The 254,513-nt window shown below is 32.3% G+C and overlaps 9 protein-coding genes across 10 annotated transcripts; 5 read left to right on the forward strand and 4 right to left on the reverse strand.

The window, feature by feature from the left end:
* The first annotated feature begins 18,127 nt into the window (after positions 1 to 18,127).
* Positions 18,128 to 19,402, forward strand: LOC125072761 (ovalbumin-related protein X-like). Its single transcript, XM_047683444.1, has one exon. It carries the CDS (start codon positions 18,160 to 18,162, stop codon positions 19,333 to 19,335), a length of 1,176 nt encoding a protein of 391 aa, XP_047539400.1. The 5' UTR covers positions 18,128 to 18,159; the 3' UTR covers positions 19,336 to 19,402.
* Positions 19,403 to 20,224: 822 nt separating this feature from the next.
* Positions 20,225 to 28,213, forward strand: LOC125072627 (elastase-1-like). The gene is made up of 8 exons (XM_047683267.1): positions 20,225 to 20,334; positions 21,173 to 21,441; positions 23,279 to 23,458; positions 23,737 to 23,968; positions 24,840 to 24,949; positions 25,419 to 25,586; positions 25,963 to 26,119; positions 27,071 to 28,213. The coding sequence occupies exons 2-8, from the start codon at positions 21,190 to 21,192 to the stop codon at positions 27,292 to 27,294; spliced, it is 1,323 nt and encodes a 440-aa protein (XP_047539223.1). The 5' UTR covers positions 20,225 to 20,334; positions 21,173 to 21,189; the 3' UTR covers positions 27,295 to 28,213.
* A 1,782-nt stretch (positions 28,214 to 29,995) lies between these two features.
* LOC125072626 (chymotrypsin-like elastase family member 2A) lies at positions 29,996 to 35,637 on the reverse strand. The gene is made up of 7 exons (XM_047683266.1): positions 35,280 to 35,637; positions 34,420 to 34,596; positions 33,729 to 33,942; positions 33,181 to 33,290; positions 31,436 to 31,615; positions 31,066 to 31,222; positions 29,996 to 30,687 (listed from the first exon to the last, which is right to left on the reverse strand). The coding sequence occupies exons 1-7, from the start codon at positions 35,538 to 35,540 to the stop codon at positions 30,455 to 30,457; spliced, it is 1,332 nt and encodes a 443-aa protein (XP_047539222.1). The 5' UTR covers positions 35,541 to 35,637; the 3' UTR covers positions 29,996 to 30,454.
* A 1,838-nt stretch (positions 35,638 to 37,475) lies between these two features.
* LOC125072629 lies at positions 37,476 to 38,746 on the reverse strand. Its single transcript, XM_047683270.1, has 4 exons — positions 38,721 to 38,746; positions 38,206 to 38,498; positions 37,934 to 38,104; positions 37,476 to 37,691 (listed from the first exon to the last, which is right to left on the reverse strand). The coding sequence occupies exons 2-4, from the start codon at positions 38,452 to 38,454 to the stop codon at positions 37,647 to 37,649; spliced, it is 465 nt and encodes a 154-aa protein (XP_047539226.1). The 5' UTR covers positions 38,455 to 38,498; positions 38,721 to 38,746; the 3' UTR covers positions 37,476 to 37,646.
* A 3,831-nt stretch (positions 38,747 to 42,577) lies between these two features.
* On the forward strand, positions 42,578 to 50,637 carry LOC125072628 (elastase-1-like). 2 transcript variants are annotated; one of them, XM_047683269.1, is made up of 9 exons: positions 42,578 to 42,735; positions 43,400 to 43,462; positions 43,547 to 43,818; positions 45,115 to 45,294; positions 45,884 to 46,115; positions 47,641 to 47,750; positions 48,859 to 49,026; positions 49,408 to 49,564; positions 50,081 to 50,637. In XM_047683269.1, exons 3-9 carry the CDS (start codon positions 43,564 to 43,566, stop codon positions 50,293 to 50,295), a joined length of 1,317 nt encoding a protein of 438 aa, XP_047539225.1. In that variant the 5' UTR covers positions 42,578 to 42,735; positions 43,400 to 43,462; positions 43,547 to 43,563; the 3' UTR covers positions 50,296 to 50,637. The 2 variants fall into 2 exon arrangements, with proteins under 2 accessions (XP_047539225.1, XP_047539224.1); XM_047683268.1 differs by lacking the exon at positions 43,400 to 43,462 and having other exon boundaries at positions 42,579 to 42,735; positions 50,081 to 50,636.
* Positions 50,638 to 52,576: 1,939 nt separating this feature from the next.
* LOC125072770 (CUB and peptidase domain-containing protein 2-like) lies at positions 52,577 to 58,123 on the reverse strand. Its single transcript, XM_047683461.1, has 7 exons — positions 57,813 to 58,123; positions 55,775 to 55,993; positions 55,164 to 55,392; positions 54,635 to 54,744; positions 53,807 to 53,974; positions 53,149 to 53,305; positions 52,577 to 52,932 (listed from the first exon to the last, which is right to left on the reverse strand). Exons 1-7 carry the CDS (start codon positions 58,047 to 58,049, stop codon positions 52,700 to 52,702), a joined length of 1,353 nt encoding a protein of 450 aa, XP_047539417.1. The 5' UTR covers positions 58,050 to 58,123; the 3' UTR covers positions 52,577 to 52,699.
* Positions 58,124 to 64,317: 6,194 nt separating this feature from the next.
* On the reverse strand, positions 64,318 to 68,163 carry LOC125072771 (CUB and peptidase domain-containing protein 2-like). Its single transcript, XM_047683462.1, has 7 exons — positions 67,783 to 68,163; positions 66,861 to 67,058; positions 66,330 to 66,558; positions 66,004 to 66,113; positions 65,653 to 65,820; positions 65,230 to 65,386; positions 64,318 to 64,594 (listed from the first exon to the last, which is right to left on the reverse strand). The coding sequence occupies exons 1-7, from the start codon at positions 68,032 to 68,034 to the stop codon at positions 64,371 to 64,373; spliced, it is 1,338 nt and encodes a 445-aa protein (XP_047539418.1). The 5' UTR covers positions 68,035 to 68,163; the 3' UTR covers positions 64,318 to 64,370.
* Positions 68,164 to 69,288: 1,125 nt separating this feature from the next.
* On the forward strand, positions 69,289 to 73,437 carry LOC125072572 (chymotrypsin-like elastase family member 2A). Its single transcript, XM_047683203.1, has 7 exons — positions 69,289 to 69,364; positions 70,682 to 70,857; positions 71,219 to 71,447; positions 71,800 to 71,909; positions 72,179 to 72,346; positions 72,436 to 72,592; positions 73,208 to 73,437. The coding sequence occupies exons 1-7, from the start codon at positions 69,289 to 69,291 to the stop codon at positions 73,435 to 73,437; spliced, it is 1,146 nt and encodes a 381-aa protein (XP_047539159.1).
* A 33,503-nt stretch (positions 73,438 to 106,940) lies between these two features.
* On the forward strand, positions 106,941 to 239,515 carry LOC125072751. Its single transcript, XM_047683435.1, has 6 exons — positions 106,941 to 107,146; positions 141,521 to 141,546; positions 182,601 to 182,627; positions 211,017 to 211,077; positions 227,927 to 229,827; positions 239,175 to 239,515. Exon 5 carries the CDS (start codon positions 227,944 to 227,946, stop codon positions 229,819 to 229,821), a length of 1,878 nt encoding a protein of 625 aa, XP_047539391.1. The 5' UTR covers positions 106,941 to 107,146; positions 141,521 to 141,546; positions 182,601 to 182,627; positions 211,017 to 211,077; positions 227,927 to 227,943; the 3' UTR covers positions 229,822 to 229,827; positions 239,175 to 239,515.
* The last annotated feature ends 14,998 nt before the right edge of the window (positions 239,516 to 254,513 follow it).

Raw genomic sequence — 254,513 nt, forward strand, 5'->3', positions numbered from 1 at the left:
CTAACAATGATTCACTGAGCATAGCTCGGTCACACACGCTGAGTGACTTTGATTTTGTGTATTAATACCGCAGTTAGTGTCCACTGTCACTATCATGGCAGGTCAGTATCATATGTACGTGATTATTACGAAAAGAAACAGTTGAAACAATAGTGCAAAAACTTTCATTAAAAGTAAAACACCTAACCTTATTTCCTCCACTGGTGACGTGAGCGCTTGATCATTTTTTATCCAGAGGATCGGAATTGCAATTCAAAGGCTGCTAGCATTCTTGCCCCCATACCGCGCGGTCATTATTTGTACAGTAATTATTTTTATTTTATATTTGAATATATTTAAGGCCTTAATATTAGTAACGTCGTAATTATCAAATGTGTGATTTGTTTACACGTGATTTTTATACAATTTTTATATTAATAACCTTTCATCTATTTCCTTAATTTTATTCATAGAAATAATATTTCACATCGTAAGAGTTTATTTTGATACGTTCCATTACTAAACAAAGTATCCAACAGTAGCATTAAGCTTTGATTAGGCTATAAATGTTCAGGTTGTTTAATTGCCTCAATAAAACTAGTCAAAGAATAGTTTGTTTTATCATAGAAGTAGCAAGTTATCACTTTGAATTAAAACATTAACAATTAAAACTTAAACCAGAATATATATAAAAGACTATGCTAACCCGAACACGATATTATGACGACCTCCGTGGTCGAGTAGTTTGTATACCGCGCGGTTTTCGATTCTCAGCCGAGTTGATGTAGATAAAGTTCATTAGTTTTCTATGTTGTCTTGGGTATGGGTGTTTGTGGTACCGTCGTTACTTCTGATTTTCCATAACAAGTGGTTTAGCTACTTACATTGGGATCAGAGTAATGTATGTAATGTTGTCAAATATTTTTTTATTTATTATTATTTATATTGCACGTATTGTAATGAGGGGTTTGGGGAGGGGTCTTTGAGTCTATGTGCTTTCCTGAACCCTCAACAATGTTTATGGAAGGTAGGTATGGTTTTACTGCTGTTAAGTATACCTGGGTGTCAAATATACTAATTTATAACTTCACGTCGCCGATTCTATGCCGATCTAACTTAAATCAGACGCAACAGGATCGTTGTGTTAATAGAATAGGACATGTGAACGGTAACGACAGCGTTTCCATTCAGTTGAGTAAAGACAGAATTTGTTAGCAGAACTCGTCGTTGTAAATTGCACGTGGCTTTATTTTTGTTACACGTGGGATTATTGGACGCAATATCTTATCTATACATATAATAAAATTGGAGTATCTGTTTGTAATACTAAAATAACCCATTTTTACGGTACATATACCAAAATAATATTTTTTACAATTTTTGTCTCTGTCTGTCTTTCTGTCTGTTTGTTTCGGCTAATCTCTGGAACGGCTGAACCGATTTCGACGGGACTTTCACTGGCAAATAGTGGATGTAATAAGGAGTACCTTAGACGTTTATTTTAGAATTATATATAGAATAAAAATAAAATCACGCTACAATATCCAAATTCAAACAATGCGCACGAAGTCGCGGGCAGAGCTAGTGTAATACTAAAATATATCCGCGGTAGCGCAAAAGTTAAAACTTAAATCCAACAGCTCCGCGCAAAAAGTTTCATATTAATTTGTCTTTGTACAATATCAACAAATGTTGTATCATTCTAAAGCTCGGTTCACACAAGCAAACGCTTGTTTTATTGGAGCCGTACATTTTACTGCACGCTAAATAGACACTATCCTTTATTTCCTCCAACTTGTTAAAGGTAACGCTACACTTGTACACTGTTTTAATTATTTATTTATTTAAGTAGCTATTGGGTTTATATGAGTTGTTTCAACGTTTGTTTCGAGGTGTAACGTTTGAGTAAAACATTTCTGATTCGAAATAGATTTATCGTGACATTGGTGTGTTCCAGTTTGGTTGGGGAGTAATTATTATAATGCTTAGTGTCATAGTGAAGGCGTAAAGTTTGACCAATATACGATGTATCATTGGCTATTCTACCTTCCTACAAGGGTTTTTTTTTATATATTTAGTCGTAGTTGTGTTCACTATAGTTATGTATAATAATTTATTCCAAAATATATTTTATGATTTCTTTAATAATTAGAATGTTTATGAATTTTAGTTTAACAATATAGATTGCGCAAGTGTGGCCTCAGCTTAATATTTATATAACACTTTGGCTTCGTCTGTAGAAAATGCCTTTTTATTGTTCTTCTAAATTGGTTGTAACTCTTGTAGACTCGCCTTAAGACTAAGTAAACTTAAAGTTGCCTTGATAATACATCAATGTGTGCAAGACTTTAAATATAAGAGAAACTAATTATTTGTTTATTAAAATACTTTATTGCACACACATAAATGACGGATGACACAAGCGTTACAGGATACAAATAAATAGATAGCTATGAGCGTTATAACTAATAATGTATTATTAAAACATTTTTTTTATTAGCATGGAAATAAATTGTCTTGGTCATATAAATAAATATTAGTTAGTTAAGTATATTAATAATATATATTTACTTGGTGGTAGGGCTTTGTGCAAGCCCGCCTGGGATGATATGAGTGGGTACTCATGAAATATTCTACCGCCAAACAGCAGTACTCAGTATTGTTGTATTCCGGTTTGAAGGGTGAGTGAGCCAGTGTAACTAAAAGCACAAGGGACATAACATCTTAGTTTTTGCATTGTAAGGAATGGGTAATATTTCTTACAGCGCCATTGTCTATGGGCGATGGTGACCACTTACCATCTGGTTGTCCATTTGCTAGTCCGTAGTATATACAATTAAAAAAAATTGTTAGGCTGTACAGTACAGTCTCTTATTAAAAGAGGAAGTATGTTCTAAAAATGGTTGCCGTCCTTTGGGAAATAGCGAAATTCATGATCATTATATGATTTATAATTAAACAAAACCATTGCATTTTATTTTTCAATTTATATAAATACATAGAAACGATGTATAGTATACGCACCATACACACACACGAGTAGAGAGTACGTCCGAGAGATGCCAAGAGCTTCATGCCGTTTGCGGTCTCGGTATACGCGTCGGTCTTGCCCACAAGATGAAATATATGTTTCATATAAAAAAATAGGAAGGTATCCCGCATTAAAACAGATTCAAATGCAAGATAAACGTCTAAAATCTATACATATAATAAAATCGTAACTGATAGAAATCTGTAGATGGAAGATATTTGGGGAAAAAATATTACTTGGGTATCTTTTAAGGCAATAGATCGCATAAATATGATTTTCAGAATTTTTGTCTGTTTATCTGATCGTTTCTTACCGCTAACCTCGGAATCGGAATCGGCTTAAACGATTTGGATGCGGTTTTCACTGATGTACTGTAGTAATCTTGGTGTAACATATAGCGTTTGTTTTATTAAGACCGGCTTAAAGTCACGCGAACGGAGTCGCCGGCACCAGCTAGTACCGAAATAAAAAGCTCAAATAAAAAAACACGAATTGAATATTCATATTATCGCATTTTAGTCCAAGATGCAACAGAGAATGAATAGAACACATTTTCTTATAACAAAATCTCATGTCAAATCAACACCTTAAATATTAGTCGAGATAGAAGAACAATCTAGAAACGCACCGTAAAACACGATTATGTAATTCTATAAGGTGATAAGCGACACTCACTATAATAATTATAGCATATACAATATATATCAAAATATCATATCATAGCTATTCGGTTTTCAATATGTCAAGAGTGATATGAAATGAGTTTTTACACAATAGCACTCCAGATACGAATACTTGTATATATTTAATGTATTTTCATCATTTATATTTGTAGTGAACCGAGATGGCCCAGTGGCTAGAACGCGTGCATCTTAACCGATGATTTCGGGTTCAAACCCAGGCAGGCACCACTGAAATTTCATGTGCTTAATTTGTGTTTATAATTCATCTCGTGCTCGGCGGTGAAGGAAAACATCGTGAGGAAACCTGCATGTGTCTAATTTCAACGAAATTCTGCCACATGTGTATTCCGCTAACCCGCATTGGAGCAGAGTGGTGGAATTTGCTCCAAACCTTCTCCTCAAAGGGAGAGGAGGCCTTTATCCCAGCAGTGGGACATTTACGGGCTGCTAATGCTAAAAAATATTTGTAGTAGTGTGTGTAGTGGCAAAGAACTCATACCAAACCACCATAAATAAAAATTCTACTAGATAATATCTAAAAAGGACAGATTAAAACTACCGAAAAATATTGGGTGTATAAATTTAAAAAATATAAAAATTGAAATATTAAGATCGGCATTGCTCCAATGAGCCATTAAAGAGAATTTTCACATAATTACTAGAAAGTCTGTAGACATCGCCCAGACTGAGCATCTGCCATCGGAGCATAATTAAGCTATTTGAACCATAGTCTTGGGTAACGGTATATATACATTCGTGAGCACCAGATGCTAACAAAGTAAAGGGAAGCTTCTTTAATTGTATTATTTAATATATAGGCAAAAGTTTTAGGGTCGTTTAAGATAATTCAATCTTTGATGGTATAAAGGATAACATTGACATCTTTATCAGTCTACTCTGGATTTGTATCTCATCATATACTCTCGTAAATGTCCCACTGCTGGGATAAAGGCCTCCTCTCCCTTTGAGGAGAAGGTTATTAGCATATTCCACCACACTGCTCCAATGCGGGTTGGCGGAATTCACATGTGGCAGAATTTCGTTAAATTAGACACATGCAGGTTTCCTCACGATTTTTTCCTTCACCGCCGAGCACGAGATGAATTATAAACACAAATTAAGCACATGAAATTTCAATGGTGCCTGCCTGGGTTTGAACCCGAAATCATCGGTTAAGATGCACGCGTTCTCACCACTGGGCCATCTCGGCTCTCCAACAGCAATTCTTTGTATTGTAATTGAACCATTTTAATTACAGGCCAAAGGAACCTGGTTAACAGCTTTTTGATGTTTTAAAAAAATATATTTCAAAAGTGAACCTGATTACTTAGCATGACGCTAATTTTCTTGTCTGGCATCCTTAAAATACATTTAAAATGCTTGTAATAGCGTGATTCGTCACTTCTTAGTCTAGACATCATCATTGGGTACTTCGCTCTGAGATAAAGTATACAGAATTTATTCTTAAATTTGTTTGCCAAAAATGTACGACACATGTTACATTGGGGCCTATTTTACGAATTTGCAAGAATAAACTCATATCGTGATAAAAAAAACTAGCTATATTTAACTAGGCACTACAATTTTAAACGAATAAGTATTTATATGGCTCATTATTATAATTCGGTCTTTGATATTTATCGTTAAATCGACTCAAATCAAAATTCTTTTAGTAAGCTCATAAAAACACTTTTGAATCGTCATGGTACGGTATTGAATTAAATGTAAAAGTGACAACGAAATAATATACATATATATATATATATATATATATATATACCATATACCATTCCAACAAAACCTAACCTAACATGTAAATCCTAAGATTTACCAAGTGAATGATGGTAAAAGTTCGAATCCCAAAGTTTATGGACATTTACCATTCATAATCGGCTAATCTTAGGTTTTACTGGAAAATCTTGAGATTTACCGTAGTTCGAGCTTTTACAGTAACATATATAAATGTATATATTTCACTCAAGATAATATACACGTGTCAGATTAAGTGAGAAATAAATAAATAATTAGACGTATTGTATGTTTTAATCAATTCTGTAATAATAATATTTTAATTTAAGTTATTTTTGAATTGTATTGATAACATTGATATTAAATAAGAGGTTACTTTGACTTTTCTGTACAATATTGTGAGTCACGTGATTCATAGTGAGGCTTATATAAGTGATGGAAGCTCGGTTCAGAACACTTAGTTCGACTAAGACTTTTTACTTATCACTTTGATCCTGGACCAGCAAGGTGCTAATATTTAAGGTACGATATAATTTTGTGATATAGTATAATTGTTATTGCCTGTTAAATTATTGACGAATATATGAATTGTGTTTTTGCAATTATCAATATAGAATGTTAGTATTATATACATAAAGTTAGTATAATTTTATTTCACTAACATGATTGTATTTTTGGATATTGAAAAGGAGTAACTACTGAGTTTCTTGCCGGTTCTTCTCGGTAGAATCTACATTCCGAACCGGTGGTAACTTTTCCTTTAAATAGTTTGTTAAATGTCGATTCTAAATCGCTTGTCTACTTGAATAAAGTATATTTTGATTAAGGAAATTGGTTTTATTGTAATTAATAATTGATAAAAAAATCTAACACACGCATTCTAAAAAATGGTAAAAGTTACAAAAGTCATCTCCATACTAATATGCCTTCTTTTCTCGCAAGATTCCTTCAAGCTAACGTAAAATATTCAAATTGGAGCTGAACAGGTAATGCAGTTTTATACTTTTTTATGCCCTCTACTTTGTCTTTTCTATATTACATATTACTTGAATACGTGCGATAATGACCGTATTAGTTCTGAATAGTTCTAGGTTACGACCTAGTTATCGGAAAGTAGGTATTTGGTTATTTATGAAACTAGATCACTTTGGTTAGCTAGACTATCGTTTCATCTGAAAACCATTTCGAGTAAATATCTTGATGGTAAATCTATTAAGCAATAAGATTGTCAAATACTTATAAGACCTTGAAAATATTAAAATTTAACTCTTGTTGGAAAGGTTGGAACCAACAAATCGGCCAACAATTCCTCGGTCAATACCAATCGAACTTATAATCGATTTTTAAAATTTAAATCTTCAAGACTTCATCCCTCCAAAGTTAGACTCGAGTTTTTTGGGATAATGCCAATATGATTTGTGTGTTCTATGGACATCAATGGATGTACATCTACGGATGAACGTTGATTAATTCTTTCATTACAACAATTATGCTATTGACTTTTATTTTTAAATATGAACGGTATTTCTAGACTATATATTTATATAGACTTATAAAAATATATAGACTATATAGACTATATAGACTATATATAGAATATATTTTATGTTTTTTTACTTGTCACTAAGGTGACTGAAATATCTAATGGAAAATTTTAACCGAATGTTGATTTACATTACATATAATTATGTAATATCACGGTTCAACAGCTTGAAAAAAGATATTTAAAATAAAAATCATATTTACTATAAAAAGAGTTTGGAATAGACCGATTATTTTTTTACAGATGGACATGAAAAAAAATTGTTTAGAAAAAATCACATTTCAGGTAAATTGTAATTAGTCATACCAAAGTTTTAATTGATTGAAATTTTGGGTAATATTTTATATTTTGGTTATTATAATGACATAGATTGACTTGTGGCCAATAATAACCAATCCCATTCATTACATTAGCAGCCTGTAAATTTCCCACTGTTGGGCTAAGGCCCCCTCTCCCTTTAAGGAGAAGGTTTGGAGCATATTCCACCACGCTGGTCCAATGCGGGTCGGTGGAATACACATGTAGCAGAATTTCGTTGAAATTAGACACATGCAGGTTCCCTCACGATGTTTTCTTTCGCCGCCGACCAAATGAAAATTCAGTGGTGCCTGCCTGGGTTTGAACCCAAAATCATCAGTTAAGATGCACGCGTTCTAACCACTGGGCCATCTCGACTCTCTCATCTCGGATGTTGACTTCTAGACAATTAATAACCAATCCCATTTCAGATCCCAATCAGAATATCTATGTTATATATAATAATTACTAATTTTCGAATAAAGTTTTAAAATAAGTTATGAAACAAAGAGTTTGACATATCTTAATAATTAATTAAGATGCATATTTAAGATCGGTCCGTAAATTCATATATTCCTAAGATCTATGTTAAGATATACGCAAACTTTGTAGCCAATAATTATATATTTGTATAGTTATACACATAGAAATTGCTTTGTAATCCATATTGTGCTAGGAACACAAAGCTCTTGAAGTATTGACTGCGTTCCACAGTTCAATCCTTGTGTACACGGCTTATCCGAGTTATATTGCCAGCTTAAATGCTTCCAGCTTAAATCGGTCGATAGTTCAGGAAATGAAGGTTAGTCTATGTGTCAATTTTTATGTTAAAATTCTTATTAAATGTCATTATATAGTAATAATTGTTACAATAGTAGCGTTGGCCATTAATGAAGAATGGTATAAGACTTGAGTTTGGGGGGTAATATGTGCAGTATCCTTTCACAGGTGAGACTGTCATGATCTGGAATTACTGCGTCGGGAATGTGTAGAGTGAATTTGATAGGCGGCCTATCCCACTTGGCTAAGACAAGATCTCTCAAAACCATTCAAATAAATTTACTCTGGCTTTCGACGTTTTAAGTCCAAGACAAGTCGAAAAAAGATCAGACAATTTTTTTCCCCGATGTATCACTACCAGTATTTGCGCGAATACTGGTAGGGATACATGTATCCAATGGGATACACGGGAGAAATTGCGAATGATAGCGAATAATCAATGCGATATGACAGAGTTAACAAGAGGACCTACGGATTTACGTGTTGCAAATTATACAACTATACACATTTCCAAAATAATCTGTTAAGAAAAACTCAATGTATCTCAAGACTTATGAGGAACGTGTCTGTAGAAAAATGAAAAAAAAATAAACAAAAGAATCGGTTAGTTTTGCACCCGAACTCTCTCTAGTCACGTCGAATTGCCGTGCCATCGTCTTGTGAGAGTTCACTTAAAAGTAAGTTTGCGTGCAGACATTAACGTAGTTACACTCGACTCAGGAGACCTTTTTCATTTCCCACAATTTTCCTTACATCAACAAATTTATTTATAAATGTATATTCATTTATCGAACACAGACGTTACAAAAAAGTGTAAAAGAGTTGAAAGTGTTCAGTTAGACTTGTTTTACATTGAATATTCAAGGGTTCGTTAGCCTTTGCGACTGTGGAGTGTCCTTGGTGGGACTCGAACTAGTACTCGTTACTGCTGGAGCGTTTCTTCCAAACAATCATAACAATGGACAAAATGTGGACAGATATTTGATTTAACATTATAGAAACTCTATTCCTTTAGGCGTACATAAAAAAATGTTTTATTTAATGAAATTATAAAAAAAATTAATAGTCGCGTGATATATGACTCTAAGTCGTCAATTAAACACTTTACTTTGTGGGGACTTTTGTAAGTCTGCCTATCATTTACTATTTACATCATATATTTTACCAGACAGCATTCGTTCCCACACATAGTTTTGGTGATGTAAGCAATGTTTCAAATTTCTTACAGTGTTAATTTACATATGCGGTGGTAGCCACTTGATGGTAAGTGGCTACCACTGCACATATTACCCGTCCAATAGTATATAAAATTTTAACTCCTTTGGGAACAATAGGAATAAAATAGCAATACAAAATTTAACATAACTTTCCTAAATTTCTGGGTTTATGGAAATTAAACCTTCCATAAACTTAACTCACTAAAACAATAAAAAAAAAAAAAAATTTTACAAAATATATTAACGATGAATTTGCACTATTTGAAAACAATTACGACAAGAACTTCAACAAATACGAAACGAGGGACTGCAAACGGAACTGTCATCTGCATTTTGAGTCCATTCACAGTCAATACTATGCAGTAATTCGGGTAATTTCTGGCCACCTACACAACCCGTAGCCAGCATCCTGACTCAAAGAGCATGCGAATAAACCAATCAAAATAGTCATTACCATTGGTTTCTCGATCGATCGAGTTACAAACTCGTCTTATAAACAATGTTAGGGCAGTCCCTTACTGGCAGCGTTCCCCTGGAATGTGACAATCTGAGATTCGACTTTGAGCATTACGTTACTAACTGCCTTACTGACTTCGCATTCGCCTTTGACAATATGAGATTCGATTTTGAGGATTGACTTTCAATCGAGTCATTTCTCTTTACATTGTAATGCGTTTTTTCTTTGTCATTGATGTAACATTACAGGTTGTACAATGACTTGCCCGATTCTTCTCACTCACATATTATGTAATACAGACAAATGCTACCGGAGACATATTCAAGGCTTGATGATGTTTACGTGGTGACAGGTTACGTATTTTGTGTAATCCCGTCTGGGTAAGTACCACCCACTAATGATATATTTTACCGACATGCAGCAATACTTGGTACTATTGTGTTCAAGTTTGGGTTTAAGTGAGCCAGCAGATCTAATGCGGGTTGGTGAATACGTGTGGCATTCATCCTCCATCATATGCAATTTTTTTCACGATTTTTCCTACACCGACGAGAGCGAGATGAATTATAAAAATGAAATAAGACGTCAGTTATACACGACCGATTAGAGAGAGGCACTGAGTCAACGGCTTAACATGCTTTCCTAGGCAAGGGAGTGTAAGTACTGTCAAGTTGTCAACTGCGGATATAATACAGAAAATTTTTGGACAAATAATTCTATAACTTTCAAATTTACATTAATTAAAAAAAATTTATAGTTGCAATGCCCAAAATCTATTAAGGGTTTACAAATATTCCTATTTCCCCCTCCTTTTGAGCTTGTGTTACAAGTGGGAACGACATATTCCCAAGAGGACGAGATCGATCCTCCGACTTGACTACTATTAGTAATCGTTAAATTCAAATGTTTTATATAAATTTTGCATTTATAATTTAACCTATATTAGGTTTAATTATTTAATATTATTTATTTATAATTCCATAGAATATCGTGGTAGTGGTGTCCTTGTTACATTACCTGGTTTCGCTTGTCTATTTTCTCTGGCCGTGTATTTTCAAATCCCTTGAGATATGTATTCGATAGTTGCATGTTTATTTGTTCATGTAAGTCCAATATTTCAACAGAAATGTACATATCGTTAACAATGCTCATATATCTTAGTTATTTAATCGTTATAGTTGCTAGATTATTGTATTTTATCGACGGTGAGACGTTACTATGGTGTGAATATATTACATCTAGAGAATATTACGTTACAAGAAGAATACTAACTGATGTCGATGTAGATTTTTATTGACTTTTACGCTTTCGCTTTGCGACACAAACATACCTGATGCAGTCTAAGAATACCCTTATCTAGATATTATTTACTCTTGCATTAAATATATCCAAATTGTAATGTTCAGAAAACATAAGCACCGGAAGGACACAAACACACCACAATTTGTCTGTACGCATGAGAAAGCAAAACGCTTCGTGCGAATGTCGATGAAGTAGGGTTGTAATAGTCGGAAAATGTCGGATTTCGAGTCGAAATATCCGAGTGCCAGTATTTATTTGTTTGTTGAAGAAGGTTGATGGGTATTAGGGAATTTTAGAATACTCTACGAAGAATAACCTATAGAAGAGCAACAGGCACTAATCATTAGTCGACAGACAACTCAAATAGATTCAAGTGTATCCCGTATAGTCGCATTGCATTGTAATCAAACAAAAGCTGTTGTACGTTGCTAGATAAAATATGTTTTAGTCTCTTAAAAGTAATATCTGAGTCATAAATTGGGATAGTTTGTATTTTTGATCGATAGAGAATTTGTACCATCGGTTTTTGTTTTTTTCATATGTCAATAATTTGAATCTCTCTTTGTATTCGGGTATTGTAGATGGGGAGTGTGGAAGCGTACGTAAAATCTGTCAGTAGAAAATAATATTGAATTAAGGGCTTTAAGCCCATAATCAAAATCAAAATATACTTTATTCAAGTAGGCTTTTACAAGCACTTTTGAATCGTCATTTAACAAACTATTTTAAGTAAAGCTACCACCGGTTCGGAATATATATTCTACCGAGAAGAAGCGGCAAGAAACTCAAATAGTTACTTTTTTTCAACATCTAAAAATACAGTCATTTAGTTAAATACAATTATATATGTATGTTATGTCTCCTTCCTGGAAGTCAATAATAAGAAGTAACCAATATCAAAAAAGATGACAGTTCTGATTTCACATGGAAACCCGATGAGACCCTTTGTTAATGTTTACGCGCACCTCTACAGAAAATTATCTAAGAATATAACACAAGAAAACATTTTCTATGTGTATAAATTGATTATACAGTAGGTCATCATAAGTAAATAGTTCCGTTCATTGGGAGTGCAGATACATCCATGGAATAATAAAAATTTAAGAAACTTTTTTCAAACTTGAATGATGAAAATTACTTTAACACTTAAACAATACAATACTTATAGTATAGCTGATTGTTGTTGTGGAGACTATCATAGACTATACTCCTGAACAATATACACCAGTAGCTGATTGAATTATTTGAATGCACTTTGAACGTCATCTGGGGCACAAATGTGGGGCACGTTAGCCAAAATTTGCCGTCATAGTGTAATTCTAGTTATTGTGTGTACATTTCTATATTCTTGATGTTATTATGTACATGGTAATAATTCGACGCTTTTATTTCATTTTATAAACGTCATATCTGACATCCGAAATATTTTCGTTTTCAAAATTAATATTATAATAAAAATAATTTAATGATAATATTACTTTTTAATTCGCTTAGTACGTTTACATTTATTAACAGGACACAGTTATGGTATACAAAAGACGAGGCTAACGCTTTGACGTAACACGAGTTTAAATTATAATTAAATAGCTGCAAGACATGACCATTATTTAGACAAAGCTTATGTCCTCTTGTATTACACGTTAATCTCAAGAATTAATGATCACAAACAATCATTAATTCATCGAGTGTAATAAAACTTCGTCTGTCATATACACAGAACAATGTTATCAGTTAACCTAAATTGATAATGTAAATTTATTTCACGAATATGATTATTTATTTAAATTATCCTTATGCATTTCATTACACTGGAATTGGAACGTGTTCGATATTTAAATGGTATATGACTTCCTTCCTTTCTTCCTTATATATTGTACTAGCGAACCACCCTGGCTTCGCACGGGTACAATGCTGATACTAAATATACTACAGAATCTCTCACAACGTTCACAGTTTTTTAGTAATTAGACAATACAAACTGCTATGTCCTTCCGTTTTAAATCTGTAATATCTTCTTAATTATTAATTTAAATCAAATGCTGTAAAGAGCCATATTGATATAAATCAAATGCACAATGTATTTAAGGTTAATAACTATAATATAATAAAATATATAAATATATAATATAACTATAATATATAATAACGTAATTGGAAAAGGATTAATGCTGCACTGATTAAAATTGCTTCGTAAATAAGACATTATTCTCGTAAAAAGTGAAGGATAAAAATTTGTTATTGTGGGTTTTCTCTAAGAGATAGACATATACTATCGCGGTTTTTTTTGTAGACCTTTTAAGGTGTCCAATACTGTAGTACATTATTTTTATCTATCTACTATCTACTATATATATATTTTTATATACTATATATATATTATACTATATATATATTTTTAGCTATCTACGCCGTGTTCAGCCAGCGTTTACAATGTAAGCCCAAAAAGAAAGTTTATTTACGACATCACATTAGAAATCTCTAAAATTATCAGTGTTTCTCTTCTTTATTAGGCATGTATTTTATATATATATATATATATTATTGTTGGACATTTCTCAGGTCGAGATGGCCCAGTGGTTAGAACGCGTGCATCTTAACCGATGATTGCCGGTTCAAACTCAGGCAAGCACCACTAAATTTTCATGTACTTAATTTGTGTTTATAATTCATCTCGTGCTCGGCAGTGAAGGCAAACATCGTGAGGAAACCTGCATGTGTCTAATTTCAACGAAATTCTGCCACATGTGTATTCCACTAACCCGCATTGGAGCAGCCTGGTGGAATATGCTCCAATCCTTCTCCTCAAAGGGAGAGGAGCCTTTTAGCCCAGCAGTGGGATATTTACAGGCTGCTAATGAAATTTCTCAGGTTAAGAGTGGAGTTATGATGACGGTTGCTACATAAGCGGATGAATACCCGAATAATATTACATTAACGTTGCTCTTGAATCATTTTATACATTAAAAACCCTATATGATATCTAATACTACTACTATAATACTATCTAATTATGGTATATCGACTTTTAGTATTAATATATTTTTCATTTCATTTTACTTACTAAACTCATAGATCGTACCTACATATTGATTAGTAGAAAAAGTAAGTTCATTATTAAGTTGTAGAAGAATACGCAATTATTATTTTTTTTTTTACTTTTAAGTGCATATTAATTTGTTTTGGAATTGTGTTTAATTTGAATTCGTTTTTTTTTTTTCGTTAAAATCGTTGTTTACATACTACCCACTCGTAGTGATTTATAATCCACTGTGGGGTATAAAAATATCAATCAAGCACAAATGTGATTAGTCATGATGGTAAATTTTGTGCATGTATTTTACCGTCACGCAGCAATACTTGGTATCGTTGTGTTCCAGTTTGGAGAGTAAGTTAGTGTGTGACTAAACGCACAATCTTTTGTGCACCATAGCATGTTAGTTGCCAAAGTTAGTGGCAGATTGGCTATTTAAGGGATATTTGATACTCGCTAATGTATACAATGGTGTCCACTTAATATCAGGGGGCTCATATGCCTATTTGTTATTTTTAAAAAAAAGTGTTTGTTTGTAAAAAGTACAGTTTCTATGCATATCATGCAATTTAAAAATGTTTACTGAACGTATCGTACCTAAGCCATGCCCTTTAATCAGTCCCTAAATATCAAACAGTGTAATAAGTTTAACGAAGTGTTTGTTCCAACTTGTTACACCGTTGTTGGAATAAATGTGAGGTCTGTGTATCCAACAAGAGCAGATTTGAGTCACGCCAAGTACTCTCGACTATTGCAAAGGCTAACGAACACTTGAAAATTGTTGGACGCAAAACAACCGCACCGTAACGCTTATTATTTTTGTACTAACCATATATTTCTTGATACACACGGAAAATGTATGAATAGAATCACTTTACGCATATATGGAAAAAGTAGACTTTTTTTTTTAGTCGAGTTATACTTGACTTGAGTAATATGATAAGGAGGATGGCAGTTGACAAACGAAAGATAGAAGATAATTATTATTTCGGTCGAATTTTGACTAATGAAGAAAAACTAGTGTATAATTATAAACCTATTCAGTCATGATTTCACGCGACGGTAACTTTAACTTGGTGGTAGGGCTTTGTGCGAGCCCGTTTGGGTAGGTACCACTCACTCATTAGATATTCTACCGCCAAACAGAAGTACTAGGTATTGTTGTGTTCCGGTTTGAAGGGTAAGTGAGCCAGTGTAACTACACAAGCACAAGGAACGTAACATCTTAGTTCCTAAGGTTGGTAGCGCATTGGTGATGTAAGGAATGATTAATATTTCTTACAACGCCATTGTCTATGGGTGGTAGTGACCACTTATGCATTATATAATGCTCATGAGGTTCGTGTTTGCAAAATGTCTTAGTGTGCGTAAACGACCAAATGTAGAGACAGCAGAAAAATACAAATTAGATTATATTTCTAAAGCTTATTTAATTATAACGCCGGTAACTGAACATCCACTACGATAACCGACGTTTTCATTCTTATTTAGTGGATAGATCCATATCTTTTTTGTAGCTTATTTTATGTGATAATATTGAAATTTATTTAATTTTTATGTACTATGTATGTATGAGGTTCTAGTTTATTCGTTTGTACTTAATGGCGCAGTGAACTGTAAAATCTCTGAGAGTTTAAATTTCTAGAATGGTTAGACCAGAGGATTTGTTTTTCAAACGTAATGTTCTATTGTATTATTTCGAGCATTCCAAACAACTAATATTTTCCGTACAAAGTTTTAGTATCCAATTCAATTAATGCATCTGTTTGTATGTTTATAAATGTCACTGACAGTTTCTAAGTCTTGTTTAGTTACTGTTTACAGTATAAACTAATAATTACTACAGAGTCCAGCGGCCGTTTTTATCTCGCTGGAAAAATTGTTAAAACGGGAAAACGTTTCTCCCACATAACATGGAGGGGGACTATGCCGGCGACTATATGCCGGAGTAGTGAGGTCGATGGCGCTGTACGGTGAGGGTCATAGCGGTGAAAAGTATAAGAGGGTATCGTACGGTGTCTCCATAGCGCATGGCCATAGCCCAGCAAGCCCTGATCGTCTGATGAGAAGAGGATTCGGGGTCACCCACGCTGGGCCTGGCGACAGTGGAGGCGGTTCGTCCCCACTTGAGTCGCCGGGTCAAGAGGAAACGTGGCACGCTCACGTTCAGGATGACGCAGGTACTTACCGGGCACGGATGTTTCGGTAAGTAAGCCTCTGCTGGGCTAAGAACACCTCTCCCTTTGACGAGAAGACGTTTGGAGCATATTCTACCATGCTACTCCAATGCGGGTTGGTGATTTCGTTGTTTCGTTTTTCGTTTCGTTGAAATTAGACACATGCAGGTTTCCTCACGTTGTTTTCCTTTACCGCCGAGCACAAGATAGTCTCGACAATAACATTATAATAGTTGCATTTTTGGAACATTGCGTTTAATTGAAACCACCACATAGAGGTAATAAGTGTCAACCAGATCTACGGAAGAGTTTATTGTAGTGTGAGTGAACATCTTAACAAATATTATAAAGAGGTAATATTAGTTTGTGGTTGTAGAGAATAAACTCCGGAAATATAGTCCAATTTAAAAAAAATCACTGTTGGAAAATTACGTTATTTTTAGATACTATAAGGGTATAAGTTATATATACATATATATTATATAATTCGTTTATCTTCTAAAATACAAGCGACATCTAGATCCAGACGTATTTACTTTAAACTCTAAGATAACTTAACTAACTTAGATATAGCATGAAGATGTTTCATGATATCTCACTAGATGGCGCTTTTATGTATTTTGTACTGATTTATAAAATAAATATCCCAAATATAATATGGTATTGAGAAAATGTCTGAATTCAAACAATCAAAATTTAAATTTTTAACAAAATAACCTTTGTGAAAAGTGTGAGTTGTCTATTTTAAGCGACTTGTTTTTGTCACAATTATGTATGTCAGAGTAGCTTCTCCCGACTTGTTTTTAAAAAACATGACGTCAGCATTGCTGAAATCCAAACCCATTCGTTAATGTCAGGGTTTGGATTTCCTCTCCATACCAGCGGACGTTCAGCTTCTTATAACAAAAATGGGTGGGGGCACTATTCACTCAGTATAACACCTATTTATGGACGGTAAAATATGTCAAACTAATTTAACGTCTCAAAATTCACTTATTTAAGAAAAACACGTGCCCGGAAATTATTATCTTAATTAAAAACTGTTTGATGTTCTATATGTTTCCAAAAATCTTAATTATATAACGTAAACTGTGTATATTTCACGGATATCGACTTTCCAATATGGTGTATATTAAACAATTTCATAGCAATTCCATCTGTATGATTATATATTATTATTTATTTTTTTATTATGCAACAATTCTCAATTTTGCTTATAATCGGGTGATATGGGAATTGTAAGTGAGCTGAACTAGGCTTTAAGTCCTAAGCATTGTATGACAATTATTTTATGTATTACTAGGTACACACACCGGGTTCACAAAACAATAAGGGTCGACGTACAACTTTAACATAAAATAACCATAAAAATAAAATATCTTGTACTTTTGCAAAGTGGAAATTCTAATTTTTTTTTAATCACTCTGTTTATTGATTAAAATATTATTAAAATCCGTTGTGTATTTTAAAAAATATATGCGTGCAGACAGAATATATGGGAAGCGACTTTATTTCATATTATGTAGAGATCCATTCGGTAGAACCTACTAGTCAGCCTGGTCATGTTCATATTTATTTTCATTCGAGGTAATTTATTTTTAGCTATTTTAATGTTAACTGCTTCGTTAGAAAAATAGGTGCTGCTATGATATATTGTTAAATTGGTGCATTAAACGGCTTACTTAGCTTTTTTTAATTTTTAACACAAAGCTCAATAAGTACTTCCTTTAAATCTAACAAAAAAGATAAAATAATTTAATATGTTTAGGTTGAATTATGTTATTCGTAAAATGTAAAGTATTAAGGAAAATCATATAGCTATACATAAATATTAAACCAGTTTGGCAACTGATTCATTAAGTTTTGAGCTGTCAAGTTTGACAGTTGCTTAAGTCGATAAGATATAGGCCGGAATGATTCCATTTATTTTATTGTTTTTTTTTATCGATTCATGTCACGGTTTAGCTGATTTCAATTCAAGAGCCAGAAATATTAGTATAGGATTAGTATATTATGTTAATTCCGACCACGTTATCATTGCACCTTTTACTGTATGGAGTTTGATGGCAGCAGCTGCTTTGGGGACTTCCGGCAATTCAAGTAAGGAAATATCAAGAGCACTGCTTTTACCGAAAAACAACACTGAATTTCTGACTAATTATTCAATCTTAAAAAAAAAAAATTTCGGCGAAAAATCTGATGGCGTGGATCTCGATTTTGGTAGTTTCATTTTTATTAATGAAGATTTGAGTATCTTATCATTGTTCCGAGAAACGATGGTGACGTATTTCGGAGCAACGATCAAAGTATTAGACTTTGGATATCCAAATACAGCTCGAATAGCAAACACATATATACAATTAATACACCCAAACACAAAAAGAGTTTTTAAACAGAATGATTTTAAAGATGCAACAATGATCATAAATAATGTAATATATTTTAACGGCAAATGGAAATCGCCTTTTAATGCATCTCACACAAAAGAAAAGATTCATTACAAAAAAAACATATCTTATAGAGAAAACGTGATGCATCAAAGGTTAAAGTTGCCCTATTCAAACATGGACTCCATGAACGCTAATATTACAGAATTAGCGTTTGGTGATGATGACAAATTCTGTTTACTACTGATCATACCGAATCGTGATACAGATATCAAGGAAGTTTATCGTAAGTTCAATCACGTATCACTTAAAGACGTATTCGATAAACTTCAAAGTGATGTGAATAAATTCGGTTTAAGGGATATAGATTTGTCCTTGCCGAGTTTCAGAATAAAAAGCAGCGTACTTTTGAATGAACCGCTTAATTATTTTGGAATTTTCGATTCGTTTGAACCTGAATCAGATAATTTTAGGGGCATAACAAAGGAAGGAATATACATTTCATCCGTTGAACAAAGAGCCGTTATATCTTGTACAGAGTCAGGAGTTATAGCAAGTGCAACAACAATAGGTCTTGATTATAATTATATTCCTGAGTTAGAAACTGAACAACCTTTTATATTCTTCATAGTAGAGAAATCAACCCAAACTATATTATTTGGTGGATTTTATTCTAAAACAGGTTTGGACGATACATTGTGACCTTAATAGATTTTTTAATTTCGTGTTAGCTAAATGTAATTTGCAAATAAACACTTACCTGAGTCAATCGTGGTGTCTTTTTTTAATTTTTATCATATCCTATGTGTAGAAAGAGACTACTGTACTATCGTTCATGGATATATATCTGCTACACGGGAAATCTTGTAAATTAGTTACTGACCTTTAAAAGATGAGTAGGCTCTCTTTTCGAAGGTTCCCAAGTCGTATCGATTCGAAAAAAAAATGTTTGTATAATCATTTTAAATTGCCGAGATAATCCAATGGTTAGAGCAGCTGGGGTTAGAATGTGAGGAAATCTCCATGTCTCAATAAATTAAATGTTGGTTATATAGAATAGTAAAGTGATTTCCGAGAAACATTCAAAACTGATAAGCGGTCCATACGTGCAGAGATACCAATAATAGATGTAAATAACATCAGTTGTAATATTTAATATATTTATGTAATCTGTCTACTTCGGAATATGTCAAATTAGCAAAATTTGTACAAAAACTAATTATAAATAAATATATGAAATAAACATATTATTTTCCAATTAAATTTCAATAATTTTAATAATTAAGGAATCATTTAATATTATTACATTAAAAAATATTATATTCCGTGTAAATTGTTTTATTAAATTGGCAACACTAGTACATGGTTATATTTTAATGCTGCGATAAAATGTAGACATTTTTTTTTAAATATTAGGTATTAGAACGTTGATGTAATATAAATCTCAAATAGATTTTGAAGAAATAACTGATTACGAGTATAAGACGCTATTTTATTTGATTGCTGACGCTTGTTGGGTTCTTTTTTTGAATGTGACAACACAAGCTGAGACGAAATCAAGGTTATTATACATAGTATACGAGGGAAACAGGTTATCAAGTGTCAGTGACTTTGTTTTGGTGTAAACTCATAAGGAAAATCATTTGAATTATCGTGCTTTGTGATTGACTAGAATTAAATTAATAACTATATATTATAAAGGTAAGATATTTTTTATATTTAATTTGTAAAAAAGATTAAATTGAGGAAATAAAAATATAATCTTATTACTAGTTAGATTTAAAAAAAATATTTACATCCATATTTAATAGAGTAAATAGTTAGTTATAATAATAATTCAATCTCCTTCTACGTCCTTCTCAACTTTGGAATTAATTACCTTTAGCTTTAATAGGCGCTCAATCACTATCCGTTTTTAAAAAATATGATTAAATGCTTTTATTTGTCGCTTTAATATATTTAAAGTTACGTGTGTATTGTGTGTGTATACACAACTTGTGTGTAGAGCCGAGATGGCCTTCGGGATGTATGGATTTCGGGTTCAAACCCAGGCAGGCACCACTGTATTTTCATGTGCTTAATTTGTGTTTATAATTCATCCCGTGCTCGGCGGTAAAGGAAAACATCGTGACGAAACCTGCATGTGTCTAATTTCAAGTAAATTCTGCCACATGTGTATTCCACCAAATCGCATTGGAGCAGCGTGGTGGAATATGCTCCAAACCTTCTCCTCAAGGGAGGGAAGGCCTTAGCCCAGCAGTGGGAAATTTACAGGCTGCTAATATAATGTATATATATTGTGTATTATTATACACCAAAATAAAAAAGGGTAGACCCCTTTCCACATTTATTTTACGATCGGTACTCGGCCTAAAGTCGTCTGGAAGAGATCGCTGCTTTAGCGATAAGGCCGTCTGTTGCACCTCGTGTAATTTTGTTTAATCCAAAAGTGAAAATTAGTTTAAAAAAATAATATATAATTAAAATGAATAAATAAATTATGAACAATATTTTTATATTATTTAAATGATTTTTCCAGGTTCTAGAATCTTAAATATGAAACAGGAGCTGATTTATGTTTTTATAACACTTTTACTAAATGTAAATGCTGATAACGATTCAGGATGGACCTTCATCGGTAATCCGATTCTTCTCGTTCGTCCCTGCAATGGTTCTGATATATCAGTTTCATTTGAACCAGGGGTGGCTCCAGAAGAGGAAAATTCTTACACTGTATTTATAGAAAAGAAATTTCCACAAAGTTCGAGAATATTATTGAAATTTGATGCAGATGCGAGCGTTACATTGGTGAATATTTTATCTTATATCGTAATTTTGCTATTTATTGAAAAATGTCTAAGCCATGTTTTTATTTCAACAAAGAAAAATGTAAACTATAATTATTTGTATTGCTGTGTATTTATTTGGTGGTAGGGCTTAGTTCATGACCAACTGGGTAGGTACCACCTTCTATATATTTTCTACTGCTTAACAGCAGTACTCAGTATTGTTGTATTCCGGTTTGACGGTGAGTGAGCCAGTGTAACTACAGTCACAAGGAACATAATATCTTAATATTATGTTCCTCGTGACTGATAGTTACCAACTTTTTGTACTAAGGTACCCAAAGTTGGTGACGAACTGGCGATGTAAGAAATGATAAATATTTCTTACCACGACATTGTTAATGTGGCGGTGGTGATAAGTAACCATCGGTTGGTCCATCTGTACCTATATTATAAAAAATATGTGCTCCTTATTTGACGATGAGCAAGTTAGGAAAATAACATCTTATATTATATGCTTGTTGCTTACAACGATATATGAAAAAGTTTCTTATAGTGTCAGTGCCGATTTGTCTTCAAACGGACACCATATATTTAAAAAATTAGATGAAATATTGTTAGAAATAAAGGTTATTATTTGTCCAATGTCATGCTAACGCTTCATGCTTTAATATTAATACTTATCGGTATAAACGCAGATCAAGTAGTTACAACCAAATAACTACTGACTGAGTTTTGTCAGATTTTTCTCGATAGTCGAAAACCGGAATTGTTAATAACTTGACGTGAGACTGTGAAGGCATATTTATAATATAACGATTCAAAAGTTCACGTAACCGACTTAAATTAAGTATCGTATTAACTGAAATGTTTGATTGTTGTTGATCACATATAAAAAAATTGTTGATTGTTTTTGCATTTAGAACACATATCACCTACAAAGGATCATTTAAAAGCGTCAAAAATATCAATTATGTTTTTTATTTTAGTCTAGTATGATCACCATCCCCACAGATATTGGTGCTGTAGGAAACATAGACCATTCCTTAGAATGCCAATGTGCAGCATATCCATTATGCCCATAATAACACTGGCTCACTCATCTTTCAATCACGAATACCACGAAAATCATTATAAGTTTGGCGGTAGAATATGTGCTCAGTGAACTTACCCAGTAGTGCTCACCCAGACAGGCTTGCACAAAGCCTTAACACCAAGATAATTTTGTCGTGACAATTAAAACTTTTGGGTACTCAAATTCTCAAAAGCGCGCAGTAATTAGATAAAATTAGTAGGTAGTTAACTCCTGTCCGTAAAATTGTGTGGGATTGCCGTTCTATCGGACCATTAGAATAAAATCGAAATGAGCCGATTTTTTTTCGACCGTAATACACTTTGATGCTTCGCATGAGTCCTGCAACTAGGGATGCACCTATTTAAACGTAAACTTGTTCTTAATTGTAACTAAGCTAAATGTCCGTTTTCCCTGATATCCGATAACAGTCACGTGTTTCATTATAATTATTTCTAAGACTTAATATGACATACAAGAACAAGAAATTCACGCTCGACACTCCAACATTCCTTATTTAAACTACGTGAAACTGTTAAACACAACTAGATTGATATGAATACAGTATCCAAAATGCATTGTCGTTGGGTATAAATTAATATATATTAATTTTATAGTTTTAATTTTTTTCAGTAAGGCATTGCATAAAAACAATAATTTATTAGAATAGATTGCATCACAAGTATTTCTGGAGTAAAGTTTACCGTCAACATCTCTCTCCATTCAAAATTTGAAACTGACGCAAATACCTAAAAATAATAATCCAGCCTATTAACTTTTTTTACAGAAAGATCGAAATTTTGCAAGAATAAGCACAAGTAAATTTGAAAGCAATACATTCGATATAGTTTTTTTTAAGGAACATAACGGTATTAGTTTCATTGTCAAAGGTCTAACTCCTGGAACAGTTCCGTACTTTACAAGTGTCAAAATTAATTCAAAGGAATACTGCAAAATACCACTCGGGGTAAGTGTACTCGGTACTCGGTAGTGTTATATAATTAAGGTCCACTAAAAGTTATATTTATTTAATTTTGCACATAAGGATTTGTTTCATAACTTAATGAGATGCAAATCTGTCAGTAAATAAAAAAAAATATCTAAGGGGTGTGTATGGTGTCTCCGACAAAAAAATGTAAAAGCCAGACACTAAAGGCGATTTTTTTGGTAAATAAATAATTTACAATCTCATACATTATGTATTTTTTATTTCAATTTACTATGTTTTTATTTAAATATTATTAGGGATTTTTAGATCAGTATATATCAGGATACCAAGATCACGCTGAAAGTGCAAGTAGAGAACCAGCGACGAGCTGTGGACGACGTAAAGTAGGCCACACTGAACTGATAGTGAGTGCTGCACCAACGAAACCTGGAGATTGGCCATGGCATGTGGCTTTGTACAAACTAGAGCGCTCGTCTATTAAATACATTTGCGGTGGAACCCTCATCTCTGAGAACTTTGTATTAACAGGTACTGTTATAATTAGGTCTTAAATGATGTGTCATATCTATATGTAATGTCGATTTGAAGAGAAGAGTGACATACAGACAAATCAGGTCGGGCAAATTTTTATAGATATTTATTGTATATCTAGATCAAAATAGTTGTGGTACTACCCGGATCGCTCCATCCACTAGTCAATGGACTTCCCGGGTCGATAGTGTTGCGTCAGTGCGGTTTGCATATTTTTCAATCACGACACGTCATTGACGATGCCAGGTCCACAGACATTCTGACCGGATTGAAATTGTGTAATACATACACACGTAAAGACGAATACTGTGGGAGAGCAAGACTACCTTAATATGTATACTATAATAACGTTACATAACGAGGAAAAAATATAATGACATGAATGTTAAGAAATGGAGAAACATTTTAATGTCTTGCATTGAAGAAGAAAAATAAATTCCGGGTGGAACGATAGGCTTTAATAATAGATAGAGAGAAAAATAGACGATTTTTTTAATCAATTAAATTATCTTAAAACTTCATCGGTGCGGTGTATTATTATATTTAATATTCATTCAACATTCTGTTTAAATTGGTGTTAATATTATCAAAATTTTCTTATTTGAATATTACTTTACATGTATATTAACCATTTTGGACAAAAATAGACTGATACTTTTGTTTTTGTGTTTAATTTCACAAAGAATTTCACCGCTTAACTTTTTAAACATTCGGTCTAGAAATATTTAAAAAATCTCAAAATGTAAACAAACTGTTACAGTTTGAATACTTGACTCTACATAATAAATGTTGTGCAAACAATCTGTTTCTCTAAAAGTTTCACTTTAAGATTTAATAAAATACTAACGTTCGTTTGAAATCGTTACAGCTGCACATTGTACTTCTTCGAGAGGCGTAAAGCTATTACCAGAAGTATTGAGCGTCGTCCTTGGAAAATACAATTTAATAGGTGGCGATATTGGAACTCAAGAAAGAGAAGTAGGTTTATAAGGACATTTTTATAGTATTTTGTCTAACATAATAACACAATCTCTTTGTATGAAATTCCTCAGTAATTTCGATAAATTAATTCTACCTAGATTAGTTTGATAGAAATATACAATTAATTGATTTAATTGTTATATTGATTAAAACATAATTTATTTTTGACAATTGCTAATAAGGAGCCCAGATGGCCCACTGTCTATAACACATACATCTTAATACCTAAAGCTGTGGATTCAAACCTGAGCTTGTACCACTGACTCCGGTGTACAGTGCTTGTGCTTGATTCGTATCTATAACTTATCTTGCGCTAAGCAATGAAGGAAAACATCATGTCCAAACTAGCACTAGAGCCCCAAACTTTATCCTCAATAGAAAAGGAGCCTTGACGCAACAGTATGAACACATGCCGTTGAAACTACAATAAAATTTAACGATTTTTTTCTTGATTTCTCATAATAAGGTCCATCAAATAATCCTTCACGACCAGTTTGAACACAGACATCTAGATCACGACATTGCTTTGATCAAATTGAAAACAGAAGCTGTTTTTAATGATTACGTCCAACCAGCCTGCTTATGGTACGATAAAGCTCAGGAGAAATTACCTACAAATGAAGTTTTAGGAACGGTAAATATTATTAAGCTTTTAACATGTATATAAGGTTTTCCCCTCCTGTCTGTTTGTAATCTTATTCTTATCTGTAAATAATCTTCATTTTCAGTTTATATATATTTTCGTACAGCAATTTTTCTTAAATTTAGTATCTATTTTTTAGTTTTGTACTTATCATCAGGTGGCCCTTCACACGTCTACCCATTAATGTTATACTTAAAAGTACGTTGGTTGGTAGGTAAAAGAGAAAAATCTGTCACATCACAAATTTTTCACTAAAAAACCACAAAATCACCTAGATTTGAGTTTATTTGTATTAGATACTTCATATCCGTTTATCAAACTAATACTAAAACGTGTGAATGTTAATACTGTATTTCGAATTTTATAGATCGTGGGATGGGGATTCGATATTAAAGATTCGTTATCACATCAGTTAAATCAAGCTTCAATGCCGATTGTATCAGAGAACACCTGCATAAAGAGCAATCCTCTCTTCTACGCAACTGTCCTCAACGAAAATAAATTCTGCGCTGGTTATAGAAACGGTAAGTCTAAGTTTTCTTCTTTGTTTAAATTGTTTTATAGACACTTTGTTGTGACTTGTCCGAAATATCGTAACCTTCTTTATGTTAATCCGAATGTAATATTGTTGGAGTTCCAATTATTCAATTTTGACTGATAAGCAGATTGGCTCACCTATGTTATTTGTATCCTGTACAAAATCTGTATGATCCTTAACACACCGCTGAATGCTGTGCGCAGTATTTTAAAGTTACTGACAAACATGTCAGTAACTTTATAATTTTCTTAAGTAACTCCTAATTGCAGCAATTTTTATATTGTCATCTTTATTAAAAAAAACAAAGAGAACTTTTTTTTTTATTTTTTATTTTATTTTTATTTTTATTTAATAAGTACACTAACAATATACATATTAATTGATGGTTTACACAACATCAAAAAAAAGAAAATCAACTTCTGATATGTACATCGATTACAAGTGTACATAACATTCACAGTGTATGGTGTCAACATGTAAAATAAAGTTTAAATTAAGTTGAAACTAAAATATATTATACAATTTTAAAAAAGATTATTGGCCTATGCTATTTTTAATACCATTATACAAAAAAATGCAGTACATTTATGAGAAGGTAGATATTATTTTATATTAGCAATGCCAGGGATACAGATAAGCTGCTTCCCTGCAATATATATATATATATTGCAGGGAAGCAGCTTATCTGTATCCCTGGCATATATATATATATATATATATATATATATATATATATATATATATATATATATATATATATATATATATATATATATATATATATATAAATATATAAGGACATAACACTGAGGAAGAAAGAACATTTCACAATTTTAACGTGCAAGGAATAACTGTCCTCTGTTAACATTCGGTGCTGGATTTGCCTATTGACGTGAAAAGTGTTAATATATAATTTAATTATATATTTATATTACAGGAACATCTGCGTGTAATGGTGATAGTGGGAGCGCTTTCCAAGTATTTGTACCAGATGTACCAAAGGATACAAATAAAACGAACGGAGCCTGGTTCGTTCGAGGCATCGTCTCACTCACCGTGTCAAGGACCGACGCGGCGATATGTGATCCAGAATACTATGTAGTGTTTACTGACGTGGGAAAATACATTCATTGGATAAACAAGAACATGAAAAAAAATTGACAAGTGGTTATCTGGAGATGGCGTATTCATTGGCGCGTTGAGAAATGTTAACCGTACCTACATCTTCGATACTCCACCAAACTCAGTGACCAAGAAATTATTTGTACCTGTAATTATTGCACCAGCTTATTCGTACTAGTCTTACAGTCTACGTACGAGTCTTAAGCGTACTAGTCACTACGTGTAGCTATTTAGTGGTAGAATTTTACTTGCACAATACCCGACCAAATAATTATTCAACTTTTTTTTTAAATCAATATATTATCTTACAATAGACTTGTCGTTAATTAATCACAATTTAAGCCGCCATATTGACTTTTCTGATTGGCTGTCCAATTTTAAACGAAATATTGTAAAACTAGTCGACGTAAGGTATAATATTGTAACATTTGTTAACCGCTTTAAAGATATGATGAGCTCAATTCGTCTGTATTATCTCGTAGACGTTTTTATGTTCGTCATATAATATGATTTTGATTTTTTTTGTATTGGTTCAGGATAGTTATTTTATTGATAGACATTGTCAAGTTTGTAATGAAGCATACTAGAGTGTTTAAGTTGGTTCTTATTTCAGTGTATAAAAAAATATTTTAATAAATATATATATATGTAGATAAAATTTATCTTGCTTATTCTGCTTTATTTCTATTTCATAAATAGAATAATAGCGATAAAAAGGGGAAATGCTTGCTACCATTCCATGCGATCAAGATTTAAACAGTAACTATTGTTTAATTCATATTTTTATATTTTTAAGGACTTAATTTTAATATTTTTTATGTATATAAAGATTTTTTTGTGCATTAACAGATTATCTACTCAATGGGTACCACTAAATGATGAAGGATCTTACTTATAAAAATTAGTATTGTTTTGTTAAACACTTTCTCTCTTTCTGTCATCATGGTTTAGCTATTCAAAGAAAGAAGACAGGTATTATTTAATCAATTACCCCTCTTACAAAATTTGAAGTTAAAGCCGTAAGTGCTTAATTGTGTCATGTTTATTACATTTATGTACCCTATTTCAATGGAAGAAATATTAAGCATTTGCTCATAGCTCTCCTATATACACTATAGATAGTTTTTAATAATGTGCCACTTTATATGTATATATAGAATAGGAGTTATGTGATTTGTTATGATTAATCCCCTGCTCAAATCACGCAAGTTTCGTCAATCCTTATGTACATTTTAATTTGAGTTTTGATGTGCAATAGAGCCGAGATGGCCCAGTGGTTAGAACGCGTGCATCCTAACCGATGATTTCGGGTTCAAACCCAGGCAGGCACCACTGAAATTTCATGTGCTTAATTTGTGTTTATAATTCATCTCGTGCTCGGCGGTGAAGGAAAACATCGTGAGGAAACCTGCATGTGTCTAATTTCAACGAAATTCAGCCACATGTGTATTCCGCCAACCCGCATTGGAGCGTGGTGGAATATGCTCCAAACCTTCTCCTCAAAGGGAGAGGAGGCCTTTATCCCAGCAGTGGGACATTTACGGGCTGATTATGTGCAATAGAGAATAAATTCAAAAATAACTCTGCCAATTATGTATTGGCATAACAACGTGTCTTAGTGTTTCTCACGCAGCGACACATCCAGATACCTTGGCTACCGGCTTATGTGTGATTATTACCAACCAATATTATTGTGCTGGCCGTCTTCGACATGGTCCAGAAAGCGCATCAGCGGTCCTTCCCTTGCTAATATTACGTTCTATGTTATGTTTGAAGTAATCAATAATATGTTGATATTAATTAGACATTTCTGTGCATAAGTATATAATTGAAAGCATTTATTATTCTCATCTAATAGTATACCTTATAGAATAATACTATAAGAAAGAACAGAACACGTGTTCGCCTATCACCGAGGTTTACCTTTTGATGAGAAGTTTGGGTGCTTCGGACATACTATTTGTGAGTCATCGAAATGTAGTTTTTTTTTTTTTAATTAATTACTATTGTTTTAAAGGTATTCTTACTTCTGATGAGTAAGACTTTTATTATTAATTCATACAATACAATACCACAAAGTTAGTATACATTCACAGGTATTAAAGATCCTAACAATATTGTAAGAAGTAACTTTGTTATAAAATTCGTTACGGATTCACACGAAAACTCATAATTCGATTTTTATAGAATGTCTATATTATATTAGTTTATAGTTTTGAGTGCCTTGTTTGTCTAGTGGCTAGATATTAGGCTACAGATTCCTGGATTCGAGCAGATGGTCGATAAAAAAAAAAGTGTTTTTCAAAAAAAATCTCAGCCTCAACTCGGAGTATGGAGATTGGAAGTGTGTCGTGGAAATAATATGAAACCGTTCGGATATGCGGTACCATCGGATTAAGAGGGTGAGGGAATAAATTGTGCACCTGCGTTGCGCACATACCTTTGCTCTATAATATGTGCGTTGTTGACTAACCTCCCTTGAAAATAGAACGTGTCTGTCTGAGTTTCTTTCGCCGGTTTGTCTCAGGTCAACCCTGACCTTCGATAAGAAAATACCCATTTTTACCTTTCGGAAGAGAAAATACCCATTTTCTCTTCTGAAATCGTGGTAGTATTTAATTTGACTATGAATAAGTAAGTGTAATGCTTCTATATTGAAGAAAGGAATTTGAGTTTCAGTATAAAATAGGAAAGGAGTAATTAAAAAAAATATTTATTCTTTTACAAATATGATGTGTATATATGAAACATTAACAACTATATATTAAATATTAGGAGAAAGAAAAGATCACTTAAAGAAGAAAATATGCTCCAATCTTTTAAGAATGCTATTTCTTTACATTCTGGTCCAATCGTTTAGATTTATAAAGTATCTTATTCTTCATATAATGTTAGTTCTTTTTTTATATTATTATAAAAGAATAGACAGACTGGAAAAATAACCATCATGGCAAGTGGTCACCACTGGCTGTAGATAACACCACGGTATGAAATTTTAACAATCTAACGCCTCCTCAATACACCACACACTATTTCGAACTAACAAGTTGTATTTCTTGTGCCTGTAAATAGCACTTGAAACAAACAGCAAATTTCCCCCTCCCTGACATGTGAGCCACGAGGCCGGTCAAAACTTGTAGTATATAAAATTTATTTTAATAACAATTACAGTGATGGTTAATATTGTATGAAAAAAAAATCAATTTCTTTCGTTTTCCAAATAAGCATCAATCCATGGTCGATATTTTTCCACATCAGTGAACACGACGTAATGCTTCGGATCACATATCGGTTGATCTGTTCTTGCAACTGTCACAGACACGATACCACGGACGTACCAAGCACCAGTTGTGACTAAATTCGGATCGTGATTTTTGTCAGCAACGAAAACCTGGAAGGCGCTACCGCTATCACCATTGCATGCAGATGTACCTATAACAAAAGAAGAGTGAGATTTGGCTTCAAGACAGTAGACTTTGAAACTGTGGCGTGGTAGTTTGTTTGAATGCGCTAATCTTAGAATCTTTAATCACATTTTTTGGAATATGAAATATAATTATTCAGAAAAGTGTAATTTATATACAATCCTCACGTGATCAGAATGAGACGCTCGTCGAGACGAAATTTCGATCGTAATAAATCACATTTATTTTTGAAATATTATGATTGTCAAATTATTTTATCGATTTATGAGCGAAGAGGGATTTTTTAAATCAATCCCGAGGGAGTTCTGTGTAGCAAATCTATTTTTACTTAATATGTTTATAACTAAAAGAGAAATATCAAAATATAAGCTTATGTTTGCGTTACCATTGTGATATCCAGCGCAGAATTTATTGCCATTTAGAACATTTGCGTAAAATAGAGGATGACTCTTAATGCATGCGTTTTCTGACACCATGGGTATCTTCGCTTGTCGCAACTGGCGCGTTAAAGCATCTTTACTGTCATATCCCCAACCTACAATCTAAAATATGGAACAAATGTAATATCGCATTTCAAACGTTATCCATTTTATGGGACGTCCTCAAAAATAAATCTGACAATTTTTTATAATACAATTTATTATCCATAATTTTGTTAAGGTCAAGTTCATTCCAAACAGATAGTACTTTTTTATCAATAAGTGTAATCGTTCTTTATTTATTCGACATTATTATTACCATATTACTTAACTTACTGTTCCAAAGACTTGTCCTGTTTCCAAATGATCATCTCGGTTGCTATCAGCGTTGCTGAACCACAGACAAGCAGGTTGTACATAATCAGTAAATATGGCTTCAGATTTAAATTTAAGTAGAGAAATGTCATTATTTAGATTCATATAGTTAAATTTTTCATGAACAATTACTTTGTGAACCTGAAAATTAACGACAGTAAAAATAGTATGGGTGCTACCATTCAGTATGCCCTGATCTGTGAATACTGTAAACACTTAAACAGGTGCAATTTCTAATCAAGATTTATATATATATATATATATAAATATATTTATATATTTATATATATATATAAATATATTTATATATATATATATATATTTATATATATATATATACATGACGTTTTATTTTTATAAATAAAAAAGCTTATGTCTTTCCTTGGAGTTCAAGCTTACTTAATACTAAATATCTTTTTAATTTCTGTTCGGGCTTATAGCCGTGAAAAAACACTCAGATAGAGTTAATTTTGCGTATATAATATTAGTATAGATTGTCCAATCTTGACTAGCGTGGTTAATATTCGTCCTCATAGTCCAGGTCTATAAAGCCATAAATTACAACCTGAGTTCAGGTACAGAACCAATAAAATTGCTGCTTCACGAGGCAAGAAACTATAACTATTACTATATACCAAATTCACGCTTCGACTGCTAATTTCTTTTCAGAAAAATCCAATAACATATACTTGATTAGCTAAACCTGTGATATAAAAAGCGGAGCTTATGATTTGTAGTCTCTCCATTGCCACTAAGCCAACAGGGCAGTTATGATACAATAAACAAAGACCTAAAAATCCCAAAACAATACGCCGACATTCATCTAAATAGAATACAACGTCATTAGTCTTATCGCAAAGTATTGTTGGCAAATTTAAGGAAAACCACACCAGAACCAAAATACCATAATTAAATTAACATGACACATTAAACTGAAACGTATCTATGACTATTTTCAACCACAGGATAGATGAATACAAATAACAGACTATGTTTTATTAAAAATAAAGGTATGTTAATCAGGAACTGTCCTAGTGTGAAGTAACAAAGCTATTAGCAAATCGCATTAAATATTGGTATAAATAGAAGAATTGTTTATATTTCCTCTCTACTACTACTACTACTCGTTCCTCGATTGGGATAGTGTATAAGAAATGTTAGTATCGAAGTGGCGAACATTATTGTCAAAAAAAATCTTCCTAGTTCGCATTAGACCATTAAATAGTTAAAATTATTTAAAAAGTTAAATAAATGAATTCGATAAAATTTAAATTTCGAACATAACAAATAAGAAAATAACTTGCACTTCATACAACAGCTATTATTTGATTTATAAAAAACAGACAGATTGAAGAATAGGCTACCCGATGTTAAGTAGACACTGTCCATACATACTGGCACTGTAAGGAATATTCATGAACACTTACACCGACAATATATAATGTCTCTTGTACGTCTAGTGGCTGACTAGACTGACCCACTCATTCTTCAACAATCATTCAATAATAATAAGTATTGCTTTTTGACGGTGAAATATCTGGTGAGCAGGTGACAAAGCCTATAACCAAGTGGCTACTAAGATTGGCTATTTCTTCCCGCTTATCCTTCAGGTTTTGAAGCGAAACACGAGAATAGGCATGCCGTGGTCGTGCATGCTGCCCTCGTGATCTTAGCGGATGAAGTAGATTAGTAAATCAGGTACATACCGCTCGTTCTTGTGTTCCAGCATCGCCTCCAATCAGATTATACTTTCCAAGAACAATATTTAGGTCACCCGGTCGAAGTGGAACTCCTCTCATAGTGACACAATGACCAGCTGAAATAATAATAAGAAAAATATATATCAAGTTGAATGTTCCGATGACCACAATTAACTCCAATTCCCAGATGTTTTTTAACAATTTCTTACATAGGTATTTCATTCCCAGTCCCAGCCGTGTTTTTTTATTATTAAAAATAGGTAAGCAAGCTGGCATATAAATATTGGCACGTTAATAAATATTAACCGTCCGTTACATCCCAAACATGTCACCAATCTTGGGAACTAAGATGTTATATTTTTGGCGTGTGTCAAACTCAAACTTCAAACCGAGACAACGAGAGTTGGTGCCAGGCGGTCTCGCACAAACACTACCACCAGTGAACCAACATTTATGTTATAATTATTGTCTATCAAAATTATTAAACTAAAAATTATTAATTAATAATAGAAAAAAAAGATTTTAAGAGAACTTAATATTAAAGAACTACTTACCTGATAATAAGTAATTTTTAGAGATCAATGTTCCGCCACAGATATATTGCAAAACTTTATTACTAAGCCTGAAAATTGCCGCGTGCCACGGCCAATCCCCAGGCTTAGTACTAGTTCCTTCGACTATCAACTCCGTGTGATCTATCTTCCGATGTCCACAATTCCTCTGTGGACCCTTATCCAATGTTTCTGCTATGTATCCTTCGAGGTATCCCTTATATAATTTTACATATTAGATTTGACTATTAAGATAATTAACTAGAAATTAAATTAAATCAAAATATATTACAGAAGAAAAGGTGAAGCACTTTTGCATCATCAGTTTACAGTATCGTTTTAAATGTAAAGATATCACTTTTTCGTAATGTAGATTTTATTGAGATGAACTAGCAAGAAATGTTGTTGTTATTCATTGCAAATAATAAATAAAATACAATTAAATTTAACACTAAAGAAATTTAAATTATAGAAGAATGATGAAACTGACGGCTAAATAATTTAATGTCAATTCAAAATTAAGAAAAGTAACACTTAACACCATTTCAATGGTATATAATACGGATTTAAATTTTGGATACTAAAAAAATATTTATGTCTTCTCTAATAAAAGAATTAAGTGTCGTTTCTACTTTCAGGACCTTAAGATACTTTTGGTTTTAATGTAAGAAGAATATTAAATTGATTAAATTACCACATTTGGTTGATTGCAGACTTCTTCACCGTTTATAGTTAAACTATCAAAATAAGGATTTGTTCCTGGAACGACGCCTTTCACAATAAATCCAAATCCCATGAGTTCGGAAACAAAAGTTAACGTTAGGGATTCGTTGCTACCCACAAATATTTTTGTAAGCGTTCCATTTTTATTCTAAAATTGTAAAAATAAAATTCAATTGAGAATACACATAAACTTATTGAGCGGACGGGAAAATAAACGACCTGATGGGGAGTGGTCACCAACGGCCATTGGTAAGCAATATTATTCATTCCTTACATTTCCAATGTCCACTAACCCTGGAAACTAATTTATGCCTGAAGACTGACTCACTTCTATATTTTAGTACTGCTGTTTGGCGGTAGAATATATGATGATGGCACCTACTCGAACGGCCTTGCATAATACCCTTACACTTAAAAAACTCTCAAAAAGCCTTTTCACAAATCTGATCCAACGCTAGATAAACAAGTGGCAGAATTCCATCCGATGCAAGCAGGTTCCTCATGAGGTTTTTCTTTACCAGTGAGCACAAACAAGTACATAATCTTAGGTGCTTTGTAGTTCTAAGAAGCTAGCACATTTAGTGCTTGCTTCTACATGCCAGATCAAAAGTTAAATATATATAAAACAGCTATGCTCATCTACTTTTGTTTATTATAATCAAAATAAAAATATTGTATATTCAAGTAGGCTCATAAAAGCAATTTTGAATCATCGTGTTACACTGTTGAATTAAATTTAAAGCAATTATTGTATAGGAGATAACTTTCTCTGAAACGAGCTGCGTCTTTCGACAGGCTTTATATACATACAGATGAAAAAAGAAAACTTACTTTCTCGTGTCTATGCATAATGTTCACGTCCGAATCAAAAGCCATTTCTATTACAGAATTTGCTGGAAAATATCTATTCATCAGGACATAATACCTATTTTTTTCCCTTGGTGGCAAGCCAGGGTCAAACCAAGTTACAATTTCCTTGGAATCCTGACAAGGATATTCAACGAGCAATGGGCTCCCAACTGGATCGAAGTCACTTTCATCGGCTTCCACTTTCAATAGAATAAATATTAAAACACATACTAGTTTAATCATAATTTTTAATGTTATTAAACTAATTGGTAATAATTTTGAATATTAAAAATATATTTTATTACTAAACGTTGTATATGTTTACACGTCTCAATTACAATTGAACAATTAACCAATTACCACAATACCCGAAGCTGTGGAAAACACGTTAGGCTACGAACATATTAGATACGATAAAATATATAAACGTAATATACTGGAGTGCCTAGAGCGTCAAAATCATACAAAACTAGGACTTTTGTTACAGTGGATGAAAAAAAAAAAGTAATGTTTAGCTCATAACATAAATAAAAAAGGTTCCTATTGAAAATTTGTGCTTTTGTTTTAATAAAAAAAAAAAAAGTATGAGGCCTTTTTGGCTGTGAAATGATTTTTTATATCAAAATTAAGTTAATGTATATTTTTCTACGAGCATAATAAGTGGAAAAGTGGAGTAATTCAACGATAATCGAAAAAAAGTAACATTTAAAAATAAAATTTTGGTATATTTAGGCATTTAACGTCATTGATCTGTATCAAATATTATCTTCCACTTCAGTATTTTAATGGTAGGTGAAGTATTCGGGCAACTATTTCCATTGCACTGTAAACATGCTACAATACAATATAAACCATTCTTCCGACATCCACTAATATCCCAATTTAAATTAAATATTTACATACATAAAGTATTTTTGAGGTATGACTTACAAACCAATAACTAAATCGATAAAGATTGATTGACAATAGATGTTGGATACTTGATGCAAGATGATGGGTAATGCAGCAGTTCAAACTAGTTTTTTAACGGATTTAATCGCGTATATTAATTATTTTATTTTAACATCCCGACGTTTCGAGCACTTTGCAGTGTTCGTGGTCACGGGCAGTCTGCCCGTGACCACGAACAAATTAAATCCGTTAAAAAACTAGTTTTATTTCAATGTGTAATAATCGCGAAAATCTAAGACAGCAGCAGTTCAAGTTCGACAAAAAATTAACTTAAATAAAAATTATTATGTATTTGCCAATATTTCACAATCAAGTTTCATCACTTTTTTAATGGAAATTTAATCTTGCGCTTTTGAAAATTCGGTTCTTAATGGGGTTACGATCGTAAATAAGGATGAGAATTTCCTATCTTGTTGCTTCCTCGGGGCTTATGATTATGAATTTAAACTAAAAAACTATACATTCAGCGTTTTGAAAATTTGTCAACTAAGGATAAAACTTGTGTAGATTGTTATTTTCGATTCATTGCAGATATTGAATCTGTTTTCAGTTAGTTGTAGAGTCGTCTGGGCTCTTTTATATTCTTGGACTTAGAAATTCCTTTCGAGGTGTTAAGTTGGAATACTTATATAATATAATACTAAAGAATAATATAATACTTATAGAATATTTGCGTTTCAATATATTTACAACACTATTATGTATATTTACAAGTTATTGCGCCAGGGTTCCTATTCTGCAAATAATTTTAGCTATGTCGATTCATAAATTCAATTTTTTTTATAAAATATCAATACTTGTTGAACTTTCAAGCAGGATATATTGTATAAAATTAATTGTATTTAAAGGACAACATTTTTGTATTTGAAACCTTGGAAAAGAGTATTTACTGTATTCAGTAATTACTCTTACGAACGGGCAAGAAATATCTTGCCTGTTCTTCTTGGTAGAATTTACATTTCGAACCACCGATAGCTTTGCATTTACAGCTCCGTAAAATGAGGATTCAAAATTGCTTGTAAAAAAACAATATTACTTAGGAATATTTTGATTTGCAGACAATTTTTTTTTTTTGTTAACAAAGTTAATGGAATAGTTTACCGTGACTGGGGTGAAATAAAGGGTTACCCAAAAAAACTTTAATAGTTATCCTACCTGACTCTTATCGTATCCAGCTCGAAGGACTAAAAAATATAATACCCTAACATCAACCATACACCTGATAAATAAAATATAGAAATAAATGAGATAGTTTTTTTTTTAATTTATATTTCAACCAAATTATGAAGACAACATGACAGAATAATGAAGGACACTTCCTCATAAGTTTCATCAGTGATTGGTGCAATGTCTCTTAGTTGGCATATTCCAGAAGTTGTCATTGAATAATTAATTAGACTATGCATGATCCTTGTAACCTAATATGTACTCGTCCAGGTAACCCTAGAATAAAGGAGAAATTTACAATGAAATTATTACGTAATACAAATCATAAATTACTTATAAGTTATTACTTCGAATAAAGACTGTAACGAAGTATCAAGTATCAATGAATTCGTTGTAAAACATATCAATTTAAAAATATATATACATTGACTTTGATATGTACAAAATTTCCAACAAGTGTCCTATTTGTATGTAAGTTTTGTTATTATAAATTAAGAAATAGATACAATTTATCTTACATGTAATGGTTGACTGCAGAATTCGTGACCGTTTATATTCAGGCTCGTAATGTAAGGTACTCTGGAAAATGGTATTCCTATAATCCTTAAACCGATATCATCGTGATCTTTGAAAAAGCGAATTTGGTAGTTTTTGTCATTTCTGAAAACTCTTGCATAATCCTTGTCATTCTGAAAATAATTTTCAATGTGATAAAAATAAAAAAAATCCAATTAATTTCGTTTTGTAATAAGCTGGCACGAATAATTGCATAGAAAAACGTTTTACTTACCAGAGTAACGTTTGCATATGCGTCAAGGGTTATTTCAATCCTAGATTGAGTTCTAAAATCATGAGTAATGTAAACTCCATATTGGTTCTCGTCTTCTGGTGCCAGACCTGGTTCATATGACACTACGATATGATCTGATCCAATACAAGGATGAACATGGATAAGTGGATTTCCTGAAACTATCTCGGTATAATCACACTTTGCGTTTATAATAAAAACGACTAAAGTCAATGTCATCCATTTCATCATTTTAACTATTAAAATACTGATCCAACGAAATCTTAACACCAGCTCAATCTGCAAGCATCAAGGAAAATATTTAAAAATAATTTATAATTATTTATATATGATACATTGATTCTATAATAATACACTATAAGTTTTATACTGAAGTAACCAAAAAATTTTTTTTTTATTTTAATTCAAAACTTGAAAAACTACTTCGCCTAAACAATGAGATAATCAATCAAAGGTTAACTATGTCAAACACGTATGTTGTATGTTAAGAACACCGTACCGTGTGATGTAGACTGCGTTACTGAGAGATGAGCACTCAATATTCCGCGTATATATGAAAATTAATTATAATATTTGCTCTACTAACAGTTTTTGAGCAAAGTATTTGCTTTGTTTTTTACATAAATTATGTAATGGTTTTTTACCTTGAAACAATTATGTGTTTGGTAACTAGCAAGTATAGTATGTAGTCAATTCTTATTTGAGAATCATTATAATCGATCAAATTTTTTGACAAAATGTATCGTAGGCTGCATGTTTCCATTTTTAGTTAAACAATAGAAAAAATCCATTTTATAAACTTTCCAAGCGGATGCTATGCAACATCAAAAAGATCCAATAAAGTTTTCATGTTTTCATTCGAATCAGCAGTTTTTTGCACAAAAATATACAACAGTATAATCTCTACTGATGGCAATTTTTAGTTTATTTTTACCCAGTCTATTGGTCTTCATTATTTATTAGCCAACTCTGTTAATATATATATAAACTTTGCCGTGCCGTTTGTTTAATACTCACAACAAGTAAGTTCTTAAGTAAGTTAGTTTTCTTAAGCAAGTTCTGAAGTTTGACGACCTCCGTGGTCGAGTAGTGTGTACGCCGGTTTTCATGGGTACGCCACTCCGAGGTCCCGGGTTCGATTCCCGGCCGAGTCGATGTAGAAAAAGTTCATTAGTTTTCTAATATTGTCTTGGGTCTGGGTGCTTGTGGTACCATCGTTACTTTTGATTATATATATTCTTTATTTCCATACCACAAACTTATTAACACAAAGGCTTAAATAAAAAAAATAGATAAATTTCATTCTTATTCTCAGTTTGACAGAGATTTTTTTCTTGATAGTAAAAGATACAGGGGTCATAAGGATTCGCTCGACAGATTCGAATTTTAGAAGAGATATCAGCTCCCCATTTAGCTTTTTTATTTATATTTGGAAGGCTTGCGCGAATATAAATAATCAATTTCCTCATCTTAATAATCTTTTATCCATAGATATTGGTACTGCAAAAAGCAAAAACTGGTTACACCAAATCAACTTAATACCTATATTAAAAGTCAAGTGCCTATGATTCTCAAATATCCATCGATAAACGTTAAAAAACGTGATATTTGTACATATTATAAAATTCTATGCCATTACTTATTTTTGGTCGTATAATATTTGTTATAAAAGCGTATGCATTATTATCCCGTGACACAACCTAACCTCAAGTATACTTTTGATTTTATTAATGTACATTGTCAAATATATGACGACCTCCGTGGTCGAGTCGTGTGTACATCGGTTTTCATGGGTACGCTACTCTGAGGTCCCGGGTTATTTTCACAGCCGAGTCGATGTCGAAAAAGTTCATTAGTTTTCTATGTTGTCTTGGGTCTGGGTATTTGGGGTACCGTCGTTACTTCTGATTTTCCATAAAACAAGTGCTTTAGCTACTCACATTGGGATCAGAGTAATGTTTGTGATGTTGTCCAATATTTATTTACTTATGTATAAATTAAATCTTAATTATTTTTCAATAACAAAACTACATAACATTACAATCACTTATTGTTAATATAATATAATAATATCTTGACTTAATACAAACTCATTAGCTATTTTATACATATTAATAAGTCCTCAAAATAAAGCTTATTTATGTCGATTTTATGTAGTATTGTAATTTGTTTTAATTCGCCTTTAAAATGTTGAAATAATTATGTTTTTTTTTCATATTTAAACAGAAAATCGTCAATCTACTTGCGCTTTAAAAATTAAAAGACACTAGATCAATGTCTTACAAATATATGTCAATAATAAAAGAATGAAATGAGTATACTATAAACCTGAAAATTAATCTTAAATGTCTTTTTTTTTTTTATTATTTATATTTTTTAATTAATAATAAGTAAATAGTCGAAGAAAATTATAGAATTTAAAGATATAGCTTAGTGCATTAAAATAGTTGACTTGTAACTTGAAATAATGTATCAGTAGGAAATAAAAGGCGTTTTATTTTATTCATATAGAGTCCGTTATGAAGACATTTTTGTATAAAACTTAACAATTTAAAAAATTTCCATATGGTTCTTCAATTGACTTAATAAAGAAGTTGGAAATCAAGTGAGGACGGCACAGTAAGTACTCTGACGCGAAATCTTCTTGCTAATGATTTTACAGATGTTCTGATTGTCAACTACATTACATTAAATAGGACTATTTTTATTTTTTTTCACCCTTCAAACCAGAACACCACAATAAATAGTGCTATTTAATGTATTGGATACATGCTATCTACCTAGACGGACTTACACATAACCATACCACCAAATAAAAGTACTCTATTGCCATTTTTCAGTGTATCTGTTTTATTTGTGGTGTATAAAATAAGTATTTTAGGATCTAAAAAACTTGCAGTTATTACTAATGTAAGCTATAACAGCCACAAATATAAAACCAGTTTTAAAAGGACTATACCATGTAACTGCATACAGCAACTTGTGTATGATAACATAAAGGCAAAAACCGGTCTAGTGACTGTTTCCAAAATGATCACGTACATGGTGATACTCAATTCCAATAGCTAGAGAAGATATATAAATTAAAGACTATAACCTTAATTTGTCAAGGTGAGCTATAAACTAGCTATAATATACGACTGACTTCTGAGATAGTCAATTTAAGGATATTTCTCACATTTAATGTTTGGGCGTCTGTTGGAATTCTAATTGTAGGCAAAGGTTGTTTGAACTTTATTATGAAAGAACGTTCGATCAGTCCTTTTATTACATTAACTTTGTCAGTGTCTCATCTAAATTATTTAAATTCAAATAACGTGGTTAATTAATAATTACGAAACTTGACTCTTCCAGAGTCAAAAATAACATGAATATTGAAGCTAAGATATTTTTTTCTTCGGATTTTAAGCTAAAATATCTGTTGAGTGGGTGCTACTTACACAGGCCCAATCACCAATTGAAAGCTAATTCTTTGAAAAACGAATACTTTCCTTTCTAAAAGACTGATGTATACAAAATTTGATAGTAAATTAACTTGATGGTAGGGCTTTGTGCAGGGTAGGTTTTAATTATATTAAATTCTACTTCAACTTTCAACAAACAGCGATAATAAGTATTGTTGTGTTCCAGGTGAAAGGGACATTAGTCAGTGTTAATACAAGGGACATTTTATTTTTATTTATAGTAGGACAACCAACAGTAGATACAATATCACATCAAAAATAAAAAAAATACATTTCAAAATTATCTAGGCAAATGTTCTACTATTTAGAGGTAGTCTCGCCATGTACTATCACATTGGACAATATGTATTAGAAATATAAATTAAACATGACTAATGATTAGAGATAAGAATGTAAGAATGAACGTAGTAATGAATATAAATAAAATTATTTATTTTTCGATTTAATTGAGAGCTATCGTGACATATGTCTAAATCTTTTATTTGATTACTTAGATTTTTTTTTACCAATTGCTTTTTATATAATATTAAAATAAAATAAATAAATAGTATCTAGTTTTCGAGGTTTTCAATTAAACTATGTTCGTAAATTCGTCTTGTGTGAAAATTCGTCGGAGATATAAAATAAAAAATGATTTAGTACTTGAAATGCCGAACGATATATCATCCCTATTTAAACGAAATGGTTTGTTTTACATTACATTCAAGACAATTCCTTGAATTCACACACGCTAAGTAAGATTACTTATTCATCTGTCAACGAAGTATCGAACAATGTACTGATTGTCCACGTGCAGTTATTTTATTAATATTAAACATAATGACAATATAATATCTTGTCTACTATCTTTTCTACAGTTTTATAGTATGATTATAATTTTATAAAGTCATGTATGCGGCGGATTTTATACCTAAAACACGAAGCTAGTTGCGCCACGATCACGGAGGCAACGAGTTATCTCGTGCATTACTATCGTATACGGAAAAACATTTCGAATATTGTGCTTTTGTGAATATTTTTAAAGAAAATCAGCATTTATATGACAAAGGTAAGAGTTTTGTTAACACAATTATTAGAATTACTATAAACAATCAAACGAAAGTAGGCTTTAATACGAATTAATGTGAAATCAATAATATTTACTAACTATACATCTAAATACTATATCGCTCTTTGTTGCGTAATCATCAAAGATTATTCGAGAAACTGTCTTAAATAACTAAATAAAATAATTACTCTAATGTTTCATTTGATCCTAAATAGTTTTTTATTGTCGTATCACTAGAAATAGACAAACTCAAAGTCAAACTAAAATTCCTTTATTCAATATAGAAGCATCACACTTACTTATTAATAGTCAAATTAAACACTACCACCGGTTCGGAAGGTGTACTATCAATCATAAACTTACTAATTGCATAACCTGGTGTGCGATTTTTGAAATTTGGCAACTGAAGCATTTTGAACGCTTTCTGGGATCCTGTTGTAGAACCGTATACATTGCCCCACAAAAGAGTTACTGACTCTCTGCAGTCGAGTAACAGGAGTAATAAGTTTGTGTTTGTTCCTTGTACCAAGTCTATGAGAATCACATTTTCTCATAAAATCATTAATATTTTTCCGTACATACAAAACATTACAGAATATATATTAAGAAGCAACAGTTTATATCTTGATATCTATTAATTTATACCTTAATGATTCTTTAACAGGCGGCAAAGCCTAGGAGAAGGCCTAGGTCACGCTATACCTACTCATAGTCCAAAACCCGAAAAGTGAGGAAGAAAATAACCTTATTATTATTAATGATAAATGTATATATAAAAGAATATAATATATTTTAATTGTTTTTTTTTCAGATTCTGGAATCATAAATATGGATGCGAAATTCCTTTACGTCTTCATAACACTTTTAGTAAATGTAATTGGTGATAATGATTCAGGATGGGCGTTTGTTGGTAATCCACTACTAGCTGCTTATCCCTGTAATGATTCAACAGATATAACTATTTCTTTTGAACCAGGACTGCCTCCAGAAGAGGAAAATACTTACTTTGTCAATATAAGGAAGAAATTTCCCTCATCCAGCAAAATAGTATTAAAATTTGACACAGAAGCGAGCGTTACATTGGTAAATTCACCATATCTGTTCATTTTTTTTTATACACTCTCACCTGATGGAAAGTGACTACCACCGCTCATAGACATCTGCAACACTGGGGGGCTTGCAGATGCGTTTCCAGCCTTTAAGGAAGGAGTACGCCCTTCTCTGGGAGGTTCCCAAGTCGTATCGGTTCAGAAAAACAGCCGGCCAAGGCTGGTTCCACAGAGCGGTTGTGATGACATTCTTTGATTTAAAATGTATCGTTGATTTTTATTTACATGTTAACTAACCCTTATTTCTCCAATTTATCTATAATTCATTATAATATATTATTCCATTTTATTTATGGTAACTGATATATCCGACTTGTGTCACTATTTTGGGCGTGATTACAAGAAAACTTAAAAGTAAGTTTTGAATAAAACGTTTGTGTGATAATATTGCTATTGAAGTTGCCATATATGTACTTTTTCACAATAAATTTAAGTTCAACATAATTTTTATTAAAATAAATGAAGCTGAATAGGTCGCAATTTTTTGTGACATTACAACTGAGTTTACCTTGACCCGTGTGTTTGAGGTGTACCAAAATAATAATACTAGAAGTTAGAGGTGTGATTTTATGATAATCAGGATTACTTGCCCTTAAAACTTATTACAAGCAACAAATTGGTTGCCTTTATTCAAGAAATAAGACACTAGATATTGGTACGAAAAATTGGTACATTTTAAATGTAAAAACTGTTAAGAACCTGTTGGTTTTTTTGTGTGTTGTGTGTTCTATGTGCTTTAGTATTTAATATATGCGTAAGAGTTAAGTCTTGCACTTTCATACAATAAAATAATTATTAATCCATTTTGGAACATATGTCACCTTTCTTGTGCGCCATTTCACACGGTTTTGCGCTCACCACATTCATTGAAAATAGGAAGATCTGACGTAGTAAAGAGTTTGAAATGTATATTAATTAAGGTTAAAGAGTATGCATGGGACACTGTGTCCAAATTATTTTTTAAATCAACTGTTGCCAAATGAGCTTCGTGATGAAACATAGATTATTTCTTATAAGTTAAAAATATAGCTTAGAAGTAATGATAAATGATGAATAAAAACTAGGAATTTTACTGAAGAATTACATATTTTATTTACGCACATTTTATTTAAATTGATATGGAAGAAATTCTGAAGAAAATTAGAATTACTAGGTATTAAAATTAAACAGCTGTTAAATTATCTAATATTTTGAAATTTAAAAAGGGGATGGAAAATGGTGTCGAAGCGAAGATTGGTTGAAACTTTATCATAATTTTTTTTTTTCACAGTTTGATGCAAGTTTTGCAAGAATAACTGCAAGTAAATATGAAAGCAATACATTCAATATACATTTTTACAAGCCAAGTAATCATATTAGTTTTACTGTCAAAGGTTTGAGACAAGGAACAGTTCCTTACTTTAAAAGTGTCAATATTAATACTCAAGAATACTGCAATAAACCTCTTGTGGTAAGTAATATGTAATATTTATTTGAAGCTTTGGAGCGAATTCCGCCACGCAGCTCAAATACGGATCAGTGGATTCACATGACCGACCGACGAAATTCAAATGATTTTTAATGTGCAAGCTATCTAAGATGATATAATATTTCTAAAATATAAGTTATAAATTTTTGATAAATGTACTTGTGTCGTTTCATGACTTTAAATGTTTTTATGTACTTCAACATTTGAACGACAATTAACAAAAATCAACGTGACAGTCCTACAAAAAAGTGTAATCTTCAGAGATCATTCATCATTTGACGGAACCGATAATATGCCATATTATAAATGTTTAATTTTTTTTTTTGATCCGTCTACTTGGTAACCTAATCTTAAGGTCATCTATTCTCGTAGTCATGGAACACATTAAAAAAATCTGTGTAATTAAAAGGATCATGATACTTTAGATCCTATAGTCAGTAGGGCATTAACGGTTGTAAGAAATGGTTCATAATGGTTTCAGTGTCAGCTTGGACAAATGTTCCCACTTAACATTTTTTAATATTTACTTCTCTGTTTTCCTAAATAATATAGCAAAACATTATATTTCTAGGGATACTTAGATCGGTACATAGAAGGTCACCGTGGTCACGCTGAAAGTCCAATTACAGGACCAATGACGAATTGTGGAAGACGTAAAATAGAACACACTGAGCTGATTGTCAGCGGGGCACCAACGAAACCTGGAGACTGGCCATGGCATGTAGCTTTATATAAACTCGACCGTTCATCTATAAAATACATTTGCGGTGGCACCCTGATCTCTGAGCACTTCGTATTGACAGGTAGTAAGAGCTCAATAATGAGCGTTAGTATATATTATAATTCATCAGCCTCCTGCCCTTATCCCAATTTTATTTGGGGTTGGCCCAGCATGCCTTCTTATTTCATACTTCTCTATCTGACGTCACACATGATGTCATCACAAGTAACATTCTTTCCAGCCATATCGCCTTTACACATTCCATCCATCGTTTTTTTAGCCGTCTCCTTTCTCAATATCCATCCACGTCCATGCTTAAGACAATATGGTCCTCATTCCTCCACGTTATATGCCCATACCGTTCCGTGATGGTCCCGGATTAGAATAGGACCTCCCCCAATCTATCCGTGGGTGTCGTAGAGGCGACTAAGTATATTTAAGGCCTAGTGCATACTGCACACCTGCTCTTTGGACTACCCGCTCGGTGGCAGGTATACCACCACAATAGTATTCCCAAGGAGGGTTGGTGTCAGGCAGGCGGCCAAACACTTAAGCTAAAACCTTAGCATATGAATAGATAGAACCAGTATATGTTATTATTATATACATCAATTATATATAATTTATTGGTTATGCGGTTTTACACTCGCAAAATTTATAAAACATCACCTAGCACACAAATACACCCCCAATTTTACCTTCTACAGGGTTGAATTAAAAACATAGCCCATGCCCGTTACTCAAACTATGTCCATATCAAATTTAATCTAAATTAGTTCAGCACTTTAAGCAAAGTAAAGGTAACAGACAGAGTTGCTTTCGCATTTATTATATTAGTAGAGATATTACTTGGTAGGGCTTTGTGCGAGCCCGTCTGGGTAGGTACCACCCACTCATCAGATATTATACCGCCAAAAAACAGTACTCAGTATTGTTGTGATCCGGTTTGAAGGGTGAGTGAGCTAGTGTTACTACAGGCACAAGGGACAGAACTTCATAGTTCCAAAGGTTGGTGGGGCATTGGTGATGTAAGGAATGGTTAATATTTCTTGCAACGCCATTGTCTATGGGCGGTGGTGACCACTTACCATCAGGTGGCCCATATGCTCGTCCGTCAACCTATGCCATAAAAAAAGATATGTTGTCATCTAAAATTTCAGTTGAATATAAAATTAATATTTGTCCTTTTTTTGTATTTACAGATATTAGTAATTACAGATATTAATTATTAGTTCTTGCATATTGCATTATGGTCTCGTGTCAATTTCTCGTGTCTCTATAAGCTGAAATAAATAAAAAATATCGTAATGATATTAATTTAATCTACATTAACGCATTCGTATTAACGAAATCGGTAAATGTTACCACAATATCCATAATTCATTCAATTAATAACAGATTAAATTAAAATAAAAGAACACATATTTATTGTTTTTTTTTTAAATTAGGTATTACGATACTTTACTTTATCATTTTAATTGTAGTATCGTAATTCCAAGTCATGCAAATTCAAAGAAAGGGTTACCTTAACAAATACATAAATAAATTATAATTTTCGAAGTACTAAGATGTCCTTAGATTAAACGCTTTCTTTTAACGCTTTACAGCTGCACATTGTGCGACTTCGAGAGGCGTAAAGCTGTTACCAGAAGTACTGAGCGTCGTCCTTGGAAAATTCAATTTAATCGGAGGCGATGTTGGAACTCAAGAAAGAGAAGTATGTTATTGTAAGATAATAAAGTGTGGTTTTTTTATTCTACAAATTCGATTGTGAAAATATATATGACGAAGAAGTTCCTCCAGGGTTATTTTTAAAAAGCGTGACGTCAGCATTGCTGACGTCACTTTCACAAACATGATCTTGATGGCTCATTTTGCAATTAAATAATAAAACTATTTCAGCAAAATAATAGGTTTATTCAACAATCGATCAGGACACAACGTTCGTCTGAACAGTCCGACGGCTCGAATGAGAATGAACCCCGAGCAACCGTCGCACTGCTTTTTATAGCAAACATCATAATAACAATACAAATTAATTAGAAATAACTTGATTAAATAATCAACGACATATACAAGATTTCATTTAACTCGCAATGTTTTTAGTTAATTTGTTCTGACTAAATCTTGCAAATCAAATGTATATTAATCCATTGAACTTTACAATAAATCATTTTTGAATCGTCAATCTGCTGCTCTCCGAATCAGAGGTAGAGTTGAAACTCTATCTAATTTGGAGAGCAGCCAGAGAGTATAGTTGCTCTTTCCAAATAATCAGATTTACAATTATGTCTTCACAAATATTGTGTGTTAGAATTCGAGCCTAAATAGAGGCGTATTTTTCCAAAAAGTATTCTTTTAATAAATAATAAGATTTATTCATTAATTTATTTTAAATACAATTATTGCATTTGTGCCATAATAAATTGATTATATTTTCCGGTATCGGTATTATATATGCGTTTTTGTTGAACTTCAGAGTTGAATTCACATATTGATTCGTTTCCTCAATGTTGTTGTTGTCCAATCTTGTTTTTATAAATGTTTATTTACAATTCATTTACTATTGGTAAAAATTAGGCAATGATTTTTTGTGACTTGAGATAAATATCAGCGCATTGGAGGTCCCCGCTACCGGGAGGGCAAAATGATGAAGACACTCTTATGCCTTCGCTTTACCTATTCTGCTGATTCTCCCTACTCCCTAGCACGCATGGCATGAAATTTAACATGTTTAATGCGAACTTTAAATTGATTAATATAAGTTTCTCTCTTCTTCTAATTGCCATTAAATTATAGCGTTTTTCTTGATTTCGTACCATCAGGTTCATCAAATAATCCTGCATGACAAGTTTGACTACAGGCATCTCGACCACGACATTGCTTTGATCAAATTGAAAACAGAAGCTGTTTTTACTGATTACGTCCAACCAGCCTGCTTATGGTACGACAAAGCTCAGGAGAAATTACCGACTAATGAAGTTTTAGGCACTGTAAGTATATTTTGCTCGCAATACTCGCAATGCTGCATAGTTTCAAATCCCAAGTCGACCGGTTCTTCAGATCGTCTTAGTCGAAGTATTTTAAAAATAAATGTTATAATTGATTTATTATTATACATATGTTCGACTATAAACCTTTAAGCCTATGACTATAACCCTCATTTAAAATCATCTCGCAAATTAATCGAAATAGTAGGATTAAAGAATCGTTATGGTTTTTCAAAAAAAATAATGTTCGGGGTTATATTTTACAACACAATTTGTGTGCTTGGGCCAATAAAAATATTTTTGCCTTTTATACGCTTCCACCAGAACTAGCGTTTGAAGATTCGTGCAAAAGATTTAATAAATGACATTATGTATTTTTTATAGATCGTGGGATGGGGATTCGATATTAGCGATTCGTTATCACATCAGCTAAATCAAGCTTCAATGCCGATTGTATCAGAGAACACCTGCATAAAGAGCAATCCTCTCTTCTACGCAACTGTCCTCAACGAAAATAAATTCTGTGCTGGTTCTGGAAATGGTAAGTCTAGACTTCTATAAAGAAATATTAATAAGCATAAACACTTTATATAAAGAGCCGAGATGGCCCAGCGGTTAGAACGCGTGCATCTTAACCGATGATTTCGAGTTCAAACCCAGGCAAACACAACTGAATTTTCATTTGCTTAATTTGTGTTTATAATTCATCTCGTGCTCAGCGGTGAAGGAAAACATCGTGAGGAAACCTGCATGTGTCTAATTTCAACGAAATTCTGCCACATGTGTATTCCACCAACCTGCATTGGATTAGCGCGGTGGAATATGCTCCAAAACCTTTTCCTCAAAGGGAGAGAAGGCCTTAGCCCAGCAGTGAGAAATTTACAGGCTGCTAATGTAATAAACACTTTTGAAGAATCCGATTTTAAATGTGAAGACCATTTGAGTCTTTCATCGATCTTTCGTGTCTGCGTGTTTATGTTCATTCCTATTTATATTCCTCATTCTATCTTATTTACTATTATAATATATATATATTGTACGTATATTGAATTTACAGGAACATCTGCGTGTAATGGTGATAGTGGGAGCGCTTTCCAAGTATTTGTACCAGATGTAGCAAAGGATACAAATAAAACTAACGGAGCCTGGTTCGTTCGAGGCATCGTCTCACTCACCGTGTCAAGGACCGACGTAGCGATATGTAATCCGGAATACTTTGTAGTGTTTACTGATGTAGGAAAATACATACATTGGATAAATAAATATATCTAAATATTAAGTCATGAATCAATTAATATGATTTTGGAAGTAAATATTAAATTCAAATGCTCTTAAGGAGAAAATTAAAAAATTGTAGTGCAAAAATTGTAAAATTTTCTTTTATTTTGTGCAAATTAAATCGAGTTCAAAGTCAAAAATAAAATATTAAATGTAAACTACATCATATTTGGTTGTGAGTTGTGTTTGATCAAACACATAAAAGAATAAAATTTCTCTACATAAAATAGTCACGAAATGCCCTGTACTCTTTACATTTTTTTGATTTGCGGTCATAATACTTTTAATTATTGAAAAAAAAAACTTGGATAGTCCATAATAAATCTGCTTTTAGAGATTTTTCTCAAAACCATTTTGTTTTATTTTTATAACAATTTTCAGCTTTTAGCGCTTTTTTTTTTTGTCTTTCCGCCCAAAACTATACCTACTGTCGCATGTCACCCATCCTTTAAAGTAAATGTCAAAATCATTACTATAAGATATAATAATATAAGAAGGTTCAACTTAGTTTATTCAGTGTCAAAAATCTACAACAGGTTCGAAAATAAGCCTGATCGGCGTTTTATTTCTTTCGAACATTTAAAAATTATTATAAATTACATTATCTAAATATTTTTTTTAGATGAAATAGCCTAGAAGTTCTTGTTTCAGATAATTGTTTGTCTAAAAATTAATCAGTTTTATTATAAGTATCCAAAGCACCAAGCGCACAAACTTTGACTTGAATATATTATTATTAAATTTTACAATTGAATATTTATGAACCTTTTCTGAGATTCTAATTGTAATAGTGTAATATAAATTGTTCCAAAAAACAGTTATTAACCCTAAGTAAAGTTGTTCCTGAAACATAATGCTTTCCCATTTGTAGTTAGATTAGTTTTTACACATCTAACGTTCGGAGTCGTGAATTTAATAAGTTTTGTCTTATTAACATTTAACAGTAAGTTATTATCAAAAAATCGATGTACTATTTCAGAGTTAGCATTGTTTACTTTCATATATCGAGAGATGACTTTTTATTTAAAAAATATAGAAGTATCATTAGCAAACAATGCTATCTCATGTTTATTACCAAAAAGATACGGCAAGTCATGTATATAAATGAGTAAGAAAAAAGGACCAAGAATATATCCGTGAGGAACCCCCACATTGACAACAGTGCCAGGAGAGCTCCTTCCATTCAGATCAATCTTCGGAATCCGATTACTTAGAAACAAAATCAGAATATTGTATGCAATATCTCTAATGCTGTAGTGACGTACTTGTTAACCAGTGTTTCACATATGTGGCACATAATCAAATGCTTAAGCTAAATCGCATAAAATCAAAATCAGAATATACTTGGCTTTTACAAACAATTTGAATCGTCATTTAACAAACTATTTAAAGTAAAGCTACCACCGGTGCAGAATGTAGATTCTACCGAGAAGAACCGGCAAGAAACTCAGTAGTTACTCTTTTTCAACTAACTATCTATCTATCTATAATATCTCTAGCCAGACTAAAAATATTTTTTAAGCTCAACACTAGCACTAGCGGTTGGCGTGCGACCGGTATTTTTTAGTGTAGCAATTTGTGTGTGTATTTTTAGTAAAAAATTTACAAAGTCCTTGCTAAATCAAAATCAACATGTTCTTTATTCAAATAGGCCGAATTAAATGTAAAACTACCATTAAGCTAAGAAAACACAGAATTGGGTCTATAATAATAAGATCTGAAGATCTAGATGATTTAAAATTGGGATTATTTAATATGTATCCGAAGTCGAAAATATACGATAAGAATAATATAAAAATAATTATATCTAGCAAACTTCTTCAGAATCATTTGTATAGTATTAGTAATACAAAACAAAAAGTGTGCTAAGACCACCTAACAGAAGTGAAAATCACAACATTTTTACTTAAATTATTTAAGCTAAAATAATTATAATTAATCACTCTCATTACAACACTTTGTTTTGGTAAGTAGCGTCATCTATACGTAGAAGGGGTATCTAAAATAGCGCGTAAGTTTATATCCTACTGCTAGATGACGGCGCTAGATGGCTGAAAAAACATAAATATAGATCGCTACGGCCATCAATTTGTTTTAGGTTTTTTTACTCAAAGTTTTTAATTCAAACACTTAAATAGAATATTTCCGGACATTTTAGATACAAGCATAGAAATAAGTTCGCGCATTCTGAAGGCCGTGGACATGGCACGGAAATGGACGCGCGGGTGAACATTAAAGGGTATCATAAAATTAAAACAACAAATACATTAACGCAATATCAATATTTATTATCAACTAAAGAGTATACACGAGTAATGGATGAAGTTTATGAACTGTATTAAAACATTGGAAATTAATAAAAAAAATTTTAGCAATATCATACGGGTACTCGAAATATTCAATTACAGTTCATATACTTCAGGATCCAGTCCCTGTATTTTGCTACATCTGTGAAAACGGTGTACGCATATGGTTCACATATTGATGAATCTTTTCTGGCTAGGGTGACCGACACGATACCCTTCACGTACCACGCTCCAGTTTGATAGTCAATTTTTAAGGAAGAATCCTTAGTGTCACTGACGAACACGACGAAACCTCCGCCACTGTCTCCGTTACATGCAGCAGTACCTGAATACGAAAAAGACACATTTTAGTATGAATCAAATTTTAAATATTGGAATTTTTATATCATATTTAAATAATTAATTTAATATAAAAAATAAACTTAATTATAAAAAATAAACCTTTTTTGGATCATACCTACGACTGATGAGAAATATTGTCATGTTATTTCATGAAGAAAATAAGAAAACGCAAACCGAAAGTACTAAATTTCCATCTCACCGTTGGCATGTCCCGCGCAGAATTTTCTCTCGCTTAATATGTTGCTGTAGAAAACAGGATTATACGAAAAGCAGGTTAGAGTCGAAACTATTGGTATAGTTGCTTCGTGAAGGTCATTCGCTAGTGAATCTGATTGGTCAATACCCCATCCTACAACCTGAATAACGATGATAAAAAAATCATTTGTGAAAAATACATTGGTAAAAAAGGCATATTATTCGATTATATAGATTATAAAAAAGCGTGGAGTTAATGCTTGTTGACTTCCAGGCAAGAGACATAACATACGTATATAATTGTGAGTAACTACTGAGTTTCTTGCCGGTTCTTCTCGGTAGAATCTACATTCCGAACCGGTGGTAGCTTTGCTGTAAATAGTTTGTTAAATGACGATTCAAAAGCCTACTCGAATAAAGTATATTTTGATTTTGAATTTGAAATAAAAGTTTATTCAATGACAACGTTGTTTTAACGTTAAATAAATTTCCCACAATGTGTCGTTTTTACAGAAACGTTTTGGGCATTTATAGGAAACTTACAATTATGGAATATTTTAATTCAATTAAGAGAACATTATTGATCCTATAAATAAAACTATTAATTATTTTAACGATAATTGCGTTATTTCGATCTAAATAAATTTACAATAAAAGCTTACCGTTCCTGTTACTTCATAAGAATCCAGTTGATCGTACGCATTGTCAAGCCACACACAAGCTGGCTGAACGTAGTTATTGAATATAGCTTCAGTACTTAATTTTAGTAAGGCTATGTCATTGTCCAACGTTTTCTTTTTAAAATCATCGTGAACAATAACTCGGTAAACCTGGAATTTTATTAAATTTATATGTTAAAAATGTTTTTACTACCATAATGAAGACTGCGTCGTTTACACTACGAATAAATCTTTGGATATTTTATAGTTTTTTTATTAAATAAACAAGCATTTTACAACAAAAAAAATGTAATGTAACGTATGTATGCTTTTAGGTACATTATACATTTTAGAATTGTTAAATGTTACGAGAGAATATGTAAATAAATATATTTCTTTTTAATAATGAATTCAATGATGATCAAAAGGGTTCAATTTTAGGACCTCTGTTGTTTTTAATATATATAAACGATGTAACTTATTTTAGTAATAAAACTTACAACATTATGCTGTTTTCAAATGATTGTCTTTTATATTTAAGCTTGAAAGAAAGCAATGTATCAAAGAAAATTTGACCACGGAATTAATCTATAAATGTTTTTATTCATTAAAAGGCTCGTTTTCCAATAAAGAACATCGAGAACAATGATTGTGAATACTAACATAATTGTAAATGTTGACAATATGAAATGCTTTATTTTGAAGTTAAAAGAAAAAATACATTTGACGTTAACATGAATTGAAATTACCCAGACTCAAGTTATAATGATATTTATTGTAATTACATTTCTCGACGACCATATTTTCAAATTAAGAAATAATAACACGAACCTTTCTTTCTTGACTACTTATTTCATTGGTGAGGAGAGATGTTTTCCCAAAAACAACTCCAAGAGATTCATGATTAACTGGTTCTGCGTTGATTGTTACACAATGTGCAGCTGTGTCGAAAAAGCAAACAAGGAAAAAGCAAAGTTTAAGTAAGTACATGACCTCACGTGGGCGAAGGACTTCTCGCCTATTTAGTAAAAGGTTTGAAACTTATAGAGCTTTGTCGCTCCAGTGCGTTTTCATGAATGCATAATATTGTGTACGTAGCAGATTTCTGTCTGACTAGTTTAGGTTTTACTACGGCATTTGCCTTTCTTGATACGAAATATTTATAAATACAAAATAGCCGGCAATATTCGATCGACGTCCAGTATAAGGACTTAAAATGAATGTATTTTTATTTGTAAATTAATGAATATATTTATTGCACACAAAAATAATCTTACATTAATTATAAATAAGAGGAGATATTTAATTTTAAATGTTATTAAGATGTAGCTTAGAGTTTTAGTTTTATATCAAGTCATACCTGTTAAAACCAAAAGTTTTGATATCAGAGTCCCTCCACAGATGTACTGCATACTTAGTCTATGGTTTCTGTATATAGCGGTATGCCAGGGCCAGTTACCGATTTTCGAAGTAGAACCGCTGACAATCAATTCGGTAGATTCCCTGTTGACCTTCCGCCTGCCACAAAACTCGTCGGGAGCTTCAGGCCAAAATGTATCAATCGCTAGTTCTTTATTTCCAAAATAAGTCTGTAATTTTAATATAATTTATAAGACATTCTACACATTCCTTAAGCTATAAATCATATTTTGTTCCAGCATTAAATTTGAATAAACTTTCATAAATATCAATTCATAATAAATCAATGATATTCACAATGGATTTGCGAAAAATGACAATGGAAATTTTGGTAGTAAAATTAAAGTGGAAATAAGTAGTTAAGTCTAAAAGTGTTGTGTTTAAAACTCTTATTAGTGCACAATATTGCTGAGCAATTAGCAATTTGCATTCAAAATATGTAAATCTATGGTTTGTTTATCTTTTTTCCTACTTCCATTGAAGCCTATAAATCTTCTCCTACACTATAGAAAAAAATAATTGAACACACATAAAACCATACAACTTACTCACCCTATTAGGATTAATACAATTTTCTTCGCCATCAATTTTAATACTTAGTACATAAGGCGGATGTTCTGGTGCGGCTCTTCCTTGTACTACGAATTTAATCTTAGACACATCTTTACGCAATACAAACCCATAAATATTAGAATTAAGGTCCTTTTCTGTGAATTTTGCTTTGATTTTTTTCGATTTTTTTTTCCCTGCTGGACTACGTACACTTTTCCCCTGAAAATTGTAATTACTTGTAAAACTTTTACAATTAGCAGCAAAATACTACGATAATGCTGTTCCTCGTAAACAGTCGTGTTGCATCGTTAGGGCCACAGTGTTCCCGCCGCTTGAACGCCTCGAGTGCACTCAGAAGAGGAGCGCTTATGCCGTTCTACCGGATGACAAGGGGCTCCTGATAGAGAGTCGCGTCTATATCCACAAAATTTCCGAAGGCGAAAAGCTGCCACCCTTTAGGATATCGTGCGATATCCTCCCACTATGCAGATGGCCTCTCTTCGCTATGAATTTTGGATCTTAGTACTGCAGTCTGTGTGACTCAACTCGTGCTCCATAGAGAGCCATCGATTGCACGACACCAAGACACGACGCCAGTAACGGCAACTTTCCTCTCTCGGTTCCCCGAGATTAGGCAGGCAGATTTAGGCAGATCCGAGGGACTAGGCGCTCGAAATGCTCTTCGCCCCAATGTCCATCCAAGGTGAGGTTACTTTATTATAATATATGTTAGTGATTTATAGCAACATCAATGTCAAAGATTATCAGATATTGAAATTCTGAACTCGACGTGGATGGCTAAACCCGAAACTATGAGGTAAACAGCCTATATTATTGTACAGGATTCGATGGGTAATAAGGCAAAATTGTAGGAAGTAATAACATATGACAAATAATATATAAATAATAATAAACGGATTCGAATTTTTAAGTTATACGAGTATGTCTGTGATTCATACATTACCCGTTCTTTGTTCGAGAGAGAGAGAGAGAGACAGAGAGAGAGAGAGATTATCTTCACAACAATATGTTCTAATTTTAAATTTTATGATCTCTTAGGTTATAGGGTTCAGTGATATTCTTTTGTAAATAATTGAAATAAAAGAAAGAACATTACGTGAATTGGTGCTAATAATTTAGATTTTGTTCGACTCATTCGCATTTCGTTGAATAATTCCGGATTAACCCACTGATTAAACGTTTCATTTTATGTCATTATTTCCCAGAATTTCATTATAATTTGCGAGATAAACGAATAGACTTTTCAATGTATGGTTTTCAAAACTTTATCAATATAGGGAATGTAAAATTTTCAAAAAGCCTATGATGCAGTGTAAATTTTCAAAAGAATTATATCCAAGACATTATTGAATATTTCTTTAATATTCCTCATAGTTTTAGATATGCACAAATATACCAAGTTGATAAATAGATCTAACGTTTAACGATTTTGAACAACATACAATATAGTATTTAAGTTGATATCATAAACATTTTAAATCTCACTTGTGTGGAATGGACTAAGGAGTTATATTTTACTATTAGTTTATTCATTATTAAACACACTAACAAGTCACGTGTTAAAACAATTCAATACAATAAAGTGGAACAAAAATTTTCTACTTTTGATCACCTTCATTTCCAAAACAAGTGTACAATGATAATGATATCAATAACATAATATCACAGTAAGAAATTATTAAAGCACTTGATTAAAAAATCATAATTAACAAGATATATGACAATAGCTTTTAAATAAAAATAATTATTCGATTTTAGTTAATTAACAATTCTATGAAATTATTCTATATTTAAATCATTGTTACGGTTTTGGGAAAGATTGTTCTAATTGCTTAAGCTAAAATTCATTGAAAGAGTCATAAAAAGTATTGAACTCTGTTAAGGCCTAGACATAATATTATATTGATTCGTATAGGTTTATTTTTTTATATATATTTTTTTTTTCATACACAGAATAAATATTTTATACGCCGAGACACCAGACATTTTATTATATACATCAATATGTTAGACTTACAAAAACAATAGTGCCCGCAGAATCTAATTTCACTTTAATCTCGGTTGCCGCTTCTAGTTCTTTGTCTATGATAACTTTATACCCATATTGTAGTCCAGGGTAAAATGTAGAATGAATTTCTGTATTGTTTTCACAAAAATATTTCGTATGCTTCATTGATTGCCAATCAGGCGTATCATCAAAACCGGTAACACATATTGTTAAAGTTGTTAAAAGCACAATATACTTCACACACATTATTATCAATTATATGCTTGGCTGCGCATACTGAGCTTAATAAGACGACTTAGCGTCTTGACGTCTTCGCGATTACTAAATTTAAGAGCCAATCATATATTGGAAGAAGTTTTCATAATTTTATTGAGTTTCGGTTTAATAAACGAACTTCAATAATATATTATTGAAATATTATCAAAATTCAAAAATCTATAATATTTGTAAATCTTAGAACATTAAAGGTAGAACAAGTCGAAATGTCACCAGCGCTACTCATTAATTATTATGGTAGGTAACGATGCTAAATCGGGATTAACTCGAGCGTCACCGAGACATATTGGACTACGAAGCTTAGTTGATAAAAAGAAAAAAATGTCATATAATATATCTATATATGTCTTTTTCATTAGAGGGGGAAGCGGCTATGGATTTTCAAAAATGTAAAAAAAAAACTGTTGTATGGACATACTCGAGCGCGTCAGATATTGATATCATCCATGTCCTACGTATTTTTAAAAATGTACGCATATAAATCTGATTGTTAGGATGGTCGTGTAAGGGTTGAAATTGAAAAAAAAAATTTAATCGAGCGCAACAGAATTTCGAAGAGGATGTTAAGTAAACCTAAAAAAAGCTCGTATATCAGACGATTTGGATGTGACGCAAACTCGCGGCAATTATTGGAATGCGAAAAAAAAAATCGTCGTATAGAAATACCCAAGCGCGTCAGATTAAGATACATATGGTTCATTTTTATGCTCTAGACGTGCTGTCTCACAATCTGGTGATTATCTGAAGGGATTCACCTAAACTGACAATTAGAATTTTTTTTTTTTTTTTAAATCTATTGAAATGTCTATATTATCAAATGTTGTTCGGGATTTTCGAAGAACCGGTTTGCTACGACGGTATTCTAAAATGTTTATACACTTTTGTAATGTTTCTAATGTAAATTTAATGGTTTTTTGCAACGTAGAACGTCGTTTTTACACTAAATACACACTTTAAATTAATATCACTAGTGATTATTTATAAACGTTTATTCACATAAGTTATATTAAAATTATAAAACGAGCAAAAACGTTAACCCTTTATTAAGTCTTTACCAATTTCCATATTTCTAATATCAGTAAGTTCCGAGCCGAGCAGAGATAGCTCTGTGGTTAAAACGCGTGCATCTTAACCGATGATTGCAGATTCAAACCCAGGCAAGCACCACTGAATTTTAGTGTGCTCAATTTGGGTTTATAATTCATCTCGTTCTCGGCGGTGAAGGAAAACATCGTGAGGAAACCTGCATGTGTCTAATTTCAACGAAATTAAATTAAACTGCCACATGTGTATCCACCAACCCGCATTGGAGCAGCGTGGTGGAATATGCTCCAAACCTTCACCTCAAAAAGGATAGGAGGCCTTAGCCTCACCCATCAAACCGGAATACAATTATGCTAAGTATTGCTGTTTGGCAGTAGAATATTTGATGCGTGGGAACTACCCAGATCTGCTTGCACAAAGCTCTACCATGAAATGTTTCTCGGTTAACACATAAAATATGAATATTATTACGGTTCATATATTAGTCTAATTTGAAGTCTTTGCTTATAGATAAAATTGATTTATTAGTGTGCAAGGTAAAAATTATTAGAATTTCTAAGCAGCACAATTTTTAATATATATTTAGACTAGCTCTATAGTCATATTATTTAAATTAAATTATTTGGAATGAATTCCGAACAATTGCAAGTAAATTTTTTTTTTTGCTCGTATAAATAGATAGGTTTAACCTCTGAGGTCAGTCAAATTGATTTATCATTTAAATGTCATTTATAATCAACATAATGTTAATGTTACGTGATAAAAAGGTGATAGCAAAATGTAACTTATACCTAATTATATTTTCCTGTTCCATGTTTTTTTATATAAGGAAATGAAAACATTACAACGTTCTTATAAATGTACTATAAATTTGTTTTTGTAAAGAAGTATGCAGTTAATGTGTACTATTTAAATATAATGCTCATTACCAGTGAACCTCAGATGCCCCAGACATGATCATTCGTTACTGATTGTCCTTTTCATAAGGCAATTAACACATACACTTTTTTTGCCTGATTATGATATCTTAATATATCGTGTGTATTGCTTTTTATTTATCTTTATGAGTCATTACAGACCCAAATAAATATTAAACACGGGAAGACTGCCCAGATACCCATTGAATTCGACTCCCGCCATATTTTAAACCCATGTGGAATCAATTTTCAGAAACCTTGTTATTATCGTGTTAGACTTGTAAGTAAATATAAATAAATAAATATTGGACAACATCACATACATTACTCTGATCCCAATGTAAGTAGCTAAAGCACTTGTGTTATGGAAATCAGAAGTAACGACGGTACCACAAACACCCAGACCCAAGACAACATAGAAAACTAATGATTTTTCTACATCGACTCGGCCGGGAATCGAACCCGGGACCTCGGAGTGGCGTACCCATGAAAACCGGTGTACACACTACTCGACCACGGAGGTCGTAAGTAGACGCCTCAATACCGATTTCAATATCTCTAGCATCAGGAATTACGAATTTTCATCCAAACGTTCATCCCCCATTTCCCAAACGGATTTCCTGAGCACTTTCTCATCCTGTAAGATAGACAGATCTCGGCTTTGCTTTATATGCCAGTCAGTCATTTTATAATTTTATCAAGTAGATATTTATCATTATCATAGTATTGTTTTATTTCAGTTACCTTTGAATTAAATTTGTATTTAACCACCACAGTCACGTTTTAAATAGTCCTATTTCTGCTTATTATCTAGTATCTGTTGATTGCATTATTTTTATATGTTTTTAATTTTTCCTTTGTTATTTAAATTAAGATAGGTAGTGCTATATTTAGGTATATTTTTGATACAGTATAAATACTTATCAATAATCTTACTTAAGTTCTACTTATTCAGAATATTGCTTTTTAATGTGTGTGTTTATTTTTTTTAATGGGATTGCAAAAACCAATAAATATCGCATCTCATAAGAGACCCTGTTTTCTTTTCTGATTGAGATATTTTCATTTCCATATCATCTAAACTATTACCTATATATTCATATTATTTCTATTCTGCTTAAAATATTCTAATTGTTTTATATGTAAGGGGAACTGATTTGGTATAATATATTGCTATTTTGGATTTACTTGAAATATTTTAACAGAGTTTTTTTTTTCCAAATTATTGAATAAATAAAAAACAAAAAAGACACGACATTTTATTCTCTATATCTAAACAAATTAATATTTTTTATTAAAACACGTAACTGATTGAGAGATCATTTTTCTAGGAGCCAATACTTCTGATCACTTTATACAATGACTTTCTATGGTCAAGTCGTATACAAATATACGAATGTGTCTAACGAATTATTTATTATTAATTATTTATTGTTAATGAATGAAAATGTTGAAATTCAACTTAAAACTGTTAATTATTGTGTTTGTGCTACGTTTTAATAAAGTAAATAACACACAGTATCCGTATCCAACGGAGCGGCTCGAATTATCGATGATCAAGATCTTTCCGATCTGCTTGATCCTTTGGCTTTGCGTAGAGATGTTGGATCGCTTTGCATCTTCTACAGAATTTTTCACGATAAATTGTTCGAATTCGAGTCCCGGCTGCTGAATTTCACCTTTGGACATCTTGTCAAAATTCCAAATATCACCCGCACCAACTAGATGACCGAAAATCCACTACAGCTTTCACCGGCGGTTTTTCCGAACCGATACGACTTGGGAACCTTCAAGAAAAGAGCGTACTCATTCCATTAAGGCCGGCAACGCACCTGTAAGCCCCCCGGTGTTGCAGATGTCCATGGGTGGTGGTAATCACTTTCCATCAGGTGAGCCTCCTACTCGTTTGCCTATTATAACAAAAAAAGAAACACAGAGTCACGGACTTCCACAATTTGAAGAATATTTTTACAAAAACAACAGAAAAGTTGTGTCAATGTCTCATCTCGGATTAGGTAATGGCTACAAAGTCATGATTAATAAGAAATTAAATTCTACAACAGAAATAAAAGCAAAATCAGACTCTGTTGGAACAATCTCATTCATAGGTATGTGAAATTCGTATTTCAATTTAAAAGTTGCGTTATCAAGTTTTTGAATGCATCACCAAGGAAAAAAAATCATACAAGCAAATTAATATTAAATGAGATAAGATTATATTGTTCTAGCTGGACCATTTCTTTTAAGTCAGTGTTAGTATTTAATTTTTGACAACTAAAAGTCCAAGAATTTTTATAAAAGAAAAAGAATAAACTTAGTATTTTCAATGACGTCAAATATCAATACTCAACTTGGTGACTTCCTTATTAATGTTATAGTATTCCATAACATTTTAGTTTTAATACCAAAATAAGATTATAACGTAAAGTAAAGTCAGTAAATGGCGTGGTTTTTCCATATACCTTGAACAAATTGACATTTTCAAGGTCAATTTAAAACAAGTGACGTAACTAACATGTATAGACGTTTGAAGATGATTGTAGATAAACAAGAAGTGATATATTATTTATAGAACTACTAGCTGAACCTGCTGCTTTACCCGCGTGAATTTTAGAAACACAAAATTCCGACTCCCGTTTTGCCTCCTTAGGGGTGGAGTTTCGTGAAATCTCTTCTTAGTGGATGTCTACACCCTGTAGATAACCTACCTACCAAATTTCAAGTTTGTAAGTGTTATAGATTTCGTGATTAATCAAAGATAGATTTTGAAGGATGCGTATGAATTTCTAATTAAATTAAAAAGACAAAAAAGGCATAACATCGTCGATCCCAACTTATTTTCTTGCGACGTATAATTTTTATTTTTTTGGACATAGCTCTTTTTAATAAGTCATTTCTTTAAGTAGACATGTTTATATGTGCAGAGAAAAAGCCTACTCATTAATTAAAGGCTGGCAACACCACTGCAAGTTTTCTAGTGTTGCGATGTGTACGGGCGATGGAAGTCGCTTACCATAGACTATATGCTTATTTGTCATCGATGCCATTTAAAACTTTATTTATCGTACACTGGTTTCCGAAAATTAGACACATGCAGGTTTCCTCACGATGTTTTCCTTCACCGCCGAGCACGAGATGAATTATAAACACAAATTAAGCACATGAAATTTCAGTGGTGCCTGCCTGGGTTTGAACCCGAAATCATCGGTTAAGATGAACGCGCTCTAGCCACTGGGCCATCTCGGCTATAAGTCAGGCCTATAGAATCTAAATTAAATTATATATATTTCATTCGAAAAATACCAACTAGAACAATCTTGGTCTCAAGCGCCTGACAAATTCTCACCATGATCTTAGAATAGTGACGGTTTTGAAAAAAAATCATAAATCATTTGTTGCTATATTTGGACTGAATACATTAAAAATATTATATAATACACATGAAAAAAAATCAAAATAATTCAGTAGATTTGTGATATATAGTCGGTACACTGGTGGATTTGAAAATCGTTCACAGATAATGCATGTGTATGTGGTTCTTAATACGGTGCGCGGGAGTTTCTTGAGGAGCCTTCCCGCTCCCAATGAATTCGCGCAATCTTTATTGTTTGTTGTAATTACAGACATATTAAAAACGGTTGTGAAGATTTAAATTAAAAATGGAGTTCCTAAATTCTTGAAGATGCTTGGCATTGTGGCCTTGAATATGAATATGAATGGTCTTGGTATATGGCAATATACAAATTCAAGAAAGAGCACCTTCTTGAATACATATGCGGTGAAACTCTTATTTAAAAATTTTCAGTTTTAACAGGTAACTTCAAGTCAAGTATTATATTCAAAATCACTTTTATTTTTAAATGAATAAAATGCTTTATCATTTGTGGATTGGTAGAAAGAAGACTTGCACTTTACCTTGACCAATAAAATTATCGCATATCGTAAGAGGCTCTAAGTATATTTTAGAAACTTAAAACATTATTATATTATATTATATGTATTGTTGTGTTCCGGCTAGAAGGGTGAGTGAGCCAGTGTAATCACAGGCACAAAGGACATAACATCTTAGTTCCCGAGGTTGGTGGCGCATAGGTGATGTAAGGAATGGTTAATATTTCTTACAGCGCCTTTGTCTTTGTCTATGGTGGTGACTACTTATCATCAAGTGGCCCATATGCTCGCCAGCCAACCGATGCTATAAAAAAAACAATATAAAACATCTTGCGTACAAAATGTAAAGTATGAGACTTGTGAAATGTTTTAAAAAAGGAAATAAATAAAAACTTTAGGTATATGATATTATAAAATATTTATACTACATTGCATGCTATCACATATACTTCAGGATCCAGTCCCTGTATTTTGCTACATCTGTGTAAACGGTGTACGCGTTTGGTTCACATATTGACGAATCTTTTCTAGCTAAGGTGGCCGACACGATACCCTTCACGTACCACGCTCCAGTTTGATAGTCAATTCTATAGGAAGAGTCCTTAGTATCAGTAACGAATACGACAAAACCTCCGCCACTGTCTCCGTTACACGCAGCGGTACCTGAATACGAAAAATTTTGATTGATTTCATCATGTTTTAAATTTAACATTGAATTTATTATATATTCCAAATTATTTACGAATAAGAGTTTATTATAAAACAAACGATAATAAAATGAATGGTTTATAAACTGGGACGTGAATTAGTAAAAAAGTTACTTCTTAAGATGAAGACGCTTGCGGAGAACCTAACCAAATATGCAAGCCGATAAAAAGGATGTTAGAATAAAATTCAAATCGATATAGACTTGTTCGAGAAATCGATAACCATCAAGAATTAAAAAAAAAACACAAGTTGTTTATTTTGACACGACTTTTGCTTTGAATTGAAAATTTATATATAGTTTTGTGTTTTCACATTAGGTTGAATTAAATTTCATTATTTTGGCACTGTATTGCAGAGAACTTGCAAGTTAAGTTACATTTGGGACCTTTTAAGGACAATCACAAAGTTAAATAACCTTTTTCGTCATTATATAAATCCTCCTCCATTTTTAAATCATTTACAAAAAGGAAAAAGATAAATATAAAATGGTACGGTAAATTTTGTTAGTGGATTTATAAATAGAAAAATAATATATACAATAATACTCTTATCAACAGCAGATAACCGAACGCACTAAGAATTGAACTCACCGTTGGCATTTCCAGCGCAGAATTTTTTCTCGTTCAGTATGTTGCTGTAGAAAATAGGATCGTATAAAATGCAAGTTAAAGTTGGAACTGTTGGTATCGTTGCTTCGTGAAGGTCATTTGACAAAGAATCTGATTGGTCAATACCCCATCCTACTACCTGAATAACGAAGATAAAAACAGATTAGTTTTTAGTCTTGACGTCAGAAGTTTAACAATTTATCCATAATGTGATTTTTGCAAAAATGATATGCGCTTTTAGAAGAAAATGTATAACATTACTTCTAAAAACTGAGGCTGATGTGATGAACTTTTTGAATTCAATAAAGATAAGATCATAGCTCTATATTTGAAACGTGTTGCGATGGAAACTTCGAAGAAAAATTGAGTTATATTAAGTCAAATAAATTTACAATTAACGCTTACCGTTCCTGTTACTTCATAAGAATCCAGTTGATCGTACACAGCGTCCAACCATAGACAGGCTGGCTGAACGTAGTTATTAAATAAAACCTCAGCACTCAATTTTAGTAAAGCTATGTCATTGTCCAATGATTTCTTCTTAAAGTCATCGTGAACAATAACTTGGTAAACCTGGAATTTTGTTTAATTTTATGTCAAATATCATAACAAATTGCAAAATAAGCTACAATTGAGTCTTTGGGTGGTCTTATATTTTTAATTTGTAAGATACCCAGTAAAATCTAGCGAGAGGAAATAAATAATATTATAAACCATATTTCATATTTTTTTTTAATGAAAAAGAATAACACGAACCTTTCTTTCTTGACTAGTTATTTCGTTAGTGAGGAGAGATGTTTTTCCAAGAACAACACCAAGGGATTCATGATTTACTGGTATTTCGTTGATTGTTACACAATGTGCAGCTGTATCGAAATAAACAAACAAGGAAGCAGTAAAGTAACATCCCCTAAATGAGTCACAACTGGGTGTAACATTTTTCTCCTCTTAAGTTAAATGTTTATCGTGTTATTTGTATATTTATGTTTCTCTTTGATTTTTAATATTCATGAACTTAGCAAACTTCAATTTATAAGAGACAATAAGAGGAGGTACTCCATTTTTACAACTTTTTGTTATACCTGTTAGAACCAGAAGTTTTGATATCAAAGACCCTCCACAGATGTACTGCACACTTAGTCTATGGTTTCTGTAGATAGCAGCATGCCAGGGCCAGTCGCCGCTCTTCGAAGCAGAACCGCTGACAATCAATTCAGTATATTTTCTGTTGATCTTCCGTCTGCCACAAAACTTGTCAGGAGCTTCAGGCCAAAATGGTTCAATTTCTAAATGTCTGCTTCCAAAATAAGTCTGTAATTTATAATATACTAATGTTATTATACATGTTTTATATCAATGCCCATCAAAATAGATTTAACATTAACAAATTACAATATTTTCAAAGCGAGACCTAACGATAACCCATTATCTCTAACGCCTGATTCCGTCCGAAAATAAAGAAAAAATGATGTCATATGATTTGATATTTTTGTTTTAATATATCTCGAAAAAAAAATGTGCACCTATTAAAAATAAATTAAAAGAACATAAAGGACAAAAAGTTCGTGAAACTATTTCTCACGATAGATTTTATAAATGGTAATATTACTCACCCTATTAGGGTTAATACAATTTTCTTCTCCATCAATTTTAAGACTTAGTATATAAGGCGGATGTTCTGGAGCTTGTCTTCCCTTTACTACGAATGTAAAATTAGGCACATCTTTACGTATTACAAAACCATAAATATTAGAGATAAGATCTTTTTCAGTAAATTTTGCAGAATTTGTTGGACTGTATATGCTGTCGCCCTAAAAATTATAATTATACATATTTAAAATGTCACAAAAACTAAAAAAATATATAAAAAATACAAAGATAAAGAAAAAATTATGATGATGATTCTACCGATCTGATCAGAAGATCAACTAAGCTATCAGAAGGCCATGGGTCAACTAATCTAGGAAACAAAGATGTTAAAACCGTTTAAGTAATTTAATTTAGTATTGAATTATATAGTATTGAAATCTGTTTGAATGTGATAAGACACCCAGCCTTGGATTTAAAATCATGACCCCGGAAATATTTTAAACGATAACAGATCACGGTGCAAGAGTACAGAACAAACTCCCATCAAATCCAATGGCAATCGAACGAGGTATTGAACTAGAAAAAATCTTGACAGAAAACACTTTGGCTTTTTTGCGCACAATCTTGGATGAGCCGTATTCGAAACCGTATGTATTAATTTTATATTGCCAAGCTATATGTCGGGATCGAAGGCCACGTCACACTGCAGCTAAGATGTTATCTAATAGATCACGTTTATGCCTAAAGAAGAACAAACCAATTAAAAGACTTCTTTCGCATTTATAATATTAGCCAAAATAATTCAATGGACCGCTATTATCCGACAAAATGGCAGAGATTCCAATTGATCACTCCGTTCTTATAAAATTAGTAGCGTTATTATAATTCGACGAATATTGAGATAAATTTCGAGGATGACGACGACATCGAAATAGTATAACTTACAAATACAATGGTTGCACCAGAATCTAACTTCACTTTGATCTCCGTTGCCGCTTCTAATTGTTTATTTATAAAAACTCTATACCCAGAAGCTAGTCCTGGGAAAAATCTAGATTGGATCTGTGTGTTGTTTTCACAAAAATACTCTTCATATTCCGGTGGACGATAGGCGTGACTAGGCGTATTATTAACACCCGTAAAACATATTATAAAAATTGTTAAAAATACACTATACTTTATTAACTTCAAACACATTGTTATTAATTATATGCTTTACTACACATATTTAATACGACTTGACGTCGTGACGTCTTCGCGATGACTAATATTATGGTCAAATCACATATTGAAAATTATTACAAGTTTTTTATTCGTCGTTGGGTGTGTGTCGACGATCTTAGTGTGGGTTATATCGAGAAACCTGTGCGGTACGTTATGTTTAACAGTTATTTATATATATTATGTAGCTTTATGTAAAATTAAATTGTATGGAATGTTTACATAACTGTTTTAGTTGCTAATATCTTTATGTTGTAGATACTGGAACTATTGGAATTCTTAACGATTCTTTTCATCGCCAATCCTCATGATCTAAGATATATCTTGGCTTGTAGTTACACTGGCTCACTCACCCTTTAGAACTGAACACAAGAATAGTAATTATTGCTGTTTGGCGGTAGAATTTATGATGAATGCATGGCCTACCCAGATGAGCTTACACAAAAGCTCTTTTTTTTAAATAAATTTTTGAAGTTGCAATCTTGACTTATTTTGAAAAGAAGCTAAAAAACGCGATAACTCAAAAATGGCTTACTTTTGCCTATGCATGTGGGTGTTAAAATTATCGCAAATAGTCACCCCTATTACCTCCTACAGGGAATACGTCGTACCAATGAGTTATTGGTAATTCGATGTATAACAAATTATTTTCTAATGAAGATATTATCTATTAAGAGTTATCCTTTCCATCTCTCCTCAACCAGTAACTATATATTCATAGGTATTTCTTCTATTCTTTGTTTACAAAGAATAGAAGAAAATATTCTAACTATTTTATATATAAGGGGAATTGAGTTGGTTTAATATAGTGCTATTTTGAATTTGCTTAAAATATTTTAATAGAACTTGTTTCCAAAGTATTAAATAAATAAAGAAAAAAAAATGAACACCAATTTATTCTCTATACCTAAACAAAACTTTTAATAAAAACACGTCACGGATCGAGAGATCATTTTTCAAGGAGCCAATACTTCTGATCACTTTAAACAAAGACTTCCAGTGGTAAAGTCATATACATACGAATGTGTCTTAAAAATATTTATTATTAGTTAATGAATGAAAATGTTGAAATTTAACTTAAAACTGTTAATTATTGTGTTTGTGCTACGTTTTGATAAAGTAAATAACACACAGAGCCACGGACTTCCACAATTTGAAGAATATTTTTGCAAAAACAATAGAAAAGTTGTGTCAATATCTCATCTCGGATTAGGTAATGGCTACAAAGTCATGATTAATAAGAAATTAAATTCTTCAACAGAAATAAAAGTAAAACTAGACTCTGTTGGAACAATCTCATTCATAGGTATGTAAAATTCGTATTTCAATTTAAAAGTTGCTTTTTTAATATTGTGAATGCACCACCGAGGAAAAAGATTAGTACGAATCCTATAACGCCGATGCGGATTGGTGGAAACCTGTGTCAAAATTTCATCCGTCACATCTAAAGTCTTACAATATAAACCTTCGTCAAAAATTAAGCAAATGAATATTAAATGAGATATGATTATATTATTTTAGCTGGACCATGTTTTTAAAGTCAGTGTAAGTATTTAATTTTTAACAACCAAAAGTCTAAGAATTTGTTATAAAAGAAAAAGAATAAAATTAGTATTGTCAACGACGTCGTATTTCAATACTCAATTGGGCAACAGCTATCTTATTATTACTATAGTATATTTTCTTGATGGTAGGGCTTTGTGCAAGCCCTCCTGGGTAGGTACCACCCACTCATCAGATATTCTACCGCCAAACAGCAGTATTGTTGTGTTCCGGTTTGAAGGGTGAGTAAGCCAGTGTAACTACAAGCACAAGGGACGTAACATCTTAGTTCCCAAGGTTGGTGGCGCATTGGTGATGTAAGGAATGGTGAATATTTCTTACAACGCCATTGCTATTGGCGGTGGTGACCACTTACCATCAGGTAGCCCATTTGCTCGTCCGCCTACCGATATCATAAAAAAAATAACATTATAGTAATTTTTTTATCAAAATAAGATTAAACGTAAAAAGGGAAGATGTTGTAATTTTAAAAGAATAGATACAGGCCATAAAAAAAATTTTGTAAATGACGAATTTTCCATATACAGATTCATAAAGAATCTCATACTGAAATTAGATTTTATAGCAATTAAACTTTCAAGGTCAAATCAAAACAAGTGAGGTAAATAACGTTATAAAACATGTTTTAATACGACTGTACATAAACAGGAAACTTCAACTTTTATGCTAACGTGGAACATTTTATAAAACTATATTGAAGGATGAGTATTTCTAATTTAATTAAAAAAGCATAACATCTTAAATCCTATTGTCTTGCAAAGGTTTTTTTTTTCATCGACCTACGTCATTGTTTTAATTACATATATATGAGCTTTCTCGTATGAGAGAGAAAATCCCACTCATTTCTTAAAGGCCGGCAAACCAATGGTTTCCGAAAACAGCTGCGGCCAAATGTGAAATGGGGGAAACAGGTGTTAGGTACTCTACGTCCGTTTTTGTGTTTTTGTTGAAATGTGAACACGTTAGAAACAAACATAAGGATTTGAAATTATGAGAAAATTGAAAATGAACCCAATCAATAAAAAAAGAATAATATTTGAAGCATAAACTTTTGTTACAGGTGGTGCAAGATTTACAGGCGACAAAGATCTCATTAATAATATATATAATTTTATTTTACTCGAAGATTCTCGTAATTTTACCTTCAGTGTTAATGGAAAATTACGCCCTCATCATCCACCTTACGTGATAAGTTTGAAAATCAATGGCAAAGAAAACTGCTTTAATCCTAACAGGGTACGTAATAAATAATCTAGATTTAAAACCACTTTCTCGTTTATAATAATGAGCCTAATATATATACGTTAAGCATTCTTTCAAATTTCGCAGCATTATTTTTCTTATACCAGATTGAACTGATTTAATATTATGAAAATTAAACAGTTTTACTCAATTTTGCTCTCTCTTATATAATGCGATGAGACGTTAATCCGACATGACTGGAGAGTTTAGGTGCACTAGATTTGTGGCCAACTCATTAACACTTTTATGATAGTCTCCAAAGTAAACATTAATAATGTCACCAAAGTTGTAATGATTCTAAAAAAACAGTATCGATGGGAGATAAGTAGCAACTAAATTTTTTTTTTCATTCCAGTCATACTTTGAAAAATACCAACTAGGTACTGAAGCATTTTGGTCTCAAGCGCCTGACAAATTCTGTGGAAGACGTAGAATAAACACAAAATATACAGAACTACTGGTTAGTGGATCCGCATCAAAATCCGGTGAATGGCCTTGGCATATTGCATTGTACAAACTCAAAAAGGGTACTCTTGAATACATATGTGGTGGAACCCTTATTTCAAAATTTTCAGTTTTAACAGGTAACTTCTAACCAGTTTTATATTTTAAATTACTAGTAGTTTCAAATGAATAAAATGCTTCATTATTTGTGGATAGAAGACTTGCTGCAAGTGACCGAAAAGTAATTACCGTTGTATGGTTTTTACCATATGTTTAAAGTTTTTACATTAACTTGCCTTCTGTCGCCAATGGATGGATTGACTTATATTTACCTCTATCCGTTATCAATACTTAAACATTATAGTTTTCTTCTTAATTGATATCACCAATTGCTATGTTCTATATAACGAAAAAAATTGACATTGTATTTGACCTTCTTTAGTCCAAAAACCATCCAATGACGTTAAGTGAAATTTTTGGGTTAATCCACAGCTGCTCATTGTGCAACGGTCAAAGGAGTCGCTTTGAATCCAGAGATACTTGGAATAATACTCGGGAAATATAGTCTTCTTGGAAATGAATTGACTACTCAAGATAAAGAGGTAATCTCGCGGAATTTTTAATGTTACAAAAGTATTTTCACCAAGCAAAGGTATTGCGTCATTAATATCGTATTATATAATAAGAAAAAATATACGATCCTTCAGGAGAGAATCATTAAAGTCCTCCATACTTGTCCTTAAGGGAGAGTTATTAAATTAATGGCATTGTGTTTTATTGAGTTTTTCGTTTAATGCATACTATATAGCAAAATTAAATTCTTCCAATCTGTTTGTACATTATTGTACTCCTTAGTTGTGTTGTATTTCAGGTATACGAAGTAATTGTTCATGACGAATTCGAACACCAAACTCTTAACAATGATATAGCATTACTAAAATTGAGCACTGAGGCGATCTTTAACAACTATGTTCAACCAGCTTGCTTGTGGCTTGATAAGGCATATGATCAAATGGAATCATATAACATTGTCGGAACGGTGAGCTTTGTAACTTTAACCTTAATTCAGTTAAATTATTTGCCCTTCGCCAGGCTGATATTTATTTAAATATCTACCTATGTAAACAGGTTGTAGGATGGGGTATCGACCAGTCGGATAATCTATCAAATAAACTCCAAGAAGCAACTATGCCTTTAGTTCCTGAAATAGATTGTATTAGATATAATCCCATCTTCTACAGCAATATACTGAACGGCAAAAAATTCTGTGCTGGATTCAACAATGGTAAGAAGCCCCAGTTATTTTTAACTCAGCTTATTATTTAAAGCTCATGTCTAAAAAACGTTCAAATCAAATATATTTTTTGCAAGTAAACTTTACAATTAAGCGTTTTTGAATCGTCTATATTTACACTACCACCTACATTAATATACAAGGCATATTGTTCAATAAAAGACTATATTAAATATAGCGTGGACCTAGTATTTGTTGATTTCTAGGCAGGATATATTATCTATAAATTAAATTAAAACTTTACTGACATTCTCTGTAATTTAAATAGTACAACAGAGTAACTACATTCCGGTCATTTTCAATAGAATCTACTTTTCGAACCGGTGGCTTACATTTAACTCAATACACTAATATGACGATTCAAAAATACTTTTCTTTTGTTTTTACCTATTTGATAAAAAATATTTTGGTAATCAGAAAGCAATAATCCCAAAACTAATTCTATTTATTTTTTGTTGAATACACATGTGGCCGAATATCCCGTATTAGTACTAGAGTAGCGTGGTGAAATAAGCTTCAAAACTTTCTTCGTAAAGAGAGGATGCCTTAGCCCACCAGTGGGACATTACTGCCTGTTACTTACTTACTTAAAACTTACTGTTAAAGGCACGTCAGCATGCAATGGGGACAGTGGGGGAGGTTTTCTTGTCTTCGTACGTGACTCAAAAACCCCGACATCGCATTACTTGACACCAGATATTCCTGGAGCTTGGTACGTTAAAGGTATCGTATCCGTCAGTTTGGCTCGACAAGACGACTCAATCTGCGACCCGAAGGCATACACCGTGTTTACTGACGTCGCAAAATACAGAGACTGGATACTTAGTAATATGTAGTGAATAAAACAAATTATATAAATAAAGCTAATTTAAAATTTAACGTAATTTTACTTATGGATGAATATGATTCATTTATATTTTTATTTTCCATCTGGGATTCGCCTCCGTTTGAGGTGTTGCTGGTGCAAAAGTTTCGTAATGATTGTTTGAGTAAAGATATGAACACGTAACATACAAACTAATAATCAATCTCACGTTAATAGTAAAAACAGGACACAGCGCGTCGTGGTCGTCGTGTGTTGTGGTGTTTCGATGAAGATGATGCACAAGATTGTGCTACGTCTCTTATATAACCCTATGACGTGTGGCATGCCCGTTATGAAGAAGTATGAAGACTATCAGACGATTTGACCATAATACACGGTGACAATAAAATAAACCCACTACACGTTTTAAACCAAAAAATTAAGGTTTTATCAACAATTTCAATACTAAAGATCCTGGTTGTAAGTTTAGTTGTCAGTTTTGATTCCGTAAAAATATATTGGTTTTTCTTCTTTGATTGACTGTAGAACCCGTCTGAGTAGGTACCCACCATATATTCTATCGCCAAACAGCAATAATTGGTAACCAGGGTTATACAGCCTTAGTCCAAGGTTGGTGGCGTATTGGCGATATAGTAATTTTTCTAACGGTGTAAATGTCTATGAGCAGTGGTGACCACTTAACATCAAGTGGTCCTTAATAGGTTAGTACATTTAATAAAAAAATAATTAAAACGATCAACTAATTCAAAAACTTTTTTGAATTTACGTCATCTGAATTTACTTAATCTTGTAAAATCTACGTTCCTTAAATCTTTAATTAACATTAATCATTCTTTGGTGCTTGATTTAAAGTATTACTATTTATTTTATTTTATATTTAAATCTGGATTCAACAAGATCAGTACAAAATTTACCGTTACCATCAAACATTAGTTCAGTGATATTAGGTAAGGTATAAGAAAGCTTCAACGTTAGACATTTCATGACTATTAAATAATATTTCTTATTTATAAAATTAATCTTTTGTTTCGTATGATGTACATCTTAATACTTGAATAAAGAGTATTTTTTATTTTGTATCAAAGCCCTCATATGAATTCACATTTTTTAATTAACACTACTATGTATTAACTATGTATGTAAGAAAATCTTGGAATCTTAATTTGACCCACTTCCCGGTCTTCGATTAGGATGAAATTTTGCACACGCTCTGAGTTCTGATGACAATACATGACTAGCTAAAGAACGAAATCCACCCCCATCATATGGATATCAAATGAAAGGGTTCGCTGTCAGGAATACGGAAAAAAATAGTCACGTGACTTAAATCCAACATGGCGGACGTCAAAGATGGCGGACAGGCAATTTGAATTGCACCCCCATGTTCTGGGTATTAAATGAAACGGTTTGCTTTTGTAATTGTTAGTGCGTGTTTTTTAGTTTTTTAAACTATTATTATATTTATACTGATAGCCTCCTTCACGGTGTATTAGCAATTTACAGATACCTATGTATCAAATTTAAATCCACAACTGGTTTAATGTTTAGTCGTGTCTATTTTATTTTCCTTAATACTTGATATCTGAAGGATATTCTCTAATAATCATCAATGATTAAGTATGTGGATGTCTGATTCTTTACTCACTATGTAATTAATTCGACAAAGCTTTTTAATTGACAATCAAATTTGAGGTTGATTCTAGCGCAGTACATTGAACTGTTTAGCACGCTTAAATTTATCCTAACCTAACGGTTTTATCCCATTGTAAGCATAGTATTTAGTAAGTTTTGAAAATTGTAATAATTATATCATTTGTTAATATTACGAGTTTATAACAACTCTAAGGTTTTTTTTTTTTAATTCGGGATTATTCAATGGGATGATGTATTTTATTTTGGAAAGCCTTTTACTTAAGCATATTTTAGAATGGGGTAAAATGATAAGGATTCAATGTCAATATGATTTGAAGCAGCTTAAACTTACATATTATTTAAGTTAGATTTATGCGATTAAGTAATTTCATTTTGAAAATTTCCTTCACGATCAAACTGTTTGAAATCTTCCACGCAAGCTATGCACGTAATTGCTATTATATTATTTTCAGGCGTACAGAACAAAATAATATAACATAAAATAATAGAAATGATTAACTATTAGGAAGTAAACATGTTGTACTATTCCGCCGTATCTGAAAATAAAACAGTTAGATCTAATAACTAATAAAATAAACTCGGTGTTTTGTGTATATCTCGGGGTGATTGTTGATCATAATATATTAATAACGACCTCTACAAACAATTATAAATACTAGAAAGTAACATATAGAGCTCTCTGTAAGTTTACCAATATCGTGATGGTTGCATTCATAGCTCATAGATGGCGCGGCTTATTTTTCTTTTTACTAACAATTCTACACAGACGTGATGAAAGAAACTCGATAGGCGTGGACACTCTTTTCGAGTTTCTTTCTATTTTCTTGGTGGAAGGGTTTTGTGCAAGGTCATCTGGGTAAGTATATAACAATCAGTACAAAGTAGTAAACTTGTCTATGTGTAAATCTGAAAGTAAGGCAGAAGGCTGTGTCAGAGTAGAGCCTATGTAGGAGGACTCTACGGTAATCATCAGTATAGAGTATATATAGTATCTAAACAAGATCAAGAACTCATAGTGATAATTATACTTAGACAAGACATAGCTTTTAATATATATTGTCAATCAAAAATGTATCACTTATTGAAATAGTCTCTTAAAGTATTGTATAAAAATCCGTGCGTGAGTGAAAAGTGAAATATATAATTTCATTATTTATTTTAGGCTCTACATCGTGACGCATTTTGTTTCATCGAGTTCCAAATCACGATTCTGAAGAAGTTTTACGTTAAAAAAACAAACAACTCTCAGTTCTCTATCCCTCTTCTAAACCGATGGGATTTCAAATCTTAAGCGAGTGAAAATAATACAGACGCTAGACCTACGTGATTTCACTTTCAACGAGATTGAATCGTAACGAGATACCCTTAAAATATGTCTTAACTACTGAACTGATCACCATTAAATTTTGCGTACACGATTTACAGAAAAGGAAACACAGGAGCTATTGGTCAAGCAGGTAGTCTACATCCTGGTGTTAGGGGTACCGTCACAGGCGAGCAAAACTGCGAGCGAAAACTCATTGTTTATAAAATAAATATAAAATTTTTACAATAAAATAAATAACTAATATGCAGGTTCTCCTTAGCAGAATATTACATATAAGAGCAAAAATTAATCTCTTTAAATGACAATCCTACACTCAATACCTATAATTGATAATCTCACATCCAATAAGAGCCTTCTTTAACTGTTTTTACATGATAAAGTAACGACCATACCAGCGTTTAGTAACATGAAAGTGTAGTATTGGGATAGTTCGTCTAAATTATATTTCCCAAAGGTATTTAGGTCTGAACAGCTAAGGCTAGGAGTCGTGTACGAACTAAGATAACTACGGAACCAATATGGACACTGTAATGAGCACTCGTAGACCTTGTGTGGAATATATTGTTAGAATATAGATTACATGGAGTCGATATTTTGCTTTATTTTTTATATCACATAACTGTTATGTGTGTATATGTCATATTTTAAAATAAATTACATATTTTTTTCAAATATTTATTTCTGCCCTCATTGTTTCTAAAGAAGTGAGAAGATGAAATATAAAATTTGAATGAAAAAAAACCGAAATATTTTTTCTTAAAATTTTAATGTGACCAAACGGACCGATCAATCCGAAACCCAATCCCAAAAAACAAATATTATTTCGAAATCTGTTTAAAAATAACGGAGAAATATGAAAGGTATCTCTAAACATAAAACTTTTGAATTTACTTTTAAAAGAATTGAATGAATGGATTAAAAATAATAATTATCATAACTTATAGTCATTTAATCTTTAAGAGACTTATCAAAATGACAATTCTTATTCTTGTACCTGGTTTCTTTATACTTAGACAAAAAAGCAAGACTACCTGATTTGCCGTAAACTAACTTTACTCGTACCGAGCTTGAAGTAGACCACAAATTAACTCCTACAGCCAGTTATTTTTTTTTAATATTAATAATAATGATTTAAAATATTTTAGTTATTCCAAGTATTTCTATATCCAATTGACAGAGGGCGAGGTCATTCACCCCCGATATCAGCCAATATAACCCTAACTGTTAAGGTCCTCGTAATCTGCGAATCTCACACGGAAGTTAACTATTCGTGACTTAAGGGCATTTTAAATGAGATTAATTAGTTATTTATTGCTTTACAACAGTGTGGAAACGGCTTTATTTGTATTCTAGATGTTGTTTTAAACGCCAAACAAATACAGCTTGCATGTGGTCATCTTTTAATAAAGTAACATTCTGTAAATGTGATATAATATAGGCTTAAACAATCAGTTCAGGTATGTTTTCCACCGGTGAACAAGAATCTTATTACTTCCGACTGCCGGTTTCCTTGTATTGTAGGTATCCTTAGGTTTTATTCTTCCATTGCTTCATCTAAAGAAAAAAATGGAAATTTGTGATTGTAGTCTTGAATGCGATAGATATAAGTTTCTCAGTGATTATTCAGTAGTAAGATCTGTGTTTCAAATCTGTGGTAGCTTCTGACGATTCGAAAGTACTTTTAAAATAATATTGGAATCAAAATTGAGTTGGATATCGAGAACAAATAATATTAAATAAAAATAACTACACTGCACGGTTTCAACTACGTTGAAATTACTGCTTCGCTCTCTTGAGTTTTAGATATTTTTTTTTTAAATCGGTCTGCCTGTTTCTGATTAGTGCGTTCAAACAAGCTCTTCATCTTTATAATAATCCGGATGCAAGCAATGTTCTGACTATCTCCGCTCCCCCAAATAATATTTCCCAGGCACCTGCTTGTGAAGCACCTCACCGATGGTACAAGAATTGAACATCATTGGCGAGGAACGAAAGCGTGGCAGTCAGATTTATTTCAAACCCATTCCACACTTTTTTATCCCTATAAAGAAAAAGGCTTCTTTTCTTCACATGAAGTGGGGGATATGTATGACTCGCTGACTTCCAGAATGTCTAATGTGTCTAAGTAGACCGGAATACCTACTAAAAAACCATCGGTAGCCTCTCCGTCTCGGTGGGAGTCATGGGATCGCTTCGGACCTTAAGGTCGTCACGGTAGCATGCGAACTTCAGTTCGGCCCACTTATGTGGACCCGAGCCTCCTCGATTTAGACGGTTCAGGCTATTATAGTATAGACAACCAATAATTTATCCTGTATTCCTTATATTATAGATCATCACCTTTTTAACTATTTTTTTAGCAATTAGCAAGCGAATGCATCTGACAAGATGACATTTTATAGTTTAAATATGATAAAATTAAGCTCGTAAGGTCCTCGACGAGAGTATAACTATATTTAATACGTCAGATTAATATCATCATACAATCTATGTTAGTAAATATTATATAGATGACCAAATAGCTTGTCTGCGTAGTCGCAAACTGTGAATATTGAAATTTAAAAGGCAATGCCTCGACGAGATCGTTTCTTTGAGGCGTGCTTCGTGTGCGGTTAGCAAGAGCCGTTAGGTGCAAACGCGATATGAATTAATTGATTCTATTTTGGAATATCATAATGATAAAGTATTGGAATTCTAACTAAGCTATGCTTAACTTCTTTAGTCTTCTAAAACTTGAGCGTTGAGCATTGCTTTTACTATTTTTTTATTGAGCCGCTGACTTAATAGATATACCACGTAGTTCTTCACTGAACTTCAACACAAATCACGTTTATCTAAATACATATAGAGTCCTAACTCAAATATAAGTACAAAATTTGTAATAAAACAGTTTAAATCTACTTTTATACATATAACATCTCTACAGAAAGTATCAAATTGCCTGTCACTTTCTGCAGAGAAAAACAATTTATCATCACGGTTTTTCAATTTTGGGTATAGATCTTTTTTTTAAGGCATTGGTTGGCGGACGAGCATATGGGCCACCTGATGGTAAGTGGTCACCACCGCCCATAGACTAAGGTGCTGTAAGAAATATTACCCATTCCTTACATCACCAATGCGCCGCCAACCTTGGGAACTAAGACGATACGTCCCTTGTGCCTGTGATTGCACTGGCTCACACACCCTTCTAACCGGAGCACAACAATACAGAGTACTGTTATTTGGCGGTAGAGTATCTGATGAGTGGGACCAACCCAGACGGGCTTGGACAAAGCCCTACCACCAAGAAATTTCGGAGAATTTAATTCGACACGTGTACCTTGCTGGCTTAATAAGATTTTATTAACACAACTTAAGCACAATCATTCAATGGTTACTAGCCAAATTAATTTGAACCAAGATATTCAATGTTTCGTATTACTTTCATAATCTGTTACAAGTTTTTTTTTTTTTTTTTAATTTGTAAAATGCCGCTTTATTCAGTGACGGAGTTAAAATATAATTTCAATGTTCCATTACATTAATCGTCAAAATTCACTAAAGGAATTGATAAAATCGTACGAAGAATATACACAACTAATATACAGAAATTTAGCTCATTATAAATAAGTACTAAAATTCTCACATTCGCTAGATTCACCAATCGAAAGGTCGAAGCCAATCTTTGCGTTCATTCGCACTATCAACGGCAAGCAATCTCATCACAAATTGACCAGCCCTATTTCCTTATTGCGCTCACGTCATTGATAACAAGGGCCCGTTTTGTGGTTTAGGCTGTTTACATACATACATCACAATATGGGTGCGCTTTTAGTTTTAAATTAAGCCGCAGTTATACTAGCCGGCATTTTTCTCAAGTTTTGATATTTATAAAGAACTATCAGCTAGTATCCTAATGGTTATAAATTAAATTAAAATAGCAAAAGTAACTAATATTATTCGTATAATTGTGTAGAGATAAATGTGTGGAGTAACGAATAGAATTATTAAAGAGCATGTGAAACAGAGATATATAATAGATAAAATGATCTAAAAGGAAGTCTGAGAGTAGCGCCAATAACAGAGAAGGTGTAAGGGAAATGTTTGAGGTGGTATAGACTGAGGCGCAGAGAGACAAATGTAACTAAGAGTTATGAGTATAAGAGTAGACGAATAGAGTCGCCTCCAGGACAGGACAGGACAACATAAGAAGACAATGTGTGAGGAGATATGTGGATGTGAAGATGGAAAAGACATGCTGCGCCGAACCCAAATAATTCAGGACAAGGGCAGGAAAGATATTATAAATTTGACTGAGAGTTTGTATCTTCTGTTTCATCTTATAACTCAACCGATCATCATGAAACAATACACACACTTTTGAGGTCATAAGAGCATAGGTTAAAGGTATCTAACTAAAAATGAGGGTTCCTTACTTTCATTGTTTAATTGTGTAAGATTTATTATTTGCCTTTCTATTGAAAGGTAACTGAAGTCACTTAAACCGAAAGGTTCGATAGATCATCCTGCGATTACGCCTCGACCAGCAGCGATGACTATAATTTTCTCGTCATTAGTTATGTAATTCTATCCGTGAAGTGTCGTCATACTTGTTACAAATAACTTGGACTTTTACGTCATTAGCCCCCGGTCTATTATAATATAAGTATAGCTACTCGTATATAAAAATATATATAAATGAAGCGTTTTAATAAGCAGGATAAGTAGTCCTTAATACTCAGACTGGGATCCTAATGAAGGTCGGTAACGCATCAGCAGTTGGCCTTATTTTGCAAGTGTCCATGCTCGACGGTAACCACTTACTATCTGGACCTTGCCTCTTTGCTACTTAACTCAATAAAAAAATTACCTAATTCCAAGATTCAATCTCTTATTAGACGACTACAATTATAAATTAGGAGCTAGCAAAGATTTTTAAAATTTTGCAAAATCTTTTAAAACAAGACGAGAATGTAAGCTTAATCTGATGATACTTCAGATTTTAACCAATAATGAGCAGTAAGAATTATTATCATATATTTTATCTAACAAAAAATACACATATACATATAGTATAATATATATATATAGCACACAATATTTTAACTAGAAAAGCTTGATTAAATCAGAACCGCTTCGGTCGAATGTGTGTGAGCAGCCTAACAAAACGCGAAATAATCAGGTGTTTACGTTTAGAGATTGGCTCTCCTAGATTTGAATTCATACCTAGAAATTATTCACGATGCTAAGCGCTAATGTCTTCCTGAAATCAAATCCTGTATCCTAGCTATAATTGTATGCCAGGCGCCAGCAAATAGCCCCGACTTCACGTGATTCTAATAGTCAAGTTGTCCTTGTAATATAATCATAAATCTTGGTGGTAGGCTTTGTGCAAGCCCGTCTAGGTACCATTGCCAATGTGTATGGATGATGGTGATCACTCACCATAAAGCCCAATCGTCAGTCCAGTTATACTATTAAAAAAAACTATGAAGAATTTGTTTTGAATGCTCAGAGGTTTTAACCATGCTCATACCGTAGCTTAAATACTAATAATTTTGATTACTGATTAAACTCAACTCAAGCTATTGTTGTAGGCCTTCTCTAAAAGAAAATGTCGAAACAGAGAAAAGCCCCTGTCTTTGTGTATTTAATATACATACACCTGCCTCGTTAGTATAGTGGCTTCGTATAAGACCACGTATTCCAAATTTCTAGGTTCAAACCCCAGATCGGGCTTGAGTTTTTTCCGTCGAAAAATTCTCAGTAACAGCGCGGTATCTGAAGTTAGATGTGTGTACTCTCCCGTGTCTCTGAAAGCAAGAAAGCCCGCGTGCCCTGCACCTAAACTCATTTCGGTCGGTTCAGATTTGCCTTCTCATCGGATTATGACAGTCAGAGAATGGACCTACATCTACGTGTGTTTGCTGACACACTTTTGCACTATAATATCGCCTGCATAGTTGGCTGGTCTTCCTTACCTTTGACCGCCGTAACTGAAATCGGCCAGGACGACATCATAACCCTTATCAATGGCATCCATTGTTATTAGTCTCCGGGATTAGTAACATCCAGCGGGAATGGCATCTTGCATTGGCGCATATACGACATCATATCCAGTGTTAGCAGCACATTGAGAGTTGAGTGAGAGTGTACTAGAGGCCGCGTTACCTTTTAAAGTTTGTCACTGAACAGAATTTTATGAAATTTGGTATGAAGTAAGGTTGAAATCGAAATGAGACATAGGCTTTTTTAAAACTAATATCTGATGACATGTAGTCATTCATATTTTATTACTAACATCATCGAATACTAGTTCAAGATGTTCTCAAAATCTTCTATCAATTTTATAATCCTGTTTAATATAATAGGCCTTATTTTTTTAAAGGGTTTAAATTTAATTATACGTAAATGTTAGATAGTCTGCTAAATTTTAGTATAGATTCAAATCTTTGTGAAGCGGAAAGCTTGGTGTGCCAATGAATTGAATGGTATAAATATCTTCATGATAAAGTACATAATATACTTGACAATCTATATATATCTATACATTTTAAACATATTAAATAAAATAAACACTATCATAACACTACATAAGGAACCAAGCGCATCCTTAAACGCAACAATTATTTCTATATACTGTACGAACCAGAGAAAGATTTTCCTCAAGCCTTAACCTTACTGGGTTTTATTAAGGAATGTCCATTTCTCTGAATGCAGTCATAAAATACATTCTAAACTGAGTAAAAGTCGGAAATATTTAAAGTTTATCTTGTAGCAATGATATATATATTATACAGAATTACATCTCAAACATGAAAGCCTTTCCAAGAATTTTAATTATAATTAAACAATGAATATTTTAGTATAATTATGATTCATTTTAAAATTTAACTATACTTTAATTGGTCATTTTTTTATTGAAATTTTATTAATATTATTATTATTTAATCATACTCATTTAATATAAATGCTACATTCAATTTTAATATGTGATAATGCATTATTGTTCTAATTAAAATTTTATTACGTCAATGTATTTGCATGGCTGTAAAGGGCGAAATGTTTTAAGTACATATAACACACAACTGTAATAAAATACAATTCACGCTAATAAATTATCATTATTTTTGGTACCTTAGATATAACGTCATGTACTTAATTTTTTTTTTGTATACACGCATGTTTTCTTTTCTCCGCTTCATTCTGGTCCAGTCCGTATAGAGGAATACAAATGTGGCAAAATATTGTCCAAAACATTCAAGTTTTTTCAAGAATGCTATCCTTCCATCCATGTTTTCTTACAATGATTTTCTTCCTTTTTATGTAATAGATAGGCGGACGGGCAAATAGGGTACCTAGTGATAAGCCGTCACCTATAGACTCTGGCAAGGCATAATAACCATTCCTTACATCACACCAATGCGTCACCGACCTTACGAGCTAAGAAACATCTTATACAACAATATATTTTGCGCCTGCGCAGGCTCAATCACCCTTAAAACCGTAACATACCAATACTAAATATTGCTGATGGATGTGTACCTACCCAGACGTGCTTGCATAAGCCCTACCACCAAGCTTAGGGTTAAAAACAAATTAGGCATAAATTAACTCAGAGGTTGCCTAGATTTGATTCCGCGATCTTCCATTAAAAATAGCTAATCATCCACATATCCTATACACATAACCTACTATAACATAATATTACTAATATTGCCTCTATAATATTATTTTATTCATAGCTGTCTGTGTGTCTGTTACTATTTTATGACCAAACCACTAAACCAATTTCATCAAATTTGTTTCTTAGATTCTACAGCTACTTTTAACTTGGCCTATTAAAAAATATATAAAAATTGTCATGATACTAAACACATTGATAAATAAGGCATATTACGTAATATGAGATTATATAAAAGATAAAAAAATGTGGACTTAGTATTTATAGATTTCTAGGCAGGACATATAAAAATAATTGTACTTTACTGACATAATCTGTAATTAAAATGGTTCTACCATTAGTTACTTAGTTTCTTGTCGGTTCTTCTCGGTGGAATCTTTACGAACCGGTGGTAACTTTATATTTAATTCAATAGTGTAACGATTAAAATGAGCTCTTATTAGTCTGCTTTAATGAAGTATATTTTGATTTTTGGTAGGAATTTATTATACCTAAAACCAGACGACCATCACCAACGAGCGAAATGCTGGACAATAACTAGTTTTATATATAAAAAAAAACGACTATAAGGTTTATGACCATAACTGCGGAACCCTGAACAAGGCAATTCTTGTTGTAAGTTTTTTTTTCGTTTCCTTGAAGGACAGGAAACAAAACCCCATAACGTAAAACGGATTCCAGATGTGAAAAAATAATTTGATCGCGGCTTACATGGCTCAGATATTATAGATTTTCTAACAATTCATGTGATAAACATTTTACTTAATGTTGTAAAATTTTGTCACTTGGTATTACAACCAACACCACCACCAACCAAGCCTTACGGCTTTGTGCAAGTCTACCGCTATGCAATAAGACTTAGTAATGTTATAATTTGCTTTGATGGGTGAGTAAGCCAGTGTAACTACAGGCACAAGGAACATAACATCTTATTTCTGAAAGTTGTTGTTTATGAAGAAAATACTGAAATTTCATTCCATAAAAAAATAATGTTAAATCAACAATTAATCTGCTTCAATATATTGCACTATTTTAGCAAGAATTTACACTTTATTTTAAATCTACCTTTGTCGTTATTTTTTTTTTTTTTAATATGTAAATCATGATTATAAACGTGGTAATCAGTTTTATAATTACATTTAATACGAATTAAAAACATAGAACTTGAGAAGGTGAAGAGCTCATTTTACGAGACTATACATTAGCACATGCTAAAGGTATCCTCATTGTGTATTACAACCGAGCATGTCCTGAATTTTAAGCACAAAGTAAGAAGAATTCGGAAGGGCTTGCCTGGGTTTGAATTTTTAGTACAAAATATCAATTTTATTTTGTTTCGCATATGAAATGTCAGAACATCAGAATGGTTTCATATGGAATAAATCAACTAATTCGTATTTAGCCCTCTTTGAAGATGATCTTATACATATATATAATAAATATAAAAAAATCTACAATACGTATACTCGTATAAATGATCCATAGTATATTGTTCTAATGAGATGTTTTTGTTAAAATATTACTGTTTCACCAGACGCTTACAAGTATCCCTTGACTACTTATGAACTTCAAACTCATTTACAAACGCTTTTCCAAGAAAATGTATGCTATTGGAATATGCTCTTTTAATTTATAAATCGTAAATGTTTTTCCAAGGAAAGCCTTGCCACTTATGCATGTTCTTGTAGTTTATACATCATAACTGTATGATAAAACGACACTCGTTCAACCGCCATATAAACCAAACAAACGACTCATCTCCAACTGTCTGTCAAAATCCGTTCTGCCCCAAAATTTTTAAAACGCACCGTAAAATTATTAACGAATATTAATTTGTTTTCTCGTTAAGATTTATTGCTTACGAGTTTTTGTTTGAGATTTTTGTTAAACATCTCCTATGTCAAGCTTTTTGAATAAAATCGCGTTCCTAGAATGCCTGTCAAAATAGTTGAATGATTCTAGACACGTTATATTCAACCTTGGCAGTTTGCGTGATACTGAATATTTTATATTAACAAAAATGCAGAATAGTTTATTGTATTAGTTTTATTCGTCATATACAATAGTTTGGTTACTAAAAAAGAGAAGTGTAGTGGAATACCCGATTGAAACGAAGTGGCTTTCGCTATACATATATTATGTTTTAAATAACAGAAACAATTTTTGCATTGCATTGAACAGCCTGTAAACCTCCCACTGCTGGGCTAAGGCCTCCTCTCCTTTTTTGAGAAGAAGGTTTGGATTTTCCTTCACCGCCGAGCACAAGATGAATTATAAACACAAATTAAGCACATGGAAATTTAGTGGTGCTTGCCTGGGTTTGAACCCGCAACCATCGGTTAAGATGCACGCGTTCCGACCACTGGGCCGTCTCGACTCAGAAACAATTAAATAAGAATAATTCAATATGAGTATATCTAATATTGAATTATTGTTATTAAAAATCCCATGTGTATCAAACCAATAACAAAAAATAAGTTTAAATAATCTCTGAAACGGCTGGACTGATATTGATGGGACTTTCACTGGCAGATAGCTTTTTTTATATTGTCCGGGTAGACATGACTCCACTTTACCTGATGGTAAGTGGAAATGGAGTCCAAACGCGAAGACGACTTGTGCAGTCAGCTAGAATGAGCTGCACTAGTCACCCTCGCCATGCCGGCCCCCAAGATGCCTCTTCACGCCTCGTTTGAAAGCACCCAGGTTATAAGAGGAAGGGAACACGTAATAATAATCAGCTGATGTAATAAGCAGTAAACTTAGGCTACAACAATATTTTTTTTGTTAAATTCTAAAGTGCATGAAGTCACGGGCACAGTTAGTATTATATAAAACCGTATAAGACAGAAAGAGAGACAGGGGGAAAAAGAGAGAGACGATTTTATTTGATGATAAATTAGGGCTTTAGGCTTGCCTGTCTGGGTAAGTAGCGCCCCTTATTCTAGAGCCTAACAGCAATTCTTAGTATTGATGTGTTCCGCTTTCAAGGCAAGTGAGTAACACTGGCTACAAACACAAGGGCTGTAACATCTAAATTCCCAATGTTGGTGGCGTATTAATGATTAAAGGAATTAATATTTTTGACACTACTAATGGTTTTTGGTTGTGAGAACAGTTCATTCTGCCCATTTAACAAAAAAAATATGTAATTCGGTTTTTTTTTTATTAAAAAAAAACCACTCGTTATCAAACCCAACTGAGAGTTGCTTTGTTAAATTTTACACTCGTTATCAAACCCAACTGAGAGTTGCTTTGCCTAATTTGTTAAGTGCTGACTTGTGGAAAACCCTATTCAAATGTTCATGGTGATCGGTTAAATCACTAAATTGAATTTAACAAGCTATAATTTCAAAATATAAAATATAGAGCAGAATGAGAGATGTAAGCACTTCACGCATTGAACATAAACAGCTGACTTCCACAAGTGACAGTGTTTTGTTTTTAAACTTTATGACAATCCTCTAAAAAACTAAGTACTTTATGGAAATTTTTCCATATCACGTGTATCATCGCTTAGCACTCCTTTCGTGACGCTCGTGTAAAACAATATTGCCCTCAAGGGAACGAAAGTTTAATTTCCCCACTCTAAATATGAAGGAAAATCTGAGCGTTTGACAGTACGAGACCTCAAAACTATAAAGACTATTATATTAACTTGTCCATAGTGTGCACCCGCGACTTCGCTTGCGTTTGAGGGTGTGGCAAGTTGGTAAGTACCCTAAATATTTTTCTGTAACCTTGAAAACGTATATGCAAGATTTTATGATAATCGGTTCAGTAGTTATTACGTCAAAAGGTAACAAACAAACACGCTTTCACATTTATAATATTAGTGAAGATTAACAGTCTTCTGGAAACTATAAATACCATAAAAAACTGTAATGAGATTTTTTAATTAAATGTTCATAACATAAATTTTATGAGACAATATTAATTGTGTGTTTCAATTCATACATTTTAATATAATGGAATTTCACAAAATACATCACCTTGAAGTAAAAATGCGGATGTAAAGATAATACCACCATTGTCATGGTATCGCGTGTCTCATGATGGTGGGAGTGGTACAATGTCACGGTGAAAATGATAAGTGGCAGTAAAATAAAATAATAGTAATTGTTTTAACGAAAAAAATTTAATGGCTTATAATATAAACTTTTATTTAAAATTTGCTTCTATTTCTCAAGTTCAAGGTCACACGATATGTTACCCTATCTTCTGGTCCTTTAATTTTTTTATTGCAATAGCCGTTTAAATTAAAATGAAGAATACCATTAATTTCGCCCCCATAACTATGCTAATTAAATTGGAATGAAACTAATTAGTCTGGAAGCAGAATATAAGAAATGTACAATGATAAAGTAACGCCATAATTATGTTTTATATATTAAGAATTTTATAGATTATTTCTGTTTGGCGTGGCAACTGTGTTGGAACAATTCATATGCCATAATGGCATAACGCTCTTACCGTTCTCTAATAACTTGTGTGTGTTATTGTGCGTCTGTATAAACGTTATGTATGTCACTAAACTCCTTCTGAATTGCTGGACTATTTTTTTTTGTGAGCGTGTGAGTATTTGGTTGCCTTAGGTTGGACACTGTGGGTGGTGCTGCGATCGGGTTTCAGACTTCTTAACTAACAGAAAAGTGATCCTATTTCATCTGAAATAAGTCGGACAACTAGTAATATACTTAATTTTTAATGTGACATACAAAATTAAGTTTTCGAAATTCAGTCATATCATATTTTAATATAAATTTTTGTTATAAATTCCTTTTTTTTGCTGGACACAGTTCAGGTACTAAATGTTGATACTAATCCTATTGTACAAAATATATAATATTGACAAAGTAAACCCAGTCACCCAATGGTTCAAATTAACCATAATATTAATTATACTGCCTCGAACCAAACAGTGAGTATTTTTTTAAATTTAAAACATGTGCATTGTTTGTGATCATAATTTACATATTTAAAAAACAAAACCATACTGAAAGATTAAAAATAAAGTCTGAAGTCAATTTCTATCCTTATAAGCCAAAAACGATTAAATAGTGCAGTAGAGCAAAGCAGACAATTACAGGATTTAAGAAAAAAGAAATTGACGTATTCCCCGAAGTGTTCATATTAATAATTCCCTATCCCTTGTCCTCGTTCTTCCTTCATCACAGAACACAATAATACTAGGCTTTGCTGACGAACGTCCCCAGACTTGCACAATCACTATTGACCTTGATTTATTTAATATTACTTTATAATCATGAAGTTAATATGATAGAAACCAATTTACTAAACCAAAATTAGTAGCAGTATCTAATCTAAGCGTAACATGATTTCACCGACACAATAACAGTAACAATTATTTCAAACAAAATGTCAAGTTCTAAATATAGATTTTCGTTGAACGTAATCGTGTCAGAGCACGGAATAAGCTAATTAGCATACTGGCTGAAATAAATTCTGAAACTTTTAGCAATTACAAAGTTTCTATCACATTTTAAACTTGTCTAATTCCGACGGCAATGGCGAATTGTTTGTGACTATGAACTGCATAATTATTGTATAGATTAAGGTCGGAACTAATAATATATGTTCAAGGAAAATTCGAATAATTCGAGATGGTCCATTGGTTTAAAAATTCAGGCAAAGACAACTCAATTTTCATGTATTTTTAATTTGGATAGGTGAAGGTGTGTGTGTTTGTGTACCTATATATCCATCAACTGGTATTGGAGCGTCAAAGCCTTCTATTCTAAAGGAAAGGACACCTCTGCCAATCAGTACAACATTGACAGACTTTTGCGAAAATTGGTATTTAAAACATTTTACGTTAGAACTCTTTGTGAACCCAATACTTACTTTTATATGGTGGTAGTGTTTTTGGAACCCAAGGTAGGTACTATCTTCTCAGCGTCAATGTATATGGATGGTGATAAATACTTACCATTTGCTACATATATTATAAAAAGTCTTCTGTTAAGATTTACGCCATGTTCTACCATACGGGGTAATACAAATTAAAATGACCAAAATAAAAAATCAACGTTCGTAAATAGGGTGTGAACATCAAGCTAATGTACAACCAGCCTATTTACATATCAAACATATCATTTTTCATAGAACATAGACCGTTACCTGGCCCAATAAAAACGTTAGGAGCGTCTATGACTCATACACAAACACTGTTATGTCGTAATGTCCATTGTGTATGACAAAATTTAAATCACGTAAGTATGTTGACGTTATGAAATGAACGGTAATTAAGCACGACAGAATAAAAAAGGATTACTAAAACAATTTAATTTAAGCTTACTATAAGCTTAAGCTTGAAGATCAAAGTTTTCAATCCATGTGCCTTGATATAGACTAGTCCATCTATTCGAGGTTGCTTAACTTGAGCTTTGCTCGAAGTACCTTTGAAGGATTAAATCAGAAATGAAAATATCCAGAAAAATACCAAAGGAACCGGTATAGCTTCCAAAATTTATGGATCGAAGTGGCAGTGGGCTGGTCACTTGGAAGGAGCAATGGTTGTTGGAGTAGATGAGTCCTATATTGGAGACCACGGTTCGGCAAACGCAGCGTATGGCGCCCAGCAGACAGTTGGACGGATGACCTTAAGAAGGTGATGAGGTCCGACTGGATGCGGTAGCTGGAGAACCAGAAACACCTTAAGAGAGGCCGATATCCAGCAGTGACCATTTTTTATGTTTAATATAAATTAAGGAGCATTCGTTCAATTTATTAGTCAAACAGTATTAACCCTTATCAACATTAATAACATAGACTATGAGCGTACATCGACATTTCATTATAATTTTATTTTCATTACTAATTACTTAAAATATTGCCACTTATTATAATAATATTCATCATATTAGTTTATATAGTAAATATGTGGAATTATAAAAACAAAAACGCGACACGTCGAATATCACACACATACATAAAGTCCATTGGTATTTCGAACAGTTTAAACTTGAATACAATATCTTAAAGCAATACAGACCTTAACTAAGCATCTCATTTGGCGTTAAAGCTAACACTTTAGCTTGCTAATTAGCTACCGCAGAGATAATAGTTTTCCACAGACAGAGTATATTTTAGACTAGATACCGCCCATGTATATACCATTGTTATAAAGAGGTATAATTTGTTTGTTTGTCTGTAATGATCCAAAAACAGGAACTAATGATCCAATTCTAATTTTTTTTCACTGGAAAGCTACACTGTATGTCATATCATTTTCTTACATAAATAGCACCCCTGCGAGTTAATTATAGATATAGATGAATAAACATTGAAATTACATCGAAACAAAATGCCTTGAAATTTAATTTTTGAAGTAAGTATGAAAATCATAAAATTTATTTCTATAAGTATACTAATCTATAAATCTGTATAATGCTCAGTCTATGGAAGTCGTGGTTACCTGTAAATTTGGCAATTGTTTGATTAATAGTTTTTTTCATGGTATCAGTAGGCGGATGGATAAATGGGCCGCCTGTTGGTAAATGGTCACCACTGTCCATTGGCTTCGTCGTAAGAAACATATATTACATATCCAATGCGACACCAACATTGGAAAGTAAGATGTTATGTCCCTTGTGCCTGTGGTCAAACTAGCTCAAAAATACTTCTAGGCGGTAGAATATAATTATGATAATTGAGTGGTAACCTATACGGGATTACAGAAACCCTTACCACCAAGGAAAGTGATTTTCACTTTTCTCGTGTATGTGATTTTAAATTAAATAAATATATTAAAAAATAATTATATTACAAACTTATACCAGAAGTTTCTAACGTATGTTTGTTTGTTACGCTTAACTACGTAGCCATTATTATGAAATTTTGCGTGCACGCTGTCAAAGGTACAAAAGAGGTCATAAGGGTACCTAACGCCTGATAAAAAAAACGTGGACTGCGGGCGGAAAGCAGTCTGTATATAATTTTGGAACGGTCCTTTTTCAATTTATCTAATATCTTCAAAGTTCTAAACTTCATTATGCAAATATTGACCTTTAAAATGTTTTAATATGAGACAATTCTATTAGATTTCAATGCGTTTGTTTTAATTTTGTTTTATTTTTAGTTTCAAGGGACTATGTTAGCATATTGTACTAAAGAAGAGCTAAAGTTTGTGACACAGTGAGATCAATTAATTCATACACAATATATATATATTTACATATATGAATCTTCTATACGTGTTCGTGTAACTGAATTATTTTTTGTATGTGTTCGAGTGGGTCTCTGGGATTTTGAGATTGGACCAAGTTGATTGCGCTGCTATCGGATTGGATTCTGGAATTTATTTTCAGTTAATACGAATATAATAATGTAAACTTTGTGGATGCCAATTCGGATTAGTTTTCAGGTGCTCATTAAAACTTTGAACTTTTGTTTTCTGATTTAAATGGCGACCGAGACAGTTCGCAGAAAAAATATTTTATTTGCTTTGTGATTGGGCTTTGCCCTAGCCCATATGAGTATGTACCACCTACTCGTCACATACTCTACCGCCACACAGCAATACTTAGTATTTTTATCTTTGAAGGGTGATTGAACCAGTGTAAGGACACGAGAGACATAATATTAACACCTCAAGAGTGGTGACGTTTTGACGATGCACGAAATAGTAATATTTGCTATAGAGCCAAGTTTTATTTTAAAAAAATATATTATCATTGATTTGTTTGTTATAAAAAACAAAAAATCCATTAAATTATTTTAGTTGATTCTATGTCTTGATTTAAACGACTGTATATCTTGGACATTTGTCATTCAATACACATTACTATAAAACCGTACTTAATTAATAAATCAATCTATATATATAAAAATGAATTGCTGTTCGTTAGTCTCGCTAAAACTCGAGACCTGCTGGACCGATTTGGCTAATTTTAGCCTTGAATTATTTGTGGAAGTCCAGGGAAGGTTTAGAAGGTGAGTAAGTATGATAATAATGCTAGGAATTTAATAAAAACAACTTTTTTTTCCTTAGAAATATAGGGATGGTCGATTATCATTGATTTTCGATGTTCATCGATGTTAGACAATAAAACATAGATGTTTTAAAATTGATTTTGCTTTATTTAAAACATGGTTACATCTATTTCTCAAATTTAACAATTTCTTCCCTTTAAGACGACGCAAAGTTTACAAAAAAACACCGATGTCATCAATTAACATCGATGTTTAGTGCTCAATAAACATTGAGTATCAATGCTCGGTATCGATGTCATTATCGACGCCATAATCATGTTTTTGCAACATAAACCAACAAATAGATCGAACCTTTATTGTCGATTGATTCCTCTTATGAGAAAGAGTGCATTCTGCATCCTTCTGTCCCCCTTTATATTATTCTACTCTTTGCTTATATCTTTGTGAGTGACGGTTACAACTACGTGCGCGAGAAATTTCTTTACTTCGGTGATCCTTTGCGATGTGCTCTTTTTTTAACTTTTGTGATAATGACACTTTACCGCAAAGTGCGCGAGAATTTTTCTTACTTTGTTTACGATGCTGAGGAGAACATGAGCTGACTTAGGTCGTCGCAGTCAATCAAATACGCGAAGAGCTACTTCACGTCTTAACCGTACTAATGACCAGAAAGAGACAGATCGAGAAAATAGTCGTTTAAAATTAAATGTTAGTAACATAATGAAATTGAGTAATCTCGCAGACTCAGTGCTCCTGTGATTCTGAAACGATCCTGCATTCCACTGTGATCCAGCAATAGATTACTGTGCCGACAAATCGGTAAAAATTGGGGAAATGACAATAATTGGTAAATATTGTAAGATGTTAAAATACAGTGGTGAATCTGCTGGATTATGTTGTGCTGGAGGCAAAGTAAAATTGCCACAATTGGTCGCACCACCAGATCCCTTACGCTATTTAGTTTCTGGGATGAGAAATGATTCTAAATACTTCTTGGCCAACGTTCAAAAATAAAACAGCTGTTTCCAGATGACATCATGCCCACTTTCAAGGTATTATACTATAAATTTTTTTTTATAATATTCAAGTTGGAATTGTATTGGAATATGTATTAGAAATAATTATATACAATCTTTAAAAATTACCTATACAAGGACAAGTTTATCACTTTTTGGGGGCGCTATTACCACTACCAGATGCAGATCATCTATTTTTACAAATTTATTTTATGGGCAATTCAGATGCAGTAGTTGGTAAGCGTTGTGCTCACAATCTAACAGTGAAGAGAACCATTGTCCATGAATTACAATATTTTCTTCATCGGAACAACAATTTAGTAAACATGTTCAAAATAGCATTGGATCGAATGCCATCCGAAAGCCTTAATATTGTCGTTCGAGCTGACAAAACACCTGACGATGAGCCGATGCCGATGAGGCCGATGACACAAAAGGAGGTTTAATTCGCTCACCATTGACGAAGTGGATGATGTCATTGTAGGAGAAAATTTACAATCTAGAGATATTGTGCTTCATCGTCGGAATAATGATTTGAAACATGTATCTGAAACACACAGGACTTATGATGTGTTACAATCTCCTTTGATCGTCTGGCAGAGGGAAGATGGATACCATTTTAATATAAAAATGGTTACACAAGTAACAGGCGCTGATGCCAAACAGGTGCCCACAAAAAGTTATTGCTATGAATTTCTATTCATAAAGACTCACGATCCGTGAAGGTGAAGTAAATCTTATTACTATCATATTCTGAGGTGCTTTTCCATCAGTTTGCAGTTGACATGCATGTCAAAATTGAGACTGAACGATTAACGACATACATCCATTTGAACAAAAGACAGGCAAGGTCTATGCCTTGCAGAGTTTTTAACTGTATAGTCGACGGCAAGTGTTCCAAGCGATTCCCAAGAGACCTGATTGCTGAAACCATCACGGAAAATGATGGATACTCATTGTGTCGTCGGCGATCAGTTGCGGATAATGGTCGATTGGTAGTTGTGAGGGTAAAAGGACAAAATGTTGATGTAGACAATCGTTGGATTGTTCCATACTCGCCAATATTGTCCAAAGCTTTTGAAACTCACATTAACGTAGAACATTGTAACTCTGTGAAGTCTAAAGTACATATGTAAATATGTTAGCAAAGGTAGCGATATGGCCGTCTTCACTCTAACCGATGCAAATTATGAAGTATCACAGTACCAGATGGGTCGCTATGTAAGTAACAACGAAGCAATTTGGCGTATCTTTTCATTTGTGATCCATGAAAGACAAATACAGTAGTCCAAAAATAATAATAAAACCTCATTTATATCAAGCATTTTTTTTATTAATTACGAATTCCTATTGTTTGTTTGAAAATTTATTTTATACGAAAGTATAGCTTTTTTATTTATCGATTATGGCAGTACGAAGTCTGTCGGGTCAGCTAGTTATTAATAAAAAAATAAAAATTAATATAGTAGCACTAAGTGTACCTCAATCCTTAGTATGCAAATTTAGATTTAACAGTGTAAGTTGGAAATGCATTTCGATTCGTTGCTTCCTAAGTGCGCGCGCGCAGGTGCGAAAATAAACAAAGGTATTTTCTAGATTAGACACAGATAGAGAGAGCTTATGACCTAACACAACACTAGTTTTTACTTGGCTTTCACGATTACGCTTGCTTATTCGAATTTAGATTGTATTTAAAGCTAAGATTTAAAGCATTGGTTTATTGACTTAAACTGGTTCGATATTTGAAAACGGAAAAGTATTAAGATAAATTATAGCACTTGTAATTTCCATACAAGATATAAACTTATATGGCCCTATGTGCTTCTTCTAATACCGGGGCTAGTATCTGTATCCCAGGAACCATCATAGAGGCTTACCTAGTTAGATTGACCGTTTGGGCGTCACGGTAGCAAAAACAAGCAAACTCGTGATGCCCCTTTCCAAAATATCGCTGGTTTTTGGCGTTGGCTGGCGTCAAATTCGCCAGATGCCTATTAAGGCATCTGGCGAATTTGACGCCAGTGAGGCCCATATATCCTAGTTAACTCGGAAACGCGTAAATGCATTTTTTCACTAGATAAAAGAAACAAGCTTATATATAAAATTTGATTAGAATTAATATATTTCTAGTATTTAACTTTTGGTACTTTTTATTTTTACAATGAAAAAATTTATGTAGGATATTTGGTGAAAAAAAGGTTTACCAAAAAAGGGATGTGAGCGTACGTGGGTATCTTGCATAGTGCGCCTATGTTGAGACAAAAATACTGTATTTTCAAATAGTCACAAAATTGGAGCATATTTCACCACGCTGTGGCAGAATTTCGTTGAAATTAGACACATGCAGTTTTCCTCACGATGTTTTCCTTCGCCGCCGAGCACGTGATGAATTATAAACAGAAATTAATCACATGAAAATTCAGTGGTGGTTCCACTGCCAAAATTCTTCTCTTGAGGAGGCTTCGAGCTTATTCCACCACGCACCAATGTAACTTGATGGATCACTTATGGTTATTTGAACATGATATTATATAATCCATACCAATCTATATCTACATTAATATTATAAATGCGTAAGTAACTCTGTCTGTCTGTTGCTCTTTCACGCATAAACCACTGAACCGAATTGGATGAAATTTGAAGGCTACGTTTTATGCCTAACATCTAACCAACCAAATCTAAAACGCTACCGAAACCGCAGGCTTCCAAAAAGATTATATGTCGATCTAATCGGTTGGATTATAATTCCAGATTGTAAGATTTAGGGAATATATTGTACTTGTGTTTGGGATTTTGCTAGTCTAGTTCCATCATTCAATTTATCGTTGCAAATATCTTGTTTTTTTTTTAACCATATTAAGTAGATTATGATACGATATATGATACTCGGAATACGTCTAACAATTTAAGGAAACCTTAAAAATGCAATAATGAATTTTAGAATGGGTGTGACGTAAAAACAGCTCACAGGGGATTGGCAGCCGAGATGACCTTGCGCTGCCGTGCATACGTAGTGCAGAGAAATACGGCCCCTGGAGAGAGCTCCACCAAATCATGAGCGGAGCACAGCACTGGTGGATGAGTTTTATCAACCGGTCTGCTTCTCTGATCCATGCCTTCTCTGATCCAGTGGTTAGGAATTCCACGTTACCTCTCTGGTGTTTGTAGTTACACTGGCTCACTTACCCTTCCAACCGGAATACAAGAATACTAAGTATTGCTATTAGGCCGTAGAATATCTGATGAGTGGGCGGGACCTACCCAGCGGACTTACAAATAGCCCTACCACCATATTACTTAACTACTTAGTAGTTTAGTTTAAGAAATAATTTGAAGAAATTAATATTTTTTTAAGTATTTCCACAGTATTCGTAACAGGAACGGGTAGGTGTGTACTTAACGTCCCACACGGATGCTGCTTAGACTTAGACAAATGGAGATTTTCGTACAATTTTATTTAAATAGTGAATGATGTGCAGAAATATCTTCTAAAATATAACAATGATGTGATAAGATCATCTGAGTCGATATTACTTACGATTTCAACGCTTATATATAGAAATTTACATGTAATATAAATAGTTCCTAATATTACATTCTTCTCATATACATTTGCATCGTCGTTGCAACCGTAGTTTTCTAAAAAGGTTTATTAACTTTTAGAATACCATAATATCTATTTATTCCAAATTTAAAATCCAGCCAATCAAATGTAATTCAAATATTTACATACACGATATTCCAAACATAAAATAACTTAAAATTAATTATATTAATATGAGATCATTTTTATTCAAAATAACAGTACTGTACTTGAAATAATAAGCAGAGCAAGGCACAAATCATTGTTTCATTTTCAACATTTAAATATGCATTCCCGTTAAGGACAAAGTCGTAAGTATTAAGCAGTTACATATGAATAGCGAAGGAGCAGGCTTTAATGAAATAATACCCCACAGCGAGTTCAAAAACCTCTGTGAGCTGAGCCTTCCTTTAAAAGTGTAAATTTATTCAAATTTCAAAAAAACAACCCGTACGCCTCAGTGTAAGTGAGACGGATGTACACATAGTTGATACGAGTGAAAGTGACGTATATCTTTCCCGTAGCTACTAAGAACCCGTTTAACAATAGGCAAGCTGGCGTTGTGCACGCGCAATATAAAAAGAAAACTTATTTAATAGCAATGGTGCGGTTCAAAATCAATCCAGAATTTTTTTTGCAGTTACATATGTCTTTTTTTTTTAATTCAGACAGACTGATTATTAGCTAGAGTATAAATTACTAGATAACCCTATAATTAAGTCTATTGCACACTAGAGGAACATTGAATTTTTAATGTAAGTTTTTTTTTTTAATATTTTACACGTCACGCTTTTCATATCCGATATCGTAGGCACTAAGTACCTTCAAATTTGAAGGCGCTGTCATTGGCTAGAATACGCATGTATCAATTAGGCAATAAGAATGTCAAAGCAAGTTTTTTGGACTCGAATCCTTATAAGTTTTATGAACAAACCTTAACCACATACAATGGATAGACTTCATGACATCGGTGAGAATATCCTGTACATCATGTCATTATAATTTATCTGCTTTTAAAACCGGATATTTATGATTCGTCACCGCATCCGGAGTACGGAGCACGTATTACGCATATAAATGTAGCAGATATTATACCCGTCTCGCTCTAATTCGATAGTTTTAATATATCAGACAAAGATAGATAGTTTATTGGATAGTCTTAATTGTTTTTTTTTTTTTGGTAAGATTTTAACTTTGAGTAGGTACCAAAAGTACTCAGTATTGTTGTGTTACGGTTCGAAGGGTGAGTGAGCCAGTGTAACTACAGGCACAAGGGACATGTGACATAACATCTTAGTTCCCGAGGTTGGTGGCGCATTGACGATGTAAGGAAAGGTTAATATTTCTTACAGCGCCATTGTCTATGGGCAACGGTGACCACCTACCATCAGGTGGCCCATTTGCTCGTCCATCAATAGTACAATAACAAATTTTTATTATAATACATATACACATAATACATATATTCGTCACGCAAATCATCAAATGATATCATCTTGACCGATTTCGGTTTCATAAATTCAAATCATTTGTAAAAAATACATTAGTAAAGAAGGTCAGATTATTCAATACAAGATTATATAGATGAGAAAAAAGCGTGGAGCGTATACTTGTTGACTTCCAGGCAGGATATACCCGCCAGCGTTAGAAAGTACCGGAAATAGTAGTTTGTTCAAAATATGCGACAAAAATATTGTTACAACTATATATACACGTATGAAAAGCCAAAATGACCCAATTGTTAGAATGCATACATCTTAACGGGTTCAAACCTAGGCAAGCACCATTAAATTTTAATTTGAGTTTATATTTCATCTCATGTTCGGTGGTGAAGGAAAACATCGTGAGGAAACCTGCATGTGTCTAATTTCAACGAAATTCTACCACATGTATATCCACCAACACGCATTGGAGCAGCGTTGTGGAATAAGTTCCAAATCTTCTTCTTAAAAAGAGAGGATGCCTTAGCTCAACAGTGGGAAATTTACAGGCTGTTGATGATGTTAATACACTTATGTGTATGTACAGTATATCATACATGCATACAAATTCTGTATATGTAAACCTAAATGTGATATACATACTGAGCTTCTGTATGAGGAAACTCGACCAACTCAACTCAACTCAACACTCACCGCAGTACTTGAGCGTGAAATGTCAGAATGTTATATGCGACATTGTCTAAAATAATTATAAAATTTAAAGGATATTAATTATAGGTTTCAAAATGGCATACCACCGTAAGTCGGTTGTAAACATTTTACAGATTCTATGAGAATTACTGAATCGCATTAGTGCATATACTGTATATAAAACCGGATGAAAAATTTACACTATTTTACAAAAAAATAAATTTCTTTGGTAAAGTTGATTTTGGTTATTCGAAAAAGTTACCAGTGTATACGAAACAAATCAATAACGTGATAAAATTTTACGAAGATATTTTCTTACAGTAATTTAACATCCAAATTTATAATATTAAGACTGTAAATGTAGAGCAACTAGTAGAGCATACTTCAATACGCTACATCGATTTGGAATCTACGTATGTATGTAGTAGATTTATACACAAACATGCATTACTTCCTGATGTTTCGCTTTACAGCCAAATACGAGACGAATTACAACAACTAATCACATGAAATTTCACTTGACCTTGAGTCGCAATTAAACCGATATATTTTAAACTGCTGGACAATTTCGTCTTTTACAATATTTTAATATCAGGTTACTACAATGTATGTGAAAATTCTTCAGGGCATAAAAAAGACACCGTTATGTCCAAATCCAAAGCTTGATTAGTTTTATAATACTTTTTGCATTTCAGAGACGGGCACCCAAAAACTTTGCATCGAAAACGGCCAAGTTTATTGTTCTTTTATTTTAAAGCCCTTGTGAATTATGCAAGGTATTTGTTCGATGTTTAACTTCGTGAGTTATTGCCACGCTATTGTAATGTTAATTTTATTTAATTTATATTAAATAAATTAACAAAACTGACTTTATATTTACTATTATTATTCGAAGATTATATTAAACTTTAAAGGAAATACTAACTTTATTTGGATCCTAAACGGCAGATGAGGATTTAGATCTAAGCAAAAACAATTTTATTTTCCTGTGCTTTACTGGTGTTTTTATTCCAACTGTTGCTCAACGGTTAACTTTGTGAGAAAGGTTGTATGTGTCAGATCAAACTCTGCTACTAATATATCTTCCAACGTTCTGCTTTTGAAAGATTCTGTTCACTTGGTGGGAGGCTTTCGTGCAAGCCCTTCTGTATATATATACAGAAGTGCAATTACACTACTTAGAATTGTTGTTCGGTTGGAAGAGTGAGTGAGCCAGTGTAACTACAGGCACTAGGGAGATAATATCTTAGCTCCGAAGGTAAGTGGCGCTTTGATGATTTAAGGTATGGTTAATATTTCCAACAGCACGAATGTCTTTGGGCAGTGGTGACCGCTTACCATCAGGTGACCCATAAGGCCGTTCACCAGCCTATAAAATTAAAAAAAAGTCCGTCTAAGTAGGTCTCACCCACTCAATCCATATTATATAGCTAAACATCAATACGTAGTACTCTTATGTTCCGGTTATAATGGTGAGTGAGCCAGTGTATATATATAAGTACATGTACCGGGGTCTTAACATCTTAGTTCCCTAGGTTGGGAGCTCGTTAGTGATGTAAGAAATGATTAAAATGTAATACGACTCCGATGTCTGGAGACGGTGATGACCACTTACCATCAGGTGGTCCATCTGCCTGTCTTTATAATATAAAAGGAAAATAATCCAAGCCAAAAATGGAAGGATTTTAATTATAATAATCAGTTAACTTAATTGCAAAACCAGCCGTAGCACTTACGAGTGCAAAGTATCCTTTTTATTAATTAGCTCTTAAAAGCGTTTTTAATGTTTGATATTATTTTCACATTAGTTTAAAGACACTTCACAGTAATAAATACCTATATCATACAAAGAAGAAGATTCAATAGAAGGTCTCATTTAAAAATATCTGTACTAATATTATAAATGTGAAAACATTTATAATATTAGTACAGACATTCACAGCTAAACCACATAACCTAGTTTCGTACCCTACGAAGCAAGCTCGAACCCTAAGGAATGGTATAGGCTACATTTTGTACCTAAAACCTACGACCACTCCACGCGGGTGAATTCACTGGCGAAAATAATTCTGATATACAACCTTTAGGTAGAGAAATAATAATTGAATACGGCAAGTTGAGTTTTGTCTCCTGTTACTCGACTGCATAGAGTCAGTAACTCTTTTGTGGGGCAATGTATATGATCCACCAATCTATATGAAGAAGCGCAATGGAATAAGGTTGAAAAATCTTGCCTAAAAATAGAAGATCATAGCCCAGCAGTGGGGTATTCAAACTGTTAATTAACTATTTCATAAGTACTTTAGAAAGTATATGAATGTAATATTACATAAACAATAAATACTCGTAGCTATGTTCATTGTCACCTATGAGATTTTTTTCATTACATATTGTTTCAGTAGATAAATTTATAAACAGACTCCCTATTTTTTCTCTCTTAAAAAAAGGCATATACGCGTTTCCCCATGAAACGAGGTAAGAGGGTTATAATCCTGCCGGAATCTAAGAGCAATGTAAAGTTAAGTGAACCATTCAGATAGGCGTGTTCAAAAACAAGTAAAAAACAATCTTATTGGAAATAAATAATCGGCTCAAAATCAAGCATTTTGTCGCAAGATATAGAAAACGTCAATGTTCGAAATCTAACGAAATCCACCTTTTCAAATCCGGGTAACTGTGCCCTACCTACCAATCTGCCTACATAGTTCATTTCGTGTTCGCCGATAGCAAAAAATAAATCGAACCACGGAAGAACGACCGATGAGTCGGTGGTACCAACCCAGACAAATTTGCACAAGGTTCCATAGCAAAAATATTTCAGCAATACATAATCCTGTTTCGTACTCGCGAATTAAAAATAAAGAATAGATTAAATAAACTTACAAATATTTTAATTGCCGACTAAATCAATTTGGGCGTATCTGTTCTGTAAGGTTGTTAATGTATACGCTGTCAAATTTTAATTAAAATATGGCGGTTCAACTAACTCAACTGCTTCGATTTATAAAGCACCTTGCATATCTGAGAAGTAAAGCCTTGTTTTAGAATATAAAATATTTGTTTTATTTACTTAGAGGTATTTTTGCTCTTTGTCTCTGGTCAGGTTGCGGTTCCAGTGACAATTTTGAATGGAGAATAGGTAACTGCACAAGACATATTATAGTAGCGAAGTGTGTGCCCAAACACAGGTGCATACTCAACTCCTCAGTCTCGCAATCCGATGAGATGGTAGCCGATATGAGTGGAGTAACTTTAGGGGTTGGACTAATTGCTTTACGTCCGATACCAAGTACAAGTGCACTGCCAAAGTTTGGACCTTGGGCCACTAATGAAACTTTTGAGACAATAAAATCCAATGTGACATTCATTATATTATTCTAGTAGATATTTCTGTATCTCCTAAATTTCAGGAAAATCTTCAATAGATACCTAAGCCATAGGGAGTAGCTGGATGCTATTCTACCCACTAAAACATCTGCGACGATCAACCTTTACATGAACCGGATTGACTTCCATGTGATATAGTATAACATATGTGCTCTGTGCTCCACTTGAAACCAGATATCTTCATATGATCCTCCTTTTCATAGAGTGATTTCGCCAATTCTTCTCGCTGGCAGTACGAAGCCATTGTCACCCTCTTTAAGACAACTTGAAACAGGCATTTGTAAACAAAACAAAAGAAATTCACGTGGTGATAGGGCTATATGCAAGCCTGTCTAAATAAGTAGCATCTTATATTATATTGACAAACAGAAATACTTAGTATTATTATGTTCAATTTCGTAAGGTGAATGAGCCTATTTAACTACAGGCACAAGGAACATAAAATCTAAGTTCCCAAGGAACGATTAATATTTCTCACAGCAACAATGTATGGGTTGTCGTGTACAATACCATCAGGTAGCTCATTTGCTAGACCGCCTACCTATAGGATATAAAAATAATGTCAGTTTATCGCAATAAAAGATTCACTCACATTTTGCTTTCCGTAGTCAATCAGTAAATATTATTTTCTCAGTAATTTACTTCGATTCAATTATAATTAAGATATACCAGGAATTATTATCAGTATAAACTGTATTTATTACACTGACCGTAGCATAATCATATACTTCGGTCGGCATGATGTTCGTTTGATGCACTCAATAAAAACTCAATAGGTATTGTTTTAATTTGTTTCAAGCTTGGGATAAAAATACATAAATTGTTTTATAAAAGCGTTCGAATATAATATTTGAAAAAAGAACACTTTGATTTTAAATCGAACAAATTCAAAACTGCAACAATTACGTTATACGTTAATAAAATTTGACCTTGAATTTTACTCTCCAGTCTATTTCGAAAAATATTAAGTACCAACATATTATTTGCACAATTTTATCACACGAACTGATTTTAAAATAATAATTAAAACTTTGTTATCTTACAATATTGTTATAAAGTACAAACAAACAAGAAATAAGATAAAAAATCAACTTAAATCAGCATAATGTGCGCGCTCTCTTATCCTTACGGGGATTATAGATTGTATCGAGGAATTCGTTTTTTATTTGATTTAGTCTTGTTAAAAATAATATAGGAGTAAGCGAAAGGTGCACGAATTTTATAATACAGACTTCTTTTAAACATATCTTCTTTATATTTGAAGATACGCTTCGAGTATGACACCGGCAATTTGGCTCTAACTATAAATCAATATATTGTTTTAAATTATTTATTAGAAAGTATTGTTAAAGTTTGAGGCTTCTCCTCCCTTTGAGGAGAAGGTTTGGCAATTGTTCCACGACATTGCTCCAAAGCGGATTGGTTGATAGACTGACAAAATTTCATTATGAAGTCTTAGTGGTGCTGGCCTGGGTTTTAACCCACAATCTTCGGTTAAGATCTTAGCAGAGTTATTATTTTGTATTGTACAACAATATTCAGTATTATATATGAATATATAATGCCACAGATAGCCCTCGAAACCTTTGAATGCCTTTAATTTTACAGAATTATATTCATAAAACTGCTTAAGTTATTTAGTGGTGCTTAATGCAAGCCCGTTTGGTGAGATTACCCACAAATCAGATGTTCTATCACTAAACGGCAATAAGCTTTTCAGTTGTGGCCCATTTGTTAGTTGGTTTACCAATATGATATATGATGATTAAAAAAAAAACTATAATCAGACTTTTTGTTGTGTATATAACACATTTCTTTGAAGTTGGTTTTGATTTTGATTTTCGTCTTTGTGATGGCGGATGAAAATACGTTGGGATGATTAAATTCAATTCAGATTTTATGCAAACCTGTCTGGGTAGTTACCAGTCATCAGATATTCCATGGCCAAACAGCAATACTTAGTACTGTTGTGTTTCGCTGTTTCGGTTTGAAGTGTGCGTGAGCCAGTGTAACTGCAAGCACAAGGGACATAACATCTTACTTTCAAAGTTAGTAGCGCATTGACGATGTTATTACTCAAGTATCAATGTAGTGGTGAACCTACAATCAGGTGTCTCACTTGCCAGTCTACCTACCTATATGACAAAAGAAAGTACCCATCAGGTATTCCACCGCCAAAAAGCAATACTCACTGTGTCCGGCTTGAAAGGTGAGTGAGCCGATGTAACTCTAGGCATAAGAAACGTATCTGAGTTCACAAGGTTAGTGTCGTATTGACGATGTAACGAATGTTTACAGTTTCTTACAGCGCTAATGATAATTGAGTATTATGCTTTTTTTTTTTAAATCAGCTTTAAATTTTTTAATAGGTCAAGTGAAAAATGACAATTCAATAATAGAATCGATTAATTTGTCTTTTCTTTTTGAATACGATAAGTGGAGGAACTACATCGGAGCCCATTATTTTTTCGTTGGGTAAAAATACATGTAGCGATCGGTCCAGTGTTTATTATGGTTTGACGATCGCAGGTACGACCCTGTTCGTTGCAAATAATTATAAAAACTTTTTCGAACGAAGTACTTTTTCGTGGCTTACACTACTGTAAGCCAAAAACCCAATATCATTGTATAAATGCATTCGAACATAATAATATTTGAAAAAAGAACACTTCGAACAAGTCACTTTACAGTATTTTTTCAATTTAATTAATAAAAAACAAAACAAAAAAAAGCAAAACTCTAAACTTCTCTCTCTCTCTCTCTCTCTCTCTCTCTCTCTGTCTTTCTGTCTCTTTCTTTTTTATACGACTTTAAAAAAATAGCTATTAAGATGATGATGATCCTTTAAAAACTACAAGAAACTTGCATAGTTGCTCTTTTAAGTAACCAGATTTTTAATTTTGTTAGTATTCACAATTACTGTTTAACCATTCCTGTTTTGGAACCAAAGGAACCAAACCAATCCAGTCGTCTTCATTAAAAAGTGTTATTTTAATGAATAAAGATTTAATGATTAATTTTGTCTTAATAAAAATTTTAAAACTTTTTTTATTGCAATTTTTTTTTTTTGTTAATCTAAAGTTACGAATAAACAAAAAGTTACTGAACGCGGTTTTCCTTCCCTGTTTATATACTAGGTAATATAATTATGTAACAAAATCAAAGTATATTCTTATTCAAATCGACTCTTAAAAACACATTAACCCGCAAAACTCGTGTAAGAATGGAAGTACTTGTGTTAAAAATTGTTTTCAATCGCAATTATTTTATTAATGTATATATGTGTTACCCAGCGGATGACATTGTGTCACGTGTGTATCCACCAATCTACATTTGAGCAGCGTGGTGGAATAAACTCTAAGCCTCAAAGTGGCCTTTGTTCAGCCGTGGGATATTAATAGTCTTACTTTCTTGTATTTTAGCATATATTAAAAAACTTATTTTAAATATAAACAACACCAAATTTGGGCAAATTAAATACGTCATATATTTAGGTATAAATTGCGACTTAAAATGAAATAAATATTTACGATATAATATCCGTTCCTTATAAGAATAAATGACCCCGGAACAAAAAGGGACAAAGAAATATTTAAAAAGCAATAAAACTTTTTCGTTATGTATAATTTATCGAAAAGTGTATAATTCCGAGTAATGGCAATTTAAGTAAACTAAGCTGAGTTTGTTAGAAAGAGATAGAAAACTACTCGAACCGGTCTAACCAACTTCACTCAGCTGCCTTTTTATTAAGCGAAGGTCAAGCGCTTAACTCGCTTCAGAAGTTCAGATACTCCGAGACTTGACGCGTTACGGACGTGTCGCATCGTCCGTGTCATTTCGTCCGAAATCGACTAAACTTATGTGTACATCATTAGATTTTTGAATTAAGTGTTTTAAAGTGATAAATTTATCTATATAATACGTTAATTGTGCCTGTGTTTGGTTTGAGTTTTGTGTTTAAAGGTTTTTGAACCGCATAAAGATACTTTTAGGTTATTCGGTGAGTGGTATTTCGTTGTATGTACAGTTAGTTTACTATTGCATTTTTATTTAAAACAAGCTAAGCCTGTCTGTTCGCTATAGATATGGCATTCTCGTAACCCCCAGGGTCTTCGTTTTCCGGGATAAATCCTATCACTGTTAAACTAGATTTTATTTTGTTTTGTGTTTTTAATAATGTTATTGTATTTATAATTGTACGTCATTTATTAAGGTAGTAAACTCAAGTTGATTTGAGTTTTTAACTTTGAATATCATTTCTTCTTTTTTTTATAATGATTTCTAAAGTTTGTAAAATCATGTTGATATTTCAATAACAACGTTAAGAATGAATTCGGAAGATAACTTCAATCGTATGTAATTATTAGTTATTATTTTAAAATGTAAACAACAACAACAAACATAATTTAAAAATTGCATCGCTAATTTGATTTTGCGGAATAAAAATATAACGAGGCAATCCTCGGATTTATTTTAAAATAGACTCGGCGAGTTTTTTTCTCAATCCTATCTTGTTACAGCCAGTCTCCTGAACTTAAATTTGTTTTTTTTTTTACCTTGACTGTCGTGTAAGGTGACTTTAGATCGCGAATGTTATTATAAAATTTAGTTATTAAATATGACTATAAATAAAGATTACGGCAAAGACCTATCTTGTTACAGCCAGAACTACTTTTTTTTACACCTTTTTTCACTATTACTATAAAGTTAATTATTAATAACAAGAGGCAAAATTGCCAATGTAATTCATGATTGCGTTTTTGTTTTTAATTTATTTACAAACTTTTTTTTTTATTTCATTTTTATTTATTATTTATATTCGATTCTATTGCGTGTCCGTTGAGATTGATGGAATTAAATTTATATTTTATTGATATATGATTTAAACTACATAGCTTCCTGTATAGTCACCCTCTCTTTTAATTTTTTTTTTTTAATAATGGCTGTTTCCTTATGCCTTTAGCCTGCGATTATTATAACAACATTGGTATATTTAAAAAAAGAACACTTCTTTTTTCGAATTCGTATATTGTTATTTTTTGTTTTTCTTTAAGCTTCTAACATACAGACTTATTTTATGATGTGATAGATAGGTATGTGACGTTCATGCTTTCAAGGTTTTGAGTACTTTTATTTCGCTTTGGTTATTGAAACTTGTTTGAATGGATACTAACTTAATTAACTAACATTTGAAGCTGGTTTTACTTGCGATAAATTCATGTTTTATTTATTTAATCTGCACATATATTATAAACAACTTGAATAGGTTATGTATGTAGGGGTTAGTCTCTGGAACTAGTGATCATATTGTGAAAATATTTTTACTTCATCTGATATATATATATATATATATCAGATATATGCTTTTCTTTACTAATAAGTTGCAACCGTGAGAAGCCGGCTCGGGTCTTTAAGGGGACTACATGAGCTAAATGCAAGTTTTATAATGCAAAAAAGTATATGATCCAATGCAGTAAACCAAATGAAAAAAATATATGATAATCTTCAGGATACATGCTAAGTATTTGTTATTTTGAAAACATGATGTAATTAATTTGGTACGATAGAAAAAAATCACAAAGTTACCTCTAAAAAGATCTTTTAATCAATAATAACTATACTTATATACGTTCCATAATTCTGGTTTTTTGTCAGATTATTCTACAAGCAATATACTATTTAACCTCGGTTTCACTTTTTTAGTAAAATCAATAGATTTTTTTTAAATCCGATATTCTTATTTTCGAACAAAATGCGTACGCATGTGTGCGTAAACGCCGTGTACAGACAATGCCGGCCGAGGCCTGATGCTATACAGACGTGTCGATCTTTTCGCCGCATCATTCATTACGTTACGAGATATTTTTTTGTAATTTTAATTGTAAATTCATTGTTTCATGTTTTCTTATAATAAATTTTATTCTTTCTTGTAAATAAATATATTAAGTTAAAATAGTGTAGTAGTAATTAGGCATTTGTTTTTTTATTATATTATTTGTTATAAATTTTAATTGTGTAAATATGGGAAATAAAGTGAAACGCGTGAGGAAAACTAAAAAACGTTTATATAAATCAAGCGCCGAAAATACATATGAACGATATTAAAAGGTAAGAGTATTTAATTAGTAAACATGTTTTTTTTTTATAAATTATGAATATTGAAAACATCTATTAGAAAAATGTGCAATCAGTTCGCATATAATCAGATTTTTCGAGCAATTCTTAATAATTACGATAGAGTATTTGGTTAAAGGAAGGAAAACATCAATTGACTTTCATGGGGATCAAGTGACTACATTCGATCCCCATGAACTCGAAACATTTTTTTTCATTATAACTACTATGACATATTAAGATACATATTTTTTAAATACATAATTTTATAATTAATAAAAATGTAATTACTAACATATATTTATTTTTTACAGAATAAAGAAAGTCGAAAACAATAACACGGAAGCTATTTATATTGCGTAAGAGTTTAATTTTATCGATTGTTTATAATAAGAATTAAAGTTATGTATGAACTAATTTTAATAATAATAAAAAAAAGTAAAGTCGTAACAAAAAAAATGTAATTGTTGTGAACCAGAGAACTAGAATATTTAGAAGTGTCATTTGTACGTAATTCATAAATTTAATTTTTTTTGTAACGTCCGCCATATTTGATTGAATATAGCAGCAATTCACGAATCGTGCATTGTCATCGAGATTAAATATGTGTGCCAACTTTTAGCTGAAAGTGGGTGTAATATTTATTCCAAGATTCCAGGACATATGTAATAACATTAATACATACAAGTGAAATTAAATAAAAAATTTTTAAAAAAAATTAACACTAAATGTTTTTTTTTTGTAGTACTAAATATAAATAAAAATATTTTAAGTTTAATTAAATCAGTTTTATTTTTTAATCATTTTCGAATAACAGTCAAAAGCAATACAAATAATTCTAATATCCTATCTATTTTTATGAGATTTATGATTAAACCTATTATGATTAACCTTTCATTCTAAATGATTCAACCAAACCGAATTGACAACATTTTTTTCTAGTAAATATTTAGATTTTTTTTTTTTTAATTTAATATATATTTTTTCTTTATGAACCAATATTAATAAAACGAACAAATACTACGCTATATGTTACCCCACGGTCACTACACTACAGATTTCGAACACTTACGATTTTATTATATAAATAGATCATTAAACTTTTATAAAATGTTAAAAATTGGTATGTTTCAATATTTAGTATAAGAACTAATTGTGGTATAATAATATAAATAATAGAAAAAAAAGGTTAAAACTAACTGTCTATTTTATTGTATACAAAATATAAATAAAAATATTGTAAGTTTAATTGAATCAGTTTTATTTCATAATCATTTGTTAACTAACATCGAAAGAAATAAAAATAATTCTGTTGTCCTATCTATTTTTTATGAGATTTATGATTGATCTTACGTCGCTCGGTTTGGCGCCATCTATTAGAATATTTGGGCGTAATCTCGTTACCTCGCTTAACCCTTAGTACACGGGCTTGCCGTTTTTGTCGATTTTGTAAGTGTGTGCGTGCGATTCTCAAGGGCACTTAGCTCTTGTAGTCCTCTTAATAAAATGTACACTTGCAATGTTAATAGCGTTTCTCGTAAATTTGTACCAATTGGAACATATCATTTTCATTATATATTTATTGAATCATGTAACAAAGGTGAACTTACCAAAGATACATTTACTTAGTGACATGAAAACAGAGCTTAAACCGCCACGCTGCTCAATAATAGATCGGGACGCATGTAACAATACCAATACGCAAATTAACTCATAATCTACTTCACTGTTATGTGATGGTTTATTATGAATGAACTTCAAAAACTTCTTCTTCGTATTTAAACTCGCGACCTTCACCCGATCCGTGAATTCTAACCATTGAGCTATCGTGATTATATTTTATCTTATCGTAATTACATTGAGTATTTCGTGAATCATATTTGACGACTTAATGCAGTAATAATCAGTGTATCATCTTATCAGACTAATATAATAAAAGCGAATGTCTCTGTCTATCTCTTTGTTACCATATAACGGCTAAACCTTTCGATCGTACCGATGTTTGACAAATAAGTAATATGTGATTAGGATAAACATATACGCATATAATATGTATATATATATATATATATATATATATATTGCCTTCTGAGGAATCATATACGTATACGAAGGTAAAGAATAAAGAGTACCCAAAAAAAATACGCGGCATTAAGTATTTTGTAATCCTATTTGTCAATCAAACTCTAATAACTTAACGGATGTTACAATAATAAAATAACATATCACTAACTTTAATATTTCAAAATCTAAAAACTCTTATTCAATAAGAAAAACTGTCTAACGCAACAAAGTGATAAATTCTATATTTGTCTACCTTACTACAGCAGAAAAATTCTATCAATACGATAGATTTTTTCTTCATGTATTAACGGGATCACCCTCTCGATACAATCTCTTATGAAAAGGTAATGGTTTAAATCAATTAACGATTTGTAAATATATTGTGTAACATAGAATATTTTAACTAAAAAAACTAAAAAGCACTTAATTTTAATATTGACTCAATTTTTAACAACGGTGTATTGACTAAGATTATAGTTACGTTCCGATATGAAGAGTCTAAATTCCCGAAGGCGGTGGTACATTGCTGTCGTGATGTACATGGATGGTTAATATTTCTTACTGCGCCAATATCTACAGGCGATAGTGACCACTTGCCATCAGGTGGCCTAAATTCCTGTCCAAGCTATTTGTAAAAAAAAAAATCGTTGTAGGATAAATTTAATACCACGAGAATACAAGATTCAATAAATCTTATTTATCTTACTAATTACTATTAATTGGATTAAGTCTGCGATACTAAACCTTTCATTTATGGACCATATTAATTTATAGGTTAGGTAGATGTTAGATACCCTAAGCCCTTTTCTGTGTCCCTGACAATGTAAAAGTACTAAGTTTCTTGCCGGTTTTTCTCGGTGCAATCTATATTTTGAATCGGTGGTAGCTTTATGTTTAATTTGACCATTTAAAAGAGTTTATAATGACCATTCAAAAGTGCTTAAAAAGCCTACTTGAATAAAGTATATTTTGATTTTGATTTTTTGAGTTAATACCTTAACTCAAAAAATACACGACAAACAAACTTTCTTTGATAATTATAATATTAGTCAGAATGTGAACCACATACATAATATATACATATACAATATTATGTATAATACACGTGTGATTTGTCCAAATATATTTTATATTGAAATGAATTCGTAACCTATATTTTGATCAAAACTAGTATGAGTTTATATTCAACTTTAACCATTATCGCGAGCTCAAATCTAAACGAATAATCTCACAATTTGTTGTCAAATGATTTCATTAAAATATCTAATTACTAATTTTAAATTAGACCCATAATTCGAAACAGATATATTACAATTATAATAATAAAAAAAATCATCATTGTCATTGATGTCATATTTGAATTCAAATTTCGAATGTATATTTTTAATTCAGTGTAAACGTAATTGTGGTCCATAAGACCCAAAAGATTGAGAACCACTGGACTAACCCATTATCTTGAGTAATAAACAATTCATACAACAAACCTAATAGGTAATGTATGTTTTTTACAGACAATTAAAAGCAATTTAAATAGACGACGTAATTGTAAGGTACTAATTGATCTTGGAGTCATTGACCTTAGCCTAAGAGCTGGTTGATTCAAATTTTATTACAATTATTTCTTGGAATTATACTTCAGATCCATATCAATATAAAGACGTGAATCATATAACAAAGGATATATTTCGGCTTTTCATTAAAATTGTGCATTCTGGGGAATTTTCTGTGCATAATAATTAAACGAGCAAAGGATCATTGATCTATCAAAATGACTATGATTTTTTTAGAATCGTTCTCCATTACTAATATACCTAAGATGAAAATATTTTTCCCAATACGTTCTTGCATCGGTTGGTGGAAAAAAATTGAGGTTTAGTTTTAAATAAACGAGCAATATAGACAGTTTATTGTAATAAAATAGTAATTACTATCATATATATATGTATATATATTATCAGAGAAAAACAATATTATGAAATGCTTATCAGTAATATTTATACCAATATAATTGTACATGGATGTGTTGTGTGTTAAACAGTGTTGCTGTCACTAAAAAATAAATAAATTTAATATTTCAAACCTTAATCGCAACAGACGTGCAAAACATGGTCCAAAATCCAAATCAACTTAGCAATTTGTAACAAAACCCTTATAAAACGATAAAACATTTTATATAATGATATTTCGTATTCAAAACCAAGAAATAAATAAATACACAAGACGCTAATAGCAATATATTTAACAATAAAAACAACATTGTTAAGATTCTATTTCTGTAAATAAATAATGAACCATTACATAGAAATATTACATTACGATAGCATTTACGATCCGAGCCACCCACTTACGGTGACTGGAGTTTTATCGAAAAAATTTACTAGCCCCGATAGTATAGCCATAAGGGACCAGAAATAGAATCGCATGTATTTGCAACTTTGTACATAGGACATTTTATAACATACCAGTTGTCGCCCGCGGCTGTTCTTCGTCATGTGTTGGGAATAAAAGCCCATGTCTTTCCTTGGAGTTCATGTTTGCTTAATACCTTTCATCAAATTGAGGTGATAGAGCAACATACAGACAGACAGAGTTCACATTTATAGATTAGCGGCTTGGTAGATAGATACACGTTTAATGTCGCGGTATTTTCGCGGAGTTTAGATCATAATTTTGTTTCATTGAACATCACACGACTAGAAAAAGGGCTTACATTTATTTATTCTTACATAAATACACAATTAGGTATATACATCCATAGATTATGTAAAATCATTTAAAAGCAAACACTACATGCTAATTGAACTATTAATTACAAATGCTTGCTACAACAACAAAAGTGAAAAAAGAAAAAACGAAAAATGAGCAAAAGAGAAAAAAAAAACAAAAAATAAAAAAAAGAGCTATTAAAACGTCTGTACACATACATCAAATGTTTATACTGAAAGATGATTAAGAACGCATTGAGAACAAATATAAAATAATTCATCATTATTATATATAAATACTAGCTCAACCTGCGGCTTTACCCGCGCGAAATTTATAAAACACAAATTTCCGAACCCCGCTTAAAACCCTTAGGGTCAAGTTTGTATGTGTTATAGTTTCTGAGATATCGTGATTAATCAGTGAGAGATTAAGACGAATCATTGTTTGGTTCTTGGATTTCGATTGACGCTTAATATGTTTACGCTTAATAAAGTGGACTTTCCGAACTATTACGGACCAATTTATTCTAGTATTATTTTCAAAACGTACAAACAACTTCGTTTTTACCTCTAAATTCTTAGTCATGCATAGTTTTTTTTTTTTTTTTTTTATCATGATACTTTTATATACTAACCTAAAAAGTACACGAACTTAATTTATGAAGTAAATAAATATATATATTCGTGTTTCAAAAATTGCAAATCAAATTTCATTATTGAGCATTTTTTTTATAAATATTTAAAATAATAATAATTAACACGGTCACCATTCAAAAGTGTACCGGGGTCAAAATTGCTTAACCAGACAAAAATCGCATGTAAAAATACGAGCGGAACTAGGCCACATCTCACGGAACATTAGTTACCTCATAATTTATTAACATCAACAAATTTTAAGGTCGACCATTCACTGTTAAGCGATGCGAAAAAAAGCTATACGATTGAAAAAATTACAAGATAAAAAATAAATACAATCTTATATTATAAAACATTTTGAAAGTTTTAGAGAAGTATTATAATAGCTACCAAAATGTATTACAATTATCTCGCCAAATATTAACTTGATAAGAGGTTTGAAAATGTAAAGCCTTTAAAGCAAAATCAACACAATGAACTGCTAATACGGTAATAAATTACATCTTACCATAATACCTCTTAAGCTATTTCACTGTTGCATGATAGACCAATTTATTACACGTAACATTATAATCAAAATAAAAAAAAATACTTAATTCAAATATACCCTTACAAGCACTTTTAAATAACTCAATAATTCATTCATTTTACAAAATTAAATTTAACGTTAAGCTACCGGATTGAACCGGATAAAACCGGAAAACTTTTTCAAAAACCATATACATGCTATACTCATAAACAATTAAATATAGTGTATCTTTATGATAATCCAGGCTCGTTAACATTTATAAAATTTAAATAAAAACTGCACGTGGTAGCGCTATAACGCACTATATCCAATCAACAGTCAGCTTTATTTCAATCAATAAAACAATCAGGTGCTGGCTGTTTTACGGTATTTAGTTATATCATTGTTTCGCAAACTTGGCCGATTTGCCCATTCGTGTTTCATACGCTTCCTCGTGCGCACGATCCATACAAACTCATGATTATAATACATTAAAAACCAGGTTATAATATCCCACTTTGGTAAGATCTCCTCTCATTTTTTTCGGATTTTACTCCACCACGCTCCAATACGGGTAGGTCGATACATGTGGCAGTTTTTCAACATCCACTCCATGCCGGTTTCTTATGATGTTTTCCCTTCTTATTATATTTAAATATATATGCGTATTTGAACATAGAATACCTGATGGTAAGTGGCCCATAGATATTAGCGCTGTAAGAAATATTAAACAATAAAAATATGTACCTTGTGCCTGTACGCTGACTCACTCACTATTCAAACCGGAAGACAACAATACTAAGTATTGCTGATTGACGGTAGAATATCTCATAAGTACCCAGATAAGCTACCTAGCTACCTTTTATTAATTTTGTTTATATTTCAGCAGTATTGTATTCGACCATTGCGAATTATAAACAAAGAAAAACATTAACGACTTCTTGTACGAATTCGATTTTCAAAAAGTTATCAATAATCATAAATCAGGACATAAATTTTTCGCATTAACTTGAAAACATCGTAAATTAATTACATTAATTAAGCTAATCTTAACCTTGGTCCGGTTTCATTAAAATAATCGTATCGTTTCGATAAGGTTTCGTAAGGCGTAAATTTTCACCGGTCAATGTCAAAATATAAAAACATTTGTTTTGTTTTTTTTTTTATTTGAACGTGGAACGGCAAAGGAAACTTAAGTGGTTGCCATAGACATTGGCGCAGTTTTTAACCAATGCGCGACCAACTTTGTTAACTGAGATGCTATGTCCCTTGTTTCTGTAGGTACACTGGCCCACACACCCTTCGAAACCAGAACATAACAATAGTTAGTATTTATGCTTGGCATTGGATTATATGAAGAGTCAGTAGTACCTCAACAGGCTCGCACAAAGCAATACAACCAAGAATGTTTACGTGATGACTTCTGATATGCTAATCTTAGGATGAATGTCAGAAATACCTTTTCTAAGTCGTATTACTAACCCCGATACTGTCTTCAGACACGATAACATATTTAAAATCATATATATCAAAACTTTGTATGAACGATGATAAACTATAGTTTAACTATACTTATTGAAACTGTTTCCATTTTGCCAAAAAAATGTGTCCGATTTATCTTGGAGCTCAAGACTTCGGGATGTTTTTAATAAAGTTTATTTACAATATGCTTTCAAAGATATTGTGTATATTTTTTGAATGATGAATAATTTGATTTTATTTATTAATCGTTTTCAAAATTAATGCTTATAACATTGCAATATTGAAATTTGATACAACCAAAATTAAAATTAAATTTAAAAAAAAGGTACACACATGCAGGACAACATAAAACCTCTTTCTTTTGAAATCGTTTAAAAACAAAAGACGTAGAACACTCTGAGATGTATTAACACTAATAATGCCTCAACACAATTAGTTTCCCTTCAATTAGTTCAATGGTTTAAGAATGCTATAACAAAGCAATTTTAAAATACTAATACTCCCATTTGTATATTTTAATTGACATCTTTCGAGGCTGGGTCATTACTTTTAATATGATATACAAATATATGAAGTAACTATTGTTGATCGATATGTCTGTGGTCCTAATGACAGTCCTAAAACATATATAGTTCGACACAAATCGGCAAAATTCGAAAAACCGATCACATCAGAATTAAGTGCGTCTTCAAAATCATCAATCCTTATCTATTTGTTATGCGAAAACGATCTTTACACAAAGGGAATAATTTGTAATGTCATATAACCAAATACATTCACAAAATTGACGACATACATTCGACGGATTGTTTTTTTTATTTTTCGATGCTACATTTCAATTTTGTCGTACTATACTTGTATATATTTTTGTGCCATTTTAAATTTTTAATAATTTGGATAAATTTTCACCAGTTTGACAAATTTTTAATTTCCGAATATAGTTTTTACTTTACCAATGAGTATAGTGCATATCATCGTGCATGTTTACATTGAATAAATTTCATTCAAATTTGAATTTATGCTTAAGAAGAAGTTCAAAGAACACTATTTCGTCATCCTTGTACTAAAGTTTGTATATTGTGTCGTTTTGATCATTGTTGTTATTTTATTCTTAATATTGTCGATTTAGTTTATATTATTTTCACCATTTATTGTCTGTTTCTTCTGAGAATGCCATGACATTATATCTATGTTTAAATAATTTGTTTAAAAAAAGAACTCCTTTTCATGTGAGGATGATTCCACCACCAGATAATTATTCAAAACATGGACGTCATGAAGTTTTCCATCACCGCTGAACACAGGATTAAATGTAATACATGATAATTCAGCGGTGCATGCCCTTGTCCATTAATATTTGCACTTATACAGCTATATACCAAAGTACATAATGTTCCAATTGTCCTTGTAAATTGTAAATTCGATTTACAATTAAATATTTGTCTAAATTATTATCTTCATGAATAAGCTGGTTTTTTTACGAAATATCACATGCTAAATGCATGTCAAAACTTATTTTTTATCTGTAGTACATTTTATAAAGCGTCGACTTCGACAACTTTTTCCAAATTCAAATCGTCAAACATAAATTCGTTCCTCCGTGTTCAGAATTTCATTCGCTGTGAATAGCAAATTTTATTATTGATCAAAAATGTATTCTAAAATGACAAGACGATGATAAATTGAAATTGTATTCCAAGAGAAGAATAGCAATGCATTACGATGTAAAATAAAATAATAAAACCCGTTCGACTTCATGGAAACCATGAATAGCAAACGTGGATGGAAATAATCCATGCCTTGACAACTTCGGAAAGCTGGGAATAGCTTTGTATTTTTATTTCATGTAAGCTGATGGAATTTAAAACTTTTAGTACATGATTTATAAGAAAACGTAAACGGCGAAGAGCGCTAGAAGAGTTAAATCTTAAACAAATATTGCGGGGTCAAACCCTGTTTTTTATTCTTCTCGCTGGAAAAACGCGTTACGCGTTTTCCCCACGTGGAAGTGGGGGAGTATGTGGGACTCGCGGTGCCCTGGATGCCGAGTGCGCAACAGTACACCGGAATACCCACTAAAAAAATCCCAAAATTCCCAAACCGCATCGTAAAACCCGGGTTAAACCCAAAAGAAAGCCGATTTGTTTTTTAATTAATCAATTAAAAAAAATATAAGGGACTCTTTGATTTGTGGAATGTTGTTTTTTTTAACTTCAGTTTAAAAAAATCGATGAAATACAAAACAGGAACAAAAGACTTAAAAGCACAAAAACTTTTATTGAAATTTCCAAGTATTCTGATTTAAGGAAAAATTAACAAATATATTGTATCATACCAAATACCAAAAGTATTAATAATGCTGTAGCATGACATTATACGGGCGAAATTAGTTTTTTTTTTTTTTAAATAAAAAAACCTGATTGCAGTTTCAACAGGTCACGTCTATACCATCCGGCTCAATACAGATGATCATTTAAAATTAGTTTTGAAATGTTCTACCGAGAACAATCAAAAGAAACTGAGAAGTTACTTTGCTCAAATGAAAATATTCATTAATCTATTGACAGGATAGTCTGCCTCCTTAGTCTATTCGCTAGAATTAAGGCCACACCTCCGAAGATCCTAGGTTCAAACTTTAAGTAGGACCTATAAAAATTTAATAGGTTTTACTATCGAAAAATTACGCAAAGTCTGTCTGAGTTTGGATGTTTATACACTCCCCCTCGAAAACACGTAAAGCCGTTGGTCCTGCACCTCAACTCTTTCTGGTCGTGTCGAATTTGCCCTTCCATCGGATTATGAGATTGCACCTGTTTTTGCGCACACATTTGTGCTTTATAATATGTCTTGCATAGTTGGCTGGTCTCCTTTGAGATTAGAAGCCCAGGCCAAAATTGATCAGGACGACATCATCATAAACATGATAGTGATATAAAACTATAGAAGATTTATCCCCTAAGGGAATTAGTGAAGATGATACTTCGTATGAAATTTTACCATTTTCAAAGTTAGAAATATAGAAATCGGTGTTTTGACTTGTTCTTCAGGAAAAACTAACAATTAAATTTCTTATAATAGGTATATCGGTACACTCCCAGTCCCGGTTATGTATAACTGACAATTTCCCCGTTAACCTACCAACAATTAGTAATGCTTCGTCTTGTTTTAGTATGAAAGTGAATAAGTATAATTATAGACCCAGAGACATAAAATTTTAATAGTGCATTGGTAATTGACGTTGACCATTTACGATTACGACTTAAACTCGCTTCCGTCTACTTAAAAACTGAAATGACATTAAAATTTATTATTTTGTTGACACATAAAATGTTTGCCAAACGAATTATAATTTAAAATTAATGCTTTTTAATTAGATTATATATTAAACTATGTAAGGTCAAGGAGATCGAGTTTTTAATTATTATCATATTCCAGCATGATAAGCAAAATCTTCTAAAAGGATGTGAAGATTATTTAGCTATATATTGTCATTTATGAGAAATGGGTTCCACTAACCCAATCTTAAATCTCACTGACCATCCACTTGGTAATAAGGATTTGTCCAAGCCCGTTTGGTTAGTTACCCAGGCATCAGATATTCTACCACCAAACAGTAATACTTAGTATTGTTGTGTTGTAATTTTAAGGTTGATTGAGCACTGCACTTAACTACAGGCACAAGGGGACATAACATCTTAGTTCCAAGGTCGGGCAAATAAAAGTTCCTGAGTTCTGGAAGTTGAAAGCATGTTACCTCCCAAACCTCATTCAAAAGCAAGCGCAACCGTTGGGGCGCTGGCCGAAGTCATTATGGTATATATCATGATAGGCGTTCTATAGGATTATTAGATTGAGGCAATTGAGAACCGGTTTTTTTCGCAAAATGTTATACACAATAACTAATAATGCTAGTCTTTCAAAAACAACCGCCGTGACCAAAATTCGTTATGAGAAAGTTATCGTAAAGATAATAAAAATACGTCCATTGGGTATGCACAGTTGTGACCAACTTTATTTTGTAGAATAACCTTATAATAGTCAAATTGTTACTAAATTGTATAAATTTACTAATTTTGTTATCCAAATAAAAAAATAGAAAGTACCCAGAAGTGTATTCGTAATTTTTTTAGGAACAATTTAGTATTAAAATGTGTGACTAATTCTTGCGAAAAAACCTAGTTTTATATGACCTTTAAATATAAAATGATGCGTAAATAATGACGTCAAAAATCAGTAGGATATTGAAGTGACCTCAGTTTCAAGAAGCTCACGATTATTAGATTGCATTGAATTTAAAATTAATTTCGAATTATTACAAAAAACAACTCATTTGTTTTAAAATTAAAATGTCATATGCAGATATTTTTAGGTAACAAAGTAATATAAATCTTATCCACAAATAATAAGGCTTTAATTGGGTAACCTACATATTTTTTTTTTTGTTCTGATTAAACTATTTTATTCCCAAAAAAATGATACTACAATTACCACTGATGAATCTTAAATAAATTCAATCTTGTTCTTAAAAAGCGAAAAGTTGTGACGTATAAACACATCTGAACGATTACTTACCGACATATTTAATTGACAATTGAAAGTGCTTGCAAAATCCAACTTTACCAATACTTATTTTGATTCCAATTTCGATATAGTCCAGGATCCAGTTACAGTTTTCTCCGATCGATCGTCAACTATGTTTTGTCTTTATAATAACGAAAGTCATTACTCAGTAGATAACCATAGTATAATAATGGGTTTGGAATAAATCGGGACGCATCTGACTTGTCTCAGATTTGATTTATGTTCAGTCTCATCAATCAACAAGTTGTTTTGTTTACAAAGAATTCTTTCACACATATAATAAAGGTGTATAATTTTTTTATTAACGCAATTCTATGCAATTGTTATTTTTATGACAACGAACTTGAATGAAATGTTTTTCTCTTTTTCTTCACTCTCTATAGGCCTATGGGACGGCAATAATAAACTACAAAAGAGTATATGACATTAAATTCTTTATTCCGAACAATTTACCAACATTTCTTCGATAGCAAAATCTAATAACTTTATCTCATCCGACCCGGGACTTAAAACCTGGACGTAAGGATCACTCGACATTTGCAAGTTTCCTAACAATATTTTTACCAATTAAAAATTCTTAACCGAGAGAATTGTATATAATGTAACCAAATTATTTAAAGAAGAGTTCAGAAAAACATTAACTCAATGAGAATTTGCGGATGCCGATTATGAGATGCTGAATTTAAAGGTCAAGTTTAATAGTTCAAACGATTTGGATATAACAATGGATCTTATAATTTGCCTTCGGTTTTTTACGCTTATCGATAAAAAATTCAAGCCATATGAAAATGTGTTCACGATTGCTTAATTGTATTATTATTAACATAATTGTTAAGCGTTTAGCGCTGTTCATCTTTATATTTAATTTTATTAAAATGTTTTAAGGCGCTTAGCGCTGTAATTTACCATTCGATCGTATCTTTATTAGTTGATGACTAATCGACTGTTGAATTTGGAGACCTTTTCTCTGAAGGTCTGACTATTGTGCTTAGCTTAATGTGATAAAATTAAAGAAGGTACTTGTCCAGTATGACATTACCTACTGTTTCTTCACACTTTAGTATGATACTAATGTCATTAACTACCTCAATCAGATTTGACTTAGCAGATTATTCAGTTGAATCTTAATCTTTAAATGTAATCCTTATCATTGACTGATATATCGCAATATCAGAAGCTCTCCCTGAACAGAGTACGTATATTGTGGTATTGGAGACTAAATTATATTCCTAGACAATTGGGATTATTTACTGCTCGAATATTTTGAAGATTTTGTCCGAAAAACCGAGTATTTATCCTATGTTGCGATATTATTAAAATATCTTAATGTCCAGCTTCTCGAACTAAACATTATTAAATATAATATTATTATTAATAATTAATAAAATTGATAGCATATCGGATTATACATATTATACAATAGAAATAAATGTAAGGCACAGTTACTCAGCCGTAAACCGTTACAATTAAAATGCTATGTCTCTTGAGTCTTGCGTCTGGTATAAAGTGAGGTAGTTCTAATTGATATAAACGGAGAATTTATTATAAGCATTAGCGGCCTGTAAATTTCCCCCTACTGGGCTAATGGCCTCCTATCCCTTTGAGAAGGTTTGAAGCATATTCCACCAGGCTGCTCCAATGCGGGTTAGAGGAATACATACGTGGCAGAATTTCATTGAAATTAGACACATGCAGTTTTCCTCACGATGTTTTCCTTCACCGCCGAGCACGAGATGAATTATAAACACAAATTAAGCACATGAAAATTCAGTGGTGCCTGCCTGGGTTTGAACCCGAAATCATTGGGTAAGATGCACGCGTTCTAACCACTGGGCCATCTCGGCTCTCAATGGATAATATTCACTAGTTAATTTAAATGAATATAGGGAGTTGATGTTATAATTACATTTGTTGAAAAAAGTAATCACTGTGTCTCTCACTGGTTATTTCCGTTTCCATTTAATTCTGTATAATGACAATTCAGAGCTTCTTGATTTTTGTTAGCGTCCATTAAATTTTAAGGCTAAAATTATTAGTTTCAACGGTCTTATTTACTCATTCGATGGGTACTTATCAAGATCATGCACAAATACTAAAAGCAGACCTAAAATATTGCATATAATTTGAGTTTTAACTCATGATTAATGAAGTGAGTTAAATACAGGATTCAGATGAAATTATAGTACACCTGACCATATACCACTAACCCTTATTGGAGCATCGTGGAAACTTTGCCAAGTGGGCAAGGGCAAGTGGGTGGGTGGTATCCGAAACGCCAAACAATTTAGTACGTCGAACATATTCGCATAAAATCTCTAACCTAACCTAACCCTTATTGAAGCATCGTGGAAACTTTGCCCACTTGTGGGAAATGATGGCAACATATCTCTAGTTACTATTTCATCCGAAACGCTAAACAATTTAGTACGTCGAACATGTTCGCATAAAATCTCTTATCATTTAAACATTATATGCATATTAGAAATGGCATTATTATCAATATTTTAAAATCTCCATCGATAAATATTTATCTTATCAATGTTACTAGGAAATTGTGTCAGTCGATAACCTAATACAATATTTTGATAAGATTGATTAATCTATATGGATTTCGTTGTGAAAGTCCTAATTTCTAACACTTGACCCAAATTTGATACGACGACGTTATTAACTAAAACTGTCAAATTGATTCTCATTGGTGAAGATACTAGTTATAATAACGTTAGACATGAATTTGTAAATACTAAGATGCTTCATGCATTGCATGGTATAACAAAGTCGCCTACCGCTGCCTGTCCCTATGTATGCTTTGTCTTTAAAATTACGAAACGAATTTTGATGCGGTTTTTTAAATAGATAGATTGATTCGAGAGGAAGGTTTATAAACAAATTTTTTTGCGCTTGCATTGCGACAAAAAAGTTGTAAGACTTTTTGTAGTATATATTTACTTGGTGGTAGGGCTTAGTTCATGCCCGTCTGGGTAGGTACCACCCACTCATCAGATATTCTACCGCCAAACAGCAGTACTCAGTATTGTTGTGTTCCGGTTTGAAGGATGAGTAAGCCAGTGTATCAACAGGCGCAAGGGGTAACGTCTTAGTTCCCAAGGTTGGTGGCGCATTGGTGATGTAAGGAATGATTATTATATTTCTTACAACGCCATTGTCTATGGGCGGTGGTGACCACTTACCATCAGGTGGCCCATTTGCTCGTCCGCCTACCGATATAATAAAATAAAAAAAATATGGACAAGTATTAGCATTGCACCCGTAGCGGGTCGCTAGTAAGTTAATATAACAAGAGATAATATAGGAGGTTAATATAAGAAGATATAATTTAATTTCAAAGACATAACATTGATAAGGAACGTTGAACTTGAACACAGATGGAAGATAATTGCAGTGTTTACTATGTAAAATAACAATTATTACTGTTGTTATTGTTGTTTCTCACTTACCATTGAAATCGGAACTCGGCAATGTAAGCTATTGATTGGAACTAATTACAAAATATAGTAATTAATTATCTTCAAAGTATTATTCACTATGTCTGTCTGTACTAATATTATGCGAAAGTAACTCTGTCTGTTACCTCTTTAGAATTGGTTTTGAGTCCCAGGGAAGGACTTAGGCCACTTTTTTTTATTCACCCCTCTAGGGGATAAAAGTGTTTTCAGAGGGTTAATTCGCAGGTTAAACAAGTCCTAAATCTATACATATAATAAAATTGGAGTATCTATTTGTAATATTAAAATAACGGCTTTTTACTAAATGCATAATAGATATCTAAATAAGATTATTTTTTTAATTTTTGTCCCTCTGTCTTTCTGTTTGTTAGTTCTGGCTAATCTCTGGAACGGCTGGACCGATTTTGACCGTACTTACACTGGCAGATAGCTGATGTAATAAGGAGTAACTTAGACTACAACAACAACTTACTTGTTAAATTCGAACGCGCACGAAGTCGCGGACACAGCCAGTATATTATAACTGTGAAAATAAGTTTATTTATTTATTTTTTACATTAATGTTAATTTTCGAACCCTATGGACATATAATACCTAAATACATAATACCTTCAACTCCTCACACGCGGAATAAGACACGGTCAATTACTAGTTCATTAATAATTTCTACAATCATCGAAATGAAATAAATAAAGTCAGGAGTTATACCATATTACTATGTTTATTATACTAGCACGAAGCGGTGTTTGAATTAAAATTAATCGCATAGCATATCTTGAATTCCCCCTACCAATGATAGCATACCAACGCATTAGTGGTAATTACCCTGTCTCAGCAATTGATGGTACTGGGTTCGATGCGCGGTTAGCCATTAACAACGTAAAGCATGCGCAGTTTTGTTTCTCTATTAAGATTTATCGGACAAATAATTACTTCAAGGATAATATTTACAGTAGGAAATTATTTGATGGCTTTCGATGTTGGTTATAAATAATGATTTGTATATTTTATACATTTTTTTTTATTTACGTTTCGAGCGAAAGTGAACGACTTTGAATAAGACATATTTGTACACGTCTTAAATAATATAAATAAATCTTTACGTCAATTGTGTTTGTATGGTATCGTATGTATGGTATGGTAAAAGTAAATCAGAATGATATAAATAACCTTTGTGTTGTCTCGACTAAATAACTTGGATCTTGGACTTAAAACTCTATGCTATTCAACCCAACGTTTCACTACTTGGTGGTAGATTGGTAAAACCGTCTACGTAGGTACCACCACATCTTAACGCCCAAGTTTGGTAGGGCTTTGCCATGTAAGGAATGGTTATACAGTACAGTGCCAATGTCTACTAGGGCGGTGCTTACTACGTACTGCCACGTGATGGTAGGTGGTCCGTTTCCTAGTCCTTATATCTATTTGAAAGTTTAAAAAAAACCTGGGATTTGAACCCATGGTCTTGGTCCGCGTCTTTATAACCTAGCCACTGGCCCAACGAGACAGTTCAACAATACAATGGTGGGTGGTGGTCCAAGGGTACAAATTGATTGATGTATCGAAATATGATTGATGACTTCGAAATGATCTCATTTGGCCTCACTGATTGTTGCTAATGATAATAGGATTTTTTTTTATGTAAATGATGAATTTATAATGAAGTCAAAACTAGTTTCGAATTTAATTTCGAACATCATCAAAATCTGCTTATTTATAAATAAACTGCTTAAGTATTTTTTAAGTAAATTTGATACGGTTGCATTGATGATAGTAGTTTTATTTGTGCTTGATACACTGGCTCACTCACCATTCATACCAGAACATTGGCATTAAAAGCACTTGTATTAATCAGTGCAGCTAGAAGTAATTGATTAACACAATAATAATAATAATAATTAATAACCTTTTGAGTTTTGTGTATATTGGTGTAGCTGTTTTTTTTTAATTAAGCATCACAAGAACACTTTACCATATTTATATATGGCAAAAAGCCGTCCGTAGTCTTTCTAAAATAGAAGCGATACACTTATTTATTGTGAAAAATCCACCACCGGTTCGGAAATAGCGTAAAGAACTCAGTGGGATTATAAAACGTCAAATTTTCCAATTATTGTTTTCATAAAATAACCAAAAAATATAGTTTAGCTATTTGAAACAGTCTGGAGGCGATCATTTCATTGCCAAGGTTGCACTTGAATCACTAGAAACAAGAACGCAGCTTTAGACCTCATCTCGTTTAATAATTTTTTCGACTTCAATATAAAGAGATATTTTTTTATTTGCCTGCGTTATATCATCAAATTACATCTGTCTGTCAGTCACATCTATAGATACGAAACAATCGATGGATGACTTAAGCGTATTGCACATTGTTTTTTTTTTCGTTAATAATAAAACATGTTGTTATTAACAAAAAACATACAATATAAAATCGTGTTGTTATTTTTTTTTTTAATAATAATAATATGAAATTAGTGTTAGGAAGTGATGATTGTAAAGCACGATTTAACGGACGGTGACTAAGCAGAGGTATCGAGTAAACAAGTGAACATCGAGGCGAATCATAGTTTATTTAAGTATGTTATATAATATAATAGTAACAGCCTGTAAATTTCCCACTGCTGGGCTAAGGCCTTTGAGACGTTTAGGAGCATATTCCACGACGCTGCTCCAATGCGGGTTGGTGGATTCACATGTGGCAGAATTTCGTTGAAATTAGACACATGGTTTGCTCGAGAGATGAGTTTTTTACTTGGTGGTAGGGCTATGTGCAAGCCCGTCTAGGTAGGTACCACCCACTCATCAGATATTCTACCGCCAAATAACAGTACACTGTATTGTTGTGTTCCGGTTAGAAGGGTGAGTAAGCCAGTGTATCACAGGCACAAGGGACATAACATCTTAGTTCCCAAGGTTGGTGGCGCTGAGAGGTGATGTAAGGAATTGTTAATATTTCTTACAGCGCCTTTGTCTATGGGCGGTGGTGACCACTTACCATCAGGTGGCCCATATGCTCGTCCGCCAACCAATGCCATAAAAAAAAAGATGTTTTCCTTCACCATTGAGCTCGACAGAGAAAATTCAATGGTGCTTGTCTGGGTTTGAACCCGCAATCATCGGTTAAATGTATGCGTTCTAACCACTGGGGCACTTCGGCTCTATTTATCTGCTCGGCTGTATTTGGCTGTTACAATTTATTTCAAACTAAAATGTGTTCGACTTGTTTATTCTTAACTACAATATAACGGTCAATGAGCTCGTGTAAAATAAAATTACTGATTTAAAAACTATTTTACCGTTTTTCAACTGTCAGAATATAATACGAGCCGATCATAAACTTAAGGTTATAATATAATAGCTTATAAATTGTATTATTGTCAATTAATACCAAAATATACTTTATTAAAAGGCATTAATGACTTCTGAAAAATAACACTTTTCGACTTTATTTGAGAATATTCTTACAACTACTTCGAAATTATAATTACTACTATACTACTGGGAAGAATCGGCCAGAAACTCAGTAGCTACTTGTTTTATAGACTAGAGAAAAGACTTATAGTTATTCTTAATTTCGTTTAGGTTAAGTTTTTTAAATGTTCTATTTTATTTTGTTAATATTATTTTTATTGTATATTTCTTTTTATTATTATTTTTAAAATTTTAATGTATGTTGGTCTTGTGTATCTTATGGGTTTGAAATTGCCTGAAATAAAGAAATATTTAATTTAATTTAATTTTAATTTATCAATCAATAAATGCACATGTATCACGTACAAATTATGCGTCCTGTTTCGAAAATCAACGATTACTAACTGCGAGATCTTAGCATCAATATAATCTTGTACAGCAAGCCTTACAAATTAATACTTCTCAAACATGAGTTTTAAATTTATTTATTGGTTAATGTTTATGTAAACGTTTAATTCGAAATTTGAATTAAACATTTGTACTATCGAGCTAAGCGATCTATTCGCTCGTACTGTGCTGACACATCTTACAATACGCTTATGTATTTTTTTTTCTATGTAGTTACATAACAAAGTACAATGATTTTTATATACAAATCGTTTTGTGTTTTTATAAATCATAAAAAATCACATAATCCAGATATTTCGATAAAATAAATCCATAACAATGACATCAATTTCAACGGGCGCCATGTTTGACGTTTACGGGTGCGTTCAGTAAGAGCTTATCAACGTATAGTTTTTTTTTATATTACCCGAGCGAACCAGGGTTTTCATCTAGTTTTATAATATTTGCAAATCTGTTCAAACCGCAAAGTGCAAACCAAAGACTCTGATAACATAACAGATAACATCAGTTTAATTATGTACCGAAAATACCAATTTACAATAACACATATAAATTTATGAATAGACAAATCTATCATACAAAAACTTTGATTAATCTGTTCTAGTTGGAAGACTTGGCAGTAAGCCCTTCTACCGAAAAGCAGCAATACTATTTATCGTTGTATCCGGAATACACTTCTACTTACTATTCTAAGTCCTTCACTGTTGAAGCTTCTCGACTTTGGAATTCATTATCGTTAGCTATAAGGCGCGCACAGTTATTAGCCGTTTTTAAAAGTATGGTTAAGGACTTTTACTTGTCGCATCAGTAATACTAAGCCGTCGTTGTCGTTATTAATTTTGTTATATCTCCTATTTTTATTATATATATATATATCTGTGTATTGTGTACTATTATATTATGTATTTATACTATACTGACTTAAAATTACTGTACCCTTCCCATATATGTAAATATTATGATCCTCTGCACAAAGGTTGCCTGGAAGAGACCGCTGCTGAGCGATGAGGCCGCCTGTTGTACCTCATGCAACTTTTGTGTAGCAAAATTGTAATTATTAGTTTTAAGTTTGGGTGCAATAAAGAATAAATAAATAAATTAGACTTGAAGGGTTATTGAGTCAGTATTACGACAGGCAAGTGACTTAACATCTCAGTTCTCAAGGTTAGAGACATTGGTTATGTAAGAATTGGCAGTGGCGACCATTAGGTGGACCATTGGTATATAATAAAGCGACAATTACTCAAAGCATATATATATATACATAAAATCATACTTTATAAACTACTTTACATACTATTAGACTAAAAACATAGTTCTTGAAAGATTATTAAGGGAAACCAAACAAGACTTCATTGTTTCTTAAATTAAATATTATCTAACTTAAAAGCAAAGAAAGTTACACGAAATTAAGACATTAAAAGGTTTCTTAGACATGACACGTCAATATTTACTTCAACAATTCTAAGATAAGTTCAAAATTGACTCAGCGCTTTTATGTTATTAACACTCAAATATGAAGATAACTTTTTCTTAAACTTTTTTTTGTTTGTTTGTCGTTTGCAACATTCGTATTAATACCTTCGTATACTATTAGTATAGTTGGTATAAAGTCAAAATTAATTTTATCAGACCTAAAGTATTAGTAATTAAATCATTCACTTGGTGGTAGGGCTTTGTGCAAGCCCGTCTGGGGTACCAACCACTCTTCAGATATTCTACCGCCAAACAGCAGTACTCAGTATTTTTAAGTTACGGTTTGAAAGGTGAGTGAGCCAGTGTGACTACAAACTGGGATGTTAAGGCCCTTGTGCCTACAAGGGCCATAACATCCCAGTTTGCAAGCGCATAGGCTATGTACATTATGGTTAATATTTCTTACAGCACCAATGTCTAGGAGTATTCCTTATCTTCAGTGGTCACAGACCCATTTGATTCATTATATGGCTAAATATATTATATAAAAAAACCCAACATATAAATAAAAATATATAACTGCGACTATATTAAATATCTAGAATATAATTATAAAATTTTCACTGTAAATTAACTAGATTTCGTATGATTACAAGTTTTACCTTCCTTGGTTGTACTGGAATAAATCTCTTTAAACGATTAACATTTTTCTTATACTATGTATATGAATTTTCTGTATATATATATATATAAATCTACGAATCTTAATTTTTTAAACAAAACAAAAGAGTCACAGGGCTTTTTGTTTTACGCGACACAACGATTTAAGTACCATTAAAAAGGCAAAGAAAATTTTAGAAATTTTAAGCAAAAACAAAACAAAAGGACGACCTCTAAACTAAATGACGATGTCGCTTTAAAACAAAGGCGAAATACAAAATGGCACTCCATTTGAGGAGCGTTTCTCTTTGAAACACTTTCTATACCAGTGTTAAACATAAGAAGTTGTTTAGTGTGACAGAGGAGTGTGAAAGTTGCATCGCTAGTCAAATGTTTCATAGGTTTTTTTTTTGTATTTACGGTATAATGGTAACAAGCCAACTGATTAATAGTATTCACTGTCAGTCATTTCTTAAACTGTCGCCACGATACCGACAAATAGATCTCGAATACTATATTATATTTACATGGTATAAAATAAAAAAAAACATAAGATATATATATACAAATAATTCTTGATTATTACTTACAATACAACACCATTCGACTTTAAATTTATCCATTTTTTTTTTTTAAACAATTAGCATTTTTTTTTTTAGCATTAGCAACCTGTAAATTTTCCCACTGCTGGGCTAAAGGCCTCCTCTCCCTTTGAGGAGAAAGTTTGGAGCATATTCCACCTAGCTGCTCCAGTGCGGGTTGGCGGAATACACATGTGGCAGAATTTCGTTGAAATTAGACACATGCAGGTTTCCTCACGATGTTTTCTTTCACCGCCGAGCACGAGATGAATTATAAACACAAATTAAGCACATGGAAATTCAGTGGTGTCTGCCTGGGTTTGAACCCGAAATCATCGGTTAAGATGCACGCGTTCTAACCCCTGGCTCTTTTTAAACAAATATTGTAGCAAAGGTCTATTATAAGGAATTACTAATATTCTTGTACTTTACTTCCAACGTTCCGATAACTTCGTCATTCGAATTCTTGAATCTATATAACGAATACCATAAATTACTTACGAGGTCAGAGTTATGTATTTATCTTGACTGCTCCTGCCATTGGAATCGGCTATATAAAACTTAAATACATTAATAGAAAGGATTGCTATTTGACGATAAAACACCGTTTGAGTGGGTTGTATCACCAGACAGGAAACCGGTGCTATTTCTGACCAGTACGACGCTATTACAAATGTTTGCTGAATAAACTGCAATGCTGTTATTTCTTAGTTCGACTCCTATTCAAGGTTAAACATGGGCCATAAAATCTAAAAACTTACTTATGTATATTTTCGTTTAAATATTTGCAGGGTAAGATAATTTAAGGGGGGGGGGCGTTTAAAAGTAAGGCTGATCCTTTATTCACAAAACTGTATTGAAGTTTATTTTCAATTTTTATTATTACCGAGCATTACCGGACGAGTATTGCGCTCCGCTTTAAAATTTGTGTCAATTCGGACTTTGAATGACGTCTAATCATACTTAGGCTCAGAGCGTAGTCAACACTATAGCTTACTTTTGGAATATAATTTCAACGAATATTAATTAAATATAAACTATAGAATAGTTGAGAATTAGCAAACTGCTATTTCGAACCAATATATCTTATCTATCAAGGACAAATTGGAATTAGTAATTAACTACGTATAACAATATACTAATGGTCTATCTTTTCTTACTAAATATATTATTCACGAGTGTGACAGAGACAAAAAATATAATGTTGCTCTTTCAAATTTAAAATAAACGTCAGACAAATTCAATTTAATTTTTTTTAATGTAAATTCTAAGTTAACGAACACGTTTGAATCGTCGGGCTGTCACTTGTTCCGAATGTCATTTTAACGAAGAGGAATCGACAAAAACCTATTTAAAAGTATATAATAGATGCAATACTATTTAAACTATAAAAAATGAATTAGTTTTTAACTAGGATCTTATTCACTGGAAATGTTTAATTTTTATTTAGACAATGTTTATTTTGTACTAAGTAATACTAAAAACTCACATCATCTGCCCACATTCGTCCACTGCTGGACATAGACTCTCTAAATGCACGCCACTGTGATCTTTCTTCGGCAACTCGCATCCAGCTCCTGCCAGCCGACTTGCGCTAATCGTCACTCCACCGTGCCTGAGAACGTCCTACACTACGTTTATCGAGACGCGGTCTCCACTCTAGAAGACGTTTTCTCCAACGGTTATCGGTTCTACGACAAATATGCCCACTGCCACATCAGCTTACTAATCTGGTGGGCTATGTAATGACTTTGGTTCTTTGACGGATCACCTCATTTCTGATGCGATCCCTCAGACAGACTCCGACCATAGCCCTTTCCAACACATAAAAACTCACATTCTTGATTTATTGCATGTGGACTTCGTAATGTCAAACCCATCTGTAAAATAACTCCCAAGAGAGGCCGGGCCGTAAAAGTCTGATAGTCGGTTTCATATTAACCCCGGAAATTACTTCAAATGCACGACGTAACGATGATGAAGCAGATATCATTCAAAATCAGTGTCATATATGTACAAAAAAATAGTTAGACGAGTGAGCACTGGCGATCTTTAACATCACCAATTATTCAAAAAAGTCCGTGAATATTTTTGATAGTATAAATATTCACAAAAAGAGCGTAGGAAACAAAATTATTCCACCCCATAAACAATACATTGACGTGGTAAAAAACGCCATAAACAGTACAGATTAGAAGTCAAGAAACGCATAATCGTTATGCAATTTTAACCGGTGATAATATTGTAATGGCTACAAATCTATTTCAGTTCTAGAAATATTTTCTAAATTAAATGATGATCTTGCTAAAACCGCAAAATAGTGACGCTTGGAAAAAGTTTATGATAAAGTTTATTAGGCAAAGTTTGTACATTGATGATGCAGTAGAAAATTTTATTTAGGATCCAAAATAATTAAATACAAAATAATACCATAATAAAAAAGAAATGGAGCCAGGAGCGTAAACGCTTTTTTCTTCCGTCACGATTTCTATACTGTGATGCGTAAAAGAACTTAGTTCCAAACATTTTTGGATGTCATCTTTAGTGGCTTAGTAAAATCTGCTAATTACTATCGCAATTGTTATTGTGCCAATATGTCTGTTGTTGGCAACTTAATGGCAATGTACGTCTTATACTTCTTAAAATACCAATATCTGTAAGTAGAGGAGATCAACCAACGTTAGTTAAACATTTTACCCCTGCGTTATAAAACAAAAATGATTAGTGAATCATACTGACACCCAGACTACACCAGCCAGATAAAAAGGTAACATCAAATAGATTACTTACAAGTATTTTTTAATCGTCAAACATTACCGTTAAACTAAAGTATGTCTGATACTTCTCGAAACGGCATCTATTCTTCTAATGTATATCCATCAAAATTATAATTCCAATTGATTAATAGTATTCACATAAAACCATTGTCATAATAATATACTTACTAATAGACTTAATGCACGTAAGTACTTAGCAAGAACAAGAATTCAATAAGCAATTAATCTTACTTTAATATAACGGGATCACAGATTATAAAAAAAAATAATCACACGCATATAAAACCTTTTTGCGATACAATTTGTCGGAAAACAATGGGTGTTAATAGTTCGGATGGTTTTTCAATTGTAATCTTTGTGAAAATCTTTTGATTATTTGTTTTAATCGCTTTTCACTTTATTTATTGTATTAATATTAAATTCAAGCTAGTCACGTCAATAGTCTTACTTTAATGTGCTTGAATTTGCAAAGCGGAGCTGGTTAAATAATAATATGAATACTAAAATCTTTTTAAAGAACAAAAAGCGTTACATCTTTTGGTGTAAGTTTTATGTATATTAATTAAGAAGGTTTTTCAATCAGGTAATACAAAAAATATTGTCTCATTTATAGGTTCAGATGTTTTAAATAAGCTTAATAAAAAAATTATTACTAATTAAAGAATAAAAATCTATGTATGTAGTCTAAATTATCCAATTTGACGACCTCCGTGGTCGAGTAGTGTGTACACCGGTTTTCATGGGTACGCCACTACGATGTCTCGGGTTCGATTCTCGGCCGAGTCGATGTAGAAAAAGTTCATTAGTTTTCTATGTTATGGGTTACTTCTAAATCAAAAACGTTATTAAAATAATTGAATACATTTTTCGAATTATAATTCACATTTAAAGAATGCTTAGTCATAACAGGTAATATTAAGCCGCATTTTCACATGAAGGAATTTTAGCAACGTGATCTGTTTATAGAGTCTCATTAGATAAATTAAAAAAAAAAAACCGTCTGAAAAATATCGACCGTCTGTTAAAAATTTTTATTTGTATTATGATCGATACAATTAAATATAACTAATCGAACAACAATTACACAAAGACGTTTTCTTAAATACTATGCAATTAGCCTTCAAGGTTGTAACACTTGAAATATTAAATTGTTTTATTTATTACTATACATAATTTACTTAAAAAAAAAACGCGACAAAAAATTACTACCGTAAATGTTGATAGATTCACCAACAGAAAAAAAAACAACAAAAAAAATTACGTTTTTCCCGGTTATAACTTTAGTATTTCCTCTCAAGTGATTATAGAGTCGTGACCGATCGAATGATGCTCTTGAGTCGGAATAAAACCGTCGGAATTAACGTATAACTATGCTTATTAGGAAGTCGGTTTGCAATCAACGAATACATATACATGTGTATACTGAATGACTGTCGTAAATTTTTCTATTTTGTCGGGAAATCACGTCCATTGAAACATTTTTTTCTTTGTATAGTTTGGTAGACGAGCAATGTCGATGGTAAGTCACCACCGTCAATAGACAATGGCGCTGTTAGAAATGTTAACCATTCCTCACATCGCCTATGCGCCACCAACCTTCAGAACCAAGATTATGCCCATTGTGCCTGTAGTTACACTGGTTCACTCGCCCTTTTAACCAGAACACAACAATATTCAGTTTGGGGGTATAGAAAATCCAATGAGTGGGTGGTACTTACCCAGGGACTTGTACAAAGCCCTACCACTAAGTTACATGTTACCAAAATAGGTACATCTTATAACAATATTATACTCATATTGTTACCATTATAATGGAAAATGTATTTTCTTCTAAAATAGAAATGTTATTATGTGCTGTTTATCATCCTTGACAGTGATGGTCAGGGCTGCTTTAAGAGAGGCCAGTCAACTACTCCCTTTCTATCCTAATCTAATATATATTTATATAAAAACAATAACTATTTTATTTACCCATTGACCCATTAAAATAAATTTCACATATTTTATTATTTAAATTATAAGAAAATTACATAACGAAGAATTTAGTTAGCAACTATGCGAAATAGGAAATCAATTAAAGGCACGGATTCCAGCCAATTGCTACTTTTATCGTTTTATATAATAAAAAAAAAAAAAATTAAAAATTATAAAGCTATTTTTTGATCCACCGTGTGTAGTAATTCCACCAACCCGCATTGTAGCAGCGTGGAACATGCTCCAAACCTTCTCCTCAAAGTGAAAGAAGGCCTTCCCTCTAGCAGTGGGAAATTTACAGGCTGCTAATGTATGTAAAATGTAATGTTTGTAGTAATGTGGAAATCGCAGACCTAAGTCTTAACTCCTTTGAATGTTTTGGTACCCATTCCTTACACAGACTGTGTGTATTATTGGAATGTTATTATTTTAAAGCCCAGCACCACAAATTCTGATTGTATATATACTTGCCTCTTCAATACGGAAATGCTCTTAACTATTTCAGGAGTAGCGTTTTAGCCATTTTGGTCCTTTACAACCTTCTTTACCTAGAACGCTTTGATTAACCCAACATGAGTATCATAATGATCCGTGACGATAATAACCTTAACGAGTCGGTTAACCAAAACGCATGACTAATTGTTACAACGATTTAAGGAAGTGTATTCTAATAGTTGAGAACATTGGCATGATATCATCATTTCTGATTCCCACCAAACCTTGAAATACCTTACATTTCTCACCAGTGTTTTGTTTTATTCCAGTTAAAACTGGATTTGCCATTACTCTTATCCAGTTTAAACTGGAATCTATATACTTGAATTTTGGTTATTTCATAGGATCTTACTAATTAATAAGAGCGCAAATGATCTTGTGAATTATAACTGAAGATCATTAATTTGATTACGGACAACCATCACTGGACTTTCATTTGTTTTATTAATATTTATGAACATCGTGAGGAAACCTGCATGTAACGGATCTCCCTGTGTTGGAGAAGCGTGGAAAATGCTCTAAACAAATCCAAAGATATCCGTTTATGTTGCTAAACTCGAAAGCCACCTAGTGTCAGATATGTTAAATAAAAATCGATAAGTCGACTTGATAATATCGAGTGAGAACTAGTGACAACTTTGATTCAAGGTCCGAAACAACACGCATTGTCGTTCGCGAACTGACCCAGCTGTCAAATGGTTTATTAACCTACTAACATTACACACTGTCTCAACAATGATCTTAAAACAATTGATTAGAGGTGCTTCAGACTGTGAATATCAAACGCGAGATATTCATCATTGTTATTGATTGAGTATACAGTTTTTATTTCATCATATATGTAGGTGGATAGGCAAATGGACAACCTGATAACCGCCTAAAATCATTGGCGCTGTAAAAAGTATTAAATATTATTTTATGTCCCTTATGTCAGTATTTATACTTACTCATAAACAAACCTTCAAACCGGAACACAAGAATACTAAGTATTGCTGTTCTGCAGTCGAATATCTGATGATGACGTCGGCAGTAACGTGTCTTTGACTTATTTGTAATAGAATATCATTGAATTTTTTATAATTAATAATTTGAATAATTTCGAAAATATTAAATATTAAACAACAGAATAAAATTCAAAATTGTTTTAAATTACAAATTTAATCGCTGCGTATTATATTTAATAATCTGAAGATACCTTAATGATTTATTGATTGTATTAGTCTCAATCTCTTCGAACCAATCATCAAATTAAATCTAAGAGTTTCATAAAAAAAATGATCCGTGCAGTTAAATCGTTAATCAAAAATCGGAACGTAGTTTCGGTAATTGGAATAATTGATTTTAGATTTTAGGTTCATCCTTGAATTTTAAATGTATTTAGGTTGTTAAATAATTATGCGGATTATTCTCAGACTATAATTACGATTCTTTATTATTTTTAATCATAGAAACGAATGAAATTTGATTTAATTTGTTCTTTGAAAGATTTTAAAATAAAAGCCAAAAAAAAAAAAAAACTATTGTGCTACATACTTAACCTTTATCAGGTTAGGTTAGGAACCAAAACCTAGTGAATTACTAGTAAGGACTAGTTCTTGTGTTAGGAAAGCCTTCAAATTATAATAAGACATTTATATCTCATCAAATAAATAAATAAAATAATTCTGATCTTATCTCGACTTTTCAAAATTTTCGCTAAAAAAGTTTGAAACGCGTCAGTAAAGGTATCTTCATTAGTCCTAGCAGATTCAATTTCGAGCCGCCTTTAGCATTTTCAAGAGCCCTCACATCCTCGCTAAGAGGACTCACTTGATTCTCACAATAATTGCAATTACCGTACGCCTCGAGAATTCTCGACACCGCTCCACTAAAAAAATTGAAGTCTGTTTTACTTATAAAATATAAGTTATAGTTTATTTTGTTGACTGTAGTAACAAATTATACGTTTCATAATGCTTTTATTGCACATAACATTTCCTATTAAATTATTATACAATTAACCCATTCTGGGTCAACGTTAATTTCAATGTCAAACATTACGGAACATGTCATATTAGATAGCGAAATACGCGAATACAGTAAATCCAATTATATAATTTAAGCCATTAACATTCTTAATGACTGAGATATTTATGCTAGAATCCCGTGAACTTAACAGCATCTATAAGTGTGTCAGACGTTTTTATGTTAAGCGTTCTGCTCTGACTTTGTAAGGATACATTTATTTATTCAATGGAAAAGTAATGGTCTGTTATCCTTGGAATGTTTGGAGGTTATCTACTTACGCTGCTTTGATGCTAGTTGGTTGATACACAGATAATCGTGATGAGTTATCTCTGGGGTATACTTAATAAAACCCTGGGCGGATTTATATATAAGTACGAACATATTTGTTTAACAAGTATCCAAACATTCAAAAAAACGTTTGGATTTACTTGTTATATCAAAGTTTCCTATTGGTCATATTTATCCCACTGATGAGGAAATGTTGCCTCTTATATTAGTAAGAACTTAAACTAATAATCACCGGTACTTGTTTGTGTGTGTGTATATACACATGGAGAAGAATTTGACACTCATGAATATTTTCTCACGATACTTTTCTTTATCGCTGGATGTATACAAACTAAGCGCTTACCTCAGTAGTACTTATGCGGATCTGAAAGTGTTCTAACCAGTGGATATATACCAAAATATATTTGAAATGACGCAAACGATGTTAGCTTCAGTCAAAAGTTAATTGATCGATGTTGAGTATGTTCATAGTTTTATTTGAGTGATTAATTTCTATTTCCAAACCATCGGATTTCGTGTTTTGTGGTTTTTTTAAATAATGTGATGTAATCTGCATCATACTTCTGAGAAAAAAATAAAAATTCAGATGTGTTATAGTAAAATTTAGCATTATTAATCTTTCATTCTTACTCTTTACAGGATAGATAATAGTTTTGATGTATCTAATTAGCATACTTAAGTTTATTGAGTAACTAAGGAGTTTCTCGTCGGATATCATTGGTTAGGACCGACATTAAAAATTGGTAACATTACATTAAATTTCGTAAAATGATGGTCAATTGTTTTTTTATCTTCTTCCATTATTTCTATAATCAGAGAATTAAATTACCGGTGAATAAATGAATTCTTAATTCAAAAAATTATAAATATAAATTCTTTTTTTATATTTTTTGTATTTTTTTTTATAAACTAGTTGTAACGATTTTACGCGATTACGAAATGATAATACAAGGAGTATTGTATTCGACCTTTTATTGTGTTACGAATTATGACAGGTGATGTCTCCTTAGAATCTAAAAAGTTTCTTAAGTCTCACCTTTAGATTGAAAAGACATGACTCAAAATATATAACGCAATACTATCGAACGTAGCGTAAACTTTTATCTTTGAACCGATATAGTTCAGTGGTTGAACGTGTATGCCTTAATTATATTTTCTTACAGAGCCACCTGATGGTAAGTGGTCACCACCGCTCATAGACATTAGCGCTGTAAAAAATAATAACCATTTTTTATATCACACCAATGCGCCTCTACCTTGGCTACTAAGATGTTATAATATGTTATGTCCCTTGTGCCTGTAGTTACACTGGCTCACTCACCCTTCATACCAGAACGCAATACTAAGTATTGCTGGCGGTAGAATATCTAATGAGTGGGTGGTACCTACCCAGACGGTCTAGCACAAAGTCCTACAACAAAGTGAAATTTAATTTAGTAACAAATTTTGTACGATAGATGGCGTGCATTTATAATTGTTTACAAAATGGAGACAGCAACGAATACCAAGCATTAGCTAGTTTATATAAAACAAGTAACAATTACGCTACGAACTCGGTCAATGCAGCCACGTGGTTATGTCGGCCACGCTCACTTTCCAACTATATACATACATACATACATAACGCGTGTACGCCTGTTATACGATACGTCGTGTATTTTAGAATGTGCAAACTCTACACCCAACTGTGAAATAGTTTTACTTTTACAAATAACAGTATCTAGGATTATCTTAATTTTATTTCATATAAATTTAACTGCGACGTTTTTGAATGGTTTTCGTTTGTGTAGAGATCACGATGTCCGTGTGGATTAAAAGCTCGTTCCAATATGATAAACACGATTTTTTTTTTAAATATCATCATATAATCGGGAAGTCTTCTTCTTGTATATCTTATGTATCTCAATTCATTGATATACATATATATATTTTATTTCTTATTAGTAAACTAGTTAAACGGCTTCGTTCGCGTTTAAGGGTTGGTCGTTAGGTGTACACGCTACACGTTCAAAGGTTTGACTCTGCGGAACAGACAGATAGGCAGACAGAGTTACTTTCACATTTATAATAGTATAGATATATTTTGTAAATGATTATGATGACTACATTCTGTATTAGTAAAAACAGAAAAGTGTACATTATATTATATCCTTAATTTAAAATTAAATAAATATTACAGAAAAAAATTGTCATTTTTATCATTCAAGATTCCATGATTATAAATCAAAATGGTACAAACTCGTTGAATATATATATATATATAAAAAAAGCCATTTTACTGAATAAATAAATTAAAAAAAATATCTATAAGTACACATCTCTGGTTCTCAATTAAACATATGAGTATATTTATTTTATTATAATATTAAATTGAATGAATTTATTTATACAAAACATAAACATAGTTATTTGCGGAATTCCAAATACTAACTCAGCAAGTTAGTCGTTATATAGTATATAAGAATTCAATCAAATAAATAACGAGTGCGTACTGCGTTATATTTTTTTATATAAGTAAAGATACTGTTTATGCAGCGATTTTTGAAAACTTTCAACCTGTACGAGTTCTTCTCAATAGAATCTTTCCAGGTCTTGAAACATTGCGAACCAAACTTATAATTCAATTAAATAAAAAAAAAGTATTGAAGTATTTGATTAAAAAAAAGAAAATCGAAATTAATTAATTGATGTGTAATACTCCCACTCTACTTATATATATATATAAGTACAGTGGGAGTATAAATATATATATATATATATATATAATAATTAATTTATTTAATTTTTTCTGTTTCAGAATTTCGGGCTGCTGTAAATACATAGGTATGTAAATTAAAAACACTTTTTTACGTAGATAACATTATAATTATTATTCAATGTTGTTTGTGGAAGGAAGTTAATTGAACGCACGAATATGATAATTCCGAACATCATAGCCTTGTCCTACACCGAAGGATTTTCAAATACCTAATGTTTTATAAACGGATGAATTCGAAATTTAAATAAATATGTTAGTATTGAATCGCTTTAAAACGTTTCAAAACTTGGCTTAATACTTTGAGTTATAGACAAACATCATCTGTTTTTATTTAAATAAATAAATAAAAGCAAACTCACTCATGCACACACATATATACCTACATGCGCACACATGCATTGCATTTAATATTTTTATTTTTTTGTAACTTACCAAAGACTGTTGTAGTCATTTAAGGGAAGCTATTAGTCCAGGGTCTGGAATTACATCTGTGCATATTTGTTTTTTTTTTTTTTATTAAACGAAGCTGCCAAAGTAATATATAAAAAAATTATAAATGTTTTTTTTTTTTATTTATTTACTTATGAAGCCATGGAAGTTTCAAACACAACCGATAATTTAATATAAATTTTGTATACATATATAACTCCAATGTCGTAATGTTCGTGAGTAGCAAACCTTTAATTTAAATTCACAATTCGCTATGAACGACAACAAAATTGCTATAATTGATATGAACATTATATTCATAGTAACACAAACCAATGTCCGTCGAAACACGTAGTCATACACATAATTTTGTTTTCAATACTCAGTATTATGTAAAAAGAATAAATACTATATTTTATTCCAATCACAAGAGGACAAAAGCATATCAAAGCATATCAAAACAACATTTGACAGCAAATTGACGCGATATGATTGGTCGAGAGTTTACATAATCTATGATATTTATGCATTATGAAGAAAAATTTAAATGGATGTAAATAGTCAAAAATAATACTGTTTTATTATAAATAAAGGCATATTTATCAAGTAATAGGAATAGCAATACAATACATACAATACCAGTTTTATGTAATCCCGTTTGGGTAGGATCGGTCCAGATCATCATATATTCTACCGCCAAACAGAAATACTTAGTATTTTTGTGTTCCAGTTTGAAGGATGTCATTCCGATCATAAGGTTGGTGACGTATTGGTGATTGGTGAAATTCTTACGACGCCAATGTCCAATATCCCAATGTGGGCGTTGGTGACCATTGAAGCGAGTTCGGACAAACCACCTCTTCAACTTTAAATAAAAGCATAGTTAATGTTTCTCAGAAGTACCAACCTTTAATTGCGGATTCAAATCCAGTCAAACAACACAACATTTTCCGGTGTTTATCGCGCATCTTGTTTTCGTATCGTATTTAATTTCAATGAAATTCTGTCACGCATGTATCCCCCAATCCAGATGAAATCAACGTGGTGGAATAAGCTCCAAATCTTCAAAACAAGAGAAGCCCAATAATGGTACATCAATAGACTGATACTTCATATCGTTGATTATGAGCTCAATAACGCAAAAATACACTAAAAATATTACATGTACTGTTATCAACGCTTTAAAACAACCACTCGAAACAAATGCGTAAATACATCAAACCGACACTAGTTTTAAACAAAAAAAATATCATTGAAAATTATACGATTATACGAACATCAAAACATTACCACAACCAAATTGACATTGATCAGAGCAAATCACGGTGGTATGTCATTTCGCAATCATCACTGATATCGTGATACAAGGTGTTGTAAATCATCCGCTCATTCCGTGTAGATATTCCATTTTTAAATTGACGTCCGTCTGCCAGCGATTTATTTATTAGTAAGGCACCACCCAGTACGCCAAATTGTGATATTATAAAACATGACGTTTTCCTCTAGTCTGCAATGAACCCTTCTACTGTTCAGGGAGTTTGGTATTCCAACAAACTGATGAATGCAATGATAAAAGTAGTGGAATTCATTGTTCTACTAGTATTCTCACCAGCAGTAAATTCAATATAGCGTCGATGGTGACCATTATCAGGCAGATTTGCCCAGCCTACGTATCACATAACACAAAAAATTTAAAATACAATAGACGGTCTTCGACTTTAGTAATTTTCCTCTACGAACGATTTAGCTAAGAAGAAAAAAAGATCTCTCATATAAACGTTTACAAATTGTCGAAGCATTATGTTGTAATTGAGTATTAATGAATTATTTATGTCGAAAGCAACTGGCCATTGTACGCAAATTTCATTTTAATCATAGCGACGTTTGACTTGATACTTGAATGACGTAATGCTATATTAATAGGTTAATATTTGCCGGTGTTCACTGACCTTATTCTTAAGACTTATCTGTGCTTGTTACACTGGTACACTCGCCCTTCGAACTGCTTCAATAATATTGGCGTTTGATGAAATTATTATTGCTGATGATTAATTCTTAAAAACTAAAATCTGCCACATGTGTATTCCAAGCGGCATTGGAGCAGTGTGGTGTAATATGCTCCAAACCTTCTCCTCAAAGGGACGCCTTAGCCCAGCAGTGGTAAATTTACAGGCTGCTAATGAGTGGATTAATATGCAATTTTACGGCTTGGAACTAATACTTGTTGTTTCAGGCAAGATTTATTATATAAATTTTATTATATTTATTTGACAGAACTTTGTATTTCAAATGTTGGAAAAGAGTTTGTTGTCGGTTCCTCTCGGTTGAATCTACATTATAAAACGGTAGTAGCTTTCCCTTAGAATATCGTTTCAAAAGTGCTTGTAAAATTATATTTGATAAAAGGATAGTTTGATTTAAGTTACTTTTGTTTTCCAAAGGTTTTACAATTTATGGATTCGTGGATACTACCATAGGAACGAAACAATTGCCTCCTGGCTATTTTTTAATCGTATTGAAAACTGTAACAATTACAAAACTAGATATAAAATCGAACCGGTAATAGCTTGTACTAACAATCATTATTATTGGGTTTTTAAACGTGTAATGAATAAGCACGTCTATCTTTTAATCCTGCGCCCTAACCTCTTCCGGTCGTGTCGGATTTGCCGCCCATCAGATTATTAAAGTGAGAGAATAGGGAATGAAACTGTGTTTGCGCACAAAATTGTGCAGAATAAATATCCCGCACTGTTATCTAGTCTAACTAATAGTCTAGCTAACATATAAACCGGTAAGCCTTCGAATTTTTATCTATCTCAGTAATTAAACTTGACAAGAGTACTTTTTGAACTGTATTACATGTTGCGAAGGTTATGACAATACTTGAACATATAATTCATTTCAAAATTAATACAATGCATCGTCACGACGTTACGATATCATAATGCGATGAATGGAGGCGTGAGTGTTAAATAAATGCAAAACTTTTACAACGCAATCTGAGTAACATTCTGTTGTAGATGTAATAAAATTTTGGTATTACAAATAATGTCTACGTTATTAAACTTATTTTTAATATACATGCTACGTTTTTAATCTAATCTCAACATAGTATATAATCACGTCGTATCCCGTTGCTGTACAGCAAAATACTTTAAAAGATCTAATCGTACGGTTAGATCTTTTAAAGTACGCAACTGATTTTGATGGGGTTTATATCAATGAACAGATCGATTCAAGAGAATAACATATCTATACGTATAATAGATGGAAAGAAACCATGATTTATTTTTTATTATATATTATTTAATTTAATAATTTATAATGCCTTACTCAAATAACTACTCAGCTAGTATACATGAAACTTATACGAGAAAACACAGCGTATTTTGTAGAAGATATATAAGGTAATAGTAATAGGTAATAAAAGGAAGCTTTAGTATATAACATTATTAATAATATTACTTATAATTACTCATAAACAGCCGTCTTAAATAAAGTATTAAATTATAAGTAAAGCTATTATTTTTAGTAACAGCTATTTTTATATATATATATTCACTCAACTGTATAAATAAACGTACATACAACAACCGTGATTGGAAAGACTAGATAAAATTAAAAACAACCGATTTTACGCATCGTCCGTAACATGGCATTTATCTTTGTAACAATTACGCACCATTGTCTTATAGTAGAAAGGGCGGGGAATTACGGTGAAAGTCTAAATTATGCATACAGACTGTAACACAGGTTCTGTTAATAGTCTTAATAATTGTTCGTGATGTCTAAATAACTGTGTTGTATCGTATTCTGGGAGTAAATCTGGTGAAGAAAATTGATGTGTAATGAACACTGAAAGCCGAGTGTATAGTGGTTAGAACGCGTGCATCGTAACCGATGATATCGGGTTCAAACCCAGGCAAGCTTTACTGAATTTTATTTTCTTAATTTTCGTTTTGTTGTTTTTAGTGAAATAAAACATAATTAAAATTGCCCGCCATGTTTTTTATTTAACAGCACGTTTGACTACATCATACAATTCGAATTTTTAAAAATTACTAAATGACAAACTTGTACTTATAAACTACAGATGTAAAAATCAGTAAGGAGGAAGCTATTTAAAAATAACATTGACAATTCAACACGTTTATAATTCATCTTGTGCTTGGTTGAAAAAAAAAACCATCGTGAGGAAACCTGAATGTGTCTAATTTCAATGAAATTTTGCCACACGTGTATCCACCAACCCTCGTTGGAGCAGCGTGATCGAATAAGCACTAAATCTTCTCCTCATTTGTCAAAACTTAACTTAACACTTGCGTACTTCCACACGACGTTATCGCTACACGAATACGATATTAATTACGTTCACAAATTAACGTCATAAATCTATGCAGTACTTTTCGAGTCAATTGTACATAAACTCGTATTTAACAAAGTAATTAAGTATAAGAAATAAAACTTTTTACACTTTTGTTGCTGACTGTACAAATCGATTTAGCTAAGATGTTGATTTGTTCGCCGTTCTATCTAACGTCATATAAGAAATACCATTTAAGGCATCAATTTTAACGTTAAAATTATTATAAAAATATTACGTTTCTTACGCAATGTTAACCGTCGTTTAAAAATTAGACATCACTAACGTGAGGATAACTGTAGTTATAAATGTAAATTTGCGTCATATAGCAATAGGTAAAAATATCTAACCTGAAAGCGTGCATATTTAGAATGTGTATATTACTAATTATCATCCGCGGTTTTGCTTGCGTTTTAGGAGTCAGTCGTCAGTTATTGTGTTAGAGTTAGGCCTTGGAGTTCAAGCTTGTTATATGTCAAATTTCATCAAATTCGATTCAGTGGTTTGGCCGTAAATGAACAACAGACAGACATAGAGACAGAGTTACTTTCGCATTAAACAAAAATAGATTATGTTTACTATGGTGATATGATTTTATCTGCCTTAGTCCAAAAAACTATTAAAAAAAAACAATTAACTAGTACAATATTTCTAAACACTTAATCTGTATTTAAAAAAATCAAACATACAAAGAACCTGTTTGGTAACATTATTATAGTATTTTTATAACTTATTATCCATAATACATTTCTTAATTTATGTGATGTAATATTACATTGTAACATTACTAGTTTTTACTAGACACTCAATAAGCCTTTGAATAAATAGTCTAGCTATTATACTAAACGGCATTTCCTTGATGGCATTGTCAATAAATCCCGTTCATAGAATATGGTCATAGCTTTAGTACCCTTCTAGAAATATAAATATGTTATATTTTTGTGTTACTATTAATGGCTTGGGGCATATGTGCTATTTGTAGTATTCCAACCTCAAGAAGGCAAAAACCAAATAAATAACTTTTAACATTGTATTGACGTAATATCATATTTATTTATACTACGACGACGACGTAGTGTCTAGTTATTACGACTCCAAAAACATCATCCTTAATTACAAACATATTGACAGTTGAACGTTTTTTTATATAATATGATATATATTAATACAAAAACTAGTATAAGTGTAAGATTTATGTCAAGGTGGATCGCCACCTGTCAAAATTGATATCTCATGAAAAAAAATTGTGTTCAATTTATATAGAGCCAATGAACTCTCATTTTTTTAATTGAATTCCAATGGCACAGGTGCTCGGTTTTATGTAATTATATATGACAATTTTTTTTTAATATTACTTGTTATACTCAACATTAAATTCATAATGAAAAAAAAATTGAAACGTGTTTTGGCGTTTGAAACGAAGTTCCTTTTGGTATGTTGTATGTAAGGAAATAACAAGCGCAAAGAAATAAATTAACAGAATTAGAATTAATTGTAATTAACGTCACCGTGAGACGAGATGGCCCAGTGATTAGAACGCGTGCGTTTTAAATCAAACCCAGACAAGCACCACTTAATTTCCATGTGCTTAATTTGTGTTTATAATGCATCTCTAGCTCGGCGGTGAAGGAAAATATCATGAGGAAACCTGCATGTGTCTAATTTCAACGAAAATCTGCCACATTTGTATTCCACCAACCCGCATTGGAGCAGCGTGGTTAAATATGCTCCACTCCTTAAAAGGAGGTCTTATCCCAGCAGTGGGAAATTTACAGGTTCTTAATGTTATATAATATATTGTAATTAATGTATAATTTAAAAATAGTTCGGCTTAAGTCAAATTATCTCTTATAAAATACTCTCCAACAACAAACGCCTACAATAGCTGAGTAATTTTTATGACGTCTATAAGCGTCTACTCTCTTAGAAAGTGTTAACAAACAATGCTTATTTATCTTGAAGCCCGTAAATGTCCCACTGCTGGGATAAAGGCCTCCTCTCCCTTTGAGGAGAAGGTTTTTGGAGCATATTCCACCACGCTGCTCCAATGCGGGTTGGCAGAATACACATGTGGCAGAATTTCGTTGAAATTAGACACATGCAGGTTTCCTCACGATGTTTTCCTTCGCCGGGCTGCTAATTATTTTGAAGAGTTAATACAGAAAAAATAAAATTCGATCTGTCAATGAAGTTCATCATTAAATGACATTGGAGAGTAAAGCTCCTTAAAATAAAAAAAAATCGCAATATTCTTTAAAGTATTAAATATATTGCATGTATTGTCTATATATCGACAGAGATCCGCTTATCAGGGGAAGCAAAAATGTATATGTCCTTCCGTGGAGTTCAACCTTGCTTACTACCAAATTTTATCAAATTCGGCCGTGAAACAGTTACAGTTAGACAAACAGACAGAGTTACTTTCGCATTTGTAATATTAGTTTTTTTTTATGAAATAGCAAATGGACCACCTGATGTTAAGTGGTCACCACCGCCCATAGACATTGGTGCTGTTAGAAATGTTAACCATCCCTTACATCACCAATGCGCCACCAACCTTAGGAACTAAGATGTTATGTCCCTTGTGCCTGTTACACTGGCTCACTCCATTCAAACCGGAGCACAACAATACCTAGCATTGCTGCTTGGCGGCGGAATATCTGATGAGTGGGTGGTACCTACCCAGGCTTGCACAAAGCCCTACAAAAACTAGTATAAATAAAAGCATATTTAATACGAAAACTGTCTCCATGTCTGTATTTAACATAGCAGCTCAATTGGAAGGCAAGATTTATCAAACAATATTTACCGTTACAGAGTTTCCTTACGTAATATTGACCTATGAAATGTTAAAAAAATATTCGATCAATATTCAACTTTACCGCTATTGTAATACGACTTGAAATCGTTTATATTATTTCGTTCAATCTCGGATTTGTTCCACGAGGTTCCGTATTTATTTCAAACAGATCTTGCAGTGTACTGATGGAAGAATATGTTTTTCTATGTAATTAATTTTATATATATATATATATATTTAATTCACGCAATCAGTACTGAAACTTTCCTAAAAACAGAGCAAGTTACGGATTGATAATTAATTTATATTCGTTTATAATTATAACGTACTTATTATTTATTTTATATCTAGAAATAATGAATTAGGTATTATGTATATATATAAATATTGAATTCGATATATAATGGAATTTGAGTATTACTGTTCATTATAAATATAACGCAAGTAATTACAAGAGCAAATAATTACAGAAGCTATTTAAATAATATGTATGAATATATATATATCTATTTTGGATGATATCATGATTTAATAATTTAAAACTACATAACAACAATCTGAATTAAAAAAAAATACATAATTTTTCTTTGTTACGTTAATCATGTAAAAAAAATCAATACTACTCATCGATTTAACTAATACGTTATTCCTATCACTAATAAACCAGTATAAAAATAAAATAATCAAGTCCTAAAACGTAACTGTCTTGCTGACGGTACATTGATAGCTTGTAAGTAATAAGCTGATAAAATTAATAACACCGTCGACCGGATTACGCAATCGTCTGTAATTACTCTACCCGTACAGAAATACCAGTTACAGGAATACTAGACTTTTTGCTTGGAAGTATGCAGTATTAAAGCCTATGAGATTTAAAAGCTCAATACATTTTCTGCATGGAAACAAATCTAATTATCTAAACTAATATTATAAATTTCATAGTAATTATTTCTGTCTGTCTGTTTATCCTTCGAGCCAAGGACATAGGCTACAGATGACCAACCTCTAAAAAGCGAGCGGAGTCGCGCCCGACAACTAGCATAATATATGGTAAAAATGGTATCCAAAACACAAGCAATCATCAAAATCGGTTTATAAATAAAAGAAGCTACAAGCAGACATACGCTTAAAATTTATATGTATAAAGGAATCACTAAACTTCCTTTTTCGAAATTGGTTAAACACAATAAAGTATAACACGACACAATTTAAAAGTAGCATCGACAAATTAAAAAAAAACAATCGTCAATTGGGCGAATGATTTTGGTTATACTACATTACAAATTATTACGTTTGCATAAAGATCATTTTCGCATGACAAATAAATAGAGATTGACGATTTTGAAACCGCCCTTTATTCGGATATTAACAGTTTTACGAATTATGCCGATGCTTAATAAAACTTGTGTTGTACTATATGACAATATATTTTTTTAACGTAAACTGAAATTGTGAGAAATCTATCTTTTGATTATAGGTTTCGGGTAACATTAACTAACCAACTGTTTTACTAGCAAACAAAAAACAACTTATTATTGTGGTCAGTGAAGGTTGAGTGTAAAAAAGAAGGACTTATGCGGATGGGATTTTGTGGTAAAAGTAACTTCACACCACGCTACACTTAAGCCCTTTTAGTTTAACAAAATGAAAATATTGTTCACATAGATAAATGAGATCAAATCTCAAAACGTGTTTAAAAAATTTGTTTTATAGATTAGAAGCCATAGAGGAAGACCTAACTAAGCCACTTCAATTAATAGTTCGTTATTTGACATGCTTTAAATATTAGGGTTCTGTATATAGAGAAAATATTTCATATTTATTTTTATAATTATTTTTTTGCCGATAACAGTCACCCCATATTGTACTGCCAAACTGCGGCACTTCGTACAGTTGTGTTTTAAAGAGTGAGTGAGTGAGTGAGTGAGTGAGCCAACGTAACTACAGGCACAAGGGATACAACATCTTAGTTTCCTAAGATGATGGCGCCATTTGTGATCTATGGAATAGTTAATATTTATTCAAGCACTATTTTTTACTATAAAATGTCTAATTAATAAACATCATGACACAGGTTTTAATTTATTTGGTTACCGCTGCTCTGATAAAATACCTAACGTCTTAGATACAATAACAGACCACGTGGTTTTACAAAAAAAAACAACATGCTTATTCTTTTGCCGCATCACAACATAACAGCAAGGCAAGGTGGTCACGCCAGATAGTCGTGGAAATTAAATCAATTATATATATTGTGGACGGTGTTTGATTGCTTTTTAGGTAAGAGGACAATATATATTCCGAATTTGACCACTAATTATAATTTCTAAACCGGGTTTGGATTCTGGGTCAATTGTGTACAAATTTTGACACTGCAAAAAAACGAGTACACCTGTGTATCCTCTTTGTCCTTGTCTATCCGGGAAAGCTAGAGGACGACAACATATGTAAGTAGTTATTTTCGTCCGTCTAATTTGAATTACGATACGGAACCGTAAGATCGAAAATTAATTCCTATAATATCACAAACGAAAAGTCTACGTCAGCATTATTGGATTTAAAGCAGCCTTCTTAAGTAAAGTGGACTTCTTTAGTTTTGAAATCGCTAGCTATTTTTGAATTGATCTCTACTTTAATAAAATCTAAAAATAAAACATCAAAAGTCCGAGTTCTTGATACGCGATATTAAGACTAATTAGCTTTAATGTCATTATTATTGTATTCAATGTTGCATAGCAACTGAAGTAGTTATTACATTTCAAATTCCAAATTTAAATAACTGACGTTTCAAGATCTAACGTAAAACGAAATAATCAACTAAGGAAATAATAAGCCAATCACTGACACTTTGTTTGCCTAATTTGTACTTAATAAATTCTACAAAAAGAAAAATATATAAATGGTTATTTATAAGGTTTAATAATTCATAGATGAGAAGTTGATTATGTATTTATTTTTCCACCCTTTGTTTTGCAATAAAATAATTAAAATCTTTTGAATTCTATTTGAATATAAAAGAGTTGATATCTAGTTTATTATAATTCTCAATATAAATAGTAAAATTTATTTAAAATTAAAAGTATTCTAAAACTTCTGGCGAGTCAAAATTGCTGACAAGTCCGAAGAAACCGTAGGAAAATTTATTTAAATTACGACATTATTAGTGTTTACGTATTAAAAATATTCGCATTATAAAAGTGAAACCTTTTTTATTTGTGTAATAAAAAATAAGTTCTCATGGAACGTAGATGATAAATTTATTTAATTTGTTTTATTTCTATCGTAATCATGACGCGCTACACAGGCTACAGTGTTGCAGTGCCAGCGATTGGGTCACTCTCCAACATTTTGTTCGAGTTACGACGTTTTGAAGAACAAACTTCCAAACCACACTTTCACATCAACTAAGATACGTTTATCGTTTAAACTTTTGACATTATATTGCTCTTAATTAGATTATATAACACTAACTGCTTTCCATTCTCCCAGAGCACGTTAAGCGTTAAAATGCAGGCCATTACCATCTTAAAGCAATACGCTTTCATAATGTCAACGTTATGATCCTGTTAACTAATATAAATCATTTTTATAAAATACTAGAAAAACTTTCTAGATGTGGCCTTTATTCATGGCCTTATAGACATTAGAACTGTAAGAAATAAAAACGACATCTTGAATCATCACTAATCTTGTTAATTTCGATGTTATGTCCCTTGTACATGCATATGTACAATTTATACACTGACTCCGTCAATGGTCTGTATAATATATTAAAACGAATTTTAATACAGAATTATAAAGATGTCGTTGCGACATTTCACAAATATTTTTAAGTTCAACTACAGTGTATGTAATAGTGTAATATATAATATATATAAAAGCGAAATACCACTCCTTGATTAATCACGAAATCTATGAAACTATAACACTTACAAACTTGAAATTTGACAAATAGGTTCCTTATAGGTCGTAGATTTTATGAAACGCCACCCCTAAGGGGGTACAATGGGGGTTGGAAGTCTGTGTTTTACAAATTTCGCGTAGATAAAGCCGCTGGTTCAGCTATTCATTCTCATGAACTCTTACGGTTTGCTAAAACGTATTCACTCGACTGTGTTTCTTTCGATACACGTTTTATTCTAATATAATCTCTAAAAAGTACCTTTTTAATTTAACAGGATAATATACACGTACCAATTTCCATTGGTCAAATGTTTCAAATGGTTCTCTTTGATTTAGAACTTTACTTTAACATAATTTAGAAGAAAAAGATTTCAATGTATATAATAGTAGATATTTTCACTTTTCATATAATAAAAGCTATCATTACTTTTAACTGAAAAGAACCGGCAAGAAAATAAATAATTATTCTTTGACACTAATTAAATTCTGGAGGTAGAAAAGAAACCGCTGATATTAGCGCTGTTAAAAATAATTGCTATCCCTTACTTCGCCAATGCACCACCAACCTTGGGAACTAAGATTGTATGTCCCTTGTGCCTGTGTGCCGGCTCACTCACCCTTCAAACCGGAACACAGCAATACTAAGTATTTCTGCTTGGCGGCAGCATAGTTAATGAGTTTGTTGTACCTACCCAAACGGATTTGCACAATGCCCTACCTCAAATAAATAAAAACGTATAACAATAAATATAGCGTTTTTAAAACGACGGTTCAAAAGGAACCAATGATGGCATATTCCGATGAGATAATAGATGAGCCTCAGTTCTTGTGCCGGTTATGACAGATCACGCAATTGTCCCGAGGGCCACTAAAATGTTACGCTGTGTAGTCATCATAATAAATTACGTTATATTACTTAAGTGATTGAGTTAAGTTCTATGAGTAACATGTTTATGAAGTATCTTTATTGAGTGCAACTGGAGTGTGGTTGGACGAGAATAGAGAGTGATGTTTTTTTTTTAATTTTATTTTGACAGCGTTATTTTAATGAGTTGAACTAAATAAAGAAATCATATTATACATTATAAATACTATATATTTTTATTACACGTAAGTTTTATTTTAATATAATTAAATGTAAAACAATATTTTTTGAACGAACGCAAACCTTATAAACGAAACAATAAAAGAAAAATCTGTAGCGGCGATGAGTATAAAATCTCAAGGTCAAATTTGAGTCAATTGGTTTGAGTGAAACTCTTTTGAAGCAAAAAACATTTATGTACGTCAAGCGCATTCAGCGCTTTGTTAATTTATTTACAAAAAATATAAAATAGCTTTACTCTGGAATTAACTGTAGCATACAGATATTTATAATAAGCTACAACATACACTATATTAGGAAAGCCATTTGGATATTTTTTTCATCTCATTTTGTGCCTTCCAATCAGGGTCGGATCTAGAAATTTGAATGCCCTGGGGCCACAAAGTTGGGAGGACCCCTAAAATTTTAGTCAGTCGGGTTTTTTAATAATTTATTGAAAGATGACTATTTTTTTCCTTTCTTTGCTTATCTGTAACAGTCATTAATAAACGTCTAACATATCACCACCCTTACCATATAATACCAATACTAGTAACACTAGCAAGCCACCCCGGCCTTATACGGGTAAAATTATTAATAATGAAATTATTTGAAGTACTCAAGAACAAAGAACTTTCTTCCAGTGAAAAAAAAAAAAATACAATTGTATCATTAGTTTCGGTTATTACCTACATACAAACAAATAATTATAATAAATTGGTATCTCTATTACTAAAGTCCCGGAGCTGATGCCTTCCCAAAAATCGAGTCCAACATCTGATTTGACAGCATAGCACATACGACGTTATCAAATTGAATATCAAAATATACCTATTGACTTTAAGAAGCTTTGAATCGTTGAATTTTATTAGATAAATAAAGCTACCACCTACTACCGGAATGTAGATTTATATCATTTCCCAATACTGATCACTGATTTATCAGATTGGATTTAAGCCCTTTTTGAAGACTTCGAGTCACCAAACTGGTTCAACTATGTCTATAATCTATCAGAAAGAACGAATACAAATTCCTTTGTGGTTCATAACACATTCTTTAAAATATATCGAATTTAAATCTATTAAAACTACCTAACTCAGCATTACAGACATGACGTCGACAGTACGACGATTTATTACTACGATATAAAACTGGTTTTGATTAATCCTATTAAACACGCTTGCCATACGTTGATTAAAACCCTAATATATTAACGGTAAACCTACAGATCAGATAAGATCGCAACTTAAAGCGAGCATTGATATTTTAAATAGCAAAAAAATATCTAGTGTAGCAATCGTGACATCTTTTTTAGTTCAGGAACTTTTGACAATTAAACCAATGTTTAGTCAAAGTTTTAACTAAACAATAGTTTAACATGTAAATCAGTAATCATCGCTAACTCAGTCATTATAAATAATTTAATTTAAATATTAATTAAACACAGTGTAAAATATTTTCTGATTCTACCCAAAGGAACGCAATAAAGTTTGTGCATTAAAGGAGCACAGATTATAAATAAAACAGAACCTAAATTTAAAGCGCTTGATTTTTTTTCAATCGTTACAACTAAATTCACGCAACAATATCCGTATATATTATGTTAAGTAAATGAATATTAAAAGCGCTTTTTTCGCTTGTGTTTATACTAATTATATGACAATTCTTGTTCTATAAAAATGTCTAATAATTATGTATTATTTCAAAATGAAAATATATTAAATCTGGAATCGACAAAGCATCGTTGTAGAGCTCCAGAAAATAAAATTATAATTCAAAAGATATATGACGCGTGGTTCAGTGTTTTATGGAACTACGCCGGGATTTATGGTCCACGGTCTCAAACCGTTGCCATGGTAACGTGAATAAATTAACTGACCGACCAATGATGGATGAGGCTGCCACAGAACAAGCTATGGAAATGACCTGAAATATATTGTGATTTAACTTGATTCCAATTTTAAAATTCTAAGAAAATATGTAGTAAAATACGAACTTAGGTATACGACTTTATATATTATACTGAAGTATATACAGATTACTATTAAAAAGCAAATTCCGCCATAGACTTTGGTCTAAGCTAGGTTACAATATCGCCCTTCGAAACTAAGATGTTCCCACACCCACCCTTAATCACTGTTGTAGGTTTTAGAGTAACTGATGTACGGAACACGCCCAACTAGGTTTACCTAAAATACTACTACCAAGAGAAATTAATAGGTTGATCTTGCTCGGTTTGGCGTTACCGACAAGTATGTCGCCCGGATATCTGTATCCTGTAATTGTGGAGAAAAGTGTCACAGATTCGATCAGCATACCGTCTGGTTCCACAAAGAATTATAAGACGACAAAGAGGACACATCGAGATTACGTAATAAAATCGTTAAAAAATATTTTAAGAGATATTCTGCAAAAATAAGCCGAAGGTTCCTTTGATATTGTGTTTCTAAATGTTTCGATTTAAACAAAAAAAAACTTTTGATATATATCTTAGGAAAAAAAGCTGATTGTTTTTATTTATTTTCGAAACTAAGAGTAAATGCTTATTGTCGTGTAGGTTAACATAACTAAGGGAAGCGACGTAATAAAAATTTTGCTAATTTATTCATCCACGCCTTAATAATATTATAAGTCCTTTTGTACCTACACATGATAAATATATCTCTTGCAATAACATTGGAGCTATTCATAACAAGAATATGCCACATCTGTGTCAAATATAAATTTGTTCTAAAATATAATCTGTACTTTGAAACTTTTTATGCTAATATATTAATATAAAAAAAAAAAAAACAATGTATAAAAAAGGTTATACATAATGTTATTTTATGAATAGATTATAAATACTTATTGCTCAGTACGAAGAAATAATTCATATATTATTCTTATAATAGTATCCTGATTAAATACATTGAAAATTCAACCTTATTACATTCAAGCTAATCTCAAAATCCAGCAACAATATTTTGTTTTTGAATAGTACAAATATAATCACGCAACACGTGCAAAATTAGACTTTATCACAAACGAGTAGAGTATTCATTTCAATGGATATTTTAAATGGTCACATGTGACATACCTCTATACGGGCGTGTACATTTCGTTATAGTTCAATAGTCTTCTTAGAGTTGTTTTTTTAAATATAGTAATTGGAAAATTATACAATAATTTATCCGACTTAAGGGTAGGCAAAAAGAGTAATGCGATTATTATTATATATAAATTTTAAATACGTTCGCAGACTGGTACATGGGTAACATAATGGTAAGTGGTCATCACGATCCATATGGACAATATCGCTGGAAGAAATATTAGCCATCCCTAACAACTATTCATAGTGGATGTCTTGCTGTCTCTAGGCCATTTCTGCCATTCATGTCTGACCATCATACGCTGAGATGCCCCAGTGATTAGAACACAAGTATCTTGCGAGTTCAAGCCGAGACAATGGCGGTGCCATTTAAACATTCCTTACATCGAAAATGCGACACCAACCTTGGAAACTAAGATGTTATGTCCCTTGTGCCTGCAGTACACTGACTCAATCACCCTTCAAACGTAACACAGCAATACTCAGTACTACTGTTCGGCGGTAGAATATCTGATAAGTGGGTAGTACCTAGACAGGCTTGCACAAAGCCCTAAAAGAGCCGATAGCATTCGCTAACAAAATCGGTAAAAAAGCATCTGTTTCATTATCAATGACTGGCTGTAGATAAACTCTGGTACACAATGGTCGTATCTCATATAATGCAACACAAGAATAAAACAAGTATTGTTTCACCACGAAATTGTGATCAAAAGAATGTTGACAAACTGGATCGCATTTTAGTGGTATTAACGTAATAGAATAATCACACGAACTTGTCCGACAAGAGTTTCGTTTTAGAGAAACATTTATCTAAGTTTAATTATTTATATATGTTACTGTAAAAGCTCGAACTAAGGTAAATCTTAAGATTTTCCAGTAAAACCTAAGATTTACCGACATCATTCATTTTCGTATATTCAATATAAATCTTTTGTAAAACCAAGTTTTATTGCCGTAAGAATAAATAGTCTCAAATTTTAAAGTTATCCAGAACTATTAATAAGTCAGACATCCTACTTTTCTAAGAACCGCCTACCAGCAAGAACTGTGCCAACGAATCTTAAATTTTATACGAAAAAAATTATGAGCACATTGTTGATTTTAATTATTTTCGGTTTGGTTTGGTTTAAAATCGTGAAAGAAATTCCAAGGCAAGTGATTTTAAAAAATCGTTACGTCTGGATTTATATATTTATTTAAAAGGGTACATTAAACAATATACATATTTCACATATGTATGTATATGTATATGTATGTCAATTAGAAATTTACACACATCCACAAATACTAACACACGTACTAATTGACATCGATGTTAATCTATACTTTCTTATAATCCATACAAAGAAACGCCTTTTTGTTATTGATAACTAATGAAAATATTGCACTAGAAATATATTAAACTAGATGTCATATTATTATTCAACGCATACGCATTTATGTTTGTAAGGTATTAGTTGAAAAATCTACAATGTGCGGTTGGCGTTAATCTCCTTTACAGGGTTAACCTACAATTATGATTACAAACGCTTTTATCATCAATTCGACTTCAAATTAGATTAAATCAAATGGACACAATATGCAATTGGAACAGAAGCGGATCAAACGAACTGTGTTCTCTTTAAATCAATTACAGCCCATATATCTAGAAGATTAGACCTATTTTTGCTTGAGGTTCTCTAAGTTTTACTATCTTATGACTTTAAAATCATTTCTAACAAAAAAGCTAATTTTTAAATTGTTTTTCAAAATAGAGTAGCTAACTAAGTTCATGTAAAAATACTAACTTATTCACTCATTAAATCATCAGGACTAAATCATTAAACTAAACCGATATTGATAAAATATAGTAAATAGGTAATCCCTAATAAAATATATATTGGGAAAGTATATGTATTTTTTGTCCTACGACAGAAATTAGTATAATTTTTATTTGGTATAAAAACTAGATGAACGTGCGACTTTATAAAATTTTACTTATAGTACACAAATCGGCGCCCCCCTTTTACCCTCTCATTAAAAAAGTAGCCTTAGACCATCCCCAGTGTTCAAATTATCACCATACAAAATTTAACATAAATCCGTTCATTGGTTTAAGCGTAAAGAGTTAACAGACAGAGTAACTTTCGCATCTACAATAATAGTATAAAAACATTCAAATATGATATTAGATTATACAAGAATAATAAAACAATATTAATAATTATAACGTTCGCTTTTTTATGAAAAAAACGCTAACATTTACGTAACAGCTCGGAATCCAAAACAAAACACATCCGCGTCGACAATTCTTAGTATAACAGAGACATGCATTAATTATTTTTTATTTATATAAATTAATTTAAAAATACGTTGTTAATATTATTGAATCGAAATTATATATTCGCGTTTTCTTTTACATATATAATTAATACCATAGTCGTTCTTAACGCAAACGCGAATCAATTTCAATGGCACAACGAGTTGAGTTAATAAAACTTAGATTTGTATATTACATACGATTTACTAATAGCTCTGGTATATTGGGCACTACAAACAGTTCTTAATGAATATAACCTTATTTATAACACAAAACTATTCCAGTTAGGTAATTGTATTCAACTTAATTTACTTCCAAATTTCCGACAACAGCTTCTCCGACGTACAAAACGCCATTCACGACCATTGAATACCGTACGTTATTTTAAATTTCGACCAATGACGTTACGTCATGTCAAGGTTAAATTTGTGTATTATCTTGAATCCTAACATTAGACTAGATTAAAGAAATATTTCTTTATACAAATAAATCATTAACGTAAAGTTTTTTTTTTTTAAATTGCGTTGAGAACTCATAATAGTGATAATTGCCTGCCAATTAATATTGGCAATATCGTGGCATTTATTGTGCATTTTTTCAGACTCAGATCTGGGCACATTCCACTAGGCAAATTTAAGCATCTAATGAGGAAAAGTGACACTCCCAACTGTGAAGTATGTGATGTATTAGAAGATGTCTCACACTTGTTATATGCATGTGTCCGTAACGTTTTTTTTTTATGGCATTGGTTGGCGGATGAGCATATGGGCCACCTAATGGTAAGTGGTCACCACCGCCCATAGACAAAGGCACTGTAAGAAATATTAACAATTCCTTACATCACCTATGCGCCACCAACCTCGGGAACTAAGATGTTATGTCCCTTGTGCCTGTGATTACACTGGCTCACTCACCCTTCCAACCGGAACACAACAATACAGAGTACTGTTATTTGGCGGTAGAATATCTGATGAGTGGGTGGTACCTACCCAAACGGGCTTGCACAAAGCCCTACCACCAAGTATTATTTAATATTGGTGCTTTTATTTGTTTAATATTGGTGCTTTTAATTCTATCCTTAGCAACCCTACGAATATTACAGCAATTAAAATCTATGAATTTGTTAGTGATTCTCTCAAACTGATTTAGTCATACTTTTGGAACTAATTTTGATTTAATTTAGCGTATAACGATGGGGCCGACATATAGGCTGCCTATAAAGGTCCCTTAAAAATACTAGAATAAAAATGTATGCCTTTTGTTGCTAATAGAGATAACTAAGCTCTTATATCTTTTGAACTTATTTTACCGATAGTACAGCTTGTTCCGTATGAACCCACGAGTTATTCTACCGTAAAACAACAATAAATTGTATTGCCGTGTGATGATTTTAATGGTGCTTGCGTTTAATTACAGGACATAATATCGTAGATCAAGTGGTTGTCGTATTTGATGGCTTAAGTTAATTAATTTTAATTGTCTCTGGGCGAAGTTTAACTTCCAGGTTACCTGTCTGAAATTAATAAATATTTTGTATAAATTTGAATAACTTATTTAGATGTACATAAATAAAATTTAAATCTTAATGTTCTCGTATTATAATAAGTTTTGTATAAATTGATTTAGTCTTTATTCTGCTCTGCACAAAACGCTTCCGCATTATTAGTTATAGATATAAACTATTTGAATACTTAACGTAATGGAAAACAAATTTACAAATGCAACACAGCCGTTTAAAAAAAATTCTATTTTCAAATTAACAATAAAACGCTTCCTCTCATGCACAAAACCATACCCTATACTGATTTCGCAATACATGACTAAGAATTCCTAGTGTTCAAAATGAACACTATTGTCGAATTTGATATAATCTGTTATTAGCGGTGTCCGTGTTAAAGGGTTGTTGACCATTGTTAAAGATTTCTTATCTCTTGAGTGACTGATCAAACGAGAGCCCGTTTACATTGCGATATCACGACTTGAATTTATTTCTTATCTAACTAAGAAAGACAATCAGTTTATCTTTTATATGCAATAAATACTAACCGACGCGACGTGATGACGGAATTTTAATAGATATTTTTCAATGTTTAGTGCGATAAATATGCTGTCTGTTCTCAAAAATGACTTAATAAAAATCATATTGAGCCAGTTGCATACAGCATCAGATAAGATTTTCTGCGCTTGGCGGATTATTGGAGTTATACATACTCCGTGTTGCCAATGAAATTTTTCTTAGAAAAAAACTTAATAACTTTCTAGGCCTGACCCTACTTTGGGTAAGTGAGGTATTAAGTGAATTTGACATCCTCGCAATATATTAAGTAATTAATTTTAACCTGGATTACCAAACTTAACTAAAGACTCAGGATTAATCGTAATAACACAAGGCATAGTATCATTCGATTCAGTACTTCAGTTCATATTACAGTACTTCTTTGTAATAAAAGAATTAGAGTCTCTAATCACATGGAATATGAACTAAAAAGGACATCGAAACTATTTTTAATCACATTTAAAAAAAAGAAACTTATGAAACCGAAGTCAAATTTCGTAATGATTGAGATGACTAAAATATTTGTAAAATACTATTTTTTTACTAATGATTATCTTGGAAGACAGTTACGTCTATGACGTAACGACTTTTTTGTGTTGTTCAAAACAGATCTTTCAAGGTCATTGTATTTTATTATAGTAGTGATTTAATATTGCAATAAAAACGTCTCAGCAGCTCGTGGGTGTTTAAAATTAAGCTACGAAGTAAGTATTTGATTGCTGATCTTATTAACTGATATGTGTCTATCACGTTGCCTCGTCTACACCTGGCAATTTTTGTGGTTCTATTTTGAGATAAATTTGAGTAAATTTAGATACATATTTAAAAAAAAAATGTATTTTAACGTCATTTTCAAAGTTATTATTTCTACGATCTGAGATAAAAACTTAGTAGAGTTCGACCTTGTCCATTCAAAAATAAAATCATGACTAATTTTAACTGAAATTAAAAATTGTCGTAATTTTTTATTAATTATTACTAAAAAAAAATGGAATTTTGATACTAAATCCGTGGTTATGGATTTAGTATCAAAATTAATATAAACATGTATATTTATAATAATTTAAGTCAATTCGTAATTTTCTGCTCATTCATATACAATCGTCATATTATAACAACAAGTAGATGCAAATTTAAATTAATAATTAATTTCTGCGATATTTTAACTTACTTTTTACCAGATGATACACATCAGATATCCTACCGTCAAACAAAAATACTCTCTTATAGTAAATGGTATATAAGGAATGTTTTATATTTCTTATAGTGCTTTTTATGTCTATGGCTCTATCTGTAGTGGTCACCACTTACCATCAGGTTGTCTAATTACCAGTCCACCTCTCTATAACACTATAGATGAATCATTATACAAATATTTATCTCATCTAGAGATAGCTGTGATCTCATCTAATTGATATTGGGAACTGAGATAATTATTATTGATGTTGTGCAAGATATCGTTTTTTAATACATAAATGTTTTTTTTTTATTAAATATTGGACAACATCACATACATTACTCTGATCTCAATGTAAGTAGCTAAAGGCACTTGTGTTATAGAAAATCAGAAGTAACGACGGTACCACAAACACCCAGACCCAATACAACATAGAAAACTAATTAACTTTTTCTACATCGACTCGGCCGGGAATCGAACCCGGGACCTCAGAGTGGCGTACCCATGAAAACCGGCGTACACAATACTCGACCACGGAGGTCGTCAAATTTAAATATTACATTACATACATTAGCAGCCCGTAAATGTCCCACTGCTGGGATAAAGGCCTCCTCTCCCTTTGAGGAGAAGGTTTGGAGCATATTCCACCACGCTGCTCCAATGCGGGTTGGCGGAATACACATGTGGCTGAATTTCGTTGAAATTAGACACATGCAGGTTTCCTCACGATGTTTTCCTTCACCGCCGAGCACGAGATGAATAAACACAAATTACGAATACGAATAAACACAAATTAAGCACATGAAAATTCAGTGGTGCCTGCCTGGGTTTGAACCCGAAATCATCGGTTAAGATGCACGCGTTCTAACCACTGGGCCATCTCGGCTCGATAATTGAAATATATAAATCAACATTTTTATTAGATACGATTATAATTTTTTAACCTTTATAAATAAAAAAAAAACAAAATAAAAAATATTAATAATATCGTACGGACAAAGTGTAAACGGTGTTATAATTATATAACACAAATGAAAGGTCATTTATAATGGCTGTAATTGTGATTGCGAGACTGGTAACCGTCTAATTTCGATAAAGACCTAAAGATATTTAATTATATACTAATTATGGACTTTTTATACATTTGTTTAGTAATCGACTCGTATGTTACGAAAAGAGGTGAAACTATTATTTTATACGTACCCTACCTTTATATGAACGACTAGTAAAACATGTGATAGAACTATCAAATTTGATTGATTTTTTAAAGTAAGAAAGGGATAGCAATACTTTTAGTAAAGTCAAATTAATTTAGTTCAGAGTATTTTGTACAAAAGATTAAAATCTTCATTAATGAAAAAACAAACAATGTCTACTATAGTATATTCAAACAAAAGGAAGACAAAAGCAAAATAAACAACATTTAATATTGATTTGACGTGATCTGTTTGGTCGAGAGCTTGAATAATCTTTGACATTCAGACATTTCGACGAAGCTGTTATCGGAAGTTTGGAAGTAAATTTAAAGTGAATATAATTTGTTGAGTTGTATAGAGTTGTATTATAAATAATTATATATTACTCAAGAACTGTTAGTAGTGCAAAATATAGCCGAGCTATAAGCAAATCGCGTGAAGCAATCCGTCTTCGGTTGGAATGGACTATAATATATTATGAAGACTTATGTGTATTAAAAAATGAAGAGACGTGTTCACTAACTAGCAAATCTACTAAACCAATGTACATAAAACTTATACCAGATTCAAAGCGTTTTGGATAAGTGATTATTATTATTACTATATAGACAATGTGTCCAGCGTTTTTGCTTATTTCATTTACACGGTAACATCGTTCTTTAGATAACTATATATCTTAACCGATGATTGTGGGTTCAAACCCAGGCAAGCACCACCGAATATTCATGTGAAGAAAACTCGGCGGTGAAGGAAAACATCGCGAGGAAACCTACATGTGTCTAATTTCAAAGAATTTTTTTCTGCTACATGTTTATCCACCAACCAAACCTTCTCCTCAAAGGGAGAGGAGACCTTAGACCAGCAGTGGGAAATTTAGACGCTGTTAATGTTGTAAATAAAATTTGGAGTTACATTTTCCACTTACTTTAATTATTTTAATTCATTAAATAATTAAAAAAACGTATTAATCTTTAGAAAACTTTATTGTGATATATATATTTTTTTGGAAATTAATAGTAGAAGATGAAATAAATAACACTTACTATAACCATAACTTCGACATATATAAAGATCCAGATTAAAAAAAACAAGCATTTAATAATGAGAGCGAAGAATGAAGTCAAGAATACTAGCACCATTTTCCCTTTAAATCCAAGAAATCGAATTCCGATTATTTCGGGGAAAATGAATCACTTCTGTCGCCAGTGGAGGCAATAAGACGATATTTTAAACCCTTTTAACATTACGCAGTGTCCGAAAATATACAAAAATAAAGTGCCTAAGATAAGTGAGATTTTTGTCATGATCCTAAAAAAATCGAACTTTTGTTAACAATAATCCTGATATTCCACTTATCAGGTCCTTTGCATCGCACAATTTGTCCGATTAGGGCACAGGGCTAATTCCGCGTGGCTTTGCTATATAAATTTCAATGTGTGTTGTCTATCTAAGCGTTTAATTCAATAAATACTCGATTCTCTACAATTATAGACAGATTTGTATGTGATTTAAGTCTTTTAGCTGTTCCACTTATTTGACAAAAAAACTATTAACATTTCTTAAAGAACAACGCCAGTATCAACGGATGCATAATTACCGTATCAACCTACACATCCTATTATAAACAAGATAATGCTACTTAATTAAATACTCACGTGCCACAATAAGATGAAACATCATCTCAATGTGATCTAGACTTTATAACATTTGTCTAAGGTTCACATTAGTTTGACTGAATCTGTCGCGAAAACAGAAAGTCGTTGCTTCTAATGACCTACTTATATTGGTATGTTTGCTATGAATGATTTTTTATAAGTAACATTATAGATACATTTCGCGATACATTTAAATCAAAATGTGTCATTATGTAAGTGGTTAATTAAATTATTTTTAATAATGTTAACACTAACAAAACAATTTAAAAAGATACATACTACGCTTGTACTGTTATAGCTAGTTTTTGTTCTTGAGTTGATACTTGATAAAGTATCAATTCCTATACCTAAATTATGTCACGTAGCGTAAGAAACTGATATTTGTTACAGTGTATAGTAGAGGCGTCTTACCTATAACTTGACAAACTTTTTTGCTAACTGACTTATACTATAAATATAAAATAATAATCAATAAAATAAACACCTTAAACGAATAAGAGTTTTTGCGCTGACCGGAATAAACTTAAACAAAATTGTTCTAATTAAATGTTTACAAAATTATTTAATTGTATCGCAACCAATCAAATTGTTGTTCGATTTTCTGTATACGTAAAAACATACAATTTAGTGACCTCAAGGATATCCGAAGAAAGTCAATAAAATCAATACGACTCAAATAAAAGTTACGGTAAATATAAAATTGAGGTTAAAGCATTAATCGCTTGTGACAAAAACTCGTACGATTCGTCACAGCCTTACACATGTGAAATCAAAATTTCAAACGAAAATCAACTTTATATTTAGGGGATACGTTGCATTATTGTATGCTCAATATATTTTGAAAAGGCTTAACTTGCTTCGATCTTTGTATACGGAAGCTAAGAGTGGTATTGTGCAACAAAAGCGCTTTCTAACGCCTTCGTACTGAGGACAAGATATAGGTCAGCCATTGTCTTCTCTTAGATATGTATGTTTTGTCTGTCTGTTCATTAGATGATTTCTCCTTAATGTGAAAATTAATAACAGATTTAAAATATGATTCATATTTGTTGAGAAAGTTTGTTGTTATGGGAAAAGATAAGGCGTATTGCTTGTGTAGCCTTCCTATTTTCCCGTGTGATACCTATATTTCTCTAGGTTTGTTTTAAATGACATTTAGGTATAAATCATTTCTCATATCACCAATGCGACAACCAGATTAGGAACTGAGATATTATATCTCTTGTGCCTATAAGTACACTAGCTCACTCAGTCTTTAAATAGGGACATACTTAGTATGGCTGTTGGCAGTAGTATATATTACTGATGGGTGGTTACTATCCAGAGGGGCTTGCCCAAAGCTCTACCGCTAAATTGGTCATATCAGTCCTACTAAATTTAAATATTTTTTATTAGACTAACTTTATGTAGTCTAGTTAGGCCAGTTTTATTGATTTCATTAAGATCATCTCTTTAAGCTTAGTATAGGTAGGTGCTTTACACAAACATCTTTCTCTTTTCTTCTTTCGAGTTATGCACGTATATTTGTCCTTTTTCCACATGTATAAATAAACTTATCTCAATTCCTTTATTACGGTCACGATTTTTAGAAGAGTGATTGCAATGACGTGTCATATAGGAATCTCGTATACAAAATACTTATGAATTATACAAAGAAACAAATGAAACACGATTATATTATAATATCGTTAACAATAAATAAGTCTCTATGGCGTATGCAATAAGGGTTATAATATTTTTTGAGAGAGCCAGAACATGAATAACTTTGTATAGGGTCACACACGCAAAATATCACGTCAAGCGTGTCATAACGATACGCATTTTCTTTATAATATAGACCCTATTTAAATATACATACGGTTCATTTTCAAATGATACTATTTATACATATTCAAGTCGTAAAATGACTACTTTGCGATACTTTTGCTTTTCTTATAAGGAAAAGTGAAATATTTTATGGATGATTTTTTACCTGTCAATACTGTCTGGTGCCGAAACGACCCCGAACAAAAGAAATATCAGAAATCACTACATATAATATTAAGCTATGAAAAATAGTGTCATTTACAAGTTAAAATATTTAAATTCATATTGTTTAAGACAAGATATATACAAATGATAAAAAAGCGTGTAGATACTTATTGACTTCCAGGCAGGATATATATATTATATACATACATAAATAAAGGTAAAAAAACATACATAAATTTATTTACCTAACATAACTTTGTATTTTAAATGTTAAAAAAGTGTAACTACTGAATTTTTTGTCGGATCTTCTCGAAAGATCTAGATTCCCGACCGGTGGCAGCTTCACTTAATATAATTTAAAAGTGCTTGTAAAATCCTACTCGAATAAAGTATATTTTGATTTTGTTTTTTTGATATTCCAAAGGAAATTTTTCAATCATCTAAGATTACATTAAATTTATATAAAAGGATCACAGTTTTTTGACGCGCATCACTCAAAAACTGCAGAATTTGACTTGACATTTGTGCCATTATATTCTGCCTGTCAGAGAAGGTTGTTGGCTAAACATTATCATACAGGATAATCCAACGTTTAACGTAGCCACAAACCGTAACCGGGTCTGCTAGTGTTATTATAAAATGACAATAAATATTAATTCCTAGAAAGGAGATCCTAATATATTTAATAAGTGAACCATAAATGGCAGAGATAAAGTGGCAAGAATTACAAACCGACAGACCGAGACTTCTCGTACATTTAACAGCAAATACTTAATACCAAAGCAAACTCGCTTCACAGAACGTGTTATTACATTAAAACCGTACATTTTTCAAGCCATTGCACATTATTTTTTACAAATGACCTCACTTTACCACACCATAAACCATTATACACGGGTAACGAGATAATTCTAAAAATAAAACTACTTAATCATCATCAAGAAGGCATCGTCGTGAAGGGCATGTGAAAGAAATGGGAATAAAAAGCGACACTTGACTAATATAGGTCGTAATGACCGCGTAAGCTCTGAGAGGGTTAAGGCACGTAAAAACGTTCTTATCTTAAATTTTTAATTCGATATTAAAATAAATATATTTTTATATTCAAATTTAGAACATCGTTTTTGAAATCAGCAAATTGACATTCGAAAAAAAATAAATACTTATATAGATTATTGCAGCAATTTTAATGTCAATAGTAATGCTTTCTATACTTGGCCTTTGTGCAAGCCCATATGGGTAGGCATCGCCCACACGCCAGATATTCTACCGCCAAGCAGCAATACTGGGTATTGTTGTGATCCGGTTTGAAGGGTGAGTAGGCTAGTGTAACTGCAGGGACAAGGGACATAATATCCTAGTTCCAAAGTTGAAAGCACATTGGTATTGTAAGGATAATAAGGTGGCCACTCTAAATGTTTTATAAAAAAAATCGGTCGCGGTGTATTGTAATCAGCATTAAGTACAATCAAAAACACAAACAATCAAATTGAAATAACGAAAAAGGTTTTACATTATTATAATATTTAGAGTAGTTTTTTTGTTCGAAACATTCGTTGTGTGTGTTTTAGATACACAGTAAAGTTTATCTTTTTCTTTAATTAAAAAAAATATTTAATATCAATAAATATTAAATAAATATTGGACAAGATCACATACATAACTCTGATCCCAATGTAAGTAGCTAAAGCACTTGTGTTATGGAAAATCAGAAGTAAAGACTGTACCACAAACACCCAGACCCAAGACAATATAGAAAACTAATGAACTTTTTCTACATCGACTCGGCTGGGAATCGAACCCGGCACCTCGGAGTGGCGTACCCATGAAACCAGTGTACACACTACTCGATCACGGAGGTCGTTAAATAATAAGTTCGGTTTTAAGCCGAGATCAAAACAAAAATAACTCGTGTAACGAACGTCAGAGGGCTCCAAGAGCTTCCGATCAGTTCATGGTCACGGCACATGTCACGTCGAGCAAAATAATAAAAATGGTCGCGATCGACCCCCCTTTATACCACAAGAATAGGTTTTATCTGTCAAGTGACAGCGACCTCTTCACTAGCGTAGATCAAATCGTCTTGAACAATGTCTCATAAAAGATTGAGGCGTGAAATTGGAGCGAACACAAAAACCCACTTTCTTTATTACGTTTTATTTAAAATGAGCTTAACGAAAAGAAAATTTTACGGACAATTTAATTCAATAATATTATAAATTTAAAAGTCTGTACGTTCGCTCCGCGATAAATCTTCGCTTCGGCAGCTTTATTGACGCACGTATACTTCATGAAACGGAAAAGCAAAAAATATAATAATCTTTATGGTTATTTATAAAATAAATATATTTTTTCTTAATATTACAATTATATACAAAAATTTATTATATATCACACGCGCTACATACATAAAATTGGTGGTAGGACTTTGTGCAAACCCACCTGGGTAGGTACCACCCACTCATCAGATACTCTACTGCCAAACAGTATTACTCAGTATTGTTGTGTTCCAGTTCGATATAACAGCTTTGTTCCCAAAGTCGGTGGCGCAATGGTTATGTAGGTAATGGTTAAAATTTCTTACAGTGCAAATGTCTATGAGCGATGGTGACAACTTACCATCAGGTGGCCCATTTGTTCGACAACAAAAAACCAAGAAGGTTAGGTTAGGTGGCGAAACATGAGTACGATGACATAAGAGAGCATCACGCCGTATGCCGTCACGGTGTACTAGTGCGGTGTATGAGCTGATCTTACCCCCAATACGCACCAATATCATTTCCAATAAGAAGCTTACTCATATTTTGGTAAATAGTAGTATCTCTGTGATATTATCATAATGAGAAGAATGTACTATTTCTTAAACTATCTCACTGTCAATCATGGAATCTGAGATTGTGTCTATTGTGCCTGTAATTATACTCGCTCACCCTTCAAACCGGACCAGAGAGATGTAAATCAATGCAGATAGACCTGCATTTCGAGTTCACCATCACCCCAATCAGTATCCGCCGAGCGTCGTCAACACACCCATTCATAATATATATCTCTTGTCTATTTCAATGGCAGAAGGACCACGGACAAACAAATCTTAGATTTGTATTTTCTGTACTGTTTGTTCTACTTACTATGTACTATAATTATTTTTTTATTAATATATATTTATTTATAATATTTCAATTTTAATTTACTGCTTAGATCCAATTTAATTTTACTTCCAGTTTCTATAGCTTTGCGGATATTCAAAACACCATTAATTATACTTCGAATAATATAAACTACATTAGATATCGACCATATGCCATGTTAATAATGTCTGAAGTTTGGAATAGGCTTTAGAAAAATCAGATACATTATTAATCTTATTTTTTTAACCCTTAACTAGAGATTTATTAACATAAGAACCAATAACATTAAGTGCTTAAATATATACAAATATGAATTAAAAATAATAATTGTATAAATCTTGACCGCGTGGAATGGTGGCAAGAATGCCAGCAGCGTTTCCCCGTTGAATCGCAATTCCGATCTTCTGGACTAAAAACGAACCAGCCCTCCTGTCACCAGTGGAGGCAATAAGGCGAGGTGTTATACTTTTGATGAAGCTTTTTGCACTACTCCAAGGGCCGAGTGTTTCGACAGCAAATGAAACAAAAAAGTAATTTGACATAACACGCGTATATTTAGATCTTTCTTTCTTTAACTTGAAAGTTAAACTTGATATCTAGTTAAACTTTCAGTTAATTTAGATTAGTTTTGTTGTACAGTTAATTCATTCATATTCGATTTCCTCATTTACTTTCAAATCGATTACAATTCAGATATGAAACGGTTTATTTCCGTTTTAGAATTGAAACGCGATTCGATTAGCAATTAACGAGCGAGTGCAAAAAGTTTTTACTTATTTTTTTTTTTTTTTCTCACATTCGCTAAGTAAAGTAGGTCGATAATTGAACTACTTTAAAATATGTTTCTGTTGTATATTATCGTATAAAATATCAATCAAATTTGTTTCGTGACGTAATTGAATGTTTTTTTTTTTATATAAATCCGCGGTTTTGTTTTTATCTGTGATACAATAATAATAAATACGTCATCGTGATACCAATACACCAAACATATTATATATGTTTATATTAAGTAGTAGTTAGTATTGTTATATAATTAGTATATTTTGACTATAAAATAAAATCGTAATATGCCTACTTTATTTAAATAAGCTCTAACAAATGTATAAAAATAAAAAAAAAAAACAAAACAGTATTCATTATTTAAGTTGGCTCTTAGTTCTTTTTGTTGTTGTATTACATGTTAAATTAAATGCTAAGAAATTGACTTACAGGAAAACTAACAAGAAAATAAATATTTTTTCTCAAATAAAATGCAGTCAAGCTTAAAACAAACACTCAAAACTTATTTAAACTCTATACATTGATACGTCTAGACTGTCAAAGTAGAGAACACATCGAAAAAACCACACGCACACTAGTAAAGTAGTATGTCAAGCGTAGCTGTCACGCACACAAAGATAATAAAATTGCCTCGTTTCTTATAGTACGACACCCTATATAGATGTATAAATAATTTAAGCCTCTATATCTTATATAATAAGCTCTACTTATTAATAATTTTACATGTATTGTATTATTGATTTTTTAATATTAATACTGCTAAGAATGGTTATCCAGTACACATAGCGTTTTAACGCCCCGTATATCTTAAATAATTACAACTTATAATGGCAGAAAATAAAAACGTGACTATAAATACCGTGCAAAAGAGAAAGAGATAGACATTTGTGTTGCGTAGCATTATATCCGGCGAAACCATAATTATTTCCACGCACTATAATCAATATGGCGGCTGTGTCGCTATGGCGTCCGTGCATATTAATGCCATAAGTATTGTTCATAATACACATCGTGCATATTAATTAAGAGATAGGACATTTCTCGATAAAGAAAGCTGAAGTTCTCATGACGTCTTCGGATATAAGTTCAATGACCTCATTGTCGAAATCTAAAAATTTTAGCAACTCTGTATTTATTTATATAACTAAGCCGTGCAGTTCAGTAAGAAATCAATTCGTACATTTGTGAAATTTTGTAAACTGACTTACGGTGACACCCAGTTTTGATCCTTAAAATATTATAATTATTGTGCAAACATTTTCAAATATCCCCTTTGGATGTGTTGTGTATTCCTTTTTTTTCACCTTTTCTTATAAGAATACTCTTCTTGCTATCTCTTTCTAATCAATAATATTTGAATCATTTCGAAAAACTTCAGTTTAGTTGATTGTACAACAAAATAAGGTCCTATTTCTTCATAACTGGTAGTCGTAAATTGTATTGTGTTGTTGCGTCATATACGTTTACTTTACTCTTTAAATTTAGTCTTGAAAGTGCCCTTTAGAAGTGTTAAGGTGTTAAGTAAGAGATCAATGAACTTACCCAATTCTCTAGTTTGAGATTTGGTCTGTATACATAATTTGTGACATCTTGAGTAAATACACTAAAAAAATAGTGAAAATAGAAAAGTTTTTTTTTTACGGTTCCGTACCTTTAAAGGAAAAAAGGAACCCTTATAAGACTACTTCACTGTCCGTCTGTCTGTCTGTTTGTCCCTCAAGACTAATATTCTCAGGAACGCGTAGAAATATACAGATGAAATTAGTTCTAAATACTGAGGTCTGTGGTCCTTTAGAGCAGAGACGGTACGGAACCCTCAGTTAATATTTCTTAAAATATTTATTTAATTCTCTTGCAGTAAATAAGACCGTTTTGAATGTTGGTCGAAACATAAAAAAGAAAAAGCATTTAAGTAAATTACACGTGGATGGTAAATTTAATTTATAATTGGCTCGAATAATTATTTTTAATTTTTTTTTATTTACAAAGTCTTATCGCATTATTTTATGAATGGAATACTTTTAACTGAACACACGAGATAGCAAATACATTAATGGATTTTTAACCTAAATTTCACGCAATCTTAAATATAAATGTACATAATATCGTATGTATCATGTTCACGAATATATTGGATATTGGTATATGTTAGAGTAAATTTTTTTCCCCAAAGATTTTGTCTTTTTTACAATTGCCAGCGCTTTTTTTTTCCTGCACTTACTAAGATAGAAAAACCTTCAACGTTAACGCCTTTTGCACATAATATATTCTGTATTATACATTAAAGTTCTAGATAAATAAATAATCAGCTTTTATACGCTCAAGTAAAATTTACAATTTACGCCTCTGCTTGAAATAAATGTTATATTCTACGAAAAAAAGTTTTAACAGCTGTGGTCTGCGCGCAACAACTTTGTAAAGATACCTGCATGCTACTAAATGTATTTATACTAAAACCGAAAATAGTGCAACAAAGAAACTCACCCGCATAAAACAGCTAATCATATTAAGCTTGTATTCCAATAAAGGCGATATAATAAATGCGAAATATTTATCGCTGTCATAACGATCAATGCCGCGATAGCGACCCTTATCAGATTTTTGATATTTCTAATCTATACATATAATAAAATTCGAGTGTCTGTTTGTAAATAAAAATAACATTTTTTTTTTTTGTCTGTCTGTCTCTCTCTCTCTGGAACGGCTGGACCGTTTCTGACGGGACTTTCGCGCAGCCCTCGCACATGCCACCACTCCTCCGTTACTTAAAAGCTGCTTAATTTAAAATTAATAACTTATAGTAAAATCTGTGAACTGAAGAATATTTTTTGTTAAATTTAAACGCGCACGAATTCGCGGGTACAGCTAGTTAATATCAATTATATGACATATACAATAATACAAAGTATTTATAGCGGTAGATTAACTGATGAGTGAGTGGTATAATAAAGCCTACCACTAATGTTCCTTGCATATCTTGCGAGCAAATCGATTACGATAATTTTTTTTTTTTAACGTTACTCTAGAATAAAATGAAGTGCAAATCTTTAGAAGCAAATGGTCGAGGGGTTGGAACTCGTCAATCTTAACCGAAATTCGTGGGTTCGAATTCGGACCCTAATGATTTTCCGTTTACTTATATATTTATCTCTTACTCAACGATTGTGCATACGTTTAATCATTTTGCCTCATATTTGTCCACCAACCTGCATGAGAGCCTGATGTGTTTTTGAAGGTATTATAACGGATAGATATCTATACTCTATTGTATTTATAATTTATATTTCACTTATTTAGCATTAGCATTAGCATTTAGCATTAGCAGCCTGTAAATTCTCCCTTTGAGGAGAAGGTTTGGAGCATATTCCACCACGCTGCTCCAATGCGGGTTGGCGGAATACACATGTGGCAGAATTTCGTTGAAATTAGACATATGCAGATTTCCTCACGATGTTTTCCTTCACCGCCGAGCACGAGATGAATTATAAACACAAATTAAGCACATGAAAATTCAGTGGTGCCTGCCTGGGTTTGAACACGAAATCATCGGTTAAGATGCACGCGTTCTAACCACGGGGCCATCTTCACTTATTTACTAGCTGCCAGTCCCGACTCGAAATAAATTCGTACAAAATAACCTCAAATTACTCCCTCAAAGTTGAACTTCCAAGTAATCCTTTCTCAGGGAATTTGTATATACTCGTATAAAAGCGAAATACCACTCATTAATCACGAAATTTCAGAAACTATAACACCTACAAACTTGAAATTTGATATGTAGGTGCCTTATAGGGCATAGACATCCGCTAACAACGGATTTTACAATACTCGACCCCTAAGGGGAAATTTGTATGGAAGTCCTGTTTTCGAAGTATGAGACTTGAAATTTGAAATGTATGCTCTGTAGATGGTGTGGAGGTTTACTAATAATGTATCTTTAGAAATCAACCCCTTTATGGATTAAAACAGAGGACGCTAGTACTTTATAAAATAAACTGTCAAGTTTCAACTTTATAGACTTAGTAGTTTTGGCAGTAGTACTACTCCGTTATGAAGTACGATTTTATTCTTATAGATCATGATTATACTGTAACAGAAAATAGATCTAATGTTCATATGAAATGATTCATCGAAATGCTTTAAATGGTTCGGAAAGAAACAATGTTTATAAAGCTTAGAATATTCTATGAATTTATTTATACGTACTAATGCATATTCCTACGCGATTAGTTCATACCGATTGTAATTTATACAAAACGATACAAATATTTGTACATCTATATGTTTAGAGCAAAACTATACTCAAATGTTTTGTGCACTGCTTTCCTAAGAGTTTATCGTTAGTGTTGTTGATAGACAAATGTAGACCTAGGTTTTTTTTAAAAGTAATATTGGGATGAAATTGATTAACGCGGCTTACAGTGGAGTACACTGACAGATATCGTTACATAAGGGAAAAGCGTTATGCTCCTCTCTTTTCTCCCTCTTTCTCTCCGTCTCTTTCTTTTATGTACGGCTTGATATAATATTGCTTAAAATTATTATTTCATTTTATTTTATTTTCTTGTATCTGAATTATTCTCAAACGATTGTAATTAATTTCATTATATCTCATTTTATACTGTATAGAAAGAGCTATTCGTTCACTATGATATTTTACTTAGTTATAAATAAATTTCAGGACTGACCATTGAACTTGGCACCCATTTAGATCTCACTTATTTTTCCGTTGAAGTCAACAGACCTATATCATAATATTGAACTTGGCTCTCATTTCACATTTATGTTTTGATAATACAGATAAAACCTTAGATTACAAACATTTCGCAGCGATGCGTGTTTTCCTGTTTCTTCATAAATATAGATAAAAATATAAATACATACAATGTTAAAAAAGACCACTCAAAATTTACATTTTTAAATTAAAATATACGTGATAAATTGCAACAATTCTTTAATGATTTTCAAATGAATTCGAATCCTTTAACGTAGTGCGAATATCAGAGTTTTGAATTGTAAAGCGCATCCGTCTTCCTAGAAGTCATACATCGGCTTTAACCAAGGCAAGTTCTATTTTTAGATCGACGGACACGGATTCCCCTTTTTGTAAGAAAAGTAATTTCTATACTAGTGGGCGTAGAACATTAAAATAGATAAAGGAAATGATTTATGATGACGTACTATATTGACTATAGTCTAGGTATACGTCTATACCATCTATACTTGTAACAAATTTGACGACCTCCGTGGTCGAGTAGTGTGTACACCGGTTTCATGGGTACGCCACTCCGAGGTCCCCGGTTCGATCGACCGAGTCGATGTAGAAAAAAATCATTAATTTTTTATATTATCTTGGGACTGAGTGTTTGTGGTACCATCGTTACTTCTGTTTTTCCATAACACAAGTACTTTAGCTACTTACATTGGGATCAGAGGAATATATGTGATGTTGTCCAATATTTATTTAATAGGAATGTCTATGTAGATTATAAAACTTGGATTAATAAACGTTAATATTATAAATGGTCATGAAATTTTGCATACATGGTATCAGGGGTACGTAAATGACAAAACACACCGCCCTTCAACCCACTTTCGAACCCGTGATACTCTTGTCAAGAGCTAAAAGGTATATTCAAAGTCAAAGTCAAAAATCTTTATTCAATATAGAAGTGTTTACACTTGCTTATTGATTGTCAAAAATCAACCACCGGTTCGGAATTTAACACTACGAACCTGAGAAGAACCGGCGAAAGAAAATCAGCGGGATATTTTTCTTTTGTTTTTTTTTTGCATTTCGCATGTACAATAATAATTATATTTTAGTTATTTGAATATACTAAAAATATTTCAACCTATTTTATTACAATAGTTAATAATTCGCCCATTCAATTAGCAATTAGTTACATAAATACACTATATAATGACAACAATATCGTACATCCAACGCCACGCAACGCTATGGAACTTTTATTTATAAACGCGTTTCAAAGTTATATTTGTTCTAAATGCGTCATAGTTCTTTATACATCTTTGTCACGCAACCAATACGAACGATTAATTAGATATACGGTAATTAATACTAGTTCCGATTTAAACCCTTTGCCTAGAATAATGCTTAAAACACGTAATTCTAAACCTAAAATATTGGATTCAAATTCTAATTAGATTGTTCTGCAAATTCCGAGTCCTAGATCTTTCTGGACGTTCGCCTGGATAGATACAAACTATTAATAATAGTAATATTTATTATTGTTGTGTTCCAGTTTGAAGGGTGTGTGAGCATGTGTAATTACAGGCACAATCAAGACATCTTAGTACCCAAGATTATCTTGGTGGCGATTTCTTGCATCAAGTTCTAAGGGCGGTAGTGACCGCTCACCATCGGGTAAAACATTTCCCAGCCCACTTATCAATTTAATAAAATTAAAAAGTAAATAGTTCTAACATCAAGCCTTAAGGTCTGGCTTAAAAGTATTTGATTATTCGGACAAGATAATACAAACGAGTCAGTGGCTGGTAAATCCTGCTAGTGTAAATACTCCAATGTAATTAATCTTTTATAATTAAATTTGACCCGACAAGATCCATTTTGTCAGTGGCCAGAAATACGGGTAATTCATCACAGAGCTTTCGTTTCTAAGTCAAAATCTTCATTATATATGGAAGTGTTACTCTTGCTCGTGCTATTTACCTCATTTGCCCGTTTTTATGTTTTTACTCGTTGGTAAAAGAAAATATAATAAGGATTTCAAATATGTCGGATGAAGTTCTGCCACATCTGTAACACAATCGGATAGCGTGATGTAATAAGTTCCAAATACTCATCTTAAAAGAGACGAGGCCTATGCCCACTCATAAAACAAATATATATACATCTAATCCAATGTGACAAATAAACAAATCTCATAGATAGTTCATACTTTTGAGACTTCTATTTTCTGTTTTGTGATCACGAACTGTCAAATTAGCTGTCGAAGAAGCTTCATAGTTTCATTTCGTCTGTTTAAATGAGACATAAGAGATAATAGCGTCAATAGTTAAACATCGATAGAATAAATCCAATTATGGACTCTTCCGAGTATATCTACAATTATTTTAAGAGCGTTAATCATTCCACGTGTTCAACTGCGCAATCAATGAAGACATATGGCACATATAGCATAGATCATATCTGTAATATTTGCATTGCCTGCCTTTTGTGTGTCGTGGTTAGATTATAGGGCTGCAGATTCCGAGACACTGGGTGCAATCCTTGAATCGGACCTATTAAAGAAAAGTATCAGTTTGACGAAAACATCTTGTCACACGCACCTTTTTTAAACACGGGTCTACTATGATCATAAAATCTATAAAACGTACGTATTTGGGCATAACCCAAGTTCCCAAGTTTAGTAGCATTGGAAAGATGTTAGGAAAGGAAAATACGAAAATTTGGTTCGATGGATGTTTGTTACTCAACGAAGCGAAACGGATTGAATATATCCGAATGAGATTTGGCACAAAGATAGAATATAGTTTGATTTACCTAACCTATGTACTATTCATAGGGGTTTGTCCCTAAAATCTGAACAACTGCCATCCTCTCATACTAGGGCTAAGCCGCGAGCGGAAACTAGTGGCTAATATTTGAGAAACGGCTATATTTATAAAAAAAATATAAAAATCTATCTATCCCTTATCTTTTATTTGCTAATTTATATCTGTGTTTCAAGTCTAGCATTACAAATGCACTGGACATTAAACCTAATTATAACATGAGAAACACAATTTAAAATTATTATACGAAAGATAATTTAAAACGATATTCTCTATCAAAGATAACGGAAGCGATCTTAATGTTCTCTTATACGGTTACGGTTTTCTAGTTGACGTGATAAATTGTATTAACATTGCGTGAAACATTAGAAAATTACAGGTGACGTTTATACGTTATGTAACATTAGAATTCTTGTAACAATTTGTAAGCTAACAGCGTAATAGCTTACATTTATATAACACGCATACATTTCATACTTCATTGCAATTAACATTTAAAACTACACACACACACACATTCAAAGATTCAATAAAAAAAAATGGCGGACGAAAATCTTTCGCATGTATAATTTAAGGTTTCTCTCTAGCGATCCTAAGTATACGGTGTAACTTTTTCTTTTTATAAGATCACCATTATTTTCCTATTAAAAATACACCTCTATATGCTTCAAACGCAGACAGGTTTAAAATGAGGTAATTAATATGTGCACTGTGTGTGATGTGGGCGCGGTGTGCGCGGGCCTTAGGTTGTACATCCATCGGATGTACGTAACGCAACTTTATTATTTAGTTAAAACAAAATATCGATTTCACTTTAATTCCTCTTAAATATGTCTGCAACACAAAGATAAGGACACGTCTATTTTAACTCAATTCAGCAAATTTATGTGAAAAATTGGACCAAAATTTCAAAAAGCTAAAGCTTTTAATTCATTATAAAAAGTCATATCAAAAATGAAAATAATAATACAAAAAGTTACCCATTGCAAAATAAATACATAATTTTAACGTTATAACTTGTAACGTGTTTTTTATACCTCCATTAAAAACTAGACCACGCACTAATTATAATGTTAATTTTATTAAAAATATTACTATAAAGATTAATATACATTTTATAATATTAAGAATGCATTTATTTGTTTAAGAGGCTGCTCATCATGTGATAGGCATAAAAATAATATTTCATACCAAATGTCACCAAATTCACTTGAGTGGTTTGACCGTGAAACAGCAAAAGACAGGCAGAGTTGCTTTCTCAATTTTAGTCGAGATAAACAAACATTGTTTGCATAAAGTTAACATCAAAACGGAAAAATACAAGAAAGAAGTTAAAAAAAGGATAATCTACATATTTAAAGTTAAACAAAAATATCGTCACCGATATATTTTTTACGACTTTGACAATTTCATTGAAGAATAAAAATAACATAGAGTAATAAAAATTTAGACATTAACAAAATAAATAAAAAATAAAATGTCATATCTAACTTGTGGTAAATTATAAAACAATACCATCGATCATCATTAAAAATCATTTTAGTATTTCGAAAAAAAATTATCCACACAAAGAAGCCGAGTCATTGACATCAGACCGATAACGGAAAATAAAAACGTTAAATGCATAAATAATTTATTGCGCTGCATAGCGCTACGTGTCGTGGACGGTGTGCCTTAAAGGGTAGGCGTGTACCCCATAGTAATGAAGTATAGAAATTTTTAATAGAAATTTTAAATTACGCCGATGATTCTTGCAATTATGTTGCGGAGTTACGTCGTTTTGTTTCGGTTGCTAGATTAAAACAAGACGCGTTGCTTTTTGTTTTTTTATTCGATGTAGCACGGGTATTATGATTTAAATTAGTATCGGTTTAAGATACAATTTTCCGTGTTAATATATATTTTTAGTTTAAGGTAATCTTCTGAAGATTGAACTATAAACTTTTTACTCGGTAGACCTTTTTGCGAGCCCGTCTGGACAGGTACCTCCCACTTATAAAATATTCTACCACTAAAGAGCAATACTTCGTATTGTTGTGATTCGGTTTTAAACATGAGTGAGCCAGTGTAACTAAAGGTACAGGGGACACTCTTTGCTAAGCGGAGATGCGATTGTTTCCCGCGGTAATCGAGTTTGAATAAACTTTGTTTTGAATTTATAGTATGATTTTAAATTTTTTTCAATAAAATATCCTGTAAATAATTATTCTTATTCCAAGGTCAAAATAAAGTATAATTTATAAACTAAATAGACGCAATACAGGCATTTTTGAATAGTTATTTTACAATACTATACGTGTACAAGCTTTTTACTATCTATGAATCAAAATACATATACTTTTTTTCAAATAAACCAGTATAAGAAACAAAAGAAATCTAACTGTCACTGGTTCGTAATTTAAATTGTACCGAAAGAAACCAATAAGTAACTCGGTATTGTTTTTATTCCGCCAATTAAATTACGTAGAATAACAAAAAAAAATAGTTTGCCAGGAAATCGACAAATGACATCCACGATATTTTGTCATTAATATGATATTTTATTGAAATCATTCAATATATATTAATTTTTGTTATATTTCATAGTGGATTGAAATATCATTGAGTTTTCATTACTTTAATTTATATAATTATTATAATTAATTTTGGTGGTCACGTGCTCGGTGAAGGAAGTCGTAAGTAATCCTGCATGCTTTACATTACATTAGTAGCCTGTAAATTTCCCACTGCTGGGCTAACGTCTTCTCTCCCTTTGAGGAGAAGTTTTTTGGAGCATGTTACACTGCTCCAATGCTGGTTGGTGGAATACACATGTGGCAGAATTTCGTTGAAATTAGACACATGCAGATGTCTTCACGATATTTTTTTCATATGAATTATAAACACAAATTAAGCTCAAGAAAATTCAGTGGTGCCTGCCTGGGTTCGGACTCGAAATCATTGGTTAAGACGGACGCATTCTAACCACTGGGCCATCTCGGCTCTCCCGCCCTGCATGTGTTGTATGTAAATATGTCATTTGCATCCAACAAACCACTTTACAACAAACAACAAACCACAAGCGCCCAAACTTAAGGCTCTTTACTTTACATTTGAGATATCTTAAATTATTTATATATTACTATCGATAGTGAACAAAAAAGGTACGATCTAAAAAACCCAACTATTTTATATCATCTTAACGAACACAGGCGAAGCTGTAGGCAACAGCTAGTTCACAATAAATCACAGTTACAATACACCAGTCGTTATGCTTTTCACACGGATATCACCGCAAAATATCACCTACGAAAGTAACAATTTGTTACGCTCTCGTTGATTTTAAATAACGAATTTGAACTTTATTGCAAACGTATACAGTTCAATTTAATTTCATATACTCTATCATTACAATTCACATTTCACAATTTAATTTAAAACTTATTATTATAGAATTAAGGTTGATCTTTGTCTGATATCATTTTGCTTAGGGGTGGTCGTCGATCCGTGACGTTATATTTAAAATTTAACGTATGAAGAGATAATATAACGCATAGAAGTTTAATTCGTATATATACTGCGTGGAATTTTCACTTTTATTACATAAGTAAATAAAGAATAATTTAGAATAATCTTATTAAATATATTTCGTTTTTGTTACAGATCGCTACGTGTAAATTTATTCAGAAGGTAATGATCAACTTTTTTTTTTCAATGTGCCGTACATACACGTGAATATTTTAATTTATTCGATTAAGTTATAAATAAATATGTAAGTAAGTATTGGACAACATCACATACATTACTCTGATCCCAATGTAAGTAGCTAAAGCACTTGTGTTATGGAAAATCAGAAGTAACGACGGTACCACAAATACCCAGACCCAAGACAACATAGAAAATTAATGGACTTTTCTACATCGACTCGGCCGGGAATCGAACCCGGGACCTCAGAGTAGCGTACCCATGAAAACCGGTGTACACACGACTCGACCACGGAGGTCGTCGTGCCACATAAATACGTACTACGATCAAAACAAAAACCTTATAACTTTTTTTTAAAGTTGGAAGACAACGAACCTGGCAAGAACTGCAAGAACAAGGGTCGTACCATCTTAGCTTCCAAGGTTGGTGTCACATTGGCTATTAAAGGAATTATTAATATTTCCTACAGCGCCAATGCTTATACTATTGTATAATGTGTTGATCAGACCACAGCCATAATATGTATAGAAAATATATATAGAGCCTTATGGGGATAGAATAACTAATAACAAAAAGGTACAGAATAACAATACTATGTGCGGTGGTGACACTTACCAGTCCATTTTCTGGTCCGCCTACCGATATCATTAAAAAAAACCGTGCTTATAGTAATCGGTGCAAGTTTGCTTAAAAATTACCGCATATCAATTACTCTACTCCACATCAATAGTTTGTACTTAGGAACGATAACTGAGCGAAGCCTTAATGCCAAGGTCGAAGAGCAAAGGTTAAATGTCAACTAGTCCATTCCTCATCAGCTATCTCTAACATAATTAAATGGGCTGTTCTTCAATGTGATATACAATATCAGAAGCAACACTGATTATTATAAAGTATTTTTTTTTTTTTAAATACGTCTGTTTTAAAAAAACTAGTGTTCGCCTGGAAGGTATTCGAAGTTCAACGATAATTAACCGTCATTAAAACAAATCATTTATGAATTTGCATATTTCGATTTTTTTTTTTTTTGTAATCTCATTCCTAATTTTTTTTATTGGTTCTCACCAAAGATTTATAAAAAAATCGGTTGAAAAACAGATAATTATAAAGTACTGAACGGTTTCGCCTTTGCCTACTTTATAAGAAGATCGGTTAAAAAATAGAGAATTAAAACGTACTAAACTGATCTGTCGTTCCCTACTCATACTTACATACCCATCTATTAGCCTATTTTATACAGGTAAGCGGACGAGCAAATGGGCCATATGATGGTAAGTGGTCACTAGCGTCGATAGACAATGGCGCTGTAAGAAATATTAACCATTACCAATGCGCCGCCAACGTTGGGAGCTAAGATGTTATGTCCCTTGTGCCTGTAGTATTATACATATAATACTGTTTGGCAGTAGAATATTTTAATAAAATACTTAAATAAAAGCTATACATAGAACATTAAATACAATTTAGGTTTATGCGAGATTAAATAAGTATTTCACTAAGTTAGTTTTATAATTATTATTAAACTAAATCCAACGGTTTTAACTTATACAGAATCGTTTGCACTAATTATGTATATACCAGTGGCTCTCAATCTTAATTTCGGAAAATTAAAAATTAACCGATGATTATAAAATTGTTCATAAATTTTTTATGAAAATATTTTATTGTTGATTAAATAACGAAAAATGAACGTCAACGCCACAAATATATACCACAATAATAATCATGTTTATATTATGTACCAGCTGGTGCCTGCGACTCCTTTCGCGTGACTATAAACCTCAAAATGGGGGATACATGGTTGACATATCTGTGTATCTTTGCGTCTGAGTGGAGTGCGAACGAAATTGTAGTTCCCAAATGGATGGACAGATTATGCTTTTTTTGTATAGATTACTTATTTGAGAGCTTTGGCATTGATAAAAATCAAACCACAAACAAACGAACGTTTTAAATTTAGAATTTAATCTCGTTTTTGTTTGTATTTATCTAACTGCGTAGTGTATATTAGACAAAACCGCAAAACCGCATCCAAATCGGTTAAGCCGTTTTTGAGTTTAATGGTAACAAACGAACAAATAAACAGACAAAAATTCTAAAAATTATATTTATGTGATCTATTGCGTATTAACCCAATTATCTATTAAGATTATAGTTATAGTTTTCTCAAATATCTACCATGTACAGATTTCGATAAGTTTTTTTATTATATGTATAGACATGCTAGCTACCCTTCCTGGTTTCGCACGAGTAGAATGAATATCTGCGCCAATCTTTTCCATCATAGAACATTTTCAGTAAAACTCGTAGTCAACAAGATCTTTTCCGATATGTTCAACAAACATTTTCATATTTATACAAAAGCTATTAGGCTTTTATTAATTAAAATTATACACAAATATTATACCTTCTTCATTAATTACTCCTCCAATTAGTGATAACCGTATAAAAATGCGAAAATTTTGGAGCTTATAACGTTCGGACTAACGTAGTGATGTCATTTTATGATATATTATGTAGTGATATACTCATACATAGATAAACTCATAAACAAACTAACACACGCACACAAGCATAAGAGTTCAACGGTCATAAGGAAATTCGTTCCAAAATTAAAATTAATCGTACGTTAATTACTATCTTACATAATACCTAAAGGAAAATACATTAACAGAGCAAAAAAAAATGTCATACTTTTGAGGCTTAACACCCGAATATGTATAAAATATGCTTTCGAATATCAAATATATATATTAAAGATCTGAGAGATGGGGTCGGTAGGTACCCCCATAACAATCACTTAATCGCGAAATATTAATAGTCTGTATTGCTGTCCTCCAGTTTGAAGGGGAGGGACGCAAGTGTAATTGCATAAGGTCTTAAATAACGTTAGTTTATAAAGTTAATTATACATTCTGTTCGTAGAGCTTACAATCAACTGGATAATATAACCAACTCCTTCATAAAATAAAAAATTCCATATATATATATATATATATATATATATATATATATATATTTCAATTGAAAATAAAATAGTAAAGTTTGAGCACCGCTGGTCTAGAACCTGGTATCGGTGTAAATGGTCAGGTTTGTCTAAGCAAGAAAAAATCAGTGATCAAGAACCAGTGAACCTGTTAGACTTAGCTGGTCAACTATTTACTATACAATTTTACTTATTTTAATGCAAGTATGGGTTTCGTGTACACAAGCTGTACGTTTCTACTTAGGCTGGTAGTATTATTGAATTTACTTCGAAGCTCAGAAATCTTTAGATTCCATTACATTACATTAACAGCCTGTAAATTTCCCACTGCTGGGCTAAGGCCTCCTCTCCCTTTGAGGAGAAGGTTTTGGACCATATTGGTGGAATACACATGTGGCAGAATTTCGTTGAAATTGAAATATGCAGGTTTCCTCACGATGTTTTCCTTCACCGCCGAGCACGAGATGAATTATAAACACAAATTAAGCACATGAAAATTCAGTGGTGCTTGCTTGGGTTTGAACCCGAAATCATCGGTTAAGATGCATCCAAGGAAAAGGCGTTTGTCTTCCATCTCACCTGATGGAAAGTGTTGATGAAGACGAAGGTGGTACACGCCCATCCAAAAGAAACCTGTTAACTCTACTCTTAAAGGCTCCAGAGTTCAACTCATCGGGAAAAATAGACCCAGGCAGGTCGTTCCAAATCTTGGCGACTCTCACCAAAAACAAGCTGTCAAACAGTTTAGTTCGAATTTTGGGTATGTCAACAACGTATGGATGTCACGTAAAAACACAGCACGTATATACACACATACACACAAAATAAAGCTGACAAGGATTGACAACTGCGTCCACTTACCACAATTCAACTTATCATTACTTTAAGTATTGGGGCTGTCGTTGTTTTTATGAGACAAAGTTGATTTGAATAATTGCAGCCATTATAATAGAAACGCGTTAATGATACGCTCCTGCGCAGGTTTATATAATGTATAACATTTAAAACGTCCTATAAAAAAACATTTTTCAACTTAATAACTTAGAAACTTGTGCAATTTAAAAAGTTGTTTTAATACATTAAGTTTCGAGTAGTACTTAATTTTACGTAATAAGTACGTAGTTTGCATAATTAAGTACGAATAGGTAATGGTCTATGAACAAACACATATTATTATCGCATTTAAGAAAATAGAATACTTTAAAAAAATATCAAAATTAAAATCTCTCGCATTAAAGCACTTTTGAACCGTCATCTTAAAGCTACACATGTTCGGAATGTACACTCTACTACATACTCGATAGGTTTTATAAACATTTTACTGAACACATTAGAATCTATGTTATTATTTGAACTAGTAGTTACTTTTATTAAGATCTCGACTCTTTATGGTTTCGATAGTGATACTCTATAAAGGATAAGCAGGGGAGAATTTTTACGATTTATTCAAAAGTTGTAGCAGAGAATTGTTATGTTCTGATTTGATCCAGTGTAATAATAGCCTAAAAGAAAATAAATTCTTAGTTCCCCAAGGTGGTGGAACATTGGCGTTATTAGGAATGGTTAATATTCCTTATAGTGGAACTAGATGAACGGTGGTGACCACTGATCAGGTTACCAAAAATAATATAAAAAATACAGTATTCTTCGTAACAATTATCAACACTTAGACCTCAGTAAGCCTAATGTCTTGCGTATTCAGGTCATCAAGGTTATCTAGGCTGTGACGGAGCGATAGGAATCCTCGTAGGCGCACTGACATCGCTTAATGTCCGCTAAGGATGTGCCTGATCGATTTATCGATTAAAAAATTTTTTTTTTTAATGTTCTATATAATACTATTATATGGAGTTTGTTTATATTATTTATTTTAATGCTGTATTTGAGGCAACATACTTCTGTTATAACAGAACCCGTTCCATTAAAAAGATTAGTATATTGACTACGATTATATTTTTACATATTGACTGCCTCGTTGGTGGAGCTTATTAGTTCTGAGTTCAAACCCTGGGCTTGACCCGATGTCAATATTTTTCTGCCGAGATATTCTCAGTACCATCTCGAAGTCTGGAAGGTAGTGTCTCAACCACCGTCATTTGACGAGAGTAAGCAGTGTCTGCACGACTTCCGGTCGTATCGAATTGTCATTCCACCGAATTACGAGAAAAAGAGTGCATTTGTTTTTTTCTCACACACTATGTAATCGCAGTTTGATATGTAATCGCAAGGTGGCGACATTTTTACAATTTCAATTAATTTTAAAATTCTTGAAAAATATATAATATATTCTGACGTTAGTAAATATGTTGTATCAAATTATTTAGTAAGTTAGTTTGCTAAATACATTATTTCTTGTTTCTTTATCTATTTTATATATATATATATATATATATATAGTATATAGTAGCAATGCCCACAATTAAGTACGGTATACGGTATACAATTAAGTTAGGAATATTAGTAATATTCCTATTTACCCCTCCTTATAAGCTTATCTCTTGTATTAGGGTTGGAGACGACAATAGTCCAAGGGGTCAGGATCGATTCTGCGACTTTTTTACGTCGCTATCTGTGAACCGTTGCACTATTGACGCTTCAAAAACATTCATAAAACGATTTGCTAACAAAACCTTACTACATTGGATGCCAATATACCATTTACAAATTAAACTTGCCTATTGCCAAATCACACTCCATAAATAAAAAAAGCGATCGCTTTGTATATTTAATATTTAAGTACGAAATGATTTACGTAATTCGAAAAGTTAAAGCCAAACAATATTTGAGACGTAAACTATCTATTAAAGTTCAGTGACTTGCTTAAGCTTAGATTATTATAATAAACCAAACATTAATTGTACAAATACGCTTTTCCTCTTTTAGTTAAAACTAATCTCATAGCTTGACAGTTTATGATCGTTTGAACTCGGTTTATGTTTATGTAAGTAACTCAACATAGGTAATAGTCGTTAAACGAAATGTTCTTAATATTCTTCTTATATCTATATAGTTGCGAAATGCGAAAGTTACTCTAACTGTCTGTCCGTTGCTCTTTCAAACACTGAACCAATTTTGATGAAATTTGGAATAAAGTAATGTAAAATGAAATAAAATCAATTATAATTCTTAAATAAATAAAATTTATTATAATTATATTTGTTTGCTGTGTAATTTTTTATTGTGAATCTAAAAAAGATATATTATTTTAAAATAAAACATAATTATCGATAAGTCCTATCGACACGTCACTATCGACTATCGAGGTCCGCATGGTAACACTTACATGCAATGTGTGTCGTGTATATTACGTATACATACTTTTTGACAAAATTGATCATATCTTTTTTCTTTACTATTTATACACACATATTTATATACCCTACTCTACCTTAATCTACTCTACGGTAAATGAATGTTTAGGGAGATTGTTAGTTATGTATTTCATTCTCGGCAAACGTGATATTCTCCTTCCATTTATTGCAATTTTTTAAATTGTTTTAAAATCAGTATTAAAAATTATACTAAAAAAGTCCCTGGAATTCGAAACATTTCTTATACGGAGAAATAATTGTCATCGCCCACGTGATGGCGGGCTAACCCCCACAAAATAACAAATGTAATTTAAGAGAAAGTCATCATTATCGAATATTCTATTGACATCAATAAAAAACCACTAGAAAAAGTCTAAATATTCATCGATAATATGAAATCGAAATAAAAATTAAATATTTACAATGAATAATTTAAAATATTTATAGAAAACTTTTAACATAACTTTTTAGAAAGCAGATCATTTCATAATAGTTTTAATGAATTATAGATAAACATATAGAAAAAATGGAACTAATATTATAGATAGATATATCACATATATAATAAAGAAGATAGATATTTAGAGGGTTTGAACTACTGGAAGTAACCGGATTTTCGTGTCAAGAATTTCTTGGCATCCCGAAGTTTGGAAATTGGCAATACACTCCTGTAAAAAACGTCCAGGAACACCTATATATACTATTTCACGAAGAGCATATTTAGGTGTATTAGGGCGTTTTTCCAATCATTTAAGATTGCTGTCCATTAAATATAAATATATTTTTATACTATAATAAATATAAAATAATTCGTATAAACACAAAACATATCTTAACATTGTAATAGCATCGCAATATTTGGAACACGAACCTTATATACATATAAATCTTGCAATATCAACTTTCACCAAATAAGCTTTAAAATATGTTCCAAATGTTCGTATTATAATACATATATTAGCGAGGTTGTACGTTTCCGTTTGATCTTGACTTTGAAGTGAATACAAACATTAGTTTCTAATGTTACGTAATTTTGGCGATGATTTTAACGAAACGAAACTAATAATATAAATACGAAGAGTTTTTGTTCGTTTGTTACAATATCCGTCAACCCTGTCAAGTGTAACTATAGTTAGTTGATTAAAGGAACCACATAACCCATTGTATCCCAGGGCAGGATGTCTATAGAAGATTTACCCTGTGTCATAAAAAAAGCAATTGTCAAAAAGTCACCATTTGTCTTAGCTCTACACTTTGAGAACATTCCCTTTGATGCCACATCCAGTTTTGGAATATTTGGCGGTGAATGTTTCAAGCCTCATTCAGTTAAAAAAAAAAAGGCCCACTGAGTTTTTTCGCCGGTTCTTCTCAGGTCAGGGTGTTGCCTTTTCCGAACCGGTGGTAGTGTTTAATTTGACTATCAATAAGTAAGTGTAATGCTTCTATGTTGAATAAAGGAATTGGAGATTGAGTTTGAGTTTGTTCCGTGTTCAGTTGGAAGGTAAAGCCAAATTGGCATATGAAAGCGTGGTGTGGTCAGCAAGGCAAGACGTCAGCAACGCACGTTGTAAATCGTTACTTAAGTCCTGTCAAATTCGTTAAGAGATGGTGTTGAGCAGAATATCCTAGTGTCTTGCAATTGTTGTGTTGCTATGACTTTTACAAACAAGGGCATCAGTTAAACTTTATCATCTGTGTTGTTAATAAACATAAAACGATATCCAAACAAGGATATATTTTTTTACATTGTCATAATGGTGTACAACCTTTAAATGTCAAATTATACATTTCATTAATCGCCCTTTAGTTTAACGGGCGACGATTTAAAAAGGGTGTAGAGACATATCAATATATTTTCTCTCGTGATAGAGCTGAGTACAAATCTATTTTGGATGATATTTGTGCAATTATTAACATTGATGCTGACAGCATTGTTTATTTGGCCGCAGATTCAGAAATTACTGGATGAAAACTGAACTGGATACAGTTCGGATAGATCGATCGATCAATTTCCATCACTTCCATCCATCGATCGATCGGATGGAAGTGTGGATACTTATCGTGCACCTCTGAAAGAACGAAACGGATTTACCGTTTGTCCTGCGCCTGAACTCTTTCCGGTCGAGTCGATTGAACTGTCCCATCAGTTTATGAAAGTGAGGAAATAGAGAGTGCACAGATTTGTGCAATATATTATGTCCTGTATAATTGTTTGGTCTCCCTTGACATAGGCCACCGTGACTGAAGTCAGTAGTACTACAGCACAAATCATAACTACGTGGAACGGATGCAAGAATGCTAACATTTTCTCGAGGACCTGCGAATCCATGCCGAAGACAGTCATCTCAAAGATATTTAATTGGTTTCTCACATAAACAAATAGAGTAAACGTACACGGTGGTCATACCACATTAAACTTTCCTTTCCATTTTTCTAATTTAGCAACTAAGACCACCTTTTACCTTTTAACAACAAAGTGCCAATCAAAAAATCACACTGTTTATCTGTAATTATACAAAACCGGTGATGTACTGAAACTCGATAGGTAGTAACTTACTTAAAGATATATGATGTAGATTTAATCTAAATTGTATAAAATTGTATAAAGCGATAAGTTAAAAAGATGCGCAAAGTCGCACTAAACTAGTTTTGCCTGTTCCGAGTAATAAAATCTAAATCTAATAAATTTGTTCGTTTGAAACACATTAAAATCACAATTCTAATAAGCTATAAATCGCTGCAGGTTTTAAACCAGAAGTCGTATCACTATCATTAGTGGAAATCATTATCGGCCTGTATTACAGCCGCGGGTGGGCCTTAACCTAGTCAAGTTGATTTGTTCAACTAGATCTTTCTTTGGATGACGCTCCAGTTCTTCACACCGATTTTTTTCATATAATTTTCCACAAATATATGAGTTAGGTTTACAGTTATATCTGTCTTGAATAAACATGACACTTTTGGATTATTTTGATTAAAAATTCTTTCGTCGAACAATATATACGCTGTAACAAATAATCCAAAATGTTCAGAAATATTCAATTACTAAACGTCGCCCGCAGCTTCGCTCGCGTTTTAGGGGTTGTTTGGAAGGTATAAAAAAATAACTATGTGCTTCCTTGGAGTTCAAACTTGCTCAAAAAAAATGTAATCAAAAGTAATGATTTGGACGTGAAAGCAACAGACGTACATATATTCTTTAGCATATTAGTATATATGTCAAGAGAATACGTTGAATTTATACGACACATAGGTTAGGTAGGTACAATTAGTTGTAAACAAGTTCGTATGAGTTACTAAACCTGTAACTGCTTTTTAAAGGTCAATTGGGATTCGTTTTTGTGTATTACAAGTATAATTACCTATGTTAAGAATAATACATTATTTATTTATATTATACGTCTAAAATATTTTGTTTTTATTCCTACTTTTTTAATACATTAATTTAAATTGCTAGTAGGGCTTTGTGCAAACCCGTCTGGTAGGTACCAGCTACCCATTAAATATTCTACCGCAATCAATACTAAGCATTGCTGTGTTCTGGCTTGAAGAATGAGTGAGCCAGTGTTACTACAGATACAAGATAACATCTTAGCTCAAAAGGTTAGTGGCGCTTTGGCGTTATAAGAAACGGTTAATATTTCTTCTTTAATGTCTATGGGCAATGATGACCACTTACCCTCAAGTGTAAGACTTAATCAGATCATAATTCTTTTTGCAACAAAGAAACAATACGGTTATAGTTTCTTAAAGGAAACAAGTACCACCGTTTCGGTACAGAAATATAATGTAATAAAAAACTACCCGTGAGGTGAGAATTGTACACCTTGCGACGAGTTCTGTTACTATAAAATAATTCTCTATAGCCTATTCCAATGGAAATAGGAAAAAAGGTAAACAAACCTTAGATCAGGTTTGTTTATCTTTTTTCGTACATTTCATACGATTCGCTAATAACTCAGCTATATTGTGTTTATGATATTTATAATACAACACTTCTAATTCCGATAGCAGTTTCGTCGACATTCAAAATGCCATTTTTCGCAAATCCATAGAGGATATCATAGATTAATCAAGCTCGACCGTTGATATCACGTCAATTTGCTGTAAAATGTTGCTTGTTTGGCTTTTTTCTCTTATGGTTGAAATTGAGTATACCTATATTAGTAGCGTTGGAAACCTTGGATATTTTAGTATCGATTTTATAAGCTATAAACCAACTTTAATGGGGGAAAATAATCTGCTTATCAATCATAGTAAACGCGGAAGTTGGGTATTTATATCATTTAAATTATTACATCTTCGATAAAGCCCAGGCTGAAATAAAGTGCTACGATCGTTTAATTTTCTGAATAATCAAAAATTATTATCTGATTATCAACATACCGATATTTTTGAGTCTAGAAAGCTGAAATTTTGAAAATTGATTTATTTACGTAAGCAATCTACGAGAATGATTTTTTGGCCGTTTCAAATTTAAGAGTAAATATTTAACTTTGTATGACCCGTAATGTATTTTTCCGTTCCGATCCGTTCGAAGTCGGGGCGGATAATTTGTTTATTACATCTTTGACCCGAACAATATATATATATTGAAAATGTTAATAAATTGTCTTCAACACCATCTATGAGATTTAGTGTAAACACAAATATGCAAAGAAAATATCTCAATTTTCAAACCCGAAGCAATAAAACACAGAAAATAACACGCGACCATCAAACCTTAGGTCTTAGTTCATCCGTCATCATTCTTACGAAGCTACCGCCGGCGGCAGCTAACGGTTTATTGAAATAATAGATATAAACAGTCCTTACTAGGGATAAAATGTTTCATAGGAATTCTGAACGTAGTGGAGAATATTTAACAAAATATGTGTATTTAGTTTTATATATGTCGACATATACACGACTATAACGGTTTAAAATATAGTGAAAATTAAATAATTATGATACTTTTGGTCTGCAAGTGGACAGAACCATTCGATCTCGACCAAATACAGATTCAAATCACGATGAATAAAAACTAAATTTTCACTTGCGTTATTTGTGCGATAATTTGACTAGTGTTCGGAAGAAAGTAGAAAATCGTGAGGAAACCGAAGTGTTATTCTACCGCATGCGCTAACAAGCAGTTCAGCGACGTGGAAAATGCTCTAAGTCTTCTTTAATAATTTAGAGATTTTGACCAAGCAGTGGACATTTCTAAGCAACCAACCTATTAGATTTATTAAGATTATATCCAAATATATTTTGTATAATCCAAATAATAATAGTTAAAAATAAAATCCTGTTATACTATTAGTTATGTCAATCAGGAAATAAACATTTCTTCAAATAAACCTCTTATCAAAATAACTATTCCATGCTGTTACTTATTTAAATAATAACATCCTATTTACTTTAATAAATTTATTATTATTATACAATAAACATAAATTGATATTCGATGTTTTATAACTTTTTAATTAAAAATTAAAATATTTTATATAATTATATAATTTTAAACATGTAATAGATAGTAACGTCCGGTCGTAAACAAGACTGCATAATTTCTAAAGGTCAGGGTGTTCATAGCAATGTGTAGTGACCGCAAAGTAAATAAAAAAACAAGATATACTAAAACGTTAAAGGTCAAATTAAATGTTTTATTTAGTTGGAACATAAATATCAATAATTTTATTAAAGCTATATATAGCTTTTCCTTAATTCGTTGAAGTATTCGCGCCTGAAGTCGTGCCAGAACAATAATGAACCAATAAAAATTGATATTTTGGGTTCGACCACGATTTCCAAAATTTCGAATATCCACTGAAAAGTCGAACAGTAGAACAGTGAGTGTTAAGAGTATCACTGTCTCATAGCTGATATATTTAAAAGCTTTATAGTGACATAAACTTTATTACCATAACAATCAAGGCTAGATAGGAGACAGTGTGTTCAGGTGATTGACCAATTTCCAGCTGAAGACGTAAATATCAGGCTATTGCAGGATTAGTATTGAGCGTATGAGGCGTGCTGTTAACCACATAGAATTCTTTATATTTAAATATTTCTAAAGAACTCTCGTCATTTTGAAGTTTGTAAAAATGACAATCATGACAATCATTTTAGTTTCAGACCTGGTCTCTCAACGAAATCAGAAATATTCCGTTTAGAGGATGCTGACAAATATAATCTAGTGAGAAACATCTATTTATTAATATTATATAGTTTTTATTCAGTAATATTAGTTAGGGGACGTGACATTATTGGCTTTATCATTTTGTGAATTATCGAAACTTTTGATGTATCGTATAATTTAATAGGAAGTATTGATTTTTCTTTTGCCTCAAAGACCAATACGTTACCAAGATGCTATAAATCAAGCTTCCATCCGACCATTTCCAAAGATCGTGTTTTCCTCGCATTTTAAAATTATGGACTGATCTTCTCTCCTCGGTGTTCCTTCAGTGCTATGAAGTGTCCTTTTTAAGCGAGGCTTAAGAAGAGAATTTTCCTCAAAGTAGCTTGAAAGTGCCCCTGGAATTGCTGACCCTCATAGATGGTGGTGATCATTTTCCATTAGGTAGATCATTTGTCCATCCACCGAACTATATCATAAAAAAGACATAGAATATCGAACAAATGGACCATACAGGAAATACTTCTTTCGAATTCATCTTCTTTTAATATTAATTCAAAGTAATTTTTCTCTTTACAGATCGTGATACTGACCAATCTCAATTAACTCAGTAACTTGTGATTTTCGATTGTCACATAAAATAAATTTATTCTGTATCCGACAGTGACGTCATCAATGTGGCTCACAAAACATTTCGATGCGACTTTTTACGATCTCATAAAGTACGGTATTGTCTAAGCTAGGGGTCGTTAACATCGCCTTCACGAACCTATCTTAGGTTTAACATTTAAATGTAATAAACGAATTTATACCTTATTTTAAATGAAGTAGAGTTTATATTTAATTGTGTTTCCTGTATTTTTGTACGATTTGATAGATGTTTAGGATCTTGAAGCACTTAACATAAATTTTGTTTTATGTTGAAATTAACGAGGTTTTTGTTGTAGATAGATGTTATTTTGTTTTCCTTTTCTCCTATACATGTAGCCTTCCTAGAGAATAATAAAACTTTACTAACCTAGAGATTGATAGTTAGTTCCTTAATTAGGAAGAAACGTATAAACTATTGAAAATGTTATGATATTTACTACGACATTAATTATAAGAACTGGAATTACGCAAGTTCTATATACATCGAAATGAATTTATGAAACAATCACGAAAAATATAATTAACGCATTATTTTTAAATAATTTGATAAAATATATTTTATGAATAATTTTGAACTTGATTGAAACTGAGCCAAGACGGCCCAGTGGTTAGAACGCGTACATCTTAACCGATGATTTCGGTATCAAACCCAAGCAAGCACCACTGAATTTACATGTGTTTAATTTGTGTTCATTTCATCTCGTGTTCGGTGGTGAAGGAAAACATCGTGAGGAAACCTGCATGTATCTTATTTCAAAGAAATTTGCCACACGTGTATTCTAAACCTTCTCCTCAAAGGAAAAGGAGGCCTTAGCCCCACAGTGGGAAATTTACAGGTTGTTAATGTATGTATGTAAATGTATGAAACTGAATAAAATAAAATAAGTAGGTATGGTACTTAAATGACTATGGAATAAATTACTACAAAATTGTATTATTATATCCCAAAAATTTTTAAAATAACGCGAACATACTGAATCACGCTATCAACATTTCTGTAACAGTCCCAAAAAATATAATCACCTACTATGATTAACTTGAGTTAGTATGATGCTATCGTCTTATAAACTAAATTACTAACCTTTGTGTACATATTCTCGACACTTCATTTATAAACAATTTTATTTGCGACGATAAAATTTTAATTAAATTCTACTATTAACATTTTAAATTGAAAATTTCTAAAGAATATTTAATAAAGAACTTAATAATTTATATGTGAATTACACGAACATCGTGCTAAGCAAAAATGTATTTAAGCGTCATCAATTTAACATCTACTTTTCAATAACAAAAGATAAAAACATCAGTATGACAAAAGAAAGGTCAGTTTACCTTTTATAGTTGTATAATTAAATTCTCTTGTATTAATAAATATTCTAAAATTTACGATATTTGTACATCTGTAATATACAGCCGACTGTACATTGATATTACCTCAATTATAATAGTTATATTTATCTCATTATATACTATGTATAAACTGTTAGACTAAATTAATCGATAATTCTTATTATTCATTAAAAAAAAATACTTAAAAAAAAACGCCTGGATTTTTTTTTAAATAGTATTATTGTAAATCTATTTCTTTTTAAAAAGCAAATATGCAAGTTTCTTGCCGTTTCTTCTTTGTTTTTAAATATTCAAAAACGCTTCTTTGTAAACTTTACTTTAACAAAATACATTTGATTTGATATATATGTCGGAGAAGCAGGATGCCGAACAGTTGGGTTCGGGGATTGATCCGACATTTGTAAGACTATGTGGGCGTGCAATGGAGATATTCACAAAATAAAACGTATTTAATATCGTCTAATCACTGTATTCATTGATTCAACAATCGTACACCACAATAATATCAAAGGATTACAATAATTCATTTCGATTAAGAGCAAATGGGTTTGCAAGCAACCATCGCATTCGAGAAGCTTGTCAAAACATAACGACTCGCGTTGCCATGACGCTTACAACTCCATTCGGGGTGACCCGCTCTTATAAGTAAATCAGCCATCAAACATTATTGCCAACTACTCGATTCATTAATTATCCAAATTAACAACTAAAGTAACCACGCTCCGATTCGGCCATCCTGAACTATCACACGTCCTCGTGTGTCTCGTTGCTGTAAAGCTCCTCGTCTGTAAACAATGAAACAACAAATGTACACATCATAACACGCTTGGCCATTCTGACCACCACACGATGAATATTATAACCGTCCATGCTATCTCAATAGCATAATATTCTCTAGCAGCATAACTTTACAAGGTAAGCGACCAGCAAGACCACCAAGGTCTATTTACGCCACTAAGTCAATCTCTTGCCACCAAGGCTGTCATTTGCCACCAAGGCTGTCATTTGCCACCAAGGCTGTCATTTGCCACCAAGGCCAATTTTGTCACCAAGTCAATCACTTGCCACCAAGGCCATCATTTGCCACCAAGGCCAATTTTATCACCAAGTTAATCTCTAGTAGGGTCACTATGCTATGCTTTCTCTTACCAAGTAATTTGTTAACACCGAAATCAAAACAAAATGAAAACTGCCCACCGTTATCAATAAAGAATAAGCCTACAGTTGGCTTCATCGTGCAGACATCCACTCGACGTTCCACAACCGACTCGCTTGTTTTGTTTTTCCTTCTTCGCACAACGCGTCGATATGTGGCTTCGCTCGCCGCAGGAAAAACACGTCAGCGGGGATGTTTTCTTCGAGACGTCCATTGTATTTCTTGTTTGCTTGATCTGTGGCATTGGTAGCCTGCTGAGTGAGCCTACGTAGTCTGATATGTGTTCTGATCCCACTTCTGATGTCGGAGAAGCAGGATGCCGAACAGTTGGGTTCGGGGATTGATCCGACATTTGTAAGACTATGTGGGCGTGCAATGGAGATATTCACAAAATAAAACGTATTTAATATCGTCTAATCACTGTATTCATTGATTCAACAATCGTACACCACAATAATATCAAAGGATTACAATAATTCATTTCGATTAAGAGCAAATGGGTTTGCAAGCAACCATCGCATTCGAGAAGCTTGTCAAAACATAACGACTCGCGTTGCCATGACGCTTACAACTCCATTCGGGGTGACCCGCTCTTATAAGTAAATCAGCCATCAAACATTATTGCCAACTACTCGATTCATTAATTATCCAAATTAACAACTAAAGTAACCACGCTCCGATTTATAAATATGTATTCAACATAGATAACAACAGATATATTCAACCGTCAAACAACAATGCTTAGTATTGTTGTGTTCCGACTCGAAGAGTGAGTTAGCTAGTGAGATTCTTAGGCGTATTGGCGATGTAATGGATGCTTAACATTTCTTACAGTACCGATGTCAATGGACAATGGTGACCGTTAAAATTTTATAAAAAAAAAACAATATAGATAAAAATCATACATAAAAATTTCACACTGTGTGTTTTCACCATAAGCACAGTATAAAAAGATTAGATTTTACATTATACTTTTTAAATTTAATTATTTAATGCGACTGGTTTGAATGTAGAGACAGCCTCTCATTAATAGCTTTTAAAAGGAAAAATATTTAACGACTTAAATAATCTTATTTCTTAAAATCAGTTTAAAAATATACCACAGATTGGATCATCGTCCTCTGGAGCTTGTCCCTCTCGTTACAAGAGGGCCCTCAATATCACGAGAGGTGCAATACCTTCGCATTGTAACTCGCAATAACGTGTTCAATGACTTCGTACAATATATTTTTAACGGAGAAATATTGAATAAAATAACACAGCTTAAGACGAAAGTCTTGGAATGATATTAATATTAGTTGAACAATTCGAATTTAATCCGACTTCGAATAGCCCGCAATAAATAACATATAACTCTATGCATGTTCGTCAAATATGTTTAAAGTAAAGCAACGAAGAGAATAACCCATTGATGTCCCGATGATATCAAAGTCAAAAGCGATTCAAGTAGATTCATAAAAGCACTCTTAAATAATTTAGTTGATTGACTAGAATTTATTGACTTCTAGGCAGGATATATAAAAATAAATATTATTGCTTACTGATATACTATGTTAGTAAAATGGTCGAAAAAGTAACTACTAAGTTTCTTCTCTTCTCGGTAGAAAGTACTTTCTGAGCCGGTGGTAGCTTTAAATTTAATTGACCAGTGTAACACAAACACACAATAAGTCATGAAAATCATATAACAAATATAAACAAATGATGTACTGCGAGTGATTTTATTGCTAACCACGATATATTGTTTCGTAAACAATGTTCTTAGATCACAATGGAAAAATATTTCCGAATTTCTCAACTGTTTAACTCACGACCTCATCATAGCTGAAAATTGCTCAAACAAATGTTTTACTATAACGCGGTCACAACACTAGCGTCAATCGAAACTTATTAGACTCTCGAGATCTCTCGGTCAAAGACATTTGATATTTTTTAGAAAATCTGGGAAAAAATGGCACTGGAATTCGGGAAAAAGTTCCCAAGACTAAAGTAGTAAACTTACACTTGATAGTTTTTGTGCAAACCCGTCCGGGTAGGTCATCCACTCGTCACAGTAGCATGCGAAAGCGATCCTGTGGCGCCCGCTGAAAAGACGGAGAGGGTACCGCTGGTTTTTTAGTGTACTTAGGGCAGCCCTGAGCACTGGCGAGTCCCACATCTTCACTCTACTGGGGGAAAAGCATAATGTGTTTATCCAGCGAGAAAAGAAAAAAAAAAGGTGTCACCCACTCGTCTTGTTACATATATTCTACCGCCAAGCAATACTTAGTATTGTTATGTTCTGGTTTCATAGGTGAGCTATCCAGTGTAACAGGCACAAGGGACATCTTACTTCCAAAGATTAGCCTAGCGATATTAGTTGGCCCATTTCTTTCAGAAAATTAAAATTTTTGGACAATTACTTTCAGATAAACTTTCCGATATAATTTTTTACTTATTAATATAAAATATTACAATTATTTTGTTATTCCTAAACCGATAGCGCTTGAAACTAACTAGCTTTGCAATACGTCTATTACAAAACTGTCAATTGTCACTTGCGTCACTTAGCGGATTTTGTGTTACAACACATCTACATTGGGCCAAGGGTCAAATAATACAAAACTGTATTAGTAAATTTATCATCTTACAGCCATATAAATAAGGGCTATATTTGTTTGCACTGTATTTAATATTATATTTTTATTTCACTTTTAATTAAAGACTTATTTTTTTAATAAAAGGATGGGCAAATGGGCCAACTCTTGTAGTCACCACCACCACAGACATTGGCGCTGTGAGTAATATTAACCACCAACCTTGGGTTAAGACGTTTGTCCCCTTCAAACCGGAACAGAACAATACGAAGTATTTCTAATAGGTTTTAGAATATCTGATGAGTGTATTGTACCTAAAGACAAGGTTTCACAAAGCCCTACCAACAAGTGTATTAATTTTCATTTAAATAATAAACAAAACATCCATAAACAACTTGTCAACGTTTTTAATATTTAATTTTACACGACAGACTCAAAATTTAGTATGTTTAAGTGTGTCAATGATTAAAACAAAATTCTGAGGTCGAACTGAAGTTAAGGACGGGGCTTGAAACTCTTAGAATGCGGGGTCAAAGGTCAAACGGTGATGTCTTTCAGCAATGATTGATTGATTAAAAGATGTATTGTGTAATTTTAAAACGATGTCAAAAATGCAATGTGTATAACCATAGAGCCTGTACCAGGACTTTAGGTATATAAAGTATTATGTCAAATAAGCATCCCTCTTCATAGCTATCTTTCTGACCGATGTCAAGGTCAAGTCGACCGCTCTAAACTCATGATTTTATTTTTGATTTTATTTTTTAATTTATACCTACATTACTATACGTTTTGCATTATGTAATATAAATTTTTCACATTGTTATTTTATCAAACTGAATTATCAGCATTAATTATTATTTGCATGCCATTGAACTTATGAACTCTGACGCTCTAAAATAACACGGTTATTACACATAAACATCGTTATATGAATTCTAACTAACTAGAAAAACTCACAAGCTAAACTGATAACTGGATATCAAAAATATATGTAATCATGTTATTCTAATTTAACTAAGATAGACAGGGACTAGAAATTCTTTCTTTTAATGTATCCTGACTATAAATAAATCAGACCTAGTACCAACTTACCAGCAGAGCCGACCTCCAAATTCTGTCCTGCTACTAAAATCTCTTTATATTTCCGTATTTGTTTAATTAATTACTGGAAAGCAATTCTAGATCAAACGAAATCCTTCTAAAGAAGCCTCTTCGCCAAAAACCTTCCAAATATCTCTTAAGCGCGCATGTTTTATGTATTAAAATTGAACCTAAAACTTTACTAGTAAAATGACAATATCTATGTATAGAGATGACTAGCAATCGAGGTCGGCTTGCATAGCAGCTGTGGAACAAAAGGTCGTACATAATTTTTTCCCAAATCGGCAATAGAAAATTGATTTTGAATTAATATTTTTTTAACACCAGGGGGGTTACAGGTGCGTTGCCGGCCTTTAAGAAATAAGTACGCTCTTTTCTTGAAGGTTCCCAAGTCGTATCGGTTCGGAAAAACCGCCGGCGAAAGCTGGTTCCACAGAGTGGTTGTGCGAGGCAGAAAATGCCTTAAAAATCGCGCTGTTGTGGATTTACGGACATCTAAGTGGTGTGGGTGAAATTTAGAATTTTGTCGAGATGTCCGAAGATGGAATTCAGCTGCCGGGATTAATCCAAACAATTCCTCGGAACACTCCCCGTGGAAAATTCGGTAGAAGATGCAGAGTGATCCAACATCTCTACGCAACGCCAAAGGATCGAGCAGATCAGAAAGGGCTTGATCGTCGATAATTCGAGCTGCTCTACGTTGGATACGGTCAAATGGAAGGAGCTGGTACTGGGGTGCACCCGCCCAGAGGTGAGAGCAGTACTCCATGTGAGGCCGAATTTGCGCCTTGTATAGTCTTAGGCGATGGGCCGACGTGAAATACTGTCTTGCCTTGCTGAGCACACCAAGCTTTTTTGATGCCAATTTGGCTTTGCCTTCCAGTTGACCGCGGAACTGAACGAGGCTCGAAACATCAACGCCAAGTATTCCGATACTAGCTGTGGCGGCTAACGGAATGTTCTCGAATCGTGGAGATACGACGAATGGTGTTTTTTTAGCGGTTAACGCGCAAACTTGCGTCTTTTTGGGGTTGAAATGGATTAGGTTTAGCCAGCCCCAGTTCGAGACTTCGTTTAACGAAGACTCGAATTCAGACACAAGTTTGTTCCGGTTTTCTTCGACGTTTTCCCGAGAAATATTAGCACGGCCGGTGTATGAGGTGTCAACGGTACTGTCGTCTGCATAGCAGTGAATGTTCCTGATTTGCAACAAGTCATTGATATGCAGAAGAAACAGAGTGGGTGACAGAACGCAGCCTTGTGGAACACCAGCGTTGACGAATTTTTGGTCGGAGCATGCACCGTCGACAACGACCTTGATGCTCCGATCTGCCAAAAAGCTGGTAATCCAACTGCATAATTTCCCGGGAAGCCCATAGGAAGGAAGCTTCGAAAGAAGCGCTTTGTGCCATACGCGATCGAAGGCCTTCGCTATGTCCAGACTGGCTGCTAATGCCTCCCCCTTGCTCTCAACTGCTTCCGCCCATTTATGAGTAAGGTAAACTAGAAGATCACCGGCTGATTATTTTTGATGAATATGATTATTTTTCTTACTAAATGATTTGAAACGGGATATTTACCATGTTTTTTTATTTTTATTTGGTGGAGCTCGATATTTTGACATTATCTACGAATGTCTTGTTCTCGAGACTCTTCGTCTCGTGAACGAGACTATACTATCATATGATAAATATCCCGTTTCAAATACTTATAGTAATAGAAAATTGTATACACTTTATTCTCTAATGTATATTTTTTCGTAAAATTTAATTGAGTTCATGTTTCCCGTAATCACTAACTAATGTCAGATATAGCTAAGTCTGATATATGTTAAAATATAAATAAATAAATCTTTTCACTTATAGAACAAAGAGTATGATATTTTCTACTTGTCTATTTATTTAGTATTAAAGATCATTAGATATGACTAGCTAGCTTAGCCTAGCGTTAATAATACTGCCTATATGAAATAAAAATAACCTTCTGAGCTAATTAATGTATTACTTAAGTATATTTTTCTATAATAAATTCATATAAAAATGCAAATGTTAAAAAGTATTGATTTGAAAATATTCCATACAAAAGACTTCAACGAGATCTTTTATGTTAGTCCAAGAGTATTAAGACGAAACAGCGTTAATACGACAGGTAACGCGCGTCATATTAAATTTATGATGATGTCATATGGCCTATGATGTTTAGCTTATTTTTCAAAATCAGTCAAAAGCAGTTGGGCTGTTCAGACTTTAAGTGGAAACATACATGCAAACAGATGATGGGATCATTTACCTCTGACTATGCAATTACCACGCGAAAATTGTAAAGTAATTTACAAACATGAAAGTATGAAAACTAATCCTCTATGAAATTCTACATATTAATAATATACATATAGGCATATAATCCTATCTTATTTAAAGGTCATATATTTAGTATATGGAACACAAAAAATATGCTCCAACTGAATTGATTCGTATCAACATCGCCCGAGTGACAGCTACTTATTTTGTTTCGTAACTTTTAACAAGACATATAAATACATTTGCAGTGATAAGGCCCTTGACCTCTGCTGTCTACGGCCCAAGTTAAAAGCACTTAGAAAGAAACGAATAACCAGTTTTTCTATGACAATTTTTTTTTCAATTCCATTGTTTATGTTAAGAAGCAAGCATTTACCTTTCTGCTTTTTATTCGCTATAATAAAAATAATATACAAATTTTCATATGGAAAGTCCGAGGAATAATATTATTTATTTAAAATTCAATTGTATTTAAAACACTAATGACTTTTTAGTTGACTGCACACTTTGGGAATGAAATGATCGCCTCCAGGCTGTTTCAAATAACTAAACTTGACTTGACTTTGACTTTGATTTCATCGAAAAAACGCTTTTCTCCTATGACTTTGACTCCACTAGAGACTCTGACCGTCCCGTTAATGAGATACTGACCGATATGTGGGGGAAAGGTCAGCTCTTGACTTTGCCCCATTGTGCACTATACAATACAAACAATTTCAAGCTATACTACACCTTATATCAATGCAACAGAGCACATAATAGCCTGACTATCATTGTCTCAATAGAAATTGCAATTTTAAAGTTATTGGTCTTATTACCAGATCTAATGATAAAGATACTCTTGTCCTTGTTCCTTAACTTGATGTTTTTACTTGTAAAAAAACATTTGTTAATTTCTATGAAGGATATATATATAAATTTAATTTTATATACTTTGATTATCTATTAATCGTTTCTTGTTAGATTCAATCAATGTTTTAATACAATAGTGGAAACTTTATTGGCTTATTTAGACTTATTTTGGTATGAAATTTTTGTGTATAATATGGTGTACGTTTCCAAAATAAAAACTCTGTGGTAGAAAAGAGTAACTACTGAGTTTTGTGCCGGTTCTTCTCGGTTGGATCGACTTTCAGAACCGATAATAACTTTACATTTAATACAACACTATTCAAAAGTGCTTTTATGAGTCTACTTGATTTTATTAATATTAATAAAGATAGCTAGGCAGATAATTCCTATTAGCTATTTGGGTCTTATTTTGAAGCATCTATTTGTTTTATTAACAACCTATAAAATTTACCACTGCTGAGCAAAAACATCTCGTCTTAAGTGATTAGTAAATTAGTCGTCATACTGTTACAATACGGATTGATGGACATGTATCCAAACTGCATCCGACCAAACTCTAAATTACTTTTAATGTATTCACCACCAAACACCCTAATCATAAGCACAAATTAAGCACATACAAAATGAGTTGTATTTTCCGGATTTGAACCAGTTACTTTGGTTAATATTCAGATTCTATCCACTGGGCTTACGTCTACATGGATGATGATTAAATTCTTTCTTATGTACACTTATTGAAAGTAAATGATAACCAACACAGTTCAATGAAATATCACCGTTATTATATTCGCAAGAAGTGTTATAATTACGTGATTTATGTAGCGTATTGAAAATAGATATCTTGTAACATCCTGTATAACCTTAAATTAACTTTAGTAATTTCCTGCCAATCATCTAACGTTAGATTTCTATAAAATGATGACTTTAACTTGATGAAACAAGTACACGCTCGTTTCCTTTTTTTGTAAACAAACTTGAAACGGTAAAATCGTGAGAAAATGTATATAATAATTGTTTAGACGCAAAAGACACAGAAGAATATCTTAAGGTTTTTCAAGTGCCAATAACTAACAATAGAAAACAATAAGATTTGAAATTTTACACTGACCAACTTCCGGCCTGGAAATCAGCAACACAAAGGGTTGATGATTTTCGGCCTTTAAGAGGGGCTTGAGTAACTCATACGATTCAAAAAATAAAGGAAAAAAAACACGTTACTATTCTGAACTGCTGTCAATAATACGGTAAAAAAGATCTCCAATAAATGAGTTTGGTCAAAACCGCCAATCTGAAGGCAAACCAACACACCAACACGGGACATACTATACGCAAACGTTTGCACAAACTGTTCCACCATTCTCATATTCCGATGTAACAGCAATTTGAAATAACGGAAATAATTTAACGCAGGACCAACAGCTTTAGTATTTAGTCACGATATATATAATTGGGTGGGCAAATGGACCAAGTGATGGTTAGTGCTTACGGCCAAAGCAATTGGCGCTATAATAAATATAATAAAATATTAACCATTCCTTACCTCGCCTGTGTATACCAACCCTGGGAACTATGATGTTAGGTTCCTTGTATAACTATACTAGTTGTACTCGCCAACAACACACATATATATATATATATATATATATATAGTGAATATATAGCTATCATACACAATGACTGCTCATTATATATATGTAATAGCAAAATTGACTAGACAATGTGATAAATTAAACACTTTAGCCGAATATTATTGACAAAAGCTGGTCAGAGTTAGCCAAAATAATAAATACGGTCTAATTTAATTTTATTTTTTTAACGTGTAATTATTATCTATGACAATGTTATTTTAATTCTTAAAATGAACATTATAATTGTTACTTTTCAAATAACAGTGTAATATTGCTACACGTATATTTAGTTATGTTTAAGGCAAATTGAGTAGACATTTTGAATAATGGCTAGATAATATATGTAATATCCGGATTTATTACTTTGACTGTAACACATATGTCCGAACCTAGATTTCAACTCTAAACCTTTCTTATAAGCGTCAATAACCGAATGTATTTAATACATAAGAACTCCGTAAACAATAATTTAAATAATATTACATACTAAGCTTGTTATTTATAAGGGTTTATTGCAACCCGTTCGTTCATCCATGTATTTTAGTAGCAATTTTGTATTCCTCATGATACCGGTTGTAATATATTTGCATAGATGTGGCCCGCAGCGTCATTGGCTTTACATTATTACCTTTACTTCTGTACTACGTTAACCGTACGTTCCTGATTACTAGTATACAGTCGTAAGCTTCTGTATAATACAGCTCTCGAACTAATTTATGTTAAGCAGACGTATGTAAAAACCCATTTTTACATATAACGATATACTTTGAGTCCCAACTCGACTGGATATGATTAGTGTTTTCGTTATTTTCTTTCGTTGTTTCCAATGTAATTTGTTTTACTTTATCCAATATAATTTGGTGCGTCCTTTCTTATTCATAGTAGCGAAATTAAAAGGGTGAGTGAGCCAGTGTAACTACAGGCACAAGGGACATAACTTCTTTTCCAAGGTAACATAACTTTGTTTCCAAGATTGGTGGCGCATTGGTGATGTAAGGAATAGTTAATATTTCTTACAGTGCCATTGTCTATGGGCGTTGATGACCAATTACCATCAAGTGGCCTATATGCTCGTCCGCCAACGTATACCATAAAAAAAAATGGAGCTTAGGTGTGTTATTTGCCTGTAATAAAACTGGCTCACTCACCATACAAATCGGAATATAATACAAAGTACTGCTGTTCGATGGTTGAATATAATTGATGAATAGGTACTACCTAATCATACGGACGTGTAAAAAGCTCTACCCTTGCTAGTTTATATGTGACATTAATGCCTCAACGAAACTACATGTATATTATCGAAAATATTGTACATTTAATGAGAGTAATTCACACGGTGACGGAAGATATTTATCCGAAAATTAGTAAGTGAAATAAGTAAAGTGAATCACACACCAATAATTCATATTTATTTATAAAACACAAAATCTTAAATAATGTTATGTAATTAAATCAAATAAACACAATATACTCATAGAAAACTGTACACATTTATAAAGTTTAAAAAAAATGACGCTTGTTAAATAAGATTAGTTTATCCGGATTTGAACCTGTAACCCTACGTGATACGTAATTCTACTCAATCTACTGCTAGCTTTTTATACAAAAACGAAATTTAAATGTTTATAATATCTGACAATCCAAGTAAGTAGTTCCAGAGTTTATAAGCGTTTTGAATTGTACGAGTAATCATATAAGGTATATTGTATAGTACGGTATGTTATTTTAAATAATATTATAGCTCATTATATAAGTATATCGCCACGGGCGGGCGGTAATGTATGTAAAATGGCAAGTAATTTGTTTATGCAACTTGTATTCTAGTCTGAAACGTGTAAATAAAGTTGGTCTCAGTAATTTAAATATTACACAAAAAAGGACAAAAACACTAAGTGTACACTCAGGTTGTTTGAATATTGTTCTTGCCTTGATTTTCGAGCATGTTTTTTTTTTAGCATTAGCAGCCCGTAAATGTCCCACTGCTGGGATAAAGGCCTCCTCTCCCTTTGAGGAGAAGGTTTGGAGCATATTCCACCACGCTGCTCTAATGCGGGTTGGCGGAATACACATGTGGCAAAATTTCGTTGAAATTAGACACATGCAGGTTTCGAGAGCATGAGATGAATTATAAACACAAATTAAGCACATGAAATTTCAGTGGTGCCTGCCTGGGTTTGAACCCGAAATCATCGGTTAAGATGCACGCGTTCTAGCCACTGGGTCATCTCGAGCATGTTTAATAAAATCAAATTCATAATCGAATGTCGTTTTAAAAAAATTAAACATGTTTTATACAAGCATTCATTTTAACAATTTCAAATTTAATGTTTTTCAAATTCGATGTATTTGTTAAGATTTTTTCACACATATGTTGTGACATTGTGCGTATATCCTTTGCATAATAAGAGTTTGATGTTTTTGGAACCAAAATATCCTCTTTATAACAATAATTAGAACCGCAAACGCGACCAATAAATATTGCCTAAAATACCTTACTATTTCCTTGAATTGAGAACCTCTTTTTTTTGTTTGGTTGTATATTTATTAGTAGTTTACTTGGTTTGGCTCTGTGCAAGCACGTCTGGGTAGTAACCACCCACTTATTAGATATTCTACCGGCGAACATCAATATCATTATGTTCCGGTTTGAGTTTAAATGAGCCGGTGTACCTGCAGGCATAAGGGGCATATCATATTAACTTCAAGGATGGTGGGGCACTGGTGTGACCAATTTCTAAAGCCAGTAGTGACCACATACCATCAAGTGGCCCATTTGTTCGTCCACCTACCTATTTCATTTAAAAAAAGAACAATAAAAAATCACAGTTCGGTTATGACCTGTTTGAATCTAAATAAAAATAAATGAAAATCATAACAAAAGAACTTCGTGCAAAATGTAATCGGAATGTTATATAAAAACTAAAATATCCTTATTAAATAAATCACTAGTCAAGAGTAAAAACATATCCATATAATCCTCATCATTAGCGTTTATACGGATGATATTAATTGCTGGATATCCGCATACATTTTATATAATTAAATAACTTTGATTAATTAAAATAATCGCCAGATTGCCCAGTGGTTAGAACGCGTGCATCTTAACCGATGATTGCGGGTCCGAACCCAGGCAAGCACTACTGAATTTTCATGTACTTAATTTGTGTTTATAATTCAGAATAAAGGAAAACATCGTGAGGAAACCTGCATGTGTATAATTTCAACGAAATTCTGCCACCAATCAGCATTGGAGTGGTGGAAAATGCTGCAAACCTTCTCCTCAAAGGGAGAGGATGCCTTAGCCCAGCCGTGGGAAATTTACAGGCTGCTAATGTATTGTAATCGCCAGATTGATTGTATAATAACACGAAATGCAATATGTACAATAAATCAAATATCAACCAAATACAAAACAAAATTAACAATGAAATGAATAAATAAAAAAACTTATAAATTACGAAATCGCAACCCTTGAATTTTATTTCCACAGCATGAATCCTCACCTCCTTTAAATAATAATTTCACAGACTATAATAGCCGTATATTAAATAGTTTATAGTGATGTGTTCAGATTTTTTTTTTTAAATAAAACCTTAACTCATATTATGTATCGCCACGGGCGGTATACATGTAAAATAGTTAGTGAAGTTATTTGTTTGTGCAACTTATAATCCGGTCTGATTCTTTATTTTATTTTTTTTCAAATAACATGACATTTACGGTATTACGCCGATACTTTAGATTTTTTTTTTAATTTCGCAAGGCAAAGGGGTAAGTTTTTATCCTGACTTAACTAACTTTGTCTGCAATGTCATAAGCAAAGTTATCTTTCATATGTTTTGGTTGATTTTATTGTGGTTGATTTCAGCTTCAGATTTCACTTGCCTTAAATAATATCTAAGGTGGATAAAACACTCAATACAAATATATTTTCAAGGCCAACAACGGGTCTAGGATCAGTATTATACCACCTATTTTACCATCAAACAGCATTACTTAGTATTATGGTCTTCCATTTTAAGGGTCAGTGAACCAATGTAACTAGAGGCATGAGGGACATTGGTGGTGCATTGTGATGGATATGAGGACATTGTGGTGATGGAATGGGTAATATTTCTTATGTAGTATATAGTATATATAAAGTTATATGTAGTATATTCTCCATCGTCTATTAGCGGTGGTGACCACTTACTATCAAGCGATCCAAGTCTATTCCAAGTCCCAAGTCAAGTTGCAAGTCTAAAAACACGTATTTAATAACCACGAATAAATAACATATGTTCAATATGCCACGTAATTTTATTTTAAAGTAACTCATATTATTTTGTTACAGATTACTCAATAATTCCATCTTCATTTATATGAAAAACTTCACCAGGCGGCCTGTTTGTAAGGTAAATTTACAAATGTATTAAATATCAAAATATACTTTATTCAAGTAGGCTTTTACGAGTGCTTTTGAATCGTCATTTAACAAACTATATTGAGTAAAGCTACCACCGGTTCGGAATGTAGATTCTACCGAGAAGAACCGGCAAGAAACTCCTACTGAGTCTCTTTTTCAACATGTAAAAATACAGTCATGTTAGTTAAATACAATTATATATGTATGTTATATATCCTGCCTGGAAGTCAACAAGCATTAACTCCATGCTTTTTTATCATATATGTTTTATTATTTTAAAGAATCATCAATATCATTAAAAATGTTATGCCAGTCACGCGAGAACACTTCAAATAATATTTTATTCTTCGGCGACTAGAGTGTACGACTTACCTTGCTCGTTACTAAAGGTCGATAGTGGAAACGTATATTACAGAACCTATCCAACTTTGCAATAAATTTGGAAAATTATGTTTTATTAAATGTATAAATGATTTATTGCCGTAGTAACTATAACCTGTTAAAAATATCATTATTAAACATATTTTCTTCTCTTTTTCTGATCATTCAAAAAATTATCTTTTAAACGCTTAAATATATAAAAAAATGTATAGTCATTATGAAATTAACTTGAATAATAGCGAAAAAATATATATTTATCTATAATAATAAAGATACAACAATGAATTTATCGACATAATAATTATTATTAACATTATAAGCGACAAAACCTGAAGCGTCCAGTCGTGTCAACGTCGCGTGCGAATACTAGTCGTCATTAGCCTACCCAAAGGTCAAACAACTATGAGAACCACAAACGCGGGTCAAAAGTATCGGATGGTTTACAATTCACGTTTATTACTGGACCTGGCCTAGAAACAGGGATAGAGCTAGGTTAAATGCTAGACTCTTTAAACCTCACGGCTATACCATAGCTTAAAGATTTTAAAATCATTAGCGTGGTACATTAATAGTCATAGCGACTAGGTGGTTGTTTTAATACAATTCTAAAAATATATCAGCATGGAAAAATCCCACTGGTGGGCTAACGCCTTCAATCATTTTGAAGACAAGGAAATTTATTCCACGACACTCATATTTTTTAATTATAGTTTGTTAGTCGTATCGTCAAATGGACTATGGAATGGAACGATTGTGTTGTGTTAATTACTAATTACTTTACGGGTAATTTACTTGGTGCTAGGGCTTTGTGCAAACCCGTCTGTTTAGAAGCCCAAACACAAATACTTAGTATTTTTGTGTTACACAAGTACAAGACATAACATCTTAGTTCTGAGTCTCGGGATCTGTAGTTAGACTGACTCACTCAACCTTCAAACTGAAACTAGCAACAAAGCGGATACAAAAAGGAGCTCGCATTATTAATGTAGAGTATCGCAGAATCGCACGCTTTCTCGACCGTCCACGGGTTAGCACCAGCACGAAGACGCTCAGAGTGTGCCCGTGTGAAACTCTCCGCTTCATTGATTTCGTTTAACTTATAATTATGTATTCCATTAACTATTAATATATCTGAACATTTTGTAAAAACTGACTCAATAGGGCATTTAACAAAAGGTTTGCCAAATGAAGGAAAAATTTTTTTATGTACAACTCCGATCGTATTGAATGGTGGTAAAAATACTCGGAGATTACCTCATTGATACTCTATCCGAAAAATTAGTCAACATTCCTCAGTACATCATCCTGTGAGTTAGGTACTACAATTGAATTAAAAGATAGATAGATTATTTTACGTTAGAAGTCATCATTTAACTCAATTAATGTTTTACAATTTATTTCTCATCTACGCTTACAAAGACTTAAATACTGTATGTAAAAGGGACTTTATTAAGCCCGTAGCAGTTTATAAGCGGAGCGGATGAAGGTAAATTAGTTAACATAGTATCAGCGATTTATTTTAAAATATTCCTATTTATTGAATCTCTTATAAATTCTTGGCACGTTATTTTCTTGTCAATCTCTTAAATAAATTAATTAACAGGATCGAGAGTATTGATTTCTTCATTTGTACTGTCCACGAGATTACGATAAATTTTGGTAGATTAAGAATCAAATAAAAATAAAAGTTTAAATGATAGTAGTTAAAATCTGTTAAATTAATCTGTAAACCAATGCCAATTCTTTACTGTATTAAATAATATTTTTACGATCCAACTATTAGATTCAGTCTTTCGAGTGTTAAATTTTCAATACTAAAAGTTACAAAAACTAATTTAAATAAATATTTTTTTTAATAACTTTACGTATAAATTGAATAAGAATTAAAGACACTTGAATTTTTTTTAAAGCATATTTAATAAAACGACTTTATTGTAGAAAATCGCTTTCGCTAATCGCCTGTACCATATCCACACCTTAAACGTCTGCTCTTGCGCTTAGTTCCTGGCTGCCGTTTCTTGTTAATGGCTCGATTCCTTAAACTCAAACTCAATTAACATTAGATTAGCTGCTCATTTCAATCAATGTGAAGCTTATTATTGTGTGGTACAAGTTATGAACGATTGACATGCACTATAAGACATGCACATATTTTTTTTATTCGAGGTTAATTTTTTGATCGAATTCCACCACGCTGTTGATTATGCTTAACGCAAGCAGATTTTTCACACGAAGAATAAACACATGCATAAATTTCAAGAAGGATGCATAGGAGGCGGCCCTTTCTCGGTAAAACAGCTCTCATTTATCGGGATTTCCTCATGATATTACAGGTAAACAAAGTGCCCTAAACTTCTTAAAAGGAGACCCTAACCTAATTTCATCCTGGGTATATTATGAACATCAATTAAAGTAGATGTCTGAACTCATATAAATTACTTAATAAAGTTTTCCATTGAGGATATATGTATGTTATTTATACATTAATAACATTTGAAGATATGAGGCGAAGATTTTGCAAAAACTTAATTTTGTGTCATAAATGAAGGTGATATGATATAAAATTATATTTTTACAAAATTGCACCTTCATCCACTCTTTATGTATCGTCTTCATTTATTAGATTAAATTAATCAGAAGTTTTATCTCATTGCCGATTAGTAATAAACAATTTTGACGACCTACGTGGTCGACTAGTGCGTACACCGGTTTTCATGGATAAGCCACTCCGAGTCGATGTAAAAAAAGTTCATTACAATTCTATGTTGCCTTGGGTCTGGGTGTTTGTGGTACCGTCGTTACTTCTGATTTTCCATAACACAAGTGCTCTAGCTACTTACATTGGGATCAGAGTAATGCATGTGATGTTGTCCAATATTTATTTATTATTCAAAAGTATTGGCTCGAAAATAAAATACGAAATCAAAAAATCATAATTAATATATTCTTTATAAGTAAGTTCATTATAGCACTTTTGAATCCTCTTGTTACATTGAATTAAATGTAAACCCACCAACGGTTCGGAAAGTAGATTCTACCGATTTACTCTTTTCCACCATTCCAATTGAATAATGTCCAAAAGAATATGTATATAAAATACAATTAAATTTATTAAATTAAATTAAACTATTCAACAGATCGTTGTAAGATTCACGCATACATTAGCCGTTCGATAATGAATAATATGATAATTTTATGAGTCTAACGGAAGGTATCATTAAGTTCTGGTTCTCAATCAATTGCCGATGAATTAGGTCTCAGCAGGACGTTCACCCGCAGGCATGAGCCTTACACTGCTAGACGAGAAAAGTATAAGCTCTAAAAAAAAATGCAGGATATGGAAACATTTTTGGCCTAAAAAATAATGTCATATCGTTAAACGTCTAGTGCTATACCAATGCCCCACCAACCTTGAGAACTAATGGTAATGTAAATGGTTAGTTATGTTATACGCACATCTTTAAACCAGAACATAACAATACTAATATGTAATTTCACGGTACAATACAGGTACGTATTCATGTTTGAATATATGATGAGTAGAATATAAATAATGGTACCTTTACCCAGATAAGCTTGCTCAAAACTCTACCACCAATAATAAAGACGAAAAATAATAAAGATAAACGAACATTGACGACGTATCAGCTCAAATTATTTGTTATTTTCCTACGAAAAAAAGAAACATTGTTACGTATTACTGTATACCACACTCGAACTACGCGTGTACACTTGTACCCCAGAACGTCAAGTTCACGTCATAACGGTCAAACCTGTCCGCGACAGAGTAAGCAGACATTGCATAATTATAGCCGCAATAAAATACTCAAGATTGCCTTATATATTTTTCCGTTATTGTATAATTTTTGCACTTAAGTATGTAAAATTAACGCGCGTTAACACAACTTTTTAATTACTGCATAAGACGCGTTATAATTAACTCGTACAGATTTAAACTGGACGATATGAATAAACGAAAATAAATTCGTATTATAATGACAAAATTTGTTAGCCTGTAAACTTTCTGTGGCTTTGCAAAAAACCAGTTCTCTTTTTTTATAAAATAGTCAGACGGGGCATATGGGCTTCCTGTTGGTATGTGATGACTAATAATACGCAACCAATATGGATAAGTAAGATGTTATGTCCGTTGTGTCTGCTCCAGACAAACTGGAACACAACAATGCTGAGTATTATTGTTGGGCGGTAGAATATCTGATGAATGGGTGCCACACACAAGAGCTAGAACAAGACCTACCAAGTAATCCTCTCGAGGATAAGTAGAGTTGAAATTTACTCTTCCTCGCTACAATGAAAGTTGGTAGAATCACATGCAGTAGTTCTCTATCTCAGTATCTAACATTCAAATTTTACACACTGGTGAGATTAACTGGTGATTACAAATACACTAAATAAAAAAAAATCGAAAATTAAATTGAAACCACTTTGTTACTTCTATTGTATTTTTTATTTTAGTTACCTCAGAACTAAACTTTATAAAGCGATTTGAATAATATTATTCTTGTTTTTTTTTTTTGTAGGGAGTTGTATTCTCATTAGTTATATTCTTTTATTAATTTGAAGAAACAGTACTACCACTAGGGGTGAAAAAATTAGGGAAGTAATTTTTTATGGTCTCATATTTTATTTACAATTTATTTGATCAGAGTCGTAGATTCTATAAATAATCACATTTACTTATCATAGGACAAAAGTCAAAACCATATATAATGGCTCGTTTATTATAATAAACTCTTTGACTAATATGAGCGTAGTCTATACTTAAAGTTGTCCGCAAGTGTACATGTACTAACGGTCAGACCTGTCCACGTATAATAAAGTTACAAGTCATGTCATACATAATATCACTCCTGATTGCAATAACTTGGCTTATAACACGAGTAATAAATGCAAATTACATGATGACAATTAAAAGAAAAAAAAAAATATTAAAAAAAAAATGTTTAAAAAAGGTTAAATAATAGTCTCTAAATATCTTTACCTCAGAACTGCTTTCCTCTTGAGTAGAAGGCTTAGGACTTATTCCATCTGCCACTTACACGTGTAACACACTGGTGTATTGACACGTGTAAATGGCAGATTTTCATCCGAAACATGTTATCCTTATGATGCTTTTCTTCAGCGCTAAACGCTAATATTTGAAGATGGTTCTTGCTATAGAATATCTCATTAAACATATCTCCTATGATATACTCCATTCAAATAATATTTTGCAGGCATTTTTGAATCATAATTTTAGCAGATTATATCAAACCAGTCCGGAACGTAGATTCTACCGTAAACAACCGCTACGAAACTTACTCGTCAACTAATAAAATAACATTAGTGTTAATAGAATACAATTAAATTCTTACAAGTTGTAATTACTAAAATATATATAATTTAGTTGTGTTAGTAGTATCGCGTGCAAAGTATTACATATTATTACGTTTTTACGTTAGATAAGTGTTATTTATGTTACAAGATTTCTAAGGAAAGTTGTTTGCGGTAGATGAAGGATGTCAAAACTTTTACTATCACGGATGATTTCTACGCTATTTGAATATAATATAAATAAACCCCAGGTAGGCGCGATAAAAAGTTATTGGTTTTTTCTATAGAATTTCTGGTTAGAACGCGTGCATCTTAACCGATGATTTCGGGTTCAAACCCATGCAGGCACCACTGAATTTTCATGTGCTTAATTTGTGTTTATAATTCATCTCGTGCTCGGCGGTGAAGGAAAACATCGTGAGGAAACCTGCATGTGTCTAATTTCAACGAAATTCTGCCACATGTGTATTCCGCCAACCCGCATTGCAAGCAGCGTGGTGGAATATGCTCCAAACCTTCTCCTCAAAGGCAGAGGAGGCCGTTAGCCCAGCAGTGGGAAAATTTACAGGCTGCTAATGCTAAAAAAATAAATAGAATTTCTAATAAACTGGAGTCTGGGGTTTGAAAGTGTGTACACTCCCGTGCCTCGCAAAGCACGTAGAGCGGTTGATCCTACGCCTGAACTCTTTCCAATCGTTTCGGATTTGCCGTGCCATCAGATTATGAGAGTCAGGGATTTGAGAGTGCATCTGTGTTTGTGCACTATTTTATGTCCTGCGTAGTAGGCTGGTCATCCTTGAGATTAGCGTGGCTGAAATCGGTCTAGACGACATTGTATAAATATTAACGTATATCTGTAGATATAAAAGCGAAATACCACTCACTGATCTATCACGAAATCTCAGACAATATCATCATCAACCTCCTACCGGGGTCGGAGCAGCATGTATTCTTCTTCCATACTTCTCTGTCTAACGTCATCACATAAGTAGCATTCTGTCCAGCCATATCGTCTTTCACACAATCCATCCATTGTTTCTTTGATCGAAATCTCAGACACAATAACACCTACAAACTTGAAATTGGGCAAGTAGGATTCGCGAATAGCGTGTAGACATCCGCTAAGATTGATTGTACGAAACTCCAACTCTAAGGGGGTAAATTTCACACGGGTAAATCCGCAGATTCAGCTAGTCATAAATATATATTAGCATATGTTCTTGATTTAAAATTCACGTGTTTTGTTTTCTGGGTCACCTGGACTATAATTCATTTTTTTTCTATCATTATGATAATATGGAACTGAGCGAATGAATAATAATTATAAAACATTTATTTATATGTATAATTAAATACGAAATTATACACTTTCTAAAATAAATAACTATGAATGATAATGTTTAAGATTAAGATGCGAACTAATGGCTCCGTGACACGTGAATCTAAAGCGAAGATTATATTGATTATCCCTAATTTGTGCAAATAGTACATCTCGTGTTTGTTGAATACATCACTAGAAAATCATCAGGACACTTATATAGGAACAGTAGCGGGAATTTAATGTTATTTATTTGTAATATATTATTAATAATAAAATTATTATTAATTGCTTAAGAGCGCTTCCGATGGCGACTTATCATTTTCTATCATTTTTAAGCATGTGTGCGTGTGTGTGTGTGTATAAGCACAACTACTATAGTCAAACCAATCGATCGTGATACTGTTACATTATTTATTCATTATATATTTTCTGTGGGTTTTATTTTCAATTTGTAAATCACAATCTGCTTAAAATCGATTTCAAGGGTACTAGTAATGTCCTATTTTCCTCATTCAAGTTAGACAATGTTTAATTAATAACAGGAATAATAGGGGGTATCTGTAACTCTCACATCAGTAAGCGATTCGTATTCCATTTAGAAATTTAGGCTCTACCATCTACTTCTCTTTAATTAAAGTGTAACAGACTTTTGTATTAAACATTATATAATACTTATATCACAATTAATATTTTTTATTGATAAATTAAGTCGTTTGATAATAATTAATCCGCAACCATCCAAACACAAAGATTGCCCAATAATAAGTGTATACATATATATATAAAAAACGACATAGTATTTCTTTTTAATTTAATTACTTAAAATATTTCATAAAGTATTTATTCAAAAGTATTATTAACAAAAAAAAACAATATAACTTTTTTTATGCATTGCTTTAATGACTATCGCTTTTCAATTCATTTTCAACAAACTATAAGAAAAGTTAGTTAGTTGTGCTTACACATCAAAAATAAACTGAAATAAAAAAATTACATTACATGCATTAACAGATAGATTTTCCACTGGGCTAAAGCCTCCTCTCCCTTTGTGGAGAAGTTTTGGAGCATATTATACCACGCTGTTCCAATGCGGGTTGGTGCAATACACATGTGGCAGAATTTCGTTGAATTAGACACATGCACGTTTCCTCACGAAGTTTTCCTTCACCGAGCACGGGATGAATTATAAACAAAAACTAAGCACATGAAAATTCAGTGGTGCTTGCTTGGGTTTGAACCCGAAATCATCGGTTAAGATGCACGCGCTCTAACCACTGGGCCATATCGGCAAATTATATTAGAAATTGTTAATTAAGAAAATATATTATTTATTCCATTTAATGTATAATTAATTACATTGAAGCGTCACAATCGTATGGATCGCAGTCCACGTCTCTATCACTCATCAACGTACCGTAAGATCTCATCTACTGTGATTACAAACAGCTCTTTTTTTCCAACAGGAAGGTTAGTAATTCCGTTACGTATTGACAACAAAACCTGCTAAACTGCATCTATATACTAATTAAGAGGAAGGATTCTTAACGGTATTGCGTAAATTGGAATTCATTATTGAACGATTCTTTATACATTTAAACTAAATTAATTTCAAATTTAAATGAAGTTAATAATGATCCAATATCTTATTTAAAAAATAATTAATGTCATCTTTATATTATATAAAAGGCCTCTCGTGTCGGTTTGAACGCGATCAAAAACTACTCTATTGGTTTTCATGCGGTTTACATCAAAGGACGACTTGATTCATATAGTAGATTACAATGTGTTTGTTATCTAGCAAACAGACGATTTTTAAATAATTTATTTAGTTTCAAAGTTGTTCTAAATCTGAAATACGACAATGATAATTGAAGATGTCAGACGTTTACTTCATTTTATGATTCTATATTGTCATAAAATAAAGCGACTGGGAGCTCTACTAGGGGTTCAATTCTGCTAACGTATAAAGGTTCTAATCGTTAACGATTCTATTCCGAACCAATTTCGACAATTCAAATTCAGAAGGAAAACTCAGCTTTATTGTAAGTGAAGACCGATTTGACTTATTCATATCGGCTATGATACGATCCCAATTCGAAGCGCAACTGGATCGTTGTTTTAGTTGAATAGTAAAACGACTAAACGAACACCTTTCGATTCGCTTGCGATATTGACAATTTTTGTTTGTAGAATCAGCCGCCTGGCGCGCGCATCGTAAACAAATAAATTTTATATAAACACTAATTTTAATATGCGAAGTCGGGAGGAGTAGCTAGTTTATTTGTATTTATAATTTAATATAAATGTCTACCCTTTCTCATACAGAATGAAACGAGTCATATTATTTAAATCAAATCTTAGCCTTACAGTACTCATGTCTATCAACAGAGATGATCATTTACACCAACTGAACTACTTTCCAGTTTACTGTATGTATTATAAATAAACTTTAATTATAATTTTAAATTTACTTTAAATGTTAATAAAACAGTTAGTTGACCGTTTGAAGTACTCTCATTAGGGGCGTGAAATTTGGACCGACATTGTGTGTGACGTGCGCCATTTTGTTAATGATTGTTCATTGAGAAAAATGGGTCTGACAATTGTTAATACACAATTGTTTCGTTCATATTGATATTTAACCGGATTGTTATATATGTTACTGTAAAAGCTCGAACTAAGGTAAACTTTAAGTTGGTAAATGTAAGTATTTATTAAAAAGGGACGATTTTTTCGGACTTTTACCATTCCAACCACTGCTGGGCTAAGGCCTTCTCTCCCTTTGAGGAGAAGGTTTGGAGCATATTCCACCACGCTGCTCCAATGCGGGTTGGCGGAATACACATGTGGCAGAATTTCGTTAAAATTAGACACATGCAGGTTTCCTCGCGATGTTTTCCTTCCCTGCCGAGCACGAGACGAATTATAAAATTAAGCACATGAAAATTCAGTGGTGCCTGCCTGGGTTTGAACCCGAAATCATCGGTTAAGATGCACGCGTTCTAACCACTGGGACATCTTGGCTCTAACATTTACTATGAGGTTATAACTATACAATACTAGAGCTTATTTCCAAGCACTGCTATTTTCCTCTCCAACTAAGCGGAAAGTTTTTACTAGAAGTGAGTATAATAGCCTTAAGGTAACTTGCGTCTTTTTAACTTAGTCAGCTTTTGATTTGACGGACGCAACGTTTACGCATCAGAAAAGTTTCACCCAAACGTTTCAACTATTCTATAATAATATTGAACAGAAATTATATATATAATTATGAAATTTAACTAATGAATTAATTATGAGCAGTATTGGGAAATCATTTAATTTTAAATTATAATTGAATGTATTATATAAACTATATATACATATATATATATATTATATGTATTTTGTTTATGCATTGAAAATTATATGAAAAAATATCATAACCATTCGATACGAAATCGTCCGTAGATGGTAGTTTATTTTATGAATACGACAATGGCGTTTCTTATCTAAATAATTCTTGTTAAAGACAACGACGTAGAACTTTGTCAGATACAAAAAAAAATATCTTTAAACGAAATAGCTTAGTTGTCATAATTACCGTGAATCGCATAAATATAGTCCAAATCAGGGCTAGAGACAAGTCGGGCTGTAATAAATCAGCCATCCATGGGAAACCCGTGTAGCGGTCCGTCACTAGCGTCTGTGGCTGCGAAATAGGCGATAAATATAAGCGAATTAAAAAAAAACAATTATCGAAGTCTGTTATTATGTCACTCTGTGATAGATACTGTTAAAGAAAAACCTCTTTTAACATAAATATATATGTAAAATTATTTATAAAAGGATATTTCTTTTCAAATTAAAATCAAACACGAATCAACGGTTTACGTTTTTTTTAAATACCGATCAAAATCAAATGCGCTTACTATTTTTTGCCTATAAGAATTATTAAAATAAAGGCCTTATCTATATACAAATAATAATTAAAAATAGTTACCGTATAAATCCTGACTATGTAGAATGCCAACTGGTATAATTTATATTTAGATTATGATTTGGTCATCATAATCAAAATATACTTTCATAAAAGGCATATTTGTCAACACACAACACATGCTTGTCAAAGTTTCCATTTTTTTTAATTGTCATTTTACAAAGTCACATTTAATGTACGACTATCACTGGTTCGAATCAAAGACCCCACCGAGAAAAAAAAACCAGTTTTTGATCTTTTTCATCAATATTTAAATATTAAAATATTATAGATTCTTTACCTATATGTAATAGGTAATTATGTCAAATAATTACACTGTACTAAAGTCCATTTCTATATTGTACTATATTATACATACTTCAAACTAGACCACAACCATATTATGTATAGAAAATACATATAGTAAAGTATATAGCCTTATATGGATAGAATAACTAATAACAAAAAGTTACAAAATAACAATACTATGTGTTGTAGTAACACTTACCATCAGGTGGCCAATTTGTCCGTCCGCTTATCTATAAAAAAAAAAAAAATTACAACTCCCTCTTAGACAACATTTAATTCCCACCAATTACGTTGCATACTATATATAATTGCATCATCAAACATCTCAGTAATGCCGCAAGTATTTGTACTGCAATAAATCGAATGTTTAATGGCCACAAGAAACGTTCCTTATTTGTCTACAAGCAATCCAGTACAGTTAGCCGCAAAATTATCTCCAAGCACAATAGGTTTAATCGTGCGATGAAGTCGTGATGTACAGTCGCCCGCGAAATGTTAGATAAATATTATTTTTTATCTAATATCAATGACTCTGTGATTTCTTTGTATCGATTTCATATCTCAGATGACTTTAAATCTGAGACTTTTTTGATAGAATTGCTCAATGTTATAGTTCTTTATCGCAGTGTTTTGATTGGACACGAAATACCCAATCTTTTTAACTGTCAAACGTCAATAATTTGATAGGTTTGTTCCAATTTGGAGGATGAGTGCGTGTAATACTCGGACAAAGATAATAAATTCTGTGATCGAAATACTTGCGACACACAAAAACACGCAAATACATTCGTAAACAACACAGCCTGTAAATGTGCACATTCAATAAGATATTATTTTGAATTTTACTCAAGTAAATACCTAGAAAAGTGCTTAATTAATTTTTTTTTATTCATAATTAAAATAGAAAACCTGTCCTTGTGTTATGATTAATTTAAACAGCTAAAGTTATCACAACTTCCAAAGATGCATTTGGTGAAACAGACGCGACCTTATAGTTTAGCAATCTCTTCCAAACAACCTTTGTGCTGGAAATCGTACAATAGGTTAGAAACACAATAAATAAAATAAATACTTTCGTATAAATTTAATTACTTAACCTTTTAATGACTGCCATACAACGCACAGCCTTAACTGGTTGGTTTTCGGGATGAAAATTCGGTACAGGAATTCCTTATAGAACGCAAGTGAACATTAAGAGGGAATTTTGCAAACTTAAATTTTATTTAAGTGGGCTAAACGTAGAATAAAATGTTGTCTGAAATTTCGTTGTTACTGATGTTAGAAATATATTTAGGCTTCTGTTTATGAATGAACGATTACTCATAAAGGTAACCTTGGGCTGAATGTTTGTATGGAATTTTGTCAATTTGGGTACACGGTGAAATAATAAATTAAATATAACAATTATCTATACTAATATCATAAATATGAAATTAAGTCTGTCTGTCTGTCAACAGACAACGCTATCAAGGCACACTGAATCGCATTTGAAAAAAAATAATATGAAGCTTGAACCTCAAAGAAGAACCTCAAGCTTATTTTATATCTAAAACCTACGACCTCCCCGCCTAGCACGTTGATCTACGCCTAATAACGCCTAACCTATAGCCAACTCTAAGCCACTGGCGTACAAACTTGGTGAAAACTATTATTTATAAATTAAACCCACTCCTTCTCCCCCTACCTTGTGGCCAAAAACTAGTATTTATAATTATACAAAATGTCCACTTTTTTTTTTAATCAGGAATGACCACTCTATAGATACACAGGTAGTGAATTCCAAAAATGTAATGCTTTAAAAGTAAAATGTAGAATTTATAAATTAAATAATATAATAAGTACTCTTAAATCTTATACTGAATAATTTCGTTAAAAAAACTCAAAGCAAAATATTTTACGCAGAAACAGTGGATCACCAATCAGATTAAACACAGTGATAAAATCTGATAATACAGCAAGTGTAAATCTCACTCCTAATGCTTTCAATTTACCGCAAACCCTGACTACATTTGAGTCTCCCTTGTGTCTGCAATCATTACAAACTCTACCTTCAAACCGAGAAAGTATTGATGTGTACAGATAGAATGACCAATGAGAAGATACTATACAAAGCCCTACGACAATTTTTCCGTTGTTGTTATCTAATAAAATAAATAAAAATCGGTAAATTATTGTATAATTCTGATTTTATAAAGTTCAATTAGAAAAATGTTTAAATAAGTGTGTGTATATATGTGTTGTTGTGAACACGAGATTCATTAAACACAAATTGACACTAGCGGCTAATATTAGCCAACGTGCAAGCTTCAAAAGAGTTTCTTCAAAAGAGTTTATACAAATTTAAATTCAATTACATCGAAACCATATTTTAAAAAAAAGAAAACTGCATACAAAATCGAGGAAATTGACTTAAAGCGTGTCCAGCAAAGACCGTAACCAATTGTATTGACCGTTGCGTCACTGTTTAAATTTTCGCGTGTTATGAACTTATGAAGGTCAATGTACAATGGTTTATGTAACAACACTGTGTGGTTACGTTACGCCTCGATGATGTTGGCACACCGAGTTTTAGGTTTTATTATAAATATAATTATTTTTTAGGCGTGTTGAATTAATTTAAAATAAAATTTACAACATTAATAATTTATTTTAATTACAAATGTACACGAACGTCTTGTTAGTTTGTTCGACTTTATTTTTAATATTTCATATTTAAATTATGATATTAATATTTAAATAATTGTACAAGAGAAAATGTAATTTGTGTTACATTCGTAATAACTTTTATCTGTAAATTATATACAGTTGTAATTGTATTAAAATGCATTGGAAAGCGACGCCTTACGTCCGATTATTATATGCAAGACTAGCGACCCGCCCCGACTTCGCACTGGTGCAATTTATTCACAAAAATGCAAATACTATACTTTGATACAAATATTGATGTGTTATGGTTTAAAAGGTAAAAATAATAATAAGTGTAATTACATAATAAATTTAGAGTCTAAGGTTGGTGAAGCATTGGCGATGTAGGGATTGGTCCAAATTTCATACGGCACAACTTTGTGTAGGTAATTACGACCACATACCATCAGGTGGCCAATTCCCAGTCCCCCTATTTAAGAGGAAAACGCTACGGTAGATTATAAAGCGCGCTCAATCATCCAAAATTGGTTAAACCAATAAGGGCCAACAAGATTTAAAAGAAATCTTGTTTCTTTTACGAATAATAAAATTAAAATCTTGTCTTTTCTCCAATGTTTTTCATGTTTTATAAAACCTTTATCGTGAATCTTTATGTATATTATCATATACTATGTTTATGAATGAAAACCGCATTAAAATCCGTTGCGTATCTTAAAAGATCGAATCATTCATACGACGGAAAGCGACTTTCTTTTATACTACAAACGTAGAGATATGTATTTTGTAGTAAACATTTATTTTATTCAAAACTCCCTGTGTGCCTCCGCCACACGTACTACACTCCACATTTCTAACACTGATTCACTTTAACTGTACTTACATCACTGGTATAAAAAAACTCTGTTTGCGGTCAGACACCAAATTGAGATGACACGCTGTTTCCATTGTTTAACGTTAATTTTGACGTTCATAATTGATATTTTATTCTTATAAACCATGTCAAAATATAACATAGCTTAAGCTGTGCGCTGAATGTTATCTATATATGTAACAGTTGAACAGATAGACCAGTTGTTCGCACATGTGAATCTTAACTGAAGTTCGCAGGTTGTCACCCCAGATGAGACAGACTCCGCTGAATTCATTTGAAATCACGTGCTTAGTTCGTGTTTTTATAATTCATCTCGTGCTCGATGGTGAAGGAAAATATCGTTGGGACACAGGTCGGATTTAAATCTGACACATGTGTATCCACCAACGCGGTAGAATAATCTGCAAAACTTTTTAAAAGGTTACGTCTTAACCCAGGAGTGAGACTTTTACAGATTTTTACTACTCTACTACTATACATGGAGACTTGCAATGTAATGGATTTTTAATCAAAGATATTTGAATATCATAAAACACACAAATTATTTTAGATTTTAGCCGATTAAAACGCGACAAATTGTGCTTAATAAATTATATGGCATCATATTAATTGCCTGTTTCCATCATCTAATGACGTCTTATTTGACGTAAGAAGAAATAAATATTTTATATAAGATTTTAAATTAACATAGTTATTTTTATTACTATAAATATTTGAAACGGGATATTTACGACGTTTTACTCGTGAACAAGACATTCGCAGTTATCAAGGAATGTCTTGTTCACGAGTAAAACGTCGAAATATCGAGCTCCACTAACTAAAAATAAAAAAAATGTTAAATATCCCATTTCAAATACTTACATATTTCATACATTTTTATTTTATGAAAATTCGATTATATATTTTATACAGGTTTCGATTATTATTTAGAATGAGTTACTTTCATAACAATTACATTTTCGTAAACTGTTTTCAATCAAACAGCCAAATTATTATAATGATAAATATTTTAGTATATAGTTTTGGTCTGTGTCCAGAAGTGTTGTCCGTTTTTTTAAACACATTACTTATATATATTTCGTTTATACAATAATTATATAATATATATATACATATCTATCGAACGTGTAACGATCAAATTTGAAAATTCCCTTAAAGATTAATTATATTTTGAAAAATAAACAATTCACTATAATATATCTGTAGTATGTATCCTAGTCATATTAGGAAAAACATAACAGATAAATTAGCAGATTAGGAAAGATCGACTTGAAGAAGATTGTAAATAAATAAATTAATACTTTACAATTTTATAATTAAAAGAATGATGATAGGTAATCTGTATTTTACAAACGCGCGCACAGGTTGACGTCTAAACTATATGATGAAGTTGCTCGCTAAACCGGCAATTAAGTCTCAAGCTCGCTTGAAATAGAGAACTACATTACTTAACTTATTTTACCATATTTATTTTATTACAAATATAAATTGTATATACATTTAAATTTGTAAGTAAGTGATTAGTAGTGGTGAAAAAAGGAGAAGTCACATTTATCTTAATAATAATTATAATTTTATTATAATTAATTATTTGCATGAAATTGTTAACTATTTTTAATAATGCCTAGGAAGTATAACTTCTCGCGCAGGTAGATAATGAGAAAGTACATCTAAATTGTATCAGAATAATATTTGCTCTTGTACCGTGTAAAAACTTGTATGGTGTATGACTTTAAATTATAGTTCTGTTATCAAAAAGTTGACGGAGCATGACAATGGAAACTCTGTTATGGCTATTTCGCTCGCCACAATGGTTTACTGCTATAATGTTCTCTATCAACTGTTATGAAATTGTTTCATCCGATTTTGAGATTATTATTTAGATAAGTGGTAACTGTATTCGTCAAAAATCGTATTTGGTTAAAGTTTTTAAACTAACTAAATTGTGTGTTTCTTTTTTTCATTGATATAAGTAATTTTTACCATTTTAATTTAAAATATTATTTTCTCTATTCCAGATGTGACTAAACTCACCATGGCAGCCACAGACGGCCAAGTCGTGGTCGCGGCATCCCGCTGGTCAGACGAAGGCCACTACCTCAGAGAGTTCGTTGTGAAGAACCGACTCCCAAATGTTTGTAAAATCATTAAAGGCCAGTATGGTGGCCTTGGAGTACCAACGCTACCGAGTCCTGGCTTACAGAGTACAGCCTTACTCGTATCGGCAGGGAAAAGAAAGAAAATTATCGCCCAAGCCATAAAGTTAAAGGAGGGAAGACGAATGGTCAGCGTTGGGCCCAGAATTGCCATCCCCGAAACTTATAAAGGTTATTTCGAATTATTAAGTGAAGAAGGTAGAGCCGTCCGATGTATAGAACATGTATCAGAGCTAGCAAGAAGAAAACTGGACGACGGGTGTTTAGTTAGAGAGCCTGTTAGGGTAATATGCGCAAAAATTGATTTAGATGGAAACCTCACGGCTGATGGAGCAAGAAACCTACCAGCTGGTGAAGTCATAATGCCCAGAGGAGAAGCGTTTTTAGGTAAAAATAAATATTTAAAGTGTACTGATTCTAAGGGAGATACTATTTTGCTAAGCTTAGATCAAAGGGGCAAGTTCTCAGCTGTTGCTAAAGAAGAGAATATAAGTGGAGTTCACACTGCGAAAACATTACTAACAAAACGATTGCCTATTACTGTTAGACTCGTACATGGAACTCCGCCTAGAGGCTTAAAAAGTACGAGCCATTTTGTTCCAGAGCTAAGGCTGCTATCGCTGTTCGAAGAAGATCATGTTTTTGCTTTACCATTACAAAAAGAAGGGAACGCGCTTGTTGCATTGCCACTTGCAGCTCCATTGAAAATGCTAAGATGTAAAAATGAAGAACATATCAAGAACTTTATGGAATTCTCCAGACTTCTTGAAAAATGTAATAGGTTGCTCGTAGACGTAGTAGATCGAATACATGTACTAGATGGTAAACTTGGCGATCCTAAAAGATTACTGAACGCGACTCCCCATGCTCCACCTATAATAAAAACTGGATATTTTTTGAGAAGGAGTGCATCATCGGACTCAGCTAATCAACACAAATACATAAATCGTCACAGTCACATTTATAGCAGTCACAGAGATGATCACAGTATCCCAGATGAATATGACGAAATAGATCAAATTTATGACTACGTCAGAGGATTTGCTCCTCTACCTAAAAACATTAAAGCTTCATATTGCAATGAACTAACAAGACATGAATCTGCACCTTCGTCACCCGCAGCTACGCCGATACATATGCCCTTAATAACTGAAATCAAACCTGAGCCTCCTCCGATAGAGACGATACCAACTAAGAAACCTTTGAACCAAAAAGCCGAAAAGAGAACACGCAAATCAATCAATATAACAAAAGAAACGCCAATAACAATATACAAAGAGAAATGTTCAATTGCACCAGCGCCTAATTTGCCGAAGCTGTACATTAAAAACAGTGTAAGTAATAATAAAGGTAGGGTGTTACTGAGTCAAAAGAGTCATTCGCCAACTAAAGAGGCACCTAGTCCTGGAACTAGTCCTATCCGCCCTTTAGCTAAGGGAGATTCTCCTATCTTTAATATACGTTACAAAAGTCTATCCAATATCCACCAGGCCATGGAATTAGATGGTACGTTAGATTCGAGTCATTCGGGTGGCAGAACGTCAGGGGATTCTGGCAACGGTCCAAAGTTACCGGAGAAAAGATCAAGAAGATTAAGCAGACCTAAATCTTTGACGAATTTAGTTTGGGAGTTGAAAGGGTGTCCTGTTGAAACAAATGAAAAGTCCAAATCTAGAGTTAAAAACGAAGGCTACAAGAAGATTGGAAACAAATTATCTTTGGGAACGCAAAAACGAGTGCCTACGCTGTATCTTTAGTTCTTGGTAAGTTTTATAACAGTTTAATTTATTTTTTGTTTTTTATTGTCAAATCAATTCACATGTTACTAAATTTAACAAAACATACACAAATATATTTCAATTCAATAATATTGGACGTCTGTTTCACAATATCTATCGTTGGTTATAGCGAAGCATTAATGTCAAAACTTTCATTCTTAAACAAGTAGGTACCTCATCTGATAAATACCTTTTGTACCTCATCTGATAAATACCTTTAACATGTTTAATAGCACACGAATAGTAATTTTAGTGTTAACATTCCTACTTATATTATATTAACTTTAAACATAAAAATAAAATTTAAGATATACTAATACTAGCTGACCGCCGCTGCTACGGGTGTTCAAGGGGAATAGAAGGGGTAACTTTATACCTCTCGCATTTCTCTTTATGTTGAAATTTCTAAAAATATTTTTCATTGCGATTGCTTACGTTAAAAAATAAACATATGTCTGAAATTACAACTTTCTTTCTAGATATTGAAGACAAACAATTTTATAAAAATATATATTTTATGGAAATCTATTCTTAAATTTCATGCCAAATTTCTATTGTGTTACCGAAAATCCGAAGTCTAACACTACAACGACACGACAAAACAAGTTCCTTAAGCACGAACATCTTACATAAAACAAAGTATTTGAAAATGTTTACAGTCTTTTTGGACAAAGTAATGTTTGTCAAGCGTCTCATATAAAAATATAATTAAACATAAATTTCAAGAATGTTATTTTAAAATTAGTTATAATAAAATACTTAATAGATAATGAATAAATGATAAGTATTAAAACTTGTTCCGAGTTGCGTCTTCAAATATTTTGCAATTTTGCGAATCGTGATAGGCCGTATGTAAAATCGATTGTGGAAATACTAAGCAATCCATAAAACAACTAGGAAAGCAATCATGACGCAACATTTAAAATTGGCAAATTAGTCAGAAAATTGTATTAATATTGAAAGAGAATATAGCCATTTACGGAATTCAATTTTGTCAATAATTTTATTTAATAAATTTCTCATTCGATTTTTGCGCAATAAAATCGTTTTAATAAATATGACTCCGCAAAGTAGTGGCTGCGACACACCTGATAGTAACATAACTTATCTTTTAAAAGTTCACAATTTTCATAACATATTTGCATGCACGACAAATAATTGTATCCATTATATTAAAAGACAGTAACTTCCAGTTAGTAATTGGAAACATTAATTATATTAAAAGGTACCTAATTATTCATAATTGTATAAAAGTATTCTTGATGCAATTAAATTTGCATGTATAATATCGCAGGAACATGCACTTTGTCGATTACGAATTACGACGAAAGAAATGGTAATCAAAGGATAGATAAATTGTTCCGCTTATAATGCCAAAGGTTATTTGAATAAAATAGCTTTTAAGGTTACAATACCGTTTCTGTAAAAAATAATCTCAGTGGCTGTTCGAAGTTTAAAATATGGCTGTGTTACTCCTATTGCAGCGCGTAAGCTCTCACCGTTTGTGTGAGATTCTTGTCCAATGTGATCAATAGAGCAAGGGCATGATGGATAGTGGACCTGCGTATGCGCACACAATTGAGCACTATATCGTATCCTAGGCAGTTGACTATTCTTTGATGATAATGTTTTTTATTATTTATTGTATATATGAGCCTTTGACTTTTTTTTCACTAGTTATAGTCCTTTTTTATAGAAATTTAGAAAACATTTTTGTTGTTCTACTATGACTTAAAAAAAACAGACTCATAATAAAATAATATTAATGAAATCCTATTTTTATACAAAGTTCTTAGCAATCGACTGTTTGCTTTAGACTCTCGCTTACATCGACTACCAACAACGTTACTGAGAATTTTATAACAAAAATTCTAACCCGTGATTCGAAATCAGAACCTCACGACGAACAGTAGAACCACTAAGCCAACGAAGCGATTAGACAAATAAAACACAATCTGTTAATTAAAGCAAAATATAATAAAAAAAAAAACATTTTATGGTGTGATTTTTGTTATAACCTCCATCCGCTAATTAGAAGGAGCGGCGGCTCGCCTCTTACACACCCACAGCTTGTGTCCAATGTCACCCGTGTCATGCAAACACATTAGTCTTTACTAATATAATAAAAATAAATAGCCCGTAATAGATTAGGCTATAAACTTGTAAGACTTTGACTATAGTTTGACTTATAAGACATTTGGTCCCTGGATATTTTTTATTAAATGACTTAAAGCGATCAATTAAGCTGGAATCAGACATTCCTCTATCTTTCGTTATTCTTTCGCTTTAAGTGACACATCTGTCACATAAAAAATAACAAACAAAAGTGATGACTTGGTAGTAGCCCTGGGTAGTTGGGTCAGTTAGGTAGTGTAACTACAGGAACAAGGGATATGGCAATAAAGAATAATGAATATTTCTTACAGTGTCATTTATAGCCAATGTTGACCAATTCGCACCATCCATAGGCCAACTTATTTAAAATAAAATAAAAAACATAAATTCCTTAGTGAACTGTTCCAACATTGTTGGATCCAACGACGTTGGAAGCTGGCAATAGAATAGAAATAAATATTCATTCGAACGTACTTCATAGTGAATGTATGTATTTATTATCACCAAGTATACGCAAATTATTTGTCCCAAACTCGTATCTCATGAGATATATTTGTAACCAATTTAGATGGCGATTTAATTAAAAACATGAAACAGAGATCAAATAGTTTCAATTCAATTATCAACTTTAAAATAAATAATATAAAAACCATACATCAGATTTAAAAATAAAACTAATTAAATAGCGAAAAAGGCGAGTCAATGACCTCACCATATACAGATAAATGTCAATTTTTCCACCAAATAATGCAACTACACGATGAGTCACGAGTTTTTTATACGTCTGTCACACACGATTGTAATGCGAAAGGCCGAACTATTATGTCATATTACATTGTTTTGTTTCGATCTTTAATATTCGATTAAACGATTTTTTGTTTGGTATATGTATTATAAAATGTTTGATTATGAAGTCATCCTTGCCGAATTCTACCTCAGCTATCATTTTCAATTTTAATTGCTGAGAACGGGTCTTAATCGGTGATTTCGGGTTTAAACTCAGGCAAGCACCACTGAATTTTCATTAATCATAATGCTTAATTTGTGTTCATAATTCATCTCGTGCTTGGCGGTGCATGTGTCTAATTTCAACGAAATACTGCCACATTTGTATTCCACCAATAAGCATTGGAGCAGCGTGGTGGAATATGCTCCAAACCTTGAGCATATTCCACCACGAGAGGAGAGGAGGTCTTAGCCCAGCAGTGGGAACAGTTTACAGGCTGCTAATGCACCATTTTCAAGGAAGATTAGCTAACTTCGCAGGACTACTGTCCAAGTATACACAACACCGCTTGTGTTGTGTATACTCAAAGTAGATGACGGTCGTTTCGGTGTGAATTTAAAGATTTAGTAAACACGCTATCTATGCTCGACTCAGATGTAACCAAAATCATTACTTAAGTCAAATTGAGTAGTTATTATTATGTAATTATTATTGTTGGCGATGAACATGACATGGAACCTTGTCGCTAAAAAGTACCTTAAAAACAATTGCCCTATCTGTTTCACTTTCGTAAGCCAATGGAAAATCGTAATCGGAACTAGATATTAAATAATGAAATCCGTTATCGTATTCAAGAGTTGACAAAAATGCCAAAAACTCATATCGAACCCAAGACCTCAGATATACAGTCTTATATACTATCCACTAGACGAAAAAATAACTAGATAAACTTACAGTTCGTGAAACATTACAATCCGCTCATTTCCGAAATAAGCCATTGTATTAAGACTCTCGTAACTTCCGTAACATCCAGACATTTATTGTGTCTTAACACTTAACTAAATTGTTATAATATATTAGATCTTATAAGTGACAGCAGTGGGAGGTTTATTTACTATTTAACAATAATGTACTTAAGGTACATTACAATTATTAAATTAATCTATTTATTTTTGTCAAGAAACTAAAGAGACTCAGTGTTTCTTACAAAAACAAGTTCATTTCAATGTTATTTGTAAAACTCAAAAACATAGTCGGAAATCTTAAAATATATTCAAAAACAATTTTAAACAAATACGAGAAGTAATATTTATAATTAATTTCGTGCATCGCTAATTAACAAATATCGCTATTAACTCGCACAATCAAACAGGCATTGATTTAAAAATAAACAAAGATGATTATTAAAAAAACGAAAAAATTCAATATTATAAGTTATGTTTTGATGTTATTACGTAATTCTATTTAATACTGGTCTTATCCGCCCGCATCTGGTTTAATCCGCCCGTGCCCTCACCGGCGTCTGAGTGAGATGCCGGGTATTATGTATTATATATCCTTCTGCAAATGCAAAATGTCATTACGATGTAACAAATAAAATAACTCATTTACGTATTTACAATATAAGTTAAAGTAACAACCTGTGAAGGTCCTCTAAACTAAAGTCTCCTCTTGAGGAGACCGATTAGATGTTAGACCAACATTACATTCGACATAAGTTTCCTCATAAACGTTCATAAAACTCAAACTCAAATTCCTTCATTCAATATAAGAATAACACTTACTTATTGATTGTTTAATTAAATACTATCATCGGTCCGGAAAAAAAATACCCTGAGAAAAACTGGCGAAAGAAATTCAGCTGGCCTTTTTTTGTCAATTTTGTTATTTCCAAATATTCAATATGAAAAGAAATATCCAAGAGGCGATGGTTTCATTCCCAAATTAAAGCTAGAATTGTCTATTCAGCAAATCACCCAAACTTTTGCAGACCATTAAATACTTATTTAGTGCAGTCAAATTAAATTTTACGCTAAATAATTTGACCAGTAATTTGAATACCGCACTTAATGTTATGGATTTTTTTTTTAGTGATTATACTCAATTGAACTTTCTAGCTTCAGACGTTCACGATGATTCCCTTCGGCACTAAGCACACGTTGAATTATAAACACAAATTAAGGAAACTTATTCGAATTTGAACCCGCAACCGGGTTCGATAATCTTCGGATTCATGAGTTCCAGCGACTTGGCTATCTCGTCTTTTTAACAGTAACAAGAATAATTTTCAAACGGTACAACAAGGTTGGGACAAGACAGCTCGTATCCATATCGAGTCAAACTCGCAGGTAGGGTTCGAACGGTTCTATCGATAATCGTCAGTACTCTATACTTGGAATTTAAATATCGAACGGATTCTATTAGTTTTTTTATTCGATGATTCGAATTACGATTTTAAATTCAAGATGGCGGATGACGCAACATCAGGCTGCGAATCCCAAATACCAAAATGTATTTTCGAAAGAAAATTGCTACTTATAATATTCTTATAAAGGTAATTTTGAATTTACCTTTTGAACTCCCATTTTAAAAAGTATTTCGTATTTGATAAAGCGGTTTATATTTAAATAAACTTAGAGAAGCTGGGTTATACCTAATAGTATACTTGGAAGATGGATTCGATTCAGCCATCTGCACTTAATCCAATAACAATTATATTGGTAACTAGTTAATGTATTTTTATTTAAAACTAAATTTCGTTACACGCAGAGCTATGAGTTTATAAAGTGGCCAAGTTAAGATGTCTATGAACAAATTTAAACGCGTGACAACGTGCATGGTGCACCAGACAAACAGTACTGAAAGGGTATTAATTTTTATTTACATATACATGAAAATGAATATATATTAAATAAAGAGAGCAAAGCTCAAATGATGAGTAATTATCTAACTCCCTTAATGAACAATTATATTATTTGCGTGTTTAATTCAGAGTGACATCTGAAGAAAATAATGGCTCTGTGCAAGCCCGTCTGGGTGGGTAACACGTGACTCATTCTAACGCTAAACAGCACTGTTTAATATTATCGTCTTCCTTCTTTAAGTGTAAGTGTGCTTGGTAAATACATGTACATAGAGTGTTCTTTACCGATACTGTAAGAATTGCTGAATATTTCCCACAGCGAAAATATCTGTGGACATTGAAATAGAGATTAGCTCATTTGTCATTATTAAGGACTAGCTTTGCCGGCGACTTCACATTACTCCTGGTAACACCAGCTTTTTGACAGTGAAATTCCCGTCAAAATCGGTTCAGCCGTTCCATAGATTAGCCAGAACAAACAGAGAGACAGAAATTGAAATAAAAATTTTATTTTAGTATATGTACATGTGCATTAAGTAAGAAGCGGTTATTTTAAAATTACAAACACATCCAATTTTATAATATTTAGGATGAAAAAAAAATTAAAACCTTAATACTTTATCGAGTTTTGTAACTTTGGCATTCAATACTAAATGAATACCGTCGATAACTGTAGATACTTCGACCCCACTCACAACAAGTCTGAAAATAGAATATGCATTATTTATAGAGATATGTATGCAGTTGGAACCTTCGAGAATACCTATTTGTGATACTAGATAGCGATGAGAGTTTTTCACTAAATTAATTATTTGAAATTGATTGTAATACGAACTGAAATTATTTTCGGCGAATATAAAACCTACTTGCTTAACAATAGGAAACATTATAGCTTGGAGAGACGGTGGGATATATTACTTTTTATTCAAAAAACTATTTTTGATCTAGATCTTACTGGAAATATACCAAACCTGAGAAGAACTGACACCAGAAATTCATACTACAATTTAAGTTTACATTACATTACATTAACAGCCTATAAATTTCCCACTTCTGGGCTAAGGCCTCATCTCCTTTCGAGATGAGGCCTTAGCCCATTATTATACAACGCCTATTATTATATAGCCATATTCCACAACGCTGTTACAATGCGGTTTGGTGGATACACATGTGGCAGAATTTCGTTAAATTAGACACATTCAGGTCTCCTCGTGATGTTTTCCTTCACCGCCAAGCACGAAATAAACACACATTAAGCACATGAAACAAAATCAGTGGTGCTTGCCTGGGTTTCAACCCGCAATCGTCGGTTAAGATGCACGAGCACCACTGGGCCATCTCGGTTTTAAGTTTAACTACACATAATACTGAATACGGAAGGAAATATAAAAAGTACGTACGCAAAAATATTTATAAGTAGAAAGTAATAAAAATGAATATTTATCATTATATTTTCGATGTGAATATAAGATTACCAAGGTTAGCCATACATAAAGCTTTCCGTCGAACATTGCAGTGAAAGGCCTAACACATTAAATAACTTTATTAAATAATATTCGTTTGTCTATCATGATGATGTTGTCTTGACCGATTTCGGCCACGGCGGAAATGCTCGAGGAACACTATCTAACTACGCAGAACATATTATATCACAAACTGGTGTGACACAGGTGCACTCCCTATTCCGTCAGTTTTAAAATCCGATGCGACGACAAATACGACATGACCGGAAATAATTCAAGCTCAGGACCAACGGCTTTAATTTACAGCTTGATTTCCTTTTCTTTATGATATCAGTAGTCGGACGAACAAATGGGTCACCTGATGGTAAGTGGTCACCACCGTCCATAGACAATGGCGCTGGAAGAAATGTTAACCATACCATACATCACCACTGCGCCACCGAACTTGGGAACTAAGATGTTATATCGCCTGTAGTTACACTCGCCCTTCAAACCGGAACACAACAATACTGAGTACTGCTGCTTGATGGTAGAATATTTGATGAGTGGGTGGTACCTAACCAGACGGGCTTGCACAAAGCCCTACCACCAAGTAAAGCTTTCCGTGGGAGCAGGGTAGACATACTTCCAACTTCCACACTTCCTGACTGATACTGGTAATTCTTCAAATGAAATGAAAATACTCTTTATTATACACCAATAAACACATGGCTTAGACACGTTCAAGAAAGATGCACAAGAAGCGGCCTTATTGCTAAAACAGCGATCAAAATTTTCGATTTTAAAACCCCAATTTTTTTTTGAGCCCGACCATGGTTTAGAATCCAGGAACTCAGGATCAGCAGCCGAAATACTATACCAGGCAGTCTAACTAAAGTCTAAAATAATATGACATTATGAATGTAAATATTTTACTTTATATCGCGTGATGGCAAAGCGATTGTGATCACGATACAATATTTAATGGAACAGTCCATCCAGACGCTCTAATAATAATTCATAAATATTCTCATTATACCTGCAACTTTATTAATTAAATCATCACATTTATCAATTTTAGCCAAGTTAGCCTTGTGGCTAGAACGCGTAAATCTTAAGAAGAATGGGATTAAACTCAGCCAAGAACTACAGAATATTCTATCCTTAATTTATTTAGTGGTAAAGCATCGTAAAGAAACTTATCATTTCCTATTTCTATACCTACCAGCTACATCCACTAAACCGTGTTGGGCAGAAAAATAGTACGTATTTAAAAGATCTAGTTTATTTGTTGGTAGGACTTATTGCAAACCGGTCCGCACCTCAGATATTCTATCGCCAAAAAGTATTATTGCGTTCCGATTTGAAGGAGCGTATCGGTGTGACAAGGGACGAAACTTTTTAGATCCCAAGGTGGCGCATTGGCGATGTAAGGAATAGTTAATATTTCTTACACGACCAACTTCTATGGGCAATGGTTTTCACTTATCATCAGGTGACCCATTTGCTCGTCCACCGTAATTTGTCATATGGAAAATACATTTCTTCAATAGCAGGACATTCACGAACTCATAAATTTTAGATCAAATATTTAGACAGAACCGGCTATTTGAGTTTTAAGTAAAACGTCGAAATCTCAACCTGAAACCAATTAAGAATAAAGTCTATATAATATGACATAATGATTCGACCTTTTTGTTTTACAATAGAATGTGACGTATAAAAAACCTTTGTGCAGATGTAAGACGGAACTCGAAACTGACTAAACTGATAATGATATCAAAGAGTTAGATATATGCTAAAATAATAGAATGATCTTCCCTTCTCGGTGATCCGTCCATATTATTTCCGTATGGGCGACGGTGACCACTTACCAAAAGGCTCGTTTTCTTGTCTGCCGCCATAGACAATTAAAATTTTGCGAATTTAACTGAAATAAAAATAAAATTAAAGAATAAACGTGTCCAAATATCACCATTAGGTATTTTCAATACTTTACTAGTTAGTTATGAAGTGAGTTCGCGCAGAATGCCACTGTTGATGTTATTTAAAATTTTCAGAGAATAATTAAATATTAATAAATGATGAGACGACACATAAAACTGTGTCGCGCTTTGCCCACACAAACGAGATTCCAAATAATCTTGCACCCAAACATTTAATTCAATCTATTTTCTCATTTCAGGTCCACATTGTCCGCATCAAAATCGACAAAGCAGAGACCAAAACCAGAAGAGCAGCGAACGAACACGAAAACAAACGAACATCACAAACAAATCGTCTCGAAAATCATTTGACAACATTAGAATTGATATCTCTATACCGAACTTAGCATTACTTAGACCAGAGGCCTATTATTGTTATAATAACTTGAAATATGTTAATTGTATTAACAATTGCTTTGGAAATAACTAAGAAGAATCATCAAGAAATTTTTTTTTAATCAAGACATTTCAACAAGACAAAAGCGTTCATTCAGCCTATTCCAATCGTAAAAGGAGTTTTTACATATAAACAAACTTTAAATTTATAAATTCCATGTGGTTTGTTAACATCTAGAACTACAGACAGTTCTTGATTATAACACTATCCCACTTAAAAAATATACTTTTATGAATCCATAATTAACATCATAAATAATTCAATATTTCGACCAACGACATCCCCTCAATTCAAGCTGATGTTTGACTTTACTCCTCTGATTCGAATAGACTGCATGTGTCATTGGATTATAATCATAGACTATGAAATAATTTTGGTCTAAGTTTTAACTAATATAGTTCACCGTTTTGTAAACATCAAATGTATTTTGATCTCTTTAATGGATAATTATTTTATCATTATTTATAATGTTAATGCCATACTACGGTATAGTTTGAGCTTAGTTTATATAAGGATAGATGAAAATTTAAAATAGGTAACATTGCAATGCATTGAAACTCTAATTAAAATATAATTACAGCCGAAGTTAATACAACATCGACAATCTGGGATTTACTGTTTAGACATAAGGAGAGGTCATTCCTTATAAACGGGTCTTCATCCTAAATATTCTCTCACGCCATCTAGGTACAGATTGAAACTGACTTTACACGATGATTTTTTCATATCTAAAATCATGGTTTCAACATTCAAAGAGATCGTACTGACCATCTGTCATTGATTGAAGTTCTCGATCTTAGATGTTACATTAGATTGATCATTATTAATTTCGGCCGTTCAACGAGATTCCATTACGGATTGCCTTCTTCATAAATTTTCTGCTGTAATTGTTCAATATAATAATCCTTAAGTTTCTTGCGCCTTCAGCGATTCGTTTTACTTCAATAGTTTATGGATTGTATTCATAACAACAATGTAATTTAATGTCAAAAATTTATACTAATATTCTAATGCGAAAGTAACTTTATCGGTCTGTCTGTTGCTCTTTCAAGGCCAAAACACTGAATCGAATTTGATGAAATTTGGTACGAAACAAGCTCGAACTTCAAGGAAGGACACAAGCTTTATCAACAATTATTTAATATCTGACAACCAACCCCTAAAACGCGAAAGAAACCGCGGGCAAGAACTAGTAGTCTTATTGTATTTGGCCAACATTTGAGTACACAGAAGCAATACGAATAAAACGTATTGTAGTATTAACTTCATGGTTTGTTGAATAAATCACAAATTTTAAGAACATTACAATCACAATTATAGTCGATTAAGAATTACTATATTTTATTAACGTTTTAGACGAATTAATTTACGACATAAGTGTATTTCTTTCTATTGGTCGTGCTTGTATTTTTTCGTTAAAAAATATATTTTCACGAAATACAAACCAAAAAATCGAGGTGCCTTATTAAATAATAAAAAAAAACGCTTTTACGCACGTTTCTATTTTCGTCGAAATGTGTAATCGTGAAATAAATTTAAGGTGAAAGTCAGAACTTTTAATGTATTTTTAATTAGATTTGTCGAACAATATTTTAATGGTATGCATTTATATCGTTTATTTAAATAGTTTTACGGAGCCAGTTTTAGATGGATTTATTTTTAATTTTATAATACGTTTCTTTTTTTTAAAACATAATTTTTGACAATGTTTAATTTTATTTTTCACTTTCATTTGTTAGTTTTATAATATTTTCAATGTACTTTTTTTTATTTAATGCAAAACTTCGTCTGAAACTGGTCTTTTAATTACCTACTTAGACGTAATTATGTACCTTCATTAAGAATTAAGTTATTATGATAAGTTTCTTGGAGGTTTAAATTGATATAAAAATACGTTTTAAATCTTCAAATGATTTATCGTTCTAATGAAAAAATTAATTAATATTTGTTTAACAATATTAAAAAAAAAAATCTTTAAGAATCAAAGCTTAGAACTTTTTTTTTTATTATTACTGCATTTAAAAATCGAAGACATAAATATGATTTATCATTAAAAAAAAAATATATTGTGATTAGCAATTTTCCCTTTAAAATGTAATTATGAATTTTTTGTATTCCAAATATTCTTTAGAATAAGCTAGATTTTCCATTTAATGTAATTTCTAGGATATGTTTTATTCACACGTCATTATAATAAGTTTTGATTGAGTCTTTATATAATTCTTCGAAATAAACGTCATGGATTGAACTCTTTGTTTTTATTTACAACAATTTTAAGACATGAAAATAATTAAAATTAACAAACATTCTTTATAACTAAAAATTATAAATAATAAGCAAAAAAAAAACAATATGATAAGATTAAAAAAACATGTTTAACAAAGTTTACAAAAACAAAATACTTATAGCTAGCATCAGAAAACCACCCAGGTTTGCAATAAATGCTAACATAGAGTTAAATGTAAGTTCTACAGAACATTAATGCAAGTTAAACATGTGTATATAACTTACTTAAAAAGTATGATTTTAGTTTCTTCTTAATGTTACAAGGAAACATAAAATATTACTACAACATGCATCACACATAGGATAGATAGGTATACGCTATACTCGATACCAATTCTAAGTGATAATCTGGCACATGTAACCTACTCCTAAGGCAGAAGCAGTAGAAGAAAGACTTAGTCCAGAAGTAGCAAATTTACAGACTATTCTGTTCATACCTGTTGCACACACGATTTGGCCATTACCAATTAACTAACTACCTCTCATCAACTCAGTATAGGTATATCTTCTGAGTTCCTGTATATTCGTTATAAATACCATAGACAATTCAAGATCACAACCAATGATATCACGTTAAGTATCGTCAAAGCTGGCAATATTGTCTTTACCGATTCTGGTATTTGATGAGGCTTTAGTAAATGATGACGTCATTATAACCAATTTCAACGGTGGTCAATATCGAGGGATACAACTACAACAACGTACAAAAAGCCAGAGATGAATTTGCATGGCAGTTTATAATATTTTTTGACAAGAAACTAACAATTGAAAACTAATGATACTACACAAACTATTTAAAAATATACGCTCAGGCAGAGATGAGTGGGTTGAAGTATGGGGGCCCCCTTTCACGAGGGGCCCGTAGCAACTGCTACTCTTGCTACGTGATTAATCCGGTACTGGTGAGTACGCAAACATAGGTGCTCTCTCTAATAATCCGGTGGAACTTTAAATCCGATACGACCGGAAAAAGTTTACGCGCAGGACCAACAGATTTACTTGCTTTCCGAGGTACGGGAGTATACACACTTCCAAATACCAGGCTCCGGGCTATTGCTGACAACTTTTCGACAGAATACCTAATAACTTTTTATCGATTCCACCTGAGGTTTGAACCGGAAACTCGGGATCTGCGGGCTTATTTCTAGCCTCTTCTAATGAGGCAGTCAGGTTTATTTACCAACTTCAGATATATTAAGACACACTACCAGCTTGAGCTGGTTCTACGCCTTGATGTAAATATTTTGTTTGAGGTTCATACAAACTCACTAACTTTAGTAGGAAGGTACCACCCACTCATCATACATTCTCCAACAGCAATTTTTAATCTTGTTATGTTCTGGTTTGAAGGGTTAGTGAGCTAGTGAAGCTACAGGCACAAGGGACATAACATATTACTTCCCGAGGTTGGTGGCGTAATTTCGATGGTAGCAATTTCGATGCAATATTTAGAGTGTGGATATGTATAGGCAGTAGTTACCACTTACCATCCGCTTAACTATATAATAAAAAAAATTACAAAAAGCGTACAAATAAGTTTTTTTACATGAAGTTATTTATTATTTCAATTAAAAAACAAACATCTCTAACGCCATCTATAATTAGAGTAACACATTACTATGATTCTGCTATTTAGTTTCAAGATTTGATACTAGATGTCGCTAGATGTCTAACTTGTAATTACAAAGTACGGGTACTAGGGGTCAATTTAGAACAAATATTTGGCCAAAATGCATTAAACTTAATAACTTCCTCTTACCGCATCATACGATCGCAATATTCCCAATGTACAGCCTCAATGTTAGCATAGCCATAGGTTGAAGTGTTTCAATTTCCATGTCTCGAAAATCATGGAAAGCATTGGTCATGTACCTGATTTCCGTTCTTGACGGATTACTGTTATATCGGATTATAAGACCTGATAAATAATACACCTATTTTTGCATACACACTTGATCACTAACAGAGAACCTGTTTGATGTTCCCACACATTTTAGCCATTTGAAAGCCGAGCTAATTAATTTTTTTATGGGTCCGATACGGGCATCAAAGTCTCGGAATCGACAACCCTATACGCCACAAGACCAGGCAGTTTTACATACTAAATATTAATGTATACGTATAAACATGCTCTAGATTCGTATTACTAGAGCGTGACTTGATATATGTACATATGTATCCCATCAAAAACATAAATGTAAAAATGAGAGCCAAGTTAAATATTATGATATATACCTTGGTTGTTGTCTTCAACGACAAAAGAAGTGAGATCTAAATTTGTGCCAAGTTAATTAGTCCTTTCTGAAATTTATTTATAACTACATAAAATATCATTTCTTCTTATAACTTGGGGTAATATATTGTTGCCTAAGGTCTGACTTGGCTAGTTCTTATATGTTTATAAACACAAATTGTAGTTTGTGTTTAGAATAACAAATTATAACTCAGAACATCTAAGAAGAATGGAGGACAGCTCAGTATTGCTTAGTTAGTATTAACGTACATTAAGAGCTGCGATGGTCCAGTCACTAGAAAACATGAATCTTAACCAGATATTGCGAGTTCATATCCAGACAAGTACCATTGAATATTTGCGTGCTTAATTTGTGTTTATAATTCATTTGTAATAGGCTTAGAACTTACGAAGGCTATAATATAATTTGTATATGAGAACTAGCCAAGTCAGACCTTAGGCAACAATATATTACCCCAAGTTATAAGAAGAAATGATATTTTATGTAGTTATAAATAAATTTCAGAAAGGACTAATTAACTTGGCACAAATTTAGATCTCACTTTTTTTGTCGTTGAAGACAACAACCAAGGTATATATCATAATATTTAACTTGGCTCTCATTTTTACATTTATGTTTTTGATGGGATATCACTACTTTTTGTATATAAATTATTAGTAGGTACTTATTAATAACAAAATTAATACCAAATGGTTTTTGTTAAGCTATTCTATTTTCTTATGTTTACGGGGTATAATTGTCTTTTTTTTGAAACGTTCTTATTTTTCTTGTAGGTACCTCTTAAATGTTCGAGTTAATTGCACATTCAGTGTCCGGATATTTTTTACGCGTTTTCTGTTTATACTTAATTTGCCCAAGTAGGGGTGGTATAATGTGCGCAGACGGTTGTACTCTACAATAGAGCTCTCTTGTGTCTTGATTTGACTTGGACCTAAATTGATAAGATGTACTCCATCTAAGTTTTTAACTCTAGAGAGGCCAACGTAAGCCTGCTCTTTACTAAATATAGAGGAGCCTATGTCGAAAAGAGCACCGTCAAGGCGAAAGCCTTGTGATTTGTGTATAGTAGTAGAATATGCTAAGCAAATAGAGAATTGTTTCCTTTGAACATATATGTACATTACTTAATATCTGTAACTTGGTTTGGCTTCTAGTTCGCAAATTAAATTATGTTTAAATTGAATTGTTATTTTACATGCGCTATTGCTGTTGTCAACGTTCCTAATGTACCTTCTCTATTTTTCCATTGGACCCATTCACCAGTCCTTTGCTGACATCAGCATGCTTACTCGATACTTCATTTTTTTTATTACAGTTATTACAGGAACTAAGTATATAAGTGTTCCTATAGACCCAATAAAATGAAAAATTATAATAAAATGATAAAAAATTACCAGTTTCAGATTTTTTCCTTTATATTGGCCTAATTATCTACCTGCATGCCAAATTTCAACTTTCTAGGTCACCTGGAAGTAGGTTATAGTTTTGATCTATAGGTCAGTCAGTGATAAAAATGACGATTTTTAGACGTTAATATCTAAATAACCATTTGAGATGCGTTTATGAAATTTGAAAAACATATGTATCTCGCCAGTCTCAATATATGAGCCAAATTTGACACATTTATGTCAAATAGTTTTTGAGTTATGAGGAAGTCAAAAGTGGCTCCAAATGGTTCGTGTAATATTACACACGGTGCTGCACGCCAGTTCTGTTACTAGAACTTGGCTGACACGCTACCGCGTGTCTAGATGTGAAACTAACAGTTACATTACTCTCTTACATTTATTAAAATTTATAATATATGTTGTCCCATACGACTTATCACCTCACAGAGTTTGATTAAAATCGATACAGTAATAAGAAAAAGCTGCGTCGCTTACGTCACTTCGCTTAGTAATTTCCATATGCATTCCCATAGCAGAGATGTCCTAGTGGTTAAAACATATTCTGTATCTTAACCGATATTTGCGGGCTCAAACCCAGGCCACAACCATTTTTCATGTGTTTTTAACTCATTTAACGTTCGGTTGTAAAGGCAAAAATCGTGAGGAAATCTACATGTGTCTAATTTCAACCCACCAATTTCAACACACCAACCCGCATTAGAGTAGTATGGTGGAATAAGCTTCAAACGTGGTATGGCGTTAAACCCTTCGCGTGGGAGTGTTATACGCTATTTTGATGCGTATATCTTTTCTGTTTTAATTCTTATTATCAAAGTCGCATTGCAGATTCTAACATTCCAACCCGCATTGGAGCAGCGTGGTGGAATATGCTCCAAACCTTCTCCTCAAAGGGAGAGGAGGCCTTTATCCCAGCAGTGGGACATTTACGGGCTGCTTATGTATGTATGTGTCCCTTTGCTGGGCTAAGGCCTCCTCTCCCTTTGAGGAGAAGGTTTGGAGCATATTCCACCACGCTGCTCCAATACGGGTTTGTGGAATACACATGTGACAGAATTTCGTTGAAATTAGACACATGCAGGTTTCCTCACGATGTTTTCCTTCACCGCCGAGCACGAGATGAATTATAAACACAAATTAAGCACATGAAAATTCAGTGGTGCCTGCCTGGACTTGAACCGGAAATCATCGGTTAAGATGCACGCGTTCTATCCACTGGGCCATCTCGGCTCTTGAAACATTACACAATGATAAAATTATATCATTAAAGTATTACTATAACTATTTCACACACACATCCTTGACCACGTTACTTCATGAATATTAATACACTGACACAGACAATACGTTGCAAAAACAAAATTTAAATGCAACTCATGTATAATGTATGTCTATTCTATGTTACTACTGTCTACTATTATTTTAAGTAGCTCAAAGGCTCACCTCAATCATAACCTGGGCCAAAAGAGTCTTTAAAAAAAAAAAAAGACGAAAAATACTTTTTAAAGTAAGTACTAGGTACAATGATCAGGTAATGGCAATGGTATATACGCTTTTTATAATCCGTGGGCGGGCGGGAATATCACCTTAATGGTAAGTTACGTATAGACATTGGTGCTGAAAGAATTATTGACATTTCCTAATATTACCAATGCTTTACCAACTTTTTAAACCAAGATGAGAAGAAATGTTAATGTGCCTTATGCCTGCAGTTACACAGCCTCACTCACTCTTAAAACCGGAACACAACAATACTGAATACTGCTGTTTGGTGGTAGAATATATATATTTTTTTTTTATGTTATAGGTGGCAAACGATTAGGAAGCTCACGTGATGGAAAGTGACTACCACCGCCAATGGACATCTGCAGCACCGGGGGGCTTGCAGGTGCGTTGCCGGCCTTTAAGGAAGGAGTACGCTCTTTTCTTGTTCCCGTATCGGTTCGGAAAAACCGCCGGCGAAAGCTGGTTCCACAGAGTGGTTGTGCGAGGCAAAAAATGTGTTAAAAATCGCACTGTTGTGGATTTTCGGACATCTAGGTGGTGCGGGTGATATTTGGAATTTTGACGAGATGTCCGAAGGTGAAATTCAACAGCCGACATTCATTAATCCGAACAATTCCAAATATGATGAGAGGGTGGGACCTACCCAGACAGGCTTGCACAAAACCCTACCAACAAGGATATCTTCTAATGAAGATATTAATTATTATTATTTTGATACTATTTTAAATACCAGTTTATAAATATTACGATATTAATTAACCAAGCAGTAACCGGTAGGTTTATATACATAAAATTTATTAAGACATAAACAGGTTTAACAATATATTAGCTAACAACGATCATATTACACTAGTAGAACCATTCTATAAGACCGCACTTCGTATCTAACACGTGAAATGTTGATAACCGACTAAAGGTACACACGCAATTTTGATACGTATCGACTTTAAATGTTATAATTACATTAAAAAATATCGCATATCACTCTGATATTTCATCGAACTCTGCGGTGAGTTCACACAGAACAGATCTAATAGAGATTGGTCAAAAGTTTCAATAGCTCTAAATATCGTTTTTAGAAATATGCATGTGAAACTATTAAGGACGTGTCTGCAAATATATCTCTGCTTGGCGAAGGTTCCTGGCGAGAAAAATTGTAGTTCAATCCGCCACGCCGGTTAATGTTGAACATGTGATAGAATTTCATTTAACGATATTATTTACGATTTCAGCCAAAGTGACCTTTCTCAAGGAAGACCGCAAATCTCAAGGAAGAGTAGTAAATTCTTTCGATTAGCGCTACATCTGGGTTCTTTAGTATAAAGTGGTAAAAAAACAATTATATTTACGTTAAAATTTTCTATGTAAATTATAGTCTAGTAGATTACTATAGACCCTGCTAGGCTCTGACCAGTACAAAAAGCCAGAAATGAGATTGCCTGTCAATTATATACTACTTATATTGATAAGAAACTAACAATTTAAAACTGATATCATTTATAATAGAGAGACTTCGTTGTTCTGACTTATATTGATACAGTGATAAATTATCAGCGCTGTACTCAAAAATAATTAATATACACTACTTAACGAATGGAATTAAAAACCTCAAGACTAAGATGTTTCCCTATACAGTAAAGCTAATGTATAGTGAAGCAATTTGTCATTCAACCGAACGATTAATATGGAATGACAAATCAATAGACAATAATCAACTGAGATCTCGGCTCTTAGAAACTAAGGCTGTGTTTAATATACAAAAACAAAACACGTAATTAAAACAATTATTATTATTACTTAAAATTAAAAACAATTTTCTAACTATTGATAACTTTTAAATATACGACTTATATATATATTATTTTCGATAAAATGTAGGTTACCTTGACTTTATTTCAAATGGCCACACCCGTTTGTTAACAGCTAAGATATCTATTTAAGGTAAAACACGTTTAAATAAGTTATAGAAATTACAAAACAAATGATTTAACGACTTATTGAGTAGATGAAGTATAGGAATTCTAACACCTATAAAAATCCCTATTACTTTTAAATAAAATTATTTCACAGTAAAAAAAGCAGTTCCTAAATTAGAAAGACAACTGGCCTATCTTAAAAGTTAAACAAATATATATATTTTATGATGTAAGGATTCTAAAGACTGGAATTTTCTGGAATTTAAAAGTTATAGTGGAATAAAGAAACATATATGTACTTACTAAAATGCACACGAAAAAAATTACACTTTTTTTGGGCACTCGTGTTAACAGGAAATGTTACCATGTCATTACACCATTTTTAGATACAAATATGTAGTATCCGATTATTTATATAATATCTAGATAGAGTGTCTTGGTGTGCCACTATTTTATTCGACGCGTTATTTTTGACATTCTACCAATACATATAAATAATCTCAGTTTGTAGTCAGTCAGTTATAGGTATAACCTGAGAACGAAGCAAAAATGGAATAGGTATTTACAATATGTTTTTTAAACTTTTTCCCCTTTTTTTCTTATTATAATTAAAATCTTAAGGCCGTAGGGAATTCAAGCCTCCGAGATGCCCTTGATCTCTCTGCCTCTGCATTTTTAGTCTCTGCTCGCCGTAACCATCTATACCTAGACCTAGCCGTTCAATTAGTTTGGCAGCTTTATCACCGTTTAATTCTATAAATTCTTTTCGACGTCTCGAAGCTACAACTGGATCAAAAATCCACGGCTGCGATTCGTGGATGACGGGAAAACCAATCAGATTCGTTTGTAAAAATGTTCCTATTGGTCCCACGGGTTCGGGCTGGACGCGTTGATAAAGCAGTGCGCCCATGCATAAGAATATCTGAAAAAAAAAATTAAACTTATTAATTTCATATCAGTCAATCAACTAAGAAACTAGCAGTTTATTTTACTACATTTAAAGAACTTCTAAATCAATTAAGTATTTAAATCCCATTTAAACTACGTAACGTTCAAATTGCACAATTTCAAACTGACGTTTGTCTTAAATTATATAAATTAAAATTATATACACTGTTTTAAGAACAAAACTTAAAACGTAACGTAGCGTTTCACTAATAACGTAAGTAAAACGTACTTATTAATATTTACTCACCCAAACCAATTTTATTTGAAATTCTCGCTATTAATACAATTTAAATTGAAATTATTTGTTTATACCTATTCTGGCTTCATTTACGAGTGAAAAAATATTTAAATTAAAATGTTTTGAATAGTAGCTGTTAGATTACCTAATAGAAATTAAATAATACATAGATTTAGTTGGGTGAAGCGTCAACTCTCAGTCCTGCGTCTTTATGAAAATACTCAATCTGATCTGATACTTAAAATTATTTACCTACTCACACATAAATACACAAAAAGTTTTATCAAAATAGGTCCTGAGGAAAAATTGACTGACATAAACGCGTAAAGAATATTTATATATATAAAGATTGACAAGTATCTTTCAGTCTGTATAATTATTATTATAATAATCGTCATAGTCAAACTACACATTTCTAGTAACACGGACTTTGTCACATCTTCATAATCAATAATTATAAATTGAATTAAAATTGATAAAAATGATTCATTCTTTCTGGACATTTTGTAAAACGTTCGAATTTCTTAATTACAAAATATTTAAGAAATACAAAAAAACAGGGTTTTAATTGTGAGGTTTATGCAGTAGTTTCACTATCGAATGCGTTAAAACGACATCCCTAACGTTATCGAGTCGATATCTGCACTAAGCATGTCAAATAATCCACGATAACCAAAATACTTAAAAGTTGGTAGTAGGGCTTTAAATACACATTTTAATTTTTATAATTATATAGCACGTGATTTTTAATCTAATATTTTTATCACTATTTTTGAAAACAATTTATAATTACGATCACATATTTAAAACATATTATTTAAAATTTAACTGTTAACAAAATTAACGGGATAAACCTTTTTGGTGATTAGCACTCAGAATTTTTACGATTCAATAAAAATAAATCACTCATTGTATAAAAATTTACGTAACTAAAAAACGAAAATACGTACATAGAATAAATACATTTTTTTGCTGTTGTTACACGTCCGATCACGAATGGCGACTTGTTTATTGTAACTTTTACAAAGCAATTCAGATTGCTTAAGAAACATAATGACTTGTAATATTACCGTTACGAAACTAATCGTTGCCCCCGGCTTCGTCTGCATAGATCAAGACGTGAAGAAATCGTTAATTGATAGGATTGAATTAATAACTCATTCATTCTTCTTTCATTAGAAATATTATTACACAAAGAAGGTCAGACGGATTAGTGTTATCTTTTTATTTCGCTTACATCCACTGTTAATGTATTATTAGTGTTAGTATTATTCTGATACAAACATATCTGACAGTCGAATGCTCGATGCTCGGTCAAATCATAAAAAATATCAAAACCGACTTACGTCATTTTGCTTCTCATCAAATTCAAATATATTTTATTTGATTTCGTAAACTAACTTTTGAATCATGTTTTAATCAGGATTGAATCGAACGTTGAGTTCATTATCTTCTATTCTTCAAAAATCACACTTATTGTAGCAATAATAATTGTAATAATAATAATACTTTCGACATTTCTATTTCTATTTATTTTATTAGGTATTAGGACTCTACTGCCAGTTATGACTTTTTTGGGCAAAGGTATACAAGACTAGGTATATAAGACTAAATTGATTAATTTATCTTATTTTTTAATTTTTAGAAAAAATAGCCTTGATTTAGGCTTGGATAGATATGAATTGAAAATAATTGCCTTGTTAATCTGTTTGAAAGGAGCAAATATGCGATTTTCTTGCTTGTTTCTTCTCGCTGGAGGCTGTTTTAAAAAACGACTGTAGTGTTTAAATATTGAAGATTGAAAAACGCTTAATTGTGTATTTTATAGTGTAGCTATTTCTTGAAAATATATCACTTTCGAAAATATACATAGCAGTCAATGTGACCACAAACGTGTGAAGGAAATTGTTGGTTCTTCGAGGCCCTTTCAGGATGGAGGCCCTGGGCACGTGCCCCATGTGCCCTATGGTGAAGGAGGTAATGTCTCCAAATCAAACATCCAAAAGCAGAAATGAACATGACACCGTGATTAAGTCACCCAACTCTATATGAGACCATAGCTGCTTTTATCCAAAAGATCCGTAATACATAGACCAGGCTTTAAACTAGCATTGTTTGTTTAAAAGTAAAACATCCCACTGATGGTCTAAAGCTTATCCCTTTGGAGCATATTCCATCACGATGCTCCAATGCGAGTGTTTGGATATACACATGCGGCAGAATATCATTAAAATTAGACACATGCAGGTTTCCTCACGATATTTTCCTTCACCGCCAAGCACGAGATGAATTACCAACACAAGTTACGTAATAATACATTTGAATATTGTAATTTTTTTAAGGAATATTTTAACTAATGAACCTGAGTTCAAAACGCCTTACAAAACCTCGCAATACACACCGTTTTAATAACATATTGCATAAATATATATATTCATAGTTTGCTATATTAGTACACTTAACTGGCAATTGTGGCACAAAACTGGCAAACGTTGGAAGCCAAGTATGGTCTAAATTATAGAAACAGAGAACCGAGGGCTACACTGGGTAAAACCTACCCAATCATACAATAATTAATGATCTTGATTAATATGTAATAATGGATGTCTCACATTGTGTTTAACACGTAAAATTCACAGAAAGTAAAACTTGCAACTTAAATTATGTTGGTATGATAGGAAAATAAAGTACAATAGACACTCTTTTTTCATGTTCATAAATTTGTTTTTAATTTATTTCAAGCGATGTTCTGGATGAGACTGTCTCACGGTGTATAATACAAACCTTCTTAACAGGAGAAGGGTAATTGGCAGTAGCGGCACCTTTCGGCTTTCCTTTTAAATATAATTTTTTTTTTTTTTTTCTCTTTATTTTGACACAAACAGTCATTAATCTAAAAGTACAATGATCTAAAACTAAGTAACATAAAGACAAGGAGTGTCCAAACTTGAATACATTTAGAATATACATATATATTTTAACAACATCAGTTTGAAAAAAGTGGTGAAAGTCGTCTAAACAGAAATGATACATACCTTAAACTATTAAATAGAGAACAAGTAAATAAGAAATTATATAAAAAATAATTTTAGTCACTAATACATTTAAAAAACACAAAAACAAAAAAGAAAAAACGAAAAGAGAAAAAAGAGATGAAATATTTTAATATATTATAAGTGAAGTTTTCCTGCGATTTTGGTTTTAAAAGTATTCAAGGAATTATTGAAGAGATCAATATCATTAAATTCTTTGTTATAAGTTGTAATGCTACGTGAAAAGAAATTGTTACGGGTGTAGTTTTTATGATATCTGGGTGGTATGAGGGCATGTATATTTCTCGAGGGGCGACAAGGAAGTCGAGCTTTTATAATAAAGTTTAATAAATAGTAAATATAGTAATAGTAATAAGTTTAATAATAATAATATTTTCTATCTCCCATTATAAGGAATTACTTTTATTAAAATTTCGTTCCAATCAAGCGTAAACCACTGCCCTATTGTATTAAAGTTACGTCATAAATATGTCGCAGCCAACTGCTTAAATTAGTCTTTTAATTAACCGCCTAGACTTTACTAAGGGGCGCCGTTCAACCAGTGGCCTGAATTATACAGGCCAATACATCTTCCATTCATAGAATAGGAACTTTCGTAAAAATAATGGAATATAATTATTTGGTTAAATACAAAATATTTATAACATCGCGGCTATATTGAGATAGGTTAGGTTAGGTTAGGTTAGATTAAAAAATAAGAGACATTTATAGCTCGTAAGTTACCTTATTCTATGAACGGTAGATGAATTGGCTGAATGTCATTCAGGCCGCTGGTTGAATAGAGCCGTTTAGTAAAGGGGCTAGGCGTTTCATTGAATGGCTTATTGACGTAGTTGCCTGCGACTGTGGGGTAAAAGTTAGTTAAAATATAGCGTACTATCAAATATTTTGTATACTAACAAATATATTTTTACTACTTTTTAATATTCCTAACATCGTGGTAAAATATATAAAAAACTTAATCAACCACAACTTTCACCATTTTCCCAGTATAACTTCTGACACAATTCTTAATACAGACTTCATGAGAGAAAGGTAAATAAAATGTTTGCACCAATATAATATTTAACGACTTTGCTTCGTTTCATTTTGTTTTAATGTGACCGCCGCATTCTAATCGACGTAGGTAACCTAAGCTATGATATATATGATAAAACATTTTTAAACTTTAACAAAAGATAGATTAATAGGTCGTATCTACATTTTTTTAAAACAAAGTTATATTATTTATTTCGATAAAATTTATTATGACTTGTCACTGGACACTCCAGAATTTCAACCAGAGATAAATATAGGATAGAACATAATACCTTATCTGACTAAACATATTGCTATCACTTTCTTATGTAAGGGGTTAAACACGATAGCAAGTATTTAAGTCAAGTAAAATCGGTTCCAATGGTATAAACTCATTTATATAGAAGATTTACCAGGATTGTTATGGAGCTCCGTACCCGTAACCGAAAAAATATTTTTACTTAAAAGGAATATGTCGTTTTATTTGAATTTTCTTTGTTTTTATTTTCTCTAATTA

Source organism: Vanessa atalanta, chromosome 22 (assembly GCF_905147765.1).
Source record: "Vanessa atalanta chromosome 22, ilVanAtal1.2, whole genome shotgun sequence".
Lineage (NCBI taxonomy): Eukaryota > Metazoa > Arthropoda > Insecta > Lepidoptera > Nymphalidae > Vanessa > Vanessa atalanta.

Coding starts and splice junctions, on each gene's coding strand:
- LOC125072761 (XM_047683444.1), top strand. CDS start 18,160: ATGATTCCATTTATTTTATTGTTTTTTTTTATCGATTCATGTCACGGT.
- LOC125072627 (XM_047683267.1), top strand. CDS start 21,190: ATGAAACAGGAGCTGATTTATGTTTTTATAACACTTTTACTAAATGTA. Junction 21,442..23,278: donor CAGATGCGAGCGTTACATTG/GTGAATATTTTA, acceptor CTTTTTTTACAG/AAAGATCGAAATTTTGCAAG. Junction 23,459..23,736: donor ACTGCAAAATACCACTCGGG/GTAAGTGTACTC, acceptor AAATATTATTAG/GGATTTTTAGATCAGTATAT.
- LOC125072626 (XM_047683266.1), bottom strand. CDS start 35,540: ATGATTAAACTAGTATGTGTTTTAATATTTATTCTATTGAAAGTGGAA. Junction 31,616..33,180: donor CTGGAACACAAGAACGAGCG/GTATGTACCTGA, acceptor GTTAATTTTCAG/GTTCACAAAGTAATTGTTCA. Junction 30,688..31,065: donor CTGCGCTGGATATCACAATG/GTAACGCAAACA, acceptor CTTTTGTTATAG/GTACATCTGCATGCAATGGT.
- LOC125072629 (XM_047683270.1), bottom strand. CDS start 38,454: ATGATGAAATGGATGACATTGACTTTAGTCGTTTTTATTATAAACGCA. Junction 38,105..38,205: donor CATATGCAAACGTTACTCTG/GTAAGTAAAACG, acceptor AATTATTTTCAG/AATGACAAGGATTATGCAAG. Junction 37,692..37,933: donor TCTGCAGTCAACCATTACAT/GTAAGATAAATT, acceptor CCTTTATTCTAG/GGTTACCTGGACGAGTACAT.
- LOC125072628 (XM_047683269.1), top strand. CDS start 43,564: ATGGATGCGAAATTCCTTTACGTCTTCATAACACTTTTAGTAAATGTA. Junction 43,819..45,114: donor CAGAAGCGAGCGTTACATTG/GTAAATTCACCA, acceptor TTTTTTTCACAG/TTTGATGCAAGTTTTGCAAG. Junction 49,565..50,080: donor CTGTGCTGGTTCTGGAAATG/GTAAGTCTAGAC, acceptor TTGAATTTACAG/GAACATCTGCGTGTAATGGT.
- LOC125072770 (XM_047683461.1), bottom strand. CDS start 58,049: ATGTGTGTGAAGTATATTGTGCTTTTAACAACTTTAACAATATGTGTT. Junction 55,393..55,774: donor ATTGTATTAATCCTAATAGG/GTGAGTAAGTTG, acceptor TTAAAATTACAG/ACTTATTTTGGAAATAAAGA. Junction 54,745..55,163: donor AAAACTTTTGGTTTTAACAG/GTATGACTTGAT, acceptor TTTTCGACACAG/CTGCACATTGTGTAACAATC.
- LOC125072771 (XM_047683462.1), bottom strand. CDS start 68,034: ATGTGTTTGAAGTTAATAAAGTATAGTGTATTTTTAACAATTTTTATA. Junction 65,387..65,652: donor CTTATGAAGTAACAGGAACG/GTAAGCGTTAAT, acceptor TTCGTTATTCAG/GTAGTAGGATGGGGTATTGA. Junction 64,595..65,229: donor CTGCGCTGGAAATGCCAACG/GTGAGTTCAATT, acceptor TTTCGTATTCAG/GTACCGCTGCGTGTAACGGA.
- LOC125072572 (XM_047683203.1), top strand. CDS start 69,289: ATGATTAATAAGAAATTAAATTCTTCAACAGAAATAAAAGTAAAACTA. Junction 72,347..72,435: donor CATATAACATTGTCGGAACG/GTGAGCTTTGTA, acceptor CTATGTAAACAG/GTTGTAGGATGGGGTATCGA. Junction 72,593..73,207: donor CTGTGCTGGATTCAACAATG/GTAAGAAGCCCC, acceptor TTACTGTTAAAG/GCACGTCAGCATGCAATGGG.
- LOC125072751 (XM_047683435.1), top strand. CDS start 227,944: ATGGCAGCCACAGACGGCCAAGTCGTGGTCGCGGCATCCCGCTGGTCA.